This window comes from Sylvia atricapilla, chromosome 8 (genome assembly GCF_009819655.1).
Source record: "Sylvia atricapilla isolate bSylAtr1 chromosome 8, bSylAtr1.pri, whole genome shotgun sequence".
In the NCBI taxonomy this organism is placed as follows: Eukaryota; Metazoa; Chordata; class Aves; order Passeriformes; family Sylviidae; genus Sylvia; species Sylvia atricapilla.
The window spans coordinates 20,711,231-20,943,833 of NC_089147.1; the positions used below are offsets into that span (position 1 = coordinate 20,711,231).

Below are 232,603 nucleotides of genomic sequence, written 5' to 3' on the forward strand. Positions count from 1 at the left end.
AATCTGAAATCTGTGATCTTGACTTATTGTTATCTCCTTAACTCTAGCAGTTCAGAGGCCTTGGATTTTTCTTTTTGAGTATGTTTAGCTTTCTGCAAAGACAAATATATTTTAACAATGGTGCCTTTTCAGTGATCTCTGCAGTTTGGATACAAGTCTTGAAGGCTTTGTATGCTGAAATGGGTGATCAGAACCAGATGCAGTGAGATGGATTTGTATCTCTACCAGTCTTAACACATTGTGATCCTAGTCTGTGACCAGAGTTCCTAAGTGACAACCTGTGGACAGATCTTCCTTGCTGCATAGCCTGTATTGCTTAGAGGTGTAAATAAACTCCACTGTTCCCTGCCATAGTGGGTATCTTTCTGCAATAATTGATCTTGCAGTGGGATGAAACTAATTAATTCAGCGTCACAGGCAGATATGGCTGTGCTGCAGTGATGTCTCTAATGGTTTAATGCTATTTTCTTTCTCCATTTCCCCTCCACCTTCAGAAGCTGACTACTGACTAAAGAGCCAGAGTTTATCTGTGCTTAAGACAGATTGTTGATAAGGAAAGTCTACAGTCTGTTGTGTAATTTGATTTTGTAAGGCAGTTTATGCATTGCTATGGCAATTCTGATGTCTGTCAGTAAAAGTCAGGAACAGCAGTGACTATACATTCTCTCCCTAATTATGTCACTGTCTATTGCTTAGTGCTGTATGGATCATTTAATATATTTTTCTTTCCCCTCAAATTCCCGTTCATAATATTATAGATATGGTATCACAGCTATAATACCAGTATAAGTAATAATCATCTCAATGTTTGTCTTTCAGGTGACATAACAATATTGCCATGTTAAAATTGGGGCACCTTGACAGCAAAGACTTCAGACCCATGACTATCACTGGTTTTTTATAAATGTAGAAAATGCATACACTTATATTGTTCTCACCTAATTGTTTTTAGAAGAAGAATGGGTTTTTATCTCTCATCTCTAGTAATAGTAACAAGTGATTCTTCAGCTAAAATGCATTTTTCCATTTGAGTTCCTTTTTTTCAGTTATTCAGGAGACATGAATACCAAAGAGAATAAATGTGAGTTACTTGTTAAACTGGATTACTCAAATCAGATTAAAAATTACAGATGTGTATTTAGGATGGAAGAAGCCACTTGCTTGATAAGTAAATTTAAATAAAACAAATTAAGGCTGCTTTAGTTCTGAATATTGACTTCTACTAGACAAGTTAATGACATTCAAGTAATTGTTTAAATTAATGCCTTCAGTTATTTAATTTCATTTTTCTGTACAGAAAATAATTCCATTTTCTTTAGCTGCATTGTCTTAATTAGCTATGTTTCAAAACACTTTCTTATTAAAGTGTTTGGTGGAATAGCCAGGAGGAGAAATTGTGATCTTGCTTTTTGTGCTAAACATAGAAAATAAGAGCCAGGTACTAGCACATGCTCTTTTTACTCTTTTGTCCTGTAATTTAAGTAGATTTTTCAGAAGTGCAGCATTTATAATAGTTTCCAGGTCGTTATTATAATTTATCTGTTGTTGCCAAAGTGATCCATGCTACATTTAAAGCACTGTCCATACAGGACTGACAGGAGGAAGTCCCAGTGTGTGTGCATCAGCACCTGCCTAGTCCTTGATGAGTGGTGTCCAAAGCCCCATTTTGTTTTCAGCAACATGAGCCTGTTTCTCAACTAACTGTAGCACTGAAGATACAGGTGGTACAAGCTGAAGAGTAGCTAGCAAAGTAGGTAAAAACTTCTTCCTTGGGGCTCTGATTTGTTCATTTGCTAATTCACAACTGAGCATTCCTTCACCACAATATACTTCCTGTTCTCAGTGTATTACAATTAACAGTCAATTTTGTTAGTCCTGCAGGGTTTCTTTGTTGCTTTGCTCTGTTTCTCTACTACAGAAGGCTGTTGCTTTGAGCTTGATGCATGTTGCCAAGCATGAGCATTTCTGATTGTCATCTCTCTTCTTAAAATGGGTATGAAAAGAGTACAGGTCTGAAAGTAACTTTATTACAGATATTCAATGGGTTTTGTCTGGTTTTCAAAGTACAGCTTCCAGTTTGTAGTTGAATCACAAGTCATTTGATAGTTTTCTTTTCTGAGTTCTTAGTGTGTTCCTAGGTTTAACCTTTTTTTAACAGTCTTAGAGGTGATGAGCTTCTCAAAAGATAATGAGTATTAGCTACCATTCTTAGCTGTGAAGCTCACAGAAACCTTGTTTATTTTGTATCTGCAGTGCTTTTTTCTGTAGTAATAGATCATACTAGCTTTCATCTCCTCTATGTCATAATACTTCTATGGTTTATAAACTGTGTGTCTGTTGCCTCTATTAATATAGTAAATTTATTTCACTTTTTATGTATGGCTTGCAGGAATTAAGGCTGGAATATTTATTCAGTGCATGGTGTGAGTACTTTGTGTAGCTGCCAGGCAAACTCTGCAGGGACAGCAGAGGTGGGAATCCTGCCCAGCTGGAGACAGTTGTGGTTGCAGTTGTGTTCAAGGCTGCTGACTGACCTTCACAGCATCTTCTGCTCTGAACAGCAAGGACTACAAAATGTTGAGTAAACATTTTGCCACAGCTTTCCTTTCATTCTCTCCTGTTATTTGGAGGAGGCAGCAGGAGAAGCTGGGTCTCATACCCTTGAAGAGTTTGCAATTAATTTACTTAATAACGCATTTGAAAGGATTGCTGTATAGTGCCAACGTGTACTGCCACTCGTAGCCAAAGTGAATTCAATTTACCCTCCTACTTGTCTTTCTACTAATGCAAGCGTGTGAAAGCAGACAAGGAAGAAGGTCACCACTGCATTGTTCTTTTAGAAAAAGGTTTCTGATTTCTGTTCTTGGCTGCTGACTGGATTTCTCACTGCTTCAAATCCAAACCAGCAAGATGGTGGCTGAATGTCATCACTCATATTGTGACTACTGGAAGGCTATGTGATACTCAGACTGAACATGATAGATTCAACATTTGTCTTAATCATGTTCTTACAGTGCAGGTACCCATGTGGATAAAAACTGAGACTAATCAGGAATTTATCAAAGATACCAAATGTTAAAGATGATTACCCGTGTAAATGCTTTGGCAGGATCCTACAGACTAGGGTGAGTGGCTCACTGCTTGTCACGCATTGTGCCTGTTTACTGTGTGACTAGAGGGAGGCTTTCAAAGCTGTCAGGATAGCTTTATTCACTAGCATTAATGTTCTAAAAATAAATACCTCCTCATTACTGCTCACATGAAACACCAGTAGATTGTAGTGATGCCATTCCTCAGAATTGACTTGACAAGCTAGAATAAATTTTTGCCCTCTGAGAGGTGAGAGATTAGAAACAAATAGCTTGACTGAAAGTTAAAAATCTAGCAGTCCAATGCATTGCATTGATGGGAGGAGCCACAGTTCTCATTCTTCTGCCATATCAAAATTGTGATACCATGTGCTGCCTATTTTCACTTACAAGCTGGTTATTTTATTTACTGAACTAGTAGTCTCTGTTTTCTGTCCTTTAGCAAGGATTGCCATTTGTAGGAAGCATGCAACCTCACTGAAGAACATTGATTTGATACCTAACATCCTGATTTCTAGAACTCAAAAGGAGTTCAGAAAGAGTTGCCTTTTCTTATTTCAGTAACTGTAGTAATTTTCAAACTGAAACATCTCTGGGTACTTTCTAATGGTAAGTAGAATGAGACCCAAGCAACAGTGGATGTATATCTTTAGAGGGACAGGAGAATGAGCTGCTTCCTCTGGAAATGGTCTGCAAAGTGCAGCAGCAGCTGGACAATCAGCAGAAATGCCCCTCTTGCACTTTGACTGAGGGTAGTTTTAAGTGGTGTGGAAGAACAACTTCTAAATGACTGGGGACAGGATAAATTGAATTGGAACTCAGCCATCAGGACCATCAGAGTTTTAACAGGCATTGCTGTGTTAGACAAGCAGCCATCTGCCTCGCTTACTGTCCTGCCATACACTCTTCAGCAATAGTCCCAAGAGAGCCCCTCCCTTAAATCATTAGTTGTCACCTCTTTGGTTGTATTTAATTAAGATTAGTGATGGATCTCCAGGCACCTTCTGGGAAGTTGTATTAATTGGGAACATACAGGGTGGCAGGTTCCTTCGCCCAGAGACCTCTACTGACAGGCTGAAATTAATCAGAGATAAAATCCTTTTAGTGATATGACCAACTGAGCCAAAGCCTGTGTCAGGCTTTAACAAACTGTGCTTCTCTTTATGGTTCATTGTCTCAGAGCTGGCAGCGAGAGAGATATATGGCCCTGCAGAGGGATTAGGAAGGATGGAGAGGAATGGAGCTGCAGGATTTGTTCCAGAGCTCTGACACCACTTGCATCTTAATTTGTGTGCTGTTAAATGCATTTTTACTGCAGAAAAGACCTATTTAATGTGCAAGTATCTCAGCTAGAGATGGCTCTGGAGATCTTAGAATGGATCAGAGCAGATAATACTTTGGCATCTCTGAGCAAAGGAGGCACAGGTAATTTGCAGTGGAAATGGGCTGATTTCCTAGATCCTGGGAATTAGGGATGGCAGCTCAGAGCTACTCAGGTTGATGGAAAAACGCAGAGCAGCTGATGTGGTTGAGATATCACAGGCTAAGGGCTGGTGTGGGAGTTGGGATGGGGTGTGACAGGTCTAGTTGTGAGTGTATGAATCCATTGTGCTAATAAGAGCTTTAAGTGCTAATGCTGTCCAAACACAATAGCTCAGCAGGCAGGAGTTAAGTCTGAACCACCTGGAATCTTAGCAAACTGGTTAGTTTCACTACTAAAGTTAAAGTGGAAGTGCTTTAAATTTTAAGGCATCTCCGATTAAATTGGTTTAAGGAGGTCAGGGTGAGAGAGATGAGAATAAAGTGTGGGAGGTGAGGGCATTACGAACTGGTATGAGAAGAACTGGTGTATTCAGGATAAATCTGTGTGAATATACTGGAATTTACCTGAAAGCTGGATCCAGGCAGTCAAAAAGATACGGGTATCTACTCTTTTTTCCCCCAATACAACTGATTCTTAGCCTCATCACTAACTGATTTTAGGCAGTATCTGGAGATTTTTACATAACTACACCAGAAAGTGAAGAATACGTGGTGTAATTTCTCATCTCTTAAAGAGGTATTTAAGATAACAGCCTCATTTTAAAGGGTGTATTTTATCATTCCATTGTTTGCATTGTATTTAATTTTGGTATAGCGTTTACTGTAGCATTATACGTGGCCCTTATTCCGTTGTGATATATGTTCTTTTCAAATCTATTACTTACAGTTTAAGCTCTGTGGTTTGACCAGCTGAAACACAAGCTAGGATTCAGCTTTAAATGTGTTGATACAAGAAAAAAGTTGTAAATGCTAATTAGTGAAAGTTAAAGTTCTATATGGTTTTCACAGTTGTACATTCAGGATTCACTGTGAAACATCTCTGGGGCTCACTGTTGAGGGAATTTGGTTTCTGATTGTCCCTATAGAGTCAGCACTTCTGTCCCATCCCTTAGTGACTTGGTGCTATCAGCTATACAAAACACAGGCTGTAGAGACATTTGGCTATTGAGTAATACAGCCCTTTTGTAGTTCTGCATTCTCCCTTAAAATTAATGTGTAATATTAAAAAATAACGTTTAATAATAAAACCATGTCCTGCTTCAGACATCTCTGCATGATGTGTGCAGACACCATCATGTACCTTATTCTGTTTGCTTGGGAATCTCTTAGGCTGATGCTGCAATACTGGACTGATGCCAAAAAATTAGTTCTAATGCAGACAACAGTAACTTACAGGAAGCTATTACAATTCTCCTTGTGGAGTCTGCCTTTCTATTTCTCAGCCTCCCCACCTGCCCTGCCTCATTTTTCTTGGAATTACTTAAGTGAGAGATCAGCTTTTGAAGATGAAAGGACTTAAAGGTGCTGCCACCATTAGCTAATGTAATTTGGAAGAAGGAAGGCTGATTTACAGGGAGTGCAGTTCAGCTTTTCTTACATCCTAGTACTTTTCTTTCCTTGTTACTGTTTCTGTGCCCATCTAGCTGGGCATTGCAGGAGGCAAATGCAGCAGGGGAAGGTGGGTAGCTAGAAGAAGCAAAACCAAGAGTAGCTGAACCTCACGTGAATGGGAATACTGAAACGTATTTCATTGTCCCTGTCTTGCATTTTCAGAGTCTCCATTGTTCAGAGTTGCACAGTGCAAGCCCTCTGGCCTAATTTGAAGATATCAGTCTATTTTCTTCTCTACTGGTAGTCAAACTCAAAGGATAGCTTGTTTCCTGTCTTTCTGGAAAAAATGGAAATAGAGAAGCATCTGCTTACCAAAATGTTTCAGAAATTCCACAAAGTGTTTGAATTTGGACCTTAAGAGATGAAAATTTACTCCCAGAAGAGAGCTAAAAAAATTCTTTTGTTTACTTGAACATGTCTTCTCATACTCTTTAATTTGGACTCTAAGTATATACTATTCTAAGAGTAACACAAAAATAATTATAGAATTGGATATATCAGGATTTACTGTCAGCAGATGCAGTGAATTCTAGTAACCATATTAAGAATATTGTGATATAGGTCTGGTGATGTTTACCTCAAGTAAACAGTAATTTCTAAAGTCTTTTTAACTTCCTTGACTAGGCAAACAGGAGTGCTTCGGCGTTTATGTCTAGGAGGTTGAATATATCTTAGTCCAAATCGGTGTCCTATGCGGTGGGGGGAAATAATTGGGAAGAAAAGCATTTTTGATTTAGTCTTCTGTATATGGTCAGAGGTCCAGCTGTTCCTGATACAGTGGTAAAATGGCATATTCAGGAACTGCTCCACAACAAAGACCTGAGTGCTTTGTTTCCCCAGTGTTCGGGGTCTAACTCCTCAGTTTTCTGCATCTACCTTGTCCCTCCTGCTGTGCAAGAGACCTGTTTGTATCCCAGCCCTTGGAACGTTCCTGTGCCTTCAGTATTGCCTGCTTTTTTCTGCTGAGGACATAAGCACTCCGGAACCTGCCAGAGGAGTTGAGGACTTCGAGGACCTAGGGAAGAAACTTCTGGGAACAAGAGGGTTTTTCCTACCGAGTATGAGGCTGAGAGAACATTTTGGAAGCAGCAGTTTCAGTATCATCTTGGAAGTAGGAACAATGCAGGGGAGATCCAGCTGTAATGTAACAGAGAGAAATGAGGGGCTGAGAGCTAAGTGATGTGAGTTTGAGGCACCAAGAAGAGTTTCCATACAGTTGCAGAAGAACTTGAGGCAAGAGAGAGGGACCTCATCCATGTCTATAGAATCTGAGGGGAGAGCGTCAAAAGGATGGAGGGATCCAGGCTCCTCTGTGGAGCTGCGCAATAGGACAAGAGGCAACGAGGAGAAACTGAAGGATCCACCTGAACATGAGGAACGACTTTACTGTGCAGGTGACCGAGCACTGGAACAGCGCAGAGAGGCCGTGCAGTCTCCCCCGTTGGAGACATTCCATAAGCGTCTGGATGCAATCCTGTGCTCTGGGACCCGGCTTGAGCAGGGAGGTTGGACCACACGACCCACTGTGGTCCTTTCCAGCCTCCCCATTCTGGGATTCCGTTCATTCCGTCTGAATTACGTGAAACACTCGCGGTTCCGGCGGCTCCAGCTGAAGCGTTTGCCCCTCGGCTCCTGTGTCCGCGGCGGCGGTTTCCGGACGGAGGCTGCCGGGGCGGTGTCGGCGCGGCCCCGCCCACTGCGGAAGCTGTGGGCGTGACTCCGTCCCCACGGCCAATCCCTGCGCTGGCGGCGGGCGGCTCCCCGCGCCGGCCCCGCCCCCCGGGCCCCGCGCTCGGCCATGGCGGCGCCCGCTTACCCCGCCTGGGTGACGCGCTGGGTGTCCGGGCAGTGGCGGAACAAGAAGCGGCCCCCGGTGCTCCGCCCGCCCCGGACGCTGGCTCTGGCCGATAAGGTGGCGAACCGGCGGGAGCAGTCGACAGGTGAGCTGGCGGTGGTGAAGGGAAGGGCCGCGCTGCTGTGCTCCGCAGGGCAAGACGGCAGGGGCCGGGGTGCGCCATGGAGTTCGCGCGCGGGTTCTGTGGGAAGGATCGCTTCTCGCACTGCGACTCTGCTCGCCTCGTGTGTGAGTCAGACGCGTCGCGTCATAGCATTGCCTTTACCTTAAAACTTCAGTCAGGTGCTGGGTGGCTGCAGCGGTTTGCTTTCTGTTAGCAACAACTTCTCTGCGCAAAGCAAAGCTCGGCTCTTTAGTTATGTATTTTCTCACCTGCCTCTACCCCGTCTTACACTTTGGAAATTTACGTGCTGTGGAGGTTGTTGGCATGAAATCCCAAACACCTGAGCTTTGTGGTTGTGTGTTTCCCTTCTAGAGGCGACGTGCATTACGGAGATGTCAGTAATGATGGCCTGCTGGAAACAGAATGACTTCAAGGACGCACCTTGTGCCGAAGAGATCAGGATGTTCTATGACTGCGTGGCAAAGGCAGAAGTAATTCAGGCCTCTTTTGTGTTCTTAAAGGCTAGTAGTAGGAAAGGAGGAAGCCTCCAGTCATCTTCTGTGTGCCAGTTAGAATAATGTTCTCTGAACAATTTGATTGTGACCCATTTGAGCAACTAAGGGCAGTGAAGCTGGTGAAGCATGTAGAGGCTCCAGCAAGGAGGGGCTGAGGGAGCTGGGGTGGTTTAGTCTGGAGAAGAGGCTCAGGGCAGACCTTGTTGCTCTTTACAACTACCTGGAAGGAAGGTGTAGCCGGGAGGGGGTCAGCCCCTTCTCCCAGGCAACTGGTGATGTGACAAGAGGAATGGCCTTGAGCTGTGCCAGGGGAGGTTCGGGCTGGAAATCAGGAAGAGCTTTTTCACTGACAGGGCCCTGGAGCATTGGAACAGGCTGGCCTGGGAGGTGGTGGAGTCACCGTCCCTGGTGGCCTTCAGGAAATGACTGGACATGTCTAGTTGGCAAAGTGGCCGTTGGTCAAATGTTGGAATGAATGATCTTGGAGGTCTTTTCCAACCTGTTCCTGACTTTGAAGGCTAGACATTTTTGAAAAATAAATTTCATACTGTTTGAAAATTAGAGGTTTCTGATTATATAGTATATATTAACATCTTATAATAATACTATATAATAAGCTTGAGATAAAATAATTTTCAAATTAGACTAAAGGTAAGTATATGTACTAAACTTGTGCTTAAGCTGGCTTCAGGTTTCCATTTTCTTTGAGTAACAGTGTCATCATTTAAATAGTTATTTACTGTTACTGTTTGACAGCATAAGTGAAAAATTATCCACAGTTTATTTGGTAGATGACAAAGAATCAAAGAGATCTAAAAATAACAGAAAGTAAAAAGAAGAAAAAAATCTGTGTTGTTACCAGAAGTTTATATCATCATTAACTAAGAATATGGAAGGATATAATCTTCACAAGATGTCAGTCATTAATTGCATCACTTAAAGGTCATCAGCTTGTGATTATTGACCCAAGTGCTATGGTAAGTATTCCTTAAAGAAATAGTATTCTGAAAGAAGCATCCCCATACAATTTGTAGTAGTTTCTGGGAAGGAGCATCAGCTCTGCAAATGAAGAGTAGTAAATATTTTCAGGAGTTTTTTTCTCTTTCAGAAGGAGCGCAAGGATCAAAACAAGGACATCCTGTCATCCAGGGGAAACTTGCCTTCAAGCAAAGTGAACAAGCTCCTGAAGAGGTTTCCTCAGATGACACATTATGTATAATGTACTTTACAAAAGGGACTGTGGACAATTAAAGTTTGGGTCGTGGTCAAAAAAGAAGAAAGTCAAGTTGAGTGATTTTTGATGTCAAGTGGTGTGTGGATCTTGACCCTGCTTTTGATTTCAGAGCAAAAACCACTCATCTTGAGTATCAGCTGATTTTGTTCATGAGACTCTTGGGTCTTGCAGTGTTAGGATTTCTGCACTGTGGTCTTCAACTAGCCTACTCAGGTCCTCACTCTTAAATAAAACCACTTAGGCTTACATGTATATGCATTTCCTAATAGGGGATGACTTCTTCACATGCAAGCTTCTTGCCCAGCTCTAGAGCTGCTATCAGAAAGTGTTTTGGCTCAAACACTGAGGCAAGTTCAAACTGATAGTAATGATGGTAGTAATTGATGGCTCATAGGCTTACATGGGTGTATACACAATCTGGTGCCTCTTGAAATTTTTTAAATTTCCACTGCTGTAAAAAAAGGCTGTAGAAAATAGAAAAAATCTCCAGAAAAATACCTTGTTAATACATAATACATTGGTAAGTATCAAACACAATTTTAACATGGAAGTTTGTGATTTGGACCCTCTGATTTGCAGGTATGGTGCCACTTAAGTTTGATTATTTTGTCTGTACTGCAATAAAGCAAGATTGGTGTTTGACTTGGGCAACTCATAATCTACAACAAAATGTTTCATTGTTCTTTGGTTAAAAAAAACTACAAGGGCGGAAGTTCAAGCACGGACTGATAATTGAAATAGTGTAATTATTTTTTGTGGGGGGAGGGAGGGTGGTTTCCAGGACTACCACAAAACTACATGCAGGTTCTTGGGGCCAGTACCTAATTGCTGGGGGAAATGCAGTGTCTCAGAGAACTAATGTTATACCCATTTATATGGTAATTCTTTCAGGTGTGCAAAAAAGTAGAACAAAAGGAGAGTCAGGTACATACATACTGTGTGATTACCCACAGGTGGCTGTCGAGTTTGCTGGAGCTGAGTCCTCTGGAACTCCAGGCTGATACCTGTTCATCACAAAAATTTTGGACAGGTGAAGGCTTTCAAGTTACTGAACCAACGTTTGCTTAGCTGTTAATTACAGTGGCTCATTAGTGGATTATCCACAGGGTAGCTTATTCTTTCGTTGCTATTGTGGTATAATTGGGTCTTTCAGAGGACTGTGAGTCAGTAAGAACACTATATCCACTTCTGAGTTTGGGAAAACACTTTGGTTCTGTGATGTTTTGCATTTTCTGTCCAGAAGACACTGTGAAAAGGAATGCTACTTGATGTTCCTTCGTTTCTGGGGGATTGGGAGTCAGAAACTGATTCAACACTGTTGATGATGATTTTTATTCATGTTCAGATTTGGAAAAGAAGTAGTTACGTATCTCTTATGATAGCACCTCTGCTGAATGTACCAAATACTAGTGTCTGTGAGGAACAGTCTTACATAAGAGGCTGTAACAGAGACACTTAATACCTTTTTCTATTTTTACTTGTGAAATTTTGCAGAGCTCCAGCTCCCACTAATCTGAACAGCTATTTTTGCATTATACTGCTTCATGGTGAGCTTCACAAATTCAGTTGTTTGAGGTATGGTCTAACCTTTTATATGTCTACTGTAAGCTTGAAATTACTATGCTAAGGTTTTCTAATCCCTTTATTTATTGAGAGGAAGCAAACAATGCTTTTCAGGTGCACCCAGATTTTACAGTGCTTACTTTAAAAATACTTGAGCAATTCTTTTGCTTCTTTTGTTGTAACCAAAAACCCTCCAGTTACTGATTGTCCTTGGCAATTTGAGCTGCTGGCCATTTTCCTGTACCTCACCATTAAGCTTATATTGGATGTTTAAATGCATTCTGTGACATGCTCATACTGAGGATCACTCAATTAATAGTTCCTGGGTGTACCCACAGCGAAGGGCACTGTTCTTTCTGAGCTGGGGTTTGTACCACTCCATAATCCTGTTGCTGGCAGGTAAAGAAAACTCTGTTCTGGTGTTGAGCATGCTGGTTAAGAACATTGCTGCAGAGACCTGTATGTGATTGCGTGGTGAGAAAAGAATTAAACAAAAGCTGACTAGCTGTTCTACTCTCCTAAGTCGGATTTACAGGATTTAAGCAGATCTGCTGGAATTCCTTGATCTTATTCCTGTACCTTATAGCTTGACTGTTATACCAGCTCTGTGAATGGTTGCTGTTAACTGTTCCCTTTAGGTGTTCACTGTGGAGCTAGCATTAATATTTCAGCTGGTCCTGATGAATAGTTGTCCTGCCAGTTCAGGAGAAATAGGTTGAATTCCAGAGAGCCAGGGACATTTTAGAAGATTGCATTTCTTGTTCAGAAGGGTCAATACAGAAAAATCTGGCAAAATCAAGACAGATTCTGTAAAGAATCCTAGACACTGTAATAGAACTATGCATATATCAAGGTGAGAAGGTGACTACTGTTAAATGGCATATTTAGAAATTTACAACTAGAAATTTTTCCATACAAGAAAGTTCAGGATATTTTACCTTATCTGTAGATACATTTCTGATCAAAACTGCCATAGTTACGTTGGTATAATTCCCTTTCAGGTCTTCCTCTCCGCCTTGGAGAGTAGTCACAATAAGCTTTTGAAAATCTGAGATCCACTTCCTTCAGGGAATGTCATTACATCTGTGAGAAAAACAGAGTAGTGTTGGTAAGAAGGAAATAGTTCGAAAACAGGACCTGCCAGACAGGAGACAACTGCAAAACCCACTGTATCTTCCCAGTTCATCGTTCTTCCAGAAAGTGAATACAGGCTTGGATTTCTATTGCTTCTGGTGTACTGGTCTATGTTTCCTTTAAAATTATTTTATCTGTTAAATCACTTTATTTAGGAAAACTTTGGCTTGAGAGGGAGGCAACTTAGAAAGGTACCATGAGAGAAATCCAATGCAGGCTTCTGCTAGAGGTGTGAAACCCTGTGCATCAGAGGCCTGAACAGGCAGTGTCTCATGGGACAGAGTTCTGAATGAGCATCAACATCCTCTAGTAAGGAGCTAATTTTTCTGAATGCTAATAGAATTTCTGTTCCTGTTTCCAGTATATCCTTTCCTTGTGTGTTCAGTGGAGTAAGTGGTTCTAAATTGTAACACAGTCCCATATTTTTATTTTGTTCTGCTCCTTTGTGCTACTGCTGCCTGAGAGTTACAGTGTGATGTAGCATCTAAGCTGTTTCCATCCCCTGCTGCCCTGATGGTCCGCCTCCCTGACTATGAGGATATAGGAGATTTGCTCCTAATTAACTGAGTGTAATTCTTGGCCAAATCCACTCCAGAAACAGCATCCTTCTGCCACTTAGCAACTCCTGTAAAAGATCCAACATCTAGGGAAATTTCCTTGCCTTTGATGAGTGAGGATGAGGCAACACAAAACTGTCACATGAAGTGAGTAATGGGCAAAAGTGAAGGCAGGAAAAAAGGAGGCTTTTTGTCAAATCAGTAGATTTTTAGCAGCCTGCTCATTGTTTTTATGCTGAAGGTGTCTTTGGAAGTGCTACTCGGCAGACTTGGCCAGAAGTGAGCTCATTTCTTAAGGTGACCTTCATGTTCATGCTGTAGAATACCATGAGTTCATTGGTCCAAAATCAGAATACAAGTATAGAAAATGCCCATTAGACTGAGCTGAGAAGCAGCACAAGGAACCTGTAAAAAAGATTGCCAAGACTGAACAGTTTCAAATGAACCGACCGCCTTCTTAAATTTAATAGTGTTTAAAGCTTGTAGCCTTGAACCCTAATTCATATGAAGGACCAGCAAGCTGAAAACACTAAAAACTCCCATGGGATGGGGTTATTCATAGTAATATAATAATAATTAACCCTCTGGAAAGCATCCTGGCCGACTGAGGGAAAATGTAGGCCAAGGTCAAGGAGACGCTTGATGGCGAAGTTCTCTGGTGGCAATACCCATGGGGGCAAGATACAGGGCTGAAAATGGGGCAAGACACCCTGGAGAGGGCTGTGCCACCTGTGGGCTTTTCCGGGGGAGATCTGGAAGCTGCTTAACAAAGTTTTCTGGGTCCCATTTACCTGGGTTCAAAGCTGAGGGGAGCTGACCTCGGGAAGCTGCAAGCTGCTAATCGAGGAGGCAGCGGTGGGGGGGATAAAGTCCAGATTCCTTCCAAGAAGTCTAATCTCTGGCAAATGTGCGCGCACACGCCGTTGCCTTTCCCAGTTGTTGCTGTGGGCTTTGCAATAAGGACAGCCCCAGCTCCTCGCCGTGCTGCAGGCTCTGTGCCTTGGGAAGAGGAATAAAAGGCAGCCGGGGCAGGAGCATTGCAGGAGAGAGGAGAGCAGAGGAGCGGGCGGCTGCCCCGCCGCTGGGCAGAAGGGGCGGGGAGGCGGAGGCTGGCGCCGGCAGCAGCGCGTACCTGGAGCACGGCGGAGGCTGTGCAGAGGAGGGGACAGCGGGGCGAGCAGCGGGCTGAGGCTGTGCCGCTTGTGCTCGCCTCCGCCCGTCTTCGGATGTGCTAGAGAAATTCGGGGGCGCGTTCTATTCCCCTATTTCTCTCCTCTCTTCTAACCCTTTCTGAAGAGAAGAATCAAGAAGAGATGCGGAGAGGAAGGGCAAAGTGAAATTCTAAGATGCTGGTGGGAACTTTGATCCCTTTCCTCACCTCTCTTTCCCTGCGTAGAAATGGAAGTGTTACCCCGCTCCCTCCAGTGCGGAGCGGCTAGCGTGGGAAAGCAGACCCTGGTAGCTGAACGAGAATGTGATGCTTGAAGAACCTTCTGCACACGAGGGATGGAAATCTCCAAAATACTCGGGCTCCTGGTAGAGCTCTCAAGTCTGCTATCCTGTCTCAGATGTGTGGCGGTAAGAAAAGATCATTTTTCTATCTGCTGGTAAGAAGTCACGTGGTTCTTTTAATATCCTCACTGTAAATGGATCTTGTTATTACTTGAATGTTTTCTCGAGCATTTAGGCAGTTGTGGTCTCTGGGTAGGACTGGGGGCTTGGGGAGAGATTTGTTGCATTGTGCATACAAATTCAGGAAAAGAAACAAACCAGGAAAGCCGGATGCACAAGGGCTTGCAGATGCTTTGGCTTGGGTTTCCAGTGTTTCTGAGGCACTGCAGTGACCCTGCCAGGAGAGATCCTTTGTTTCTGCTCTTTGCTGATTGTCCCTCTTGGTGTTGTGGACAGATGCTTTATAGCTGCACAGAGCTGGGGCAATGCCTGCAGCATAGGCTATTTGCACTGAATTTAATTGGTGGTGATGGTCAGCATTGGGTTATTTTGGAAGCTGCTACAGAAACTGGCAGCAACTAATCTTTCGTTAGAAGGGAAGCTTATTACTTGGACTGCAGTACTTTTGTTTATGGTCCCACTCCAAGAAGAGTGGGTTCAGTCTCTCCTCTATATCCTGTTATTCGTCTGACCCACCTTTCTATCACCAGCAGGCTCCCATGTGTCTGCAGGTGTACACTGAAAGCTAGGGATTGAGGGACCTGCACTGTGGTGCAGTCACACAGGTACAGCTTAGCTCACTTTCTACTCTCTGCAAAGAGCTTTGAGATCCTCAGGTAAGTCCTTCAGCGTTGTTGGTCCAGAAACCCATATGTGGGCTTGCAACAGCCTGATACATGCAGATGGATGGATTTCTGCCTGAAAAGTTTATCTGTGTGTCCCTTTGTGCATATGCCCCTGAGATCTGATCTGCTACTTCTGAACCATGTCAGGAATTCATCTTCCATATGCAGCATCCCATTCTGACTTCTGGAGGGTGACACTGGAGCTTGGCCATGGTTGTCAGCACCTTGTGGACTGTATTCATAAGCTTGATTTGAAAATTATATCTGACATGAGTATGTGTTGTTCTTGTCACGTTTCTGTGGGAATTACCTCTGCTTATTCCAGAACTGGATTTGGTTTAATTCCAAATTTAGCTTTTCCCATTTTCCAGGAAGAGGTGAAACTGAGAGGCAAAATTACTGCACTTTGAAGAAAACCACAACCATTACCAATAGCCAGTATTCTTTAGCTGCACATCTCTGCTATGTGAATTACATCTCTTTGTTCATATAAAAGTATTAGAAATGTTCATTTGGAATATTTTGAAACTAATTAAACTACAAGGAGCTAGTAGAAGCATGTACAGTTTCTTCTTTTCACTCTGAATCTCTGAAGGTCTTGCACTTGCTTCCACACCATGTAGTGGTGTTGAGTGGAGATCTCTATCTCTCAGCCTGTAGTCAAGTTACAACCACAAAAAACACTGCCTGTAAGAGGAATTGCAGTTTTGGGGCCAGATAGGGTGCTAGAATTCTGAGGACTTTGTTTCATATTTTTTGGTTTTAGCTATTTAACCCCATTTGGATAACAACCCCATAGGCCATATCATATTTTCAAGAATTAAAAACCAAATCCTCAAAAAACCTTGGATTTTCTTCCTTGGAAGTTTCTCACTTTATCCATGGATGTTTATTACCATTTTAACAGGTGTTCTGGGACATCATCCTGTCATTCAAGTAAATAAATCTCTGCTGCTGTGGCTGTAGATGACTTGCCATATAAAACAGGGACAGAATGAGTAGTTATTATTTTTCTTACTGATAATAATGGTTTTCTTCTAGATTTCCTTTCCATAGGCATCTCACTCAGACTTCCAACTCTGCTGGGAAAGAAACAAGAGCAGAGCCCTGTAATGTAGTGCTTAGATCAAGGGTAGATCTCTGCAGGCCAGTAATTATTCTTTTTGTTGCTAGTGGACAGATCTATGTTTGTATTTGAAGAGGAGCAATGGGGAGACCAGGGAAGAGGCTGGTTACTAGGGTGTGTTTGCCTAAAGCTCAGCTGCTTTTAGGACATGCCCATGTTTATTTCATTGGATAATCATCTCTCTGCTTTTGCTCTGTTTCTTTTCCCAGGCCTTCCTGGGATCCAAGCCCAACCAAAACCATTTGCAGAGTGCAGGTAAGAACAAGAAGTTATTAATTCGTCATTGGGCAGACTTTTTCCTGCAGTGGTGATCTGAGACCATAGGCATGATGAACCACTGCTACCTGGCTTTCTTCCTTTCTTTTCATCACTTCTTCAATCTTTTCTCTTGCCCCAGTGCCTACTTATCTCCAGCATGGCCAGACTACTTCTGTTTCTTCATGTTGAATGCTCTTGCAGGAGCTCCCTGCTCCTCCCACATGTTCTTTTCTTTTAATCTCTTTCTCTGCATTGGTTTTTGGGGTTTTTTTGGTGGGTTTTTGGGGTTTTTTGCATGCTTTCCTCTGCTCTAGTAACTACCGAATTCTCTGATAGCCTCTCTGAGGGTCCCAGGTGATGCCATGCATATGATTTGTTTTCCAGACACTGACTTTCAACTGCTTCTCATTTTTGTACCTTGCATTCAGCCTCCAGCTGTCACTTATCCCCTCTGGGCCTGGCAGTGGCTAGAACACAAATGACACGATGCAAAGTTTCTTTGTACCCTTGATCTTTGCCCCACGTGCAGAAGGGTTGTCAGAAAGTGTTGGCTTCTTTTTTGTTTACTTAGTGAATAGAGCTGTAAATGTTGTCCCTTTCTCAGTCTACTCTTCCCATGTTATGGACTCTATAAAGCTCACAAAACCTGGCAGCTTTTCCCCACTTTGTTATTTCAGGGTCATCGTGAATGGAGAGTTTTCTCATTTTGTTAAGGATTTTAATTATTAATTAATAATAAATTAATTATAGGGTATTTTTACATTGGATATTTCACATGGGCCCCTGCACTTCCCTCCAAAATTAATTCTCTTTCCCTTCCACTATATTAGCAAGTTCAGATAAACCAGGTGATCTGCTGATGGGTATAGGGAACATATATGCAATGAAATAATGTCATTTCCCACCTTCCTGTTTGTACAGTGCTGCTCCAAAGTGAGTACACGTATTGCATGTGCAGTTCAAATTGTCATGTTTGGGCCCCAAGTTAACACTTTTCAAAGGTCTATCTGGGCAGTTCATTGCTTCAGATCAATTCATGGTTTAGGCAGTGGGTATTGTGAATATTCTTTGAGCAGCACGTTGAAGGCTGATCGAGTGGGAATCAAGCACACAGCAGTTGAGGCTGCAGACACAAGGGGTGGCTCAGAACCAGCTGGTGTCTCCCATGTTGTCCGAGTTTCGATGTGCCGTAGGGGATGCTAACCCTCCCTTCCTGTGCCCAGCGGCTGGTGTGTGTGCTGTGGGACCCCTCGGCTACTACAATGGCTCTCTGGCGGTCACCGAGGCCGGGGCACAGTGTCTCAACTGGGCAGAGTTCCCTGATTATGTTCAGCAGTACCCAGACCGTGGCCTGGGGGACCACAACTACTGCAGGAACCCAGACGGGGGAACAACGCCCTGGTGCTTCTACAGGCTTGTGTCGGGGGCCATCGGCTGGGCCAACTGTGACTGCAACCAAGGTAAGGGCTGCGCTGCCTCAGGGCTCAAGCCACAAATGTGTGCTGCACAGACTTGCAAGTGGCAGCTGGAACACCCTGTGAAAGAAGCACAATACAAAGACTGTTCCAAATTGTTGAAATGATTAATACTAGAGGCTAGCCTGTGTGGGAGAAGAACATCTGTATATAGTAGGGGGTGGATTTAAGCTGCTGTAGCTGTAATGCCTTGTATAGATGTTTTATTCTCATACAAGCAGACTTTTTTTTTCTACTGCTAACTTATGTCACTTTGAAAACAGGTTTAGTTATGTAAAAAACAACCCACTTCTGCTCCTTTAGGGTCCATATCAGAGCATTCCTCATGTAAGTGTAGCAGTTCAAATATAACAAGAAAAGAATCTTCTGTGGCAGGGCAGGTCATAGGCTTGTGTTAAACTTCCTCAGTGCTGGCACAAGAACTGCTGCTTACTTTGAGGCAAGCAAGGAGCTGAGCTTTCTCTCATTGGCTGCTGTGAAGCATTTCTGAAAATGTCCTGTTTTCTGAACTTCCCTGCTTTCCCTGCATTTTGCAGAACAGTTGAAACACCAGTTCAATAAATGACTTGACAGTCTTTTCCCTTACTCCTTTCAAAGATGACTTCATTAAAGGAAAATATGTAAGTGTAGTGGTGTTGTGTGCCTGCACTGAGGTATTTCAGACAGGTGTGTCCTCCTGCAAGTACATAACTGAGTGAGATGTGCTTTCTAAACAGTGCTAAAACTTTTGGTGGGGTGTGAATTGAAAGGGCATTTACACCAGCACACACTTCTCTTAGAGAAAGTAAAGAGGATTGAGCTGCTGTTACTGAATATCTCACTAGCAACAGAGTCATGCAGGTGAAGTGACTGATGGAAATAGATCAGTGGAGTGTCAGAAGTAATTAGGCAGCTTGCCATTTTCATACACTCTTTCAAGATAGCATGTAAAATCATCCTCATTCCACAGAAGGAGGATCCAGGAGCTTTGACAGAAGCCTGATTTCCTGCTGGTATTACCATGGATTTGAAAAGACCATAACACCAACCATCTTCCCAAGCAACCATTGCTGGGCCTGGGAAGGTGCCACATCCCACACTCATTCATGCACATCACTTTATGCATAGGCAAAACAGGGATGAAAGAAGCCAAGTATAGCTCAGCTCAGCTACATGCAAGTCCAAGACTTGCTGGTCTGAAACTTCTATCAGCAGATAGCAGCTGGTTTTTGGTTGTTTTTTTTTTTCTCTTTTGGAAGGTGCTGTTCGGTTGGCTGAAGACAGTAGTGTGGAGCTGTACTTCAATGGACTCTGGGGTACCATCTGTGCTGACCACTGGACTGACTGGGATGCCAGTGTTGTCTGCAGGCAACTAGGTCTCAGGTGGGAACCTCAGTCTGGTTGTGAGAGGAACATGCTTGTGTGGCTTTTGAAGGAGCAGCCTCTGTGGTTACAGTCCCTCTGGCACAGTGTGTTGGCTGGCAGAAAGGGGTTTGTTTTGCGAGCTAATTTCCCACTTATCAGGGTCCTTTTGTACTGTTTTCTTTCTGTGGCTACCCCCAACCCAATCAGCATTTGCCAGAATTTTTTTAAACAATAGTTTCTGCTTCATGCTCCAGGCTGTGAAAAGTGAGCTGTGAGATCACATTTCCTTTTTATGATCATCAGCTGGAGCTATTATAGTGATTTAATAGAAATTTTAGGAGTATGAACTCTCTTTGGGTATCTGGGATTTGAACATTCAAACTTCCAAATAGCAAGCAGATAAGGTCCACAGAGAAGGAAGGTGATTCAGATAGTTTGGTACTTGAGTTTATTGATGGATTTGTTCCTTGCTTTCAAATGAGAGTGCCATTTCTGGCTACACCAACTCCTCTGCAGTAGGTAGGCACACAAAAGGATTAGGAAGTGCTTTGTGCTTGCTTGTGCTTTCCCATTAGGCTGTTAATGGTCACCCCTTTATGCACTTTAGTTAATTGGGCACACTGGGATGTGAAATGTCACAACTGGACTGGGGAGTTACAACAACTGAGGGAACTTTTAAGTCAAGCTGTGCTGTGGCATTTCATTGCTCTGTTTCCTCCTCTGTACCAGTGAGATCGGCACAGCTGGGAAGAAGAGTCATCCTGGACCATGGCCTGTTCCCCTGCACCTGCAGTCAGCAAACTGCCATGGGGATGAGGAAGCCCTGCTGCAGTGTGGCTATCAGGAAGCTATGTCAGGAGCTTGTAACCAGGGGGGTGCCGTGGTAACTTGTGTTCCTCCAGAAGGTAAATCTCCAGGGACAGATCTCAATCATTGAAAGATGGCTGATGCTTATGACCACATCCCCTTTTTATGGATCCAGGTTTTTGTCTGCAGGCAGAAAACTGGTCACCGCAGCAGCCAGTTAAAGGGCCGTCTCTGGACCAGCAATACCCCACTGTGGGGGCTGAAATCATGGGTGCTTGTGGGGGGTCTAGAGAGGAGGATGTGGTAAGAGAGCATCACGAGAGCTCCTCTGGCTAGAGAATGGTTCTACACCCTGAACTGCTGGATATGCTTTGTCTCTGTCTCGTTCTGTTGTGCTCTCTTTCCCTTTCTCAAAGCACAGGTGTAGGTGCCCCACTGCGAATAGTTGGGGGGAAGGAGAGCTTTGAAGGGCGAGTGGAGGTTTACCATGACGGCAAGTGGGGAACCATCTGTGATGACCAGTGGGACGACCGGGATGCTGAAGTAGTCTGTAGACAGCTGGGACTCAGGTAATTTCCTTGCTGTATGTCATGGAGTAGTAATACAAGTAGGCAGAATGAAGAATATGAGAGCATGTCCCTTCACTCTACTACCAGCTCTTCCTATAGGAGAGATACAGAAACCCTGGGAAACATAATTCTGGACTGATCATCCTATGAAGGGATTTTGTACCCCATTCTTGTCAATTTTATGGGTTTGTGCTGTGTAAAAAAAAGGTAGATTCCTGTCTAAGGATTGTTTGTGTTGATCCCTGTTCATAATTTTTGCATACATCCTAATACAAATCTTGTTAGCCTCAATGACAGTTTGTCATGGTGATTTCCATATGTGAACTGCAGTTGCTTACTTGGTTAAGTTTAAACACCTCTGGTTTCACTGGCTGCCCTTATCCTCTTCAGACAGGAAAGCAAGAGGGACCACCTCATTCTCCTGTGTGCCATTCAGTGCTTAGCATGGGAGCTGTTGTATACTGAACATTCTTGAAACTCACATCAGTACAGCATTATTTAAAACAGATTGTTCAAATTTGAGATCCCTCAATCTTTAGGAGTTTTGCCTGTTATGAGATTCTGAGACTGATGTTACATCACTGTCTGCAGAAGTCCCTATGTGGCTGAACGGCTTGTGTTTTAGTAACATTTTTGTTATTAGCTGGAAGGGCTCATTGCAAACTTTCCAATAACATATTTCAATTAAAAGTTGGCAACTCCACTGTGTCCAAAATAGATATAATCTATGACAGGACAGTGACCCAGCATATGAGAGTCCCTGTACAAGGCAGAATCTGAGGACACAAGACTGTTGCCTTCCTTACTGAGCATACACATCTGTAATATTTACAGTGGGACTCCAAAAGCCTTGTCATGGGCTCACTACGGGCAGGGATCTGGCCCAATCCTGCTGGATGAAGTGCAGTGCTCAGGGAATGAACTGTCCCTTGATCAGTGCAAGAAGAGTGACTGGGGACAGCAAAACTGTGACCACATTGAAGACGCTGGGGTCTCCTGTGACCCTTTCACAGGTACAGATGTACAGCTCTGCCAGTCAGATGCGGTTGGTCTTACTCCCACATTACTTGGCTTGCTCAGCAGGTAACCCCCTTGTTCAGAATCCTGCACAGCTTCCATGTATGGCTCCCACAAGGGCTGCCAGATGTGGAGGCACAGAGTAAGGGAATGGATCAGAGGCAGACTTGGTGTTTCCATGGTTTTGCTCAGGTGGTGTGAAAAGGCTGAAGTGAATCCTCTCCTGACTGATGGGTGTGTTTGGAAGCAATGAACATTTGTATTTTGAGTACCCACAGACATCTGTGTCTTTTGTTTCTTTCACTGGTGGGCAGTACAAAGACCTGTCAGCGGTGCACAGGCTGTTTTCTCCCCTGCTGAGTGCTGCCCTTTCCTTGTCCCACCCCTTGCAGAGGGCACCGTCCGTCTGGCTGGCGGCCGCAGCCCCAGCGAAGGCAGGGTGGAAGTTTATTACAACGGAGACTGGGGCACAGTGTGCGATGATGGCTGGACAGACCTCGGTGCCCAGGTGGTCTGCAGGCAGCTGGGCTTCAGGTAGGACTGAGAGTGTGCAGTGTCTCTGCTTCCTAATTTCAAGGATTAGATTCCAGCACGCTTCACTGGGATAGGCCGGACCTTAATCCTTCAATGCTGTCTTTGTTAGAAGGCTTATTACCATTATACAACTTATTAAGGAAAGATTAATGGGTATCCACATCCTTTCCAAGGCGCAAAAATAAATCTATTATCTCTTGCCTCAGCCTGTTTTGAAAGCAGATAACGGGCTTAATACTGCCCTTATGAACCCCTCAGCAAAGTCAGAAAATTTTCTTTAAAGGTCCTTAAATTTGCACATGTCACTTCTGCTCTGTCAGTAAAAGGATATCACCTCTCTGCTCCACATATATCACCTTCAGTAGCTGAACAAAGACCATCAGGGCAAAACAGAGTAGTAATAGGGATTTTCAGGCCAATGCTGAGCTGTCATCCCTTCAGGTAGGAGTTTGGGAAAGATTTAAAATCAGGATACTATTACCTTTGAGCTAGTAAAATGGGATTTTGTGGATTTTTCAAACATGATTAGGATCTCCTAAAATTTCAACTTTATAGATGAAAAAAGACTAAAGTAAATTCTTCCCTTTGAGTTCAGCTCCATACTGTGTTTGTCATCTCTTCAAGTGCCTAAAACTTTCCCGCTTTCTGCAATTCAGTTCCAGGTAGCTGTTTCCTATAAAAAGAAGTAGAATTACTTAAATGTCGACATTTTTGATGCCTTCTCTGCCAGCCCTTCCTCAAATTGATGTACCTGCCATATCTGAAAAACAGCCTCTGCTGGCCCCCTGTGCCTTTGACCAGACACTAGAAAACGGACTGGTCTGAGGAGGCCTCCCTGAAAACTGAAGCTGGCAAGATGTGAGGTGTTGCTTGCCACCCTGTATGTCCACTGAGTAGTTTAGGTCAGGAGGCCACTAGTACCATAGTTGAGCAGGGGAGTTTCTCTTTGGATCTGAGCTTGGGTCCCTCTGTGGCATTTAGAGTTTTAATGTTATTTTCTGTTTCCTTCCTCTAGTGGTCCTGCTGCCCTGGCCTCTGAAGGAGACTATGGTGCTGGCCAAGGCTTCATCTTACTGGATGATGTGGCATGTGTGGGGACAGAGATGTCTCTCCTGGACTGTCCCCACAGCAACTGGGGGCAGCATGACTGCTCCCATGCTGAGGATCTGGGAGTCCGCTGTTCCCCAGAAAGCAACACGGTCATGGATGGCAGCCTGGGTAACTCACCTTGCTCTTGCCCTGAATGGTGGGGAAGTTTCACCTTCTGGTCTGTTCCCTTGGAAGCTCTGGCAGATGTGGGAGTTTTCCCTGTCCTGTTTCAACAAGGGGTCTGCTTTTTGAGGTGGAATGAGCCCTGGCTGAATTGGGGCAGAACCACAAATCTGTGGGTCCACCAGATCTATCAGACCAGCAGATAAGTGGAAACTGGAGAGAGTTGTATTGACAGTCTGTGAAACAAACCTGAGGGGCTTAGGAACAGTTGGCTGCCTTAGTGTGCCATTGCTCAAGGGAACCCTTTAACTAGACCTTTTAGGAAACTTCGGTGTGGTTACATTTGTGCTACACCTTGCCAAAACAGGAGGACTTCAGATGCAAGGGGTTGTTGTTTGCACTCCCTTGTGTGAATGGCACACTTCTAATTAAAATTATGAAAGTATTTCAAATCAGCATAATTTCCTCATTTTTATAATGTCTGATACCCTCCCCTTTCCTTACTACAGGAGACTTTCCAGTTTGTCAAACATGTGTTACTGAAATAGTTGGCATCGAACATTTTTGTCTTTCCTGGATGTAAAACTCTTCTCTTGCTTAGAATCATTAATAGTTTTACAGTTCAATGGATTTTTTTTTCCCAGGCATGTTTAAGCTTGTCTAACTTTTGGCTCAGGAGTTAATAACTTTCTTTCTGTTCTTGTTCTCCTCTTTACTCAGCTTTCAGAGTATGGTCCACTGATGATTTCCAGTATGTATTAAATAAATTTGTATGTATATAGTCTTCTGATTCAGCACAGAGGTAAAATGTCTTCATAAAGACATACTTCTTTCTTTACTGTCTTTTTTTTTTTTTTTTTCTCTTTTTGTTTTAAGCTTACTAATGTCAGGGATTCATCTTTTTTCTGTAGAAGCCAAGTTTTGGACACCTGACCCCTCTGGTGTTTTTGCTTGCAGCAGCCCATGCGTTTTCTATTGCAGGGCCTCCCGTGAGGCTGGTGGATGGAGAAAGCACCAAGGAGGGCCGGGTTGAGGTGCTGCTGCATGGGCAGTGGGGCAGTGTCTGTGACGATGACTGGACAGACAGAGATGCCGCAGTGGTTTGCAGGCAACTGGGATTCAGGTAAGAGCTGTGGCTTACAGATGGAGACACCTCTCAGGAGCACTTCTGGACTTGTTTCTGGGGGCTTAGTTTTAGTTTTGGCACACCCACATACGCCTGAGGGAGTAGGTTGCTCTTCTCACTGTACTGTCTGTGTGTGGAGTGACACATAAATATTATTCCACTTAAAATGCACTGGTGCCTCAGGTTCACTTGGCTCCTGCTCACCGTAGATTTGTCACCATCTCTCTAATTGCAGTGGTACAGCAAAAGCCAGAGCAATGGCTTATTTTGGCGAAGGCCATGGGCCCATCCATCTGGACAATGTAGAATGCAGTGGCATGGAGCACACCCTGGGGCAATGTGCCACGCCTGACACCAGGATTCACAGCTGCTGGCACAGTGAGGATGCTGGGGTGATCTGTGACTATGTGGAAGAAAAGGTCTCAGATATCAGGAGAACAGGTGACATTCCCATTTTTTCTATGCAGGAATTTGGAGCTCTGGTTGTAGGATCTCTGCATACTTTTGTGGTTTTTCCCTGTCATTATTGTCTTTGGTTGAAATTTCACCTACAAAATAAGCATGTCCTGTCCTGCACCTCCTACACTTTTATTGTTTTCAGTGTATCTTCTTAGCAGCACAGAGTGTTCCAAATTAGTCTGAGGAGCTCCACCCATGTCAGGCCTTTAAGCCTACAGAATTTCCCCACAGCCAAGTCACCATACCCTTCCTTAGAACAGTAACCATAAGCAACCTTTGGGGTTTAGAGTACTGAGGAGGTATAAGTATAGGTCCCACTCCTGGCATAAGACTACAGAGACTTCAGGTAAGAACCTCCAGTGAAATTAAGGAAACCTATGGGATCAAATGTTCTATGAATTTCATAGGCACAACACAACAGTTGATTACCTTGAGGATTAATGCCCTCAGAGGTGGTGAATGGTATTTGGCTCTGTAACAGCAATGCTGATACCTAAGGTGAAGGTCCCTACCCAACTGCTCTAACTTTGCCATGCAGGTCCAGAGTCTGGTTTGTGTGGGATGCGTCTGCTTCACCGTCGCAAGAAAAGGATCATAGGTGGAAACAAGTCTCTGAGGTACTACCCTGTAATTGCTGAGAGAGCTAGACTTGTTCCAGCTTTCCTTCAGGCTCTGGAAATAGCCTGGCAGATGCTGACCACATTAATGCACTTTCACTTGTGACTTTTGAACTTGGTTTGAACCAGTGTGCTATCTAGGGAAGAAAGCATGCCAGCTGAGGCCAGATGAGACAGACTGGATGGGAAAAGAGGAAACTGGCTCCCATGTGTGTGACACCTCTTATTCCTCTGTTTCTTCTTCAGAGGCAGTTGGCCATGGCAGGCCTCACTGCGGCTGAAGGGTTTTCGTCGAGATACTCGTCTGCTGTGTGGAGCAACACTGATCAGCAGCTGCTGGGTGGTGACTGCAGCCCACTGCTTCAAAAGGTGTGTTTGGGAGTGGGGAGCCCCTAGGGATACTCAACGATGGACAAGATAACCTCATACAAGTTTATCCTCCTAGCCCAGTGGAGCCACATGAGCAATGTTTCTAAACCAAGACCTTGAGGTTATGATGTGTGTGATCTTGGGAGTGCTTATGGGGATGACTCAGTATAAACTTGCTTTTTCCTTCACTGCTTACATCTGGCCTCTTAACTCTGAGGCTTTACTGCGTAAAGGAAGCCAACATTCTGGAATTTTAAGTGCTTTAAGGAACTGTGAACAAGTCAGTTCACAAGGCTGTTGCAATTATAACAATCGTTTTTATAGGAAAAAGAGGTCTGGTGCATGGTAGACAGCGATTTGGGACACCAAATCCACAGCAGCTGGCACGATCATACCTGCTAAAGAGGTCCCTCTGTCCTGCAGCTGGAACTGTTTTACCTGTGTGGTGTGAGGAGGTGGTTCAGTCTCATAGCAACTGAGACTTGTGTGAGTCTGCTTTCCTCTTAGTAGGGGAATTGAGATCTTGAGTCTGCTTTTCTCCAGGTTTGGTGTTGATGTGCGGCGCTACCTCCTGCGAGTGGGTGATTACCACACAGGTGTGAAGGATGAGTTTGAGAGGGAGCTGCCTGTGGAGCGGATTGTCCTCCACAGGAACTACTGGGCTGGCAGCAATGACAATGACATCGCCCTGGTCCGGATGCGGGGCAGAGAAGGGCACTGTCTCTCCTTCAATCATCATGTTCTGCCTGTCTGCCTGCCTGACAGGAGAGAGAGGTCTGACATCAACAGGCAAGCCTGCATCATCTCTGGCTGGGGAGACACAGGTGAGTGGTGGAGTTTTGAGAGGCAAGAGGTGAGGGAGTCTGCCTTCAGAAGCCTATGTGGGCCATTCATTTATGTCAACTCAAGGCTATGCTCTCTCTGCTCCCACTGTCTGTGCCAGCACATAGTGCTAAGGAACAGGGAGATGAGGTGGGGTTTGTGCTATTGTGTTTTCATCTGATTTTGAGGCTTGTTGAGTCTGCTCAATATTGGTGAAAGCTTTTGTTTCCATAGCATCCCTCTGAAGCTGTAGGAGAGACCAATGCTGCCCGCAGTCCTCTTTCTTCTCATTTCTGCACATGTTAGCAGACCCCTAAGGGAGCCTGTGCAGAACTGCTCTACCAAGCCCGTGGGAGGCCCCCATGTTTCCATGACTCTGCCTTCTTCATGATACCGTCATGGTGAAGTGAGGGCTTAGAAGGAGAACAAGCCCTTAGAGAGAAATCTCTCTTGGACTACCTTGCTTAATTTCCCCATGTATTTCTACAAGGACAGATGGACTCTGAGTGTGGTTTCTGCCCTGGGTTCAAGACAGCCTGGACCTGTCCTCTTTGAGCATATTGCTGTGAAGCTTCCTAGGTAAAACAGAGCATGGAGGCCTTTCTAGGGCTGCTATGACTGGAGAAAAGCCATATGTTTAGGAAGACTTCCTGCCAAAAGCCCCAGGAGCTCATCTGTTGATTTTGGACCTGCCCATGCTTCTCAGCTGTTTCCCTACCTATTGCTGCAGCTTTTTAATTGCAAGTATTTGCCTTTGGAATCAGTTGTGCCAGTTACACGTGTCACTTCAGGATGTTTAGGATGGATCAAGGAACAACTTAGCCATGTAACTATCTTAAGCTGTACTGGAGCTTAGTGGCTAGAATCCTTCCCACGCACCAAACACAGCTTTCTCAATGAGGAGCAGTTACCTACTACCTTGTGAACTTACATAAACCTTGGGCACAGAAAGGTCATACTCTAATATAGCACATTGGCTTTATGTTCTGAGTAACCCTGGGGTAATAAAGAGATTTGATCAAATAGGCTCAAGCCTGGCCAAAGATGAAGTGAATTCCTTTTGAATAATATTTGAATGCCTCTGAAACATCTTCTAAGGATTGAAATATCTTCTCTGAGGATTGAGCACTTAACAGATAGTACTGCATTTATTCTCTTGAGAAAACATGTCCTTGTTTTACTGAGGAGGAAGTGGAGATTTGGAGAGGTGAGATAAATTAAACAAGGTTCAAGTTACTTGCTGACAGAACCAGGAGTAAGACTCATCCTTTGATCTAACATTTTTCTATAACCCTCTTCCCCACATCTTTGATCTTACAGCTCTATTTTTGTGGTCTGGCTTGACATCACTTTTCTGAAGTTCTTGTGGTTCAGAGGTGCTGAGCTCAGCCTATTTCTGTACTGCAGACTTGACGAGAAATGTATAAGTGTAGGTTTTGGGAGGGAGCACTGTTGCATCAGGTCACTACTGTTGCCTGTATGTGAATCAGTCTGGCTGGTCTGTTTTTTTCCAGGGAAGTCCTATTCCAGAACTTTGCTGCAGGGGGTGGTGCCCCTTCTCCCACGGGAAGACTGTGAGGCCCGTTACGGGCGGAAGTTCACCAACCGCATGATTTGTGCTGGGAACCTCTCTGAAGATAAACGGGTGGACAGCTGTCAGGGTGACAGTGGAGGGCCACTCATGTGTCAGAGACCAAATGGACGCTGGATCATTTTGGGCATCACTTCCTGGGGCTATGGCTGTGGTCGGAAGGATTCGCCCGGTGTGTACACAAAGGTCAGCAAATTCGTACCCTGGATCAAGAAAGTGACCAAGCTAAGATGAAAATGACTGAGCTCTAGGAATTTCAGCATATGGTCCCTTTGCCCTGCAGCAGCAGAAGGCTGTGGCTTCTGGTCTGTGACTGTTGGAGATGGATTTTGTCATTGGACACTGGCAAAAGACTTTAACGTAGAACTGGAAGGAAAACGGTTATGACTGATTCTTTAAAGTCTTTGGTTTCACTTTAGTCTGTAATCTGTAAGCAGAGAAAGCAGGTGCACAATGGTAACAATGATCAGTATACATTGCTCTAAATATCTGAATCCTTTAATGCAATCACACTTATTCCTTTGCCCTGGCACAAAGAAATGGTACAAGTAGAGAGATACCTACTGCTGCACATTGATTCATGGTTGGATATTTGGACAGTTGAAACATGCTGCAAGGAGAGGTGAAATGCTTGGAAGATGGCACCAGGTGCTGGCATAGTGGAAATCTTCAGATGTTTTTTCATAACACCTGTCTTCAGTTCCAGGAATCAGAAGATTTGACCTGAGCTGAGGAACAGGCCAACAGTTGGGTTTTTTAGCTTCCCTGTTATGTCTCTAGGGGGAACCTTTTCTCTTCTGAATAGTAGGTCTGCTCCCATAGGATCTGTTTTAAGTGTCTGCCTGGACTGAGATGCTTGTCCCTCCTGCTGTAATCCTCTGTCATGCATTTCCAGCTGCCAGAAATAGTTTTATTGCTGCTTTTTTGCTATAGTAGTTCGTGTGTGTGGTTGGGCTTTTTTTGTTTCTTTAAAGTAGCATCTTCTACAATCAGTTGTTGATGTGAGAGGCAGTAGCTTTCTTGCCCTCATGAAGAACTTAAAAATCTTACCTCAAGTGGCTGAATAGACATGTTATTTTTCTTTAAATCCAAATGTAATGTTAATGTCAAACATTCAGGTGTTGAATCATGATTTAACAGCACTGTGGGGACTTCCTACTGGTCCCTTATTCATCATAGTGATTAGCTGCCCTTTGTTTGTACTGCTAGTCTTTAATATCTCTGCGTTCACAGTTTTCCATGAAATATGGAATTACTCCTGGGGTATAGATACTTCTCAGGCAAATTACTCACTCCTTGTGAAAAACAGTAAGTGCACTGCAAAGCAGCTTCCCGCTTTTGTGAAGTGTGTCATTCTTGAAACCTCTGGGCCATGCTTCCTATTTTTTTCTTCTTTGCACTCTTTCTCTTTTCATTCCTCTCAGTGGGAGTAAACTGGCTTAACTTGAGGGTATGCAAGCACTGTCATCAAGCTCAGTTCTCAGCCTGAACAGATACAATGCTGAGAGGAAGCAGGGGTTACTGAATATTATGATTTCTTCCTTCTGTCTCATCCAAACAAATGAACAGAGTTCCCTCTTATGCCTTATGCACTTTTTAAAGTTAATGTATTATTCTTGAGTAGTAAAAAAGTATAAGCAGACAGAAGGGCTAAGTGCCTTAACAGTTGTGCAGTCAGCATCTTCTCACTGTGTACAGATAAGGCAGAGAGAAGACAGGTCTGTCCAGGAGCAGGAGCAAACAGCTTTGATGTGTAACCAAGGGCATGACTGTGGAGGATTAATACAGGATGGGACATGTGGAACTCATGCCAGATGTGTATGTTTTGGGTAGGCAGTAACTGGGTCAGGCACTGACCTGCTGTCTGGAAGGCTTGCACTCAGGGCACTGAGGTGTTCAGTATCTGGGTATTACCAGTGTGAGAACAGAAGGCAGAGCACAGTCTGTGGATTAGCCATGTCATATTACAGGGCATGTGGTGACAGAATCCTAGAAATTGCCTTGGGTTCAAGAAGTAATGATTGCCTAAAGCTTTCATTTGTCTTCTATAAATTAGCTTAATATAGAAGTGCTGACCTGACTAGGTGGCTGATTTTTGTGTGTGGAGGCTAAACTAAAGTTTCATTTACCCTTTCTAAGTATTATAGGATAGTTGGGCTAGCAGTGCTGCAATCAACTGTTCTAAATTCTGCTTGCAAACTTTACTTTAACAAAGAATTATCGGAATCTTTAAAACATGCAGTGTCAGGACCCCTGCAAACTGGCCTTTGAGACAAACCTGATCCATTTGTGCCTCTTCTCAAGGTGCTGAATGTCTTCAGCACGGCTTTGTGCTGATAACCCTGTTTAAAATGCCAGACTTGATCCATTGGCAGCACTGTGCTTGGCTCCATGCTGGCCGTCTTGTCCTATGGCTCCTGGCAGAGTCTCTAAAATGCAAGCTGCAGACTGCTCCTTATCTCACAGGAATTAAAATGCCAAGAGGACCGAGGGCAATTATGTCACAGACCTCTCATCTTGTGGGGGATTAAATGCCAATTTCTACACTGACAGGAGCAGTACCTGTTTGGGAAACATGGAGGGATTTGACTTTTACCTTTAGTCCCCTGAGCCAGCATGCTACAGGAGTTCAAATGGAGTTTCTGTGCCTTGGGTGCTGTCACGTCTTTAGTTTAACCTGATTTGATCTTTCAGTTTATACCTGTAACCCCAATAGGCATAGAAACACCTAAAGGATGACACTATTTCCCTAAGCCAATTTAGCGAGTGGCCACTCAGGAGTTAGCATAAATTACCATGTTACACAAGTGAGATGCAAGCCTGGCATTGTCTTCTGAAATTCCCATGTTCTTCTTAAAAATATTTCTTTCTCCTAGATTTGTCACTATGAAAGCTGTGAGAATCGTTGTAATTAACACCCTTCAAGTCCTACATGAGCCAGGAGGAGGGAAGGAAGTATCCAATCTCCTTTGCCTGTGTTTACACCTTACTGCTGCTGTAGGCAAGCCTGTCAATACTCTCCTACATTGACCTGGCCTGTTTCAGGATACAGCTGTTGCTCTTCACAGTTTAACTAACCTGGGACTGTGGCCCAAACCAAACTCCTGCTTTGCCACTGAGGCTTACTTGCCTGGTTGGATGAGCAGCAGGACTGTATTTTATAATATTGGACAGCAGCAGATGTTTCAAAAGATAGTATGTGTGAGTTGTGCTGAACAACCTTTAACAACCTTTCCTTTTGGGGAATTTTGTTCTTAACCCATTTAAATTAATTACTTGCATTACTATTGTCATCATTAAAAATGGAAGTACAAATACTTCATCCTCTAAGTGTTGTACAAACACTGTGCACTATCCTCTTTTCATTCTTTTTTTCCTGAAATATAAGAGTTTATATCCCTAACTTTTAAATACTATTTAATGTAACCAGCCTTCATCTTCCATGTAAATGTTTAAATCTTTTGGTTTTAATCCAAGTAAGCTCTCAATCCCAGTATTTTCTGGCAATGAAAACCATTATAATTTTATTCTCCATAGCACATAATTTCTTTTTATGGTTCCTGAATTAACTGCCTTTTGTTTTCATTGAGTACCATCTGTCCTTGTTGTTCTCAGCCATGAGAGGAAATAAGGGGCCTGGCTTTATATTCTGTTATGCATTATTCTAGAGATAGTTCCTTTTCTAAGAACATGGCTTCTCTGTGCCTCTTCAATCCAAACTGTCTAGGTGTCTGATAATATGTTGACTGTCTCTCTGTGTCTTCTCTTTTTGATGGATCTTTAAACTTTGGTAAAAAACTGAATGCAGTTTGCCGCGGGAGGCTGTATCCCCTGCTGATTATTTGAGTAGAACTTTCTACAGCAGGCAATTCTGTAAGTAATTTCAGTGTTGTGCCTATTTGCTGGAGCTAGTTTTAAACATGCTAGTGTGGTCTTGGTGGCAGCCTGGCTACAAGGGGATGAAAACCCACTGAGGTTAGCTCCCCCCATGTCTCAGGCAGGTGCAGCAGTCCCACTGAGCTCACAGGAACTGCTGTAGGTCTATCTGGGGGGCTCTAGGCAGGGAGCACCTGGAGAGCTGCATAGACCTTTGCCTGTGCTGAGATACATGGAGGGCTGAGAGTCCCCCTTCACAGCATTAGTCCATTGGATAAGGCTAATGCATGTGCACTGGCTGCAGGAGCTGAGAGCTCAGGCAGTGTTGCTGGTGGCTGCACTGTGCCACATGGATGCTCTGAGAGAACTTTTCATAGCAGTGGCCCATCATGGTTGTGTGAGGAAGGGAACATCACTGTGAGTGGCTAAGAACTTTGGCAGGAGTAGAAATACGGCAATGGTAAGGATCTAAGGAGCAGTGCTTAGTGCTGCTCCTATCCCTCTTTGAGAGAATACCCCAGTGCTCCAAAATCTGCCCCAGTACTGCGGTCTTCCTGACCTGCAGTGCCTGCAGTGGTACTATCTCAAACCTGTTCACACTTTGGCCACCTGAAGATAAAGATTTATCACTTTCTTGTGGCTGAACACTGTTCTGATGATTTCTATGAATTATGTTCTGTGCTATAATTAATCAGGTAGCTGTTTATTAAATTGGACAGGATGTCAATTATCCTTGCAATCTCTGTAAACTTGTAACAGAAAATAACAGAACAATTTCCCAAAGGTATAGTGGAGGCATTGGTGAGGAACCAGGAAAACGAGTATTTGCTCTCTCAGAAGGAACAGAGGTAGATCTGCCTTTTGTCTATCTTCCTTTCTTTCTGAAGCCTGTATCTTGAAGTCTCTTCACCCCAAAAGAGCTGCAATGTTTCACTGACCACTTGAAAACAGATTTTTTATGTGTATATTCAGCAATCTGATGAAAACTCTGGAGAGATGAAACTACACTGTGGTATTTAACATTTGATAGACTCACTGGGAGTTTCTTACAGCTAGAGCTAGAGAGAACAGAATCACCTCTGGTGGAAACCACGTTGGGACTACTCCTTGTAGAACAAGGCACTGTGACCTGGACTAATGCACATCTCCTGGGCTGTGTTTGCACTTGTTTGGAAAAATACTTAATTTTCCACATCAGAAACTTGTTTGTGTAGTAGCCCACTCAAGTCCTATTAAAATCCCTTTCTACTAAGGGCTGAGTACCTCTGAAATCAGTCAAGTGCCAAAGCTGTCATGTCCCCTGGATCAAAACTAATGGCTCACAAGGTATGTTAATAAATGGATTGTACTGTGATGGTGTGGGGCTCTGTCTTACTTTTAATAAAAGAATCTGTTCCAAGGACAGATTTTAGGAATTTTTTTCAGCACTGAGTTAAGTTAATTAAATTTCTCTATTGACATTATTTTTAGAGAAGCTTCAACATGCTATAGCATGTCACAAAGTCAGCATCACATTAGCTATCATTACAATAAAAGACAACAGTTCTTCAAATGTGACATTTTTTTGTCACTTGGAACAGGTAAAGAGCAGGTCAGCTCATTGCATTTAAAAAGTTAACAGGTTTTAATACATCAGCTTTCTGATTTGTTGTTCAAGGTGATCTTTCTATACAAACTTGTTTGGCATGACTTAGTCTCCTTTTAGTCTACAATTCATGTGTCATCACTCTCAAGAGTCAAAGCCAGCCTCTGGAAAAGTGGAAGTGGGATAAGGAAAATTCAGTTTGAATGAGCCATTGGTTGAAGAACACTTATACTCTACCCATGCTGCCCCACTGCTGAAACCTGAATTTCTGTAAAAAAAAGTCTGTTTTGAAACATGGTCCAGCTCCTTGCAAGGTATGCAATGACTTTCCTAAGTCATTAGGGTTAGACTGGAACTTGGTGTTAGCTGATACCTGTAGACCCCAAGAATTACAGTGTGTAAGTTTTTGCATCTACTGACTCCAGCCTGCTGTTGGAAACCAACATGCACTCACTGAAGAAAAAACTGCTTGTAGTTAACACTTCCCTCACTTCATGCCTGCCTTTGAGGTTTTCTACACCTACCTACATTTCCCTTCTTGCTCATGCAAAACTGGGAAGTGGAGTTCAGGTGTTTTAGCTGGCCTGCCATGGGAGGCATCCCTTCATCCCATCAGTCCTGCAGTGCTCTTCTGTAGTCACTGCCTGGAAAACAATGTTGAAACTGTGGTTAAGATTACAAGCCTGTCAAATGTCATTTTGTATTAAAGCACTTGACTGCTGCCTTCCTGTGGTGAAAAGGCTTGGGAGGAGCGTATGGCATGAGCTCACTCGTTTCAGAGTGGCTAGTCTAAGATAGTTCTGGATTTTGAAATTGAAATATGAATGAGGAGAAAACTGAGTTTTACTTCATGTGGTTTTCTAACTAAGATAGCTACCATATTCATTGGGAGAGAGGAAGAAGAGCATTCAGGTATCACCATGGACATTAAAAAAATTCTTACTTTGCTATAGTTTCCTCTTTGTAGTGATGGGAGACAGGATCCTGCTCATATTGCCTTGGTTTGCTGGGCTGAGTCCCATGCTACTCTTCAACTGGCCTGTTCTAGAAGGGGTTCCTGGCATTGGTAGGAGGTTTCTATGGAATTTTGTTCATATGTAAAAGTGAAAAGAGGAAGCAGAGACAGCAAAATGAATCTTTAAATATATGGATGGTCCAGCTGGAGTAATTTATGTTTAGAAAAACCTTTGGATTTAAGAAGTGCTGAAGGAGGACAGGTGTAGGACAGACAAATTCAAACAAATTGGTGAGACCCCAGTGCATCACTTGATCTTCTCCTCCCTGCTTTTCAAATCTCACACTTTCTCACAGTGCCAGAAATGAAAGGCACTGTTCTCTTTGCAGTTTTCAAAACTAGCTTGTCGCCTGAAAGGAAGAACCAACTTCTTTGGATCAGCTTTACTAATGAGAAGCTGTGAAGCTGTGTCACTGTCAGCTAAGCAAAAGGCCTTGTTTCTCCTGTCCCTTGATGTCTGCAGTGGCTTCCATGCTCACATCAGGGCAGCTAAGGGCTGAGCTGGGAACAGGTGGAACTCAGTGCTGGGCTCAAGCTCTGTTGTTGCCCAACAGAAGAAAGAAGCTGGCAGGAATTAAAATTGCAGCAAGTTAATCCTGTTGGGAAGCATTTGCTGAGGATGTTTTGGTTGGTTCCCAGCCCCTGGCAGCCCTGGGGCTCAGGAGGCAGCAGCAGGTGCTGCCAAGGGTTTCTGTGAGGAGAAGCTGTGCAGCAGTGTGTTCTCCTGTTTGCCCACCCACCAGCCTGGACAGCGCCCTCGTCTCTGCAGAGACTGTAGTGCGGGGACACTTACTGTGGCAGTGTAAGTGGACAACTCAGCTGAAACCACTGCAAAAGTTAACACTTTTCTGTCACTTTCTTCTTGGAAAGAGGACAGAAGCACTTCAAACACAACAAAACCTTTTTCTTTACAATTTAACTAATCTGCTCTGTGTAAATCAGAGATGTATGAAAAGAACATGTGCTTCTAAAGGTTAGCTCCTCATTCTTTTCCCCACTCCCCACTTGCACATACAGGCGTGCTGGAGGTAGAGTAGGATTATAACCTCTGATAGTGGGATTGGAGAACCAGTGAGCAAACATACCAGAGGAAAGCTCCTTTGCTTCAGGTTTACCATTTTGTTATCTCCTGCAAGACTAAGAAGCAGATTCTGTTATTCAGGACAATTATGCTGAAGTCTCAGCAGAAAGCCTTTTAACTCCCCACATGTTTGAGTCACAGCTAGGTTGATTAAGGCCTGAGATATCTTTATTTTCCTGCAAGGCTTGTCTGTACAGTTACATTGGTTTAACAATTTGGTTAAACTGATGCAACTTTGTGGTTGAAACTTAGGGATGATGCTGTATTTGAATCAGATGCCTCTGTTTAGATGAGTCAGGATTCCTGAAGAAATAAGCAAGGAGTGTGCCACTGCTCACTAAACCCCTACTATTACAATTAACCATCCTAAATAAATATAGTTTGCTAGATTTAACGCTAAAGGTGATGACATAATTACACAAATCTAGTTACCTTCCCCCAAAAATACACGTGAAATAATGGGAAATGCATTAAAGTTTTGGATAGTAAGTTTTATAGGATCTTGTCACAGCGTTTTGCAGGGCCATGGCCGAAAATGAAGATCTGACTAAAAAAGCTGGAAGCCTTTGAGGCAGTGCTCAAAACAAACACCTGTCAGTACCTGCTAAAGGTTGGTCACCTGCCCAGAGAGATGAAAATAGAAACAGCAGCTTTAATCTGAGAATGCCTAAGTCTCATAAAGGAGAATCCTGTTGAAAGAGCTTGCCTCCTGTATACACCAGGGATACAAGATCTGCAGGTAGAATAGATGAACACTCTTTACCAATAAGCATTCAGATAATTTTAAGGCTCTACTGATTTGTTTTACAGAGCACCCTGCAATAAATCCTACTTGCTCAAGTCAGTAGCTCCAGGGAAATTTTTTCCCCCTCACTTATACCAGAAAAGGAAAAGTGATTGTCCCTGTATCTAGCAGTCCATGTAGTTTCCAGTCAACATGACATGCATAGTATGTTTGTTAGTGTCTCCTCTTTGTTACTGAAAGCAGGCCAGTTAAATGTATGTAATTGGAACAGCACTGGCCCCTACCCACACCCAGGAGCACAAAACTTGTCAGGTGTGTTTTCTGAAGTGAAGTGTTGCTGCGTGGTTGTAGCAACCACACTATTTGTAAGAGACAACCTTATGTTAGATTGACAATTTAATTGATGATTGAGCTTCCCACTGGGATGTGATGAGAGGTAGCACAAACTCAATTTTTAAAATAAAACCCCTCGCATCCCTAACTCCATGGTTAGATTATTTTTCTAGGGAAAGGCTGTGGAGAATACAAACCATTTTACTGTCCATAATATTTGTACACTGTTGTTCTTGCATTTTAGAATCACCTTTTCTCAGCAATCTTTAATCCGTATATTTAAGTACTAATCTACCTGTTACTTATATTTTGAAAGAATTCACTGCTAAACAGCAGCTACAGTGCAAATTTTGCTATGGTGAGTTTCATCTGAAGGAGAAGGTTGCATAGCATGGGGAAAGTTTCTGCTCATGAAGATATGAGAAGCATGTAACTACAGCAGAGCATCACTCCACTTAGCCAAGATCTGCCTGTATACATTGCAGAGCAGTGTATGTTGGCCTCGGCATGAACAAGTGGGCTTCCTACATTCTCTAACAGCTATCCTTCACTTACCAGCTGAATGTACCCTCAGAAACTAATACAGAAACTTGTCTTCTGCAGCAAAGGTATGTTAAGGGTCAGCTTCTGCAGCACATTTTATTTTTAATTACCATTTTTGATTTCTAAAATTTTAGATTACTAGAGAAGGAATGTCAGATTTAGCAATTTTCCTGGATTGTTTTTGGTGAACTGAAAATAAGCCCAGGAACCTATGTTTTGCCAGCATCAAAAGAGGCTTCTTGGAGTATTTAGGAAGCTTTCAAGGCTATAACATGGCCAGTTAGGCTAATGCATTCTTTAAAAAGAGTTATCAATTGCTGAGTTTCCATAAATGATGTATCTAACCTGCTCTCTGGCCAAAGGAGAGAGTTATTATACTGCTTACACAATCTTTTCATACTGGCTGAGGAAATGTCCAGATGTGATACTGACTGAGGAAAAAGAGGACTTGCAGTGTAATAGTTGTTTTCTTTCCCCTCTGCAAAATGGAGAACATTTAAATTTGCTTTAGCTTGGTGCTTTTATCTCTGACTGCATGGTGCATATTAGACCCTGCCAGACTCTTAGCTTTGGTAATGCAAAAGGAAGTGTGAAAACAAAAACAAATGCTCCTGCAGGTTGGTGTGAAAGGAAGAGGAAAATATACTCGTATCCTGTGAAATACAAGATGCCAGACAACATATGCTCAGTAAATCCTTGCAGGCAATATTATCTGTAAACGCCATCTTCTCTTTCTGAAGAGTAGCAGTTATGTTCATACATGAGGTCTTAGCCATAATTGTTGTCTCCTGCTGTATAACAGTAATTTTAGCAGCTGTTGCAAAGAGTTTCCCTACTGACTCTATTTTCCGTGTGTGTATGTATGTACCAGTCACTTATCTCACAAATGGAGAATTTAGTTTTGAATAAGGCTTTAATCAGGCACATTTTCATATTCTCTAAGATCCCAGAGATAGGAGCTTGGACAACATCAGTTCAAAGTCTTCTGTGGCAAGGATTAGTCAAAGATAGGAAAATGCTCAATCCAAATGGGGGAAATTTATCTTCTAATACCTCAGGACAGCTTTGCTTTCAGCTTCCTAGTATGCTTTGTCTGGAAAAGCTCTGTGCATCTTGTACAGCCATTTGCCTAGTTAGAAGCAGAGCAAGGAGCAATGAGCTGTGTGCTGTCCCTTCTTTTGTGCTAAGACAGTTATTTGCTCCATCTGTTGTACAGGCCTAGTGATTTGAAATAAATAACGGTGGCTGGTTGTTATGTCTGTGGAGATGTTTAATGTCTGTTATTAATTATTATTAGTTATTAATTAAATGATCAGTATAGCATGAAACAGTGATCATCTAGGAGGAACAGGAACTTTTGGCAGTTTGCCATAGTGCTATAGTTCTAGAGCACAAACCCCTATTATTCTGCACATCCAATATATTACTTACACACAAAGCCATATGTGTGCTTTAAGAATTTGCCTTTGCTTGTCATTTGTGAGTGCATTATCGCATGCGAAGAGACAATGAAACCTTTGTTGAGTCAGAATGGAGCTGAACAGCTGGGTCCCGCTGCACTTGCAGTGAAAATCTCCAGAGTGCTGTATTTTGTTATTGAGTCTGTATTAGATTCAGGCCATTGCAAGGATGTGTTTTACTTTCTATGCAATCAGAAATAAAAAACATGCTGGATAGGACTGGTAGTGTAGCACGACTCACCAGTGAAAAGCAGACACTTCTGGGGTGCAATGCAGACTTCTCATTGATTTTTAGTCCCCAGCGAGAGTTTAAGACAGGAAATAAATGTAAGTGTTGCAATTCTGCTTTAGGGTATGCGTATGTGCACTCATATGTGTCTCTCTCATATGGAATCTGCATTTTGAAAACTGTCTACATTGGAGTCAGAGGAATTCTGAACAGCAATTTCCTTTTTCTGAAATAAGAGAAGAAAAGAAAAAAAAGTACATATCTGTAAGCAAGAAAACATTTTACTGGCAACCTTGTCATTTCTGCAGAATTTCTTACTGAATTTCTTTCTTTCCAGCAGAACACTGCTGAAACTGTCAGATATTTTTCAGTCTCTATTTTTTGTCTGTTGAAAGATCCACAAGGGAAAATACATGCCTGTCTCATGCAATAAGTTGGCTGGGGAAAAATAATGAACGAGTGTTTATGAACTTGTGTGTCTTTCCAAGCCATGAGGACAAGGAGAAGCAAAGCACTCACACCTGCACTCCCTCATGTTGGCCAGGGCAACAACACACTCAGGCCTGGTCTGCACAAGCCAGAGACACATTTTTACAGGGTCCTGAAATGCACATTAAGATCAAAGTGCAAATGTTCACTGCTTTGCTTGTCTCGTTATTTTCATCACCTCTTCCATGCTTTCAGCCTGTGACATTTAAGAAAGCGAAGGCAAGATTTCTTTGGAAATTTCTATAACTTGTGGTATCCCAAAGCTGGAAGAAGGAGGAATGGGAGTGAGGATTGTTAATTGTGATGGAATCAAACACAATGTATTGAGGTCCCCTTATAATTAGTACTGTCTAATATTCCTCCTCTCCTCTCCCCTTTTTTGATGTAACAGTGCTGTGTTGCACATAATGTCAAAAGATACTGGTGAGCAGCATCAGCCTTATGGCATCACTTCATTTCCCTGCCCACTTCTGTCATTTCAAGTGCCACCACATCTGAGGCAGGGTGCTGAATTTCACCTGTAGTTACCTCTTCACTCCTTGGACACAATGTGTTTGATTTCTTTTTCCTCCATCTCCTTTTCCCCATGAAAATACTCTTCAAAGTTTCAGCTGCATTTTTTTTTAATTTGAAATTCTTACAGTCTTCTAAATGCTTTTTTCTTACTAGGGAAACACCTTTCCTAAGGGGAAATCCTCCTTTTATGCAACACTGCATCAAGAATTACAATGCCTTTGTGTATCTTTGCTCTCTCATGAGGCAGAGATTCTCTGCAATGCCCTTGACTCAGCGTGCTACTGATGTAACCCACCAGAATTCCCATTATCAGGCAGGTGTGTCTCCTGAATTACCGCTGGCGTGGTGCACTAACAGGTTATTTGGCAGTACAGATGCGATGGGGTCAGGTGTCAGCACAGTACGACTTTGTGTAGGCTTAGGCGGCACAGGAGGCAGAACTTGGCAAGCTGTGCCGTGGCACACTGCCCCATGTCGTGCCTCCCTGCCCAGGGCACCTGCGGGATGTCTGCCTCGGGGCACTGAAGGATCTGACACTTCAATGGGTGACCAAACCTCCTACAGCTGATGGACACTGCTGCAAGGCACCTTTGTCATCGAACCCTTAAACGGGGAAGCAATACGTTTGTAAGGACAAATCATGCAGAAATTTCCTTTAAAATCCAAGGTGCATCACTTAGGACCCTCTGTGAGGACTCATCAATTAATATAATTCTTTTGGATTGAGGATCAGAATGAGGTGAGGGAGATTGTCAGTGTTCCCACATGCATTTCAGTTGCTCTCAGCTCTACATCTACTATTTCTTAGTGTGTAATCCTTTTCTTTCCCTAGCTCATTTTTCCCCCCGTCATTTGCTTTTCCCCTCTGTACGAACACAGGATGGAAGGTGTAGGTCCAGCTGTTTGGCTGACATGTATGCAAAGAGCAAACTTATCCTTTGGTATTTTATCGGTCAATTCTCTCAATAGAGCAATGAACCTAGAAGAACTCCAAGAAAGAGAAGTATAGGAAAAAAAAAAAAAAAAAAGGAAAAAGAAAAGTCACCTCTGCTGCTTTCAGAGTGGGTAGGAGAGGAGACCTTAGGTAGCCTAGGCAATTCCTCATGGACCTGGCACGTGAGTTCTCTCCTCTGAATTCTGGAGTTGTTCGGAGCCGAGCAGCCCCTCAGAGCTCGGGGAGCGAGGGGCTCCCGGCCGAAGGAGAGCGCTCACTGCACTCGAACGCGACTTACTCGAGCCACGGTCCCCTCACTTTATTTCCTTTTTCCCCTTGATCTTCTTTCCTGCTGTTTTTCTTCTAATAGAAAATGTTGCTAGGAACTCGTGTATTTCTCTCATCTCCAATCAGATGATCACAGCTCAGTGATTTCTACCTCATGCAACCCATCTTCGGCGCGTTCCGGGGTAACCCCCACATTTTAGCAGCACTAGCGCTCTCTCGCTACCCACGGCGGTGCGGACAGGCCCAACACCGAGGCTGTTGTTTTATCGCGGCCGCAGCCCGCTGGGTGTGTCAGGCGCCCGCCGAGCCCGGCCCGTCCCGGGGGAGCCGCGGTCCCCCGGCGCGGCCCCGCCCGCGGGGAGCGGCCGCCCGGCCCGGCATGCCCCGCGCGGCGGAAGCCGGAAGCGCGGCGGCGGAAGCGGCGCTCAGCTGGCGGGGGGTGTCGCAGGTGAAGCTGGGAAGCGCGGAGCCATCTTGGTGCCCGCGCCGGGCAGGGACGGGACCCGCCGGGGCCGCGAACCGCCGGGGCCGCGCCGGGCTCGGGGGCGTCCAGCGGGGCCCGCCGGCCATGGGCTCATAGAGACACCGCGCGGCCACCGCGACCGGAGCGGCGACGGGCTGCCCCCGCCCTGCCCGCCGGGACCAGCGCCGGGCGCTCCCCGCCGGCCGCCGCCCGCGCCCCCGTGAGGCCGGAGCCGCCGCCTGCCCGCCCGCGCCGCTGCCGGTGCCGGTGCCCGTGACGAGCAGCCGGGAGGTCGCGCCGCCCCTCTCGGGCGCTCCGGCCCCACCGGGCCGTTTCTAAGCCCCCGCGAGCGGGAGGGAAGTTGTTTCCCCCCGGCCCCCGCCGCTGCCCCTGCCCGCCCTCCCCTCGGTTCCTGCGCCGGGAGTGAGACAAGCACAACCTCAGGGAGACCCGGCCCTGCGCACAGACACCGGCGGCCCCCCCGCCGGAGCCCCGGAGGAGGAAGCCGGCCCCTTCCCACGTCCTGCGGCGCCGGGAGCCTTCAGACCCTCCGTGTGCCCGGCAGGCACCTGTCCCGCCTGGAGGCAGCTCTCATGGACTAACCAGCTCCCTCCGCCTCGAGTACATTCTGTGGGCATAAGCATTTTTTAACTTTTTTAACAACTTTTTTTTTTTTTTCCCCATGGAATTTTTACCAGCTGGCCCTTAGTTATTTCCTGCTTCTCCCATCTCAGACAGCGCTGACTTTGTTTTTTCCTGGTATGGGGATCAAATCAAACCTGAGATTTTAAGTATTGCGAGAGCCCTCAAGTCCGTTCACCTGTTAAAAGTGAGCAGTGCTGTTCTTGTCTTTCTTCTTTTCCCCCACGTCGCCTGTCGGATGTGATGGAACTCATGTTCGCAGAGTGGGAGGACGGGGAGAGGTTTTCATTTGAAGACTCCGATCGCTTTGAAGAAGACTCTCTTTGTTCCTTCATCTCTGAGGCAGAGAGCCTTTGCCAGAACTGGAGAGGATGGAGGAAGCAATCGGCTGGACCCAATTCCCCCACTGTCAAAATGAAAGGTGAGGTCACTCGGTTTCATTGGGACGCTCCTTGCATTTGTGGAAGTTGTGGGGCAAGGGGGATGGTAGGTGAGGAGATCTGCAGAAGGAAAGTCAGAGCAGCAGAGAGAACTCCTATGTAGGATTCATTGTCGGGATAAATTTCTGGCCAAAGATTGAACCTGTACGTTCACCAGGGTTCTTAACACAAAGCTGTCTTTTAGGTGTGTTTTCATCTGCGTGCACTCGTAGTATGCTGGTGCTGCTCTTCTGAGTAGATTTTGTGGGATTGCTCTTGGAAATCTGAAACCTGTTTTCTATAAACAAACTGCAGACTTGGCTGGGAATAACTGCATAGGTTCCCACATGCTTTGATTGAAGTACACTAAGGTTTCATAGAAGCTTTTGTTACTTCTATAAAGCTACTCATGTAAAGCCGTGTAAGCCATCATTGTCTAGAGCAGCCAATTTTCCTTGTCTGATTCTTGGCATTTCTCGTTTTTCTAGTAAACTAGCTTGGCTCTTTTGCAGTAGTGGAGCAAGAGGGCCTTAACACTGGCACAAAGAAGTCGGCAAACAACAGTGTGCCTGCTTCAAGTGTTGTTTTATTTTCTTTCTGCTGATAGTAATTTATATTTAATAGCAGACAGCAAAAGAGGTAACATTCACAATTGAATTTTACTTTTAATTAACATATTGCTATTAGCGCTTTGCTTGATTTTTTTCTTTTTAACAAAACTTGATTTCTCTGTTGTTCTACTGCATCATGACCCTGGAATTTAGGTGATGTTTGCACTAAGCAGAGCCAGATACACAGTTAACAGAAATGACACAAACTCTTTCTGCTTTTCCTTTTATCTCCTGTTTCTTCAGGCCAGTGTCAGATCTTTGTAAGCATCACCTGTCTCATTGATATCTCCCTATCTTGAACTGCAAAACTTTATTCTCTTCTGAATATTGCCCTTACATGAACAGAGAATGCAATTTATATTGAATTGAGTTGGAATTTGGCCACGTTGTGCTATGGACAAATGTTCAGTTTTCACTGGTTTAGGACCAGAAAATATACTTTGTATTAACCATAGGCTTTCCAGAGCAAATTAAGTTTTAAATTCTACTGCTGTAAAGAAAGGGAACTGTGTTGGCATTTTTAAAAGCTGTAAGTCCTGCAATGTAGAAATAAGCATTGTGCATAGGGCAGTGCATATACATATATATTTATCTCATGTTTTGCATGAAGTCTTAGCTTGCTGGACAGGAGCTGAATTTTTAAAAATGTACTGATGTGGAAATAAAGACATCTTTAGTTTGGCAGAGATGTATGGAACTGGTTTGTATGGCTCTACAAGTCAGACTGACATTTGCAAAGGTGATTTTTTTTTTCCAGCTTCTAAATGCTTTTAGCCAACTTTTCTCCACTGGTTCACTGTATGAGTGCATGTTCTTCTGGGTCTTGACCTAGTTCCTTGAGCTCTCTTGACCGAATTAAATCAAGCAGCAGTTGCTCTCTCTGCTGACACCCACTTGTTGCATTAAAAGGAAAAGACACTTGAGTAGATTGTGCGTATTTGCAATCTTCAGGCTCTTTTCTAACTTGTAAAACACAACAGCTAACATTGCTGTGGTAATTGTAATTATTTACACCATATTGAGATGCTACTGTTCTGGGTTCTGCAGACTTGCATAGGGAAGGCTTTAATTGCTTGTACTTGGCTCATGTATTTCAGGTTTTATCTGTAGGCACCTAATTCCCTTCTACCAGAGTCTTATTTTAAGAGGAGGAGCATTTTGAAAGGATACTGTTGCCTCCTTTAAGGCCCTTGCTGGCAATTCCCAGGCTCTGGTCAGAGATATTTTGAGAAGAATGTGAATGTGGATTTGTGGCCTAAATAATTATTTATTCACGCTGTGAAGTCACATGTGATACTACCAATGTGGAACACTTGCAGGTTGCCAGTAAGTCTGGTCCCATGTGAGATCTGTCATTGTGTGGAACCTCCTTGGATTTCAGAACTCCTGTACCAATTTTGTTGCTTTTAATACCACTTCTTGACAGTGTTTTTAAATCAGAAAACACAGAACTTGCTGGGTCCTGAGGTTGTTTCTTATAGTGAGTAATTTCAAGTGTGATAATTCAAAACTGAGCTGCATATTTTTATTTCCACAGTTTGCCATTTTACTGTTGCCTATGCAAACAAAAGTGAGGTTGGACACTAGGTTCTTCTGTTAAGTGCTAAGAGGAAACAAGAGGAGCTGTATTCTGTTAGGCTTTTTCTCTAGTTTGGAGCTCAGCCTATGTTTTGGTGTGGAATTAGTCAGACAAGTTATGTAATAGGAAGGATTTCTAGGTTTTTCAATTGTTTTCAGTTTTTCCTTGTAAGCATCTAATTCTTCATTAATTGCTTCAAAGAGAATCCCCCTAAGACTGATGGAAGTGCTGGTGGCTGTCTCTTAAGCAAACAAACAAACTACCTGCACACACACCAGTTACGGTTTTCTTACTTTTTTCAAATATTTATTTTCTTCTTGGGTATCTTTGAATGTTACTGTCATGTTTGCTGGAAATTTCATACTAAGGCTTGGGGTAGCTTGTTGCAAATATACACAGTATTCACTACAGAAGGTTGCCAAAAAGATGAGTTATTCACTTGTTTGTGAATCACTCTATTTGGTTTGCTAGAAAGATGATGGAAGGGGGAAAGAAATGTTTGAGTTTCTCTAATATAATCCTTGGAACTGATTTCCTTATAAAATCAGGTATCTCGAGTAGTTAAATCAGAGAAATAGAATTGTAATTGGTTGATTTTTCTCACTTTTAATTTCTGTTATGGTAAAGTCGTCTTACAGTCTTCCTATATTACGTTCTTGAAAGGAATTTTCCCCTTAAGTATGGAATTGCCAGTGTGAAGAAGGAATGCATTGTGTTGGTGTCATGGATCCCCTTAGGTTTTGAAGAACTGCTCTTAATCTCCACTAATTCACCTGCACTGAAATCCTGGAGGAAACCTGTCAGTTTTGGGAGTACTGGGAGTCCTGTGATGATTTTGAGTGTTTGTTTTATGAGTGCCTTGTTCTCTTGTTAACTGCCTTGATTGCTTGCTATACCCCTTGTTTTTAATTTTGAGTTGTGTAATCCTTCTAACAGATATTTGGCCAGTCATCACCTGTATAGATCATTGATTAGAGGCTTTCACTGCACAAGCAGACAGAGGATTCTGCTCTGAATTCTGCGTCCATTCTAAGGTGAATGGATGTTTGGAAGTACAATGTCCTCGCAGTGGGTTCAGAACTATCTGGTTCTTAGGGTTGGTTTGTAACTCCAGCTCTTTTTCTTACATATCAAATTACATTCCACCCATTTGTTACCCAGCTACTAACGAATGCACTCACCTGCCTTTTCTCCTCTTTTCTGGACAGTCTGCTCTTTCTGAGGAGCCATTATGATCCTCTCGTGACTTTCTTCTTAAAGCAGTTGTATTTTTCATTTGTACTTGAAGTAATTGTAGTCTTTCTGCAAATGTTTTATCATCTGTTAACTTCACATAAGTATTTTTGTGATAGGATTTTTAAGAATAAGTGTTTAAGTACCCTCCATCTCTTCAAACCCACTGTGCCTTTGTTTTATCCTGAAAACTTCTAAGCTCTTTCCCACCCTTAGTCCTTTGTTTCACAGTTTCTGAAGCATAAATATTTACCAAACGTTTAAGAAGCTGGCATTAATACTGTAGGATTGTTAAACAGTGCCTTCACAATATATTTACTCATTTTATATTCATTCATTCAGGGTGGATTTGGTAGGAAGTGTGCTGGTGAGTTGTGTTGAATCTGTATTCAGTAGGTAGCTAGTGAGAAAACTTGACTTTTTTCCTTTCCTTTACTGTAAGCTTGAACTATTGTATACTGTTTTGCAAAACCCCCTCAGACCTGACTAAGAAATGATGCAGGTAGTGCTCTCTTGGAAAATATTCTCATTATCCAGCCCTAGACAGTTTTTGTTCTTTCAAACTTTTAGGAGCCCCCAGAAGGTGAAGTTTTGGGCACAGTGCCTCAAAACTACAATCTGTATAGAGAAGATCGTTGGCAGAGAATATACAGAGCCTGAGGTGAAGATAGGATCAGTTTAGAGATCAGAGTCTGAGCAGTGTCTGTGCTGGTAAAATAACAGTGACTGATTTTCATTAATTTATACAGGAAAAGAATAAATGGTGGAGAAATAAGAAAGAATAAATGTAGAGAGCATTGCTTCTTCCTCAGGATTGCCAATACCTAAGAAATTCAAGTTAGCCCTTGTTCAAGCAGTAACTTCAGAAAATAGCAGGAGGAATGTTTAGTGTCTTTCAAATTCATACTGTGCTCTTCAGACTCCTGGCATGATCAGAGAAGAATGCTGCTATCATCCCAAAGAGTGTCCACTCTTTGAGCCTAGTGAAGCTTGAAATGGAGACTTCGCTGCTGTTTTGTTACTGGCCATTACTGTATATTCTAACTGATTTTTTTTCTGCTTTATTTGTGCCTCTGCTATTAGGAGGGAGATTATGTAGTCAGCTCACACTTCTGGGAGGTACAGGTGTAATATGTCTTGTTTGTTGTGTTTTCTAATTTAATACAACACGTGACAAATCTGTTCTAGCTCAAATATATCTGCTATAGTATATCGAACTTGATTAGAAAAATGCCAAAACAGTAACTGTTGAGCAAAGGTGTTATGTGGCTCTCCAGTGAGGTTTTTTTATAGAAGCAACAGAATTCTAAAGATATAAATGTTGATGAGAAGATAAAAGGGGTTATAAAATAAGCAGAGATCAACTGTCCAAAGGGCAAAGGTAATGTGTAAATTTTAGCTGCTAGCAGAAGATAGGTTTCTCTGTATTTTCTCACCGTAGTAAATGAATTTCACCTATTTTTGTACTCCAATCCATGTTAGTGGATGATGTTGATTTGCTATGAAGCAGAAGCAAAACTTCAAGTTGGGGAAGGGACTTACTGCCTTGTAATAAATACAAGGTATGAAGGGGACATTGGTTCATTGTTGCTTAAGACACCACAGAGAAGCTGCACAGGCAGTGGTTTGTCAAGACTGATGGGCATGATTAAGTACCTCCTTTCAGACCTGGGATGCTGATTTCAGGAGCTGTCTCTAAAAAAAGGTTGTTTCACAATGCATTAGTACCTCTGTCTTTTGGAAGGTGGACAAATTGAGAATGATTCTCATACATTTGTCTCTTTATTTGCATTTTCCTGTGCCTTTCTGGGGTAATTGAATGTGTACCCAGAAATGGGTACTGAAGAAACCCCATGAAGAAGCTGTCAGGAAATACTTTTCTACTACTGAGATTTAAAGTTGCTGCTCCAGTTTTATCTCTGCAGTGGTTTTTCAGCCTTTCCCTCTAGTTAAGTTTCTTTTCCCCTCCCCAAAAGTCTTGCATATTCTTTGCCTATTTTAATGTCTTGCCTTTCTATGGAGAAGTGTTCCTTTTTGTTCCCCCTCATCTTTCTACTTGTCTTTCTTCCTGACTTCGTGGACTTTTGTTTTTGTGTTTATTTTCTCTTTCCATTCACCTGTGGAGATCCCCGTGTTGCTGAATGACCAGCAATTACACAGGCTCTATTTGCAAGAGCTTCAGGCTTCCTGAAGCTGCAGGGGTTATTCTTTTCCTTGGCATGTTTACTCTGGGGGAGGAAGGATAAGGGTTCAGGTTTGATCTAGACTCTGAATTGTGCTCTGCCTTTGTTTCCTATCCCTTTCTTTATCTCCCCCTCTCCATGTTAAGGATTTTTCCCCTGAGCTGGTGAGTTCACAAAGTGATGGGAAGTTTCAAGAAGCCAGGCAGACTTGTTCAATAGGTGGAGGTGTTCTCCTAGCTTCATGAATTGTGCTGGGCTCTTGTGCATTCTGTGCTCCTCTTGCTCTGGATTGGTGTTGCTTCTAGTCATAGTATGGTGAAATGATCTGTGTGTTTGAAGACACACCAGTTAAGTGTGATTTAATATGCAAGTCTACAGTTTTGGAGTTCCAGTTCAGTTTGAGGAACAGCAACAAACCCACAGCATAAGCTATATGCAGAAAAATAGCACCTTTTGTGCAGGTTGTATTTCTTTAGTGAGGAAGGACGCAATCAGAAGTCAACTGATCCAACTTAGGAAAGTCTGTTTAGAGATACTAATATAGCCAAAATAAAAATCATTCAGCATATGAGTTGTGGGAGTAGAACTCACATGTTGACTTGTGGCCAGGCCCCTTTTTTCTGCTCTGTGAAGTCAAGCTGTTTTGCAGTGTTTTAAACTAACACACAAACCCCCTCTTCTCTCCCTCCCCCAGCAATACTTTTAAGGGAAGAAAGCTATGAAGAAACGGGCATCAGTGATTTGAACAGTGTCTCTTATGCCAGTTGTAAACCAAGAGCAAAGAGCATCTCCTCTTAAAAATACTCTGTGTCCTAAGTAATATGGACTTTGTTCCAGAGGAAAAAAGGAATGTACATTTCAAAAGACGATTAAATACTTTAATGAACTTCTTGGAGCAAATGTTTGTCTATTTAGAATATCAGTAATTGATTTAGAAGCTTTTGTTAGTTTGTTTTTGTATAAGAAACTTTACTAAGAGTCAAAACTTATTTCTTCTTTGGTTCTTAAAGCTGAATAATATCTTTAAAATTTCATTGCTTCTTTTAGACCAACAACTTTTTGTATTAGCTATCCAAGTGTAAGACTGTAAAGCAGTCGTAAGACTAATACAAAATAGTGTCATGGCTAGAAGTTGGGTTTTTTTTAAACTTTATTTTAATGTACTTTATCTGCATTAAGCACTTTTTCTCCCTCCTCCTGTTTTGTGACATCCTTCTAAACCCTCCAACAGTAAAATTCAAAGCACATATGTGTCAAAGAGCTAAAATGTTACATTTAGATTTTTATTTTTTTACATGTTAAACAGCAGTGGTGCGTAATGTACAAAATACTTGAAATACTGATTCTAATTTCAAAATACCATATGACAGACTTCTAAATTGTCTCTTCTGAAGCTGTGTAGTCTCAAGCAGTTAAGTGTAAGATTACCAATCAGAGGATTCTCATTCTTCTCACAGTTTGTGTGTTTTTTGATGTATCTTTACATCTTTGTTTCTTCTTTATTTATGGCAAGGCTGTGGGTAGTTGTGTAGCATTTTTAACAGAAAAGACTGAAAGTCATGTCATTGACCACATTTCCCCACGTGCTTTAAACATTATGGGCAAGACTTGTGGAAACTTTGCTGTTTTGATTATTTTTAGTTCATCTATATTTGCTTCTATACAGTTGGAAACATACTGTCTTTGTAAAGAATGAAACAAAGGAGCTCTGTCGGGTTGCAGTATACCTATTAATTAAAATCTTCTGTAATTGTGTATTTTGAGAAAAGTGGTGCTGTGAAAAGTACCTAGTTTTAATAAAATATTCCTTCTACAATGAATTGTTATTAGTGTTCCTAGAGTGCTGGAAGAAAAAAAAAATTAAGAAAATGGAAGATGTCAGTATTTACTAGTATCAATTAGGCAAAAGCTGAGCATGTTTAAGCTGGAAAAAGCTTGTGTTGATTTTTTTGTATTTACCTAAATCTCTGCTGGTATGAGAGAAAAATTGGAAGTTAATACATGCTCTGGTAGGAGGAAACCTGAAAAGATTGCAGGGGTAATGTCTTTCAACAAAAACTTAACATTCTCATTCAGCTGCTGCAAGTAGGGGGACCTGAGCATTATTTCTTGATGTCTCAGTGACTTTTTTGCCTTTCTTTTGTCTTCTACGTTTATCTTGTTACTGTGAGACATATAGCAGGGCTTTCAAGCTTCTTTTTCTTGTGGGATAAAAATTGGCATGTAAAAGAAAGGGAAAGGATAAATTGATAAGATGGAGGGAGGAAGAAAAATGTCTGTCCTCAGAGGAAAATGTGTCCCTTTGTGGGAGAAAAGCTGGATGCTGGAGTTGAACATAGTTGACAGAATGAACAAGAGGGACCTCAGAGAATAAAAACAATATAAAAAAAAGAAGTCCATCTTTTTCTACAAAGATATAAATAGGTAGCATGATAAAAGAAATATCACACAGAATTCATGTGCAGTGAGTCTTTACAGGGAGGCATCCAGGGGTACTTTTTTCTCCCAAGTTAAGACATTTCTATGGTGGATTACTGCAGCAGTGGACAGGTGAACACCCGGGTCACTGATTCTGGCTTCATCCTCTGTTCAGAGAGATGAAAAATTTCAGCAGATGGTCATTATTCTTTTCTATCCAGACTTACTCACCGACTTGAATAATTCATTATGGAAACCTGAACATGAAAACACCAATGTTTAAAAATGCAATTAGTGTTGCTCCTACCCCCCAAACCTCCTGCAGATAAACTGGTGGAAGAAGTTAATGGTGGTTTTTCTGTTCATTAGACTTGAGATCTCTAAAGATGCTGCTTTGAGCATGTCTCCCAGGTCTGAAGGAAAGAAAAAGTGAATCGGCCTTAAAATAAAAGTAGTCAAGATACCATCTAGACTATTTCTTAGAGATATTCATTAAAATAATGTCTGTGTGCCTTAGAACCATTCTTGATGGCATCTTGTCAACATGTGTGACAAAATGAGATTCTTGACTGAAGTACAGAAAGGTTTCTGAACCTGTGGATATTGGGTATTGTATGGCCTTATTGAACCTGTCCGTGTCTTGTTTCAGCTTTTCTCCTCTCTCTCTATTCTCCCATTTGCCTGACTTTGTGTATCACCAGTAGTGATTCCTGAGACTGATTCTTTAGTATTGTTATTTTCTTTTTAATATCCCTGTACTGGAATTCTTATGCGATAAAATCATCTGCACTCATCCTTTGGAGAGTGCACCAATGTGAAGTTTGTTAATCCATGCTTGAGGCTAATTGAATAGCTTGATGATGGCTTGAATGTCCAAATTCCATGCTTTTAAGAAATGATTGCTAATGTAAAAATACTTGGTCAGGGTTTGGCATCGAAGCTTCATGGTAGTCCTGCAGGTAGTATGTAATTAATAGGTGTACAAATGAAATTACCATTTTTCTGAGAAGCTAATACATTTGTGAAGTCTGTAGGGCATCATTTAGCAATTCTCCTGAGCTCTTTACAGTTCCTGTTGTGTATTGCATACGATTTCATTTCTTACTTCATATTTAGGTCAGTGGATGCTGAGATGGGTGGAAAAAAGAAATGTAGCTGGTAAATTTGTTTACCAGAGCTCCAGGTGAAAATATTTGTAACTTAGGCCTTTTCTGTGTGTCTTGCAGAGAAGGTTGTATTTGACCTAAAACGTTTCAGATTTCATTGGCTACTTGCTTGCATTTAAAAGCAGTAGTGCATGGGGTCAACTAAGCTGCTTATCCTTCTCAAGGACAGGGTTAGTTTTGCCTGTCTAGTAATGAACAGCAACTGTTCTGTGGACATTTTCAGAAGATGGTTGACTTGGCTTCGTTGTGTGATGTTGGGGAGATCTTGGGAGATATTATTTGTTTGCCTAGGCAAATTCATGCAATGGACTGCAGTTAATCAGTGCCTCACACTTTTCCAGGGATGCTTTAGGTATTGTTTTTGTGCACTTAAAATAAAGGATGTGCTCATAACTAACCCTTCCTCTGCAAACATTCTGGAGATGCCTCCTTGCTTCATATGTGCCTTCGTACCCAGTTTTGTCCATTTTGTTCTCCCCACAGGTGACGTGAGTAAAGTGGAAGGGAGTTTATTTCTTGGTAGAAGAGGGGCTTTCTCCAGCTGTAGGTTATTAACAAATGATCAGATGAATACTTTACCTTGAGTGAGACAAAATGTCATTGCTGGGGGCTAAGAGCTAAAGGCAGGCTGGGTACTGCCGGCATTGGAAGCCTGAGTCTGGCAGGGGAGCTCAGGTTGGGTGGGACTGCTCTGCTGCACCTTGGAACTGTGGTGGGAGAACCTGGAATTGAAGGACATTGCAGACTGAGTGAGCTCTGTAACCTCAAATAAAGCCATAGACCTGAGGTTAGATTTGGGGAGATTTTTACAAAACCAAAGGAGAGAGAAAGGAAAATCTGCTTTTCTTTCAAAAGCAGATGTCTAACTTCTTTAGATATCTTTATCTTCAGATATCTAACTTCTTTTTCCTTGCATTTATGAAATCGATATTTAAACCTCTATTGGTTTCCAGTTGGTGATATTAAGAGGTGATACCTTCTAGCTCCTGACAGTTGTTTATTTTTTACTCTAGAGGTGAGAATGCCTTATCCTTTATTCTTTTCAGACCATAACTTTGCCATCAGCCCCCCAAAAATTGGTCTCATGTTGTGCTGATACATTCAGTGAGTGCAGCTCTTCTGTGTTTGCCAGTGCCTTTGTTTGGAGGCCAGGTGATACTGTTCTGGCATTTATTTAGATGCATGACAAAAGCTGGTTAGAGATTAATTTTGCATGCTATACTTAAGGATGGTGCTGTTGAGAGCAGCACAATAAATAGTGGAGGTTGCATGGTGTTCTGTATGAGTTCCTTTTGTGTCTGAAAGCATACCAATACTTCTTGATAGAGATTGATTCTCAGCTGTGGTGAAGTCAGACTTTCAGTTTATAAGTGTTCCATCATCTACATTTAGAAAAAGATTTGGTCTATGTCGGTCTTTGTAGCTTTTTTTTTGGTCATAGGCCACTGGAGAGAATTTTGAATTCTGGGCTTTTAAAATATGTTGTCTGGGGCAGGAGTGGGAATAACTGGTAATACTGAGCCTTGCTGTCAGGAGGCAGGAGCTGTTTGATGTCTGTGCTCTGAATGCACAATCGTGGTTGTGCAGAATTCTTTCTGCACAGGGTGAGAGAGCAAGGAGTAACAGTGCAGGGGAAATGACTTGCCTGAAGCTAATCTGCTTCATCAGCTGTAGAGTTATTTTGAATGCAAGCTGCCCAATTTGTCATGAAACCTTGGCCAGCACTGGCATGAAAGCAGTGTTTTGCAGCACTGTCTGTCTTGCTTTACAAAAAATCTGTTGTTTATTTTAGGCTTTCTAACAGCTGTCGGTTGCTTGCCCAGGCTGCTCTTTTTATGAAATGAATTTATTTTCTTTAAGGGAAAGAAATGGAAAGGTTTGAAATAAGAATTTTCTTGTCTGGATTTTCAGAAGAGATTGTCAAGTTGTGAATGCTGCATTACCTGCCTAATACTGGTATCAGAGTTTTGGGATCTCAGTCGTGTTAAAGTAGGTTAGAGTTGAAAAAAAGGCCGTAGAATATTCCAGTTTCATCAACACAGCCTTGTGCAGATTTTCACAGTTATTGCATAGCATTAGCAATAGAATTAAATGAAAAAAAACACCTTTCTGATCTAGATTGGAGCTGTGTTTGAAGAGGTCATTACGTTTTCTCAGAGCAGATGTTTTCTATGGTTGCACTGTATGCCTTTGGAACAAAATCATGAATATTAGACAGAACATAGGTGAGTGAGATCTTAGGACTTCAAGTTAGTGATGGAGGAATGTGCTGGTGTTTCTGTCCTGAAGTCATAGAACCAAATAATGGATTTTTTCCCCTCCCTCATCAAACGTATTCTTAGTTACCAAATGTAACTTGTAGCTTTCTACATTTTCCCTGCACTGTAGTTCTGAAGACCTTATTAAAATGGTCTTCTTTGTAGAGATCTGGTTTCTAATATAGTAAGAATGTTGTAGTTATGATGCTTTAAGGACATAAGGAAGAGAGGTTTTGTAACAGAAGAAGGGAAATGTCTTCTTCAGCCAGCTGACCTTCAGACATGAGCCTCTTTAAATTCTTAGTGTGTTAGAAATCTTGGACCTTAAACACGCATTGTGCATCTTCTGAATTTTAGTTCTCTGGTCAGTTATTGCTTACCATTGTAGATCTTCACCAGCTTTCTTTTTTCTATGGCTTTTTTTTGTCTCATGAAGTCAAGTGATGGTGTTACCAGTAGTTTGCATGACACTGGAATGTTCAAAGATGTAACTTTAAAAATAATAAGCTAAAGATAAAACAGTTTTAACTCAGTCTAATATTGAAACAGCAGGAGTTGTGCTGAGTGTGGCATTCTTCCTCTGTTAGGTGCTCAAGTTCATTAGCAAAAACTATTTTGAGGTGCAGTCTCTCTGACTGATGTTAGCACAGTGGTAATGTCCTTTCTCCACAGGTGAGCAAAGTTAAGTCAGTTGGTTTTCAGCTGTGGGTTTGTTTTTGTTTTTTTTTAGCTCTGTATGCATCCAGAGAGCAAATGTAGAAAACTGTACTGAAATGGGTTTGTCAGAAATGTGCAGAAGGGAATTACAAGCTTTAACAAGTTTAAAACTACTGCCACTTGAAAAAAACCCCACTCACTCGCCCCTCTAAATCTGCAATCTTTTGTATTCTGCAATTTTACAGGGCCTGTGTGCAAATAAAATACAAGTATTGTTTTTCTGATATTTCAATGTAGATTAAGGTCTGCCTCATAGAAGGAACTAACTGTAGCTTCCTAAACTATCCTAATCTTGGAGGCAGAAGGCGTGATGCCAGGAGTTATGTACATGCCATCAGCCAAATAATATACTTCTCTCATTTTGAAGGGAAATCCAAATCCAGCAACCAAGGATAATTTGAGCCATGAAATATTTTGACTTACACATATGAGCCATTTGTGATGTGGTGTTAAGAAGTTTTCAGAAATTGAATTCAGTCCAAATTTGACTGTGCTGTGGCTTTTGCTGCATAGTGCCACTCTGCAGCTGGCAGAGACTTTGTGGGTGAATTGGACACCCTCCTGTGATAAAATGACCCTTTTTGCACTGGGTTTTAAAAAAGTGCTATTCTTAAAATGTTATGATGTCTGTAATGGAATCTGTGTAGTAATAGTTGCTGTAGTTTGTCAGTTAAGTGTGAAGTTTCCAACTCTGGGCTGTAATCTGCCCATCTGGGATCTGTATTTTTAGTGGTTTGTGGGTATGAATTTCATCAGTCTTACCCAGTAAATGCTAATGAAAAAATTATGTTGCTTATTCATCTTTTCAAGTGTTTTGTACATAAAAATGTCATTGTGTGGCTTAGGGCTGATGTAGGCCTCCCCCAAATTCTTTTTGCTTTCAACATGGTCTTATATCTCTGCATTTGCAACTCATTGACATAATTTTCAATGTCATTTCACTGCTGCGAAATGTTTATGTATCAGATAGAGTTGCGTAACTCTTGCTGAGGAAATAAGAGATATAAGAACATCTTGTAAACACAGATCTCATTCGGGTTTTTGTGAGCTTACAGGTGTAGTAGCAATGGAGAAGGAGAAAGATAAAAACAAATAAGAGAAGCAGATTTGTTCCTAAATTTAAAAAAACCTCAGATTTTTAGTTGAGAGTTCTGCACTGTTTACAGGCAGTAAGAAGCCTAATGTGCATATTTAATGAGTGAATTACATAGACAGAAAAATAAAACAAAATCACCCTGGTAGTTTTTTGGTTTGGTTTTTTTGTGAACATATTAGTGTACCTGTGATTCAAAGTGAATCAATCTTTGTTCTCTGGAGCATTTTGCTAATTTGTTGATCACTTAGTTCTCTCTAGGAATATGTTTTTGATTATTGAAAAAAGCGCATGTATGTGTGTGTATATAAATACTTTCATTCTTCCATGATGAAAATATCATCCTGCCATACAAGCCTCTTGGATAAAACCATATTTTTTAGAGTTTTTCCTGTGGCTAATTGCCTGAAATACTTGAGGGTTGCATTACAGTGTCCTGTCCTTGCTGCTTTTGTTCGATCATTTGTTTAGTTGTGCTTGCTTGTCATGAGTATGTGGATATTTTAAAAGTATAGAAACATTGAGAGAAAACAAAACCAAGGGAGCCCTCAGGTCAGAACGTTCCCTCTAGCCTGTGTTCTGAGCAAGCTTGATTAACAGTAAATCAGCAGTAGCATTTGTAGCATCCTATCTCCGTCACTTGATCCCTGTTCTTGTCTTGTGTGACCCTCTTGATCTATCACAGTGTGTGAAAAACTCACACGGATGGATTCCAGCAAAGGCTGTTGTTCTCCATTTGTTGTTGGGGCTGGCTTTGTGAATGCTGAGGTGTTTTGCAGGGAATTGGTTTGGAGTGCATAGTATCTGAGAAACAAATAGCTGAAAATTTATTATAGCTTGGTACAGCAAGTGTTTCAGTATAAAGGAGTTGCTTATTTTCTTAAGATTGATTATGCACAAATAGTTGGGGAATCCAGGAACTTGTATCTCTGCATTAGTTTCCTTAACCTGTAAAAGAAAAACTTCTACTTTTTAGCAATACTGTGGTTTGCTTGGTTTTTCTTACAAGGAATGCTGTGGTTTTTTCCCTTCGTACAAAATGGTATGGAATTATTAATCTAAAGCAGGGGAATTGAAAACAGCTGATTGAAGACAGCTGGGAGTCAGTATCTGAATATTGCATTGTGTCTTCTGGTGTTCAGAGGCTTCATTCTGCATGTAGTCAAGCTAGACTATGACTGAGTGCAGATGCAGCCCCCTGTGTCCATTCAGCTGCCTGGTTCTGGTGTAGGAGGGTCTTGGTTCAGCTTCAGGATCTTCACCCCTCGGCTGGCCTGTTAGTTGTGTTCCCTTGTGTTGTATTTGGGACAAGAAAGTGGGACCTGGTCTTGGTGTGTGATCAGTCCTTGTGTCTATTGGGCTGCTGTCTGTAATGTGTGTGTTCACTTTGAACACCACTGAGAGCAGCTGTCTGATTTGAAGAGATCATATGCAATTGAGAGATTGATCTTCTGAAGGGAAATTAATCCCTAATTGTAAGTATCTGAATACTAGCCTGAAAGAGGGAGTCTTGAGTGAGGTTTTTCTTCATTATCTAGTGTGCTACTTTGGATGGTCTATTCTCAGCACCTGTGTAACTAATCTGTCTTTTACTATATGATAGAGCTTCAGAGCTGCTCCAGCAGTTCATCTGTGAGCCTTTACAATGGAAGTTTCTCATGCTGTTCAATTTAGTTGCACTCTTTTATTCCAGATCTTCTCTCTTCCTAGCTTTGACACATTTTGGCACGGGTGTTTAGAGGTAAATAGTTCAATTGTTTTAAGTGTTTATATGTTACCTCTCTTTCTTTTTATGTTTAAATTTATGTTGGTTATTTCAGTTGCATTTTTATTTTAAGTATTTAGTTTTCTTCTGGAGTTTAGTGATTGTGGTTCAGTACTTCATATGTTCCAAGTCTTACAGGCAGAGAGTAGCTGAAAAATCTCTTCAACCTAGGTGAACTTTTCCTTTATGTCTTTGAAATCATAGCTGTCCTCTTTGTGACTGGGCCATGAACCTTAATTTAATCATGCTTAGTCTGATTTACTCCCAAGATTGTAATCCCAAGCCTATTCAAGGAGGCTCTTAATATTACATCATCTTTATGTATTATGTACTAGTGCATTATAGATGGGCTGTGCTTTTTAATAATGTTGCCTGAAATTTGGGAAATTGTATAGTAAATATTCCCTACTCATCTCACAAGTCGGTGCCTGGAAGCCACAGAGCAGCAAGCAGACACAAATGTGTCGTGTGACCCTTCTTAGGTAGGCTGCAAGGATGTTAGTTCAGCACTTCTGATGTTCCCTTTTTGTTGGCTTTGTGGGGCTGGGACTTACCAAAGCAAAATATTAGTGATAGAAAACCAACTGATGGGGGTGTGTCTGTGACCTGTTTCATCAGTTCTGCTCCTAATTAACACATCTTTGAATAGGGCACTAAAACTCATGTGCCTTGTGGATGGAGCTTTGTGTGAGTAAGAACTTTAAAGGAAGAGAAAGTATTTTATTTTCAGACTTTTGCAAAATTCTTCTGGTACATTCCATGTGGCTTATCCTCAGTTCAGAGATGGATTTTGTCTATTTTTAATAGACATGTTGCTTTTTATAAGATGTTGCTTATATGGTAAAATGGAAGAAGAAAAAGAAGTATGAACAATGTCCTAAATGCTTTGGGTATAATTTATTTGAAATAACAACTGTTGGGGAAGATGAATCAACATTTTTAATTAAAAGGATTATATTTCATTTTGCAATGTTCACCTTGGGAAGCTGTTTTAAAAGTACATTCACAGCATTCACCCTCAAGCATTACAGAGTTAAAGACAAAGGTGAAGTTTTCTGATATTTCTTGCCGAGTTTGAGCCCTGAAGGACTATATTTCTCTGGCACCTACTTAAAGGAATCAACTCAGAATAGATTTCTTGGGAAAAAAAAAAAAAAAAAAAAAAAAAAAAAAAAAAAAAAAAAAAAAAAAACACCTCAAGAGAAAAAACTAAAAGTAACAGTAGAATTTTAGAGGGAAATGTACAGAAAACAATAAGAAAGCAAATCTTTTAAAAGGGTTGATTTGGGTATGTTATGATTAAATGCAATGCTTCCCCTGTGTGCCTGTTTGAGAATTCTCAGCACGTTTTGGTTTTTTGTACAGCAGGTTTTGTAACACCCCCCACAATACCTCCTTCACCAGTCAAGATTGACCTCTGCATAGTTCCTCTTAGTTTTACTGTTCTGACTTGAGCTTTTGATATCAGAGGTGATTCACCTAATTTTCTTCATCTTGTTCTGTGTGTAGTTATATTACTTTGTTACTCTTTGTTACATTTAGGACTGAAGGCAGTGAGAAAAGCGAGGGGCGCGGTCAGATGGGAACCAGGGATTGCTGTAAAATCGGAACTGTACACTCGTCTCTGAAAAGATAATGCAGCCTTTTATCTGAAAAGATAAGACAGGCCATTTTTCTATAGTTATATGCAGGGAAAGCAATGTGTCCTGTCTTTGTACCATGTCTAATCTCTTGCTGTGAGTTTTGTTTTACATTTGTATTCATTCACTTGTATCTATAGTGTACTTTTAGGATGTGTGTCAAATGAAAGTAATTTGATAGAAATAACCTGATAACAGATACATTAATGTTCTGTGTGGCAGTAGGAATAAATCATGATGTGTGGTTTATTCAGGATGGTTAAGATATTCTCAGTCTTGCATTTTAGGTGGGAGATACAGATTAGATGACTTCTCAAAATCCCTTCCAGACCTGGGTTTTCTTAGTCATTTGACCTGTGAGAATTGTTGCAGGTTGCTTATGCTTTACTTCTGTCTCTATTCTTCCAAGACTTGAAATGTCCTTTTTGTTCTGTTTGGGTCATGTCTGCTTCCCAAGAGCAAATAGTGATTCTTTCTAGTTTTGCTCCACAATTTAAAATTATCTTCTCCCTTGGATGGTTTTATCTCAAGAATTTGTCGACTTTGACTTCACTGCTGTATATTTTTTTAGTATTAAATTTGCAGTCTTCCTATACCTACCTTTGCTTTCTGAGAAGAAGCTCTGGTGCTTTTTTTCTTTGCTTTTTTTAGGAGACTTCCATTTTCCTTGCTTGCTAAAAATATTTATTATAGAACCTGAGAGTACTTTTTGTCTGTTTTATTGATAATACCTCTCAATACAAGTGGGTATGAATATACTTACAAGTGGGTATAAATCTATCAACCCAGGATTTGTGTGTGCAGAAATAAACTTTTTGAATAGATCTCTCTTTGTTTAGGACTCAGATTAGAATGTTTGAAGTCTAGTTTTAGCACCAAAGTAGGACTGTCCAGCTGACTTTATAGGAGTGAAAATGGAAAAGAGCCTCTAATGCTGCTCTGAGCCATATTGCAGGTAGGATTGTCTCACCTTTGCTACATGGGTGACTACCCCCTTAAAACTTCGAGCAGTCTAACTTCTTAATTTTAGCATTTACATGTGTACCAGGGTGGCTACTGTGAGTTCACTCACCCTTGGAGTATGATTGACAAATCATATTCTATTTTTCCATTAATTTCTAGTATTTTTTCCATCTCTGTTTTTCCTGTAGAAAGTTTTGAACTTTAGAACGGTGCATGGTTTTCGAAGTCAGATTGTTGTTTTTTCCCCTCCAGGTTTTACTGCTTTTGCTGCACTCTGGAAATGTTTTAGCTGTGTGCTCTGAGTTATGCCACATAATTGGCCACCTGTCTCCTGCTCATTCCTGCTAACACAGTGCAGCTGATAAATCAGTTAATGGGTTCAGTGCAAAGTCAGCCTTCCCTTGCTTCACTGTGTACAGTTATTAAAACCAAGCTGGTTGACTTGTGCTTGACTTGTGCTGGAGCAGATGAGGAGGTCTCATGTTGTAGCATTTCTGATCTAATCTTCATACCCAGCACCAGATCTTTATAAAAAGAAATAGTGAAAAGGAATACCATCCAGGCTGAAGGCTTGCAGCTCTCAGAAGAATGTGCAGGTGTTTCAGTCAGTACTGAAGTTGTTTGTTGAGCCTTTTACCTTGTAGAGGTAGTTTAGGTGTTACCCCTTTTCTAGTATTGTGTAATGGGGTAACTGAATAGGGTACCTCTACAGAAGAAATGAATTTTAAACCATGTGAAATGTCTCTCCTTTCGTAGCTCAGGGTAATTTCAAGTATGAAAGTGCCTCAGTTTGGACTTTCTGTGGTGTCTACTACTACTACTACTACTGTAGCAGCAGTGATACTAATTTGACTATGTTGCACTAATTAAAAACAGTACACTTTTTAGGGACTAATTAAAAACAGTGTATTTTTTAGTGACTTGATGAAAGCTTTGCACCTGTTTTTGATTGTTGGAAGTGTAAATGAAATTACTTTCCTGCTAAAAGCTTGTTTGTATGCTAGCTGTAGAGAAAGGTGCACATCTTTTTCCAGTGTTGTTCATTTTGTAATCTGCTTCGCTCACATTTGTGAATGGGATTATAGCACTGTAAAGCAGAAATTGGATCTATAACACAGAGTAAAAATCACTGATGGTGGAGAAACAATCCTGATGGTGAAAGACTGATTCTGTCTGCGAGATAGGAATAGTGGCTCATGAATCTAATTTCACTGCAAAAAAAAAAATCATAAATGTGGATGTTTGAAAACTGTGGGTGTTTTTCCCATATTTATGTAATCCTTTAATTTGTCAGGTCTGCTTAGTGCTGGGGGAGATGTTGGCTGCTTTGCTGTGTGCATGCACTTTGAAAGCCCTCTCCTATCCTATCTTTCCCAGCTGTTGGGACCTGGAGGGTGTCTCTAGGCAGAGGGTGAGAAAGTGCTTACTGACATCAGGGCTTAAGTTTTCCTTTGATGTGGTGCCTGGAGGCCAGTGTGGAGGGAAATCTGAGGGCCAGATTGGTTTACATCCTGGCTTCCAGTGGTGTTTTAGAGGATGGTGAGGGAGGCAAAGAGACATAACATTGAATACCTGAAACTGAATTAATTAGAGGTCTGGCATTAGGGGGAGCCAAGGATGCTGTAGTGATGGGTCAGGAGGTGGTCTCAGTAGAGCAGGGATGTGCTTGCAGATAAACAAGTCTGGCATTTTGTATAAAGTGTAATCTAGGTCAGAGTGAAGCAGAAACATAAGGGTTCTATAGCCTGATGATAATAAATCTTCATCTGCAGGTAAAAACATTAAAAGTGGAGTTAGTTTGGTAGAAAGGTGATGCTTAAATGTATTTATATAAAGCTCTTACTGCCTTCAGTTAAGATCCTCATGAGCTTAGTGTAGTCAGCACTGCACTGGCACATGAATTCCCAGTTGCTTCTCTAAAGAACTTGAAGTATAAAGACATATCATAGGGGAATAAACCAACAAATACTAATTGAAATTAAAACCTTGTAAATAGCTGAATGCAGAATATTGTCAAAAAAAGTCAGCACTAAGGTTCCTGGATAATCATTCCATTGCTAGTTGTGCACATATGTTGTACTGGTTCTTTGTGTAAACTACTAAAATTCACAGGATGTTGCTGCCACATCATAACAGAAATGTGTGAAAAATAGTTGGTTACCTTAAGTTTTGCTAAACAAGGTCAGTTCTGTCAGGAGACTAACTGCTAGGCTGATGCAGCTCCTTTGGCCAAGGACTGTGTTTTTGGGATACGTCCCCATGCCCTGAGTGGCTGAAAACAAACATGGAGTTGAGAGACAGCTCTTCAAAAGATTTCTGTGCTTTTACTCTCTGTCAAAAATGATCTTTAATGCGGTGACAATAAAAGAGAAGGTGGAAGAGCTCCCTGCTTTGACCTCTTTAGCTTCTCATGAGTTTTGCTCTCTAAATGGCTAATTGTGTTTTGTTTCTTGTCTTGCTAGATGGGCTGGTGATCCCATTGGTGGAACTCTCTGCAAAACAGGTTGCATTTCACATTCCATTTGAGGTGGTGGAGAAAGTTTATCCTCCAGTGCCTGAACAACTGCAACTTCGAATCGCCTTCTGGAGTTTCCCAGAAAATGAGGAGGATATCAGGTAACAAATAGTATTTCTTTTTCACTGATGCTTAAGAAAAGGTTCTGTTCACTTGAGGAGAATCATTGTCTTTTTGATGTCCCATTGTCTTTTTGATGTCTCATATATTTGGTGCTTCTCTGCTCTCATGTGCCTTCTGTAATACATGGATCGATTACTGTGCGATGTGCAGTTTTATTCTGGGGTGAGCTGCCTTGCATATGTGCCAGGAAAACCACGTAGATGTCTAGGTTCTGTGTGTAAAGGATAGCAAAATAAATGCACCCTTGAATTTGACTAGCAGTAGGCTAGCTTGTAGAGTTTTGTCCTTGTGTTAGTCTTATGAACTCATCTTTCCAGTTTGAACCTGTTGCTGGAGTCAGAGCTTTAACTGGGTTCAGAAATTGCCAAAGAGGGCTTGCTCAGTGCGCTGTGCAAGCCTTTTGTTTGTGTAAATAAACGAACCCGAATTTGCTGAATACACCAGTTGATATAGTCAGATGACTGTATTTCTTATGTTTCCACATATGACTACTTAGTCAAAGATTTTTGCCTTTAGATCTACTTCTGAGCTTTGCTGAAGCTTTTATATTATAGGGGGTCTACCCATGTAACTGCATCCAAAATTTTGTGGCAAAGTAGTGATACTACACTCTTTTAGCAGGAATTTTGCTGCAAGTTCTTGGACATGTTTGTTTAAGGTTCAGGTATCAGATGGGAGAGGTAATGTCAGAAGTGCTGATGAAGGATCACCTGCTAGGGAATAGAGCAAGCCAGCTGGTTGTATATGCTCATTATTCTAATGAACACAGATATAAAAAAACTCACAAGAGCATGCAGATAATTGGTCTAGAATGAGTTTTTATTATGGCATGCTAACTTTAGACCTTGAACTATACTATACTATATAGAGGCTTAATTTTAAACTATAAATGAATTTGTATTTCAGAGCCTTAGGTGGAAATTCCTAAAACTGCCAGTGGCTCTACACAAAAACCCGGTTAGGAAGAGACTAATGATTTTTGCAATTGAATTGTTATGCCAAAATGGCAGGAGAGACCTAGACTTTGTATTCAAGATAGCAAGGGTTTTTCAAAAGCCGTGTCAGCAAAGAGAATATTATACTGTGAAGTTTCTCAAAACCAGACTGATCCTGACACATTCTGTTTATGTCTTGCAGGTTGTACTCGTGCTTGGCGAATGGCAGTGCAGATGAGTTCCAGCGAGGGGAGCAGCTCTTCCGGGTGAGGGCTGTCAAAGACCCGCTCCAGATAGGTAAGAGCAGTGCAGCTCCACGTCTCTAGATACTTCAGAGTCCCAAAATCATATCTGCAATGGGACAGCACTGCTATGACCGTGTCTCAAAACAAGCTGTTCTGGCATCCTAGCTGAAACTCCCTGCCAAATGTATTCTTTGTAATGTCTTGAGCTAAATGCTGTGTTTTATTTTGGCCTCAGTCAGCTCAGCTGTGAAATGGACTGAAAGGTCAGAACTGTTCTGATCCTTAATCTGTCTTAGCATTTTGCAAAAAACTGTATAGGATATCTTTTTCTCCATAATGCTTAAATTCCTCATTTCTAAAGAGAGCTTGGCTTTCTACTTGTCTGATCAAACAATCAATGCCTGAAGTGCCTGTATGGCACAGAGGAAGTTTGCAAGGTTTATTCTTGTAGCAAAAGAGTTTTATTAATAGTACAGTTAGTCATGTAGTATTTTGGCAGACGGAAATCCTTCTTGTTAGACACTGGGTTTTATAGCTTCTCCTACTGTCTTCTTCTATTTGGCTATAGAAGCTAATCTTATCTATACAAAGAATCAGATTCTGGGTTTTTCATTAAATCCTTTGAAGCAAAGAAGAATATTGAGATAGATTTTTCAGTGATAGCTGTTTGACCTGAAGGCATTAAGTGAAATACAGGTACTAGTAGTATGTTGAGGTGGGCTGGGTCAATCCCATGCAGATTTTTTTTCTTCAAGTGTGAGCTTCAAAATCAGAATATTATTCAGCATGTGGGAACCAAGCCTGTTGTAATAAGAAAAAATGACAATATAAAAAACTATAACATGTTCCAGAGGAAATTTAGGAAATTTCTCACATCTTCATGTGATGAGGAACAGAGAGTTCTGTGGGCCTGTTTAGTTATTAGGACAAAGAATACTTAACTCAGTGAAAAGTGAAATGAATAAATTTAGGTAAAGAGCCCTCAGAAAGTGAATAAAAGGGACATGTAGTATAAAAGTCTGGGGAGAACAAAAAGAAAAGAAGATAGCCTTTGAGATCTGCAAACTGCAAAAGACTGATGAACTATTAGCTGAATATAGGGTAAAGCTTCTGACAGGGTATTACCTACTCCAGTGTCTACTGTAATAGCAATAGCAGGAATTCTTGGGAATGGAAATGAAGTGATTGCTCGTACATAAGTCACATTGAGTTAAAACCACCTCGTGTAGTGTCAGTGAGTTGTCAGTGAGACCAGATAGTAATTTCAGAATGTCAACGTTGATTTGGAAATTTTGCTAAATAGGATTAAACTGACTTTTGAGGGCATTAATAATCTTCCAATGTCATGACTGAAATGCTGAGAGAGGCCTCTGAGGAATCTGCTAAACTTCAGGGAGCCAAATGTTAGAGAGAGAGAAAATTATTTAAAAAGCAACTTGCTGAAATTTAGTAATTCCTGGGACTTCTACGGTGGAAAAGAGCAAAATATTTGAAAGACGGTAAAAGACTTTGGTCAGCACTTTTTTCAGTAATACATCAAAAAGACAAGGAGGTGTAAAGCAGTGTACATGAACAAAGACTGGGAATATTAGTGCAAAACCTGTGCTTGGGGGAGGAGAAGAGCAGGGAAAAAGAGGAGGTGGTGAGTGATACAGGGGAAAAAACTTCTCAAGTACACATAGAAGCGACTGTGATTCTTGACAAAGGATTATGTGTGTGGAAGGGAAGGAAGAAACTTTGTTTAAATAGTAAGGTTGCCTTGTCCTTAGTAGAGAAACTGTATCTAATCATGGGGTTTTTTTTTTCCCCATGAATAGCAGCCCAGAATCTGGGCAGCAGAGATGGGGTGAATATATTTTCAGTTTTCCAATCTAAATGACTTGAAGGAGTGTAGTTCAGTATTGAGTTTCATACACTGACAAATGGGAGAAGAAACACAGGAAATGAAGCAGTCCTTGAGCAGGGAATTGATTTGGAGAGGGATTGAGCAGTGCATTGTGATACTGTGTTCAGTAGGACAAACCTTGACTTGTGCTTTGTGCTCTTTTTGTCCCATTTTCCTTTGTAGTCTAAGATTTATTTTTTAACCATAAATAATCTTAGTCATTTTGTCTGCATGATTTCTGAACACTGGCACCTCTTCATTCCAAACCCCCAATTTTTTACAGCTTTCTACTGTATACATACGTGGAACTTGCTTTTGTAGACCTTCTTCCTCCATTCTCTTGGTAGCAGTCACATACCCCCATCATTGCACTGAAGAAGACATTATCGCTGTTCTTAAACAGGTGTGTTGTAGATTTCAGGGACTTTTCTATCATAGTCTTAGTTTCCTTTTAACAGCTGAGGAAGGCAGCAGCAGGTTGAGTTTGGATTCTAACTTGTCATCTCCTTCAATAGTGTCTCCACTTTCTAAACATTCTCCTATCTTGGTTTAAAACAAACAACTGTCCAGAATTGCCATGCTTTTTACTTATGTGTAAAACCTTTTGTTCAGCTCTTGTTTTCTCCTTTTTTTCAAAAGCTGCTAAATTCTAAGCAGAGATGTGTATTTACTTTTACTGTTGTAGGGGCAGTTCTGATGCCCCTACAACAATAACAGAATAGTGGTGAAAAAAACCATGTTGCAATGAATTGATTTGGAACTTGGGGACATGATTTGTGGTGAATGTGGTAGTGCCAGGTTAATGCTTTGGGTAGATGATCCTAGGGGTCTTTTCCAACCTCAAAGTTTCTGTTATTCTTCAGTTTTTCCTGGTAAAAGAGACCATTAATTATGATCCAGATTGCCTTCCTCATATAGTTTCCTGTGCCATCTCAGAAACAGCTGTTCAGTACAGCAAGATTGGTGTTGCGAAAGAGTTAACTGGGCAATGCTGCTTAAATTAGCATTGTAAGTGTCAGACATGTTTGTCAAGCTACAGATTGATATGAAGTTGGAAATATGTCATGTTAAACTACTTATATTTTGTCTCTTTATAAGTGTTCTTCCCTAATTTCAATATCAGTCTGTCTTCATATACAAAGAGGAATGTCATGGTAGGGGCTTGGTAAAAGCTTGTAGCTGGAATCCGGTCTTCTCTAACACCTTTTGTATATTTCTTTTTTTGCAGTGAAACAGAATTGCTGCAATTCCAACTTGTGAAATGCTTAATTTGCTTATGTGAAAGTCAGAGTATTACTTTGAGATGCTTTTAGTATAACAGAAGGACTAGCTGAACTGTTTGGGTTGTATTAACCAATGTGGAACATAAATTAGAACTGGTAATAAGCAGTGCAGTAATTTTGTGTGAATGCCTTCTTTTGTTTTGATTCTGTTCCAATTGCTAAAATAGCTGAAGAATTTGGGTAGCATTATGTCTACTAATCAAAATAATCACTCACATCAGGGAGAGGATTTGAATTGTGGTGAACAGGACAAATAGAAAGGTTAAGCAAGGTAAGAACAAATTTGTATTGGTATGGGGATTATATTTTGAGGAGAAAATGATGCACATTATTTTAAATTGAATAAATTTAGTAGGTCATGTGCACTCCTGATCACCATCATTGTTATGATCTCACAATACTATAATAAAAACACAGTAGTGTGGATTTCTAATCTACTTCCTTGTCCTCATGGTGGAGAAGCTATCATCTGTCCCAAACCATATTTCTCCACTTAAGGTAGAGGCTCTTCGACTGAAGTTTGGTTATGACTTTGATGCACTGGTGCTTTCTGTGCTTCATTAAAACTGAATTCCAGATTAGCAAAAAGGTTCTGAGGCTGATACTGCTGTATAGGATGACTAACTGCTGATAGGCACCTTCAAGACAGTAGAAGATTCATACTCTTGCTGTCTTTTTCCTGGTCATGTGTGTCCCAGAGGAAGCTGCATAATGAGTGCAACTCATATGCACTGTGCATGAGTTTACATGGAGCTAAGCCTTGTTAAAGTCCTTTGTCATAATTGGCTTATGGCCACTGATTAATGGGGCTAGATTCATTCAAGTGTTACTCCTAAAATTTCTCCTTTCCATTGTATTTAGTCTAAGCAAGAGGTTTTGGTTTTTTCCTGAGTTCATGATGTGTAAAAAAGGGGATATTAACAACCTTGCAAGGAGGTGCATAATTTATGACAAAAGGGTAGTTTCTGAAGCCACAAAGTCAAAGTAAGTGTACAGGTTAAGTGCTGCCTTCTTTACTTGACTGTGAAAATTGATTGACTTGGAAATAATTCTGAACAAGACACCTAGCCTGTTCTGCGTTGCTGCCAGAGTTAGCACAGTAGTTGTGCCTAAAATGTGTTACAGTCTAGCTTTGACCTTGTGAACAAAACTTGACATTTCTCAGGGATGACTTCATTCAGTTTCACTTTTCTCTCTTAAATAAGAGAAATTAATTAATTAATGTATTAAAAGCTGGTATGTTGGAGTCTCTTATAACACATGATGCTTGTCTGCTAATATTTAGGCATAGTTGGTTGGGAAGAAAACAGTACTGGAGGTTCTAGATCTACATCCATCCTTATATGGGTGATGTTGCCAGACATGTTGTTTCAGTGTTTAAGGGCATATACCTGTCTTTCTGTGCTGGCTGAACCTTTTCCCCAAATACCCGACGAGTAACCTGGGGCTTGTGAATTTCCACAGGTTTCCATCTGAGCGCCACGGTGGTGCCCCCGCAGATGGTGCCCCCCAAGGGCGCGTACAACGTGGCGGTGATGTTCGACCGGTGCCGGATCACGTCGTGCAGCTGCACCTGCGGTGCCGGGGCCAAGTGGTGCGCTCACGTCGTGGCGCTCTGCCTCTTCCGCATCCACAATGTAGGCATCAGCACAGCTCTGCCCTGGGCGCCTTCTCCAGTCTCCTCAGTGCAGTTCTGTGCAGCACAGCTCTCTGCAGGGAGACACTCCCTTTGTTACAGACTGTGCAGTTGTCTGCTCGCAGTTGTGGTCTGCAGGCTGAATTGTCTGAGGCCTTAAACTGCAGACTGGCCTTTGGTAATGTGCAGATTTCTAGATACTGAGTGCTTTTTGGCCCCTTCCTGTTTCTCATTTACGTGCTAAAATCGCTCATTATTTCTTCATCTCTGAAAAGAGTGGAAGGTCACCAGTAGTTTGTCTTCTATTAAAAGTCTTTGTAAGTACAGGATTGGAAAGCTCACTCTTTATTATTGTTTGATCAGAGTGCAGAAGGAGAATAATTTTTATCTCCATTGGCCTTTATGTTCACCAGTTCATTTTAGCACTTACTGAGTAACTGTCATTTTGACATGTAGCTTTCAAGCAGTCAGTTATGTTTATGTTTTTATTTGACTGCTTTTATTCTGTCTGGCCTTCTATAGAGCAAAAAGTAGGCATTTTATATTCTAACCAACTTCAGTTGAGAATGTCTAGGATCAACATGAAATGCACCAGTTGAGGGTTTCTTCTTGCATACAGTTGAATTTCCTCTGCTTTGGGAGGCTGAGAAACACAGAGGATTAAGTTTTGATGATTGAAAGGAACAGAAGATTTTCTGCTGTCACAGAACATTTTACAGCTAGCATGATCATGATCAGCTCCAGATTCTTAAATAAGTTCTAATAACCTGGTGGAGCTTGTTAGTATTTCAGAATGGACAAGTCTAATTAGCTTAAATTTATACTCTTGTGAAATAATCAGAATATTGCTATACTTTCGTACTTAGGACTGGAGAGCTGGCAAAAAAAGTGGGTTCTCCTTTGAATTCTTAGTTTGAGTTTTAAAAGGTGGATATGGAGAAATTGTCATTTATATTATTTACACTCAGAAAGTTTGGACCCTCCATGAGATAAAGATAGTTCTTCTGCCTACAATCCATACTTCACCTGAAAAGTGATATTGAAAGGATTTTTGTGTTTGTAAAAACTGACTTCTGACACTAAGCAAGTTATAAGCCCTGGTATATTGCTGTATGTAGACAAGACAATGTCAGAGGTGTCTTTATTGTCAAACTGCTCTTGACCATGTGCACGTTAAATTTTAAGTGGGACATTTTTGTACGTACAGTGAAAAAGGTTAAGAAGCTAGTGGTGAGGGTTTTTTATAAGCTAATTTGATCTAAGATATGGAAAGAGATTTGGAGACTGAATTATAAAACTCTAATGAGATAAATGTGATTCTGTGAAACAGTCCTCCACAGAGCTGGTTCATTTGCCAGAAGCTTAAGGGATAATGTCCTATTTCAGAGGTTTGTTTGTGAAATCTCTGCCAGTATTTGGGCAACTGCTAGCAACAGCAGATCTCAAGCACAGCTATTACATCAGGTTTCTTGAAAAAAACCTCTTAAAACCAGTTTTTATAAAGCTTAGACAGCTTATTTGCATCTTATCTGCCACACTCTACATATTCAGAGAAAAAAAAAATTGGCCATCAAGACCAATGGATCATGATAATATCACCATGCATCAGCATAGCAAGTGTTTGTGACACTTACCAGTTTGGTGGACACAGCTTCATTAATGGTAATTTGTGCCTCCTTTTCTTTCTTCAGGCATCTGCAGTGTGCTTACGAGCACCTGTTTCTGAGTCTTTGTCTCGGCTGCAAAGAGATCAGTTGCAAAAGTTTGCTCAGTACCTAATCAGTGAACTTCCACAACAGGTAAGTGAGGGCCATCGTCTGACTGACAACTTGTTAAATTAATTTATCTTTGTTCTGGGTCAATATATATTATGTCTTTTGTTGCAAAATAACCAGTTATGCTTATACAGTGTTGAGCTGCTGGGAAGGCATTCATTCAGTTCTTGCTCTTTTCAGTTTTGCTATTGTGTTGACAATTTTCTATTCCCAAGTGAAAGATTAGAAGTGTCTTAAAAGGAGGAGTGGTGGCCATTCATACCAGCATGAAGATATGCTGAGCTTGTGAAAGGTGAAACACAGTAAATCAGTTCATGGTTGTTGAAAACTTAGGTCAGCCCAAATCAGCTTGTTTCTTTTTTGTGTGTTTGGTTAGATAGGTGGAGAGAACTACTCAGGTAAAGTATTGTACATGCACTTTCTAATGCACCTAACTGGTAACCTTTCTACTTCCCCCAGTGTAGCTTCTTGGTGATTCATAAGAATCATTCACTGTAATAGACATGACATCTTTTTAGTCAAAGTCTGCTCTCTTATTCCTTAAATATCTGTGTTGTTCAGGGTCAGGTCGTTTATATCATCTGCCTAAAATGTTTGCACAAGAATACCCAAATGATTGTGAAATGGCTGCTTTAAAATTATAAGGGCTTGTCAACTTTTTTATGCTGGTTCAGTTAAAGGAGATTGAGAAAAACTGACCTGGATGGGTATCTGTCACATTTCGTCAGTGCATTCCTAGCACACTCCTCTTAGGTAGGAGTTAGATTAGTTGGCAGCATGTGCCTAAAATTCATATTATGGTGCTGTGCTTAGGACACTAAGATATTCTATTGCTAAAACATCCTATAAATTTCCTACAGAAATATTAATCTTCTTATGAGAGGAAATAGAGGAATTGTATAATAAGAAAGTGATACAGCAATACTGCTCTTTTGTTGCTGAGAGATAAGCACCAATACTGTGTACTTCTTGCTGCATTACGTAAGAGGCAGAGCTTTTTTTTTCTCTCCTCAGACTGATCTTTATGGCACAGTCTGGTGCTTAATAAGGGAGGGCTTTGAAAGGCTGGTAGTGGTGGTAGTTGTTTCCTGAATGGCATGTGAGTTGTTTGCTTTCAGGTATTCTGTGTCTGCTCCTTTATGGGTTTATTTCTCCTTTGGTCACATGTACCAGCTGTGCATTAGGAAAATTTGGATTAATTAATGATTACAATTTTGTAAGATAATCTGCGCAACAAAAAAGTTAAAACACATCTCCCAATAAACTCTTAACCTGTGTTGTGTAATTCCTTTGAAAAAGGCAAGGCACACATCAAATTCTTTCAACAGTCTTATTCCTGGTCTTCTACATTTTTGGGTGGAGATAGATACTCTAATTCCTTGGGACCCCATATTTTGACTACATGATGTAGAATTTGAGCAGGCTGTACACGTGATTCTATTTTATCCTTATTTCCAGTTTGTAAATGACATGGTACTCTACAGTATTATAATGCTGAATTACTTTCATGTGTAAGGGAATGATGGTCTATAGGAATGCAGCTAGATGTTTTTCAGAATCTCTGTAGAAAGTGTTTTCTGTATGTATGAAGATCATGAAAAAGCAGCTGGAATTCATTATCTAGTTCTTTGCCCGAGAGCTATTTCCCCTTATGAAGCCAGTGTTCCTATTCTAATTAAGCATGAATATCTTAGCAAAAAAGACTGAAGGAGAATCATTGCAGTTCCCTGGTATTTCAGCCTTAAGGTGTGACACTGCTAAGACCTGTGAATTTTCTTAAAATATATAGTAGTGGAAAAAAGGTACAAAATAGCTTAATGCTGAATTTGTTTCTTTAGGTGATTGAAATGCAAAATATCCTTCTGAAACATTTTTTCTTCCATCTGTTTGAGATGTATCTGTATTATTTGCAAGTACAGGTGTACTGAACGTGCCTTTCTTTACAGTAAGAGTGGTCTTTTACCTCAGCTGTTGTATGGAGAGAGGAGGGGGATATCTGTTGCAAGTCATTTAAATCCTGATTACATGGATTAACAATTTGCCTGTTCCATGCGTGCCTACTAAAGGCTAAATGGATCTACTCTTTTAGCCCAGACTTAGTGTGGGGGAAAAACTCTTTCCACTGTGTGTTTTTCTTTGAAAAATAGTGTGTTAAGGGAATATCTACATAGGATTTTACACAATCAGCATGAACCTTCTCTGTGTATGCTCTGAGATGGTCTGGAGGCTATGATTAATTTAGTGCTGAAATTGCATTTATTTACTACTGAATCCCTTTGCTAGCTGGATGGTAAATAAACTAAAGTTTGCCCCAAAAATTAGGTGTAGATGTGTTTTATTGTTTGCTCCCCTGGTCCCATTTGCTTGGGTTTTAGAGAAATTATTTAGGAACAAGAAGTAATGATCTTTCAAAGTGCAGAAAGTGGTGACCTTGACAGCAGTGGCTTCCCTAACTGTCAGAATTAGTTGCGCTATCACTTTCTGTAGGCTTCTATTCCTCAAGAAATGAGAAAGGACCAAATAAACTGTGATGCTTTTGTTTACTTCTTCGGGTGTGACTGCACAAAGTGAGCCTTGTGTGGGCTGTGAGAGAGGTGTGACAGCTGATGGCTGTTGCGTGATCTTTAGCACCCTCTGTCGTCCTTTGTGGAAACGTAGCTCTGTATTCCGTACTCCTGAAATTGCCAGAGTGCTTCAGTCACGATCTTTGGTTGGGTGTAGCAGGATAAGAAATACTGTGTATATTGAAAGTTTGCTTCGTGTTTTCAGATTCTTCCAACAGCTCAGCGCTTGCTGGACGAGTTGTTATCTTCTCAGTCTACTGCCATCAACACAGTGTGTGGAGCCCCAGGTGATTTTAATAGATCTTATTTCAGCAATCTGTATCACAAACAGGAAGAGGATGATTCCATTGGTTCAGGTTTCTAAACTGATTTGTTAACCTGTAGCTTGGACTGCAGATAGAAATCAAGGAAGAGGGTTCAGTATTGGCACTTACACATATATATGGCACAACAACGGGTACCTCAGAGTGCTTGCAGAACAAGGGAGCATCAGGCAATGCACTTTCTAACAAAGTGTTTTTCTTTTATTTTGGTACTAAATATAGACTCCTGGAAATGTTGATTGGAGGGAACCTCTCCCAAGTTCCTTCTTAAAACTGGACCGTTTGCAACACTAGACTGGGTTAGCTGTGACTTGGGGTAGCTTACCTAAGTGTTGGTTACCAGAGATGTTAGAGCATTCCTGTTTTAGTGATGCATAACCCTACTGGTCAAGAAGAAGCTGTTAATTTAATGTTGTTGATGTTGAAGGTAATGTTATGGTGACATTTTAAGACAATTCTGAATAGAGTATTCAGCAATGGGTGAAGTAACCTGGGTAGCACTGCCTGTGTACTCTGTGGTTGGGTGCCTAAAGTAAAATATCTTCAAAGCTTGCAGTCTGTAAATGTGTTTTTCTTCTGTAAGATCCCACTGCTGGACCTTCTGCATCAGATCAAAGCACCTGGTACTTAGATGAATCTACTCTGAGTGACAACATAAAGAAAACCCTTCATAAATTCTGTGGACCCACTCCTGTTGTTTTCAGGTAAGCTGTTTTCCATTAAAGGAAAAATATTACATTCATGTGATCTGTAAATTCAGTCACCATATAGCCTGTATGCCTTGGACTGAAGGGATGGTCAGTTTCATCCCCACTCTTCTGGACTGCATTTTTGTGTGTCTTCTTCAGTGTTATTTCAGTAGAGCAGACTGTATTAGTAAAGTATTTTGCTTGTTTGGTATTCTTGAGCTCATTATGCATTCTGTCTTTTAGGTTACTTGTGTCTGTGCCACTGAAGGGCACATATATTTCTAGATGTAGATTATACTCAGGATTTTGTATGACTGTGCTTGATTTAAATTTTTCTCCTTATTCTTCTTTATGTACAGTGATGTGAATTCAATGTATCTGTCTTCCACTGAGCCCCCAGCTGCTGCTGAGTGGGCTTGTCTGCTGCGTCCCCTGCGAGGAAGAGAACCTGAAGGGATCTGGAACTTGCTTTCTATTGTGCGGGAAATGTTCAAGAGACGGGATAGCAATGCAGCTCCTTTGCTGGAGATTCTGACTGACCAGTGTCTCAACTATGAGCAGGTGCTTGCAGTGGGGGCACGTTTCAGGGAACCAGGCAGAGCCAGTAACTGGTGCTCTGTGTCTGTACAACCCATGGCTGAATACAGTTATTTTAATAGCCTGTGTTTGTTGTAGGCTTGTGCTTCTCCATGCTAAAAGTATATTACAGTTTTTGCTTGTTTTGGTTTAGTGATGTCCTGGTAACACTGTATTCCTCAGTTCTTCTAACATGAATATATAGAATCTGATTTCTTTTGTTCAGCATATTTGATTTCTTCCCAATCAAGGTGATTTATTTTACTGTTGTTCTGTTTCTGTTTTTTTTAAACCAAGCATGTCATATATGAGCTGTCATTTTGATAAAAAACTAAATATATATGGTCTGTGATAGAATCTCAGATTCTTTTGTTACCTTTGCAGAAGATATCTTTTGGTGGATTGAAGCAATTTATTTTATTTTAATCATTTTTAAAAAAAGTTTTCCATTGACAGTTTAGGACTTTGACCTCAGTCTGTAATATAAATTGTGGTGTAAGTTTCCTTATTGCTCCATCCCTTACCTTGACTTTAAGCAAGGGAAGGGAAATGCTTCATTTATCATATTTGTTCACTTTTTCTCTCCAAGTGTGAAGGCCTCTAGGAGGTGCACATCCTGTGAGTGTTTTGTTCTTTGGACACGTGCCTTCTAACCAGAGAAATTTTGAGGCCCATAATTCTCACAAACCAATACTGCTTTAATGGTCATGGTTATTTTGGAGTCAAATGAATATCTGGCATTAACTACAGACCCCATTTCCTTGGGATTGTGAATAAAGTGAAAGCAGGGGATGAGATGTTGGCCACAGCACAGCCCCAGTGAACTTTCTCTTCTGCAGATAACTGGCTGGTGGTACAGTGTGCGAACATCCGCGTCACACAGCAGCGCCAGTGGGCACACAGGGCGCAGCAATGGCCAGTCAGAAGTAGCTGCTCATGCTTGTGCAAGCATGTGTGATGAGATGGTGGTTCTTTGGAGGCTGGCTGTCCTCGACCCAACTATTAGTCCACAGAGGTGAGCTACAGAATCAGTTCCTGTCTCTTAATTTGTGTGATACTCAACCCCACTAAAGAGTTCTATCCTGTAGATTTCTGGTGTTTGTATCATTACCTCAATACCTGTTCAACCATTAGTCCTTCTGGAATATGTGCTGTGTAACATTCAAAGCACTATAATAATTATTTTAATTGCTATTGCTACCTACTTTTAGCAACATAGAGTAGCGTGGCTAATTTGTTTTCTGAGAGTCCTTTTTTACATATGGGTGTAATTCTGCATTTTAGTGTCCTGGTGGAGAACATTTCTTTGAATGATAGCACCATCTACTAATTAATTTTAAAGGTTTCTATATTTAACCATTCAGCAGTTTAATGGAATTCTGTTTAGCCCAGTTATTCACTGTTGCATATTTCAAGATGAATCAGTTCTTACTTTTTGTGCTCTTTGGGAATTTGTTCTCTGCAGTGTATTCGTAAACAGTGTCACCAGTGTATGATCTTCAGTCAGTGTTTTCAGTTGTCTGAGAAAAAATTGTGTGGCTTCTGCAGATTTCTAAACCATATTGTGCTTTGGTAAATCACTGCCATCTTTATTTAGCACCATCTTTATTTAGCAGCAGTTGAATAGCAGAGGAGGTACTGTGAGCTCCTGTTGAGGTACTGTGGTTGACATCGTAATAGTTTGTTTTGTACATCTTGTCTACAAAGATGTACTGTGTAAAATGTATTGGATTAGTTTAATGTGCTATAGATGCTCAGAAGTTTCTCAGAACGAATGAAAATGGGTAATTTCAGAACAATTACAAGTTAACAGGATTTGCTTTCTCTGAATTGTGTAACATTTATAAAATGCCCTATGAAAGGCTCATCAGGGACTCTAAAATGGATACAGTTTCTATCTTGTACAGTTTACAATATGAAGTAGCTAAATATAGGAGTTGAAGACAAAAACTAGAAAACTGGGAATGAGGCTTAAAATAAACACGAACATCAATCAAATCACACAGAAAAAGCATAAAGTATTTTGGCCATTAATAACGTATGAAGTTGTGCTACATATATTCGCATTTGAGTTATTTGATGCAGTTCAGATTTGCTCAGATCTCCTACTTGAGCTAATGAATAATTAAAATGTTCCTGCTTGATTACCTATTCTCTTGGTGTTTGAATAGTCTCCAAGGACCCTCTTGTAGTTGTGCTTCCCAGTTCTTACAGTGAATCATAAGGAGACTTCACAGATTCTTATCCTTATGTTACCCTTCCTAAGTAGCTCCTGCTCCTTTTTCCTTCTGAAAATCTTCTCCTTGGTTAAGCCCTAAGAGTATGTTTCCTGGTTAATTAATTTCTTGAGTGGACAAATACAAGTAGCCCACTTTGTTTAGTCCCTTTTGTCCTAATACCCTTTGCACCTAAATTGGGTCACTTTTTATTTTGTTTTCTTGTTCTTTTATTTTTGATAGGAAATCTGATAGGATTGAAGTGTTGGGATTATACATCAGAAATGTATGGCAGAAACAGAATAGCAGTTGATTAAAACACTTGGTGAAATTTCTAGAAATGTCTTTTTCTCCTAGATTAGGTCACCATTTAGACTATTTTGCTCAAGTGCATAGGCCCTATGTGAGATTTGGAGCTGAAAAATGCAGAACCGTTTTGTTCTTCCCATAATAATACGGGGGCATGGAACTAACTGTGTAACATGAGTCTGTGTAGTCTTGCCAACTTGCTGCTGCTTCAGAGTTATTTGAACATCAATTATTGCTGTCCCTATGGTGTGCAACAGTTTGTTCTCCTGAGAACAGCCTGCTAAAGCTTAAATTAAATTGTTGACCTCTATATAGACACATGAGGGTAAAGAGTTAAATGCTGGTAAGGGAAATTAGGTGGTCCTATCTGTCATTGTCCTTCCCTGGGTAGACTATTTAGGTTGTACTTGTAAATGTCTTAACTGGAGTTATTCACAGGGCTGTTTCACAGCTGCTGCAAACTGTTTTATGAGTCTTTCAAAGGGCAGTTCCCCATGGTATTCACTTGTCTGAGACTGCTGAGACTCAAATCACTACCACCTTATTTAGGGCAGATAAGCAAACAGGGCAGGCAGTGTTTTATTTTAAACCTCCCAGTTTGTATTGTGCTTTCTTGTTTGTGGTATTCATGTTTCGTTTCTGGATCATGAACCTGTCTAGAACCCAGTTGTTAATATACCTGTTTTCTTTTTTCAGCCTGTCTTCTTACTAATGCTGTCTATATTTAGCATTTACTAAATTCAGCATATGATAATCTCACCAAAGGAAGGAGGTGTTCTGTGGGTTAAGTAGCAGTTTGTTGCAGGTGCTTTTTGTGTCTGCTTCCTAACCTGTCCTCTTTCTTCTCCCAGGCGCAGGGATCTTTGCTCACAGCTCAGACAGTGGCAGCTGAAAGTCATAGATAATGTTAAGAGGGGTCAGCACAAGAAATCACTGGAGAAGCTCTTCCAAGGTTTCAAGCCAGCTGTAGAAGCCTGTTACTTCAACTGGGAGGAAGCCTATCCCATTCCTGGGATTACATATAGCAGCACTGACAAGAAGAACTCCTTCTGTTGGGTGAAGGCCATCCAGCAGAGGAGCTGCCGGTTGCAGTGTGCAGAAAGTGCCTGTGAGGCTGGTAGGAGCCACGGCCAGGAGCCCGGGGGGCAGTGTCTGCAGCCCGGGGACAGGCTGCGGCCCTCTCCCCAGGAGCCAGCAGTTCGTCCCAAAGAACTGACTGGGAAGCGGAAAGTTGTCTCTGAAACGCCACAGAGAGTTCTGAGACGGCTCTCGGCAGAAGGGGATAAAGCTGTCTATAAGACTGCAGTGAGCAAAGCAAAGCTGCCAGTGAGCAAAGGCTTGACCAGTAAACATAGTGGGAAACGTCGTATGAGCAGTGAGGACAGCTCTCTGGAGCCAGACTTGGCAGAGATGAGCCTGGATGACAGCAGCTTGGCGCTGGGGGCAGAAGCCAGCAACACCTTTAGTTTTACAGAAAGTCCACTGAGCAGGAGCTACAGAGATGCCTTTGAGGAGGATGGTGGAGTGTACTTCTCTGAGGGACCTGAGCCCACTGTCAGGAGCAGTTCCATGGCCAAGAAATCCCCCAAGGATCCTGTGGGGGACATGGGTAGTGGCGACGATGACCTGCCTTCTGCAGATGAGAACTCTGGTGGCGTGAGTCTGAAGCCAGAAGAAGTGGGAGAGAATGGTGCAGCAGGGGGAGGGGATGATGGAGAAGAGGAAGATGATTACCAGGTGTACTATCTGAATCCACAAGAGGTAGCCAAGGAAGATGATGACAAAGCTGAAGGGGGAATTGAAGAGGAGCAGGATATATTTGCTGGTATAAAGCCTCTGGAACAGGAGAACCGGATGGAGGTGAGCTGAATCTCATTCAAAATGCTGTTTTGCAGTTTTATGTGTTGTGTAAATCATGATCTCACCACCCTCGTAGTTGTCACACTTAACCTAGGATGTTGTTAAATCAAGTGCTTAATTATAATGTTGTGATAACCAACTTGTATCACAAGGTATCTACAAGCCTAATGCAGTGGCAGCATACTTCTGTTTCTCACAAGCTTGACTCCCTATTTCTGTGCTAACTGCAAGTGTGTCCCAGTTGTAGTTAGTCCAGTCTCACACTCCAGGATTTGCAAATGTAGACAAAACAGTGTGTGCTCTTCACCTAGTCTCACCCTTGGAAACTGTAAAAATAATCTGAAATTAAAAATGGGACTGAGACATGCTCAGCAAGAAAAATTTAAATCTAACCACTTAAGCAGAAGTTCTTTGGAAGGGTGAGGCGGTCTAAATAAACTGTGTGTCATTCCTGTAATAATCACAAATTGTGTTTAGAGATTGCATCTATATAACCAGGCAGCCAAATAGCAGTGCATGGAAATAATGGTAGTTTGAGGTTTGGTTTTTTTTGAGCTATTCTCTGATCTCATAGCACTTGGTGAGAGGATGGGACTTAATCATGTAAGAAAAGGCTTTTTAGTGGAGTGCTTCAAGGAGTGGTGGTGAAGGATTAGGCAAGGAGGACTCTGAGAATATCTGTGCTGAAGTTAGTTGTGAATTGTGCCTGCAGTCTTTGTGACAAATGGTTTGAGCAGGCCAACTCCAGGCTGGGGTGGTGTGTTTTGAACATGACCATTTGTTCCTTGTTGCAGATCCTGTTTGCCTGTGCAGAGGCGCTGTATGCACATGGATACAGTAACGAGGCTTGCCGCTTGACTGTAGAGCTTGCCAGGGACCTACTGGCCAACCCTCCAGATCTCAAAGTGGAGCAGCCACCAACTAAGGTAGAGAGATGGCAGCAACCATCAACAGTCTTGATTTTAGTGACCCTGTTTCTTGTGATTCTCTCCAAAACCTGTCTCCTATTCCATAGTGTACATCACTGGAAATGTTAGTTTTGCTGTTTCAGGATAAGAGGGTTGGACAGGAAATAAGCATAAACTTCTGGAAACTCAGCTGTAGTGACACTAAGCAGTGTTTTTTGTACAGAAGGGTTCCCTTGGAAGGGACTGGGGTGTGACATCTGCCTGCACAGCATCAGTCCAATAGGGGACATGTGTCTTGTCCACAGGCCAGCTCTTCCACTGTGTTGTGCTGGGGTGACATAGGGGAAACAGTGATGTTCAGTGGTAACCACTGAACATTTGAGATTCCTCAGCAAAAGGAATAAAATCTAACTGTATTTCATTCTTTCTCCTGTCTATAATTATTGCAAAGGATGAGAGGACAAGCATAGAGTAATTTGGGATGTTTAGGAAAGTTGTCCTGTGACAAATTCCTCTTCAAACAGGGCAAAAAGAACAAGGTGTCAACCAGCAAGCAGACATGGATGGCAACCAACACCTTGTCTAAAGCTGCTTTCTTGATGACTGTCTTGAGTGAGCGGCTGGAGTACCACAACCTGGCCTTCCGAATAGGAATGTTTGCTCTGGAGCTGCAGAGACCACCTGCCTCTACCAAGGCTCTGGAGGTAATGAAATATCTCAAAAAGACAGTATCCATAAACATTTTTCTGTTGGAATGTATTTATTTACATGGTTTAAACTTCAGCACCTGAAGTTTGGTTGTGCTTTTATATGTTATCTTAAAATGGATTCCAGTGGAACTAAATTGATTGAGTGCAAATCCCATCAGCACATGTTGATCTGCTAAAAAAATTATTAGCAATATCACATCAGCTGTTGCTTCACTGATAGGAAGCATGATAGACCTCATGTGCCAACAGGTCTTTCACATGAAGCTGTAGGTCTGAAAATATTTAAATGACTACAAAATCTTTTATGAATGTATTATTTTGTACTTCTTATCTTAAATATATTTTCATTTTGCTTTGCTAATCTGGGGAAAATAAAGTAATTTGCAAATATGTGTATTTGTCCGTATTTGCATCAGTGAAATGGTTTGAAAGTTATTCCTTAGAGTGAGTTGGTGTGATTGTTACATGTTTGAAAATTGTTCCTTTTGTTGATACCTCATTCACAGGCAAGCAAGTATATGCATTGTGCAAGCATATTATTTTGGACACTCCTTGATTACTGTGAGGATTCCTGTTTTGAAAAAGAAGTGTCCAGTGAAGACCATGTCTCTGTGAATTGCAGCTACCTTGCTTTTCACTGCAGGGTTGTTCAGTCCCTTAGAGTGTGTATTGTTGCTAGTTATCCACCAGCTACAGTTATTGCACTAATTACCTCTACTTCTTATGCTCTGATTAGAAGACTGTGAGATTGTCAGTCACTTGCTACCTAAAAGAAAACTATTACTTTCAGGTGTTGAGAATGGAGAGAATACAGGCACAGAGCAGTCCTGTTCATCCTGTGGCATGTGTGCTGCCACGCTGTGCCCATTCTTCTGCTAATCACTCTCTGGTGTCTCAAATGAATGTATCACTTAACAAAGCATCCTTTCTTCCTGCAATTACAAGTACCCACCTTTTCCGCTGGCCTATCCAGTCAGATACTTCTGCTGATGTTCTTATGAGAATATATTTTTTTCTGTATGCAGCTGAAGAGTGATCATTTGAGTAAAAAATTTTGTGTATAAATATGAAGCAAGACTGTAATTAGATTTGAAAACCTATTTTCATTGTGGAGAGAATGGTAAAGGTGACTAGGCTGGTAAGCATTGCTGTTGTTTAATAAACTAGTAAAAACTGTTGCTGTACTTAATGTATGAGGAAACTGGTCTGCTCCCCGCAGAGGACTGTGTTGTTGACAGCTTTTCTTCTGTTTCCTTGTGGATACTCCCAGGTGAAGCTGGCTTATCAGGAATCTGAGATTGCAGCCCTCTTGAAGAAGATTCCCTTGGGCACCAACGAGATGAACACTATTCGAGGAAGAGCTGAGGAGCTGCGAGAAGGGACATTGTGCGATTACCGTCCTGTCCTGCCTCTGATGTTGGCAAGCTTTATATTTGATGTCCTGTGCACACCAGGTACTGACTGCATTGGCCTGAGTGTGTGCAGGGCATATTCTGAGATGCCGGGTCTTGCAGGATCCTCAAAGAGGAACTGTCTGCTGTATAAGAATGACCAAAGTTTTACTCTTCATGTGCTGTTGCTTGCAGTTGCCTCTATGTTGCTTTAAAGATAATTTGTTCCCCAGTGGAACTGTTTCTCCTTCTGCCTACATTTGAAAACAACTGCACACTTAACACATTTCAGCACTCTATGTATGTTTGTAAAATAGTTATAAACGGCTGATTTTGCTGCTTTTATGCTGGTTATGTTCAGAGGAAGCTGTTGTAAATCTGGAATTTTAAAAAACCACAGCAGCCTGGGAGTAGAAGACTGACTTGGCAATATAGCTGGTTTTGGAGCCTTCTGAGGCTAGAAAGAAATGGAAAAAAAATAGCCCATAGGGTGCTGTGGTCTTGAAACTGGTGTGAGGCTGGGAATAGGACCACAGGAAGCTCTGTAAATTCAGAAAGATCTCAGAAATGTCTTTTGCTTTGAAGCCTTAGCTTTGAAAGATGAACATTAATTCTATTGTCTTCTTTCAGTGGTTTCTCCTACAGGCTCTAGACCCCCAAGCCGTAATTGGAATAATGAAATGCCCGGAGATGAAGAACTTGGTTTTGAGGCAGCTGTTGCTGCTCTTGGTAAGAATCTTTTACAAGAAAAGTCTCCTTCATCCATGTTCTGCATACTTTCGCATTTTGAATGATGAGAGTTAGTAGTTCATTCCAGTTTGGTGCAGAAACAGAAGTGTTTGCAGAGTTTGACAGAACCAGATGCAGGATTCTACATGCCTGGGTTGAGGTATCCTTGCAAAGCTGTGAAAACACAGAAGGAGAATACGGGACAAGAACTTAGTGTTTAGGTAGTAACATGAATTTTATCTTTCTGCTTGCTATTTTGTCATGAAATATGTATTGCCTGGACTTAAATGGAAATGGACAGTTTCAGAGAACAAAAGGCAATAATTTCTGAACACGTTAGACAATGGTAGGGAAAGACTAGCAGAAGTACTCTCAAGGATTATCATATGATTCAGGATGTTAGTGGAATACTGAATTCTTGCCTCATTTGCTTCAACAACAAAGCAGTGATTATATACATGTTATGTTGATCATTCTGTATGACCATACTGCAGAGCAGTATGCAAAAAGGAATAAAATGGATTAGACAAGGCCTGTTCTCTGTTGCCTCATCTCTGAAAGAGAGATGGTTTTTTTTATGGTGTTGGAATGCTGGCTTGTAGCGTCTACAGAAAGCAAAAGGTTTGTTTCAAGAAAGGTTTGTAGGCTTGCCTGGACTCTTCCTGTGGCCTTTTAATATATGGTTCTTCTGACAGTTGGGGCAAATCTAGTATTCTAGAGACAGACTGCAGCTTCTGTTTACTCATGGCCTATTTCTGAAGTTAACAGAAAAATAGGGGGAAAAGTCTGACTTTGCCTGTGACAGTGAGGTGAATAAAACAGTCTGAGGTATAGACAGTGCTCAGGATATTGTGTAGTCCCATGGGCTCACTTGTCTCTTCATCCTCTCTTTTATGGGCTGCAGGCATGAAAACAACTGTCAGTGAAGCAGAACATCCTCTGTTGTGTGAAGGCACACGAAGAGAGAAAGGGGATCTGGCTGTAGTCCTGATGATTACTTACAAGGATGATCAGTCTAAGCTGAAGAAGGTGAGTTTCCGTTTGAAAGGGAAGAGGGAAAAGGAAGGCAAAACCATGTTTGGGTTTAGATGGATTTGGTAGTTTTGCCAGTGATCGTAAGTTGCTGTGTCACATACTGATGTTTTACAAGCTGATTTATATTGATCCACTGCTGCAAAACCTGATTGTACAGAGTGCATTGCCCTGGGTTGAGGCACTCTTTCCATAGGTTTCCTAGGATCCACTCAGGAGATGCGTTGTCACTGCTTTTATTGCTAAGTCCACTTCTAAGGGTTTTCAGTGTGCAGTCTGTGTGTTGCATATCTGTGTGTGCACTCTGGGAATTGCATGTGTTTTGCTGTAAGGATGTTGGCTTGCAGAACAGTACAGCTAGCAAAGCCTCTGTTTCTTAACCTCTCACCTCTTTGATATACTGGTTCAGTTACACCTGTGTCTTAATTTCCTATGCAAGAAAAAGAGTAAAACTCTGCCAAAGAGCAGGACAAAGCTATGGGATCATAGAGAAAGGTGACAATGGGATAGGAAAATAGCACACAAAGCAGTAAAATGAGATGGTGCAGTGTTGAGGGAAGAGGCACTGAAGGGAATAAGGTAAGGGAATGCTAGGAGAAATAGGGCAAGGTAGGGACAGATGAGACTGTAGGGTAAGCAGCAAGTGAGGTGATGAGACTGCAAAAGACAATGAGGAAATGATGAACAGGAATAGAGGACAGAAAGAGAGAAGGCAGTGGTGGAGGTGTGAGTGTGAGCCCAGCAAGGGTAGACAGAATTGAAACAGGAGATAAAGTAAGAGATGGCAGAAAATGAGATGGAAGCAATGCCAGAGGCCGTGAATGGGATGGGGAGTCACAGGCACCCCAAAGGAAGAAAAAATATTGAAAACTGCTAAAGCTTCAGAAAGGGTTTTATTAATCTTTTATATTCAGAAATCCTCCTACACAGCAAGAACCACATTATTAGTGTCTTTTTGTCTCCTAAAAGAGAAGCATTTTTTGCTATACTCTTCTCTAGGGAATAACAGGGACACTGTGATACCAATCATCTGAGCATAAATGGTCTGTCAGTCCTGTGGTGTTGATTAAATATGGAGAACAAACAGTAGAAGTGGACAAACTCTTAGAATGTGGTGATGCATTGTTCCCAATTACAAAATAAATTATGACAAGAAGATGTTACTGTAGGCCAGTATAAAGCAGTTTCTCTAGTGGCTTTGCCAGTTTCTTGATAAAGTGTGACAGGATTTTCTGAATGGTGAGTGTGGAGTTTTTGTGACTTAAACAAAACATCTGGCAGAACTAATTTTAGAATGCTCCGTTCTGTCCTTGATATACCAGAATTGCTTCTTTTTTGTGAGTTTTGGGTGCTTTTCAAGTAAAGCCAGTGGCAGTTTCAAGTGAAAATGTGATATTACTGAGTCTTTGCTTCCTCAAGTAATGCAGACCACATGGCTCTCAACTGTGCATTTGCATTGCTCTTTGGTGCAGGAAGATGATGGGTATTTTCTAGAAAAAAAGCATTTTCTTTTTTTCTCCAACAAATGAAATTTGTTGCCCACCAGGAAGCTGATTTGGTATTTTCCCCTCTTTGTCTTAGTGTAATGCCTGTCTCTTACCCTTCTGCTGAGTTCCTTTTTTTACCCGCTTGTTAAAGATTTTAGACAAACTCCTGGACAGAGAGAGTCAAACTCACAAACCACAGACGCTGAGTTCCTTCTACTCATCCAGCAAGCCTACAGTTGCAAATCAAAAATCTCCTTCCAAACATGCTGCCCAGTCTGCTGCAGCTATCCAGCAGCTTCCAGGGACTGCTGTCACTCAGCAAGCTGCTGTAAGCACTGCAGTCCAGAGCAGTCCTGAGAACTTTGTGGAGAAGAGTACACAGGGTAAGGAGTGCTTCGTAACAGCTATGCTAAAATTTTCCATAGTTATAGTCTATTTTCCACATCCTGAATTAGATGTTCTTGGCCTAGTGTCAGATGATCTGCTTTCTAAAGAAAATTGAGATAATCCTGCTCATAAATACCATTTTATAAAAATCCTTTATCTTTTGATATTTGTATGTTTTAAATGGCCATGTCTGGTTGTAGAGATACAGAAAGATTATGTTGTCTCTGTTCATTTTGTGCAGAGAGCTCTCAGAGGTCCCCCTGTGAGCCAGCTGCAGAGGCCACTGTTTTGAAACAAGAGGGGAAGGTCCCCAGTCGCCTGGCCCTTGGAAACCGAGGTGGATACAATGGGAGATGCTGGGGTTCACCTGTCAGGCAGAAGAAGAAACACACAGGTGGGAGTGCGCTAGCTCCTACAGCATCTAGTGCTCTGTTAGGCAGTCTGCTGGGGTGTATCAAGAAAACCAGAGAGGAACTTTTTACAAGGGCCTGTAGGGATATGACAAAGGATAATAGGTTTAAAGTGAAAGAGGAGAGATTTAGATTGGACATTAGGAAGAAGTTCTTTATTATGAGGGTTGTGAGGCTCTGAACAGGTTGCACAGAGAAGTGGTAGATGTCCCATCCCTGGGAGTGTTTAAGACTGGGTTGGATGGGGCTTTGAGCAACCTGTTCTATGACTCTGGGATTTTACTTGTCAACCTTTCCTGTACAACAGAAGAAGCTGAGTGTCTCTGAGGTGTTTGACATGGACAAATAATATTTGCTCCATGGGTTCCCTGTCCCTTTCTATTTGGCAAGTTACCATGCCTTTCTTGCACCAGTTATGTTCTGTGTGATGGATTAGATACCTGGAGCTGGATGACTGCTGATCCTGGGAATGCAACACTGTGCTTCTGGATCTAGAAACAAATTCAGAGAAATTGCTGCTTCTCTACACTTCTCTTGGGAAGGGTATAACCTAGAGGCCTAGGATGTGAAGGTTGTGCAGCATATATCTGAAGGGTTTTCTTTGTATAATCTGTGGAACTTGACTTTGTATGTATATTTGCTTTTTGTTCTTATACTCTGCCACAAAGCTTGGCAGGTGGAGTGAGGGGCTGTGATGGTGTGAAGGGGGAAATAAAGATTCCCTGTTCTTGGACTCTTCTGCATTTTAATCCAAGAACTACAAAATGATGCTGATATCTGTGGCCAAATTGATTTGCTCTCTCTTAATTTACAATGAATGCCTGTTAGCCCTAAGGCAGTCACTGACACAACCGATTTTAGTTAGTACTGCAGGTGATATGCTTTGGAGTTTACCTAACTGCACTGTATTTACCAACCCTGGTGACATTTGTGTGTTGGTTCTGGTGTTGTAGGCATGGCCAGTATTGACAGCAGTGCTCCTGAAACCACCTCTGACAGTTCTCCAACACTCAGTCGGCGTCCCCTACGTGGGGGCTGGGCAACAACATCCTGGGGCAGAGGACAGGACAGTGACAGCATCAGCAGTTCTTCAAGTGACTCACTGGGATCTTCCTCTTCCAGTGGCAGTAGGAGAGCCAGTGGAGGAGCCCGTGCAAAGACTGTGGAAGTTGGCAGGTAATGAATAATACCAATGCACAGAGGCAACCTCTAGGCCTGATGTCGGGGACCTGGACATATGCATTGGGAAATACTTTATGGGGAAAATTTGCTTTGTGTCTTCTGGACTCTAAAGACAGGAGCTCCAGCTGGCAAACTTGGAGTACTTGTCTGAAAGATTTCTCTGTCTTTGTTCTAGGTATAAAGGGAGGCGGCTGGAAAGCCATGCTCCTCATGTCCCAAACCAGCCCTCAGAGGCAGCTGCTCACTTCTACTTTGAACTGGCCAAGACAGTCCTTATCAAAGCAGGTGGAAACAGCAGTACCTCTATCTTCACCCACCCTTCCTCCAGTGGTGGGCACCAGGGACCACACCGCAACCTTCACCTCTGCGCCTTTGAGATCGGGCTGTATGCACTAGGACTGCACAACTTTGTGTCTCCCAACTGGCTCTCTCGAACTTACTCCTCCCATGTCTCTTGGATCACAGGTTACAGCAAAACTTTATTGGGAGGCTTACTTTTGGGCAGGAAGTGGGGTAGGGAGGCAAGCTTGTTCTTAAAAGTGGTGATGCTGAGGTGCTGTAGGAGCCATGTAAGCAGCTCACACAGCTGCAGTAGTTGCTGATCAGCACTGATTTACACAGTGGTGCTTACTTTGGCCTGAAAAGTTCTTGTGACCTCTTTCTTCTTGTTTGTACTGCAACATGCTTCAGTCCAAAAAGCCCACCCCTCATACAGAGACTGGTCTTATCCCCTCCTTCAGAGGTGTGCTGAAGAGACAGACATTTGTCAAGTCTGAACATACTCTTTGGCTATGTTCAGTTTTCACTTTCCTCATCCTTCTGATTGCACCCATACCTACTACCTAAGCTAGTATGGCTTCTAGAGGCCTAAATAACAAACCTTTGAGAATTTGTGTTTTCCTGACTGGATGAAATAGACTGACAGTCCAGTCTGGTTTGTGGGTACTAAAATCAGCTATAGCAAGTACGTTTTGCTATTTCCAATGCATTTTAGCTCAACTTAGGTAATCCTCATTCACCACTTACTCATTGAGGGCTCTTTTTTGTCCTGTGTTTTGGGAGAAAGCACCTAAATTTGATGTGAACCCTAAGGGAAGCAACTGGGCTGTGTCTCTGCTCCTGAAGGAAGTGAAGAGTTCACCTGCTGTTAAGAGAAAGCTGACTGTAACTGTGCTGGGCATACAGTGGTATGAGAGTCTCTCTCACTCTTCCTCTTAGGGCAGGCCATGGAGATTGGTAGCGCAGCCTTGAACATCTTGGTGGAGTGTTGGGATGGACATCTAACTCCCCCAGAGGTGGCTTCACTGGCAGACAGAGCTTCACGGGCCAGAGACTCCAACATGGTGCGGGCAGCTGCTGAACTGGCACTAAGCTGCCTGCCTCATGCCCATGCCCTGAACCCAAATGAGATCCAGAGGGCTCTGGTGCAGTGTAAGGAACAGGTGAGCATCATATGGCAGCTGCTAGTGGAGGCTAATTTCTAGCATCAAGGATGCTAGAAATGCTGTTACCTGCTACTGCCCAGCCTTAATCCTGGATTAAGTTTTCTGGATTCCTTATGTTTCATGAGTTACACTGGTTATTTTGCTGCATAGCATCTGGCTGGTCCGCATAGTGTTAGTCATTTTAGAGTGCCTTGTACTTCTCCCCTCTTGTGTTTCTCATTTTACCTTCTTAACTTCTTCTTTTGTGTCACTGCTCCCAGGACAACCTGATGCTGGAAAAGGCCTGCATGGCAGTAGAAGAGGCAGCCAAAGGAGGTGGTGTGTACCCAGAAGTCCTCTTTGAAGTAGCTCATCAGTGGTACTGGCTTTATGAACAGACTGTTGGTGGCACCCCAGCCCAGAGAGAAGGTGCCACTGGCTGCAGTGCCGGTGGCGCGCGGGCCGCGTCTGAAGCAGCGCGTGGCTTGGCAGACAGCCGGGTGACCTCAGAGCCAACCACGGTGACAGTGGCAGCGGCAGTAACTGCGGCAGCAACTGTCATGCCAGTGATCTCTGTGGGGTCGACCATGTACCAGCAGCACACGGTGGCAGGGCCAGCAATGGCGCATACGCACACGCAGGGTCTCCACCCTTACACCACCCTTCAGACTCACATCCCCTGTAATCCCCAGTACATCGGACACACTATCCAGCACATGCCGCGCCCAGCTGTCTTCCCAGTCCCTGGCTCGGCGTATCCACAGGTGAGTTTTGGCTGTGCCTTGTTCATTTACTGTGACCTTGTGTGGCTGCTGCCAGGGGGCGTATGTTAGAGTGGGGAGAGCATGGGGCTCTGACCTGTCATGACTTGAGATCAAGCCTCTGCTCTCATTAGCCAGTTAGTAACACGTACTTTGGCCCTATAGCTCAGCATTTGCACAATAAAGAGCCTTCTGTGGCTGCATTCAAAGTTTCAATACATCAGTATTGAATACATCATAATATGTAATTTTAACATTAACATTTTAATACATCAGTAGTTTTTAATCTCTGTTGCTCTGTAGTTTCTCAAATGGCACCAGACAGAAAGCTTGTCTTCCTGAGAGCTTGCAGGCTGAATAGAGACTACACTGGGAAAATCAAATAAAGGTTATTTTAACCTTTGCCTGGTTTTGAAGGTCTTGGAGTGGTTTTCTGCAAGCTGGTTAGATTTTTAAAAGGATGCACAGCAAGCGGGTGTAATGCTCATGCAGTGCAAGCTTCCTCCTTTGCTTCTTTCAGACTGGATTTTTCAGGCTCTGGGGCTCATGTGGGGACATGAATTACTTCTAAATGGTCAGGTGAAGTAGACATGATTGTTCCATACCTTCTGTTGCAGGGTGTCCATCCAGCATTCATAGGGGCGCAGTACCCTTACTCAGTAACAGCACCGTCACTGGCAGCTACAGCTGTGTCCTTCCCTGGCGTGCCCGTCCCCTCCATGACACAGATTGCCGTGCATCCCTATCACAGTGAGACGGGACTGTCGCTGTCTTCCAACGTAGCGCGTAAGTTGCGGCTCTGGCCTGGCCAGCAGAGGTTTCTGTGCTGTCTCTTAGCTGTTCCCCAGCGAGGTCCTGTTCCTCATTGATTACAGCTGGAATGAGGGTTCTTGCACTGAAAAGTTCTGGCCAAATGCACGCCATTCTGAAGGTGTGCATGCTCAGGGGTACTGGGAGTCCTGAGGGGGCCTGGTACAGCTAGCAGAAGGAAACTTCTCTTCAGATGAATTTCTAGTATGAGATTATTTTATCAAGGTTAGTAAGACTATGTTCAGAGCCCTTGTGGTCTTTCTGACTTCTAACCTGTAGAAGCTTTATGCCTGCTCTCCTTTAGACAAGGTGAGCATAGATAATCTTGAGAAGATGCATGTAATTCTGTTGGGTCACATGAACAGACTGCAGGAAGCTGGCAGACTTCTGCTATAGAAGCACTACTAAATGTCTTTTCCTGCCTGAAAGAATTGGAGGCAGCCAGTGCCCAAATGTGGAACTATCAGAGATGACAGATGTTTTGTCAGAGTCATGTCAATGGCATTTGGAATGGTTGCTTATGTGTTATGCTAGGGCTCAAAGTGATGGTGAAAACCCATCAAGTAGTGTGTAACACTGGGACAACAGATGTTGACTGGATTGTGGACATGCTGTCATTGCCATGTAGTTTTGAACCAGTGGGTCATGCTTGGCCCCAATCTCTGCTAAACCCTCACTGGAGAGGCTGTAATATTTCCCTGGGTTTACAGTGTAAAGTGTATTGCAACTCACCAGGTGATGGAAGACTGGTATGTGGAAAAATACTTAAGAGTTGTCTTGGCCTCCTTCATGTTCAGAGTATCAGGAGAATCATTTCAGTTATTTTTATCCTGTATTTTGGTGCTAAAAAGCCACCACAAAAGCAAATAAAACAGTCCTGAATGCCTCAGGATCTGATAGCTGCCAGCCTTAGTCACAGTCTGATGTTGTGACTTATCATTGTGAGAAAGTATTTCTGTACTCCTCCAAAGAGTTATGAATCTTCCAGAATTGCTAATTCATCCTAGGACACTTAAAATACTGAAAGAAGAAAACGACTCCACCCTTTCCAGGTGCCATTGTTTACAGCTTTTATAAACTTATTTTCAGTTCTTACGATACTGTTTCACTGTTCCTGAAATACAGAATCACGTGGTGATGCTTGAGCTCTGGCAATAATTCAGCTTATTCTTACGGGTTATTCTCCTTGGCCAGACTTCAAACACATTTTGCCCCACTTTGTGCATTTTTTTTGCACCCTGTGTTTCCTTACAGGGTTGAGGAGGTCAGACAGATCTTTCCTGGGAGACACATTGTTCTCAGGTATTTAACTATTCACTAGCAAACACGGAGGGGGGAGAAAACGGAACTTAGAGCATTGCTCAAGCTGGTGTAGTAGCATCACAGAGAAGCTGTGAAATACGGGTAACAATTTGCATACATCTAATGGCATCTGTGCTCTGGAGCTCTCAAGCAAACCTTTCTTTTTACTCTTTGTACCCTTCTTAAGAGGGACAGATAAGTTTGAGTCTTGTCAGGGTGCAGCTTAGTGACAGCGTTAACTGCTGTTGGTACAAGTTTAGCTGGTACAATGTAATGGATTTGCATTTGAAGCCTGTCATTTCCCTTGAGTTTACTCATACCAGTTAAGTGTCTGACGGTGACAACTTCTCATGTCTCCTTGCTGTTTTTACTGTTGGTATAGCTGCCAGTTAGTGCAGTGACTGTTCTTTCCAAGGATGGATTGGAGGTCAGCCTCCAGTAACAGCCTTCCTGAACAGAGTGACACCTGTCATACAGCTGAAGTGGAATAACCTCGCATTGTTGGACTTGATATTTGAGTGACTTAATTCTATTCCTGCTCAGTAATTTTCCTAGCAGTTTCTCATCAGGTGTAGACTAGACATACATATGATAGTTTCCTTAGACAAGAAATCAGAAGCTAATGTTTCATTTAATAATAGCAAAGGCTTTTGAATCAACACACACATTTACAAGTAAATCATGGATTTGTGCACGTTCATGAGACAGTGCAGAAGAAATGGACACACATGTAAGTGACTCTGTCAGGCCCACCTTGCAGACAGGATAGAGCTATTCCTGGCCCACTGTATTTCAGCTGTAAGCCTGTGGATTTTGATTGCTGTATTGTTCTGTTTAGGGGAACATAACCCTACATTTGCAGGGGCGGTCAGGTGAAGGAGATGATGTCTCAAGTAAACCTTCTTACAGGCTGGTGCTGGGTCCTAATGCTGCTGTTTTGCTCTCTTCAGTAGGCAGTGTCCATGCAGGATCAACGTTCCCAGCGATTCAGGGTGCTTCCTTGACAACTCTGTCCTCACAGCCCAACTCCCTTGTTACAGGGGGTTTTCCTGCCGAGGATGAGCAGCACAGTCAGCCTGTGAGCCCCCAGGGCCTGCACTACCTCCACTCTGCATACCGAGTTGGTAAGGATGGCCAAGTGGGTTTCTGTAGTCCCCTTGAGAGGGATTCAGGGCAAGGCTGGAGGCTTTAACTGTCCATTTGACAATTTGCTACTGCACCTGAGGGACATGGGAAAAGCAAATCGATGATCAGATGTGGAGTCTGAAAATGAAGGCAAAGCATTGTAAGATTGAACAATTTTCTAGGACCATTAGAGCAGAAAAGAAAGCTAAGTGGGTTAGAGCTGGAAAGTCTTGCCTTTCAGCACATGTACATGAAGGTGCCTGAATAGGACTCCAAGCATGTGACTGTGCAAGTTGTGACTATATGATAAAAGGATATTTTGCTCCTGCTGCTCATGGATGGGGAGGGGACACCTCTAATACCAGCTGAGTCATCAGATGCACAAAGGGAAGTGCCCTGTGCCTCTCCAGTTAATTTGTTGAAGATAGATGCAGAGGAAACTTGCAGTAGTGAAGAGTGGGTATGTAATTAGCATTCCTTTCCTAGTCACACTGGCTATGAGAAAATAGAGTATCTGCCTGAATTGCCACTGGTACAAGGATATCAGTCTTAGGGTTTGGGATTAAGCTTAGATTTGCAGTAAGCTATTGTAGTAGTAAGTAGTAAGCCACTTGTACGTACTTGTGGTGCAACCCAGTGGGTACTTGGTGTAGGAGAAGGGAGCCTCTAAAGTAAGCAAAGGGAGAGAAACAGCAAGAAAATTGAAGGAAAGCTTGACTTCTTTATTGAAAGCTAGAATAGAGAGTACTTGATAGCTAGAAAGGGGTGCAGATGTTGTTTAAAATATCACAGTGGTACTTGGCAAGCCATGAAGGATGTTTAATAGTCTGAATAAGAGAGAGGCACAGGCAGGGAAGATGGTCTGGAAGATCAAGATGTGGCACATGTTGGTATTTGAATACTGTTTAAATGGGTGGATTTGTCTGAAAAACTGTAATGGCATAAGTGAAACGTTTGCAGATTGGCAATATTGCAGCTCAGTGGTGGCCTGTTGTTTTTGCAGCAGAGCAGGTTGGTTTGGGTAGCTTCTTTGTTGCAAAACTTAGATCAAAAGCTTTGCTTTCAGGACACCTTTGTAGTCCAGCCTTTGGGGCTCTCTGCTTGATGATGCTGTGGGTGCTTCAGTGTCTCTTTGCAGCTCTGGTGAGAGGTGATGGTGTGCAGGTTTCCCAGCCTAGAGCAGCAGATCCAGATGTTCTTGTAGATAGTTCTGTGCTGGCAGGCTCCAAGACTGGCCTTTGATTTCAGTCTGGACTCTTTGCAGCAGTGGAATTTTCTGCTGTTGAAGGGCAGGCCAGTCAGGTTGTGTTGCAGTGAGTGAAATGCTAGCGTAATGCTGGACTGCCCTTACTGGGCAGAAGTGCTGCTTGACTGTGGCTGCCCCTTTCTCACAGGGATGCTGGCTCTGGAGATGCTTGGCCGAAGAGCTCACAACGACCATCCCAACAACTTCTCCCGCAGCCCGCCCTACACTGAGGATGTCAAATGGCTCCTTGGGTTAGCTGCAAAGTTAGGTAAGGCTCAGAGCAGTACTTAACAGAAATCCACTTGCTGGGATTTGGGTCATGGTGGGAAAAAGCTCTTGAAGGAGTGAAGCTTCAAAGATTGGGTGACCCTGATATCGATCCCATTCCCAAGAGTGTTTCAGAAGATCCCTACTTTCATCCACTCAGTTGTCCCATTTTTGGGTTCTGTAGGCATGCTGTTGAATTTTGAGGCACTGAATGAAGTACATGAGATTGGACAGGGTTCAGAGCTTGTATCTCTTCCATTCTATAATATTGATTCTTTCTTTTCCATTTCCATTATATTGTAGGCATTCCTCTTTCTTATGTATATTTATACCTTCTGTGAAGACGTTTTTCAGCAATAGGTGCTCAAGCCACCTATTGGGGGGGTGGTGGTGTTTATTTTTACTTCCATTTTGCTCTTGGATCTTTTTTGTCAGCTCACTTTTCAAATTCTTTCATAAGCAGTAAGAATAAAAAAACCCTTTTCAAACAGCCTGTTTAGTGGCACAGCTTCTGCTGCTCCTGCTGGCAGAGCTCCATGTAGGAAATGGTGGGGAAGCTTAACTTATGCCTACAGCCTCCTTAAAGCCTGAGTGCTAAGGCATCTAGGTGTTTTCTTGATGAGCAGTCAGGAAACAATGGAGAAGGTACAGTGTTAGCCAGGTCTCTCTAGTTAACTTGCCACATTAGTTTTCTTTCACATCTCCTCTAAAGAAAGATGAATTTGGGAACACCAGTAACCGAGGTGGGACCTCGTCTCTCCTCAGATCTGATGGATGTAGCGGAACGTTTTCTGTCCCCATGAGTTTGCTAGACTGTCTCCCCCAAGCCTGCTGGAGGATGCATTACAGTGAGAAGAAGGTGCTTCAGATCCAGGTTCTTGCTGTGAAGTGTGATCTTATGTGTCTGTTATCTTAGCCCTGTTCTGATTTCCTCCTGCGCAGGTGTAAACTACGTACATCAGTTTTGTGTTGGTGCAGCCAAGGGGGTGCTGAGCCCTTTTGTGCTTCAGGAGATCATCATGGAAGCTCTACAGAGGCTCAACCCTGCCCATGTGCACAACCACCTGCGCACCCCAGCCTTCCACCAGCTGGTGCAGAGGTGCCAGCAGGCCTATATGCAGGTAAAGTGTGGCTTGTCTTCCTGCCTGTCAGCGCTGCCTTGCAGGTGCTGTGTGTGCATGTGCAGAGGGGAAGGGGCCTTGGGCACTGGGAGCTGAAATGGTGCATTTCCTTCTCCCTCAGCAGGGACAGGCATAGGTATCACTTGCCTGTATGGGGGCTGCATGCAAAGGAGCTCATTGTACTGCTTCTGCCTAGGACTTCTGCCTCCTGTGCTCTTCCACAAAGGCCAGGGTGGCTGTGTGTCTTCCTCGCTCCAAATGCTGAGCTTTCTTTGCTATGTTTTCAAGCCCTCTCTCCACCCCTGTCCCTAACCCATCCTTTTTACTTTTCTTGTTAGTAGCAGCCTGTTTTCCCCTCCTCAGGAAGCCCTGGCATGGCTGGCTGGTGTGCCAGTGCTGACACCAGCAGTGGAAATGGCTTGCTCAGCTACCAGTACAGATATCCCAGGCTTTTGAAACCAGTTTTTCAGTGAGCCAGCTGGAATACCAAAGCTTGCCTGTTCTTAAAAACAGTGCAATGAGGACACCTCACACAGACCTGCTTCTCTTGATAAATGACCAAAGGGTGATTCTGTAGTTACACTGTCCAGATTGGATTAGCTGTTCAATCACCCTAGATGGTAATTTTGAGACATGACAGCTTCTTCATTAGACCTTGAAAGCTAAACCTGCTGGTTTGGGGCCTCCTTTGAGATGCTGATAAAAGTGACAGTGTTAAGCCTGGAGATACTTGGTAGCAATTTAGTGTAAACTTTACTCAGCCCGTGTCCCTTACCAAAGATGTGCAATGACTAGGCTGGGTGTAACCTGCAGAGTGAAAGGTTATGAGGGTTGGATGCTGGTGGGGTAGAATGTTACCTGGCCCTATAGTGCTGTACTATGGCCCAGTTCAGTGCTCATGACATAGAGGGCACTTGCTGATGCTATGTGCTGCATTTTGGTGCTCTTAAGGAGCACTGCCTTTGGGTGTGCTGCGGTGTAGGATACAGCACTGCTGCTTTTGAGGTACTCTTCTCTGTCAGAGCTGTGAGTCTTGGCACCACTGGTGGGTAACAGAACCATGTGACCTGCTGCCCTGGGAGCTTAGTCTTGTGAGTTTCACCAGCAGGAGGATGGTGAGCAAATGCTTTAAGGCTCTTTCCCTGTTCCCATCCAGTACATCCATCATCGGCTGATCCATCTCACTCCAGCTGACTACGATGACTTTGTGAATGCCATCCGCAGCGCCAGAAGCGCCTTCTGCCTGACTCCCATGGGCATGATGCAGTTCAATGATATTCTCCAGAACCTAAAGCGCAGCAAGCAGACAAAGGAGCTGTGGCAAAGGGTCTCTCTGGAAATGACCACCTTCTCACCATGACATCGGGTGGAGCTCCACGGACACACAACCCTTTGCCCAACATAGTTGTAGTTCCATTTACACCATCCTTCCTTCTGGTGTCTTTTTTTATTTTAGTTTTAACTTGTTGGAAACCACTGATCTGATGTATTTATACCATGACATTCCTCTCCAGCACTGTTGCGTGTTGGCGCTCTGCTTTGCTCGCTCTTCCTCCTCCTCCTCGGTGGGCTGCAGGCTTCAGAAGCATCAGGAAATGAGAAGGAAGTTGAGCTGGCTGCCCTGTGGTGTAGTCACCGCTTTTTTCCCTGAGCCCTGGGAGGCTGTCCTGCGAGCAGTTTGCAGTGTGATTGCGCACGTGTAAGAGGGGTTGGGGATTCTGTCTTAAATATTTATTTTGGCATTTATAAATATGTAAACTTTTTTTTTTTTTTTTTTTGTATGGGCTTCTCTTACTCCACACACCATCTCCTGTTGGGGAGTGGCTGGAACTGCTGTGCACAGTGAGTGCTCCCTCCATCCCTTTCAGCAACTCCTGGTGAGAGAAGCTGAGACTGGAGTAGCAGGGCCAGGGCCACCTCTGCAGCTCTCTGCAGCAGCTAAGGACAGAGGCCGGGAGCTTGGGCAGTGGGTCCTTGACTGCACTAAGCTGCCTGGAGACTGCCAGAAGTGCTTGGGCTCTTTCTCAGGAGTGTCCCTCACTGGGCACTGCTGGCTGGTAGAATGTTTTGATCCTGGTTGTTACAAGTTGTACAATCCTGTTTCTTTTGGCTGGGGTATTACTCTCCTGTAATCAGTTTCTTATCCCTCGTCTCTTCTCGTTTCCTGATTAAACACTTGTTTTCTTAGACTGACTCTCTCTTCTCTCTGCTATGATGTTGGCAGTCTGAAGGAGCTGGCCAGCTGTGTGCCAGTGGGAGCTCCTGTGAGCCCTGGTAGGTGGCTGCTGTGCTCTGGGGAGCAGCAATACAGCACAAGCTGGTGCCCAAAGGTTTCATGCCTGCTAGTGCTCTGAGAACGACGTGCTCTGCAGAGGCTGAGGTATATGTTTGATGGGTGTTGGGACAGTTGCTGGTAAGCCTGGGATGTTCTGCCTAAAGTTCTGCCAGTCACTGGTTTCCTTTACTAGCCTTGATACTGCATGATAATGCAGAGCCTTGTATTTCTCAAGTATTGTGCAGAACAGCAGCTGCTCCCATGTATTTAGAGAGGTATTTGGTGGACTATGAAAGATATGTAGTAGGGACAGCATTGCAGAAAAGTTTAGAAACTTTAAGTGTATAAGCACATACATTTCAGGGTTTTTGAAAGTGGAAGTTAGATGACTCATGGATGTTAAGAATCCCATTTCTCAGTAGTAATGTATTTTGCTTCTTACTTGGGTTTAGCCAGTGAGTTTTAGTTTCTGCAAGTTAGAAATATATGCCTGTTTGATATTTTCAAGGGTACTCTTCAAGAATAAAGTAACTCAGAAGCACAGGGCAAAAAAAGATGAACAGGCTCTTTTGGTTTGGCTTTGTGTATTGCACAGGCCCAAGAGTGTGACTGGGGTTCCTCTTCTTGTGATTGTGCAGCAGTAACTATTTGAAGATCTTACAGCTCCTTGTATTCCTCCATAAGGGGTCTAGTTACATGCTAACTAGAAATGCAGATGGTAGTAATAATGCATCAAGTTCTGTGGTTTTTTAACTAGTCTGTGCTGATTATGAGCTGCCTGTTATTGGGTAAAACAACTGGATTTGACTGGAGAGCACAGCCTGATGATGTGTGGAAGGTTTGGGTTCCAAGAACACTTTCTGTGCTCTGGTTCTTGTGTGATCAGAACTGTGAAAGGAGCTTAGAGAAAAATGAGTTGTCTAATATAAAGTCTAATCCTTTCCTTTCTAATACTGTGGAAGAAAAGGGAGCATGTTTTAGAAGAAAGGAAGCAGAAGGGAAATGGGTAGAACAGCTGAATGTAAAGTATCAGGAGCAGAAGTGTAGCATTAAGGATTTGGATTGAATAGGGAAATAAAATGTCAGAGGTTCACCTGTGATATTGGTTGGGAAAATACACTTAGACCCTGAGCAGGCAAGTTTTCAGACCACTGTGTCTGTTAATTTGTTGTTGTTCTTGAACCCTGTGAAATATATCTGAGCAAGGACAGAAGAAACTGAGGAAGGCAATGATGATGTTTTTCTTTCCATGTGACTGTGGTTACTGAGATATTTTTCCTTTGTAAGAGATGGAATGAGCCCTGATGGCCCCAGAAGCATTAATTTCCATTTAAAACAGAACAATTATTACCTACTGCAGTCTTGTTAGTTAGGTCACTGTTCCAGAAGTGAGAAAAATATATAGGCTTAGAAATTCTGAAAAGACATTTCAGCAGAAGACTTGTAAAAGTTGTAGACAACTCAAATTTCCTTTGACTTTCAGTTAACCCATGTGTTTTTTTCACTTGGAGTAAATGTTCTCCAGGACTTTCCCAGCAACACATGAAGTGTCTCCATCTCTGGACATGTTAACCTCTTACCATCTTTCTTGCCTGTGAAAATTTTCTTTTGGAGGCACTTTCCAGGAATATGAGTTAACAGAACAGTATTTACCTTTGGATTTCAGTGTCTTTACAGCCCATGAACGAGGTGAGTTGGAACTGTCCTGTAATGAAGTGATGTGCCTGGTAACAGGTATGGCTGGAATTAGCTGAAAAGCCCCCCTCTGTCTAGTTTTGTTTACAGTCCTTACTGAGAGCCTGCTCATATTGTAATAAGTTAGCCTAGACTCCATTTTCTTCATGTGGGAAAAGCCAATTCTTTATTCACATCACTTATTTTATACAGTTTTCACAGACCTCGTGTGCAGCACCTATTGGCTGGTAGTTTGCTTACTACTACATTTTTTGGCCAGAAGGTGATCTGTGTGTATGTGCTAAGATTCAGGTTGTTTACACTTTTCCTTTATGGGTTCTCATGGAACAGATCTTATTGTTTACAGATGAACCATGTGTGCTATCAGGAGCTGCCATTACTGAATAGTGTTTTTGCTTCTTGTAAAGACTGTCTGTCCTCTGTAAACAAGTAACTTTTTATCTTGAGGGCAGTGTCTGCTCTCAATTACAGTATTGATAAGTACTTAGTGCTGTCCAGGCTGCACTGCACAATTCCACTGCACAATTTTTTGCCATGAAGGAGATGAGAGTTGTAAGGGGAGAATGGTGGAAATGCATTAAATCTTGTACACATCTGGTATATGTACATAGCATGCACTGTAAACATGGCCTGGGTCCCTGACATTTCCTTCCATGTCATACTTACAGTACCTCATTTAAGTCAGCCAGGAACAACTTCTCTCAGTGTGGAAAAGCACCTTTTCCAGTGACCTGAGGGGTTATGGCCCAGCCTGATTTAGGATCCTGTTATGGTAAGTGACATAACCATGAGCTGGATTCTGACTGCTGGGATGGTGTCACCACTGGACCCAGGTTTACAAGCATCGTGGAGAGATGCAAGAGCTGACAAAGCTATGGAGATGAGAAAGGTGAGCAACCAAGCCTTGGAAGAAAAACCACTTTTTAAAGCTAAAGATAGATTATTTCTTTCCACATAGAATAGTGGAGATGAATATCAGGAATAGTTTTTGTAGCCAGACCAGGCTGCTAAGTGTTTCAGAGGTGAATATTACTTGGTTTGTTGTGATTTTGAACCCCAAAAGCCTTTAAGAAGAAACAAACTGATAAATGGAGGAGGTACCAGTGTTCCATCCATGTTCTGCTGTGTGATGGGGGATGGGATTCCTGGCCTGAGGCGGCCTGAAGCACTTGACTGTGTTGGCTGCTACTGTGGTGGTGTTTTGTGTACAGTTGCACTGGCAGGATTCAACAAGGGGGCTGAGCAGATTTGTTTGATTCATTTGGCATGTTCAGACCTGTTTTTCATTACTCTTCCAGCCATGTTACTACTGATACAGCAAAATGATCAGCAAGGAATCAAAGGATTTTCTTTCCAAGGATTTTCTTGTATACAAGGGGTGAAAAACAACAGGATGAGGTTGATCAGATGGCTTTTTAGAATCCTGTGTGCCATTCTGACTTCCAGGAGGTTCAGGCTTCTGTCTGGAATATTTGTCTTTGCAGTGCTGTTATCAAATGAAAATTGCATTTTTCAGCTATCAGCTTTTTTGTGTAGGATTGATACATGCTGCCACCTACAGAGAAATTCTCCAGTTCCCTTAGAAGGTGGTCACCCTGTAGCTGAGACTCACACCAGTGTTCCCTGAATGTTGTACTGACTAGAAAGAGGCAGCAGACATCGTTTAAGTATCTTGCTGATTGAATTCCTGAGGTGATGTGCAAGTACAGGTTTCCTGTTGTTGCTTTGCCAATTCTTACCTTTCATGCATCTGGCTATTAGAATCACATGACCTTCTGGTCCCTGGGTCAAACCACTCCTTTTTATATGAGTCAGTTGCATCAGACTAATGAAGTACTTTTAATACATTATCAAAAAAGCCGTTAAGGTTCTGTTTTGTGCTTATCATTTTCCTTGTCTTAGAAGTGAACTGGTTACCATGAACTTCTGCAGTGAAGCAGCAAGGCAAAAAGGTGAGGTTTGTTCCCGCTCTGGAAGTGTGAGGATCTGGAATGGTTTAGTGCCAAATGGGTCAGTATTTAGTACCCAATGTCTCTCACGATAAAAGATTGGGGTTGTTGGCTTTTTGGTATCACAGAGCTTCTAATATTACACGAGCTCCTCTTAGGAGGCAGTGTTTGATTCCACGGCTTTGAAGAGGTATCTGGAAAGTGAGTAGCTTCTGCATCCATGTGCTGTCAGAGAGAGGTAGCAGATTTGAAAACAGCTCTTCATTAGGTAAGGAGATCTGTATTTGGAGCTGACCACAGCAGGTGCTTTGTTTATCATTAGCATAAGCCATAAGAACTGTGTAGTACAGAAATTAAGCAACTAGGGCGGGAAGGAATAGATAATGCAGGGTTGCCCTTCACTGCCCTGAGTGACAAACTGTTACCAGTAAAGTAACACGAATACTTAATGTGCCCCTCCCACCATTTATTCCTCATACCATGTTTATTTTTACTGGGCATCTCCTCAAAGCTGTACCCTACTCTGAGGTAAAGCATGAAGTAATTGTGTGACAACCTCTAATGAATTAAGAGCATGAAAACATTTAAGGGAGCAGCACAAGCGTTAGTCCTGGGATCCTCCAGCTCCTGTGGCAGCATGTGAAAACAGCTGCCTTGCTGCTGCCAGGGTTATTTGTGCAGTGTCTGGTGGAGGCAACTGTGACTATTCAAACAATGTTTTCCTTCCAGTTTTTACTGTAAGGGCTGCTGTGCCAGGCACACCTGCACAGGAGGGAGAGAGCCAAGCTCTGTTATGGCAGGCACAGCAGCTGGCACCACTGCAGTAACCAGGAATGGCCCCAAAGTCACCACTACTGCAAACCAGTAAGAATGAATCTCAAACTCCAGGCTGGCTGCAAGCTTTAGCACACTGCTTCTATGTTGTTTCAAATGTAAGTTAAACACCACTGCTGTCCTTCCAAATACCAGCTCTAAGGCCTGGAGGAGGATTTTCAGTTTTTTCCTACCCTTGTACCAGCTTGAGGTCCATGATATCACTGCAAATCATCACAAAGAAGAAAAATAAGTAGTACATTTATTGAATCTCCACTTACTACTACTTCTAACCTTTATTCAGACACATGTGCTCAGCTTCGAGAGCCAAGAATTTCTTCATTATCATTCAATGTGAATGATACTATACATGAATCAAGTGCAGGAAGTTGGGCTTTTCTCTCTTAACAGGATTCAGAGAGGGGTTTCTAGTCTTTCCATCCATTTTTTGGCTGCACAAAATAACCCTTTCCAAGGGCACATGAAATAAAATACTATATTGCATAATATATACATTTACATACAATGGTAAATGCACCATTCATTCAGAAATACACAATACCTAAGGCTCAATGGAAAAGCTCAGTTGAAGCAACTTCTCTCTGGCTGGGAGAGAAGTGGCTTGTGACAGTTCATAACCTGTTCATGTGGATCCTGCCCCTCTGCAGCACTCTCTAAGGACCACCTGTGCCTGGGAAGGAGGGGATGGCCCATGCCATTCCAGGAGCCCATAGCTCTAAGAAAATATATACAACCATGATGGAGGATTTCCTCTGAGAATAATTACCCAGCAACTGCAGGAGGAGGCAAAGTACCTTAGAGTACCTACTTTACCGTATGCAGAAGCCCTTTTTGGGCATAGGAAACCACTTCTGGTGCAAAGCCTTCCCTTTCTTACTTTTAACTGTTGTTTTATTTTGCTTTTCTCCTTGGCTTGGTGGAGTGCAAGAAGATTAAAACAATGCTAGCAACTGGACTATGGGGTAGGGGCACTGGAGCTGTTGGAAAGGGATTTTTTTTTTAAGCTAATCAGATATGGGGAACTGAATTGCCTGCTTTCAGCTGTATCATCAGCCTTGTTTTACAATACCTGAGGTTTGCCTCCCCCCGCTGCTGCGCTGAACTTACACACGCCTCCCAAATGCTGTACAGGGACATTACTGCTCCTTGGTTATCTTCTGAAATGTCTAAAGTCCCTGCAGAGAAATACTCGCCACGTTGCCACACGTGGCAAACCTTTTCTCTAAGATAACAAAGCAGTCGGTTGACCAGAGTCAGCAGGCACTGTATGACACCCAAAGCCCTGCAGAGAAGAGACCAGGTTACCTGTCTCTCCCTGTCCCGCAGGTGCAGTCCCCGCCATCCCCACGCAGCGGCACTGTGAGCAACGGGCACGGGCAGGAACGAGGCGTTCTCGGGCCTCGCTGTGCCAAATTGACTACGGATAAAAGCTGGGCTTCACTGCACTGGATTCCCCTTTATTAGGCTGCTGCTCTTTTCTCAGCAGCGGGCTCAGTTGTTTCCACTCTTCAGCCTTAACTTCTGGGCTCAGAGGAGCAACACCTTAACTCCAGCTCGAGCCTGTTTCATAGACTGAGAAAATTAATTTAAAAATACACAAAGTGTTAACTCTGCTCTCTCCCCTGCTCAAAGTAGGGCAGGCATTCCAAATCCTTCCTGTAAGTAAGAGTCGAATTGTAGTAGCACACCATTAATACTCAAGAATGTGACTTGCACTCTATGCCCCAAGGCAGTGTCAGAGGCAGCAGCCCTTTCCAAGGGTGGGGCAAGGCTCCACATGCACATTCTCTGCTTCCAGCTCCTTTGTCCAGTTGTTTTGGCTTGACAAAAGATGGCATCACAGCACACAGCGGAGCACCACACATCCCAATGGCACTGGGGGCAAGGGAGTCCCTCTCAGCTCCAGCTGGAGTTTTGCAGTTCCTCTCGGAGCCAGGTTGGAAGGGGCTGCCCAAGTCTGTTCATCAGCTTGGATAATTCAATGTTGTGCTCCCGGTAGAAGTCTCTTAGAAAGAGCCGTGACTGTGTGGAGAAAACAGACAACATGAGCATGAAAGAAGATGTTACCCTCAACATATGCTCCACAGGTCATCTAGGACAGATGGTAGGAAATCCATGTGGGTTTGCTGGGATGTTTCTACATCTCTTAAGACAGCTACTCACCAAGGAATCCATATCAGGGTATTTCCTTCCTTTACTCTTTCCTAAGCATTTAGTCTTTCCTCCATCTAGCAGCTGGCACCAGAATCCTTTTGCTTCATCAAATCTGAAAAAGACATTTACCCTTGAAAGATACAGCCACATACAAAATTAACAGCAGCAGAAATTAGGTAACTCCATAGTTATTTCCTATTTCAGTGCTTTACCTATTTATTTTGTGATACTGGTTCCTTGATTTTTTTTTTTAGCACTGGACTACTTTGACAAGAAATCCATTACAAACATGACTGTTTCAGTCTGTTCAGCTGGTGGGAAGGATAGTAATAATTTTTTTAGTGTATGTAAATTCTTTTACATCTCCTCACTATAGTTGAGTATTAGAGAATCTTCTGAGTGTTTTTATAAAGAGTCAAGTGTTTCTTTTCTTGCTAAATCACAGGCATGAAGCAATGCTGGGAACCATGTCTGGATCTGGCCTTGTCTGTCCCTTCTGCTGGCCAAAGGTGAGCTTGAGGTTTGAGCAAGTCCCCTGAAGAAATTTGAGGCAAGCTGCCCAATCCCATCTATTTTCTGACCCTGGCTGAGGGGTACCAGCCACTATCACTACTGTAGATATTCCATTCACCAGCAGCACATGTGCTGCAGCAAGTAAAGCTTTCAGGTAACCTGACATTCCTCTAAATCTCCTCTCCCTTTGGAAACAGCTGTGGGGAGGGAACTGAATTGGTTGTCCTCTTTTTACTGTGAAAGGAAAGGGCAATTGTTCTGTGCCTACATGCATGCATCCTCACCCACCATCCTCAGCTGGCATAAGTTGTGACAGCAGAGCAGATGTGAAAACAGGTTTCAGTTGCAAAGAACAATATTCAGCACCTTCAGTGGGCTTGCAGAGTTTCCACTGAACACTGGTATGGCCACAGTACACTTTAAACAGCACTTACTCTATTCAGATTAACTGTACATGCAGTGTGGGCAAGATCACAGCCAGGGCTCAGTAACATCCTTTAACTGTAGCAGTGGTGCCTCTGCTAATGCTCCCTCAGACAGCTCTGGGAACCTGTCAAATCCACATTCTTTACCTCAAAACCATGCAGTGTGGCCCTAAGCTCCGTCTGAGTGAAGAAATGAGCACATTTTTTATCATTCCTCCTCTGCTTTTTGTCAGATACAGGTATAACACAAAGCATAAGGAGTGCTAATAATTCCAGCACCTTTTCTGAAATACCAAGACCAAATGGAAAAAACACCAGTTAGTGCTGTGAACAACTTCATGCTTGTCCATGACAGTGGCAAAACATTGTTCTTCCCCTATAATTTCAAGAAACACCAAGGTGTGATTCCAGTCTCCACAAAGCATCTTGCCCTATCTGAATCTAATTTTAGGGTTAGGTGTAACTGTGAAACCTCGGCAGGTCTTGTGATCAGAGACAAGAAGTATTCTTTCAATCAAGGGCTTCCTGGCTGAGAAAGCATCTCCCAAACCTGAGTTGTTTCCCTACCTGAGGGCCTGGGTGTAGTTGAAGAGCGGCGAAACTCCCAAGAACTTCTGGATGTTGTCCATTACAGAGGCAGGGTTGTGTCTCAGCTCCTGACCATCCACAATGAGAAGCTGAAAAGAGAACAGCTGCCTTAGCCTCTGTCAGCTTGTGCTGACTGACACCTGTGAGCTTCCTCCATCTCCAATTGCCCTGGCCCGTGAGTACAGGCAGCCAAAATCTGTTCTAGAACAGCACAGTGAGGGATGTGGCCCATTTGTCACCACAGATAGAGAAATTCTGATATGGGCCTCAAGTACCATAAAACAGTAAATCATGACAGGCTTTGCTTAATAAAGTTGTCTTTGGCCAAATGCCCTGTAACTAAGCACTAAGGCCCAGCAGCAGCATGTACAGATTGTCTCTGAAAATCTTTTTTTCAGATGGCAGCAGCCATTGTGCTAGGTATTCTTCTGTAACTGTGATAATTCTCCTGTTACATGTCTCATAGACAATGAACAACATTTGTGCTAATAAATTACCTAGTCCAAAGAACAGAATGGAGTAATAGTCACATGAACTGAAGACTGACCTGCAGTAAGAACAAGGAGGTGTGTGTTTGGCTCCATCATTCCTCACAGCAATAACCTCCAGGAATAGCAAGGCAATGAGATATAAGCCTAAGAATGCTTTACCATCTCTCTTTCAATCTTGGCAGATCTGTCATGTACAGTTCAGGCTCTGCTGCTTTGGCAGAGACTAAGAGACTGAGTGGACATTACAAACCTCTGATGGATTACAGACTGTCTTAAGAATAACCCCAGCAGCAGAAAGAACTTGAAAAAAATATATCCTGACTCACAGTAATCACACAGATATATATATAGAGAGAGAAATAGTTATCTATATACCTATCTTAGACAGTTTAGAAACTTCTTAGCAATTTAGAGACCGAAATAGTCTACACTGTCTACTAATTTGCCTTTTTGCAAATTTATATACAAAACACTGAATCCTGACATCTCTGCAGTGAGCTGTCCGTTTAGCAGACAGCTAAAGGCTTCACAGCATGGGAACTAACAAGAGGCAGAGTCCACGAGCCTCTCTCTAAAGCAAAAAAAACCCACAGCAAGTGGCTGAAGACCTTCTGGGCCTGAAGAGGGTCCCTGCACTGCAGACTGCCAAGTGCTAACACTGCTGTTCTTGCTGAAATTCCCAGTACTGTGGAGCTTTCTAGGAGATCACAGTATCCTCCTGCCCTCATTTCCTTTTACAGATACAGTAAAGTGCAAAATTTGAGTATTCAAGCCTGATTGTTATCCATTCATAACAGTGCTTTTGTTCCAAAAGACAAGAAAGGAGATGAAATTAAAGTTATGGGATGAGCATATGCACATGAATCAGTTTGTTCCCCCCTCCTCTCCACTAAACCTGCAAGGGGCTCCCCAAGGGCCTGTACTGACTGATCTCCTACCTGCCCAGAGGGATAGTAGGTCAGCCAGCGCTCCAGGTGGGTGGAATACCAGCCAGGGAACAGGCATCGGCTCTGCAGGTTGCGCAGTTCCTGAGGGGCCTGGGCTTTTGCAGAGATCACTTGGTAGAAGGTGTAATTGAGTGCCACAGGATCATTGTGAGCACGCTGGTGCTGGAAAACACAAGCTGAATTCAGGAGCAGGAACACAATTCTGCCTTACACTTCTCAGTGCAGACCCCGATGACTCAGCACAGCCACCCACCAATGCCTCTGTATGTGAATCCACACCCTGCAGGGAACCTGCCTCCCCTCTAGGGAATCACATCCATGGGCTTTCTACCTCCTCCCCGAAATCTCTCTGTGGCCCTTACCCCCAGCACGGTGCAGGGAAGTTACCTGATACCATGAATAGGCTCGGTCAGCAGGGTTGATCAGAACAGTAATGATTTTGGCTCGAGGCAGCAGGGCTGCACCACGTTTTGGTACCACCTCTGTGTCAAAGTAATTGGCACTCTTCTCAAACATGAAGTCTGTGCTGGCATTGGAAGGAATGGGAAAGAATTCCATGTACCTGCCAAACAGATGGGATGCTGGTGAGCAGCATGGCCCAACGAGAAAAGGCAAAGCCCCATGATGCCCTCTCAGACAGACACAGCTGCAGCACAACTGCACCTCCCCAGCGCAGGGAATGGGCAAAGAGGAGTGCAGATCTGGCAGAGGTGTGACTCAAAAAGGGTGGTGGTACATGACAAAGTTCAGAAACGATACAAAGGTAAGAGAGTATTGCTTAGAGTGTGTTCCCTGAGTCCCTGGGCAGTGTGGAAGGAAAAACCGAAGGGTAAGGCCCCAGTTGCAAGCTTCAGCAGGAAAGACATTTTATCCAAGAGTAAAGTCAGAATCATCTGCCTGCCTTGTCACCAACCACTTGCTTAAACCTGTTTAAAGCATTTGTCTCTTTGTACCTCAGTTCCTAGCTGAGGTGCAGGGTAAAGAGCTCTGGCCTGCCTCACAGGAACTTGTAAAACTAGTAACATGGAAACTGTCAGGATATTTGACAGGGTAAGGGGGGCTGGGGACTGTGAAGCACCAGAAGGCTGATCTGTGCTCAAATTTAAGCTGCGCAGCAAATTCAAATTCCGTGTTAAATCAAAAGATTCTCCCCTTGCATGTGATGCTACACTCAGATCAATCTGAAGGACTTTTCCAGGGGATGCACATAAAAGCCTTCACTTTCTAACCTGTCACTAGTGCAACTGCTCTGTAGTGCTTGACTCCTGTGAGCTCTGCTCAGGTACTAACCATCTTCAAGTATCTTTTCAACAGTCCTCTAAATGATTAGAGCAGTCAATGTCCCACACCTCATGGGTAAAGAAATGCCACAGCAGAATGCCTTAGTGTCACACAGCCACCCCTCAGAGCCAGGCACAGGGGAGGCCAGTGCCACTGTCAGCCATAGCTACTGCTTTGAGTAAGAAACACCTTTAAACTTTCTCTCCCTGGAAGCACAGTGGCATAATAGTGCCATGGTGACACTAGAATTTCCCTGCCAGGTGGAAACTTCTACAGGTAAACACCAAGGTATGCATATGGACACTGGAGCCAGTACAAGGAACACAGTGGTGGCTCTAAGTGTCAAGGCCTGAGAACAATAGTAAGGAGGTTGTCCCCTCCAATATTACGTGTTTTAACTCTGAAACCATGAAGGACTTTGTAACGAGAATACTGCTGTCTGTTTTGCATGTCAAAGTAAAAGTAACTTCGTGACAGCAGTGCATTCAACAAAGACTTGCTGAATTTTTAAAGCTAAATCATGCCTACAACTCCCCTGGTGAAGAGTCAGTAAAATGAGAAACTACCTGTGCTGCTCCTGGGACACAGTAGGGTTACCAGGAAAACAGAAAGCATGCACTGAGCAATAGCAAGAAAAACAGCTGTTCAGAAACAGAAGCTGCTAAAGGGGACATACAGAGAGACTCGGGAGAAGGCAACATGGGTGCACCATATCACAGAAGAACATGTGTCAGGTTTCTTACCAATCAATTCCTTTGTGATAGTTGGGGCCATTAAAAAACTGGATCTCCTCAAATGTGGATGGACTTGGGAAGTTACTGGTGACAGCTGGATGCATGGTCAAGAAGAAGTGCACAGCTGTTGTGCCTGCAACAGGAACCAGTTAACGGGACCTGGGTCACACATAATGCTTTGGCTGAATGAAAGGCTTTACCTACACTGCAAGAAACAGTTCCCAGATGGGCACACTCCTCTCCCGTGTAGCTGAGCAACGCTGTAACTCATGCAGGTGACAACAGCAGTGACACCAAGCACTGCTCAGTCAAATTCAATCCACATTTTAACCCATGCAGCTGATTTGAATTGTCTCCTTTGCAAAACAGCTGCCACCCATGTCAGCTACTCCCGTGCTGGTGGCACAGCCACACTGTCATGTGGCAGAACCCAAACCTGTCACATGAGAGGTGGCCTGGGCAGGAGATGTGCTAGGGACGACATTAGTGTCCTGGGCTGAGAACTCTGCCAGAGATGCCTTGGCCTGCCTTTGCTGTAGATGTTTCCCCATACCCCGCTCAGCACAGGGCTGTGAGCCTCCAGCCGGACAGAGACTCAGCCAAGGGAAGGGTTTTCTTACTGAGCCACCTACAACCAGCCTGGGTCATGATACAGGAGGGCTCATGCTGTGCACACACCATCAGAGCTTCCCAGTGACACAGCCAGGGGACAGCAGCTTGCCTGGGACAAGCTTTGTTCCAAGTCCAAGATCACCATTTGCTGTGGATAGTTGGTGCTGCTGTTGCACTGCATTACACAGAAAGCCAAGGCTTGGAGACCTGGTCTCAGCTGAAGAGATTTTGCTCTCTTCAGGCTAGAAGGGAACTCATCAGTACAGCTATGTCACTGCCAACCACTGGCACAGCAGTTGAAAGGTGGTGACAGAGATCAGACAATTCCTCCCTCCCAATGACAGTGACACGGAGCATGCAGTGGGTACACAGATCTGCAGCAATAAAAGCACGAGGGGACATTCATTGTAACCTTTGCAAAGTGTGCATGCTTAGTCCTGCTGACAGCCTGCGTTTGTGACACACTAAGGTCACAGGTTCTCTGAGTTTACATGGAAAGCCAAAACAGGTAGGGCAAGCCAAGCAGTGCCAGAGGGGAGAAGTAGTGACAGACCTGCCAGATTTAGAACATAGATATGTTAGAACATATCTGAGATTGTCTGAAACGTACTCTGTGGCCATTTGGCAGCTTGCACCAAGGGCAGCCATACAGACTGCAAGAGTGAGATGGAAGCCACGATCTATCTAACAGTATTCACATTACCAGTTTTCTGAGGTCCCACGATGAGGAACTTGGGGAGTCGATCACATGTTTTCTCTTTGGACCAGATATCCTTGTGCCTTTTATCATCACAGGGATTCTGTAGCACAAGTGATGAGATTAAGCATTACCACAGAAGGTAATGGCAAGGGGAGGAAAAGCTGCAAGGGCCAGTCCTCTGGGGAAAATGCTATTAGCATATGAAGAACACTTCAGAGCTCCACTGCTGCTCTGCCAGGCATCAAGAAGTGTTAAGTGAAAACACAGGGGACTATTTTCAAAGGCTCCAGTGACACGGGATCCAAAGTCCCTCTGAGAGTGTTAACCACAGGCCTTGCCCTATGCAGCCATACTGGGCTGGGCCACCGTGACAGCACAGCTCAGCATCTGTGAACTTCTGGCAGACAGACAACTCTATCACCTTCACTTAATTTCATCTGCTCATTACCATGCAGAGAGCTGCTGCACTGGGATAAAATGGAATAAGCGTGTTTTTATTTAATGAACATGAATTCTGCAGTGTGAAATTACTTCGAGATTAATCACATTAACATGCCTGCAAGCTTCTCCAGCACCAAACAGGGCTCTTGCTTGCACACTTTACACTTCACAGCAGCATCCTCTAATATAAGCCCTTTAATGACCCAAATGCCTGCAAGCTGGCCCCTGGTCATGTGTGATCCCTGTCACTAAGCTCACACTGTGACTGTGTCCTACTGCTCCTACTCCCCATCCCTTCCACCTTGCCATTTGCCACAGGCAGCCTGAAGTCACAAAGGTTAAACCTGAAAGCTTTATGCTTTACCCCCCTGCACTCCGGATCAGCCGTCTTGCTACACTTCAAATGTGGGACACAGCTCTTAGAAAATCGCTAGGAGCAGTAAAAGCTGCCTTCTCACCTGCCACAAGGGATTCTTCTCCTGCGGGAAGATTTCAAAGTACTTTTTTGCAAGTTGGACTGGAGGCAATGTTTGCAGGCGAAGGTTGGTCCAGCACTGCACAAACTTGACCAGGCTCTCAAAAGTGTACAGTCCCAGACGGTCATTCCCATAGTTGGACAGGTGGGTCATGAAGATGCTGATCTGAAAATAAAGCAGACATCAGATACTGCTAAATCAGGAAACAGAACTGTTCTGCCTAGCTTGATTCCGTGGTCAGCAAGAAGCTGTTAACTCAGACTGCCATGGCAGTCTTGGCTGACAAATGTCCATCTGCCAGGAAACAGTGCTTGCAAGACAAGAACTCAGGGGAGGAGAGACCTCTCAGTAATCCCTGGGAATGGTGCAGGGGCACAATAACTGAACCCTCGATGTGAATCCAGAACAGTTTCAAAATCCCATTCAAGTGGCTCTAGGACATTTAGGTGAACAAGGCTTAGTCAGTAACTCCCTACTAGTCAAAAACATTACAATCCCTCTTTCACAGGAAAACAGGAGCTTCCCTTCCTCTCCTCAAGGCACAACCAGGGCAACATCTTGAGCTGCAGAGGAGGGCAGCAGGCCAGGGAAAGGGCACCATGCTGCAGGCCAGGCCACTCAGCACAGGGATAGTTGTCACAGGAGTTCTTCCACGGCCCACAGCCCATCAGCTTTCATTCTCTTCAGAGCTGATAGCTCAAATGTAAAGGAGAAACTGGCAACTCCCACTTTAAAATATAAACAGGTGTATCTGGGGATCTGAACAGGGACTGCAAAGAGACACTGCACTAGGATATTGTCCTAGAAACAGACACCAGCTGGTAAGTTTTAGCCTGCAAGAACCTTCAGCCCAGGCAGCCCCTGAAAAATGTCCTGCCAAGCTTTAACAACCATGGGCAAAGTGGCACTCAACAGCCATGGCAGCTGCCTCAGCACTGCAGTGCTCAGGAGGTTGTACACTATCTCTGTCTTGCCAAGCCATCTCTTCCCTCAAGCAGATACACTTTCCTACTGTCAGTTTTTCACTATTTTAACTTGGAAAAGAGTGCAGAAGACTCTTATCAGCTTGGATCTAGTGTGTGTCCCACAGAATTCAGCACCCCAGTGCCTGTAACACAATGGCATTTTGCCAGACATAAACCACACCATGGCTAGAATTTGGAAGAACAAAAGCAGAACACTGAGGCCAGTGGAGGAATGGCTGATTTAGCATCCCCTTGTCCAGTGTCTGCAAGTGCAGGGAGGGAGAATGACTTCAGTCACAGCAGGGGCACCCATTGCTGTACAGTCCTGGGTTCAATTCTGGTGACACCAGGTAAGGTCAGGAGGCAATGACAGGCTTCCCTGGCAGGGGGCAGGAATGGCTTTCCCACTCACAGGAGGAAAAGAGCAAAATAGGGAAGCAGGAGACAGATGGTCTTGGGATGAAGACATTTGCTGGCACTGAGGAAGTCTGAATTCAGTTTTCTGCCCAACGTCACCATGGGCTGGTCTCAGCAAAAGAAGAGGTACTGATAGAGACTAGAGCTCTTTGTGCCTGAGCCCTCTCCAAGACAGTATGAAACAAATTTAATTTTGTCCATAAGGTGCTCACAACCCAGCATTTCTGGGTGGGCAACAGAAAACACTGGTATGTCTCTGGGACACATGGAAAGTAAGTGGAGATCAAGATCTATCACGTTTGTCTGCCTGTGAGTTTTCCACTTCTGGTTCCCTACTGAGCTGACTGAGAGGCCCTGCCAGACAGGCTCTGGCACCTACACTTCAAAGAGCAGCATGTGCTCAGTGCTGTTATGTAAGAAGGATGTGCTAAATACAACACAGAGCAGAGGACAGAAAGATCTGTGTAACTGCAAGGCATGGTGGCAAAAGGATGTATTTTGCTCCTTTCTGGGAGACATCAGGAAGGTTCTGTGATAGCAATATGTGCCTCATCCCTTTGACTTGCTGGTGAAATATGTAGAGGAAAAATCTGCTGCATGAAAGAGTCTGGCTCACTGGCACAAATCGAATACTGCAGCAGGGAGGACAAAGGAGAGCACCTGGGACCCTTGCAAGATTTCCAGAATTAAAAACCAGCCTGCACGTACTCCAAGTTAGCAACTGTGTCTCAAGACTGACTACATTTGGTAAAATGGCTCACACAGGTAATGCTGCCACCTGCAAACAGTCCCAAGGAACTGGGTTTGGAAGAAGACAAACGCAGCTGATGAGCCATTTCCCTGGACTTGTGAGCGTGCAGTCATGGCCTGTAACACGCAGTGTTTAACAAGGCCTGGCAGCCTGCTCTGCCCCATCACAGCTACTGCTGCCAGAACAGCTCTGAGCACTACTTCTGACATCAGCTACACACAAGGGCCATCTTCTCCCTCCCTCCCATCCACACCCACTGACTCTGCAGACTGACTTGGAAATAACATCTCCCTCCTCTCCCCTCCCTTCTCCTGTCAGTGTGCCACGATTTCCCTTCTTTCACACTGAAGAAAGACGAGAGCAAAGGTTGGGACCTGGCCCAGCACACAGAACAGAAGGGTATGAGCACCCTTGCAGTAACAGCAGCTGTGGGCACAGCAGTAACTGGCCTGCGCAGTGTGAGCCCAAGTGTTTGTGAGAAGCAGTCTGTGCTCAGGATCAACAGCTATTCTCACATCAGACCTTGTTCACTAGTGAGAAGATCAAACATCTTCTGTTTGCACTGTGGAGTTAATCATACACATACAGGCTTGGAGACTCCTCCATGTCACTTAACGGGAGCTGGAAGCCCCAGAAAGGATTAAAAGAGCCTGGTCCAAGGCTGCTACGGATCACTGCTGGGGCTGCAGAGCTGGCCAGCTTTCTATCAGCCCCCTGAGATGGCTCTATCAGCAAGGGGAAGAATGCAAGGTCTGAGTCACTGTGCAAACACAAGAGTGGCTTAGAGCACAGCACTCTGCTCTGACAGAGAGAAATGCTATGCTGCCAAAAGGAAGCAGAAGTGTAAACATGGGAAGTATCCGAAGGTGCTTGAAAGAGTTTTAAGTCACCATGAAGAGCCAACAGTAAATCTGGCAAATAAGCTCATCCAGCACCAGAACACAATTTTCCTGAATGTTTTTGGATCACAGATTACTGCCAGCTGCTTTGGCCATCACATCTTATCAGCAAAGTTCAAAGGGTCGTTCTAGATAGTATGTTTCTATTAATTCTTTGGCACAGCCTCCTAGATCAGTAAAGATCTCCGGATTACAGCCTAGCAACTGGTTTTCCAAGAGAAGTTATAGCCTTTACTTTCACAGAGGCTGTTTCTGCATGCTCAAGATTTGACAATTACAAAGTGGGACAAGGTGCAATTCACCCAGCATATGGGAACACAAGCCCAGAAAAGAAATTATCAAGAGAAAAAAGCAGTTTCTTTCCATCTGACTGATCACTCCATACCTAATGCAAAGAATAACCTCCTCCTTACTCCAGACTTTTTTCAAGCAGGAACGTTTGGTTGTGGTATGTAAAGAAAACTATCCAGTCTCAGGCAATAGGGACAGAAGTCTGGCTTCCAGACCTGAAAGTAAAAAGTTTTTTAGCTCTGGCTGTCATAGACCAACAGCTTCTGCAGATCCTACACAAGTCAGAGCTGCTCACAAGCTAACCTTCAGTAACACCAGGCCTGTTTGTCAGCTACAGCCTGTGTGTCTCATGTACCCAGAGCACACTGTGAGGGTCTTTTCCCTATCAATTCTGCTGAACATTAGAAAAAGCAAGAGACAAAAGAAAAATTAAAGTCACTCATGGAAAAAGGTTGATTTTCTGATTTACTGGTCTTCTACAATCCCAACCAAAAGTGGCTAAAGCTGCATATTCAACCCTGCAATTAAGGCACAAAAGGAAGAGGGAATGAAAGAAAACATCATGGTGAACAGAGCCACTGGTGTTACATGGAAAAACCCCATAAACAAGTACTCAAGGATTGGCCTGGTACTCCAGGGTTTCCCCCTAGGAAACCAGCCAGAACCAACATACTTTCTCTCCAATCTGCCTGCATGGCTCCTTGTCCATACTCAGGCACTGGTGGAAAAGATGTATAAAGGGGAAAGATGGTGGTAGAAATGTGGAAGTCATGAGAAGCAATTAAGCATTACTATATTCAGATATCACTACAAAGATAGACATTCTAAAATGATTGTTTAAACTTTGCAGGGCAATGTCTATTCAGAGAAAAAGAGGACAAGCAGCTGTGGGTCAAATCAGCTTTAGGAAGAAAAGTTCAGGTGGGGAACTGAGAAAGTTACTGTACAAACAAAAGGAGCAGCATGTCCACCTGCTGCAGCCAACAAGCAGGAACTGGAGGGAGTGTGATCTGTGATTGGAAAGGGCTACCAAACTTCATCTCTTGATTCTACCCATTCAGAGTTTTCTAAAAATGACCAGTGTTTTTTGTGTCTCTTGCCTAGTACACCATCCCAGCCTCAGTGGGAAGTGAGGCACTCATGGGATTTGCTGTCTGTGGCTCTAAGAAGGGACTGCAGGGTGTTGAAGGTACTACATTTGCTCAGTGGCTTAACAGAACTGTCAAGTATTGAAAGAAAAGGAAATGCCTCTGTTACACTCATATCTCAAAAAAAGCACTAGTGTAACAGCTACAGCACAAAAACAACACAAATAATTTCAAGTGTCTACATACTGAAAGAAAGAGGAAAAGACTTCATAATGAAAGCCCAGCAAAAGCAATTATTGTGCATAAAACTCATCAGTAAGCCGGGGAGAAGCCAGCAGGCAGCAGATGTGTGTGGAACAGAAGGAGCCAAGGCACATCTCTCTTGTGACTCAGCAAGAGACAGCAGCCCACGTGGCGGCCCTGTGCTGTGGCCCATGGTCAGTGTGTCACCCTGACTGGTTTCTGCCTGCTCAGTGTGCGCCTCTCGACACTGCTGCTCCCTTGGCAGTGTGTAAAGCAAAGCACCATTAACCAGCAAGTACTTCCTTGGCCCTCCATTTCACATCCCCTTAGCAGAACACTAGAGATACCCACACTGTGTTGGGGTGACACTGAATCTCCAACAAGATCTAGTCCTTTCCCATATCAGGCACATAAGCTGGACAGCTGTGCACAAATTCCCCTTTCAGGTGAACTTACTGGGTTCAGAAGCACTGTCAGGAAGAGCTCACCACCTCGAATGCTCTTGTCCAACTCCTTTGAGCCACCAGGATATTCATTATAGAAGATAGTGTGAGTAAAAAGACCACAGGTCTGTCGAGGCAGAACCTGACAATATCAGAAAAAGGCAAAGTTAGACCAGAGGCAGCATCTTCTTAGACAAGGCAGCAGCATCTGTATGAGAATGAGTCAAAGCAGAACTTTATGGATCAATATAAAGAGTAAGGGGTGTGACATAGGTGCAGAGGACTCTTACTATTCCTCTCAACCACTTAACTCATCACACTGCTAACAAGCCACTGGGATTTAAATTTATTCTTGGTGGGCTTGATTTTGCTCTCCATTCAGTACTGATCCCTGAATTGTTCTGAAAACACAGAACAATTTGCTTTAGCCAAGTTTTTTTCTTTCCCTCACTTAATGATTTTGGAAACACTGGTGATATTCAGATCAATGTCTCTGATGCAGGTCATGAGAAGACCATTCCCTGGGCAGGGAAGTGGGCTCTGCTGTGCTCACCATGATTCCATTATGGATGAATCCACGCCGGTAGCGGGCAGGCCGTAGGTGTGGGTATTCCTCTGTGCTCGTTACTTGGATGCTCCAAACAGATTTCCATGCCTCATAGAGTTGTGTGTGGACAGGATAAACCCCAGAATGATGGGGGGCTACAGCATAGCCCAAGTCTGTGGGAATCCCATGCTCCTGGAAGCAGAATACACAGCTTGATAATTCAGTATTTAACTAACAGTCTTAATAAGGAGCATATTTAGCAACAGCATCCAGGTTGGAGCAAGATGACAGAGGAACATGAAAACTTCTGGTTTGAGAAACCTGAAATACCGTACTTGTTTTATGCATCTGTAGAAATATAAGGGCAATTCTGTACCAACAAGGACATTCAGCACTGGTAACAGCTGCTGTACAATGGTCTTGTAGCTTGCAGCTGTGACAGATCAAATTAATTCGGAACCCTCAGGTCAGGCTCCCTGGTTACTACAAACTAATCAATGCTGTTAAGTGACACGTCTCACTCCTACAATGCCTAGATGTGAGTCACTAGAGAAGGAAAACAAAATTTCCTTAACTGATATAGAGGAAAGGAAGGTAACTGGGATTTGTATTGTCTCTCTAGCAATTCAGAGAAAAGCAGACATGGAGCAAGAGACAATTGCAGGTGAAGATATGGGGCCTGGAGCTACATTAAAATGACAGGAAATTTCTGCATTTCTTGGGTTTTAATTCCACTATGTGGTTCTAGTCACAATATCAATGATGACAGCTCTGCCCTGGTGGTGCATGATAAAACCAGAGCCCCTAAATGAAGCAATAACCTTCTCTGACTGCTAGTCTGTTTTATGTTAAATATGTGTAATTGTGTTCTGTGCTTTGTCTCTCTTTGCAAAAGACTGCACTGTTATTTAACCAGGAAAAGGAGGAGCCTAAATTGTTTCTATAATGCTGTGACTGTGCTCTGCATTCAAGATCATTCCTAATCTATGTGTCACAGGAACACAAGACAGCAGACTGTTATTCCCAAGGGGATTACCATCAAAAGAACCAAACTAGAGGTGAAGAGGACATTTCTTTTCAGTGAAACATATATGCTATATTCAACTCTGAGCTGTAAGAACCAAACAGACATTGTTCCATCAATGCAGGATGTTCAAGGCTTTCCCTTCCTCTGCCAAAACCCAGGGAATTTCCTCTCTGCTTCCTAGATAAGTAACTTCCTTCAACATTGTCTGGAAGGCCAGAAGAAGGACTGTGAGCAGACAGAGCATTTTATACTGCCAACCAGGTGACTTCCCTACAGAACCACATTGAATAAGGATGGAAAAGGAAATGCTTTCTCATTGCCAGAGTTTGCAAATTAATTGCATTTGGATGGTAATGCTACAAGTTCACACCTCAGGAAACAAGAGCCTTGGGATTTGCACCCTGGAATGTAGCAGAGCTGCCTGAGGCCATGCAGGTGCTGGGAAACACTTCCCATCGCACAGGAAAGCATGTGAATGGTGTTTCTTGCCTCAAGACAGCAGGAGACACACATCAATTTGAACTTCCAGAACTGCCTTGCTTAATTGAAGGTAAATGAATTACTAGACTAGTATTTGGATTCAGTGGGGTCCAAACAGCTATTTCAGGAGAAAAATGTTAAAGGATTAGCACTGTAAAGTAAATAAACTGCAATGCTCCCTACCACAGCAAACTGCTTGTTGAGCTTCATCTGCTCAGCCAGCACAGTGACATTGTGGAAAAGATGAGGCTGCATGTGACTCCACATGTGAGGGAACCACCAGAACTCCTTCCTGTGCTTGAGCAGCATGTCATCCCCTTCATCTTCCTCATCTGTACCTACAGAAAGCAGAAAAGGAAGTGCAAAATCAAAAGGCAGAAGAGGGGCTCAATGTTTAAAAGTAGTGGCTAATCCTCTTCTGACAGAGTCAAGCTCTCTCTACTGCATTACACATGACACACACCCCAAGGTGGGGGCTGTATGCAGATGCTGGGACAAAGGAGTGTCAGGGGCTTACCTGTGTGGTAGAATTTCCCTGAGAAGCCCAGGTTAAAGGTGAAATTTGGGACTAAAGTTCTCAGCTTGTTCTGGGTGCTCAGTAAAGCCTGTTTGAACAAAATGAAGAAGAAAGGTTCATAATTGTATTTTTTCCTCTGTAACATGTCTCTGTGTTCTCCTAGTGCCCAGTTGAGTCTGAAGAGGTATCACAGATGGGGCTTAGGCATTATTTCACTTGGAGTGGAGCAGAGCAGATAAGTGCTCCTCGTACACAGTCCTTACTTGAAGTAGTTCTGCTAAACCTAGTAGTAGTCTAGTAGCACTAAATGACGCCTCTTTAAAACCACAGTCAGATCATGCTCTCCACTTCAATGTGAGGGACCCAGAGTATCTGTGCTAAGGCAAAAGGACAATAAATCTCACTTGAGAGCAATACATTCCTTACACTTTACAGGCTCAGCCTCAGTGCTCGCTTCCTCACCCATGTTGGCTGGGATTTTGCTAATGAAACTCTGCCCCTTCTCAGTCTATGTGCTAATGAAAAGGAGGATGGGGCAGTCCATGGTGTACAGATGAAGGAAAAGAAGTCAATAATATCATGAACAGTAACTAAGGGATCCAAAGGGAGTGGGCTTTTATTGGGAAAGGTGGATTCTTAGAACTACCCATGCAACAGGTCCTGCCACAGCACAGAGGTGTCCCTGACTTTGTGTGCCCTTGAAAGTGCCAAAATTTTGTAGCAGAAAAATTTTCCTGGATTCTGGAAAGAAAATCTGGGAAAGTAAACGTTCACAATCCTCACGTCTCCTACAGGTTCTCTTGTGCTCACTTGTGATTACTTTAAATGTCCAAAGTAATAGCTTTAACCAAAGCGAAGGTGCATCGTGCCATGAACCTCAGGGTCCAGCAGCATAGAGAGTAAGACAGCACACAGCCTTGACAGAAAAAAACCAAACGAAAAACCAAACTCCAGAGGCTCAAGTGTCACAGACAAGTAGGACACAAAGTAATTCTAGTCAAATTTCTTCTGCTGGAAAACGATAAAAAGGGAGAAGCCGTGAGACAAACTCTCTGCTGCCACCTGTGTGCTTTGGGGAAATGTCACTGGTGCATCTTCCTGTGGGAGAATTTTCAATCAAACTAAGGGTGGCAGGAGGGTTGTTGGCAGGTGACAAACACCGTCCTCATCTGGGCTACTTAGATTTTAATAGCTTTTCTCAGAAAGGGATGGATCCCTGGCTGCACCAAGGCGAAGGTGATGACCTCTCAACTGCAGACTTTGGCTGGATGTAATCACACAGGAAACACTGAATATAACTCTGGGGAAAGCACACAGACCTATCAAACTGTGTAGGGAAGATGGACAGATCTTCCTGCATCAGCTGCCCCTCCCCAGCCTCAAAGAGCACAAAACAGCACTGCCAAGGTGCCCACACCGCTCACACTCCACAGGCAGTGTTTGGGTGCACCACTCCCTCAGTGGTGAACACGTGCTCACAAAGGCAGACTCTCGTTCCATAGAGGTCCTTTGACACCAACCTCTTATGGATAACCTGACAAATAAATCACTGCTGTCACTGATATATCAAACCAGTGTTAACCAAACAGCGGCCATCACATTAATTTAAAAATGGCTTCTATAATTCACTTCAACCAGCCATTCACCTCACACATATGCTGAGCAGTTTTACACTCCAGGCAGGCTGTCCGTGACCACGGCAAGGTGGGAAGACAGACAGATTACATGTGCAGTGCGACAAGACACTTTCAATGCTCTCTGTGAAGGAACCAAGCTTTCAGACCTTTCCCTACAGACACACTTCATTGTCTGTTCCTCATTCTCCCATCCACACAACAGTGACACCAAATGCAGCCTAGGACAAATTTCAAAGATTTCAGCTTTTCCATGGCCACTTGCCTACCACATCTTTACCTCAGGCCCCACCCAAGAACAGTAATTTGATAAATGCAAGGCATGTGACATCTTCAGAACCTATCACAAATACAGGCAATGCTTTTAAAAAGTGCTATGCCAGCAACACTGATGGCTGAAGCCTCCTTTGCAGTACAAGATCCAGAACAGGCAATGGGAGGTCAAGTTCCCCTCATGTAGCCCAGCAAGACACTGGGACTCACCCCACACATCAGGGAACACAGACTAAGAGCTGTGCATCTCTCCTTGGAGAAGGATCTGTCTGTCCAGATGATGGTTTACAAGATCACTTCAAATTTGGAAGCAGCACCTTGAACACATCACCCAGTAACTCAGACAGGAAAGTGCCACTTGCTTTTCTTCCTCCAGAGCTGTCCCAAGCCCCAACATTTCTCTCTGCTGCCCTGAAAGGCACATCCAGTTCCCCAAGCTTGAGTAGGAAAGTGGTGGGAGGAAAGACAGCAGTTAAGAGGCTTAGCATTCCTCTGCACAGAAAGAGATTTAAAGCCTGCCTGGGGTTACCATGACAACACATCTGTCTGATAATAAATCCCAAAAAGCCCTGCTCCAGCAGACTGCAATCCTTTGTGTCCAGGGAGGGCCCAAGGAGGAACTATAGGGGCCCTAAAATTCAGGCACTGTAGAGCCCTATGGAGTCTTGCTTTCCTGGCAGGTTTATTGTTACTCTTGTGCCATCCCTCTGCTGATGCTGGGTCCTTGTCACAGTCACAGCCATAAGGTGGCACAGCACAGGTTTAAAAAATGTCTTTCCCCTGAACAGGATAAAGGAGACTAAGGTGCCAATATCTGAGCATTTGTTTCAACACATTATGCATTCTGTGTTCCCTGGTTCCACACTGGCTCCAAGAGGTCTGTAAGCTGTACTAAGGTGCAATAATGCAGGTGTGGGAATAGGCTGGAAGATGGCACTTCTCTCTGCACTCTCTTTCATAAAGTAAGATGAATATGATAGTACTAATCATTTCTAACAGGTGATTCAAGTGGCATTTCATTTGTATCCATAATATGCTCTGAGACTTGAACAAAAGGCAATCAATAAATGTGAAGCAGGCTACCCCTTAAGAGAGGAAACAGCCAGCCAGATGTGAACAGATCTTCATATGCATATTTAAGAAATTCAGTTGTTCACATGGTATGAGAGGGCTAGCATTTCAGCTATCCTCCACCTCTAAAAGGCAGACTTTATTCCCTTAGAAAACTGCCCCTCAATCCATCCAAGTATCCATTTTTATATTTTTTGGTCTGTCTTTATATTCTATTATCTTTTATTTCAAAAAGGCTTCCAAGATAGAAGCCTGCCCACTACCTAGCCAAAGAGGCCCCTGCCCCAGAAGCTCTGCAAGGCACTGACAGCGTCTCCAAAGAGATTCCTAGCACTGGCCACAGGGATTCTTAAGCCACATCAAGGCCAGACCTGCTTCACGCTTGTCACAGTCCATCAGAGCATTCACTGCCATGCACAACCTGAATTTTTGGAGGCCTTTAGTACTTAACTTACTGACAGAAAACCAGATTCCAAGGCACATTTCTGGACACTATGGTAAAAATGTCTAAGCTTCATCCCGATGTTCAATGCCTATAACTTTAAAAAAGGCTTTTTAATAATATCAATTTACAATAAATATTTACTTCTAAGCAAATGTTACAGGAAAACAGTTTAAAATTGTGTCTTTTGTTGCAGTATATTAAAAATCTGTATCTCACTGACAGATCTGCAAAGCTTTCCTCAACAGCCATTACAAGCTCTTGATGTCATCCAGAGAAAATAAAAACTGTACTCAGAAGAAATCAGGGAAAGCCACAGCACTCTGACTGTATTGGGAGCTTCTTTGGGACTCAATCCTTTTTTAAGATAACAGGGTGTCCTTGGCATTGGAGTAATACAGGGCTAAATCTCAATGCAACTCTGCTTTATAAGCTACAAAATTTTTAACTTTCAGAAGTGTTTGCAAAGAATTTAGTTGTTCCACACAAACCCTAAACGTTATCTATCTCAGCTCCCTCTAACAAGAGGCAAAAGAAAAGGAAGAAATAATGCTGAGAGTCAGATGCTGGGAAGAGAAAAAGACTCTAAGAAAACAGTACATGGACAAATGAAGAGAATGAGATGATAAAAAATGAAGGAAGAAAGCTGAGTGCTTTTGCAGGCTGTTCTCAATGCTCGTGCAAAGCATACTAGGAACGTGTGGCAGAAACACGGTCTTGGCAGATATTGCCCCAGGCAGAGTGTGTTTGAGAGGAGTTCCTGCAGTTTTCTTACCACCCAGCAGCAGCACTGGCAGAGCTCAAAACAACACTGGCAGGAAAGAAAAGCTCTCATGGTACTGGTATGTCTACCTCCCCTGCAGCCTTAGAATCAGGGAGTTAAAAATTGCTGAGTACTTTACTTGCAGGTAAGATCGTCCTCTACAAATTTAGAAAGGCAGGAACTGGCTGACAATCACCCTCACTAGGCTCACTCTTCTGCATCCTCACCATTCATAATCCAAAATGAAATTACTGTCCTTGATTTTCACTTTGCTTGCTCTCAGACTCACTTGCAATGATTGCTCACTATTTATGCCCTTGCAGAGATTATCAGCAAAAGAGGCAAAACCTCATCTACTTAATCTTCTTTCCTCATACCTAAAGATGACCAGAAAGAATCACAAAAGCCAGATCCTTTTGCTTTAGAAATGGCTTGTCTTTGTTGGCCAGTTCCACAGAGGTTTGGTAAATTCCAAGGATTATGATTTTTGAAGAGACTGAATGTGGAATAAATTGAGAAGAGAAGGGATTCTCTGAGATTTTGTTTTGTTAATTATGAGCGGCTCAAATCTCTGGTAAACTCTACAAAGGGAAAACCTTTTCTTTGTGCAACTTCCAGCTGTTCCACTTCTATTGAGAACTGCAAGTTCCTGCTGCAGCCCTTCAGCAGAAACAGGAACACAAGGGTTATCACCTTTAAAGTAAGCACAAGCACAATTCCTTTCTTTCTTGTTAAAGAAGAAAGCTATTCAGCTCTCCTTTAAGCATCACAAATAAAAACATTTATCTTGTGTAAGACATGTGGCCATGGGCATGTGCTTGATCAAATTATATTCAATGCTTTCTTTTAATAGTCATTTTGTCTGGGAAGGTCTCTGAATGTGGACCTGCATACGGGAGAGGCTCACTGGGACAGCAGAGCCAATTTTATACCTTCACACAACATCCAGTCTTCAAACCACTACCCTGACTACTGTAATCTAAGCTTTGAGATAAGGAGCTGTGTGTTGAGATATCAGCCCTGAAACAGAGCTTTCATATAAAAGGCCAAAGAAAATGCCAGCTGTTCTGTTACTATTATATCCCCTTCTCTCCCCACGGTGAGAGACTATCAACAAATCCATGTAGTTATTTCTCGCTTTTAAAAAATAAAAATTCATTAACCTCGCGTGGCTCTGCAATCAGAGAGCTTCTTTTAAATGGATAAATCTGGGTTTTATCTGCTTTGCCTGAGATTCTCTGCTTACTGATCACAGATTATTCCTCCATTCCACCCTGTTAAAACCCAAACAAAGCATCTTTTGGAATAATCTTGTCTGGGTTGGTTTTTAACGGTACTAGAGCAGCCTTTGTTCCCAAGAGCTTTGGTCACCTATCCTGCCTTCCCACGTGGGTCTGTAACCTGCACAAACACTACAGAGGTGAGAATCTCTGCTGGTTTGGACTAGTGCCTGCTTAGGACCAAGATAAGATTGTGATCCTTCACAAAAGAAACGAAAAGAAAAAAATTTTCTTTCAGAACATTTCAGCGCTTCAAAACACAGGGACACTACAGTGAAACGAAGAAAATGTTAGCATTTTCCTTAAATAAATGCTACATACAAAACATAAAATCTTGAAGTCCTAAAACCTTGGAGGTGAACTGAGACATATCCTGCATGGATGCATAAAACATGTAGAAAAGGTGGGAAGACTCCTAGGGAGGTGGAAGAGGGCTCTTGGGAACACGCAACAGACAAGGTTCAAACCTGTACAACAGTATTCTTCTTACACCTTTGCCTCAAATATTTTGTGCCTTGGATGTAAGTTTAAAGGGTGCTTCACCTTGAAGTTGTTTTGGAAACAGACTAAAGCAGTTGCTGTCACAGGCTTACCATCATCATGGCTGGAACCGTCCAGGACTCACCTGAGGGCAAGTGCTGAATGGGCATCCAGAGCATGAACTGTGAACAACCTCAGCAATCCTGAGAAACAGGCAGTGCGCCCGCCTCAATGGCTACAAACCACAACTGACGGGGAACATACAAAGGAAGATCTTGGCTCCATGAAACATCACATGCACATGGATCACAGACTTAACAGAATATTTTATCATGTACTTTCAAGGACACAGAGAACCCGAAGGAGCACTTACCTTTGTTACCTTTTTCCAACTTATTTTTATCTTTGCCTGTCTCAGTTCCCTCTCCTCCACAAAATCTGCCTCCTACCCATAACCTTTCCTAATCTGTATTTTATTCCAGGAACTGCCAAGGAAAGCAAACCACAAAGCTAGCATCTCTCTTTCTCAATAGTGAGGCCACAGAGATGGTTCTCAAGAAGGCTTCATTTATCAACAAATTCACCACGTTTCTCTGGTAAATTTGCTGATATTCCCAGCTCAGGGATGAGGGTTGCTGGTGGCAGACATGAGAAGTGTGCAAAGGGTAAGAGAAAACCCTTCCTCTCTCAATTTAGTTGTGTGCTGAAAAGCTAAATAGCTTAAATACAGATTGTATCAGTTTACACTGCATGGACTGGCCTATGGTTTTGCAATACAGTATATACAGCTTATACACATCATAAATAATAAAAAATACATTATTCTGTTCTATTCTAACACAACTTGCCTTTCCCTTTTGAACAGCAGAGTTTACAGCTACAAATAGGTTGGCATAGGAAACCTGCATATACTTGTTCCTTACATTAAAGAGGAGACAGGATAGACTACCACAGGCATCTTCCCCATAAACTGAGAGAGGCCAGCTCCTAAAGTGCTTCATTTAAAACTGCAAAACTATTGAGAGCATCACACATGGTGCCTCAGCATCTTTGCAGGCTAATTCTCTGTATGAGTATGACTGCAGCAATCGATGCTTTCCCTCAAATTAAATTCTACCTTGACTTTCTTGGTATACCACACACACTAGAAATCCATCTAGAACCTCTGGAGGTGTCTACTCCTGGAATTTACCTCTACATCAGACACCTTCATGCGAGTGCCCTCCTTTCCCACAAATATATCATCGATGTCAACAAGGATATAGCGATCAAGCGTGAGACAGAGGCGTTTGCCAGTCAAGTAGGCAATGGCATCCACGAAAATGAGTTTGTGCAGCCAAAAATTGAGGTTATTGCCGAAGAGAACCCGCTGGATACCATCATGCAGACCCAGGTCCTGCATCACTGTGGCATGCAATGCTTTATGAGTGGCCAGGTGAGGAATGGACTCCGAGGATTTCGTGCTGGCCAACAGCACTGGCTCATAGGTGCTGTGGTTTGACTGAAACACAGTCCAGTCATCACCAGGCAGAGGACCCTGCTCCACCTCATTAGCCCGGGTGACATAGAGCAGGGGAGCACTAGGATTGATGTGATAGTCCCGCAGGCCCAGGTTGGAATGTAGGAAAAGGGGGAAACCCTTGAGCTGTGCACTGAGCAGGCTGTTCTCATTAGCTTTGAAAAAGCCTATAATCCCCACTCCATACTCTACACAGTATTTGTCTAGCAGCTCTCGGTTCCAAGCATCTAGATTCACATATTTAAGGATGTTCTCATAGATAATTAGAGCATAGCGTCCTCTGTCTTTGTCTGTCAGGGTGGGCATATCCCCTTTGCCAGGGGCGATCTCTGTCCTGTATTTAAACCGGCTGGATTCCAGGATGGCCACTATTTCCTGCCCCAGCTGGGAGTAAATGCTTTCCACAAAGACGAGCACCACAGGATCTGTGCGCGAGGTGTCCACGGATTTCGTGAGCCTCCAGCTGGCCTGCGGTGGGATCAAGATGCGGTGCTGGCTGCTGCAGTCACTGAAGGGCAGGGGTGGCGGCTCCTTGATTTTGGGACTGTTAGTGACGTAATAAGCCAGGATGCACATGGAGATCAGGCTGAAGGCAATGAGCAGCAGGATCAATCTGTGGAGCTCCAGCTGTCGCACGTGCCGCACCACTTTCCACAGCTGAATCATGGTGAGGCGGGCGGCTCACCCCCTCCTCACGCTCCGGACCCGTGTCGCACTTGGAATCTCCAGCGCCGCTGTGGCAGCACCCGGCAGCCGCTCACCAAAAAGACAGTGCAGCTGCAGAGAGAAAAAGCTAAAGGAAACAGCTACAAGGCGAGACTCCCAGAGATCTGCCATTTATCTCAGGTAACCATGGCCCTCAATTCCCATCGCTCTTTTATGTGCTTCCTCGGGCTCCTCTCCTCTCACTCAGAAGTCTTTGGGGGAGCAAGGTTTCCAGAATCTCGTCTCCAATAAAAAATCAGTCTGTCATTTTGTGCACAAGCAGTTTCAGCTCAGCCTTCCCAGGTGTCCTGTTTCTCATTTAGCTGTTTCACATTCACATGATGGCACCTTCTCTTTGCATCCTGCAATTTAAAAAGAAAAAGTCAATTCTCAGTATGATTTCAGCATTTAACAGGCTTGAGACGAAATGGCAGAACTAGCAGGTGGTAACTGAGCAGCATCACTAGCCCACCAGCAAGGCTGTTCTCTAGGAAGTGTCACACCCCATTTGTGTAGGAGCTGGACAGAACAACCAGAATGGCCTTTGGAAGAAAGGTCCTGACAGTGCACAGCAGCTCAACACGGACTATGGGTGAGATTCTTACACACTAGAGCAAACAGAGCCAAGCACCTGGCCTTCTCCCAGCCCTCTGCAAGACACTGAACAGAAAACACCAAACGCTCTTATTCTAGCCTGTATTTCAAAGCTAACAAGAGGAGGAGAGAGCACTCTGCAAGGCTGCCCCATTTGTCCTGGGAATTCAGTTTCTTCCATAGGTCTCAAAATACAGCTCTGGAGAGGCTTCATCCCTCAGGCAGCACAGAGGGCGGGGGGCACAGGCTCCCACGCACTGCACACTTAATGGTTGCCAACTGATTCAGCGGCACTTGGAGATGAAACATCTCCTGAAACCTTCATCGCCTTCTCTCATATGCCACTGAAGAACACGAAGCCAGTTTTAAATCACCAACAGCATGACATAAATTTGGGTTGGTCTCAAAAACTCGAGAAGGAAGCTCTCTCGCCTCCTGCTTTGTGTTCATGGCAGCAGACTATTTCACCATATGTTGTTATTTTTCCAGGGAAAAAAACACCCAACAAAGCCAACAAATACCAAATAATCCAAAACAAACACCAGAGAAACTAACTAAATTTCTCCTTGGTTTAAAAATAAAGTAAAACTCACAGACAAGTCTTCTCCCTTACCAGCAGTGTGACGTACCCACAGCAATACCCTGGTGCCCTTCCTGGGATACAAGCACATTTTTGGGGCACACCTGCTGCCTTCCCCAGAACAATGCAAGAACACCCTCAATGCCAGATGCTGCTCACCAAGTCAGTCATGCTTACAATGAGCTCTCTGTAAAAATTAAACTGCCTTTTTTCTTTAAAAAGCCTTTTTAGTCACCCCCTCAGCTTCTGCAGACGTGCTCCATCACATACAGACCCTCTAACCACCTGCTCAACTGGCACAGATTGCAACACCAGGAGGCAGAAGAAAGCAAGAGCAAATAATATTACCAAAAGAGATCATCATCCTTCCTCCATTCCTCCCATTTTTGAGCTTTTCTGTTACTACCATCCTGATAAAAAAAAGAATATGAGAAGACTAGTTTGTCTAGGAGTTTAAGGCATACCTAAGTTTCTTACATAGTAAAGCCACGAGTTTCTACCAACTAGCGCCACCAGAAAAAGAATTACTTGTGAGACAGGTACTTATTTTGTAATGTGTATTACTAGCCAGAAAAAAAACCCTTCTGAGTCAGGGAAACTATCCGTTCATAGATGAGGCCAAAAGTCCCACTCTAAAGACTCCCACCAGGCTGTTTTCCAAACTGCTGGCGCATCTTGAAGCAGAGACAAAAACCACAAACAGATTTTATATGAAGAGATATAATACTGCTAACTTTATGACAGCAGATGGATGAGAATCAGAGCGCTCTTTACACAAGCCTTATGATGATCATTAAGTATTATCTCAAACAACTCCTCTGCTATAAGCTCAGCAGAGCAGGGACTGGTTTGTGTAGTGCACAATGAAACCTTAGCCCTGATGAGGTTTTCAGAATAGCTGCAGACTGTCAATGTAAAGTATATCAAACAAATAATTTTCCACTGGAGAAACTGAGACACAGCAGAAATTACTGAAAGTTGCACTGCAACACAGCAGATGGATCAGGATTTTTGGTAGAATTATCCCTGTTCCCAAGATTCTGAATGGATTTGGTCTCCATTCCCCAATGACGCTCTGTAATGAAGAGCTAGCTTTGGAAATCCAGCTCAGTCAACGACAATAAACTGTGTTTTCTTCATCTCAGACAAGTGATCATCTTACAGTTTCGTCTTTACATACTATTAACTTTTTCCTGGAAAAAGGACAGAGGAGAGAAAGTGAGAAATAACTATAGGAAGATGTAAAAAACAGAACTCGTATAGTTTTTTTTCTTTTTTTTTGCTACTGATTTTGAATAAATGATTCCCTGGACAGAGCAAAGAACATGACTTCTCAAGTCAAGTTCAGTCTCTGTAATACATCCGGAATTTCAGTGTGTCAGCACAGTACCCAAAACCAAATGCCACCTTCCAAAAGCAACCAGGAAAATAGCCTTTCCAACTCCAGAACAAGCCCTTCCCATCTCACTGACTCTGCAAGGAAGACCCCAATGTTATCACCTTCCTGCTTGGCATTACAGCTCCAAAGCTGCAGAGAGGCAGAATTCAGCAGGGCAGAGAGAGGTAAAATCAGAGCATACAAAAATGCTGTATCCTTTTAATGAGGTGAATTCCTTGTAAGAGAGAGGAAGACACTGTTCCATGCACATCACAATGCTGCATATATGAGAAGTGATCTTCATTCTACTCCTGTGCAACAAATTCATGCTGAACACATCACTCAGATTCCAATAATAGTCAATTTTGATGGAGAAACCTGAGAATTCCAAGCTACTGCCTTCCCAAATAACTCACTTCCTTTTGCTTTTCAATCCCACTGAATAAAATAGAAACATAAAAATTATTTTGGATTTAAAGATTCACTATCTTAACACGTATTGGACGCAACGTTCTTTTTGTAGGAGAAAATAACGTAAAGAGGAACTCAGGAGCCCAAGTGTTACTTCTATGAATTTTCAAGCAAGTGTTTCTGTGGTAGAATTTGTGATCTAAACACCAGGGTAATAGTAAGAAAATCAAGAAGATGCTGATTTATGCAAAAGCCTGGCAAGGTTCTACTTTTACAACTCTTTATCCCCAAAGCATCAACATGGAAAACACTTCCCTGGCTTCACTCATTCATCTCTCCAACTTAATTTTTACTTTTGAACTGTCTCTGTTTTGTAAAGAACTGTAGCTTCGGTTTCCCAGTTATCAATTTAAAGATCAAAATCACAGGACAACTGGATTATTCTGTAGAATAAGAATGAAACCAGAGTTTAAGCTAGGTTGCCACACCTGCAGTGCCCAGCTGAGGGGCACCAGGGAGAACAACCCCCTTTGCTGGGCACTTCTGAATCACAGCAGTGTTTTGATAACAATGATTCCATTCAAGCCTCTAGCGAAGCTCCCAAACAAGCCCCCATTTGTTACATGGGTGAGCTCAAAAAAACAAATTAAAAAAAAGGCCTGTATCAGATTGCTGCTCAAGAATCTGTCAGCTCCGATCTCTTTAACAAGGCTTCACAGCCAGGGAGCATGCCAGCTGGCACAGGATGCATTTCTTTCTTTGGGGACTGCATCAGCTGGTTTAGGTTCAAATGAAAGGAGGAAAAAAAAAAAAGCAACAAACAAATACACAGAACAAAATTTATATTAAAAGGCAAGAGAACTGTCAGACACCAGTCATACCTGAAAAGCTGAGAAATATCTATACTGGAGAAAGAAAAGAAAATAAAAGAAAAAAAAAAGAATTACAGTGAAAATTATTCCCTCCTAAAGGAAAAGAAAATACCTGTGTCCTCTTTTGACATCAAACTCCTGGGAATCTAACACTACAGAAAAAAAAAATGTTTCTAGATAAATTGAGGTCCACTCTGAACTCCTGCCAGGACTGCCCCAGTATGAATTGTAGGAGGTGGCAGTCAGAATGCACAGCAAGAATGAAGTGTTCAGAGGCCCAAGGACGCAGGCTCGGCAGGCACCCGTCCGTCCTGCCAGAGAAGCATCTCTAGATCAGAGAGCATCAGCTGTAAGGTCAGCTATCCCACAGATCACAGCATTTACACAAAGGCTTCATCGAACTTAGATGTTCTGTTTCCTAATGATATACAGTGTTAATGTGAAACATAAACTGCTTTGTGAATTATCAGCACAATTATCCATGTGCTAAGCCACATGGCAACCGATGTGATATGAAAGCAAGATAACAACCCCAACCCTGTGGTTTTAACATCTGATCTCCAGATATTTCCAGTGCTTGGAAATGATTGTGAGAGATCAGTACAAATGCTCAGGACCAGCACTTATCCAAAACCACGGACCAGAATAGAACTATTTGGGGCTTCTGGTACATTCATGCCAAGGGACACAGAAGATTCTGGGTATCATCTGACACCTTTATCAAGAACTGTCAATGCATTCCTAGCTGAGCTGCAGAAGGTCTAACAGCCCAAATCCCAGTGTCACCAGTGTATTTCCACATCCCTTTTCATTATTCATAACATAATCTCTCCATCTGGAATGCACAGCAGCAAGATCTTGCCTTTGTCCACAATAGCTCTATTTCAGAGGCCTTTCTTCTGCACTTCCTGTGAGATGCTTGTTGCCTCGGGCCCCAGGGGGACTGCAGTAATTGAGTTACACAGTAATCAGAGAAGGAATCTGATTGATTTTCCAACCCATTCCACTTTAATGGTGTCATCATGACACAAAATCCCTCATTAGTCTGTTCCATTCTGAGACCCCACAGCCCCTCTCTTTGTCTGTGGTGGTATCTGTATGCCAGGCCTCCAGATACAGCCCCTCTCTCACAAACACGGGGAACCTGGTAGGTAGTGTCAACAAAACACAGCAAGCCACACGGCAAAAGAATTAGTAGAAAACTCAGGAGAATGAATGCTGCTTGTATTTCACATATTGGCAAAAAAAAAAAAAAAATCGTGGAAATTACAGCCACATTGCAATGAAATTGCCATGCTCATTTTTGGGCTCTGGCCGTGTGTTTCAGCTAACATTCACTGCCAGTTGAATCCTGCCACGAGAGACTGCCTAAGGAATACAAAATTCAGATCAAAGAGGCAAGAAACACTAATGGTGCCCATGCTGCTCTGACAGACAGGGCTGCAGCCTCCAGCCAGCTCTATGTTTTACTTGGGCAAGTCCCCATCCAGGGAAAAGCCTTCTCTCAGTACAGACCTGGGCTGAGACAGGAAGCTGCCAGCTGGCCAGCAGGCTCGAGATGTACCAGTCTGATATAAGAGAAGCCTTGTGTGATGAAGTAATAATTATTTTCATTCTTAAATTATCACCCCTAGACAGGTATGTAACTTCACACCTACAAACCAACAAACTGCTGTCCATGCTAAACAGATCAGCATGCACTCATCTCATCCCAGCCTGGTGCAAACCCAACTGCAGCCTTGAATTTACCCCTGTGCCAGTGAAATAAAGTCTGAAGACAACATGAAGAGAGAGATCTTGGAGAGGCTTGCTCCAGGCCAGCTTTGCAGAGGGCTGCACAGAGATCCCATGATTCCTGCAAGGTTCTTGGTGTTTAGACATATGATGGGTACCTTTGTTGGCAGAAGATCTTTGCTTTCTTGCTCTTTTATACTAAAAAACCCCAAAACAATAGGTTTACTTCTTCCCATGCCAGTGACAGAGGCATGGCCCAGCATCGCCTGTTAGCAACATAAACCAATCCTTTCCCCTGAAAACAATAAGGTTCTCCTCGTAAGAGCTTCCAGGAAATCTGGTTTTCAGCTCCCTGCCTTCTCCCCATCGCAATAAACTCACTGCTTAGGGTCATTACAATTGACCTGACTCATTTTCCAAGCAGGAGAATTTCAAACTCTTACACTGAGATATTCCCTCAAGTTAAATGTCAGAACCACAAGTCTCAACAAGTTTCATGGTCTCAGTATAGGAAAAATTTGGGAAAGGAAAACAGTTTGTTGTCTTGTATTTTCAGCCTGCTTAAAGAGTGGATCTGCAAATAAGGAACCTGAAGAATTGTTAAAAAAAAATCAAACAAATAAAATTTCAGCCTTCAGCAGTGACTGATGCTGCCTGATAAAAATAATATGTAGCTTGGCAGCTGCACACCTCTGCTGAAATGAAAAGGAAAGACTACAGGTATTGTAGCAGTGGATGTGCTCACACAAGTCAGAGCTTTCCACCAGCTGAGGGGATGTAACTGCTCTGGGGATGCACAGGTCTCTGTAATGCAACTGCTCACAGGAGGGAAAGGAGACGTTTTCCTCAGAGATAACTGAAGGCATGCATCCATTCCTTCATTTCACATGGTACTGAGCCTTTAAAATCTAGGGATCAGGCCACCACAAGAACAACAGTTTGATTCTGGCCATACCTCTCCTGTTTTGTGCCTTTCCTGACACATAAGTCTGTACCCACTCTGACCCTAACCCTTTTCCCACACCAGGGCATAATGAGACAGCAGCTCCTCTCTGCACCCAGACAGGCAGAGCTGTGGGACACAGAGCCAAAGACAGTGCAGCCTAGAGCCTCGCAACACAAAGGTGGTCCAAGCTGCTCTACAATCCACCCCCAGGTGGGAAGTGAATTCTTCAGTCACCCCAAAGGGAGGGAATACACCACCTCCATTTCACCAAGAATCAACACATATGCTCTATCATGGCAGAACATCTCCAACTCAGCTGTGGGAACAGGAAACAGAGGCAGTTCCTTCTGCATTAGATATGGACAAGAATCTCATTTCCATTCTCTCATGCTCCCACCTTACCACAATTCAGATCAACTATTCTGTTCCAGAAAGCAAAATGTTTTCTCTGGTGATTTCTCATAAGTAACTTAATCAAGTGGGGAAATACAGTCAAACAGGCAAAACCAAGAAAATTCAGTGTCAGTCAGAGTTGAAGTACCTTAATATAGAATGTATATTGTGAAAGTTTATCTGTAATTGTTATGAAAGCAGCCTAACCATTCTTCCTATGAGGACTTATAAAATTTCCCCTTAATTAACAAGAGGCTGATCTTCTATATTCAGTTGCTTCCACCTGTCACATAATACACAGGAGACAATATTTTACAGTTGGTTTTATCTAGGAACATATGACAGTAGGCAGCAGGTTTAATACCATCACACTGAAAGTTTGTCCAGACTGACACTAGAAGGAAACTGAAAGTATGCTCTACCAAATCTTAAAACCTCAGAGAAGCTCTTGTGCTCACCTGTTCTGGTTCATTTGCACAAAAATTCAGGGTCAGAATCTGCTGGGCTTGTAAAAGAACATGTCCCCAGCTGTGTACAGCAGCTCCCTCCTACCTGGATTCAACTGAGATGTTCTACTCACAAGTCCTCCACCCAGCGTAATGTTCATAGTGTATCTCCCAGCCTTTGCAGTACCTAATTATCCAGTTCTCTATTATCTTGGTGTGATTGAAATAAGTCTCTTGGACTCAGAGAACAAAATATTCACATTTTTTGCCAGTAGAGGATGTATAGAGGCCCCCTGCACAGTGGAGTGAGGCAGCTCCAGCCTAGTGTGGTTCTCAAGGCCTTGATGGACCCCACAGCAGCTTCACACAGTTACTTTTCCACAGACAAAGGATGTGTAAGTGACAGGAGGACAGAGACTGCTAGATAAAAAGTTGTGACTGTTGTTAAGACTTCCCTGTCTTCATGTGGGTGGAATTATTTAATTTTCTCTCAAACCATCTGTGTTTTCAATTGTTACAAAATTGCAGGCAATGCATACTCATTTCCACACCTTACACTATGCCATGCTCACTACACAAACAACAATCATTTCAATCCTGTACCTTCTGTTTCCCCTTGTTTCTACCTTGTTTTCAGATAATCAACTCTCAGAAACAAAACTCTTTTGAAAAGACATACATCTCAAATATATTCATTTTAAACTGTACTGTAATTACATGTCACTAGTTTTAGTCTTCCTGCCATTTTCTAGACTTAATTACTAGAGTGGGTGCTATTTTCTTGCATTTTTAATTACTCAACTGTGTATGAGTAGGATTTTTTTCTGCTATGAAGCACTGCAACTTTAAAATATTCATTCATGCATTATGAAGTTCAGGACCTCATTAACATCCTAATTAACAGTACCCAGGACAACTCAGGAAAAAAAGCTGCCATATTTGCAATCCAATCTACCCTCTGATAAAACTGAACTTTTGTCAGGAAAGCTCAAGAGTTCTGAGCAAAATATAGATCTCTGTTTTGGACTGCAGTTGAAATAAAACTGATCTGGGTATTGAAAACTGCAAGGTGCCCAATTACAGGTTTTGGAGACTAACTCTGCTCTCTTGGGAACTCTTCCCCCAAATTTACAGGTAGTAGTAAAATTCCCAATGAAATGCAATCGATTACTGAAAACTGAATTATTTTTTTTATTTTTAACATGGCAACTGTTCATGTGTTGAAGCACAATTTTTTTTTTCCATGAAGAAATTTAATATTGTTTACTTATAGGTTCTCTTAATGAAAAAACATGCATAACCTTTGAGGCAAAATAATGGAGTCAGTCTGTGCCATTTTTCAAGCTTTTTTAAGTATTTACAGGATAAAACAACTATGAAACTATTTTTGTTTCACATGCAGCAGTAAGAGACAAGGACAAATGATATCAGAAGTGAGATTTAAGAAAAAAGAAGCATTCAGAACACAGTTGATTATGAAACTTAGTCTAACATAACATTAATGTTTTCAGGGATTCTTTGGCTTTCTTAATAAATCTTCAGCTTAGTTCAAGTAAATGAACTGAAAACAGGAAATCCCAATAATTTTTTTTTAAAATCCGTGATCCAATTGCCTTATCTCAGTTGGAATAGAAAGAAGAGACTTGCCAGAAAAGCAAAATTCTCTGTAAGTAGTAATGTTCATCTGCCTGTCTGGTGAGGTCTTCAGTAGGACAGAGCATATTTCTTTGGTCTAGCCTGGTACAGGGTATTCAGTCTGTAAAATGCATTAAAAAACCCCAGTAAGTTGATCCACCACTTGCATACAACATAATCACTTCCCAACACGTATTTCTACTAACACGGTGGGTCTTGTGCTTGTTTTTGTGGAAAGACTTGTTCCACAAAGGAAGAGACACAAAATGGTTTAGAAACAGTGAGCAGATTCATCTCCTGCCTGCCTCTGTAAGCTTGTCCGTGCTAGGGAATAACAGCCACGGCAGCATAATGACCACCTCAGTGAGCTGTGCCATGGCAGGAGCACTGCTGAGCACCACCAGATTTGCCCAGAGCCCTGTGTTTTCTATTTTCACTTCATGCAGGTTCATCAACACAGCTGAACTTTGTCTATACAGACAGGCTAGCTGATGACACTTGTTGTAATACAGACACTCATTTTCCACAACCTAGCAACTACTTTAAGATAAAATGTGGCTGCTCTTTAACAGCATATAGAAAATACGGAAGTATGTGAAAAATTCTGCACTCAAAATGAGAAGGGGAATTTATCACTAACAACTGTATGAAGACCTAACACACACAGTGCTCAACAAAATGTGCTGAATACATTTCTTTATCTTGCCATACGTACTATCTCACATTAAGAAACATGACCCAGAACAGCAGATATGAGAAAGGAAGGCTACAAAAGAGAGACAATTAGTCAAGTAAACAACTTGGGAATGACTGCTGGAAGAAACGGGTTCAGAAGAGCAGAGCAAGGGAGGGAAGGTTTGGCAGCAGAGACTGGGAGACTGTTCCAAGAATAGGAGGCAGCATGAAACAAAATGCAAAGCAGAGAGTAGGATGAAGAGATAAATGGAGGAGTACACAGCGAGTCAGAGGGGAGTAAGAGAAAATAACAACTCACATTGCTTAAGGAGGCAGAAATGTAGTGCCTAAAGACAGAATTTTTCTAAGACATTAGGTCTAGCTTGCCTACATTTAAAAAAACACAGGTTCTCTAGTAACCAAAAAAAGCATGGTCTAAGAGGCTTAACAATTCATCTTCAAAGATGAATTCCACCAGAAACAGACCAGCATGGTTACAGCTTATATATTTAATGCTGACAGAGGAGGGCTCATGCAGTCCGCACCTCTGAAATTCACCATGTCACACAACGTTCCAGACACACTGCAACATTATTGCACCCATATCCTGACTAAAGGCACGGCTGGTTTGGTAGTGAAAAATTTAACACGCCTGCTGTACTCACTGCATTCATGTACTCACTCCTTTCCTTTGTCCAGAGGAAAGGATTCTGGAGCAATGGAAGGCAAGAGCTGCACTGAGGCAGTAAAGTTGCCACAATTACATTTCTACAATGCTTTTTGCCCTTTCAGTTGTGAACTGTGTCCCACACAGAGACAAAAGTGGTATTAGCTAGCTGACAGTTTAGACTACCTACATTAAAGGACAAACCCAAGAAACATCATAAATGCTGAAATTTCATCATCAATGTTGAAATCCCAAATTCAAATGTGATAATTGATCTTACTGAAGTAACCGATACTTTATAGGTTTCGGATCACTTAACACTGTATCTTGTGCACACACATGATGTGAGAGAAACAACTGCATTTAGCATCCAAGTAATTCAACCTCGACTTTGCAGCAACATTATAACTAAATAATTAATGCTTTCTAGTAGCCTCACATTAGATTAACACTATACTTCCAGACATGATGTTTTCCCCCCTTTTCTACGCAACAGTGCAAATGAGAGAGCAAAGGCAGTCTGGATCCCAACTCTGAAGTTTCCTGCCTTCTTCATTGCAAACAAAGCACAAGAATTAAATAAGTTTTAGCTAGATAGCAACTTTGAAGAGTTATGTTACTAAAAATATATAACGATAAATATATTTCAAAATCTCAGATATTAATTTTAGAAGTTAAACACAGTAATTAATTTTAACTCTAATGATTTGGTCTACTTAACTCTCACATAATTAATTTGGTAGCTGAAATATAAAGATTACAGTTTTTTTGAAGACATGCTGTTTTCTTATACAACAAAGAAATGAAGCCTGTAAAATTCAGTCTTCATTATGAATCTGGGTTAGTGTTTCTGCAGTAATTTGAAATGCTTTGACTTTGTCCCCACTCTCCTCTGAAGTGCTAAGTGACTTGCAGAATATCTGTGATTGCAAGTGTTAACAGAAAGCACATTCAGAGGACCTGCTGACATCTTGGTACCTGCAGTAAGAATCCTGCCCCAGTGGTTTCATGTTTATTTTTGCCTGTATTCCCCATTGCCTGCCTGTATTTTTCCAACCAATTTAGTTGACACGACCAGGCAGCATGGTGAGGCAGCTGCCTGCCACTGGATACAACCCAGCCTCCTCTTCGCTTGCCAGGTGCTGGCTTTGCTGCCTGACATCCCTCTCAGCTGAGAGGGGATATAGACAACTGTGCAAATTCACCAGTATCATCCCACCCAGGAGAGCCTGAACGTCATTCTCTTCCTCAGCCACACAAGGTGACCATCTGGCAAATGCCTTGGTCATTTCAGCCTCAGGAAACCCAGGGATGTGGTGCCCCTGTGCTCAGTCAGGCTGTCCCTGGGAAGCACTGCCAAAGGCCACGTGTAAGGGTTATCAAGTTTTCTGCTATCCTCACTCACCTTCTCCAGAGCAGGGGCAGGGTGACTGTTTTCTAACTCGTTCCTGCACACATAAACTAAGGACCTAATTTTGTCCTCCCACCCAAAAGCCAATTTCCCAAAGCATTCAGAGAGGAAGACACCACAGATGAGCTACAGGTGAGGATTCTGTGTTCAGAGGACCAACACTAGGAGCTGCCAGAGAAACTTCAGTGCCCTGAAGCTTCTGTTGGCTGTTCGGCTTCTGTCTATTTGTGCAGGGTTAGAAGAACAAAAGGACAAGGAGCATTACCACAGGAGATGAGACAGGGTGGGACATAAAGATTTTAAACTTCCTCTTTGTGCACTGGTCCACAAGCAGCAGAAATGGGTTCAAAGAATCTTTGAGACAGTGAGAGTTCTTCATGTTCCCTCCGGGAGGGAGCCAGACATCATCCCAAAAGCTAGGGAATTCAAGGGTAAGGCTGACTTCAGTCCTTTATTCCACTTTAACCTTGATGCGGTTACACATTTCCAGAACTCCATCCGGAAAATGGGAATCACATTACAAAAAGACACTGAGCATCAATGTCTCTACAGCACTTTGTGAATGTATCAGAATGAATTGGTGTCCTGGTGTTACCTGGGTAAAACACAAACTTCAAAACAGTGATAAGGGTGGGACTGCCACCACCTGCTGCTCTACTGCAAACACACCAGAGAACCAGATCCGAGACAGACAGAAAGTCAGAAATTCTCCATCAGTTCTCAATTAGCAGAAGGACTGTAACTCACCTTGGTTTGCTGACAACATAAAGGCTACTCCATGGAAGGGGTGAAAATTCTCTTCCCCTCCACTGCATTTTCCAGGCTCTCATATATTTCTTTTCCTTCACTGTTGCTATTTGCATCAAAATGGGAATCACATTCATTCAACACGAGCCACCTTGGAGGTTAAACTACTGGCACTGACATTTAATTTATTGAAAAGGGAGAAGACAGAGAGTTGATTTTAGGTCAAACCGTTTATATGAAGAATCACCTTGGACTCTGCAAATGCTAAGAATACAAATAAAGAGGAGATATGAGTCCCCTATTTTTATGAGAGAGTTCCACCTCCCTGCACAATGCTAAACAGAGTAGTCCACCAACATTTGCAGGCTGAATCAATGCCAGGAATGCTTCCACCTCAGGAGTAACACCTTATCTTCTACCCCCTGCTCCTTACAGAAATACAAACCAAACAATCTATCAGTGGGAGACACCGAAGGTTTGTATTACGTGCTCTCCCACATTCCTCATCCTTCACCCCAGGAAGATCTTTTGGCCTTTACACAAATACATTCTGCATTTGAATTTTCAGTATAAAAATTATTTACTTATTCTGAAATGAAGCACATGATATAGAGTGGTCACTAAGCACCACAGAAAGGCTGAAAAGCTGCAACACACTAAAGCAGAGAGAGGTAAACTTCTCCATTTGGGTTTTTTCAGACCCTCCAAAAAGGAAGGTCTCTGCATAATCTCAGCTCATATAAGGGGTATGAGAAAGCAAGACTATACTATGTTCATACAATACCTAACTTAGCCTTTTGTTTGGAAGAAGGCATCACGTTGACTAAAAGCAGCTTTTCAAACAGCAAGCTACAAGACCAAATTCCTTTGAGGAATATTTTGCATTAAAATTGGCTTCATACTTGCAATGAAATACTCCAGAACCATCATATTCTAAGAACAATGAGTGCTCCACTCCACAAACCCCTGGGCTGGGCTTGCTGACTCTATAGTGAGTTTGTTATTGCCCTAAGGGAGCATTAGATAATGAAGAGCTCAGAGCTCTTCCTTTCACTTCATGCCTGGGCTCATCATAATGTGTGCAAGCAGGCTTAGTCTGCAGACATTCATTCTTTACATCTTCCTCCTCCTATTTTCCAGCAACTCAACAACATTTTTTACAAATGAACACTATCAATTGTCTCTTTTGAAGCCATCACTTTCTTTACAGTGTTGCAGAGACTAAGACGAAGTTCCCAGCTTTCAAACACAACTGAATGCTTTTACTGCACCAGGTGACTCTATGGTGAAGCGTGAGAAAACCGGCGCCCCACAGAGTGGTAACTACTCTAATACCTGCTCCTGTCCAGCTCTGCTCTACAAGTGGCACTTCACCCTGCTGGAAGAAAAATTCAGCAAGGTCCAGATGTGTGAAAAGAGGTACAACAACAGAGACATGTCTATATATACCCAAGTGGTAACACCAGGCTGAACAAGGGCCTTGCAACGAGAGCTCAACTGTTCCTTGAGGCAAACAGCTGCTGCACTCCTGACACGCCTCTGACATACTGCAGCATTTTACTGTGCCTAACATGGCTCTTCCACAGTGAAGGACAGCAGCAGAGTTAACAACTTTCTGTTGTATTTCATCTAAGGTGAACAGTTAATACAGCATTTCAAATGGTTTAGAAAAGTAGAAAATGTTTATATAGAAAGAGCATTTTTATTTTTTAGTGCTTTCCTTCAAATGATCAAAGCTGAAAAGCCACATAAGAGACTGTCTGACAATTTCAGCAGTGAAGTAAGATCCAGTATTTTTTGAGTTAGCAGCAAGTCAACCTTCAACAGGGCTCTTTGGCTCTCTTTTGGTTAAGCACTCCTATCAAAATATACCTTTGCTTTATATCTTTGGGATTCTTGAACTGAATGACTTATAGAAAGGCCACATCCTAAAAAAATACAGAAAAAAAAATTATTGCAGTTTTAGCTAACCTGAAACATCTGACATCACTTAAGCAGAGACCATCACTCTTCCTCAGTCTTTATGAGCTGAACTTGGGGAGTGAAAGAGAAAGGTAGAAAAAGTAATTGAAAACTGTGTCTCCTCTTGCATACAGCCACATTTCAGAGGGCAGGTTTTAGACAGGAAGAGCTACATCTACACTGTTGCTTAACAATGCAGGCTGAATGTAGTAGCTTAATGCAATGAAGAAACTTATATTTGTTACTTTAAGATGAAAAATCAATGACCATTAGGAAAAGAGGCCTTGTGAAAAGCCTCAAGTCTATGCTCCAGGCCATGCTCTTGCTTTACACATCTGCAGTATCTGGCCAAATTTCAGAAGCATCTGTACTATCGACATGAACGTGACTGGTTAATAAAACAATGTTTTCAAAGACCCAAATTCTGTTTAATGTGCCTTGACCAGGAGAATGCCATGTGCCATGGTAATTACATGTCAGCCCAAGGATCAAGAAGTTTTTAATGACCAGAAAAACCCTCAATGCTCTAAGTGAATCTTTTTTCCCAAGAAACTAAAAAAAATGGAAATCAGAGTGAACCAAAGGATCATCATTTACTAGTCTGTGGTGAAATAAAAAAGAATATCTGTAAAAATTTCCATTTCTAAGCTTTCATCTTGCTAAATATTAACTAAGCAGAACTAGCTTTGCTCTTGAAATGCAAACGAGAATTTAGATTGCTGTGTGACAAAACACTAGCAATTATGCTTTAGTCCTCAGGAAACATATAAGGCATCATCTAATTTTTAAAATGTTCTCTTTAATGGCTCTGATCTTTACAGTGATTTCATCAATTACCAATATTGCTGATATCTCTTCATCTTTCAGTCTGGTACTCAAGACATGAAGCGACAATGAAGGTTCAAGGGAGTGTCTATTTATAGTGCAGCATCAGCAGCAGCATAGGCAAAGGCGTGCACAGCTACAACCACCTTCCCTGTGCTACTCAAGTGCATTAATGAGCCACCAGTTCATCACAAGCCACATTCCATCCTCCTCCAGCACATTTCAGAACCTGAATTTAACCCAGCAGCAAGGTTAGATACAGAGACATTCTGTGGGGAGGAAAAAGGAGAGCAGGGGGAGGCAGAGGAGAAGGAACTAACAAAGAGCTTAATGAGCAAAGAACTATAGCAGGCATATCAGTATGAGATACAAGCCCTGCCAACTCCACTTAGTGCACTGCCTAATACAGTCACTGAATAGCAGCTCCTCCATCCTCCTCTCAAAGCATTGTCCTTGCAGATAATGACTCGTTAACAAGCAGTCAAACAGCAAGGCATGAAAGAAAACAGTGTTTCCCTGTAACAACCTAGGTAGCACTTAGACAAGGAATAGCGAAGATAGGAACAAAGATTAAAATTCCTACCTTTAAAAGTGAAATCCTTACTCTATCCAAAGGGGTCAGACAGTCAGCAACCCAAGGCAAGACATGCAGCCAAATGGAAAGCAAGAAAGTCTGAGAGCTGGTCTTCCCAAAAATCCTACAGTGAGCTGGCCTTTCTGGAGAAGGGCAGCCGGGCTGCACAGTTGGTAGATGGATAAACCATTAGTAGCAGTGGCTGCAACACCTTTCCTTTACTCGGTGTGGCCAAAATCTCTCACGTCATTTTGTGAACCTAAGGATGCTGTAATTTTAAGCACAGGCAAATGGAAAAATGTAAATAGATTCATGCTATGAAAAAGAGCACATTAGTGCTAGGCATAAGCACCATTAAAGACTAGCTGCTATACCACACCATACTGCAGCTACAGGTAGGTGGTGAGCATAGCACAGTCTCACATAAACAGTCCAAAAGCACAGCTCCCTTCCCCCCAGAAACTATCTTGCCTTGCAGCTCCTCTCTGAAAAGCTTCCATGTCACTCCGTGAAATCTCAGGAACAATAAGGAAGATGGTGTGCAAAGGAAAGCATGGTCCAGTGCAAAAGAAAGCATGGTCCAGTGCTCAGTTTATCATGGCACACGGCAGATTCGAGACGCTCAGCCAGGGTGGGAACAGCTCCATTCCTTCCTCCTCTTACACACTGTGCATCTAATCACGGTAGGGCGTTGAACTCCATTTGCACAGCAGACAATGGGACCTGGCAGCAGTTCAAAGGCATTTATAGCGAAGTGACTGAACCAGCTCAGTGCTGGCGCAGGCAGGCGAGGATGCAGAGCGCTCCACTTTCCTCCCTTTCACTACTCAGGCTGCAAGGCAGGTGCTGCACCATGGGCAGCCACTTCTCCTTTTGTTAAAGTGCCATGAGGATCAAGGAGGAAACCGAAAAGGTACCACTACCAAGAACAACAGCACCTAAACCCACCTCAATAAGGCAGAGGGAGGTGGGGAGCAAGCGGGGGGAGAGGGAGGCAGAGAAGAAAGAGGCTGGCAGGCAGGCAAAGGGGGAGAGTGAAAAAAGGGAGCCCACAGACAGCACTGCCTGGCACCCTGACAGCCTGCTGCCACAGTTCATCTTCTGAAGCTGTCATGGGTTTATGGATGCCTCTAGACTGACAAGCTGACAAGATGAGGGAAACTACACTCAGAAAATGTATTCAGTAGCAGTAAATTGCTTCTCTTGCCCTAATGGGGCTTGCAGCTTCACTCAGGGAACTGATCTCATTTGGGGAGGTGCAGGGAGCAAATCAACTGTGTATATTCAGACACTATTATTGGAATCTGGAGACTGGAATAAATCTACAGAGGGACAAAGAAAAATCACCTTCTTGTGCACCACTAATAAAAAATTAACACGTTAAAAGAACAAATACATAAATCTCAGATTATGCTCTGTCCCTATGTAAGCATTTTTGGTAGCAATGGTTGGGGGGTGGGGCGGGAGCCAGACTCCTGAAAGCCTGAAGAGGGGCTCTCTACTTCAAACCATGACAGAAAACGGTGTTGTAGAGACGCAGAGACAGGCAGGAAAGCAGGCACTTTCAACCACAGCAGCATCCTCCGCTCTTCAAAGATGCAATGCCCCAGGTGCGTTTAAAGTTGTATATCCTTTCCCAGTCAGGGTTTGGGAGTAGAAGGCTTTCAGACAGGATGACACACTAGCACACATCTCTAGAGGAGTTCTTTTAACAGGAGCTGACAGTGCACAGCAGACACTTCTGTGGTAAGACAGGGAGAGCTTAATGCAATGGAATGGTACAGGTTATTAGCAAGCACTCTGGAAGAGGCCTGAATCTCACTGATTCATCAGCTGCCATCTCAGTTATAAAGTGAAAAAAGCACCTCCTTAAAATTTTATCCTGACAATAACAAACTAAGAAGTAAAATCAGAAACAAGGGCCAAGGGTTTACCTTGCTCTTGGATTTATCTACTATGATTTAACCTGCTTTTGTAGAATGTCCAGCTTTAAGGTCTGCCTCAAAGATATTTCCTACTGTCTCATTGCTTTGACAGGAGGGGAAAAAAAATCCCTGGAAGCTAAGGCAGAAAATGTTTTAAAATGTTTATTAAGAGTAAATCACTTTCCTTTTGAATTAACAAGAAAACTCATTCTGAATAGGCACACAATTATGTATTCTTTCTGTCCTATAATGGCACAGTGATTTGCTCAGTGTTTTTTAATCCTAGAAGATATATTACAAAAACATTACATTACCTTATATTACTAAAAGCCCAGATTTTTTTCATTCATTTATTTAACATGAAAACTGAAAAAAGCACTGAAGTCTTTCAGAAAGAAAAGCACATAGACACAAAGATATTTATTGCTAAGAGGCAAATAAAAGACAAGGTGCTGAGGGATAAGGATTACACACATAAAACTAGAGCTGCTGTCCTAATCAATCAATGGAAGTTAAATGGAAGTTGAGCACCTTTGAAAAATGTTGTCTCCACATCTAAGAGAGGAGATAGTTCTCTTTTTTGCCTCATAAAAAAAAAAATCTTCTCACATACATGTCATGCTACAATGCAGCACTGCAAATCTGCAAACCTCTTTGTGAACTGTTGATGGATGATGCTGGCAAAAAATTTCAAAGAATCGTAACCTAAAACCATTAAATTTTTTAGCTTCCAGCTCCTGTCTTTGCCAGTAAACAAACCCTTTCCATTCAAGCTGCAGTATGCAAACAGCAGATGTTGGAAATCTCTTGCTATTCCACTAATCAGAGAGATGTCAGAAAATTCTGACTCCACACAACAAAGAACCAATTTTTAGAATAACCAAGAATTTCATTATGGGTTTCCACCATACACTTAATACACCTTTCTTCAGTCTCCAGTGCTTTATAGAGATTCAGGCTTACTGGACACCTGCTGGTAATCTTTTCAAATCTATTCATTTAGAAAATATTAGAAGAAAGAAAGGAGAATTACTACTCATCCATATATATGAAGACAATTAACTTTTGCTCACTGCCAAAAGTCACAACTTCAGTATTTCTCTCAAAGGCTAGATTTCCTCTTCTTCATCCTCTTGAACCAAACCCCCTGCCCTTTCCCATGCCCTGCCAACTCACACAACTATTCCACAGTATCCCCTAGATAGTGGAAGCAGAGGAATAATTCAGCCCAACTGATGTTAAGCACCATTCAGTACATGAACTATGTCCTCACGCTAGCAGGTAGTTATGGTGAGATTTCAGTGGTGTTTTTCTCAAGAGTTACCCCGCCATAACACAATAATGTAGCTCTGCATAGTGCAGGTTTGTGTTGATTATTTCCAAAGAGCCCTGGAAATCAAGGAGGAAAGGATGGATATTGCTACCAGTTAACTAACAGTTTCTACTGCTGCCCAATTTAAGGACAGTCTCCCCTTCCCAGGCAGCTTCCCAGTCATTGGGATAACCCCTAAGGTCTTTCAATAACATGCTGTGTTATACACTGGCTGTGATATACAACAAAACCTTTCCAACACTACTGCAGGATCTTGATATTCGCTACTCAATGGATTTAAATCACATCGTGACAGTAGAGGCACAACTGCAGAATTATACAACACCAGAGCAGAGGGTCTCCACCAGAATCAGCAGAGTACTTCTGAGGGGTTCAAAGAAAAGGCTACCAAGAAAACCAATCCAATCCTCAGAAGTTTTAATTCACTGTAAAGGTGTCAGTATCTTTATTAGGTAATTTTTTCAGATCTGTGAATTAAAACAGATTTAAAAAGTAATTTTTGTGAGGGTAATGCCCAGAAAAATGAAAACAAACTCAAAATATCTAGTCACAATTCAGAGAAAATTCTCTTTTCTGTCACTGGCTGAAATTGTGCCTGCTGCAGTATTTCTGAACCAGCCAGTATCTTTCCTCTGCTTCTAACATTCATAATTTGGAAAAGTCATCTGAAAAACAGAACCAACAACTCAGAGAAAGAAAGGTGTCTTTTCGAGTCCCTACACCTTAAGAAAGAATCACAGTTTTTACAAAAACATTAACAGTATTTGCAGTATCTCCTCCTCACCAGGGTCATACTGTGTAATGGCATAATTTCCAAGTTGTTGCTAAGACCCAAACCTCTTGCTGTGTTTTGTATCAGCAGCTTAAAAGAGTACATTATACCAAGGTAAATATGTTTCAACTAAGCGGCCTTAGTGTGTAAATCACCCAATCTTCAAACACTGCTCCATCTTACCTGGGAGTGTGGACAACCCCTGTCTCTGGGACCCAGCTCTGCCTGCCGTGCTCAGCCCCTGTGGAACTGCCCCATCAGTGGTGGCACTGCTGCACTGGCGTCACCCTTGCCTTCTGAGTGCCTCAGCTCCCACCTCTTGCTGTACCCTCAGAGGCTGGTGCATAGCAGTAGCAGGAAGAGATTTAAAAATCAATGGAAACAATATTCATCTCTTGTAACTGTCAAGTGTGCAGGTCTTTTCTGGGAAGCCCTCCAAGTTGTCCATAATCAACACCTAAGTTGATTCCTGAAGCCTTTAAGCATGGCCTTCAGACATACCTTGGCAGTTTTGTGTGGGCCTTGGATCAACAACTTTAATACCAGATAGAGTAAGTATAATATGAGACACTAACAGAGTTTTGTAATATATTAAACACATGAATCATTTTGTGGAAGAAGGTAAAAGAAAGGAAGAACATGCATCTGCATTTATAGAAGAAAACCTAACAATAAAGTGTCACTTTTCATCTTCCATGTTAAGGGAGGGGAAGAGCCCCTCACATATTGAACAGAGCATTCCCTAACCACGACATTCATTTAAAATGTGTTATGAATAGGGTGAAAGGGTCAGAGTTAAGCTATTCTACTGACAAATGGACGATACATCCAGAAGGGAGGAACATGCCCCCACAAAGCACCCTAAGTCATGCCATTCTGCTTTGTAATTAATTTTTTGTCTCTGTTCAGCTGTGCTCACATTTCTTATCTCACAGATCTCCAAAGCCCACTTGGGGACAAAGCACACTTACACAGAGGAAAGGATAATGAGGGTAGTGGGTGCTGCTACGCAGGTTGCTAGTTTTACATGGTCTTTACACTTCATAGTGCCTACACTTTCAGATAGTTAATCCATTTTTGTATTCATCTTTAATACTCAACAGGCTCATCTTCAGCAACAGCCAAACAATTTACATCATTTTTAAGGAAACTGGCAAAAATCCACCATGAATGTTGCCAGTTCTCAAATTTGAGACCAATAAGCTAATTAAAATCTTTAAAACCAAATCTTGTCCAAGTACTAAAATTCAACCCTTATTGCATAAATGTGGCATGATGTCATGAAGACACCATTTAAATTAACCAGCACACCTCTAGAGCTGTTTTGATGACAGGACCTCATCAATAATATTAGGTTAATTCCACAAGTTTCAGAGGAACTGGTTTACTGTAACCTGCTCCAGACATGAAGATGAAGAACTGGTGATTGCAAAGGAACACCTGGCAGACAAATCCTTATTAGAACCAACTAACAAAACAGACATGGTTAGGAACCAGAAAAAGTTAAAATATAATAGAAGTCATTTGCCCCACTACTTCTGCTACAACTGAAGAGAGTTATGTGACAGGAAAATAAATATTTTTGGGAAAATAAAAGTTTTTTGAAAAGTAAGCTATAGGCATTTTGGGACTCACTTTCTCTAATTTAACTGTGGGATATTGCTGGCACAGGCAGGAAATATTAAGACATTAGTCTTAAGCAATAAGTAAGTATTGCTACGGATGAGCTAATCATGAATTGGCACAAGGAAAGCCTAAATTCCACTTTTAAATTGATAATAATACCTTAAATTTTCCAATAGCTCTGCTTTCATGTAGAGTGAAATGGATTCTGCATGGACTACCTGGCTGTATATTCTAACTGCATGGTTCCCCTTCCATCTCCTATAATTTCTACATTTTTGCTGTCCTTTCCCATTTTCTACCCTTTGTGTCAATGAAATCAGTGGTGCAGCAGCAATTTACTGCAGCAATAGCTGAAGTCAAACATTGCTCTCCCTTTGCTCTTCCAACCATGATGTCACATATACACTGACACTAGTAGAATACATGAAGCATTCCACTAATATTTTGACTCTCTCATTTATTATAAATATTTATCAATTTCACACATGAAAATTATACCAAATGTCTCTGGAAGAACACCACTATTCAAGCTGAATAGAATGCTAATGTGGTCACTACACTCATTCCACTTTATCTCAAATTTCTGTGTAATTTGTTATTTTTAAAATCTCAAGTTTGCAAAATTAGCTTCAGCTTCTACCACTTTACTCTTCACAAGAACATACTGCAAATATAAAAACATGCATCACACATTTCAAGTTACTTTTGTTCTTTTACTAGTTTCTCTGGTAAATCTGATAAAAAGCTTACAGGAGACAAGACTTAGTATTCTAATCACACTGGAATCAGCTATCACAACAGGGCCCTACCAACTACATAGGTCATACCTCTCTTTCAAAATCCTTTCATCTAACCAAGGCCTAAGGATGCTTGTCTGTCTCCAGAAAACTCAGGGTTAGGGTCAGGGTTGTGAAAAAGCATAAAGCCGCAGCATGAGTGGCTGCCAAAAGAAAGTGGGAGCTGCGTGGAAATCAGCCCTGGAAGAAATCTTTCATTTCAACAGTACCAGAGCCTTTGCAGGAAAATTAGGGTAAAGTTCAGCTTCTAGTTGACATACAAAGGAATTTAGAATTGTAGCATGTGTAGGGCTCAGAGAGCCCAAAGTCCTTGTTTCAGCATATCCACCTTTCCTCGCCACCTCAGCTACTGTACACTGGAACTCAGCACTAAGCACCAGCTCCTGCAATCTCCTTCCTATAAACCCAGACTACTGGCCTAAGTCATGAGCTGCTCCATCCTGTCTTCTCTGCCCCCTGATTTTCTGTGCAGTTGAATCCGTAGTGGTTTACTCATATAAAACAATCTGAGAAATCCATACTACACTCTTTAAGGCATTAAAAAGTATTTCAACCCCATTTGTTCAGCACCCATACAGAACTAAATCATCTGTTACTTCCAAGAAAAAAATCTAAGAAACTTTCACTGGACCACATCAGCCCTCTTTCTACTGCACTGATTATAGGAACCTCCACTCCTAAGACAGGATTAACACTTCTGTAAGTATATTAGCACCTGTAATTTTTAAATATCACAGGAGGCTAAATCTCTGCAAGTTTTCCATCAGACATCTCAGCAGAACAGTGCCTTTTTTTTTTCCTACATTAGCGTGCAGTATTCAAACATATATACTAAATAAACTCCACAAGAATAACCTTCCCTCACTGTTCACCCAGACAGAAGTGAAGGGGAAAAAAGTAGGACTCTTTTCCTTCAGCACAGAATTTTGACCAATCCAGTATTTCTATTTTTAATTTTTAATTACATTTATGATATTTCCTGTGGGTATAAGTCATGAATGCAGTTCCAGTATGCTGAAAGCAATGTAAATAGTTATTCCCAAAGGGATCTTACAGCTGTTATGCACGGGTCAGCGATTCTGTGATACGCAAAATCTGAAACTTTAAAAGCTTTTTTGCCCACATCCTTCCCATTTCTTTTCAAAGGCAGAGTTAATGGATAATGAACAACATTGCCCGAAATTTTGCCCAGAAGTTATGGAAGTAGTAACTCCATCCAAATAAAGTAATATTTAGCAGTAAGCAACCACCCAGTCCTATCGCAGTCCCAGAAACTGCATCAGAAATCCCTTCCTGATCTAAATTAACTCATCTGCTACTTTATTCTGAGAACTGTACAGCTGAAGACCAGAGACATGAAATGGTTTCCTCTGCAGCTCTTTACTGAGGGATGAATGAAGGAGGAGTGCAACTTCACAGTGCAGCAAGAAAGTCCAGCCGCCTCCTCCACCCAATACCTTACCTCGTTTCTGACATGAGACTGCTCATAAGGGCTTGAGGTCTCCCCCTCACCAAACCTGGATATGTCAGTCCATAAAAATGCAAAAGATTGTGCACCTACCTTTGATCACAGTTTGGTGAAGGAAAACACTCATCGGTTGCTTCACTCAGGAACAAGGTTCTGTTTTAAAACAAATAAAAAAGAGACGAAACAAGACTTAAAGCAATCTTTCTCTCTCTCTTCCCTAATGTTAGCCTTCAGCAGTGTTGGTAAACATTTACTTAGCAGGCGCACCTTCGCTCTCCACAACCAAGGTAATGATTACATTACACCAAACAGGGCATGAGGACAGACTGAGGCCGTGACAACAGCTGTGTTGGCAATGACTAGACAATGACACAGGGCTGCACTGCAGCAAGCTCAACTGTGCAAGAGTGAGAAAGACTGGGGTGAGATGAGAAATGACAAATGCAGGAGGGAAAAATCCCCCCAGTCAACAAACCAGGAACCTGGGTTTAGAACCACAAAGAGAAAACAAAGTTCACAGAAGAAGCAAATTCATTATGAGCTGAGAGAACTGGAAATGCCAGCACAATCCAAATGAGATTTCTCACACCTCTTCATTAATATTGTTGTCTTTGAAACAACCAACAAAGCAAACTATAAGATGTTACCTTCTTTTGTCTTGGCCACAGCTAAATCAGTTCAGTAAAACATCAATAGTGTGACAAAGTCTGTGTAGTCTATTCCCCAAAGCCTTTACAATTACATATACTGTGAAACAAAAACAAACCACCCCCAAGGAGGGAGTCACACCCTCCTCCACGTCTCTGCCTGGCTGGCGATCACACAGATGGAAGTTACTGTGAAGCCAAGAGAATCCCAGGGAATGTGTGTACACACACACTGAGACAGGCACACAGAGCAGCTCGCCACGAGGGCGTCTCAAGAGTCACCAACACACCGAGGGCGGCACACACTAGACTGCTGTAACTTTACTATACCTGTTGGACAGCTTCTAAAGTCAGCTCTTTCTCATCAGTTGTGCCACAGATATGCAGGTACCTCTGCAGCCTTCCTGGTCACACAGACCCTGATTCAGCAAAAATTCTGACCTTTGAGTTTCCAATAATCTTTAATACCACTACAGCCAATTACTAAACAAGAACCACACTTGCTCTGCCTGGAAATATAATGAAGCACACCCAGCTCTCTGCCTTCCTCACATAATTACAAGAGCAAAAGTTTCTTCTTTTTCCTGGTTAGATAGAGATTAGTTTAATAAAATAAAGTACCTATCCTTCTACAGGATACAATTTTCCTCTCTTCTTTTGACCCTTAATTCTTACCTTCCTTCACTAAATAGTTTCAGAAGGCAGAATAAGAAGCTCTGCATGCTTGGCCTCTGCAGATCCTAAAACACCAGGGTAAACATCAGAACAGCCAGATGCAACCACAAAACAACTAAACTACAGAAGATGTGAATGTTTGATTTCACTGTAAAAAGAATAGACAACTAAAGAAATGGGTTTTTTTCCACAGAACAAGCCAGTGAGAGTCCTTGAGAAAAACAGTCAAATTAGGAAGTTAATTATTAGCAGAATTTCTAAAATGCTACCCTCATGGTAGTCAGTAAGACCAACATCCAACTACTAACATTTAACAGAAGTTTCCCATAGGAGTTGGCTCTCCATTTCACTGCAAAATATCTTGCACTCTCTGATGTAAACTATTACGAAAGTGCTGATTTGGAACAAGATAGAGTATCACCCTGACCTAGTTGGTTTTACTTTCCAGAATACAGAAAACCTGAAAAAAACCAAAAGGATTAGCAGATAGCAAATGCAGGGGAGACACTCAGAAAGGAACACAAGTTACAAATAATTTTGTCTTCAGCTCTTAAAAATGGAACTTACTCCTACTCACAGAAACTCAGGAAACTGTTAGAGCAGTGAGGTCAATAAACTGCTCTTTGTGCCACAGTTTGCCACTAAGGCATGTCAAAACAGATACAAGTAGAAATGCAACAGCCTAGTAAGAAGGGGGCAGAATTTAATGCCAGCTGAATGGGGTAACATGGAACTTAAACTGAATGCAATAATTGATAAGTTGCCAGTGATTAAACACAAAGAACAGAGCAATACTATCAACCAGATAGAAAAATCTATCAGTAGAATAAGACTGGAATTGGCCAAATCTGATTTCACTAAAAGACTTATTTTACAGAACCTCAAATTAAAGAAGCAATTTAAAGCAACACAAAAAGGATGACACTGTTGTCATTTCCACAGAAATGCAAGTGAGCTGGCAAAAAAACGAATGATTTCCTATTTCCCTCCTACATACATGCTCTTGTGCCTATGTTGTCCCTGAGATGCAAACAGATTTGTATGTTTGCAAAGTCCTCAGCACAAAATGTACATTACCACCATTATCAACAGCTGCTTAATACCAGCTCCCAAATGCTTAACAGAAGAGGCAACCCCACATTTCATCTCTAGCCATCAAAGCATTTACTAATGGAAACGAAACTCTGCCTAGCACACAATTAAGTGATTTTGGAAGGATGCCATTAACTCCAGAAGCATCATCATATCTTTTCCCATGTTTGTATTTACTTGCAAATTTACCAGCCGTAACAGTGGAGTGGGAAAGCTCAGGAGCTTGTGTGCCAGCCGGGCAGGCTCCTGCAGGAGCTCCTGTTAGACAGGGGGTGCACCATACAGAGACTCAATAAGCAGTGACATTTGTATTCCTGACAGTTTTATTTCTTCAAACACCAGTCACACTGGAAGTTTCACTTTACTTTTTACTCCAGAATAAAGGCCAAATCTCAGTGTAACAGATGCTGTCTGGAAATCTCAGGACACATATGAGAGCACGTGTGTGGTCTCCTTCACCATTACGAGATAAAACAGCTTTCAGGAAAATGAGAAGGATGCTTGGGTTTTTTAAGCATAAAAACCTTAATATTTACACTAATCAAATACAACAGAGTCCTCTTAGTCAGAAAAATAGTATTCACACAGGAGCCCAACCAGGCAGAACTATTTTCCCATGAAGATCTTATCCTCAGTCTAGGCAAACAATTCAAGTCACACCAGACACACAACAGTTCTACCCTGCATGTCTCTGTAGTAATTACACTAAAGACACATGACTGTCCTTAGTTTAAAAACATTAATAATTTTAAAAGCCCAAGTCAGAAGCACAGTGAAAATATATAATGGTAAAGCATACATGGGGAAAAGAGAATATATCTTGATATAGTCAAAACATGCAAATATTTTAAGAAATATGATAATAGAAAGAAATATAGAAATAAAGAGTAGGAAACAGAATAGAAAGCCCTGCTCACCAGATGGTGGAAATTTTAGTTAATTTTTGCAAAAAAAATATAATTCAGGAAAAAACCCACAGCCACCTGAGGTCTGCATTTCTTTGACAAATACTTTTTAAGAATTGTGCAGTTTTACAGTTCAAAGTTGCACAAAGATGAGCAAAGACAGGGTTGGCTTTCTAGTGGATATAGGAAGTAAATACAGAAGGACTGCAGCAATCAAACAGGAAAAAGGAAAATATACATAGAGAAGGAGAAGAGGAAAGACAAAGCTATCTGGGAATGAGTGAAACCAAGCAACAATTATCAGAAAATGTTACTGGCAGAAACTGCAAATGCTTATGAAAAAGGACCATGCAGAAAACTGCATTCACTGCCAGAATCTCCAAACAAGTGAAAGAAATGGAAACTAGGCAGCAAGGATATACTTGAAATAGTAAATTAAGGACACTGGACATCAAAACACATGAATACATTTACCTTAACATATTTATTTGAGACTACATCTGAAATACTGCATCCAGCTCTGGAATACCCAGGACAGGAAGGACATCAACCTGTGGGAGCAAGTCCAAAAGGCAGAAGACCACCAAGATGATTAGAGTGATGGAGCACTTCGCTGAGGAAATTAGGAGTGAGGAAATTAGCTGTGAGGAAAAATTAGGAGAATTGGGATTGTTCAGCCTGGAAAAGAGAAGACTTTGAGGTGACCTAATTGTAGCCTTCCGGTACCTGAAGGGGGTCCATAAGAAATATGGAGAGAGACTATTTACAAGGCCATGTAGTGACAAGGCAAGAGGGAATAGCTTCAAACTGAGAGTAGGTTTAGATTAGATAGCAGGAAGAAATTCTTTACTGTGAGAGTGGTGAGGCACTGGAACAGGTTGCTCAGAAAAGTTGGGGATGTCCTATCCTTGGAAGTGTCCAAGGCCAGGCTGGATGGGGCCCTGAGCAACCTGGTCTACTGGAAGGTGTCCCTGTCCATGGCAGAGGGGATGGAATGAGATGATCTTTGATGTCCCTCCCATTCTGTGATTCCATGACAGTTCCTTTATTACTTATTCACATACATCCTGCAGAATTAGTTTAGGAAGGGAAATGTTTTCTGAGACAAACCAAAGCTCTCAAGTGAACTTGTATTTTTCATAAGAGAAAGCAGTCTAATTTTCAAAGTTCTAGAACTGATCTCTTAAATTCCTCCTCTCCCTCTTGTATGAGGGGTTGTCTTCAACGTAATTCACCGGCAAAATTATCACAACAGAAGTAAAAGGCAGAACCATCTGATGAAGGAGAAGCATTAAGGTCACAGCACCCAGCCTGCCAGAGTTCAAGAAGTGTCTGGCTAACATTCTTAGGTCTCATGGTGTGCTTCTTGGGGCTCTCCTGTACAGGGCCAGGAGTTGGACTTTTATCATACTTGTGGGTCCCTTCCAACTCAGGATATTCTAAGGCTTTATGATCACTTTGACAACGTAAAGCAAACAGCTTAGTACAGTTCATCCAATGCTCTAGTACAGATCTTGAGTGTCCTTATGGGGCATCGCCTTGCTGTACACAAAGGAAAGGATCCCTCCCCATAAGCCTATTCATGGCATGAAAGGCAGGCAGCCCAGGCCCTGGCTGCCATCAGCATGACTGTGCTTGCTTGCAACCGTGCTGCTGTGAAATGCCCATGACCCTGACTGCTTTAGCAGTCTGAGTTTCAGAAAGGCCAATGCAAGCAGTGAAGTATTAAAAGAGGAATGCTGTCTTTGCCTCTGTCCTTTTCTCTCCTGCTATCAGCTTAGCTGTATGCCACCAGACATACAAGCAAAAAAGCAAACCAACTGCAATCAAGGCCAATGGCAAAAAAAGCTATCAGTAGCCTTCTTCCCAGTGCTGCAACCTAGCAGCTAAAATCATGCCACCTTTGTGAGAAAAAATTTGTAAAGAAAGGGAGAATGACTACAATATTACGAAAAGATCTCTCCTGGTTCTCATTTGGTTTTGCTCTCACCAGGTAGCAAGGAAGCAGTCTTCTCAGCTGATTAAGCTCCATTACTACTATTCTCTCTTCCTCTCCCAGCCTTTGTGACTATTCCCTAATGATCAAAGAAGAGTCTTGAAGAAGGAACAACTATGATTTGAGTATTAGATAGATAAATCTTGAATGACTGTCAGTTTCCATCCTGCCACAGAGCCACTGCCTTCTGGCAGCAATGCTGTAATTCAGTTGATAGCATTGAGTATTCTCTGAATTACCGGGTTAAAGGAGTAGAGCACTGTATTTAAACCTTTCACCCCATTCAGATAATTTAAACAATTCTGCTAATGGCTTGTTTAGGCTAATCCTCCTCAAAGAATTCCAAATTAAGAGCACCCAAAAGAACTAAAGGCACCTAATTTGGTACTAGTCTTTTCCTGCTCCTAGTAAACCATAGCTCACACAGTCAAAGCAATGCCTTATCCCCCTGCACCTGTCACAAAGCCATTGCCATCTTAAGAAAAATACCATTTAAAACAAGCAGCAAACAAATAACCAGATTCACGAAAGGCAGTCATGTGTTACGTTTCCAGACAGCCTGAGAACACCTAGGTGCCCAAATCCCACAGGAATGACTTTAAGGTCAACCAAAAGCTGTGTAAAGGTTTTGTGCCTAAATTGTGACCCCTGAGTGAAGCTGACAACTTATAATGAAGAATTTGAAGAGGAAGAGAATAATTTGCTTCTCTCATTTTATTCTTCCATTAAATAAAGAAAACTAAGTCAGAAGCCTGCTAACTTTATGTTTTTCCTTTTTCACTGTCAGTATCTGATCTGGACAGTGTTGCCTCTTCAGGCTCCTTACGCTTACTATTATCTCTGTCTTAACATAAATGACATGCACTCTACATTGCAGAGCAGATTCCTCCAATATCTCAGATGTTTTTGGGGAAAAAAGTATAAACAGCTCCTTGTTTAACCTCACCCTAGGCCTATAATGGTATAAATCTGCAATTCTAAGTTACGACATACTCCCAACTAAGGAATTAATTAAAACCAGAACTAACATTGTTCATTTCTATAAAAGAGGAAAGCAATAAAGCAAAAAATCTATACACAAATATAACATAAAAACCACATTTGATATGATGGTAAAGAAAATGGAGTTTTGCCCATAATTCAATTTAAATCTGCTGTTTAAGCAACTTTCTTCACAACCACTTTGAACTTCATAGTGGTAACCTCCAAGATGTCCAAAAAGTGGCCATACCACAGCGTGTTGTACAGAAAAGAATGTATAATGAAAAGAGCTACTCAATCCAATAAACTAGGTAAAAAAATTACAGATAGTCTTCCTGGAAAAAAACAAACACAAAGTTGAATAAAATCCAAATTTGGAAGAATAAGTATAATATCTTGGAGCCAAATTGGGCATGACTTGTTGCAGATTGCCTGCATCTGCACCTGTTTTATTTCCATGCATGGAACAGAGAAAACAGGTTTACAAAAAAAAGATCATGCTTTTCGGGAAGTGAATGGAGAGAAGAAATCAAAACTTCCTATGCGATTACTTTTTACATGCTTGCTTATTGTTCAGCCCCAAATTCAGCTTAGCCAATTCTCAGAAACAGACATATCTTCAGGACTTTTCTCACATTTCATGTATGATGTGTTCTTTCTCTTCTTTCTCTTTCCACGGACTCTTCTCAAGCTCTGCTTCTCACTGCTACTACTTCCCAAATGCCCAAATACTTGATTGATAATGATCAAGACTGCAGGTGCAGTCAGTTGATGAGGAATACACAAATGTTGAACAGACTGTTCCCTCCTCCCTCGGGGCTCCCAATTGTCACTGAGGCTGACTATATAAATGCTCAAACCATTACCAAACCTTCCCATGAATGGAAATAGATACCTGATCCACCCAGAGAAGTCTCCATTACCATATATGCTTGATGGAAGTATATTTAATTATTTTACTCTATCATCCCTCTTCCTTTGTGTTTTCTGGTGTGCAGAAGTAAAACAATCTGCTGCAGAAATCTATTTTGGAAAACTACAAATGATGCAGTTGCTTGATCCTCTTGTACATTATGCTGGGAGATTTTTTTTTTTTTTTGCATAAATCAGTAATTTTCTTTCTCTTTATTTGCCATGAGACAATACAGATTATGGCTACTGAGAAAGCAGTGCCAGAACAATTTGAGGTGAACAGGATCAGTTCTCTCAATGTTGAAGGTGCAAGGACTTGGCTGCGTACTTTTACTTGATCTTTTGAAGTCAACAATCTGACTGCCAGTTGAATTTTAAGGAAGAATGGCATCTGAAAAAAGGTACACGTGATCATCCAACCTGAGTTCAAGGAACACCAAAAATGCTTTGAGATCAGCAGTCAGAAAAGCCTGTAGATTCTCTAGGACACTGGGTTATGATCAGGGAGAAATGTCAGTACTTACAGATTGACTCATGGAAGCGCGACTAAAGCAGCTCTGTGTGGCATTGTTCAAGAGCCACTGACCCAGAAAGACACTAAAGTAAAGCTGTACATAACACTCCCAATGCAGGCAGCACTCAGCTCTGTGCTCTTCTGCTGGAAGGGAAACACTTCATGAAGCTCCACAATTTCATAGTTCACACAAATAGCTAAAGGAGCTTTTGTGCTTGCAATGAAATGAAAATTTCTGCTTTTACCTTCTTAATTTCCTTTCATATCTCAAGTTAAAAGCTCTCTGCTGCCATTCTTCTTACTCTTTCCCTGTCTTATTCTGTCCTTTCACAGTGATTCTGAGTCAGTCAGATTAAATTCCCCGTGTTTTCATGCAAACATCTGACTTTCCTGGCTTCCCTGGAATCTCAGCAAAAGCCCCCCTCCCACTCCTCTCATCCCAAGACATTGAGGCATGCACAACCTTCCCTGAGCATCATTTCGGAATAAGGCCACGCTTGTGTTTTTAAGAGAGGCATCCAGCCAGCTGGAGGTTTCTTTATGGCTTCACAAAGTGAAAAGCCTTTTAGACTCGTAGACTGAGCCAAAACCTTGACCTACCATGCCCTTGTGGGGCCAACAATGTTCTTCCACTACTTGAGAGAGCAAGTACATGAACTGCCAGTGTGGACAATGCACTCAGGCACACTGTGAGATTCTTGGGGTGTCCTGCACAGAGACAGGAGTTGGACTCGTTGACCCTGATGGGTCCCCTCCAAGACAGCACATTCTGCTATTTTATGGTTCTCTGATTCTATGCAAAAGTCATGCAACATGGTGAGTATTATCACTGTATGATACTATCAGTGTTTCAGTAGATAAAAGAGAAGGATACCACATGCAGGGCAAATATTTTTTAAGACTTTGAATCAACTCTACTCAATTTAAAGGCAGTTAGAAAAAAAATATTCCAAAGTAGAAGATTCAGTTTGAGTTCCAGAACACATTCAAGCGTCAGTGTGAGAATCTGATCAAATGCTTGTCAGAACCATCACAAGCATTTCCACTGAATTTAACAAGTACAGGGGCAGGATGTAAATTTATGTTATGTCAGTATTTGTACATACATTTACAGATATAAACACCATGCTGTACACTACTATCATAATTTTTTTTTTTGCATATAATTGTCTAAGCATTACACGTGAGTAACAGCAAAGGGTTGGGGGTTTTCAATAATTTAAAAAAATTCTTTCTCCTTTGGGACCCAGCCATAACCTATTCTTATCTCTGTAATAACATAGATTTTCATCTCACTAATCTTCTTCCATCCTCAATACAAAAAGAGAATTTGCAAAGTGGATGACTAACCAACCCCCTTTCAGTTAAGCATCACTCTGCTTAGGTGTTTTGACACTCCTAAGCTATATTTTTCTACTCATTTTTTTGAAAATGCATGTTCCTTTTGTTTCCCTAGATTTACAAAAGACAAAGTCAGAGACAATGCTCCATTTGAGTTACCTCAAAAATCAGCAAAAAACACCAGGGGAAACTGCCTTTTCCATCCTAGCAGTGCAAACAAAAACATGTCCAGCCTTATTTAACAGACCATCTTGTTGGTGAACTGCATAACCCTCACACCACCGTCCTGAACACATCCATGCTCCCATGAACTAAGGCACTGCAGATTATAAGGCTTTTCACGGAAAACAGGTTTTTGCTCATTCCTTCCCTTAATCTTAACTACCACTCTAACCTGAACTGCACACACCAAAGGAAAATAATTTCCCAAATGCCAACATTCAAACCACTTGGTACTTCCAACCACCATTTTCACCATGCAAAGGCTCTGCCATGTCACCCTTGCCCAGACTCAAGGCTGATTCAAGTGTCAAAAGAAAAACAGAGCTGTTTAAATACAACGGCATTTAACCCTTCTGTCAACAGAACTGCAGAGCTCTCCCTAAAACAAGCTACATATAGTTTTTCTGACCAACAAAACAGCAAAACTGAGGAAGTGAGCACAAGCTTGGATACTTACCACGTCAGCAGCAGAACTGGGTATGTGAGGACACAGGAGCAGAGTTCACAGGCTCTAACCACTGCCCTTTTGCCTCTGGAACACTATTTTGTGACCAACCAGAGCATTCCCCGAATTTTCTGCCTCACATGGAACACAGGCTGTGTGCTCTCTGAGGCTCCTGCATTAGGCCAGGGCTGGGACTGTGATGCTCTCAGGGTTGTATCTTGCAGGTGCCATCCTGTATCACCACAAACATTAAATATCCAACATTCAGTAAAGGTCACCCTGAGTGTTTACCAAAGGGAAAAGGCAGATTTTGATGAAAAAAAGAACTTCCCACTAAAAATCATAGCTCCTTAATTTTTTTTTCTTAGCATCTTCTTTCCTGTTCCAGCTCACCTTCAGTTTTAATGTTTTCCCTACCAAATAACATCCCACACTGCAACACAAAATTTAGAATTTTTTTTTTTCCGCAACAAGAAGACTGATACCTTCTTACCTAGAAGAGCACAAGTAATTCTAATAAAATCAGATTTTGGAGGTTATCAGAGCCATCTTCTCCCATTTTCAATGGCAGCTGGATGACAGTTTTCTGTCTCTTTCGCTGTCTTTCTTATCTATCTCTGCAGGACTCAAGCTAATAAGCTTCCCATTAATGAAATGACTATGCCAAGGTACTGGCAGATGGTCCTATGTTCCAAGCACATTTTCCCATTCCCTCCCTCCCAGAAGTCCTAATCTATACACAGTGTAATCGCCACAAAAACATATGCTCCCTGACAGAGAGCTTCCCTCACATTATCTCTATACTCTAGGGGACTGCTCCTGAAACCCCAGTGACACAAAGCAACTCCCTTCCTACTCAGGTCTCAGTTTCCTGTATGCCTGAATACACATTCACCAGCTCATGGCTGAAGTACCTGTACAAGGCTTAAAATCCATATTAATCTGTCAAGGATACTGCCCATAGCCCAGTCCATTTGTAAGTGAAATGCACACACACAATTCCATACTTTTCTCTTTTTAAGTAATATGTAACCGGCATTTTTTATGTGCAACACTTCATTACTGCTTTACTTACAGGTTCTTAATAACAGTCCATGAGCCCTTCTCAAAGAAGAAAAGCCACAGTGTTGCTTATTACATTGATTACCAGGAAATCTCTTGAGCAATGCTTTCACTTAAATGCTGAGTCAGTTACTAATTGGGTATCTCATATATCTTAAAATAATCTGTTTGTTTCATCTGCTGGCTCCTTCTCCCCCATCAATTTAATCAGATTATTGTGATTGATGAATTCATTAATATGGTCACTGTATCCTGAGAGAAGAGCAACTTCTACAGAGAAAGCTTCAGGAAGGAAGAGCAAATATCTCCCTTCTGCACACACTGATAGCTATGAGCAGAGGAATAAATGAACACTATGTTTCCCAGCTGTGGGAAGGGCAGCACAAAGGATATTTCCAGACACTTGGGATCACTGTGGCCGGCTCTGCTGGAGCTCCTCAGAGGAGATGAGGGCTATGATGGTCACAGATAGGTCACCATAATGTGAAGAGTTGTTTTAGCTCTCAAAATCGACTCCAAATCTTCTGAAAAAGCATTTCTTAACAGAGGAAGAGAAAATTTTTATTGTCAATTCTTCTCTGCATTTAGTCCCAACAGCACTGAACAGGTTTTCCACATTGCAGATAGGGAAAAATCCCTAATAGAGAGAAGAAAAGCTTCCCTTTAATCTTTGTGACCTCCTTTTCAACTTCAAGTTGAAAGTCTTCAAAGTAAGACATTTTCTCATACCTCCTAACCTTAACTCACTGATTGTCATAGAGAATAACTTCAGCTTAGTAACTCCAAAACTATCTACTTTACAAAAGGTAAAAGAGTTAAAACATTTGTTCATTTTCAAGTGAAACAAAAACAAATAGGTCGAATGTAGGCAGTAGTGGGCAAGGAAAAAAAAGTAAGAAATATTTATTAGCCAGGAGTAAAAATAAGATAATTATGCTTCTGGATCTACTGTCATTCAAAAAATAAGGAAGCCAAAACACTGTGATTGCACATTTCTCCAATCTTCCCAAATACTAAAGGAAAGGAAAAAATAGTAAAGAATTTGGCACTTACCAGGAGAAACAGTAACTATAGAAAAGCATGCAAGAGCACTGCTCAAGTTCCCAGGAGCTGTGACCTCAGGAGCTGAGGAAGATGATATAAATGACCTCTACCTATGCTTACTAGATGCCTGAAATTGTATTCACTCTCTCTTGAGCTGTAACTTTATACCCTTCTAAAAACATCATAAGCCAGGTGAAAAACATATGTCTTAAAAAATCGTAAGATGCCAAATTCTGCATGAGGAAATCTATACTCTACCTTCTGCTGTCTTGTCAGAGCAACAACCAAGGTGACACTGAGAATCTGAAGATCAAAAAGCCTCTTGGTGAGCATTTGCTAAGTGAAGAATCTGGATGAGGATTACTTTGGGAGGACAGCCAGTCTGATGAACAGCAGCAAGCAAACAGGAAAAGCTACTTGTTGCAGGCAGAAATGCACAATAGGCTTCCAGAAACTAACCTAAACTAACCACACCATACATAATTAAAGCAGTTTATTACAGTTACATAGATTCACACATTTGGAAATGCATTTCCCATTTTTAGCCTGGGAGAAGTGTGCTTATTCATGAAAACTGAAAGGAAATACGTAGTAAACGGTTTCGAAAAATTCAAGAACAAAATGTGAGAATTGAACATTGCATTATCTTGCAAATGTTTCTAAATTCCTCTCTGGTCACTGTGTGGGCAGCACATTCCCAGGACAGAGAGCAGGGTAGGGCGGGAGAAAGGGGACTGTAGAGCTATTCATGAACAGAACTTGGTCTTCTCCCGGCGAGGTTCACCAGGGACCCAGCGGAGCTGTGTGGAGGAGGAGGGGAAGGGCAGTGTCCGCCGGGAAGGGAGAGCACCGGGAGCGGGCCCACGGAGCCCGGACACCCCGGCCTTGGGGCGGCCGCGGAGGAGCGCGCAGCCCTCGGCGCTCCCTGCCCACTCGGAGCCTCTGATGGCTCTGCTCCTCCGCAACCCCCTCCGACGTGCCAAGGGCAGTCATTCAAGAGCAAAGTTACTCCATCACAGCGGAGTTCGTACAAAACAGGCAGCCCTTTCCCCATCCCCCGCACAAATAAAAAATAAAAGTCTCATCGCCTAGACTTCCCCTGATCCCAGCAAAGCTCAGGGAACAGCGCCCCGAGCCACATGAACTGAAGAGCACCGCGGAGACAGAACTCGCTGCTGTGTTCACAAACGAGGCCTATGGGCACCCAGCGCCAGCAGGATCAGGTCACCACACATGCCATCGTTCACCTTGCTGCCGCAAGCACAGCAGCCAGCCTACAGCCTCCCGCTACAGGAAACACCAGAAAATGCCTCATCACACAGCACATCAATTTTGACTACTTAGAATACTGGTAGAAATAGAAATGCAGACTTTGCACTCTCTAGGGAAGGACTCTGCCCAGTATTTTGCTTTCAAGCATCTTCTTCCAGCAGATGCTCCTCTCCCACTGACCAGTACCCTCTGTAGCACAGGGCAGCTCTACAACCAAGGGAAGACGAGAAAGCAAGGTCTGTCTGGACCTTTGAACACAAGGACAGATTTTGAAGCTGTGGTATGAAATAACATGCAATTGCTGACAAGTGGATGATAAGCCCTGAGTATGGAGCAGATAGCTACTAGTACAGGCTGCCTATGGACAGACAGCACTGAATAGTGCCCACAAGGCAGGAGGCAAAGGAAAAGGGTGGGGGAAACACAGCTGGAGAATCTTGATAAATGGTTTATCTGCGCAGCCTGTGGTTGCTCCAGGTATCCCTCACAGCTAAGGGACATGGAAATCACAGTCTGTGAAACAGCAGTCCTGGTCCCTTTCAAAATATTCTCCCTGTCATAACATAAGATACATTCATACATGGGTAGACTGCAAAAATGGTAAAAGTGAGTGTTTGGGGTCTTCTGATTTGAGGGTTAATTTCTGTCCCATTTTTAGACCAGTAACATCTGGGGCTCAAGAGGCTGATCTAGGATGAAGAATGATATAAAATAGAGAGAAAATTAGTCTGCCATGTAAGAAGAGAACGACCTGCAAAACTGAAATGCAGTAGAATGACAGAAGTCAACAGGCTGTGATCACAGTGGGCTACAAACCAGAATACGTCCCACTAATGAGGTAGGAAAAGATTTGTCATATGCAGAGGATTACAGAGAGTCTAATAAAACCATTTTCTATTAGAAGAAAAACAGAATCTAATTCATATGGAAACTACTTTCAGATCATACAAATCATGGTACAAAATACAGAATAGAAATTCAGAAAGAATGGCATTTAACACTGATGTAAAACAAGCTGTCGGATAAAATCGTAATACTAATAAACAGAAAATACAACTATTTGAACTAATCAAACATAACAGTAGAAAAATGTGGGTTTTGAGACAGCCATGACATTCAGAGTGTCTTGGTAAAATATCAGGCGGCCTCAAGCATCAGCACCTTGTTATCCAAAAGTCCTTCATACCTTTTTTCTGTAGTCTCCTAAGGGTAGCTCCACACAGCTCTCAGGATCTGTCCATCTACACCAGCAGTAGTCTGTAGACTCAATGCTTCAGCTCTTCTTCACACACTGACGAGGGAAGTGTGCCCAGCTCCATCCAGACTGACCTGGACTCTGCTGTCCGTCCCATGGGCATCTTACCCTTTCTGACTCTTGTATGACCTCCTGTCCCTTCCTCCTCACAGCACAGCCAGCAGACCCCAACTGAGCCCCCTCCCAGCTCACTCACTCTTTATCACACCATAGGGCAAGGCTCTTCCCACTCTTGGATAATAAACACAGCTCTAATATATCAAAGGCAAGACTGCCTTCAGCACCATCTCCATCTGCCTCCCCACAGAAAAAGATGTCAAAGATTTGAAGTCACGAATGCCGGTCCCTAAAGATACGGAAATAGTGGTGCAATGAGATTTTTATTGATAAATCTAACTTGTGTAGCTTACAAATGAGTTCAAATGAAGGATTTGGGCTTTTGTGCTGTATTCATGGAGCATCCAAAACTAGCACCTGACCTGAGGAGGACTCCATGGACTTTGGCAATATACACAAGCTGTAATCCAAACAGTAATTTCATATGTACGTGTATTCCTCTCAGAAGAATTTAATTATGTAGAAGAAACACGCAGACACATTAAGTAAAATACTAAACAGTGAAAATTATAACCACTCATACTTCTTGTTGAACAGGGTCATAAATAAATTACTAACTCAAAAAAAGAGGAAAAACTAGATACCTTAATGAAAGCCCACTGTGTGCTCAATAAAAAGTGACAATAAAAATGTACATTAAGTTATATCAAGATGTGTAAGAAACTAAGAGATGAGTAGTACAAGAACTAACGTGCACTCTACTATAAAACACTGTTCAGTTCTCACCAGTTGATCCTAAAACAACAAATGAACATTAAAGTAATGGATTGAAATTGCTAATTGACAAGAACAAAGAAAACCATCTGAATTCTGTCGTTTTTTTTTTTGTTTTGTTTTCTAAAATCCAGCGAGAGGTTTAAGAAGCACATGAGAAAATCCGCAACAGTCAAGAGAATAGGCTGGTCAGATTAAGAACTATTAACTTAGTTTCCTAATAAAAGACCAAGGGAATATGTAATGCAACTCAGGGGCAAAAATGTGAGTAATTTGAGATTATATAGTTACACATCATACACAATTATCCTGCAGCGCTTACTGTGGCATTACACTGATGTTAAGAAAATTATAAAACATTAATATTCATAAGTAGACTATTTGAATTAGAACAATAAACCATCAGAAACACCAGAAACACTTCCATCTCAAGGAAGAACATAACAGTAAACATTTAGGAGAAATGTAATATAATAATTCTCTACAGAAGTTTTTTCTTAAACAGAGCTATTGTTGACAATGGAAAGACTTGGAATCTCGATGGACAGATGCTCTGAATGCACTAAGAAAAATGAAAAAGACATACCAGCAGCAGTTTCATCTGCAGAAAAAAACCCACCTAAATTATATCATTGTAGCTAGCGTGATAAAAAGTGTTATGAAATGCGCCACAGAAAGGCGTAACAAAGAGCTTCTAGTTTAAGCTTAAGAAAAGAGACAACAGAAGGACATACAGCCCAAGGTGTAACAGAAGGTAAGATAGTAGTAATCAACAATACTGGGCCAATCTTTAAAAATCAAGGGGTTTTTGTAAGCATTTTGAGCATTTCTAGAGATCTTTTAAATATGGTTCAAGGATTGAGACCCTTAAATACGAGGGACAGACCACTGCTGGTCCTGCAGCAAATATGAGGAGAGAGAAAACAGAATTTTTGTTGTGTGCCATATGCTGTTTACCAGTAACGTGGGCGGCTGGTGTCAAGCAGAACAGCTTTTAAAAAAAACAAACAAAAACCACTGAAATACCACCAGCAAGCAAAGAAACATTCTAAATCTCTGCTCTCATGTTTTCATCTTTGTAACTATTTCAGCTTCAGAAAGACAAAATGATCTCACAGGTAGTTTGTTCCATCTTTGTAGTTACTTTTCTCACCTAAAATGACTAAGCTGGCACCATGTCGTATGGTCCCAGGTTACCTCAAGAGCTGTCTGCCCCAACAGACAAAGAGTGGAGACCCAGGGCACTCATGGGCCACACTCCCACTATATCTGAACACGGGGGGCAGAGCTGTGTGTGGGTAACAAGGTCCATGACAATCCCAAGCAGCAGAGTGATGGAGCAGGTCTAAGGGTCACCCAAATGTTCAGTTCACAGCGAAAGGAGATGGAGCCAAGGACTGAACAAGACCATGGGGTCCATCCAGGAAACAAGGCTGGAGGCAGAAGGGGAGGCAGACACACCCACCGTGCCACTCAGGCTGGCACTGAAAGCTGAGGTTTAAGATGGAGGGCAATCCCTAACTCCTTGGGAAATGGGCACAGGTAGAGGGACAAAATGAAGTTTCTCAGGACATTGGTACCTTCCGGGCTGATGTTTAGTTGCTTTCTGCAACCTCTGAGGGCAAGAAAGGATTGAGCACATCTGAAGGAACAGACAGACGATGTGCTAAAGATCAACGATGGTTTATATCACACTTTACCGTCCTCACCGGAATATACACAAAATTGAAGCTCTCTGAGAGTTTTTTTACTCCTGGGAATATATAGATATAATTACAGATATTTGACAGCCGTTTTCTTACAAATGATGTAAACATATCCGTGCCAAAAAGGGTGGGGGAGGACAGGAGGTGTGAGGAGCTGGGAAATACTTCTTTCCCACTTCACCTGCGCTGGAGTGCTCTCCTGTAATTGCTCCTTCAACCCATACTGGCCTCTTTATACCAGTGCAGCCTCCACTCAACTATATCTTAAAAAGTCTGCAGCAGCATTTTGCCTCCAGCAATCACCATCCCAAATGTTCTAAACGCTCTTGACAATACAGGCAATACAGCTGCATACCCTTCTTCAAGGCTCTGCTAAAGTCTCTCACACCCTCTTCAACTCTAGCTCAGGGAAGGGGAGCCTCACCTGCTAGAGAAGGCACTCCTGGAAGTTAGAAAGAGAAGAGTGAGGAGGTATGGCATGAGCAGAGAATAGCAAACCTAAAGAGAAGATAAAATCTTGTGGACTAATTCCTTCCACATGAGCAGTGCTGGGCTTGTCTACATCGATACTGTTCTTTAAAATTTCCTCCGTTTCACTGCTGCCAGTGCCCGCAGGGGCTGACGCGTCAAGCGCCGCTCTGCACCAGTTTCCCAGGCACAGCCATTATTACGCCTCTGTGCCGCTTTGAATGGGAGATCCCCGTTCCTCTCTTTCCTGGGATTCCCTTGCTTTAAAACGCTTGACAAGCGCCGTTTAAATTTTAAAACCATAAATACACGCTTCTCTGCGTGTTGGAGGAAAAATCCGGGCCCAAGGGTATCATTTCACACATTCAGTTAGGCCATGAAGAAAGGTACTAGGGATGCAGAAAAGAACAGCCTTCTGTGTTTTGTTAGGGTTTGCCACATAAAACTGCAAACATTAAACTTACGATTAAAAATCATACACCCAATTTTTTTTGGTTAAGTAGCTTAAAAACGTAAAAGTACACAGAGTTGTTAGCAATGTTCAGCCAACAGTTACAACACACTGACCTCTACCTTAAGTCAACATGGCTCCAACTTCAAAGCCTGCTTAAAACTATTTAAATACCAACATTCTTAAGCATAGCAGACATGCTGCACACTCAAATGGAGCCAGCATGCTGCATGTGAAATCCAGTTTCTGCAGTTCCTCCCCCTTATTTCCCAGCCTAAGCTTACCTGTTCTCCAGAGCAGGACTTTCCTCTTACATTTCTGACTGAGAGCAGTGGTGTTTCCCTGCTCGATCACCCTTGGACTACTGCTTTTTATTTCCCTGCCATGGGCTGACTCTGGCTGGATGCCAGGCGCCCACCAAAACTGCTCTATCACTCCTCTCCTCAGCTGAACTGGGAGAGGAAATATAATGAAAGGCTCATGGGTTGAGATAAGGACAGGGAAATCACTCACCAGTTACTGTCACAGGCAAAGCAGATCGACTTGGGGGAAAATTAGTTTAATTTATTACCAATTAAATCAGAGATGGATAATGAGAAATAAAACCTCATCTTAAAACACCTTCCTTCTTTCCAGGTTTCACTTTATTCCTGATTTTCTCTAGATCCCCCCAGCAGGGCACAGAGAGGCAGAATGGGGGTTGCAGTCAGTGCATCACACATCACCTCTGCTGCTCCCTCCTCTTCATGGAGAGGACTCCTCACACTCTTCCCCTGCTCCAGCACAGGGTCCCCTCACATGAGACAGTCCTCTACAAACTTCTCTCAGGTGAACCCTTCCCACAGGCTGCATGAACTGCTCCAGTGTGGGTCCCTTCCAGAGAATGCAGTCCTTCAGGAACAGAGGGGGTCCCTATGGGGTCTCAAGTCCTGCCAGCAAAGCTGTTCCAGCATGGGCTCCTCCCCATGGGTCCACAGGCCCTGCCAGGAGCCTGCTCCAGCACAGGCTTCCCTCAGGGCCACAGCCTCCTTTGGACACATCCACCTGCCCCACTGTGGGGCTCCTCACGGGCTTCAGGTGGATGTCTGCTCCACACGCACCTCCATGGCCTGTGGGGGGACAGCTGCCTCACCAGGGTCCCCACCTGGGGCTGCAGGGGAATCTCTGCCCCAGTAGCTGGAGCACCTCCTTGTGCATGGACCTGATGTCTACAGAGCTGTTCCTCTCACATCTCCTCACTCCTCTCACTGGCTGCAACTGCTGCTGCACAGAGCAGCTTTTCCCTTTTCTTAACTACTTTATCCCAGAGGTGTCACCACCATCTCTGATGGGCTCAGCCTTGGCCAGCAGCAGGTCCATCTTAGTACCAGCTGCTATTGGACCCACTGGACACAGGGAAACCTTCTAACACCTTATCACAGAAGCCAGCCCTGTAGCCCTCCCACTACCAGAACCATGCCACGAAAACCCAGCAGATTCCTTTTTTGCTAACTGCAGTGGAGACTAGCACAGAATTTCTTTATTTCAAGTGAGAAGTTTGTACCCTTGCCCCAGTGGCTCTGCAGGTGCCCTTTCAGTTGTGGATGGGGAGGAAGCAAAGGCTGCACTGTAATTCCAACGTGGTTCTCCTGCTGTACACCTGGCAGGTGCACAGAGACCCCTTGCTACGACTGACTGAGCAGGAAGGGCCCCGGGGAGTCCACCTGCTTGTGCCATTATAGAGGCTGGAACACTACAGAGATTTCTTTAAATAAGAAACATACAAGGAATCTGAAAGCATTACCTACAGAGGGACAGAGCACTGAAATTTTTGCAATCATTCACAAAATTAACCAAGAACAGAGCTCTTGAAAAGCTTGTCTTGTGTCTCATAAGATGACAGCCAAGCAGCAGGAAAGCGTGGTCTGCTAAAGCTCTTCAACACAGACTTTCTGGAACTTCCAGCATCTTTTCCATTGCATTTGTTACTGATCCTATGTCTTGAAGGACACTGGAGCAAAAACACATCAAGAAAATTATCTGCCATCAGTGCTGATTATAAGGAAATGAGGAAATGCCATAGCTGAACCAATGTTGAAAACAGTTTAACTGCTTAACTATCAAATGCTTAACATACTTTGAGCAGAACTTTCAACACAATTTCTCAATCATCACTTGAAGGCTGCCATTAGTAATACTTGGATCTCCAGAATATTCAGCTGATATCTACCGGCAAAATAAATGTTTCGTAGCCTGAAAATTGTCCAAGGGGTAAAATCACAACAGCTCATTTCAGATGCTATGAGGCTGCAAATTCAAGAGCACAATCCCAGAGCAGCAATCTCCACAAGAATGTTGTTTTGTTTCTTAAATTCTTTTCCTTTCTGTCTTTTAAGGGTGCAGCTATGATACTCAAACTAGAACTAATCACTGTGTACCCTGTATCACTTCCCCCTTGGTCCTTATTGCTGTGGCTCAAACATTTTTAGTTTCTCCTGAGAACCAGAGCATAGAGAGAGACACTGTTCACAGAAACCTTTTATTCCAGACTGCTGGACTCCAGCACAGTCTTCTAATCAAATGATTTTTAAGACTTATGTCAAGTAGCAAAGGTTTTAAATTCTTGGCTTCAACAAAACCAGAAATACTCTCTCCAGCCTAGAAGACACATACATTCCAAGGCAAAATTTTCAGAAACGACTTTGAACTAAAAGCCTTAGACCTTGTGCTTCTAAGTAATAATCTGCTTTCAAAAAATTACCTTTGAACACAGTTTTCTTTAAGGATGAAAGAAAAAAGGAGGAATCTAGATTTAAAGATTGTGTGAGCACATGGGGAAATAGGTATTCTGTGCTCATAAGCTAACCAGTGCTTGGCACAAGTACTGCATTTTTCCATGTGTTATCTTCTCTGCCTCCAAAGTAATACATTTTAGTCCTATCAACAAAAGGTACATACAGTAGATTGAAACCACACATCTTGAAGTTTATACACCAGCAAAGGACTTCTGTATACTGTCACCTTCTCCACTCTGTCCCCAGTGTAACTCTTAGTCTCTGAGTGAGGTCATTCTCCACTGGTCTGCAACAATCTGTTCTACATTCTGGATGCCTGCTGTGAAACCTCAGAAGAGCTAGGGAATAGACAGAGAGTAAAAGCTGGATACGAGAGACTCCAGCACTAATACCTCAGATCAATTACCAATATAGATCCACTGCATTAAAAATCTCTTGCTTAGGGACCCTTTCTAAAAGCCCCCTGGAGCACGTAGTCCTAATGTACATAATGATGGGATAAAAAATGGTAGGAAGGAGAGGAAGAAGAAAAAAATCCTAAACATAAGATGTTTACCTAAGAAAAGAAAAATGTGTTCAAACGAACAAGCACAAGCACAGTAAAATCTACAGACTCAAGCTGCAATTCAGATACAGGTTTCTGGTACCCGATCATAGAATCATTGAGAAGTCTTGGCTACTTCGGTCAGCCTTAACACACGGAAGCCTGCTACAGCAAATCTTTCCATAACATCACTGGAAATAGTTGAGTACTAGTTTATCTTGCAGCTTGAAACCTTCTTTTGAAACTTTGAAGAGGTACTTTGATGAGGAATGCTAAGGCAGGAAGGGACCCCAGGCCTTGCATATAGGCTCAAGCGGTCTTCCTACTGGTTTACTGCAGAGTACTCCTGCTTGAGCACTTTGAGACCTGTTTAGAGCTGAATTCAGATTTTCCCTCTCTCAGACATGCTTCTATCCTCTCAACACATTGTAAAAATTATTGCCTTGGCAAGAAACTTACAACGTATCACATAGGGTTAACTTCCTTTTACCGTCTACTACTACACTTGAGTGCAGAGCGCTCAGTTTGGCTAAAAGCTTAAAGGCCATGAATAATGTAAGAGAATTCCACTGGGAGGACCCCTAATGCCTCAGAGAGCTTCACTAGACCTCACAGTTCAGTTCTCACTTGCCATATCCTTCATTTCCTTTAAATGCTACAGTACCAGTGTCAAATCCAACTCGGAGCTCCACCAGCAATGCAGCCAACAGATCACGGAGGCTTCAGGGTCAAAGGGGGCCCGGGAGGGCTGGTCCTCACAGCCTCCTGGCTATGCCACCTACCTCCTCCACCTTCTCAGCCTGTTGTTAATTGCTCCTCAGATTTAACTTTTGCCTTCAGCATTGGAACATTAATCCTTTGTTTAAGCAAAACCACTTCATCTGTCTTTGAGTTATAGAGAAACCTAACAAACACAAGAAATCATTTTTATTTTTGAAAAATGTACTCTCTGCTTTTGAGGATGGCTGAAATTCAAGTGAAATGTTCACCTTGTAATGTAACATGGACATCAACCTTAAAAGATGGCCCGTGTAACATTAAACTTGGGAAAAATTGACAATAAAATGAGTTGTGGTTACAAGAAAACACAGACAGGAGCATGCAGAGGGGAAAGGCGAGTCTGAATGTTATCTGATGAGCCACAAACTTGATACATCACACATCTATGAAATTACATATAGTTCGTAATTGAATCATTCCAAATCAAATCAGGAAAACAGAACCAGAATTACAGGAAATACTGGGAATCTTAGGCAAATTGCTTTCAGCGTCTGCACTCAGTTATGCTATCTGTAAAACACAATCGATAAACATAACCATTAAGGAAATGCAAAACATAGTAAGTCTAATTCTTAAGCAGAAAAAATTAGGCAGGTACTTGTTAGGTCTTATGTGTCAGATATCTGCTTTGCACTACACTGCAACTATAATCCAATTTCCAAATACTGAAAAGGCTGGAAAATGGAAAGACATTATAGGCAAATATTTTGAACACAGAAAAATCTTTACATATGCACAATTATTATTATTTGTATTAACTTTTCCTGCACACATAAACTGAAGTAACAAAATACACAAAAACAAACTGTGAGGACTAAAGGTGGAGTGTCTTAACTAATAACTAAGAATAAACACCACACGTGGAAAACAATGTCCTCTGCACCTCAGTGTTTGGTTAAGCCTACACGACAGGAGATTTAAGTCATGTTTCAAGTAGAGACCAAAGAACAACTGAAGATAAAGATGAGAAATCACAAGTATTTTCTGTGGTTGTAATTTAAAAAAAAAAAAAAAAAAGAAAAGAGGATTGAAGAGCACTGATGATTCTAAGACTGGATGAAAAGCATTACTTAAAAAGTAGTTTGAAGCCGTGACTTGAAGTACTTTTTTACAGAGACGCCTCCAGAGGGTTAACTCAAACCTTCTTCTGCAAGCTATGGAAACTGAGTTCTGTGTTAGAAACCACTAGACAACTACTTTCTGCTTAACACTAAGAATTATAATACCAGACATCTACTGGGATTATCAAATGTCCTCTAGCTCTTTAAAATCTATAAATTTGCTTTGGCCATGGTATTATCTAACACATTTTCCCAATATCATACATGACTGTGTGAAATGCTTTGAAGTGAAAGATGCTATGCAAGTGCCAAATGTTACTGCAATACACTAACTTAATTTGGACATGCTCCAGCATCTCATGTCAAGAGTGAGCTCATGTTAGAGTAAGTTCCTTTATTGAGACATCTGCTAGGAAACCAATTTAGCCAAATCAGAGTGCGTGATAATGAGTGCTGTTTAATCAAGACAGTATTAACATAAATTTTAACTTGTGTCAAGTAGCTTAATAGCAAATTACTGAATGTTAAACAGACATGGAATTTTTTACTCTGGTCGTTTAATAAGCAAATTCTTGAGTAAACTAAAATGTACACTTCCCTCAGCATGCAGTCAAAAGAGCTAGATACAAAAAAGAATTCAAGTGAAGCAATGCAAGACCTGCAATCAAACTTATTTTCAATTTTAAAAAGCTTTAGTACTGGAATGCTTTTCATATTTGAACTAAATGTAAGATTTTTAACAGGAGAAGTACATCCAGATGTGCCTACAATGAAAAAGTAATAAAAGGTATTTTTATTAATTTCTGGCTTTTATATGTAGATGACATTTCTGATTTGGACACTTAATTCTGAACAGCTTTTAACATTTTAGATGGATAAGCATTATATGGATAAGTGCATTTCTGGCCTTAGAACTGTAGAGATAGCTATAAACAATGTGCCTTTCCAAGATAACCCCAGGTCATGTGGTTTCATACATTAGCTGTTTGTTTTCCCAGTCAACACGTTCATTTACTGTTTGTCAGAGAAAAAATAACAAAAATTTCTGGCATCCTGACTCAAAACTGTTAGGCACTAAAATACTGATGGTAAAGAACCACCACACATATCAAGCAGAAGTCTCTACTGCTAAAGCAATAACATAGTGACAGATACTGCTTAACGTATTCACTCTTAAAGGAATGGAGATTCTCAAAGCCAATATTAATAATATAATTGACTTGTCGGAATTTTAAATTATTCAATGATGCAGTGAGTTAGTGAGTGTGTTAAAAAGCACAACAGCACAAAATCACAGGGGACAGCTCAGTACCACAAGTTGTATGTTCTGCAGGAAAAGACGACAGCTTATTTTTTAGGACAAGGATACTGGGAAAGAGGCAAAATAAAACAGCTGGAAAAAATAAAACCATTTATTTTTAGGGTTGTGTTAGGCACACATATAAAAGGAGACGGCTTTCTTAACTGGTAAAAAAAGCCAATCCCAGCAAGAGATTGATATGAAGCCACATGCTTCTGTTCTCACCCACCTTTAAATGGTAAGAAAAGGGGCTGATCTATCGAACTCTTTCAAAAATTGAAATCTTCTTAGTCCTCCACACTGCAGCAGACGTTGAGACAGGCATGTGTACTTATTTGAAAGGAAGTGTCTCAATATCCACAGCAAGTACCATACCCAAGAGGTGGCATAACATCTACATCCTATTTCAGTGGAGCAATTAAATCTCTTCCCCACAGTGCTAGGACAAATGCTGTGACAGAAGAAGAGCATTTTTAATGTGACATGCACACAAAGTATCTATGGGCAGGGGGACAGGTGAATGAACTCGTGGTTTTGTAGTGCACATGAACACACGTGTGAAGTGGGTTCTAAATGATGACAAGAGCACGTGCAAAGGGCTATGATGACAGTCACTAATGACCCAGACCTTTCATCTGCACAGCTTAGAAACAGCTGTGACTTTCAAAACGATCATATTAGAAACACAAAAGCCACAGTTAAGTGAGACTCATTACTTCCACTGTAACTTCATAATTACACCATCTCTGCCAAGAGTCACACTCTCCCCATCCTCCTCCTTCCACTCTTCACCTGTGTAATCCAAAATCTCAGTGGAGAACAAGAGGGCCAAGCTTTTCCACGTGTCTAATTCTCAAGGCAACAGTCACCTTGAGAGAGGAAGAAAGGAAAGTGTGCTGTTGCTGTGGAAACAGTATGAGTGCACAGAAATACTCCTATTAGATCAAGTACCCCTTGGAGGAGCAGGCACACCACTGAACAGTTACTGAAACTTCCCCACAGGCATGAAGGGTTAGGACAGGGAACCCAGTCAGGCTGGATGTCTCCACCATCACCCAGATTTCAGGTCTGGAATAGCTTTTCAAACGTGAGTTCCTTGCTGTCCTTGGTGAAAACAATTACCATCATCTGAAGGCCCTAAACTGAGAAGTGAATAAATTGCACAGCCTTCTTAAATTCTTGAGAGATGTATTAATACAGAATACAGGATATGGTGTTTAACAGAGAACTGCAAGAAATGCCTGGGCCTGATCCAAAGGTTTGCAGCCAGAATTCAAAAGCAATGCTGATGAATGGTAGAACAGAGAAGAAAATAAACCTACACCCCAGCAGAATTCTTCTGTTCCTTGTTCCCTAAGAAATAAATAGAATGTGATTGTGTAATTAAAGATTACATGATAATTAACATACAAAAATGTCTAAACTAAGACCACGTGGGTGAATGTAATATCAGACTACTCTAATCTGAGTGATTTGAATTTACAATTATTCATGTGTATAAACCTATAGTTTTATTCCTCCTTCCGTTCCCTTTGAGGCCCCTTAACTGAACTACTACTGCTACATTAACAGGAGACTACAAGAGTCTAATGCAAATCGGAGACAGCAATGTAGTTAAAAACAGTGTTAATGAGAACATCACATACACAATAGCCCTCTAGGTTTTCAAGAAGTGAGAAATTGCCAAGTGTCAGTATCCAAACTCCTGGTATTACCAAAGATCGGTGAAACCAGCAATCAGAAGCAATTTCATAGTCTAAACCACTGATTTTGCAAGGACATTTCTAACACCAAAGAGAGCAGGGGACTGGAACAGGTTAGAAATTTGTTTATAAACACTGCAATGCTATCAGACATTAATCCTCCCAACCTCATCTTCTACCTTTCCTTCTCATCCCTTCAAAACATCTTGTATTAAAAGAAACTAGACCACTGGTAAACTAGAATAATGATTTATTTCACAAGGGTGTTGTGAAGCTTAATTCATGTTTGTAAAGTCCTTTGTATTGTGCCTTTCATCTACTGTGGGAACCTCACAGTGTTATCGATAAGGTCTTTCCTACAGTAGAAGGGCTTGCTAAAATAGCTATACTAGCAAATCTGCCTAGTCAAGATGTGGTTTACACAGGCAAAGAAGTTATTTTGACAGAACAGCTAATACCAATTCCCTAAAAAAAAAAAACCATGCTAAACTGGGAGAAGCACACTTTCGGTGGTATCTAACTGAATCTAGCACAGCATACTGAACGTCAGCTAAAGGTGATTTCTGCACAATCTTAACAAAACGGTTACCCTGAGAAATCCCAAGGGTTAGTTCTGACCAACATATTTTGGAAAGTGCAAAAGAAGGGTGTGCATTTACCACTATCACACTACCAAGCATCTGTGTTCATGTATTCATGTGAACAAGCTAGAAGCAAAGCCCTCTGTAAACAGATCCTGTTAGCAGGAAATGCATATGACTTTACTATTTTATACAAAATAATTGAAGGAATAAAGACAAAGCCTCAGTCAGATATATTCTGCCAAACAAAAAAGAACAGAGTATTAACAGCACTAAAAGGAATGCCTAGTAACTACTTACACAACTGCAAAGAACAACGACTGTGGTAAGAGAAACTAATTCATGCAATAGTCCTTTTAAACTGTGCTGTTATTGTTACTTGCCATTCAAACCCCCAGTTTTGTCACTCAAGTTTAAAACAACACTAAATATCCAACTGTTATTTGTCTCCCAACAAAGGCTGAGAGGCACCATTATGCCAGGTTCCCAAATGACTACTTGCCGTTTTCCTAGACATGCTTGGCCTCATTCTGAGCTGCTCAGGATGGCAGCCTGCAGCTACCAGCAGTATTGCATCTGCATTTTGCCTTTCCACATTTCTCTTCTTGCTAGAAGCCTGTAGTAGATCTTACCACCTAAGGACTTACTTACACAGGAAAAGGCAACTCATCTGTTTCATATCTCTGGAAGGCTCTTCTCTGGTAGATACCTGTATTTATTTTAGAAAAGCGTCACTCCATATCCATGTGCAGTGGCATACAACTTTCCAACATCCAACAGACCAAAGTAATGCACTAAAGTGAAGACTTTGGCAGACTCCTATTTCAAAACTGTGGTAGGTTACAAACTAGCCAAACATTATTCCACAAAGTAATATGGAATGGATATCAAAATCCAAATATTGCCATATTCGACAATATTTATTTTGCATATGAAGGATGGTTTCATTACCAAAATTTAAGCAGGTGTATTCAGGAGCTTTCCACTGAGAAGTATAGCTAAAACCACTTTAAAGCAAAACTAACAATCTTCTGCGATTGAGACAAATTAGAGAAGTCTAACTCCTGTAAATTAATCAGTAACCCATTATTTGCTAACATAGCACTGTAGAATACACAGCCCACATACCAGGACTACCTGATGTGCTGTTTTATTCCACCTAGGATTAATTTATGTGACCTCTGAAATGACAAGCATAATAATAAGCAGCAATTTATAATTGCTCCATGTTCTTTCAGTCACTGATGCAGCTGCCTATACAGCGTAAGAACAACACTGACCTAAAAAACTAGACTTGGCAATTCTGGTCTAGGGTTACAAAGATCAAGGTTCAATTTTTTTGCAGATTGGCTAGGCTATACACCAAAGCTACAGCACCAAAGGCTGGGCTCACTTACTTCCAGTTAAGATGCACTTGTCATGAGAGCCTTAAAAAAAAGTTGGATCATGTTTTCTTTTTCCATTATCATACATTTTGCATGTAAGCAGCTGATCCTAATCAGTACGAGTTTGATATTAACACCTCACATGACATAAAATGTTTTGTCACAGACTTGTTTCAAAAACTATAAAGGCATTTTCTTCATCAGCTCTGTGCCATAGGCCAGACAGCACTCAATTTGCTACCCCACTGCAAAACAACTATGCAGCCTTACATGCTTTAGAAGGCTTGCATGAAGATGAAGAAGAGAATATAGATGGCCATTAGACAGTAATTAGACCATTAGATACTTCCAGCTGGAAAGTTCATTCTTGCCTTTGGGATACTCAGCAGGAAAATTTAAGGTTGACCATCTTTCATGACAAGGCTATCTTGCCTTTCTGTTTCTTCCCAGCCAACTCACTTCTCCGTTTTAGCACTCTCCCATCCACTCTTAAGTGTCACAGCTCTCTTGAGCCTGTGATCACACCGACTGATCCCTGCGTTTCTTCCCAGGAGCACTCAGGGGAACTTGTAGGTTATCTTCCTGTGTGCCTTGGGTCCTGCCTACAAAGCTGTGTATGTCCTGGAAGAGAAGTTTAGCTAAAGCATTGGGAGCTAAAGCCTAGGAGCAAATATGTAGAGGCTGAGGCCAGGCTTCCCACTGAGAGCTCATCTACTCTGAAACATCCCTCTATCACTGACAAAGATATTCCACATTTCTAATTCTCTAGTTCAAGTACACTTCAAGGCCAGCTTCTTTTCTCTTAAATAAAAATGGAAGAAAAGAAATACACTTAGGCTGAGGCTTTTTCCCTCCTAGTTTTCTGGACTTCGTAAGTGCTGCAAAGTTCCTGCAGGGGTAGAAATGCAATCTGAAGGGCAGAAACAACAGTTATTCAGCATGATCAACTGTTCTTTCCTACACTTATGCATGAAGCCACAACCACAAAAGAAATGCAGTTAAGTGATGAGGAGCTCACTTCTACTGAGACAGCTAAAGCAGCCTGAGCTGTATGGGAAGACTGAGGGTATATGTATTTTCATCAAGCTCACATAAACAAGCCCAAACTGTTGTGTTTGACCTTGAATTGTGTCTTGAACCACTAAGGATTGAAAAAAGTCTAGGCCAGGTTAAAGATTTAGCCAGTAAAGAACATGCATATCTCAGTGATGAACTTCCTATTTCTAATAGAATGGAAGTACCAGCTTTCAGAGCATGCTAGGACTTCTGAACTCAAACTTCATGGGGATGATGGCAGGAAGGATAACTACAGAGGGAAAAAAGATTTAATTTTTTGATATGTAGATTTTGTAGCTCTCAAATAATCCATATAGAAGAAGTTTAGAATTAGATATAACAGATATAAAGATATTTATTGCAAAGAAATACACAAGTCGGAGAACAACAGGCAGAACTACTAAAAAAAAAAGTAGAAGACATACTACTTTTGCACAAAGGGCTGAAGTACAATCAAAATCCAGAAGTTCCTGCATAGTAAGTATGATTTAAAAAGTCAGCCACAAATACATGAGATTTTTTGCAGTAAAGAAAGCAAACAAAAAGCAGAACTCTGGGTAGTCAATCAGCCTGCCTAGGAATCCATTTGTGGATGCTGTTTCTTTGAATGTAAAACACAGGCTTCAAATGCAGCTGAACTTACTTCATAATTCACATCACCTTTTAACTATAAAGGCAGCATAACAATCTCTGCTTATGCACAAATAATCTATGACAAACCATCACTCCCAACTGACAAAATTACTTCAACATTTAGAAAATTGCCTTTTGGTGTCTGAGAATTTCCAACTTGTCCTCATTTTAGTGTATGTCTGTACTTTAACATTAACAAGCTCGGGTGCTGTTCTAGTGCCTCTTTCACAAAGGAACAGTCACTTCTGAGCTGAAAATGAGTCTGAAAAAAGGTATCTTAAGATTGAACATGCAAGACACTAAAATGCAGGGGCTTCCTCCACCAAAATGTTCACACTTCCCACACTGCTTTTACAAAATGTTTTATTTATAAATTCTTTCATATGAACTTTTTTGTGAAATAGCTATAAAACAAAAGTTGAAGATCAAAAGGGATGATGTGTGTTACATGTCTCCCAGCTTTCCAGAGCATGTCAGAGCCAGTATCTTATACAAAAGAGTATTTTTAAACAAGCAAGCCCATGATACCAAAATCTGAACATGATCTAATAATAGCTGATCCTAACTTAATTTTAGAATCCTAAGACTTGAAAACATAAATTAAAAAACAAAACCAAACCAACACCACAGTCCTAGATAAATTTCATATAATAATCTGAATGGTTCTACTGTCTCTTTCATCCTGCTAAAGTTTGCTTTGTTGTTGTTTTCATCTTTCCTTTTAAAACAGCCTCCTGCAGCTCTAAGCTAAAAATCTTCCTGGAGCTTCTATGTGACAGCTGCAGTATCTTAGCCATCTGTTTAATTTATATTTGCTAATGCAGCTCCTGCTGTTTTCAACTGACAGGTTTTTTCTCTCTTATTACCCCCACACGGGACATCATTGCACTTGCCAAAGTTTCTCTGTAGTCTCAGATGTCAAATCAAGTCTGGTGACAAAAGGTGATGAATGAGCCCCCTAAACATCCCACTTTTATGGTTTTTTGGGGTTTTCTTTTCATTGTTGTTGTTGGAGGAGTTTCTTAATTATGGAAATTGTAAGGGGGTTTTATGTTATTTCTTTAAAGAATAATTAAAGTAAAAAGGAAGTAGAACAGAAACAAAGAGAGAGAGTCAGGGGAAATCCTACTCCCTTACTCTCAACATAGTAATTCTGTAGAAAGGTTGAGGCTGGAGAATCACCAAGATACTCTCTTGGTGAAGCAGATTATCCATTCCATATTCAGTCACTAAAGCCCTGATTCAATCTCTTCAGCCATCTATGGTCCCCTAACATGCTCAGGGTTTGTTTGACTATTGACTTTCCCTCACTTGCAAACAACAGGCCTCCTAACTTTTCTGGAGTGCCTTGGATCTCAGAAGTATTCAAAAGTCAAAGACAAGTGATGGAGACTCATGGTTCAGCATGCTGCACTGCCAGTACTTACTGCCATCCTGTAAAGCCTCCTGCAGGAAGGAGCAGGGCCCACATTCCCTGTGCTGTTCAGAGACACTGCATAAAAGGACTGACTGACTCCTGGAACAGCTGTCAGCCTTATACAGCAAGCACAGATGTTACTGTCCCTGCAACTCCCCTGGGGCATGGTAAGAAGAAGATTAAAGAGTCTTTCTCTGCTGAAAAGTAACCCAAAACTTTGCAATTGAACGTAGTACCTTCATCCTGGGTAAAACTCCATCAGCTGAATTGCAGTGAGCTCTGCAATATCTGTCCAAGGTAATGCAATATTCCTCTGTTACAAGCAGCACATTTCAGTGGCCAGCCCCAGCCCAGAAATAGGTAGTCACATTAAACACAAAGAAATCAAAACCATAAAGTGTGACCACTCTTCCTTTCTAAATTCCCCCTTTCTAAACAACTTTTGTTAACTGGAGAGAGACAAGGAAACATTAAATGAGCACTTGCCCAAGGGCTGGAAGATGTGTGCTTTCTGGTTCCTGAGAGAGCCCTGCAGAGCAGCTGAGAAAGAGTTAGCAGGGATACATGTCTGAGGGAATACTTGGGAGACAAGAAGTCATAATCTCTTATTACTGCTGTTCCCAGAAGGTGATGATGAGAAAATAAATATATTGTTCTGAAACGGTAGCATTTGCTCCAGCTCCCAACATCAAAGCAACCCATAGGACAGAACTTGTGACAGTTCCATATCTTGTGGAGAATCATCTCACTGAGCTCTAGAGGATAAAATCACTTGAAGCAAAATGAACGTTTCTTCTTTTCAAAGTACAGCGAGCTAGTGCTAAAAATAACTACAGGTGCACTCTGGAGAAGGTTACCACTTCATCTTCATATCCCCTGAATATCATTATACTCAGGTATTCCTTGAATAATTGTACTACAAAAATTTGATCCTTTAGAGCATACTGGACAAACCAGAAAAGCTTAAAAGAAAACCCCTTAGACCTAATATACTAATAGCTACAGCATACATGAGGACATTATATCCTTTCTTACCCAGGAAATTCTGCCCAAGAGCCAGACAAGTAAACTCTTAATTTGCAATCTGTATCTCAGTATTTTCATCTGAAAATATATATATGGATGGATATGGATATGCGGACGTATGTAATTGCTGATGTACTTCACTACAGTACTATTATACAGTACATAGGCTAGATACCTAGCACAAATTCTAGCACTTTTATAACTCAGTGCCAAAACCAACAGGGAAAAAAAATAATGTTTAAGAGTATACAGCCCTGAATATCTTAAGAGTCACTACTCAGCTTGATTACTTGTACTTTATGATATTTCAAAAGTAACACAATAAAGAAAGTGTAAAGATTAAATTATAACTAAGCACTTTATTCTTATCTTGGTCAGATGCCACTTGATAGAGCCTTCAAGCCAGGACTAACATACTCACTTGGCTTTCCACTGTCCAAGAACAGCGGCAGATGGGAATAGTCAGACAACTGAAAAACCCAAACACACAAACCCTGCTGCACAGAGGCCAAAGCCCTGTGGCCTTGCACCATGTTTTGCAGCACTCCGGGTTTTGGGACAATTCAGCTGAGGTACAAAGGCAGCCCCATAAGAAACCCTATCTGACAAATCTCTCAAAGCAGAAGGGATCATAGTACATACATGGTAGATACTCTTTCACCGGTTATCCCTGCTGAAACCTTGGCTATCATCAGCCCCATTGCTCTAAGTCTTGCAGAGCCAGAGTTTTAGTCTAAATCTGTGAGTTGTGGAGCCCAGCTAGGTCCTAAATGCTCCTCCAGCACCTTCAAAGCCAGCTTCCCAGCATCCCGTGTTTCAGAAGCACAAACCAGAGACATCAGCAATAGCTCTGAGCAAAGCTGGTGAGGGCAGTTGAACTAGCTCAGGGTCTGAGCCACACATAAACACATGTACTGCTTCCAGGTCTGAGCCCAGGATTTCAGAGTGGATGACTTGCTACCTGAATAATATATCCATGGAAAACACAACATTAGCTGCAAAAATTAAATAGAAGGAGAGCAAATTTCTGGGTCTACAAAGTAATTCTGAGGTCAAAAATTAACCTATCAAGCTAACAAAGGTTATTTGCAACATCTCTCATACAATGTTTAAAATCCTGTCTTCATACCCTCAAGGAAATCACACTTAATTCTCTAGGCTGTCCAATATATGCAAGCAATATACTAGGTTAAGTATGACTGTTCATATATAGACAGCATTTCAAAAACAAACCACATTAATACTCACTATCCTGAACTGTAACTCTGAGCTCTAACAAGGAGGCCAGAGCCTTCCCCAAAAATGCTAATCCTAGTTTACTTTAAGTAGACATGCAACAGCCTTCAACAAACTCCAGCAAATTTTAAAGTTTTCCCTTCCAGAAAAAATGAGTTTTGTTGTTTATCTGCATTTTAGGTGTTTAGATTTAAAATGAAAAGGCAAGTACAGCTGCTCACAGTTGATAAGGCCTCATGCTTCTGGCATTTTATACATGACCCAGAGTAAGAAGCCCATGTACTTTAAACAACTGTAGCAGCTATTGGAAAAAATATGGAAATCAGAAGATGGGACTACAAGCAACCTCCTTTACTGTATAAATATAAAACTTAATTCACCATACATCAAGAAAAAACACATTTGGGTGAAGGTAATAAAGGATCCATACTGTCTGTGAAGATCAACTGTCAAAGCAGAGTGTCTCAACAATTTCCAAGTTAGGGCACGAGAGCAACTCCTGATGACATCTTGTTGGTTCTCATCTGAACATGGGGCCAGCACCCCTGCCAATGCAGTTCATGTCTTCTGGCTGAGGTCACTAACATCTGGTTTGTGTACAGGCTGCTTCTGCTGCTCAGTGTTGCACAGGAACAGAGGCATCGCAGGATGTCACAGGGGAACATGGGTTTAGTGTTTGTGATTAACCTCAAGCAATGCCTGATTTGTGGAGTTGCAAAACACAGATAGAAACTTGTGGGTGTTGGCCAAGCTGAAGCAACTCGAAACCTAAGGCCGTGGGAAACCCCTTTGTAGTTGTGGAGAGTAGTAAAGGTTCATGGGAGTTTGTATGTTAATGAAGTCGTTCCATGTAAGGTCATGTTTTTATGAGTGGTCAGTTATGTTGTACAAACATGGTTATGTTCCCAGTTTGAGTTTCTGATTGGACCCTTACACTCAACCCTACCTTTTATATTATCATGTTTTCCTCAGTTCTGGCTCTTTGGATGGTTGTCCCCACAGAGTTCTCCTGGGCACTGTGCATGGTTTTGGGACACTGTCCCTGTTTTCTTTTATCCATTATTGAAGTGTTCTTTTTCTAGCGCCAACAGTTGTTCCCGCTCCTAATTATTTTCTTGCCACCCTCTACCCTGAAGTCAGGGGACCCAGAGGTTTGTCTCAGCTACCCTCACTGCGACAGAAACCCAAGTTTGAGATTCCACTAAATAGGAAGAGATGGTCAGTCCTATGGGGCAAAGCTTAAGAGAGAGCAAATAATGACAGAAGACAGAAGAGGATGGAACAGAAGTGCGCTTCCACCTATGGCTGTGCCAGCCTTGGCCCAGGGTTGACCTGGCCCCTGCAGATAATACCCAGCCCAGCTGAGTCTGAAAACTCACATCACAACCCATTACACACAGTTATTACACTACACCAAGATACTGCTTATATACTGCAGCTTGTCTGTACTCATCTGCTACATAATAGTGGGTTAGGGTTAGGCCGCACTTGGTTATCCAAAAGTGGAGGGTTAAGAGCTTCAGGGTACAGCTCTGCGAGGAGCATAAAGCAATGTTAGTGGCTGCCAACAAGAGAGGTGGACCCATATCCCCAGCTATTCATAGAATGCTGATCCAAGTAACTAATCCACCAAAAATTTATTAGCAATCAGTCAGATTTATGAGCTTATCAAATGCACCCTGCAGCTCCCTGATTGCAGGAGCTAAAGACAGGAATGTTGTGACTGTGGCAGATGAGAGCAACGCTGAGCTTTCCAGGAGAAGCATAGTCTGAGATCACCTTTCACAAAACAGTATCTTTATTATACAGACTACAGGGGAAGGCAGGAAGTAAAAAGGCTGGCTAAAGAATGGCCTAGTTCACTAGACAATAATTTTTCGTGTGTGTCTTGTCCTGCATCTCAAGAATCACTATGGAACTGAAAGACTGATTATTTCCATTTCAACTTCTAAACTGTAAACTGGCAACAAACTCCGAATGTGTTCTAGGAGTCAAAACCCTGAACAAGACTGAAACACAAATTTTCAAGAGCTCTCCCTAGCGGGTCCTCCTGTTTCTGCTACAGTATCTCTCTGGTATGAAAAATGTTAACTTTTATTTAAAAATAGTAGTTAGAAATAGTAGTTTCAGATATCTCTTCCCCTGCTTCTTTCCTATTCTTTTGCTCTCCTAATAGAATAACAATCCAGTATCACAGCCAGGGAAGAGCACCACAGAGCCAACAGAAGATAACCAGACTGGCTGAAGAGGGATGTATTGGAGTAGAGTGCCACAGCTCTGGAACAAGACTAAAGGAGAGGTTTTCACAGGGACAAATCTGAAAGAGCCAGCAGCTGGCTGTGAGGCACACACTACACAAATCCACTCAAATACATGGGGCATCTCTCACATTGCACCCAAATTTTACTCCATCTCCTAACAGTTTGCTATTCCTGGTTGTCACAGTAAACTGACATCAACACTTATTCAGAAATCCAAGGTTAGAGAAAATAATGTTTATATTAAAGAGACCAACCCCACTTCTTGTCATGCCTTCTGTGCTTTGCTTTGCAGTTTTTGATTTTAATTTTGTTTTCCAAATTTGGGTTATGGCAAGACAACAGGAACTTGAATTGCTATGCACAATATAAAGTAAATAAAATAAATTTAAAAGTCTCATCTCTGAGAAGCAAACTCTTAGATATATTTAGATAATGCCAACACTACGTGTCTGATGCTTAGACATAAAAAAAAGAGGCAGAAAATCAGTCTCAGACACTGACCACAGTAGTTTTCAGTATGAGGTATGCCACATGCCACGAAGTGACTTGGACATGGATTACAGGCAAAAGTAAATATGTCAGTACCTGAAACTGTCACTTTTTTTGTCCCAGTCAACTGGGAAAACAAACCTCACAACTATTTAGTAATTATTCTAATGTCCCCTTCCCTGATGAGCCCTAATACTGTACATCTGAGCCTTTTAGCTAGCAGCCACATGGTTTATGAAGCAGCAGCTCTGCCAGGTGAGGAGAAATGATAGCCTGTTGTGCTGACCTAGAACAGAAACACATTTCATCCACCTGGAAATTGTTCTTATGCAACCAACACTCTCAATACACTAGAAAATAGTTTAGATACCTGATGATTAAAATTTTAATGTTCTTATGTGAAAATAGCCATCAAAATTCCCACTGCCTCTCATTCCTCACACACTTAATATGCTGATTTAATTATATGCCTGTAATTCAGTTTACATTTTATAGGAGGCAAAAGGTAAGGAGATTCCAGTAAATGACACTTGAGATAAGAGAATGAGTTACTGGAGAGCACAATGCTCATTCTCTGCTTATGTACCAGCCTATTATAAAGGGCTTCAAAATTCACTCAGAACAGGAAGGAAGCTTCGGCAAAACACTAAATTAAAATTAATTTTCTAGATTTTAAGGTTGTAAAGGTGACTTGCAAAGTACAAATCAGCGAAGACCTGTCTTTGTAAACCCATGGATAGACAGCTTCAGTCTGCTGCTCGATCAGGTTTTTTTCCCCAGCTTCCCTGAACCAAGCTTGGCCCATCCTCACTCACTGGGGCACCAGGTAGCAGGGACAGGAGTGAACCTGAAGCAAATGAGGACAGTTCCATGCACTGCCTGGCAATCCAAGCACTGATCACTAAGGAAAAGGTGAAATAAAACATCTAGCAAACAGAAAGAGGTTTAGAGACGGATTGTGCTCCAGCTGCCCACACCTAAATAGCAAGGAAAAGATAAAAAAATTACAAGCTCTGGCTACCATTCAGATAAACGAGGACAGGAAAAAGGAATCAAACAACTCTGAATCTAATAAGAGTGGGACATGAGAATTCTTCCAAGAGTAATTTAACCAAAGACTAGATGGAATGAAGCAGCGATATGTCCTAATTACAAGTTTATTGAGTCAGTAAAATTCTCCTCAGAGAAAACATAAAAATCAGAAGACCCCAATCAAGTAAAGGTCGATCTTGGGGACAGAAAGAGGAGGAATTTCAGAAGACAAAGTGAATTTATATACATCCATGTTGAAAACTGGAAGATCTTTTTTCAGAGATTGAATCCTGTCAGTAATACTCAGAAAAAATTTTGACAATCTCTAAAATTATTAGCATAACAATGCTCACAGTGTGAGAGAAAGATTTGGGATTTTATCTCATTGCAAACACGTAGGCTGCTACGAGTATATTTTTTTCATAAAGAGGATAATACTGAATCAAAAAGCTCCAGCAGGTTAACAGAATAAATGGAAATACACATGAAAGCTTTGATGCTGATGCTGTTGCTGCTCACTCAAAATCATCATGTTAAAACAGATGCTCACTCTTTCCCCATCCCTTACAAATGGTAACATGAAGCCAAGTTCCTATCAGGAAGCTAATCCCAAACTACATTCAGTGTCCCAATGTACTTCCCCATTTTTTCCTCTCTGTAATACTTTATCTCAACTCCACCCAGCACATGTGATAGATTTATGGTAGAAAAACGCTGCTTCAGTGGTGTATTTTTGAAAATCTATTTTTTTCTGCAGTAGCCCAGCCAACCAGGAAATCGAAGTCCTGCATATTATCATATATTGTCTTGTATGATTGAAGGTCACAGGCAGTCAAATCCTCTGTGTGCGCATCTCTCTAGGAAACCAAGCTCTGGGAGCAAAAATACTACTTCAATCTCTACAATAAAGCACTTAAGGAACTGGATGGTATATTCATATATATTTCATAAACATTTATTTATTTTTTATGTACTGACATACACACATGCTTTTCTGATGCAGGAATTAAAAATTCCCTTCTAAAACACCAGTGGCCAAACTACTAACATAGTAGCATTTTGGAAGCAGCTTGCACAACAGGAAAAGCAACTGCACAGTAGGAAAACTCCAGCAGGGAGACAACAATCCAACAACAAACAGGACATAAAGCATCAAACGGGAAGTGAACTCTTTAGGAGCTAAGGCAGATGCAAAAGCTGTCACTGGCAGTGTGAAGAGATGTATTGATTAGCAACTTCAGAAATATATAGAAGGTGTGGAAATATTTATCAGTGCAAGGTGCTGAAAAGATGTATTAAAAGTAAGTTCACAGTCACTTATCAAACACAGCTGTTCAAAATCACCCAGGACAAATTTTCACGTATGATCTCAATAACACTGAAATGCCACCCACTAAGGTATACCACCAATATTAATTCCTGTGCTGGTACAGTCCTGACACAGCAGGTTTCAGCAGAAAACTCACACAAAAATCTTCTCTCAACAATGACATGTTTGTAGGATGCTTCTACTTGGAAACAATGTTGGAATTTAAAGTCATAACATTTACTTTTCATTCCAGATGCAAAATCCACACATCTATTAAACAATGCCAGGTATTCACTTCTCCCCTCCTTTAACAAGAACAGGCTTGAGGCTTTCAGCATAGGCTAAAAATTTTTTTAATATCCTCTAAAACAATAGTTATTTTGTATGAAAAGTAATAAATAACAACAAAACAAATATTTTCTGTATAATTTCTACAGAGTAATCATTTTAATTTTTCTGCTTTGCAGCTCCATTTCTTGCACATCAACAGTATCCCCAAACTCGTATTTCAACCCTGGGCCTGCCAATATCCACAATGCCACATATTTGTTATTAAATTTACCTTATTCAGAAATCTATTTTTACACTGCACTACTAATGCCAGTACATACAGGGACTGCTGGAATCCCACTAAACACAGATTCTCCTGCTAACTTCAGCATCACAGCCAGGAAACCAAGTCAGACTGCAGCAAAGAAATTCCACTTCTGGTGTGATGTGGACTCGGATAAAGAAGCATATATGAGAGGAAGAGATTATGCCAGAGCATTTATTGTATTCATTCGTTCCTTACCTTTCCCTTTACAATGCAGAAGTTACCTCACCCCTTGAAACACAGTCATAAGCAGCAACAGGTTTCACGTATGAATTCTTTTTTCCCTGGGTGCTCTGGGGAAGCAAGAACATGCACTCAAGTGAGCATTCATGCCTCAGTCAGCTTGAGGACAAGGCTCTGCACCGAAGTCCTTAAGACCTTCTCACGGCTACTGATTTCATCCATGAACTGAAAGAGCATCTCAGCAGGACACTGCCAGCCTCCTTTTCAGCTCCCACTCACTGATTGCCAGTCTCTGGCAAGTGAAATGTCAAGAACCAGGCAGGGGCGGTGTTTGGAGAAGGAGGGATAAGAGATTCTCACCATCCATCAACCTCAAAACCTATTCAGCCGACAACTTGAATGGAACAGGCATTTCATTCTCCATGGCAACAAGAGATGGAAGGAGGTTGGAGAAAAAAAAGAAAAAAGAGAGTACAGACCCAGGAAGATCCAATGTTGAAGATGCAGGGAAACTTGCAAACTTTGCAATTTCTCTTTGCTGAGAAAATTGCACACAGAAGAGAGAAAAGCTCTTTCCTTGCCTGCACGGTCTGAGACAAGCTGTCCCATGGCCAAAATGAGGTGTCCCTTCTGTGAGCAGTGTATTGATGTGAGGGGAGGAAATCCCTTATCCTGCACCAATCCTACCCAGAGGAAAGACAAATGCTTTCTGAACACTGGAAATTTGGGAAAACTGCAAATCATTGCCTCCCAGAAAAAAGAACTGTCTGAAAAGGAAAAGATACTGCATTCCCAGAACAGTACTTCTTGTCTACAGATCAAAGCCACTGATGCCGATTCAGTCTGTGTGCCAGCGCTGACCACAAACCCGAGTGGAGGATTAACATCACTCGCTTTGTCTGCTTTGCATCTTACATGGAGGAAAATGTTTGTTACTTCTCTTATACCGAGCCACTCGGATGAACAGATAAAAACAAGGCATTTACTGAGTCTTTTCCAAGGCACACCAAAACGAAGCATGGAAGCAGACAAACTTAAAATTCGGGCAGCACCTTTGCCAGCCTCAAGGGATCTCATGGTAAGTCAGTTCTTATTAACATTTCAGGCCTGGCCATCCTTCTGAACTTTTTTCCCTGCTATTTTACATTCATAACTTGAGCTGTCACAGCCAGAATGTGCACAACAGGGAAATTACATTTGGATTCATGCACATTTGTGTTCCAAGCTGGCCCCATGCAGCTTCTGAAAAGAGTCTCTGGCTAAAGCACTTACGCAAGATAACCCAACAAAGGACTGAAAAGCTCTGCAAATCCTGGCTGCTGCCATCTTATTTTTTCTCAGTTCTTTACACTGATTCTTTCCTGAAGAACACATTCAAATCTCCCTCCCCCACCCTAACCCACCACTTCTCAATTTGGAGTTCGTGCTCACTTTTGTTTTGCATATGGGACATGCTGTTGGTCTGATACTTTTTTATAACTTATATTATTATCTATACGGAAAGCTTATTGTTAAATGCGACGTGCAGAGTTGTTTTGAGTTTTTCCAGTAGTCCTTACGTATGAACAAATATGTTTAAGATCACAGTTTTTTAAAAACTATGAATTTTTCTTCATTGCACTCATTTGAATTTTGGATAGGCAGCTTTCAGTTTCTTACATAGGTCTTTACCATTCATGACACTGCAACCCATAAGGCACGTTAATACATAACCCTGCCCACTCAATTTCAGTCTTTATTGACACCAATCATTTCAAAGCCACACGAATACATTCTTGCTTTTGAAAATCACTTTCCTCCTCAGAAAAAATTGTTTTATTTTCTCCTTTTTCTTCCATGACTGACTTTTGGAAAAACCAAAATGGAACCTCAGAAGGAACAATCCGGCAGGAAAAATCCTACATTCACTTGCTACTTGTTCTCCAACTTATCTTCCTGAGACAGTCTTTTCCTTAAGCAAAGAAGGGCATACTTTGCTTTTGAAATGTACTTCAGGTCCATGGCTTAGAAATATTTTCCCTTTTTTCCTGAAAACCTTAACAAGAAAATGAGAAATGAGACTGCTCCATTCTCTCTTGCCCAGCCAAAGCCAACTAAAGTGGGAGTGACACACACCTCAGCTGGAAGATGTCAGCCTCCTACAACTCTACATAGGCAAATAAATGCTGTTAAATCCACCTGCATGATCAGATGAATTAAGTTCTTTTCAGCTAGTTTTGAAGATATTTCAGAGTTCCAAGGAGAAATTTCCAGGCCATTTAAAATATAGTCTACCCACATCTATTAAGATGAGGGTATTTAACATAGAAAGCTTTTTGTGTTCTTTTCATAGAACAATCTCGGAGTACTTTGTTATTTTGCTTTGTTACAGGAGCACAAAAAGGAAAGAACGTATTTTTGCCAACTGACATAAAAGCAGAATCATCTTTCCTGCACTTGCTGTTCACTGCATTTCACCTTGATCCTCTTGAAGGTTTGAAAGCATTGTTGTTTATCTGGAGCTCAGGGAAGGGATTTTCTTCCTCTCTGAAGTTAATTCTAATGTACTTCAAAGAGTTGCCATCTATTAACATTATCCACTTGTCTTCCTATGACTCAAAAACTACACCCTTAGAATTGAAGAGCTTTCCCAAATCTGTTATAGGCAGCAAGCTTTAGGCAAGAAAGAAGACACTGACAATGTTACCAATACTCAGAAATGTGACAAAAACCAGTCCAAGAGCAGGGAGACATACCAACCACAGTGCCCACTGTGTGTTCCCTTTCAGCCACCAGAAGGGAAATGTTGCTGGGTGTCACCAATGGCATACACAGGGATACACATTTTGGAAACAAATCTACTATGAATTGGCTAAAACTAGTATCTCAAAAGGCACCCTACTGAGAGGTACTGAAGTGAAGGGTGAAGCATGCCCACAGAGAATCAAGGCCTTATCCCAGCTTCCAAAACAGAATAATACACAGTACAGTACAGCCAAGATTGAAAGGACTGCCCACCATGTGTGCCTGCCAGGCAATAATAAAAGCTGAAATGCATCAATAGCTTCAGGCTGGCTAGGAACGAAACTGACTGGAGTTCTGATCAAGTTTGGTGGTCTCCACTCAGCTCTTGCATTCTAAAAGCTACCATCTTGAACTGACAGCAATTTTACAGAGAAGTGAACCAGTGGTGAACCTCACTGGGACAGCATTAGCAGTGGCCCATCACAGCATCCTGAACTGCACCTGCCCAGGTAACAAATAGATCTGCTGCTGCCACAGCTGTAAGCCCAGAACTAAGACTACCTTCTTCAAGTAGGTAAGAAGGTTTCAGAGCAGGTCAAGCCTGCTCTGGAAACTACACCATGCCTACCAAGAAAATTAACATGTGACATGACTTCACTGTAACACAGGATGGGTAAGTTTGGGAAGGAACCACAGTGGGTCATCTGGTCCCACTTACCTGCACAGGCGGGGTCATTCTAAATCACATTGCGCAGGATTACATCCAGATGGTTCTGGAACATCCCCACTGAGGGAGACCCCACAGCCTCTGTGGGCACCTGTTCCAGTGCAAGATAGCCTGCACAGTAGTAAAGAAGCTCTTCCTCATGTTCAGGTGGAAGTTCCTGTGCATCAATTTCTGTCCATTGCCTCTCACCTCTATTGCCTGACATTACTGAGAAGAGCTTCGGCACCCTCCCTTCAGACATTTACAAACATGGATGAGATCCCCTCTCACTCGTCTCCCCTTGAGGCTGAACAAGGCCCAGCTCCCTCAGCTTTTGTTCATAAAAGAGATGCTCCAGTCCCCTTATCTTCCTTGTCACCCTCTGCTGGCCCTGCTCCAGGAGCTCCATGTCTCTTGTGTCCTTGGGGAGCCCAGAAATGGGCACAGCACTCCAGATGTGGCTTCACTAGGGCTGAGTAGAGGGGCAAGATCACCTCCCTCAATCTCCTGGCAATGCTCTTCCCAAGGCACCCCAGCTGCTATGACTTAGCAGCAAAATGCTTTCTACAGCTATTCTCTGAAGTACCACATTAAACAGGGAAATGAGCTAGCCCGTTCTACATTGAAAAACAAAACAGATGCATTAAACCCCAGCAAATGTGTCATATTTTGAGTGACGTATTCATCCATTGACCCACACAGCCAAGACTGAGCCAGAGAAGACGACTTTAATAGTGTTTTAAAACACCAGAGAGATACTCCAGCCCCAGACTGACTCACCTGACATGAGAAAATGGTGGAGACCAAACTCTTTCCCGTTCCCTCCTAACCCTGAGGGAAGCTCAGTCAATCAGATAAAGACATATACTCAATGATAAAAATTCAGAGGACAAAACAATAAAAAAATACTACACATGAATTTTTCAAAACATATATTAAAATGGTTACTGGGAATAAAAAAGGTTAAAAAACATGATTGGAAAGCACACAAAAATAATCCAGACCTCAAGAAAATCTGAGAAGAGCCTGTGGGAAAGCCAAAGCATTTTAGTTTAAATTGACAAACATGGCTGAAATATCTCTGAGCTATTCTTAATACAAGTGACTTCAAGGTAGGAATGAGTATGGACAGAGTACACAGAGCTGACCTGATGACACAGTGTGTATCATCAGTAAAAGAACACTGTGCCACTGAATTACCAGGCACTTCCCACTGCAGACACCCCCACCCCAAAACAGGAGAGCTGGACTTCATGCATGCAATTTTATCAAAACATATCTCTTTAATAAGCAAATTTATACTGACCCAATAGTTTCCTATTTTCAAGTGTGCCAAAAAATTAATCAAAGGTAAGACTTTAATAAAAAGCTTTTCAAAAGAATCAGCATTATTCACCACAGAAATGAAGACTGAAATTTTAACCTACTTGAGGTTAATTTTTTATTAGTCAGTGTTTTAAAAACTTTTAATAAAATAGGAACTCTCCACTACTTCAGAAATAAAAAGAATAAATGCAAAATCATTTGCATCACAGGAGTTTTGTATTTCATAAGAGACAAAGAGCAAATGACTGCAAGATTCCTAGTAATTTGTTTGGCAAATGCCTTCTAAACCAGCACACAAAGTCACCTCAATCTGTTATCCAAGAACTTGCAATAGCAGTAAATGTTAATGATACATGGCAAGGTAAAAGCTGTCAGCCAGGAAAGGAACAGCTTTTAGGAGAGCATTAGAGGCTTATATGTTTTGAATTCTAAAATTTTGTATCTGCAGGAAAAGTCTTCAGTATTTCACAAGCAAACATTTTTATGCAAATACATTTTCCTCTAAACTAAAAGTTTATAAGGGCACAATTAGCAGTTTTCACTGAGTATAAATCAGACAGCTGCCTTTAATTGGAACCAGGAGCAAAAGATGTATAAGAGATGCTTTCTTCCTTGCAGATGTTTTCCCAAGATTTAAGGGAAAGTTCTACTTCAAGAAATTAATATAATACTATCTAAATCTACACGGTCTATGGCTTTAATGGGTACATTTACATGTGAATAGTTAGTTTTGCTTTGGGTTTTTTTTTCTTTTCATTCCCAGTTTCCTTTTGGATTTCATCTACTTCATATAAGATTAAAACAGCTACAAAGATGCAGCAAGCCAAATTAAGCTCACTGTGATACCTCTGCAAATAAAGCTGTTTTAACAAGCAGCAGAGAGGTCAATACCAATGAAGCAGTACTGACTGCCATCATTAGCAGTGCAAAAAAGAAAAACACTACCCCTTCATTCCAATGGTGATCAGAAGAAGCTGCAAATTTAAACCTGTAAGTTTTACAGATGAAGAAACTATGTTTCACATGATAGAGGCATGTCTAAATGTCTACTTCTGTCTACATTTCATAATGCTACTGAAATACAAGTGATGTCCAACATATGCTTGGGACACAGGACACTACTCAAGTCAAAGCACTAAGCAATGCCTTAAAACTCCATCAGCATAAATAATACAAAAACAATAGGTTGGGGATTTTTTTGGGTGGGGAAGCAGTAGAGATAACCAACCAACCAATTTTTTTTTCCACTAAGTTGGCATTTCAACAACTCAAGTATCTATAAATGAACCTGACTCTTAAGAAAAAAATTATCTAAATTAATATCATTTTGCAAATAAGAGGACGTTATTTAGAACAGATGACACAACTTTCTTCAGCCTTTCTGCTACAACTAACTGCTCCCATGATTTCTAAATCACTTCCCTGTTTTATACAGTGATCCCAGCTGTAAAAAACAGGGAAACTTCCCCTTCCTTCAGGTCAATGGAAAACCAGAATGAAACACTTTTCAACCAGCTGGCCAGAACACTGCAGATAAATATAAAGAAGAGCCATAAATTACATATTTTTATGCACCCTACTCCCAAGACACAAAACTGACAGAAGAACCAGCTGAGGTACTAATGCAGATGTGGCCTAAGAGGCCTCAGGCACAGATAACCAACTAACCTGTGCAACTCAAAAAGCAACACAAACTCCCAGCTGCTAGCTTCTCTTCCCCAGTGTAATAAGATGTAAGACATATTCAGTTTACAGTATGATGCCATATTTTGGCTGGAAGGCATAAGAGATATCAATTTAACAATGTGTTAAATTGGAGTGGAGCACCTGTGTCCTACTACCAGCCTGCTTGATTTCCCCAGGGCTGGAGGATGTGTCTGCCACCTGGAGATGGGCAGCACAGCCTGACTTGTTCTTTCTAGGCTCCTTCTAAAACTACCTGGGCACAAGGTCCCCAGCCTGACTGCAGATCCTAGGCACTGTGACAGAGTGGGCAGAAGCATGCTTTGAACCACAGCATCGTTTGATTGTAAAAGACCTTTAAGATGCAGTCCAGCCACTAACCTGGCACTGTCAGGTACACCTAAATTAAACCAAGTGGTAGACCTGGCAGTCCCTAAGTGTCTCCCCATGTCTACACATCTTTTAAATACCTCGAGGTATGGTGACTCAACCAGAATGCTAACCAGTGCTTCACAGAAAAAAGTTAGCCCCTCAATGAAAATATTTGACATCATTTACAAGCATCTCTCACGTTATCTTCTCTCACTCCTCTGTGCCGATATAAGAACAGCAGGCATGCATTTTATCTCAGGCAACTGCTTCAAGTGATCACACCACAGGAAGGAGCATCAACACCAACGACAAAAAGGAATGTTAGGGAAGCTTGTGTCTCCTACAAAATGCTTTTAAAACCCCTCTCTGTTGCAGCATGAACTCTAAGCAAATGCCTATATTCTCTCAAGGTATCTTACTTTCAAATGCAAATAATATGATGTGTAAGGAAAGGGAATAAAGCCTTGTTCCCAGAAAATAAAATAAAGACAACAGACTTATTTTACCACAGGAGAAAAGAAGGTTGAAGCTCTCACTAATGCCTTGTGTCTGATTTTTAATACTAAAAGCTTTCTACACTTAGTTTATAAATTTGGAATAGAGAAATTATGAAACAAAAGTATATAACACATTTTCTCACAGGCATATTGACTCCTACCTTTCCTGTGAAGATAACCTGCGCATTTCAGTTTTCTGCATTTCAAGATTTTATCATCTTTTGGAGCAGGAAGAAAGGAGACATTGCTGAAAACATCTCATATTATCCAGATTAATCTTGTGCTCACTGCTTCCCCACACAAATAATGCAAAAATACCAAACCAAATCTTTCCTCTCTGACCTCCAAGTAAGTACTACTGCTTGAAAAATATATTCTATTACTGCTTGGAAAAGTCTAATGTATTCCCACCCCCTCAAACCATTCCTCTGTAAAACAGTTCATCTTAAAAATACAGGGCTGTCACCTTCCTTTTTCAGGTTTCTGCCATTGCTGTCACTATGGAAACAATCAGCACATCAGGTATGTCAAGTCAGCAAGCACAATTTATAAAATATGAAAGTACCAAAGGTAGATATTATACATAAAACCCAATCAAGACAAAATTAGCACATTAGCAAGGAAACATTGGCTTTAAAGGACTTTCAGTTTCATATGATTTCCTAGAGCAATGCTGCAGTGAGCTACAGCCAAGGAGAGAGCTGCCAGTGCAGCATCATGCATGAAGTCACACAGCCAAAGGCTGCAACAAACCACCAGGACAAAGGGTTGTAATCAACCCTTCTCCATCCATTTAAAACACAAAAATCTGACAGCAAAGAAAAGTCAGTATATCCCCAAAATACTGCACCAACATAAGAAATACGGCAAGACATACAGATATTTGTTTCTCTGACACTTGGAAGTAAATTAAGGAAGACCCTTTCAGTTTGTTTTGCCTGTATCTCAATAGTGCACTCTGTCATATTTCCCTCTATTCATCACCTTTGTTCACATCTGCATCTGAAGCAAATTACTCATAGCTTCCCAACCAAAGAAAGATTTAAAGCAGTTCTTAGAGAAACATCAGTTATAGAGCTTGGTTGGCTGGCTATTCTGTTGAGTTGTAGTTTCAGCAGTGCAAAAGTAGAGTGTTTATTATTGTTGTAAGATGGGGTTCATCCAAATCTGTACGTGCCAAAGATGCAGTTTTTCCCTGCTCCCAAAGCTCAGCACATACTTCAGTTTGACATGTTGACTCAATTACAGCACTCAGGATCCTCACGAGAACAAAATCAGCTTTTTGAGACACCTCCCTCTCTACCACACACACACACACACACACATTCTCCCTGTGCTTATTTAGAAGCCCACTGCCTTTCATAATCACACTGTTCTCTCCTGTGTTACACTGATTCACCTACCAGCTTCACATTGCTGCTTTTCCTCACCTCTACTCTCTTGGAAAGTAAGCAACTACAGTACCTCAAATTCAGCTACTCAAGTTACATACAGACAGCAAAAGCAAGAGGGGACCACTTTTTATGACAAGATAAAATATTTCAGCTCAAGAAAAAAGAGCAAGAAAACAGCTCAAACACAAGTCAAGAGTCATGGAGCACTAGGAGAAGAGAGAACAGACATGAAGCTGTAAATGGCTTTTAAAAGAGCATGGACTCAAAAGAATAAATGTGTACTCTTCTTAATAACCATAGCAAACGTTAAACTCCAAGTGCCATTTCAGGTTGGGAAGACAATTTGCCAACTAGTCAGTGCTGCACAGCTGACCCTGAGACTGCTTCCTGCCTTTAGGACTTGGCTGAAGGACTTCTGCACATTTACTGCCTTTGACGCTACATGCACATACAGCGAAGTCCCTTATATTCAGAGTCCCTCAAGTGGCTCAGTAAAAGAAACAGTCTAAAGTACTCTTGTCTTAAGAGCTCTGTTTTTGACTGGCTGTCTTGGTGACAGCTGGAAATTTATCAGAGTGTTCACTTTTTGACACAGGATGAGCCACTTAGGACAGCAGTTCAGGTACTCCCAGATGGAGATAGTCCCTTCCTCACTTGAAACATATGCTTTTGATTTCTAATTTCCAACACATGAGATTACATGCTTTGTCTAAGATTTCCTCTATTAGACTGCAAAAGTCACTGAATGAATTCAGACAGCAGCTGCAAGGACAAACACTGAAGGATCTGGAATTCTGAACTATCAAGAGGGCAAGGAAGAACAAAAGTTTTAAATTACATGAGTGAAAAGGTAGAGCAGAGGACAAAGATAAATTTAGTAAGTCTTCTGTGGGAGATCCCCTTCTACAAAAAGCTTCTTCTAGAAACAGAGTGAATTTTGATGGAGTTTCCCTGCAATTAATTATATTAGTTCACAAAATTAGGAAACTGTATGACAGTACAGAGGACAATTCAAAGCTGGAGTTTATGTTGTTCATATACTGGACAATTGTGCAAGTTTCTATCTGTTTTCTATCTGACTCTTTTCTTCCTCTTTTCCATCAGTCATACATGCCTGATGAGTTCTAAATAACCTGTGCTAAAGTATTCAATACTTTAAAAAAGTTAGGATCATATTTATCTGGTACTGTGATACTTCTCATTTATGTATGTAGCTCTCTGCCCCTGCTTCTCTTGTATCCTTTCCTAGGCTTTAGAGTGACTAGAAAATGGTCCATGTTGAAGTCTGGGTAACAAACAGTATCTGCATAATATTTGCAGTATTATCACCTATTGTACATTCCTAAGCACAATTTCTAGTACATTTCTAATACCATAAATAGGTTACTCCCATCAGTCTGATATTAATTATAACATGTCCTCTAGCAAAGACTGCTCCCAGGACTCTGAACAACCACCAAAGTCAGTGCCACAACATCAACGTGAAAAAATCCAAGTGATAAACATAAAGAACATATGCATGTACTGTATGACTTCTGCAGAATTGAATATGTCACTGAGATCAGTAGGGGAGATCATTACATAATCCCCTGTCATACACAAGAAGGAGCTTTTATTCTTAAGGTATTTAGAAAGAAAGCTAAAGACACAGCAAATTCAGGTAAACTTCTACAGAATAAGAAGTCTCCACCATGATTTAAGCTACTTGAGTTTACTACATACTGACTTCCTAGCTGTAAAAATGTGGTTTTATCTTTTCTCAATGCATTCATACAAAGTCTTCAGTCAATATGTGAAACTCTTACCCTCCACATGCCTTGAGAAAAAGTCTGGGGCAGGAAAACTATTTCAGTATTTCCCTGTGATAGTGGATGTAACAAAAATAAAAACTGTTTTACCAGACAGTAAAACAAGGACTTTGTATTAATGGAGAAAAGTACCCCAGAAGAGTCCTTAACCTCACTACAAATACCATGGCCTATAAACTCGATGTGGAAAACCTGTGCTACATACAAACAGAGGAGTTTCACTATCTGTGATTCCACTGAAAAGGACAGGATAATTATGAAAGGGTAGACAAAGGAAGCAAATATAGAGCTGAAGAGGAGAAGGCAATCCTGCTTAGTGGAAAAATGCACCTAAAGTCTGAAATACATACACGTTTAATCTTCTTGGGCTGTCCTTGCTTAGTATAACTAGAAAATTGTATCACTGTATCTGTTACTTCTTCCCTTCTCTGCTTATTGATTAGTGAACTGAATACCATCTTCTTACTCTGGGTTCTTGGAGCTTCTTTCTAATAGATTAATGACAATAGAAAAGCCACAACATTGAATAGCAAACACCTGCTATTTTCCTGGCCTTTCATGCATTTTCCAACAGCACCCTGAACTAAAAAACACTCTTCATACACACGCTCAAGGTTCACATGCAGTATAATAGAGCTACAAGTGTTCACACTGAACTTGCTTCCAATACTCTGACACTCTGTAACAGAGCAACAGGAAGGCAAATAAGCTTCAGAACACCTATTTATTTTGGAAACTGACAGTGATTCTCAGGCACCTAACAGTTGTCTTCAAAGAAAATAAATGAAACTCAAAGGTTCCTGCTGATTCTCGAAGAATCAGTGCTGCTCAGGAGGCAGCACTTAATACTGTCTACATCCAAACACAGCTCTACTGGAGTCCAGCAGGCTCTCCAGAGGAATCACACACTACCAGAACAACTGTCAAAATCAACATGTAAAATCAAATCCCCATTGTATGTGGTACACCCCTGTTATTTGAAATATCCTTTCATATTGCCATAACTTGCTTGGTAAAAATGTCAAGTAGCGAAAAGGATAAAATGTAACTTTTCACTCCATAAATTAATTATTTTTATGAATGAATTGCATTGATGACATTTGTGCCCTTTTTCTTTGGCATAAATAAAGTAGTTACCCCGTGGAGAAAAAAGAACCTCTAAATCCAAATGAAGCTTGCCATCCAGAGAAAGAATAAGATGACAATCGTGGCATACATTTATCATATGTTTAATGCAGTTCTGGAAACTGGAGATTGCTGGCAACAAGTACAGTGTAAGAAGCTAGACAAAACAAAAGGAAACACCTGAAAGCATGACTGTTGGCAAGGAGTTACTCCCAAGGAAGAGCTGAGGAAGTAAGGACAGCACTTCTCAGCAATTTTTTGGACCCAACACATACTCAAAGCTACTACTTTGTGGAGTCTCCGTCCTGCTCTTGCTAGTTCATGGGAAATCTCATCTCTGCCAAACAAATCAAGGGAAACTGAACTGCAGATTCCATTAACTTGAACTCTGAGACAGCAACTCAGCTACTGTGAGTCACTGACAGCTGGGAACAATCCTGCCAACTTGGGAGAGACACCAAACCCAGTGCAATATCCATCCTCATACACTCGAGTCCACAATGGCCAGCACTTCTGAAAAGAACCACAAGGATACTTACTACTGCCTACCGGGGAGGGAGATGTCTGGTTGACAAAGACTGCTCAGCAGGAAGGCTCTGCTTCAGGCAGTTGCTGATAACACAGCCCTACATGCCCAGAGCTCTCAGCAGAACAGAACCTCCTGTTCAAATCTGGTGTTCCCAGCACAGAAGTCTAAAATTTTGTCCTGTACCCAAATTTCTGGTGTGAATGATGATCTCAAAAGGGATCTTAGAAAGTTTTTCCTGCAGTAAACCCATGTACTTACAACACTTCCAAATCATCAGTTCTCTTGGTATGGAAAAGGAAATGAAAATGCAGTTATGTTAATTAAGGACTCCAAAGATCCCTCTACAGATTCTACATGTATCAAAAAAGATATTTAGCCCTTCCTGCATCACTAATGAAAGCACAAAGAAACAGATACCACTAGACAGGAGAGATGAGCAATCAGCTTCTTTTGATACCTAAAAACTGCATTGCTAAATCGAGTGATGTTTGTATCTCTGGTCTCATCAGGCTGTCTGATTAAAAAACCTGGCTTGTGTATTGTATATTGTTTTTGTAGCTGCACAAAGTCACTGCATGTCTACAGTTCAGCCAGTTTACAAGGATATGGCAGAGGGCAAAGAATAAATCATCTAGAAGGGTGAGAGAAATGACAAGATGAGAGAAGCAACTTCATGCAGATTTCCTTAGACTATGTATTTTATAAAAGCATCATATGGGGAAATAAAGTCAAGGGAGTTTGCTTGAGATGGGAGGAGGTTTGCCTCTTTTTAAGAAATCCATGTTTTTTAGAGGATAAGCACAAAAACACGTGGCTCATCAGTAACTGCCCTTAGTTTTCAACATATAAGATTTACTTACTTTTAGGGCCTTGTCTACAACAGCAAGCCTTAGAAGAAATAAACCCAAAATGCTATTTCCAACTCAGCTCAGTTGTATCACTAAGTCTCACATGATTTAGCCACTAATGGTAGAAAGACTAAAAATGCTTAGCCTCAAGAGTACCATGGTAATTGCTGAACTCAACCTTATTAGAAACGATTATTCTCTACAACCCCCCCAGGTACAGGGAATTATTCTTTATGATTATTTAATAAAATACCAATTTCATAACTGTAACTTCTTCCAGGACGGATCCTTACATCTACCTGTCACTTCTTAAATTAAACTTATTCCTTGCCTGCTTGGTAATCTTTCTTCATATTGTATTCCTCATGATTGCACCTCACCACTTCCCGATAGAGGGAACATACCAAACCAATGGGAATTTTAAATTCAATGCATACTGTTGTGTCAAATGTCCACCAGGGACACATTTCTGACACACAGAACTGCTTCTGGAGCTGTATGCAGTAGACTACAGATTTTAGTGTCCTTCAATTAGGAGACTGTAAGAGTCCTCAGTCAGATAAGTTATTCTCATTAAAATCACGGAGCAGGAGAATCACAGAACAAGATCTTGCTTTACCAAACAAATTTATCTATACACAAAATGAGGAGGAGAATCTTGCCTTGCCTTTCATGGTTTCAAAGATACACCCTGAAATTTAGCAGGTTGATTGTTAATGCAGTCTCATGGAAAACAGACAAATATAGGCATTACAATATCACATATTTTTCACCTACCCTTCTTTAGAGTACTAATGACTTTCTATAAACAAAGTTTTGTTTATTTCCTATAAACGAAGTTTGACACTCCTCTTAGTTACCGCACTTTGACATGCCTGGCACACTGAGCATTTCACTGACTCAAGGGGAAGGTTTTGAAAAACTCCTGGTAAGTACTCACAGAGTGCCATTAAATTTATTCCCCATCTTATAAACAGTCTTGTCGATTTGATAAAGGCCTATTCAGTACCTCAACTACCTTCAGAAGACAGTTGATGTGGTAAACATAAAATTTTATGAGAAATTCATACAACTATGTAAGACACAGGTAGTCACACATGCCCTCCAGCTATCCCTTCCTGTGTAGATTACAGGCTGGATATTGTATTTTTACCTCTTATTTTCAGGGTCTCAGAGATTTCTCTAGCTCTAAATTCAGATCTGTTCAAGAGATGAAACATGCCTATCTTTCCATTTCTCTGGTCTCCAGTGCTGCAGAATGCCACACAATTTATATTAAACCAGAGTCTCACAGTGTTTTGATGGCTGACGCTCACAATTTTATGGGCTGGTACATTAGACTTTCTCCATTAAAAACCTAGATATGGTTTAAGGTGACAGGTTTGGCAAGTCTCGATTTATCAGTTCCTCTCAACATAAACCTGCATCAAAGAGGATGGAAGTTAAGCACTCACCTTTTCAGTGCCTTTGTTCAGAAGCCAACACACAGAGCAAAGTCAACAATGCCTGGCTCACAAGCACACCCTCCAGCTGGGGAAAAAAGCCAGAATAGGTCTAGATTAGAGATACACGGGAAAGAAAGATCAAAGAGTACTTTATTTTATACACATATGAAGAGCATTACACACAGGCTGTGCAACCAACCACTTTGTTCTAAACAGAAAATATTCAACAACACAGTGCACACACTATTGTGTCTCCCTAAAAACATGTCAAGTGAAAGCAAATGCAGTACTTCTCAGTCACTGAAACCAATCCCCAAGTATATACAGGGAAAAGCAGAAAGAGAAAGAATATGCTAAGAACCTCTTGGTTTGTTATAAGGGTTGACAGTCCACCAGGCAACAGAGTTCTAACTTCCTAGACTATAACTGCCAAAGAACTTGGCTTTAAATTTCACATAAATACATTTCTTTTTAATGAGAAAGTTAAAACACACCCCCATAGGAAGTCCTCAATACCGGAGCTCAGAGAGCAGACAGAAATTCTTGTTTAGACTGCATAATAGCAGAATCACAGAATATTCTGAGTTGGAAGAGATCCACAAGGATGCTCAAGTCCAACTCTTAAGTGAATGCCTGTACAGGGATCAAACCCGCAGCCCTGGTGTTATTAGCACCATGCTCTGACCAAGTGAGCTGAGGATATGTAGAGACCATGTATAGAAATTAAATGGAACAATATAAATTGTTGTCTTATAGTTGTGTTTGAAAATGAAGATTCAGGGTTTTTTGCTTTGCAAAGGGACATCCCCAGACTGGTACACTTTCCAAATTCTTTAAATAATCTCCTCAAATTAATTCCAGGGCTGCCGTCCAGCCTACAGGAATCACCCAGCAAATGCCAAGCACAGGCAAGTCCTTTCTCCCCCAAGTTGGGATCTGGGGCAGCAGCTCCATGTGATGATTCCTCATTGTCCATCTCCACCACACCAGAGCCCAGCAGGCACCTGGCACCGACCCAGAAAAGTTACTGAGGGCAGCAGTGAACCTGAACACATTTTACTATTTACCCTGTGGCACCAGCCAGACACAGAGGCTTAGGGATGTTCCCTATCTGTTCAGATGCAGTCAAACTGACTTTTTGAATGGAATTTTAAAAATGCACTTTATTTCATTAACAGAAAATTCTCTGCTGCCTTTCCCTACATTAAAAAGATTTGAGTCCTGTTCATTCATGCAGGCTGGCCACACATAACACAAACAGTAATCCACAGTCTGGGAGCTCCCTTAACCTTCTCCACTAGATGCAAAGAGGAACAAACCAGTGCAACTAGAGCTCCATATCTGGTACTAGTTTGCTCCCATTTATCTGCAGCTACAGGTTTTAAGTAGAATGTAGCAAGACACCACTCTTGAAAAATCATTCCTGAAACTTACTCACCTTTCTTCTCCCCTTATACCTTTTCACACTGTTTGCCCAACTGTTCCTTTTTAAAACACATTTTTTTTTCCTGAAGAAAGGCAGTATCTAAGATTGGTATGCAATAATGTAGATTTGAATCAGCAGGAAGCATTAGGGAGGCAATATTAAAGAGTTAAGAGAGACTGCCAACTTGCCCTAATACCTCAAAAGCAAACATAAATTAAATGGGTCAAAGAGATTTCCAAATTATTTAATCCATTTTCATTAGAAAACTGACTCTTTGATGTTAGATTATTTCCTGAATATTTCTACCAGTCTTCTGCATTATATATTTGTTTTTATATATTTGTTCTTCCAATCTTTCCTTTGGGCAGACTATCTCATACTTTAATATATTTTATAACCTCATTCTCTTGTTTCTAGTTATGCCCCTTCTCACTCTACGAATTTAATTAGTTTCTATTCTTTCAAGTATGCACATTTCAAATATTTGTAGACTCTTATCACATCTCTCAGTTACATTTCTGGTTATCATATAGAAGAAGGCATGTGTGCCTGTGGGTCCCTTGGCCTGGACTCCTTTGCCATTTTGTCCCTCCAATCTCCTCAGTTCATTTATATCTATCCAAAAACAAGAACTTAGGCCTGTACAACTTGCAAGTTAACTCTTCCAGTTGTTCAAGAAGGAACTTCTCTTTAATTTTTGTAACTCAAAACCATATTAATTTACCTTTTGCTACACCGTAACACATCTGTAAACTGATTTATCTGGGGCACAGCTAGTCACTCCAAATGTTTCTATTGCTTGAAAACACAAGTATTTTTCCAGTTTTGCTCCTTCCCTGGAGCACACACAAACACATTTCTGGTCAAACCTTTTTGACTGAATTCTCCCCAGTGCCTCCCCACAGGTGGGAAGTACTTTATAGTGATATTCTCTGATTAGTTCTGCTACCTCTAGTTCCTATGTTAGTGTCTTCATAGTTGATTCACTTCTAACATTTGGCATCTTACAAGTTCAGAAAGACCCCAGCCTCTAATAAAGCTGTAAAAACAAATATTTTTTGTAAGATACAACAATACAAGGACTCCATATGCCTAAATAGAGTATTTTTCAGCAGTACTACATTTACATTTCTGTGACTTCCTGTTGAGAATTTCCTACTCTCAGCCTAAATTATCTAATGTAAAAGATCAAAACACACAATCAGATGTCTCTTAAGCCAGTTATGATACACAGTTATGCCAGCAGTGCTGCTAGAAGGCAGCAGCTGTCTCCCTTCTCATCCCTTCCCCACACATTAACCAACTGCATGTTGCCTTTGTCGTGCCACCACTGCCCTGTGGTGAGCCAGGTTATTTTTCTATTTTAGATTCAATGCATTGTGCATCTGCACAAATACTTGTAATAGCACTCTGCACAGATGGTGCAGGGACAGAAGACTGGGACTGTGTGAGAACTTACAGCACAGAAAATGCCCATTGGGTCCTGTACTGAATTCCCACTTGTAACCATCACCTCAGCATCAGAAAGTAAGCCTGAAATCCTGTAACTGGGAAAAAAAACAGCCTTCTCAGAAAAACACCAAAGGAGAATCCTTAAGATCATGTGAATGAACGCTGAAGTTTTCTGCACAGTTGAGGGAAGAAGATGAATTGAACACAAGGTAGATCTGTTAAGGAGCTGAATTCTTTCAAGGATTAGGAAAAAAACTTGATGGAGTAAAGGAATACAAGAACACGTTGTTTATTGGAACTTTGTTTTTCAGGTTGTTATTAAATAATTGCAAAAGAAAGCAAAAATTGAAATAAAATTTCATCTGAACACAATTTTGAGTGAGGTGGGGTTGAATACACAAAATAATGTGTATTACTTAAAAAAATTCTCCCAAAGAGAGCTCTTGGGCAATCTGGGACCATAGCAACAAAGAAAATGAGAAAGAAATAAAAACCAGAAAGAGAGGTCTTTAATTGTGAGCTATAAATTTCCTGTCATTACTCTGTAAGACTTTATGTTGTCTGTCAGTGAAAACAGTCACGTGATCAGCACTGTATAAAAAGTAAACAAGATGTTTAGAAAAAAGAAATAACATTATATATATAAGCATTCTCTAGCATACACTTCCTAAATGTTTCCTTCACTTTTAATATATTTAAATCCAGCTTGACTGAAACAGTATTTAGCAGAAAGAAAAATCCTCACAAAAATTCAACTAAAATTATCAGGACAAAGAATACACCTAAAACTGAAGGCAAACTATACAGAAACAATTCCAGTACCCTTGAAATCACAGACAACAGGCTTGGAACCAGTGACACCTAAAGCACTTCCAACACATTTGCCTGTTCTCTCTGCTAGTATCCTCCAGCTCAGAGTATGCCTGGTTTCTAGGCAATCCAGTCTACTGCTTAACTGTCTGCACTGCTGGAAAGCTTTTCCTGAATTCTAGTTATACAATTTATGCCCTTTTTTTCTGAGCTGTGTGAACACAGATGAGATTATTTTTTTCTCTTTACAGCACACTTAAAAATTTTTAAATTATTCTAACTTCTCCAGCCTGAATAATCCTGATTGTTCTATTCTTTCCTGGTAGGTAATGTTTTCTTTGCTATTACTTGCTCCAGAGCTACTTTCAGTTGGCCCTCATCTTTCCTCAAATATGGTGTGCAAAAATACCTGCAGCAGTCCATTGTTCCAGAACATAGTAGAGAGAAAGACTACAACAGTCCTACATGATCTGAGCTCAGACTGGAGCAATTTTTTGGTTGGTTTCTTCCATTGATCAATTTTCCGTAATACAAACAATAAGAATTCTATCACTTCCTCCAAAACAACTGATTTAGGTACTAAGAACAGAACACCATATTACACTTATCACTTCTGTGACTGGATACAGCTTTCTCTTCTCTTTTTTATTTCTCATCAGTGCATTCTACACCTCAAAGGAAGCCAGAAAGGAGACTACTGTTAAAATAAAAGGACAATGACAACAAAGAAACAAAGTAATGAAATTACAGACAGCAATCTCTCTTTAATGTATTTGTGCATGGATATATGACATCTGAAAGCCATCACACGGTAGTTATGACCACACTTAAAAATGTCACCTACTATGAAAAGCAGGAGACGGTATTTTGTGACCAAATTGTTGAGAAAACTGTATCATTCTAAATTCTCACTCCTATTTACATTACAGTGCACACCAAAAGGCTTCAGCCAAGGTTAGGATTGTTACATATTATGTATCTACCCAATCACACAGCTGCCCTTTTTACAAGGGCATGCAGTGATGGGACTTGGAGGAATGGCTAAACTGAAAGAGGGCAGGTTTCATTTTGGAAGAAATTCTTTACTGTGAGCGTGGAGGAGCACAGTGACACATCACGCAGAGAAGCTGCAGATGCCCCATCCTGGAAGTGTTCAAGCCAGGTTGGATTGGCTTTGAGCAAGGTGAGCTAGTGGAAAGGTGTCCCTGGTCATGGCAGGAGGGCTAGTACCTGCATATGGTCTCTTCCAACCAAAACATTCTAGGATTCTAACAGTATCTGGATATGTGATCAGATTTCTCTGTGCCCAGCAAAAGACAGATGCCTTTTCAAATGAAATGGATACAGTACACAAGTAGAACAGAAGTATTATCAGAATTTTACACAAAAAGAACTGAGATAGCAATGAACTACCAAAGTTCATATGGAAAGTTGAGCAAGAGGCCTAGATCAAATTTTCTAATCACAGTTACAGCTCACTGACCACAAAACAATCCTCCTGTCCTCTCCCTTATCACCAAATAACACTCATGTATGATGCCTGTGCCTAACGCTCATTCACAGTGACAGTGGTGGTCAAACAACATGCAACAGTTCTTCAAAAGAAAGCAGGAAATATTTTCTTTCTTTACCATCCTGCATTTAGGAAGCCAATATCATTGTTTTCATTCTTCCCCTAAGTTTCATGCCAGTTCATACCAAAGACCTACACAAGCAGGGTTTAAGCAAACAGCTCATCTCACAACTGAAGGAAAGTAGGAACTCTGTCACTGCAGTCCACCTCCGGCAGCTGGTTGTTAAACCAGGAAAACTAAAACATTGCTTCACTACTAAAACTACAGTATGATGGAGTGCTACACTAGGACAGCTGGAAAGGGAAAAATCACACCTTAAGTTAGAGTGCAGACTTTAAGAAATAAAGAAGTAACTGAAAAAAAAAAAAAAAAACAGGCAAGCCAGCCACAGACATTTTCATCTACACTTGAAAAAAAAGCATCCAGAAACAGCTAAGAGTGGTATCACAAGTGAGTATATGATTTTATGAGGAAAATGGGATATGCTGCAGGAAATTATGGAAAAGTGAACAGCTAAACCAGAAGCTAGGTTAGAAAGGGACATCTCCCCAGAGCCCTAACAAATCCATCACAAGACCCTAGGGAGATGTTAAAACACAAGAGATTTTTTTTTTTACACTCTTTTATGTGACAGGGTGCATATATTTACCAAGAAGGGTAATGCAGTATGCAGAAACTAAAAATACAATTGCATACTGAAAATAAGTTCTGGAGACATGACAGCATTTGATCAGACACACAAAGGTAACAGACCACAGAAGGATACATCAGAATTGATGTGAGAAAAACTGATAAGGGTGTATTTCAAAGAACAGGGAAGAAATCACAGAGCAAGAGCTGGCAGAAAATACCACACAGGTTACACTTTCAGCTTAGTGAAAAGCCTAATGCAGCATTACAGCAAAGCACAGTCTGCAACAAGCAAGCAAAAGAGTCAAGTACCAACATGCATGGTGGGCACATAAGAAAAATATATAACTGGGTACTTTTATGACCTATTTTGCTCACTTCATTTTAATGATGTCTTTCTAATCACTTTATGTTTGTATCCAGGCAACAGGACAACCCATGCATATAAGAAATCAGGATACTATTAATGTATCTTTAAGCTGGGGCAGATGATAAATTTTTACAGAGGCAGTGAAGAATTCTAAGCCTTGTTTCCCCACCAACTGGAAAAAAACTTGCCCCCAAATCCAGAAACCATCCTACTCACCCTCCAGATTATATGCTGTGCTGCAATACAGCAAACTACTCCCATCATCCAAATTATCATGCAATAAGTACCAGTTCCACTTCTATTATGTGATGTAATTTACTTGCAGAGGATGGAAAAGTATCAGTAGAAGTTAGCTGGAAGTGGGTAATTGATAATTTTCATAAACTCCTCAACCTGCTCTCTAGCACATCTGCAGAATCCTGAGAAAAAGAGGAAGACCATGGGCCAGATGAACTTTGTTGCTGCCATGAACCTGATCTGCTATCCAGCCTTCTCAGCTTTAAGTGAAATATTACAGCTCTTATCCTCATCCTGTATCTCTTACAGAGCTTTCAAATTGACAACATCAGAAGATTTACAGAAGACTCCTCCTAGTGAAGTTGGGTAATGCATGGGAACAGTTAAAGGCAATGGGATTTTCTGGCTCATGGAAGAAAGAGTAGCACACCGACCTCTGCTAAATACAGCATCCATCCCCTCTCTCCAAAAGAAATGCCTGTATGCTATTAATATCACAAGATGAAACTCAGCTGTATAAATAAAACCCCTCATTTCAGCTAGGTCTTCGTCATCTCTCTGGCATCCACCACAGTCTCTTCACAACAAAACTCTCGGGAGGATCTGCAGTGCAGAGGTTTTTTGCTCAAGTGCACTGGACAGGAATGCAAGTCTGGTTTTAAGATCTTCTCTTGGCAACTTAACATTTATGAACAATTAGGTTGGAATTAAGGAAAAAAAACACATCAAAGCCCAAAGTTCTGTAGGAAGTACTCAAGTAAGCATTTGCAAGTCAGCATGGTTTAAAATGGAAACATACTGTCTGGAAGTCAAGGGGACCCTGCGTGCTCTTTCAAGAGACTTTCTGACATGCTGGATGACCTCAAGTACATCACTTACCTTTCCCACATTAAAAAATATCTCCTTAAATGACCTTGCTAGGTAGCCCACTTTAAGAATTAAAAAAAATAAATACACTGTAAATCCTCCTATTATTATTACTGCTGTTACTATGGGGGCTGTAACTGTCATCAGTGAACAGTCAGGACATAATTTAATTTCCTTCAAATATTTATTATGCGACAACATAGCCATCTGTTTAACATTCACTATATTTAGTTTCTGTCTTAAAAAACAGAAGGAAAGAAAATATCAGCATTTGACTTTCACTTCCACATATCCTTTCCAGCCACATATGCACTAATACATGGCCAGTATCCTTTCAACTGTAGTATCCAAGAAATTGCAGGAAAGCAGAAAGAATTTCAGCTTGGATGAAAACAATTCCAACCACAAATTTATTCTCTAAAATATAAAAAAAGAGAATCTCTAGTTTTAGCAGTATATATTTTGACTTCAGCATTGAGAAGGAAAAACAGGATATGAAGGAAAGTAGTGGGACAAGAAGACATAGATGGCAATAAAGCACTGTGCACAATGACCATATGACAAAAGAGGAGAGACATAAAAATATCACATATCCATACAAAATAGTAACTTTTCAATAGCATTAGTTTCTCTCCAGTGGATTATAATAAAAAAATGTCATTCTTAAGTAACAGCTGTTATACAAAGGTGCCTTTGGTATTATCTAAATGCATTCTGTTTGGACCCTTCTATGAAAAGGCTTCTCTTTTCTCTGCACTGTGTACTTTGAGCAGTCTGTATACAAAAATCTTTTAACATGTCAAGCCACTGGGACCTCAAAATAATACAAGTCAAGGAGGTAGCAAAGAATTTAAACTAATCAAGACACGCTGGGTGAATTTTCAAGTGAGGAAAACTAAAAACCAGAAAACATCAGTTAAAAAGCACTCATCCCATTTTATGCTTTCTCCTTCCCTTACCTACTATTCCAAGCCTGAGACCATGAATCCCTCCCAGCACACCTGAGGTCCTGGCAGCAGCACCCCTTACCATGCCAGTCCTGGGGTCCACCACTGCAATTCCAACACACAGAGCTCAGCCCTAACTGCGAGTTGCTCTGATTTTCGAGGGCTATTTATAAACTGATAGCACATCAGATCAGTCATGCCTGTCTGAGAGGTCAGTATCTGACACCACAACAAAAAAGGCCACAGAGCTCAAGCCAAGAAACTCCAGCATAAAGGTGAAAAAGCATAAGCCAGACACATAAATAAGCCAGACCTTAGAAAATTTGTTTTCATTTGCAGGGTTTGTAAAAAGATGCCCAAAACTATAATGCATGTATTGTTTCAGATAGCTTCTTTTCAGATCTTCTGGTTTTATACAGCCACAAGACAACATGCTGTAACAGTGTTACTCTGGTGTCATTAATTTACGGGCACTTGATGATTGAATGGATAGCAACCAACAACTCCCATACACAGTATCAGTAATTTGACCTTCAACTACAGATGTGACCTTCTGTTCATAAACTGCAGTTTCCAGATACAGGAAGCAAATTATTTTTTTAAAAACTGTGACTAATAAACCAATAAGGATCTGAATATTACCCTTTTGCCCCCAAAAAACCCCAAGGAGAAGCCTAATCATTTAGGAGAGGTAGCAATTGCTTTGGAAATGCTTTTGTGTTTGTGACAGCACAGAAACTGCCCACTTTGAAATCACACTCCTGTGGAGCAAGGGTTGAGCACTGGCACAGGCCTGTAACCTCTCCTCAGTTTCTCAACAAGGACAAAGGTTTAGACAAACACAACAGCACACAGACTTCTGTCCAAAATGAACTAACACTGGGCTTGGTTTAAACTGAACATGGTGGGACAACAAGCTGAAGATGTGCCATTGCCTGATCCATCCAAATAACAACTAGGTCTACTCTCTGTTGTTGTTACAGGTATACTCTATGTTATAGTTCTTGAGCATATCACAAAAAAAGGAGGGAAACTGCCCCCCACCCCTTGAATTACATTTTTCCTTAATCCTGTCAAAACTCTGCATTTATTTTTAGTGTTTATCTGCAATGCAGAGTAAGTTTCTATCAAACATTACCTCATCAGTGAAATAATCTGAATTTAACACCCTGTTTTTAATGGGATATTTGTAATTTTTGTGATCTGACAAGAATCATAGCTATTTAAAACACTTCAAAAATACAGGACATAAGAAACTCATGCTGAATTTCACCTAAAACTCATTCACAGCGGTTCCTACAATCTGCACCGTCCAGTTCCAGGTATTTCAAAGACTAGCAGAGGAACGCCTTGAAGACAAATTTTCAAAGTAGGAATAAGGAAAAGCAGTCCTTCTTATTATTGTTTATACTTATGGATACCTTGAGCTCAAGGAAGCTGTCCAGAAGACCTTAGAAAATTTGTTTTCATTTGCAGGGTTTGTCTATATAACTGACACATAAATATCAGATTAGTTTTGACCCTACACATTTTTAACGTCAGTGATGTACTGTAGATGTACATTCCACACACTAATTTGTGTACTGAGTGAAATATATTTCCTTTGGTCAGAACTGAATTTGTTGCTTTCCAGTATCACTGATAGTTTCCCTTTCTGTGACAGAAAGGTATCTCTAAGCCCTACTTCAAACAAAAAATCTGCCAAGTCAATATCCCTTTTACAAGATAAACAATTTCACAAATACAAATGACTCTGCAATCACAGTAATTCATAAAGATGCTGCAATCAGTATGAGAGATCCTGACAATGCATGCACTGCACATTCTCTGCCCATGTTTCTCAACAGCAGGATGACCCTTCATGTGTCCCTGCACTAAGGCTCGAAGGGCAGAGCTCAGAGCACCTTCCTCACAGCCCAACACCCAGGCCTAGGAACAACAATCCCATTATCACAAGCAATGATGATAAATACGAAGCTTTCTGAGTATGTCAGCAAGCTGTGGTATACCAGAAAGATTCATGCCTTGCTGGATGGTTGGAACAGCTGTATGAATTAGCCATTCACTGGAGTGCTGCTCTTTTGAACTTGCCTTTATGTATGATTCCTACCTGCAGAATGTCAAGTTTGAATCAGCTGGTGTCCTCATGATGCCATTTTACAGAAATCTGAGATAGCACATACAAAACACAGCCAAACAATACATAAAAATTATTGAGATGACTCAACTAATTGACAGAAAGAAATACAGTGAACAACACACTTGAGATTCCAATAGAGTAATTTCATCTCTTCATCCACCACAAACTATTAGAACAGCTGAGTAAAGCATTTTCATATATTTTCACTGTCATGAACTGAATCTTCTGTCTTGATCTGGCCAGAACTACTTAGAGCAGCAAAAACCAAACCTCATGTGTGCTGGCTGACTTCACCTCCATCATCTGAAAACCTTGGACAGGAACTGTGTGACCCTCTCCCCCACTAAGAAGCCTCACACAGCCATTAATTTATCTCTTGCAATTAATGGTGTCTCTGAAATAGATTAAATATCTTGCTATCCATCTTGAAAGATACTCTTACTCCATTTCAGCCTTTCTTGTATTGACAACTTGAAAACATGGATGGATATCTAAGTACTGCTAAAGAGATCGAGTATTATCTCCCTGATGGTAGCCATCAGGGTTTTACTTGGGTCAAATAATCTTTCCATTTATTAGAACAACAATTCCAGATGATTCAACTGTTTTCAAACTATTAAAGGATGCCTCTGATAGGCCTAATGGTGAGATCACCACTAATTCTGGAATTCTGAAAAAGCTTATGCAATGGTTTCAAGTCATTTGATGCCGGCAATAACCAAGTTGAGATGACACTGTGCTTTTAAGTTACACAAAAAAAGGTCTCTTGGCACTTTAGAGAGAGGTTATGACAAAATGTGTTTGGTCTGGATGAGCCAGAGACCTTCAAAATGTTCATATAACAAAATGTCAGTGAAACAGCTTTTTTGGAATATTTACCTAATGCTAAGAAGTTAAATATGATAGATATTCACTGAGTTCCTGCTTGTCAACACAGGCTGTAAGTGAAGATGCTTGACTCTATTCCCTCTCTGATGCAACACACACAGACACTCCTCTACTGCTACCTCTTTCACTGCACACGTTTCCCGTGAATTTGTGACACAATTCAGACACCCCGACTTGGGGAACCATCATCTTTGCAAGTCTTGTGAAAAAAAACCAAACAACATTTAATCTACCCACAAACACTGAAAGGACAAAGATCTGTTGTGCAGATTAGCTACTGCTCTCCTGTTTCTCTCCTTCCATAATAGGAAACTCAATTTACCTACTTTCAGAGTAATCTCTATGCTCTACTGAATTCTCCTCTTTTTACCTTTCCTTAAAATAGTACTGACAAATAAATAAAAATTCTTGTAAATTAAGGAGTCAAGGAGCAGGGTAGTAGACAGTGGATACCACAAGCACCTTCCACCAATGTACACTATGCAGATGCAATAAAAACCAAGATCACTCCACAAAAAGTCCTTAAGCATATGTCATTTTTCATTTGATCCCAAATAATTATTTCTAGCACAGATAAACTACCTAGAACTTCAAAACAGCTGAATTCAACATTGGGTGCAAAATGAAAAGGTCAATCACAAATAAGGATCTCCTTTTAAAAACATTTTAAAAAGTACTTTTCTGCATTTATTTTCCCTCTTTTGCCTAAGTTTCTCTTCCAATCCTCAACACCTTAAAAAGTGAGTTTGTCCTTTAATACATAAAAATGTAGGCAGCAACTTTTTCATTCTGAGTGCTGCTCAAAACGTAGAGGAAGGTGACTGACTTGCTGTTTGATTTTTAAAATCCATCAGCGAAGTCTGTGACTATCTCCTGCCCCTACTTTCTGCTCTGGAAGATTCTGGAAAACAACACTGAATTCTTGATATAGAAAACAATAACAAAGTGGTAGTCTCTTCCCCTCAAAAGGAAACTTTAAACTGTACCTAGTGAACTTTCTGATGATGTGGCATTGGGTTGAAAAGGGAGCCATACCTCTCTGAACAACTGATTCAGTCTTTAGGCTGAAAGGATTTCCTCTCATTCGCTCACAAAAACATGTTTTGCCTAAAGACTTTGCATGTTAGTTATTATGTTAGAATACATTTTAGAGCTGCACACTCCTTCACAGGCAACACAAATGCAAGATGCTCAGTGATTTGGGCTGTTAGGATATGGAGACAGATTAGGAGAGAGCTCCAACCATCACTTATCCTACCATTTGTGGGATCTGCTGTCCCACAGTGGACTCTTGCCTGTCACCTGGCTCTGAGTTCCATGGCCTAAAGAAACCACCTGTGGCTCTGCATGTCATTCTTGCAGGCTTTTTTCCCTAAAGACAGGGGATAGAAAAAGAGAGTGGCTTGATAAGATAGAAGAGAATACTCCATTTGAACAAGATGACTGTGAAATGAAATTGCTGACTCATAGCTCTATATTAAGTGCTTCACAGAATCACCCACCCTCAACCTCTCCACTTCCTTTTTCCCTAAAAGTTCTTACTTTATTTTTCTCCCCATATGCTAGCAAAACCTCACTATCATTTAGGCCAAAACACTAATGCTGTTGTCACAGAAGAGAAGACTAAAGAACAAAATACAGGAAGTAATTCAAGGTACATTTTTTTTATCCCCAACTCATTATTCCCCAAAGACAGAGAAAAAAGTCTGAGAAAGCTCAGCTCTCAAGACTGAGTATTTCAAAGCTGTAAACTGCACATACCACTCTTAAACACAAGCAAGAAGTAATACATAAACACTGCTTACTCACAGTGTTGGGTCCCAAATGGTCAACTAATACCAGGAGATAGAAAATAACCCTAAATCTTTCTTTCTTTCTTACAGTAATTACAATAAAGCACAGATAGATGATAGAACTAAATTAACAATTTTTGAAAAATTAAATTTTTCCACTGTATTTTTATTATTCACACAAGTTAGAACTTGTTTTCTTTAAAGAGAGACATATCAAAGTTGCTAAAACAAAATTAATTCTGATATGTTCTGTATTATGACTGTTTGTCCTCGCCACCTTCTGAATGTGGTAGTGTACATCCATACACAAGTGTACATCCATGTGTGTCCCTCCTCCTGTCTACAGCTCCCACGTTAAAGAAAAATCCTAAATGACAAACTCCACTACACAAGCATCCCACTGGCATCACAAGGGCTCATCTGATAAACCACAGGGGCAGCTTGAGCTAACTGTAAGTTACAGCAACTACCGGTGGCTGTTCTCAGGGTGGAAGAACTACAGAACTGCAGCAGCACTGCCAAAAGGGTTTAGGGTACTCTCTGACAGCCAGGTCTTCAGATTCAGACACCTAGATTCCATCCAAGGCACAGGAAAATGCTACAAAGCTTTGTTATCTACTTCTGCTATCTGTATCTTAGCTATTTCATCTTCCTTTCTCCTCCAAAACCTGTCTTTTCCATCTCACCTTCTCACGTTCCTCATGCCACACTTGCTCATCCTCGCTGGTCATCAGCTGACTCCCTGTCTAACATTTCTCTTCTGGCAACACAAGCTGACAGATGCAGCACCATCCTGACACAGTATTATCCATTCCATTAGCACCCAAAAACCTAGTAGCACCTCAGCACATCTGCCATTTCTATGAACCCCATTAATATCCTCAAATCAGACTGAGATTACCTCAGTTGGCTGGAGCATGACACTAATAACAACAAGGTTGTGATCCCTGCACTGGCCATTCACTTAAGAGCTGGATTCAATGGGTCCATTCCAAGTGAGTATTTTGTGGTTATGCGGTCATTTTTCAACAACCATAGTTCCCACAACCTAAAAGCTTCAGCTTCCATCTCCTTTAACCATCAGTCTGTATGCTGGCCTGCTCTAGATCACAGCTCTGGGATATCCCAGCACAGGAGCTCCCTCCTCTCCACTGGATACAGAAACTGCAGAGTCCGGGCGACAGGACAGCTTCCCAGTTCTGGCAGAGCTCCAGTGCTGACTATATCCAACAGGCACGGATCAGCAATCCAGGGGAGACATCAGGCCCAGGCTCACACATGCCCACTGGCCCTGGCATCTTCAGCATTTCTAACCAGCTCTACAAAGTCTTAAGGATGCTAAAGATATAGCTATTCCCTTGACATTGCATGTCTAAGTCAATTCTCATGGGAACACAAAAGAGTATTCTAGGTGTAATGCCAGTATTAGTAACCACATACTACATCTATTTCATACACACAGTTCTATTTTTCTTGATAGTCAAAACCATAGTAAGAGATATTCATGCTTGCTATCGTTTATATTCACTATCTATATTAAAATAGACCCCAGCCTCCCTACCAAGATTCTCTAGAGCAAAGGCAAACCTGCTACACGGCTCAGTTAAGTTACCAGTTCTTATCCACCTAGTAAAAAAAAAGGTTTTTTGAGACTACTTTTTCCCTGGAAAGCGAATTAAGGAATGGTGGTAAAGACTAAAACTACAGTAAAGAAATGCTGCAAACATTGCATGTACTAGCCCCCAAAAAAGACTCCATGGTTTCGCCATCTTCTGATAAAAATTCATGTGACAAAGTGCTGAGGCTAACTCACTCTATATACAAGCACTTTAAATACTGTTACCTTTTGCTGAAAAGCAAGCTGGAAGTTTTCCAAGGCAAAGGTAATGTGTGTTATATACGTCAAAAACACACAGAGTAGTTTAATAAGTGTTTATCATTACTTTCTAGCTGAAATGAAGAAATAAAATGAAGCAAAGTACAAAAGTCAAAGAAAATCTCATTTTCTCTTCTTCCAATTTGCATATCTGTGTTGGGAGAGTCTTTTGATAAAGGTAGTGGCCAACCAGCACAAGTTATCTAATCATGATGAGCAAGGGGATGTGGTGTGATAACAACAGCCCAGAAGGCTAGGAAATCACACTTGGTGAAAATCAATAGAAGCTGTTAAGAGCAGAATCTTCACAGATCTCTCTTTGCAATGAACTTTCCTGAGATAAAGCTTCCCTTTAGAAGAGGTAAGCCCCACTGTGCAAAGCACTGCCCATGCGAAGTCACACAACAAACAGCTCTTCTACCCTCAAATAAACTGCTTCAGAAAATGTAATTTTTACTAAAACTGATTTTTGAGTCTCCTTCTGACACCTGACATCTTTCTCCAAAGCAACACAGTAGAATGTCCAATATCTGTAAACTACTTTAGATCTCATAAACTACTTTAGATCTTCATGAAGAAGAAAAACATATACTTAACTCTTTTAACAGTGGAATCAGGAAGCACTCTTACAGAAATTGCCACGTCAGATATCACAACCGGGTGGCAACTGGTTTGTAATCTCTGGCACAGGGCCCTCCAGTCCAGAACCATTCAGAAGAATAGCAGCTGGCATACAAAGATCAGAAATGTCAATATTGATTAAAATTACATTCCAAAGTCAAAATTTTAAAGCCATATGAAATTTTCAGACTGCTGGACCTTGGGGGAAAAGAAGCAAAGCTGGTTTTCTGAAAAGGTTTCTGATCTCCTGGAAAATACAAATTGGCAATGCTTTAAAGCCAACATCACAGCAAGAATCAAGTCTCCCTATTGCAGGAGCTCTCAACCTCACCACACACAGCTTTTCTTAAAAATCATCTGAGTGCAAATGCTCAGGAAGAACAGGGCTTACCTCGAATTCTTAACAGGGTGCACACTTCACTGGAGTTAGAAGCAGACGAATATGGTAGAGGAAATCTTATGACTGCCTGGCTCTTGGAAGGGCCAGGGGGCTCAGATGAATGTATTTATTGCTGTAATCTTGAGCCAAATGCCTAAGGGTGACTGCTATTTCAAATCCTCTAAAGCCCGAGAAAACAGATAATCCATTGTTTAAAGATTTTAACTAAAAAAGACCAAGGTTGCAAAGCCTCAGGCAGAAAGAACAATGAAACACCAGACAGTAGAACACTTTGCATGAGTTTGCTGCCCACATACTGCTGTGCTTTGCACACTATACAAGAAATAGCAGCAATCAGACCTTTATATTAAAAAAGAGCTTTTACTGAAGAAGGAAAAGAAAGGGGATTCCTCTGCCCAGTCTTACAGCTACCTGCTCCCAGATGCACTATAAACCAAAGGTTTTAAGCCCTAGTAGTGATTAGTTATGCCCAATATCAGCTACATTAAATAGGCAGAGAATTTTTACAGCACTTGGCACTGCCAATGAGGCCCCTTTAATAAAAGGCCTCAAGCTGAATACTAAATATTGTACCACTCAAAAAAGTCAGTATTCATGTACAACCTCTGCAGCTAGCACATTTAAACCATGAGTATGCTGTGCTAGCAGTGTAATGGCAATTCTGACCTCGTGCAAGAAGCTTGGCAAGTCAAAAAAATGCACTGACTTGCTCCCCAGGAGAGAGCCAATATATCTGAGGAACTGTAACAGGAGAAAAAGTATTGCACTCACTGCTCTCAAGTACTGCTTCCTAGCATTTGTCATTTCCAAACCCAATAATAATTAACCAACACTTCTAAGAATTTTTGTGTGACACTTTCTCATTACTGTTTAAGATGATCTTGGGTGACAGTGATAAGACAATCTTCTGCACCAGTATTACCAACTCAAAGATAGATTCAAATATCTACTACTAAGCATTAGTCAAAACTCATTTCAATTTTTTTCTTGTATTTCACACTGATTTCTGCAGTCTCAGTGAAGCTAGCCTTACAATCATGAAAAAGGGATAAGAAGTCTCCTCATATTCACAGGATGGATTTCACTGCAGTAGCCAACTTGTTCCCATAATTTAACCTGAACCCCCCCCCAACCCACATTTCTCCCTGCATCTCCTTTCTTTTCCTTCAGGACAGATGGAACTGAGCTAGGTAAGATTTTCTAAAAAGTATTACCTAAACACAATTAATTTTAGAAAATTTGAATTTTAAGACTTGAGTGTTATATCCTAATGTCTGTGCATACGAGGTCATTCCTATTCCATTTAGCTGAGAGCTCCCTCATGTTATTCTGGCCATCATGGAAGTCCTGGCATTTGTGCTCACAAGCGTTGCAAACCACTTCCCCAGCTCTGTCAGCAGTTTCACAGTGACACTGGAAGACACCCTCGGTAAAAGGTCAGGGCTGCAAATGAGGATGGAACTCCAGAGAGCCTCAGGAAAAGTTACAGTATCCCACCAGAGAGCAGAGACTGTGTAACACTAGTGGGAAAGAGTTGCAAGGACAGGACAAAATAAGCAGGGCTCTCAACACTCGTTTTCAAACTTGGTGTTATCATCCCATCCAGGCAGACCAGGCATGAGGTTTCTAAATCACTAACCCATGAAGACCAAACATCTGCATCCCCACCAAATGCTCTCTCCAGATAAAGCCTAATGACAGGGAAAACCAGAAATCTTGCACTTGTGGTTTATACCCTAGAGCTTAGAGCTGTATGAAGAAGTGTTTGGCTGTATTTTTATTCTTTCTTAAGTTGGCTCACTTCTAGAAGTACTCAGTATACTTTAAGACCAAAGCATTTACAGACATAGCCTTCAAGAACAGCCCTGCTTCCAGTGCAGACACTGGATAATTTTCCACTGCCCCATCTCACAGCACTGCCTGGAGCTGATCTTCACCCTTGCACAGGATGCATTTCAGGAAGATATAATTGCAGGAAGGGGAAGAGGCCTGAGCACTCCCAACAATTTCAGTCCTCAAAGATCTCTTCAGAACAGTATCATGGGACTGACTGCCCACGCAAGGGTGCCAAGAAAAATTATTGAGGAAAACACAGAAACATTGCTTTTGTTTGGTTGGTTTTTTTCTTTGTTTGGTTTTGTTGTCTGGTTTTTTTAAACAAGGTAGGGAAAAAACCAAGCCCAAGAACAATTCCATAGAAACATAACTAGTTTTCTGACATAACATGTCATGTCTTTCTGGTAAATCGCACAAGACCATAAAGAGAATGCAGCACTGCTCAAGAGAAGCTGGGAAGTCTTGGAGTAGATTAAAAAAAAAAAAAAAAAAAAAAGTGCAGAAACTGTGAATTCAGGGCTGGTCTGCACATTGGTCAAAATGACTACTTTGCTTTTCTCCAGGACCTATTTTTGTCAGAAACTACTATTGCTAATACTTCTTCAACCTTACCCCTTACAGGAAATCAGTGATATAAAAATTAATCCAGTCTCCAATTAGAAGTGGAAAAGAACAGGCAGCAATGAAGGACTGCAGTTCCTGGCTCAGTCTGAAGGGCGTGCAGCTTAGCCCTTACCATGCTGCTTGTTTCAGAGCTCCTCATGACCACTGTTAGTTCAGGCTAATCTAGATTTAAAAACTTTGCAGGACTGATGCAGAGACAAGTAGCACAAGACTACTCTCCAGCTTACACCATGTGAAACCCTACTGAGATCACTCCTGTCCTCCAAAGACAGCGGCCCTGGCATGCCATCAATTCATCTTATCCTCAAGGTACTCTGTGGTGTGCAACTGCAAGAGCATTTGGGCCTGACTGGGTTACTTACTGATAAGTAACATTTTCCCTTCTGGAGAACGATAACACAGGAAAAAAAGAAGGTTTGTATTGTTCTGTTATTTTAACTTCCACTTAAGTTTCCTGATCCTCCTTGCTGAGTTCTTGTGCCAGGACAGAGAAGCACCACTATAGCACTGGATTGCCTTCCTCAGGGGTAGTATCAGTTTAAATGCAAACCAAGAGGAGTATGTTCAAAGGGCATCTTCACCCTGTTTCCATTTAGCAACAGAAAAATGCTAGGACTAACTTAAAAATAATTATACCATTGCTCTACTACGTGCAAGAGAGTTAACAACCTCAGAGAAACATTATGTTCAACACCAACTGCAATTATGACAATCCCTGAACACCAGTTTGCTCTTAACCTGCCCACACACACAACGCAAGGCCAAAAAGAACGTTCGAGCTCTGCCTGCTACCGCGGGCACTGCAGCATCGCGTGTGGTTACTGAGGAATTTGTATTTATAAGTAATGCTGGGAAAGGCAAACATCAATATTTTGTTTGAGGGAAAGCAAGTTTTCCTGCAGAAAGCTTTGTGTTTATATGTTTATGTGGACTTGGGCTACGGAAACACACCCTGTTCCACGCACAGTTACAGGATACTAAAATATAGATGGGAGCACATGATAACAGCACGTTTTCACAGTAGCCTTGACTCAGAAAAGTAGCTTTATTCACATCATGCTTTGATACAAGTGACCAGATCAGAAAAAGGAACATAAAGGAAGGATATGGATGTAAGTCTCCAGACAAAACTAAATCAGGAGACAGTGACAGATCTCTGATTATGAGGAAGATGATTATGACTCAGCCATAAGTAAAGCACAATGCAGTTTGAGCTTCAGTATCACTGAGTGAATCCAGAGCATTTAATTAAAAATAAAACCAATGAAATTACAAGTAACAAATTAAATACATTATTTGCAACCAAAATGGGGGCAAGGGAAAGCTGAATGTTTCAGAGCTGTTCTGGACAATAGATCAGACATGGAGACCAGCAATTTATGCCAGGCTTCAATGCTGAAATGAATCTGCTTCTTCACAACTGCTGGACTGTGTCAGGATCCCCCTTTATCCCGCTGAAAAAGCAGGTTTAACATTGCAAAAGCTCACATCGTTCTCTTGAAAGTGGATTCACACAGCTGATGAAACAGGGAGCTGCAGCAGTCCTCACACACACTCTGTGTTGATTGATGCAATATCTACACTAGTTTCTGTCTGCTCTTTTTAATACCTCTGCAGCCCTCAATAACTGGAGGACAAGCAGTTTTCCAACAGTTAGGTGATGATGATTTCAGTTCTGTAGCTCCATTGCTGAGACAAAGGATGCCACTTCAAAGACATCTCTGGACTTGAAATTGACCTACACCACAGGTGATGTCCAGAAAAGAAACGCAAACAAAACACGGGTGATGACAGATTCAAGAGGATGAAATTTTAAAGGGTCAGGCAGAACACCAAACTTTTCTCCACTGAAATTTCTGCCTTTTATTAGATTGCACAAGAGTTTCCCAGTCTTGCTGTGCTCCTTGTTCATCTTGGGCCATTAAATATTAAGATGTATTCAACTTGCTGTGAAATTACATTATTCATTTCAGTCATGCAATGTGCCACTGTGTTGGGCCACTCAAAACCTGACCCCATCATTTGTTCAAAGCTAAGCTTCCAGCAGCATAAGACCCAGACTGTGCAGGAGAGAAACTGGTCTCTTTACAGAAGAAAATCATAGGCCAGTACCAAACATTTTAACATTCTCAAAATGTTGCTTAGAGCCAACTACAATCTCTGCAGCTAGATTTTGACCCATCCACAATTTGGTCTGACTTCTCTGGGACAGGCATGGCTGTCCAGGACCCCAGTAAGGTCCTGGTTACCACTTACAGTGGAACCCTGGCTGTTGAACACTTAACCACAGAGGCAAGGGCAAAGACCATTGACAGCTGCAAAACAAGCCATAACAGTCAGCACTTGCAAAAGCCTTCAGAATAAAGTGTGAGTGGCACAGAAAAAAGAAAAAATCTACAGAAAAGAAGTTCTAAATATCAGAAAGGTAATTAAGATCAGAAGAGACAAACTTACATAATTAATGGTGAAGACATTAAAAATGCTACATTGAAAAGCAGTCCAGGATCAGGATCAAGTTAGTTGTTGCTCTGGAAAGTGTTCAACTCAGCTTCTGCTCAGATACTTATCCTGCTGACATTCTCTACATCTGGAGAGACATTTTCAGTTTTTAATATATTCAGTGGAAAAACAAAAAAAGAACTTCCAGCAAGTGATTCACTTCAACAAATGTGGACATCTACTTTAGGGTACATTTAGAAATGAACAGTGCCCTAACATACCCTTAACATGAAGGGAATTTAACGTGCCCAGCTCAGATGTGGGCACTTGAGCTGTATTTACACACTACATCTTCACATGTAATCAGATGAGTCCAACTCTCATCACACAAGAAAAGTCAGATCTGACTTTTTAAAAGGCCCTTTGTGATACAAAATTTTCCATTCACTCCAGTAAGAGCTAGAGAGCTAATGCAAAGTCATTCAGTAAGAGGTTCTTAAAACAAAAATAGACATGTGTAAATGTTCTGTGTTCTTCTAACCTTTCTGAAATAAATCTCAAGTTTCTCTGCTTTTCTAAATTGAGCTCTACTACGCACAGTGTAGCACAGCTAAGGCCTATCATTCCACTGCTCCCTTTGAGGAATTAATACCAAAGTGATTGAAAATGTAAGAGTTAAGATCTGTTGAAGAGCTCTAAAAACCCACGTGCAAGCTCTGATTTTACTTCAGAAGTACTGCCAAGCAAATTAGCATTAATTAGAGACAAGCTTACAGACCAATAAAATATTAGGCTAATGGAATCATCTGGAACCATAAAACTAAACACGATCAAAGGAAAACAAGTTGGTCCATCACCTAATCTAATGGTCCTGACACAGGAGCCTCCCAACACAAACCACCCAGAGGAGTGTAATACTCTTGGAGACTCCCTAACACAGAACTGAAGGATGCAGGAGACTGGAGAAAGAAAGAGTAAGGACAAGGAGCTGGCGTTGTAGGCTTTCAAAGAGACTGACCAGATGGCAGACCAGAACTGCAAAAAGAGATTAAGAAGGGATAAAATTGTCATTTTGCTGTCCCTCTCTTCTCCTTCCCTGTTGCATCAGTTATGCCAACTCAGCTCCCAATCCAACAACTGAATACAGAGGAAAAACATACATCAATAAATAAAAGCAGCAGTGATCCCTGACTCTGGAGAGGGCTGTGACTTGTTGGTGTGCCATCTAACGCATGCAGTTTTATGACCTACTCTCTCCCCCACTGTGGAAACCCTTCCTGAGAAGACATCCTCCTCTTGTGAGCTACTGTACTGGGATGGAAAGGTAGGAGAGGAGGGGACAGACTCTGCTGCCTCTTGCTTCACAGAGAATGCCCTGAACAATCTTTTCTACTAATGGAGATATTTCTAAAGGGCAAAAAAAAAAGGAATTCAGAATAATGCACTGCAGTGTTAAGAGAAAACAGATCAGGCTAGTGCAGTATGACTGTATCCCACACTCCCACTCCACACTCAAAACATGTAACAAAATGCTAGAGATGTTAAGTGCAGTGTGAGACTCCCAAAGCACAGGCAGCAGCAGGACCTGCACAGGCTGCGTACACTGAGCAAAGGACAAAACGGATCTCTCCTTTTCCAACTGCCTTTGATTTTGGAGAAAAAAAAATGAACGTTGGCACATGATTGCTGTTACTTTTAATGCATAACTTCATAATTTGTATTTAATGACAAATATAAAATTCACTCAATGGAAAGAAGAGGGCACCACCATATACTAAGTTAAGGTGGTAACATTTCAGCCTGGGAAGAGCTGCAAACACTGTTGATACTCCACATCTGCAACCCCAGCAGGAAGGACAGCTGCAGTTGCACACAGCCACAAATACATTTGGAGGAGACAGGTATTTCAAAACACCTTCTTGGTGTTGCTAGTACATAAGCAAGTGCCACAGCTGTCCTTTCTTATTTTGAGCTATTAATTTTACTCGACAAATTTAAAAGCAGGCTGAGTCTATATAGAGAGTGTGTGCCCATCCCTCTCCTTGTTTAAAGAGTTTGGGCAGCGTTAAAAAACAAGCAAACAGCAAATCCCACTTCTGTGAAAACAGATCTTGTTACATTGTTCAGCATAAGCCACAGATATTTTGAGAAGGTCCAACCTGCACTTACAATCTTACCCAAACCCTCACATTCACTGCTAAATCAGTTAGCTTACCAAAAAACATAAGAGCAAGCAAGAACGTGATGGAGGGTATCTTCCTGGTGCAGAAGATTAATTCATCACTCATGTCTAGAGAGTTCTATTGCATTTTTAACAGAGCACATATGGATTGAGTCTAGTGATATATATAACTTCCTTTCAGCGTATGAGTCTATATCGAAAGCAGTCCCCAAACAGCAACTGCCAGAGGACAAAGGCCATCAAATATCACTATGCAGGAAGAACAGGTAGGGCTTTCATCTGTACACTCTACTAAATCTTTCAGTGGTGATTTAAGACACAACTGTGCTCCTCAGCTCTACTGGTGATTCCTGCTTCCGGAGCAGGATCAGCAAAGCAAAAGGTCTGCCTGTACCTTCACTGCTGCACCACACAGCCTGCCATCTCCAGCAGCTGAAGCAGAGGCACATGGTCCCTTCTGATTTTACTGTAGTGGGAAAATTGCCAGTGTAAAGGCAGAGGGCACAGCTAAAAAAAAAAAAAAGAAGAAGAAGAAGAAAAACAAATCCCAGACTTTTAGACTTTCAGAGGTGATGTCAATACCCGGAGATCAGGCAGGAGCTGCACCAGCACATGGTGCCTGCAGAGGCCAGAGGTGAAGCGCCTCAGCACAGGCATAATGAAATGCAGAATTTCACCTCTTTGCATTATGTTCAATTAACCAAAGCAACTGTGTTCAGCAAAGTCAGGGGAATTTTCTAAAGACAGCTAATGTTGCTTTGGGCCTACTAAAAATACGCTCCCAGTACTTGCCTTCCACCACTCCTGTGCTGCTCAAAACCTGTCATCAGAAAACAGCAGCAACTTGGAGGTATTTGCCTTGAAACACAGCTAGAAAGATTGGAAAGACAGCTAGAAAGAAAAAGACTTGAACTCAAAGACCCCTGCATCAGCAAAGCAAGAATTAAGAGTAGAGAAGCAGAGAGAGCAAACAGGAGCATTCACCCGAATTATCTCCAGAATCCAGGGCAAATCCTGCACTCGTGCCCAGTGCCGCCACCACTGACTGCCTGTGTGCTTCTGCTGCAGCATCACTGCCTGACACCCACAAACTCCATTGCAGCTGCCTGTTGAGCTGGAAATTTGATACACTGCAAAGGTTGCTGACAGCCAGAGGCTGCTCCCTTGTCTATAAAATACCCTGTAATAAATTACATTATAGATTGGGGAAAAGGATTCGGAAGAGTGAGAATTAAAACACAACCTTATGAGAGCTAAATGAGACCAATTAAAGGAGATTTGCTACAAGTGCTGAGGGATTTTGACCTGAGCTGTAATCAGGGATAGATATGCATTCCTTTAAAAGAGGAAAATGAGCAAGAGATCATGTGTAAACAACTCTGCCAATTAAAATGAAATGCATTATCTTATCTGAGCTCTGCTGAGAGAATCACCACATATTCCAGATATACCATGGAGAGATCTAAGACAGTCATTCAATCCTCTGAAACAAGGCTCAGTGATGGGGAGATAGGCTGTGGTTCAGGACACATCAAAATCTCAGCTGCATTTGCTTATTTCCCCTTCTCCCCCGTATTTTTTAAAAAGCAAACACGGATTATAAATGTAAATACAAAAGTAGGCTCAAGCTATTTTTACCCAGCCCCTACATGAGTTCTGATGCAGATCACACTGAAGGTTAGGCACAACAGTGCAATGTGTTTTATGCAAAATCCATGCAGCAGATCCCACCATCACCGCACTACTGGATGCTGCTGGGAGACACAGCTTGCCCAGGCACATGCTCACATCCTGATAAACGATCACACACACTGTACCATACCTCAAAACACTGACTCCTGGTTTCTCTGTATCACAATCTCATTTTGCTGCCAAAATGGGCCCCACTCTCCATTCTGACACCCAGTCTGAGAACCCATACCCACAAGCAAAAGCAATTTCTGCAACTGGAGCAAAAAATTTGACACAGATATGTATCACTACTCCTGTTCTGTGTCCTTGCTCTCAGCTCATTCTGAGCAGCACCTTTTCTTGAAAATTCAAGTTCTTCATAGTTCATATATACAGGCAAAAAAGTAGTTTTACAAAGGCTGAAGAAATACTGAAACAGAGAAAGAGAAGACCATGTTCAAGAAGCAACAAGGAAAACAGTACCATGTGCTGAGGGGAGAACAAAAACTAAAGAGAAGAACAAATAAAAAGAGGAATTTGGGATAAGGAAGAAAAATTTAGGAAGAAAGCAGCTACCGGACAAGATAATAACTGTAAGAGATATGTACTTGTTCACAGCTCCTGACAACAAAGGTGTTAGACCATTTTATGCTGGTTGCCAGATTAAAGCACAGAGATTTTCCACTGGCTCAAAACTGGTCCACTGGAGTCAGGCTGTTTTTGGAACCAACAATCTCAACTCACCACAATCACTTTTGTGCAGGGTGAAGAACCAACTAAAATGCCTTTCTATGTCCATCCCATCAGCAGACCAGTGACCTCAGTGCCATGAAAACAGCTGCACTGAGGAGCCCAGTGCAGAGACACTGCACAAACCCACTGTGGATGGAGTGCCTCAGGTGCCTTTGTGCAGCAGCTCTGCAGGGCTTGGCTTGGGATCACCATGTGGGTACAGAGCCAGCTCACATGGGCAATGCCAGCACGTGTGGGTGCCCAGGCCAATAAACTCTTGGGGCTGATGCTAAGCTTCCAGTTTTTTCTGGCTCTTGGGGTGTTTTTTTTACATGGTGTGTCCCTCCATACTGCCATCTTCCAAAATTTCCCAGCCCAATGACCACAGATAATTGACTGCACACAACCTGAACATTTCATCACAAGTTTCTAGTTGACCTCTGCGACAAAGGACAAAGTTACATTTCTAATGAGAAATGCACATACAACTAATAACTCTGAATACTTCTTTGGTAAAATTGGTCACAAAGGATCTCAGTGTGGAATAGCGTAACTTGTGGCTGAATTCAGATGTGTGACATTTGCTCAGTTCTAATTCAGGCAACATGGTTTATGCACTCTTGCATAAGCAAACAGGGATTTCTCGTGCTTTTATGTATCACTTTACCTCTGCAAAAATGTTTTGACAACTAAAATACGATGGAAAATACCACAGGAACGATTGCTCATGTTCCATCAGGTTTCTCCATGTCATTTTTGTTGTGTCTTATAGACCCACAACTGTACCCCCGGCCGGCCCGCTCTGAGCGCAGCCCCCAGACAGCAGCGTGTGCAGCACGGGCAGTGCAGCCGCAGCCTCGCCACGGGGACAGGAGCATCCCCTGCCCCGGCGCACGCCGACTCCTCCGGGCCGGTCCCGCCGTAGGCAGCGAGCTCGCCGCCCGCGACACGACGCCGCGCGGTAAACAAAGCTGGAGCGCGGCCGGGAGCGCAGCGCCGGCCCCGGACCCGCTCCCCGCCCGGAGCACGGGGGGCTCCGAGGGGCGGCAGCCGCGACGGGGCAGGGCTGCCGCTCCCGACCGCGTGTCGGGGGCCCGGCGTCCGACAAAGGCAGCCGGGCAGGGCTGCGAAACGTTCTGCCCCGGGCGCGGAGCACCGCGCTGGGGCAAGAGCCCCCGGAGCGGGCTCCCGGCGGGGCTCTCCGGCCGCACAGGTGGCTCCGGGGCAGCGCCCTCCGCACCGCCCGGCCCGCCCCGGGCCCCCCGCCTCCTCCCGCGCCCCGGCCGCCCCTCACGGATCGCCCCCTCCCGTGACCACCGCCCCCGGCCGGCACAACTTCCCCCGGCCCCGCCGGCGCCCCTCGCTCTGCCCCGCCGCCCTCCGAGCCGGGCCGGGCCGGTCCACCCACACCGCGCCGCCCTCCTCCTCCTCACCTGCCGCAGGGAGGCCCCGCCGAGCGGGCAGGGCACGGCTCCCGGAGCGAGAGCGGACGGGCGTCCCCCGGCGCCACGGGCGGCGCTCAGGCCGGTCGCGGCCCGTCGGCTCCGGGGCGCCGCGCGTCCGTCCGGCCGCTGGGGGAGCCGGCGCCGCGCCGCCCGGCCGCCATCTTCCGCGGGGAGGGAGGGGCCGAGCGAGGGAGGGGCGCGGCG

General features: G+C 42.0%; 4 protein-coding genes across 6 annotated transcripts; 3 read left to right on the top strand and 1 right to left on the bottom strand.

Annotated features, from left to right (window-relative positions):
• Nucleotides 1–7,779: 7,779 nt before the first annotated feature.
• CHCHD1 (coiled-coil-helix-coiled-coil-helix domain containing 1) lies at nucleotides 7,780–9,776 on the top strand. The gene is made up of 3 exons (XM_066324041.1): nucleotides 7,780–7,963; nucleotides 8,354–8,472; nucleotides 9,605–9,776. Exons 1-3 carry the CDS (start codon nucleotides 7,822–7,824, stop codon nucleotides 9,713–9,715), a joined length of 372 nt encoding a protein of 123 aa, XP_066180138.1. The 5' UTR covers nucleotides 7,780–7,821; the 3' UTR covers nucleotides 9,716–9,776.
• Nucleotides 9,777–14,307: 4,531 nt separating this feature from the next.
• LOC136364263 (neurotrypsin-like) lies at nucleotides 14,308–29,718 on the top strand. The gene is made up of 15 exons (XM_066324064.1): nucleotides 14,308–14,562; nucleotides 16,617–16,662; nucleotides 17,889–18,125; nucleotides 19,379–19,502; nucleotides 20,214–20,389; nucleotides 20,713–20,860; nucleotides 21,695–21,873; nucleotides 22,270–22,411; nucleotides 23,427–23,629; nucleotides 24,605–24,746; nucleotides 24,985–25,190; nucleotides 25,747–25,825; nucleotides 26,072–26,194; nucleotides 26,738–27,018; nucleotides 28,531–29,718. The coding sequence occupies exons 1-15, from the start codon at nucleotides 14,491–14,493 to the stop codon at nucleotides 28,839–28,841; spliced, it is 2,469 nt and encodes an 822-aa protein (XP_066180161.1). The 5' UTR covers nucleotides 14,308–14,490; the 3' UTR covers nucleotides 28,842–29,718.
• Nucleotides 29,719–42,150: 12,432 nt separating this feature from the next.
• ZSWIM8 (zinc finger SWIM-type containing 8) lies at nucleotides 42,151–98,270 on the top strand. 2 transcript variants are annotated; one of them, XM_066324042.1, is made up of 26 exons: nucleotides 42,151–43,227; nucleotides 63,314–63,467; nucleotides 64,627–64,721; nucleotides 69,302–69,474; nucleotides 71,165–71,272; nucleotides 74,018–74,099; nucleotides 74,719–74,839; nucleotides 75,184–75,385; nucleotides 76,240–76,415; nucleotides 78,777–79,785; nucleotides 80,580–80,711; nucleotides 81,218–81,397; nucleotides 82,674–82,857; nucleotides 83,425–83,523; nucleotides 84,428–84,552; nucleotides 86,194–86,425; nucleotides 86,671–86,823; nucleotides 87,793–88,015; nucleotides 88,197–88,486; nucleotides 89,240–89,463; nucleotides 89,727–90,209; nucleotides 90,824–90,992; nucleotides 93,269–93,442; nucleotides 94,838–94,957; nucleotides 95,899–96,077; nucleotides 97,234–98,270. In XM_066324042.1, exons 1-26 carry the CDS (start codon nucleotides 43,050–43,052, stop codon nucleotides 97,435–97,437), a joined length of 5,469 nt encoding a protein of 1,822 aa, XP_066180139.1. In that variant the 5' UTR covers nucleotides 42,151–43,049; the 3' UTR covers nucleotides 97,438–98,270. The 2 variants fall into 2 exon arrangements, with proteins under 2 accessions (XP_066180139.1, XP_066180140.1); XM_066324043.1 differs by having other exon boundaries at nucleotides 93,359–93,442.
• A 4,784-nt stretch (nucleotides 98,271–103,054) lies between these two features.
• On the bottom strand, nucleotides 103,055–191,088 carry NDST2 (N-deacetylase and N-sulfotransferase 2). Of its 2 annotated transcripts, none has more exons than XM_066324048.1 (15): nucleotides 190,998–191,088; nucleotides 151,892–151,951; nucleotides 126,996–128,389; nucleotides 119,861–119,948; nucleotides 119,527–119,681; nucleotides 117,843–118,028; nucleotides 117,303–117,431; nucleotides 112,175–112,357; nucleotides 111,279–111,375; nucleotides 109,973–110,096; nucleotides 108,336–108,510; nucleotides 107,940–108,110; nucleotides 106,490–106,599; nucleotides 104,994–105,096; nucleotides 103,055–104,852 (listed from the first exon to the last, which is right to left on the bottom strand). In XM_066324048.1, exons 3-15 carry the CDS (start codon nucleotides 127,986–127,988, stop codon nucleotides 104,727–104,729), a joined length of 2,640 nt encoding a protein of 879 aa, XP_066180145.1. In that variant the 5' UTR covers nucleotides 127,989–128,389; nucleotides 151,892–151,951; nucleotides 190,998–191,088; the 3' UTR covers nucleotides 103,055–104,726. The 2 variants fall into 2 exon arrangements, with proteins under 2 accessions (XP_066180145.1, XP_066180144.1); XM_066324047.1 differs by lacking the exon at nucleotides 190,998–191,088 and adding an exon at nucleotides 163,644–163,741.
• Nucleotides 191,089–232,603: the final 41,515 nt, after the last annotated feature.

Coding starts and splice junctions, on each gene's coding strand:
- NDST2 (XM_066324048.1), bottom strand. CDS start 127,988: ATGATTCAGCTGTGGAAAGTGGTGCGGCACGTGCGACAGCTGGAGCTC. Junction 119,949..126,995: donor TGAAGGTGTCTGATGTAGAG/GTAAATTCCAGG, acceptor TTGTTCAAACAG/GCTTTACTGAGCACCCAGAA. Junction 106,600..107,939: donor CCTACTATCCCTCTGGGCAG/GTAGGAGATCAG, acceptor TTCTCTTTTCAG/CTTCTCATTGTGGATGGTCA.
- LOC136364263 (XM_066324064.1), top strand. CDS start 14,491: ATGGAAATCTCCAAAATACTCGGGCTCCTGGTAGAGCTCTCAAGTCTG. Junction 20,390..20,712: donor AACTTGTGTTCCTCCAGAAG/GTAAATCTCCAG, acceptor CTCAAAGCACAG/GTGTAGGTGCCCCACTGCGA. Junction 27,019..28,530: donor CTCTGGCTGGGGAGACACAG/GTGAGTGGTGGA, acceptor GTTTTTTTCCAG/GGAAGTCCTATTCCAGAACT.
- ZSWIM8 (XM_066324042.1), top strand. CDS start 43,050: ATGGAACTCATGTTCGCAGAGTGGGAGGACGGGGAGAGGTTTTCATTT. Junction 75,386..76,239: donor AGTGTCTCAACTATGAGCAG/GTGCTTGCAGTG, acceptor TCTCTTCTGCAG/ATAACTGGCTGGTGGTACAG. Junction 80,712..81,217: donor TGGAGCAGCCACCAACTAAG/GTAGAGAGATGG, acceptor CTCTTCAAACAG/GGCAAAAAGAACAAGGTGTC.
- CHCHD1 (XM_066324041.1), top strand. CDS start 7,822: ATGGCGGCGCCCGCTTACCCCGCCTGGGTGACGCGCTGGGTGTCCGGG. Junction 7,964..8,353: donor CCGGCGGGAGCAGTCGACAG/GTGAGCTGGCGG, acceptor TTTCCCTTCTAG/AGGCGACGTGCATTACGGAG. Junction 8,473..9,604: donor ACTGCGTGGCAAAGGCAGAA/GTAATTCAGGCC, acceptor TTTCTCTTTCAG/AAGGAGCGCAAGGATCAAAA.